Below are 218241 nucleotides of genomic sequence, written 5' to 3' on the forward strand. Positions count from 1 at the left end.
GTCTTGTGCATTGCAGGTCCAGTTTTTTGCATATAAAACTTCACATGTGCAGGGGGAGTGAAGAGCAGACATCTCCTCACTGACTGACAACAAATGTTTTGTGCTCACTAGCGCTTCATCTGGTCAGAAGCCAGAATTGGTATCTTTGCTTTAACTGTTTATAATGAGTATAACTAATAGCATGTTGATCTGATTGAATTGTCTACAAACACCAGATATTTATGTGAAACCATTGTAAAGTATTAATTTGTACAATCTGGCATATATATTCAGTTCAGTTACGCATTGCAATTACAGTAAGTTTAATCATTGGTTGCATACAACTTTCCTTAATGATAACCATACGTGTAAGAGTTGCTGCAGCAGAGTCAATGCCATTGTTGTTGGAATGTGCAAGAGTACGTGGTCCTGAATACCTAACCCAAATGTGGCACTTCATGTGTGATGCTCTTATAAAAGGAATTGGAACAGAGCCAGATTCTGATGTGCTCTCAGAAATAATGCACTCATTTGCTAAGGTAAGTTTTGCAATTTGAAATGAAGTAGCAATTTGCTATTTTTTTAGACTCTTATTATAGATTTTCACACATACTTTCAAAGGGGTATTCCCGTGGTTTAAAGAAAATGCAACATCCTACGTTGTCTGGCAGCAGAAAAGGGGGTGGCACAGCCCTTCAGCTGCCACCAATGGCTGTGTTGGGAACTCCAAGTCTGGACATGTGTTTGCACATGTCAAAGAAAGCATACGGCAGAAACCACACCCCCATTAGTTCACCAGGGACCGCACAATGTTGCTGATATTACTGGCTATATTATGTGACCATTGGTGACCACATGGCAGCATCTGGGCCCAGGCCAAATTGGTTCATGGCCTGTTTGTTTGGCCCTGAAAAACCCTTTTATTGATCATCAGTTCACTTACCAGATCTTAAAGGGGTTTTTCCTCCCCAAAAATTGTTTCCACAATAAAATGTTAAGCCCTAGCTATGTAGGTATGTACAGTCATGGCCAAAAGTTTTGAGAATGACACAAATATTATTTTTTCACATGATCTGCTGCCCTCTGGGTTTTATGTGTGTTTGTCAGATGTTTTTATCACATACAGAAATATAATTGCAATCATATTATGAGTAACAAAAGCTTATATTGACAGTATGAGTTAATGCAGCAAGTCAATATTTGCAGTGTTGACCCTTCTTCTTCAGGACCTCTGCAATTCTCCCTGGCTGCTCTCAATCAACTTCTAGACCAAATCCTGACTGATAGCAGTCCATTCATGCACAATCAATGCTTGCATTTTGTCAGAATTAGTTTTTGCTTGTCCACCCGACTCTTGATAATTGACCACAAGTTCTCAATGGGATTAAGATCTGGGGAGTTTCAAGGCCATGGATCCAAAATCTCTGTTTTGTTCCCTGAGCCATTTAGTTATCACCTTTGCTTTATGGCAAGATGCTCCATCATGCTGGAAAAGGCATTGTTGATCACCAAACTGCTCTTAGACGGTTGGAAGAAGTTGCTCTTGGAGGACATTCTGGTACCATTCTTTATTCATGGCTGTGTTTTTAGGCAAGTTTGTGAGAGAGCCGATTCCCTTGGCTGAGAAGCAACCCCACACATGAATGGTTTCAGGATGCTTTACAGTTGGCATGAGACAAGACTGGTGGTAGCGCTCACCTCGTCTTCTCTGAATAAGATGTTTTCCAGATGTCCCAAACAATTGGAAAGGGGATTCATCAGAGAAAATGACTTTACCCCAGTCCTCAGCAGTCCATTCCGTGTACCTTTTGCAGAATATCAGTCTGTCCCTGATGTTTTTTCTGGAAAGAAGTGGCTTCTTTGCTGCCCTCCTTGAGACCAGGCCATGCTTCAAAAGTCTCCGCCTCACAGTGCGTTCAGATGCACTCACACCTGCCTGCTGCCATTCCTGAGCAAGCTCTGCACTGCTGGTATCCCGATCCCGCTGCTGAAACACTTTTAAGAGATGGTCCTGGAGCTTGCTGGTCGGTCTTGGGCGCCCTGGCGTCTTTTTGGCAACAATGGAACTTCTCTCCTTGAAGTTCTTGAGGATGCGATAGATTGTTGACTGAGGTGCAATCTTTCTAGCTGCGATACTCTTCCCTGTTAGGCCATTTTTGTGCAGTGCAATGATGACTGCATGTGTTTCTTTAGAGATAACCATGTTTAACAGAAGAGAAACCATGATGCCAAGCACCAGCCTCCTTTTAAAATGTCCAGTGGTGTCATTCTTACTTAATCATGACAGATTGATCTCCAGCCCTGTCCTCATCAACACCCACATCTGTGTTAAAGGGGTAGTGCGGCGCTAAAAAATTATTCACAGAATAACACACATTACAAAGTTATACAACTTTGTAATGTATGTTATGTCTGTGAATCGCCCCCTTCCCTGTGTCTCACCACCCCCACCCGTGTACCCGGAAGTGTGTGGTGCATTATACATTACCTGATCCGTGTCAAGCCCGTCCGCCATCTTGTGGCAAATGTCATCTTTGGCTGGCCAGCTGAATCGCTGCCGCCGTCCCCGCTCAGCAGCGATTAGCTGAGCATAACTGTGCTCAGCCAATCGCAGCTGAGCACAGTTATGATGCGGCGGAAGGGGGACGGCGGCAGCGATTCGTCGGTCCGAAGATGACGTTTAGCACAAGATGGTAGACGGGCTCGACACGGATCAGGTAATGTATAATGCACCACACACTTCCGGGTACATGGGCGGGGGTGGTGGGACACGGGGAAGGGGGCGATTCACAGACATAACATACATTACAAAGTTGTATAACTTTGTAATGTGTGTTCTGTGAATAATTTTTTAGTGCCGCACTACCCCTTTATTGGAGCAATCACTGAAACAATGTTAGCTAATCCTTTTAAGGCAGGGCTGCAATGATGTTAAAATGTGTTTTGGGGGATAAAGTTCATTTTCTAGGCAAATATTGACTTTGCAAGTAATTGCTGTTAAGCTGATCACTCTTTATAACATTCTGGAGTATATGCAAATTGCCATTTTAAAAACTGAAGCAGTAGACTTTGTAAAAATTTATATTTGTATTATTCTCAAAACTTTTGGCCATGACTGTATAGTAAAACTACATTCTGAAGTATTTTGGGGCTTTTCTGCGCGACTTGCTCCTCTAAGTGATGAAAGGTTCTTTTATGCTGGTCTTCTCTGGTCTTACTCATTTTCTTCTTCCCCTAACATCAAAGACAGCGCCCATGTGGTCTTTGTCTCTGTAGTGGGCCTGGTACATGTAAGCCAAGCCCACCACTGATATCTGCTCTGGGGGAGGTCTTTCCAACCAAGCTTATGTTGCCATTGATGTTGTTCCTAGCACTGATTCCACACGTGCCCTTCACTATTTTGATTTTTATTTACCATGTTTTTATAAGTCATACACATGTTTGTTACTTTTCATGTATCAGTCTATGCTTTTAGAGCAAAGTATTAGAGACTTTCCCAAGCTCCTGAATTATTGCAAGCTGTAATGCCTCCTTGCTCCTCTTCCCATTCGTGACCCTGCTTGGGGCTGATTTTCCAGGTGACTGTTGATGAAGCGGGGATTGTGAAAGGAGGAGCATATTGTGGAAGCAAAGATATATCTGAAAGGGTACCATGTGTATGCTTGACCCTAGCTTTTTGGGTGTTCTTACCCATTGCACTGGCAGCTGTGTTTAGCACATGCAGTTGTGCAGCTAAATCTGCTGCTAACTCTGTATGTGTGAACATTTGAATCTTTTTCTTGGCCATGTGGGTAAAACAGTATAACAGTAGCTAAATATTAGGGCTCACTGTGTTTTAAAAATGGCACATTACAAAAAGACAAGTACATAAATATTTTGATGTATTACATTTAGTGGAAATCTCAGACATCTTGGCTCCCTTCTCTTGCCACATCATAGCTGTTAAAAATATTTCTTTATATTTTGCTTATGTTTTTTATTCTACATATCAGGGACTTTAAACTTTTTACACTATTATAAAAGTTATTGTGCTCTTTCTACTTTTAATCTGTTTTAATTTTTATGACAGTGCATTGAAGTGATGGGAGATGGATGTTTAAACAGTGAACATTTTGAAGAACTCGGGGGCATACTGAAAAGCAAACTAGAGGAGCACTTTAAAAACCAAGAACTTAGACAAGGTACCATGTTTACAGAAGTAGTTGTGGTGATGCTGATACCTAAAAAAAAAAAACCCTAACTATATTATTGCAGAAATGTATCTATTTATTTATATTCTGCTTCCCTCCCATACTTCTATTAGCTGATCTTCACCCCAAAATCTAATTTAGTATTTGCATTAGTGTACGCATATACACATAAAAAATCTATTCCCATCTCAACAATATAGTTATATACCCATTGTTGACGGTTCATTGCCTAGGTTTCTGACCACCACTCTGCTCTAAAAGCAGTGGTCTTGTGCATATATAATGCATATTTACAGTATATTAGTTGAGATTTGAATACCCCTTTTTATTTTAGGTTTTTAGATCCTTCCGGCACCTATTTTAAATGGTTTGGTGCTAATGATTGGGAATTTGATCTTAATTTTTTTTTTCAGTGAAAAGACAAGATGAAGACTATGATGAACAAGTTGAGGAATCATTGCAAGATGAGGTACATCTTAGACTTGCTGTAAAAGCCAAACTGTCAGCAAGTTAGAAGTATCTAACCCGATGTGTTCCTTTAACGCATGGGGTAGTGAGGAAGAAGGTAATTTTCTTACCACCTTGGGGGCAGGACTATCACCCTCAGTGCACCAATCAACCCTCTTATGAACGTTGGGGCGGTGCTCTACACAGCGCTGTCGAGTTGGAGCCAGAAAAAAATTGCAGACTCCAGCTTTAAAAGAATGTTTCAAAATGTTATAATTGAGTTTTCATATGAATTTTATAAATGTTCCTCATTAATATTGTTAATGTTCTTTAAGTCTAAGGACCTTTATTTATTAAAAACACTTTCTCACATACATTTAGTTAATGAGCGTGAAGCATTTCCTCCATATATCAGTAATAAAGCACTGGTCCTATTAGATAAGGGTGGTCGGCGAATAGTTGGCGGTCACTATTAGGCAGTTTGCTTCTGAGCTGGAAGAGTTCATTGTGTGGAGAGTAGTGTTGAGCTGATCTGTCAAGTGTTCAAGTCGGCAACTGAAAGACTCTGCATTTGATTACCGGTGGCTGCAGAGATTGCATGCCGCCCTAGGGCTGCCAGGAAAACATGGATACAACCTACGGTCATGCCATTTTTTTTCCTGGCAGGCTTAGGGCGGCATGCAATCTCTGCAGCCACTGGTAATCAAATGCTGAGCCTTTCAGTTGCCGACTCGAACACTTTTGACAGATCAGCTCAACACTAGTGGAGAGAGCCTGTGCGGTTCTTTTCCTGGATTGTGGATGACTGTATATGTGCAGCAGTGTAATATGAAGATATTCTGTGTAATATAAAGGAGGAGAAGCCATAAGTAGTGTAGCAGTAACCTCTGTCCTCAATGTGGTATTTTCCCTCTGGGAGGAGATTGTTTTGTTTTCACTTCAGTGTTCTATGGCTGCTGCAGCAGGCTGTGTGTGAGAGGGGGCAGAAGTTAAATGGGGTATTCTGGGCAACTGTTAAAAATTCAGGGGGATAGGGGGTGATGGGTGGTTCTTGAGGACATGGTGGCTAAAGACTAGCTGTAAGAGAATCTGCTTTATATCTTTGCCTTTATTCACTGAGAAGTCGCCTCAGAATTATATAGGAAATTAGGAAAAAGCTGCTGAGCCAGTTCTACTTTACACCAGTTTAATAAATAACTCCCCTGGTGTCATTGGCCATTTATTAAGGAGCTGGAGTAGGAGTTGATTGCTGATAAGAGTCTGAGTCAGAGCTGTGGCTTACTGTCTCCACAGCCCCTGGCTCTACAGTGACATCACTCTGGCTCTCATCGCTGCAGAGCATTGGATGGATATTCATTAGAAAGTGTAGGCCAGCTGCGACAAGATTAGGTGAGACTACTGCCCTTAGTGCACCAAAGTGACCCAAACTGCCTCATTTACAAATCCTGAAAAGATCATTACCCTCATGCCTCTAACCGGCTGATAGTTTAGACATCACTGTTTTGTGTTGAGCAATTGTATGTGTTGTAGTCCTTTGTGCTAGTGCTTCTTATAGTATTTGTTGTTCCCCCACACCTCAGTTTTTGAACTGTCTCAAATCCGTTATGGCCGTTTACACAGAGCGATAAACCGCTCATTCAATCGTTTAATGATTTTGAAGCAACAATTTTGCTTTTATGCCGTTCAGCATTTAGCTGAAGAGAGAAATCGTTCAAACGATCGCTTAAGGCCATCTCACACACGGGTCAATCTTTAAAAAAAAAGTTTAGACAAAGTGATCTGTGAATTATTGGCCAGCAGCGATTTGAGAACAAGTTGAAAGACCACAATGAATTTCTTAATTGTTGCTTAAACGTTATTGCTCGATTTGAACAATAATCGCTCCGTGTTAACGGACCATTAGTCCCAGTTATTTCAATGAGGAAAAAAGCCTGTACAAAGATTGTCAAAGGAATGAATAAACTATCACTGTTTTCACTTGTCATATTGCTCTAATAGTAAAGCTTACTGTGGTATTTTGCAATTCTTGCTTCTTTAAAGGGAACCAATCACGCCGAAATTGCCCCCATTGATAAGGAAATGTGCTGGTACATCAGCCAGCACGCTTCCCAAACATCCCCCTGTCCCCTCCGTCCCCTCCTTTATTACCCCGTAATCTTACTTTTGTGATGTCCCGCGCCGTATGCTAATCAGCCCCAAGTAGTCAAGGTGGGCTGAACTAGTCACGGTCCTGGGCGCTGTAATCACGCCCAGAGGGGCGTGATTGAAAGACCTGCGCTCCGCCGACGTCATCTCTGGCCCGCGTTCACGTCTGCGGCGCGCCGCGTCTTTCGCATGCCGTGCAGTACGGCGGGAGAAGGCGCTGACGTACTGCGCGTGCGCGGCGTGCGGAATACATCGGCAACGCTTGCGCTCCAAGACGACGGCGCGACGACGTCTTCCGCACGCGCAGTACGTCGGTGTCTTCTCCCGCCGTACTGCGCATGCGCGGCATGCAAAAGACGCGGCGCGCCGCCGACGTGAACGCGGGCCAGAGATGACGTCGGCGGAGCGCAGGTCTTTCAATCACACCCCTCTGGGCGTGATTACAGCGCCCGGGACCGCGACTAGTTCAGCCCACCTTGACTACTTGGCGCTGATTAGCATACGGCGCGGGACATCACAAAAGTAAGATTACGGGGTAATAAAGGAGGGGACAGGGGGATGTTCGGGAAGCGTGCTGGCTGATGTACCAGCACGTTTCCTTATCAATGGGGGCAATTTCGGCGTGATTGGTTCCCTTTAAGACCTCTTCACACGTAGTGAATCACAGATTTCATGCTGCAAAATCCGCTGCGATTCCAGTCTAAGCATTTTTCACTGTAAAAAGTATCCTACTTTTAGGGCGCCCCACTGCGATTCCAGGCACTGTCATTTTGAATAGGTTTACATACTTTAAGTGGAATTTTTATTTTGCCGCGAGTATGTAAACCCCGTCCCCCGGCATCCCGTTGCATACATTAGCGGTCCACGCTCCGGCCTCCTTCTGTGGCTTGCTGCATCCTGACGTCTCTCTTAGCCAATCGGTGGCTGCGGCGGGACGGCGCACTGATTGGTTGAGCAAAACGCCAAGATGTTGAGAGCCACAGGAGACCAGAGCGAGAACCGGTAATTTGTGCAACGGGATGCCGTAGGTTAAGGGGGACGGGGTTTACATACTCGCGGCGGAATGAAAAGTATGTGAAACCTATACAAAATGACAGTGCCTGGAATCGCAATGGGGCACCCTAAAAGTAGAATACTTTTCACAGTGAAAAGTGCTTAGGCTGGGGTAAACACAACCACAGAATCTGGGTTAAAGCTAGCCTCTTCTTTCTCCCTGACATACAGGAAACTTGAGTGATCCTCAACCATTTAAAGACCTTTTACACTTTTTGTTCAGGATAGGTGAATGTGATGTGTCTGAGGATTAACTAAGGATTCTAGAATTTTGCTATAAATGGTCTGTACTTGGGTTAGGCCATCCATATCAGATTTGTTGGGAATCATGCTCCTCGCATCCACACTGATCAGCTGATTTAGAGTCCTACATCCCCTTCATTATTACGAGACAGCTTTTTGTCTTTGGGTGGAGAGCAGATGTGGAAGAGAAATCCTATTGAAGCAATAGGACAGGCAGAATGTGCACGAGCCCTAATTGCCTTGAATAAGACTAGACTGGAGGAAGCTGCAGTATCAGAGAGCCACTGTAGAATGTATGGCGCTGTCTAGTAAACATTGAAAGGTGAAAGGGATGTGGTCCTCACCAGAGCACCACAGACCATTAAAGAGGACCAGCACAGTCCTCTGCCCGCTCGTTTTCATAATAGCTACGGGTCTGAACACTCAGACGCAGACCAATCAAACCTTTAGACGTGTCAAAGTTTTTCAAATTAACAGTACCTAAAGTCTTTCTCATAACTAGCTCACAAAAACCTTTTTGTGCCCACAGGATGACAATGATGTTTACATTCTGACTAAAGTAGCAGACGTCTTACACTCTATATTCAGTAGCTACAAGGAGAAGGTGTTGCCGTGGTTTGAGCAACTGCTGCCATTAATCGTTAACTTAATTGTAAGTTCATTTAAAACATCAGTGTATTGTAGTAATTGGAATTCTATTAAATTGAGTTTCCTAACTTTATAAATGTTTGCTGTTTTGATGTTAAATATGCATTTTGTTTTCATTGGCAGTTGTGAGTGTATTTTTTTTACATGTCTGGGATGTGTGTTAAAAAGAACTATTGAACTGTGAGTTCCTTGCTCAGACCTGCTGTAGCACATTACACAGCAGACTGTTTTACCACAAAGCAAGCTTCATTCTTTTCTAAATGTCCCAATAAAAATATTTTTTATATGTGTATATGACAGAGATGATGTAGGCTTGATAGGTGGTTACATTACTCAGGGCTTAAGCCCACAAAATAGATAGAATAGGTAGAAGAACTACATGGCTTCCTGTTAGGTGTAAACCAAACAAATACATTCAGAAACCAGTACTGTTAAGTGTTAACACTATAGTAGTAAGTTGTCTTGAGGGGATTTAACAATTTTCTGATAATGGAGTACCCTTTTGAAGTGATACTGTAGCAGCCAACCCACCCCCCCGACACCCCCCCCCGACACCTAATTTGAGAGTAATTCCTTCCCTTCCGTGTTTAATGCATTTGTGTGCATCTGTTTTTCCATTGACTTCCATTATAAAAAAGAATCAAAGTATGAAAATGCATTTTTTTTATTTAAATGTACAACTTTTTTTTCCGTGTATGCTAAAAAGGATGTGTTTTAATCTGTTTATTTATAATGGCAGTCAATGTTAAAACAGATGCACACAAATGCATTCTTTTTTCAGATTTTTTGGGGATGAAAAGGATTGCAAAAACGCAATGTGAACCCAGCCTAATGGAAAAGTATATTTTTTATTGCATGTTTTTACTGTAGCACACATACTGTATTTTTAGCTTGTATGTCCTAAATTTTATTTTTTAAGTGTCCTCATCGGCCATGGCCAGACAGACAGTGGGGGCTCTGTATCTTCGATGACATTATTGAACACTGTAGTCCCACTTCATTCAAATATGCCGAATACTTCCTGAGACCTCTTCTACAGTCAATCTGTGATAGCAGTCCCGAGGTTCGCCAAGCAGCTGCTTACGGCGTTGGTGTGATGGCACAGTTTGGGGGTGATAATTATCGTCCCTTCTGTACTGGTATGTGGTGTAATTGTAAATCTTTAATAGACACCCCCCCTATCTTTTTTTATTTGTTTATTTATTTTTAACCTGTTTCTTCCTCCTTTTCCTAATGTAGAAGCTCTTCCACTACTTGTTGGGGTAATACAGGCCCCTGACTCTAAAACCAAAGAGAATATCAATGCAACAGAGAATTGCATCTCTGCTGTAGGAAAGATAATGAAATACAGGCCAGATTGCATTAATGTGGATGAAGTTCTGCCTCATTGGCTGTCATGGCTACCACTGCACGAAGACAAAGAGGAAGCTGTTCATACTTTTAACTTTCTCTGTGACCTTCTTGAAAGGTAAAATTTTAACATGTACCTGTCCTGTGACATAAATCAGCACGTGTGTGTAAAAAAAAAAAAAAAAAAGGGTACTTCTGTATTAATTTACAATCTGTTCTGGAAGGCGGGTTAAGCACTAAACTGATTTTTTTTTTTCTTTTTTTTTCTGATAAGTAAGGTTAATGTGTTAAATTGATTCCAGCAACCACCAATAGTTAACTACTGTACCTGTGTTTCATTTGAAAATGTAGTTTATTCACTACATTACTATAAATTTAAAACCAAATAGTGCATACAGGGACCCTCACCCCCCTAACTTCATAGTACAGGCTTGTTTAGTGCGCTGGAGATAGGCGTGGTGCTGTCTCTTGAAAAAGTGGCCATGGTTTTGTAGCAATGGATAACCCCTTTACACGAGGAGGACAAAACAAAAAGTGCAAAAATGAAAAGTGGCTGAGGGGAGAAGGGGTTAATGCAATAGGTAATCTGGTAATCCGTTGTTTTACCACCGTGTGTACAGTGCAGGAAGTGTCTGTTTTGGTGCATTTTGTTTAGAAAAGTCCAAGTGGCTCAAACACAATTTTTTTTATATATATTTACAGTAACAATCCTATTGTGCTAGGACCCAACAACTCAAATTTGCCCAGAATATTTAGTATTATAGCAGATGGTGGAGTCCATGAATCTGTTAAAAATGAAGAATTATGTGGCAAAAGACTTGCTAATGTAGTACGACAAGTTCAGGTAAGTTTCTGCTTCAAAAAGTGCTTAACAACTTTTTATAAATCACAAGTCGATAAGATTTGATACATACATTGTATGTTTTGGTCATTTTGAAAATTTTTGACTTTTTTTTTAAGGCATCTGGAGGACTGTTCACAGAATGTGTATCACAGCTGAATCCAGTTCAGCAGAAGGCTTTACAAGATCTCCTGAGTGCTGCTTGAAGACTTCTACTTTTGGCAGATGTCAGGAAAACTAACATAAAATAAACTTACCTCTTCTGTTTAGGTTTCTTTATTTTTGTTTTGAGGAAAAGGAGCAGTAGTGTTAACAAGCAGTTTTTCTTCAGGCCTTTAAGTCGGGAGAAATTCATCGAACCCCAGACTGGATAAAAACATAACATGGATTCATCTAGAAAAGATGGAGGTCCCTGCAGGCCTGTAACGCTAAATGGATTATTTTAATATATCCTCATATCTCCTGTGTTCCACTTTTGTGGATATGGAGAAACTGCTTACCATTGTCTTAAGTTATCAACTAATTAGGAGTATGATTGCTGTAGATGGATTTTAAGACTCATGGACTTAGATCTGGTGTATCCAAAGGGCCTACAAAGCTTTTTAAAATGGTGCTCCCCATGCCATTTGTGAAAGTGGGATGTCGAGTTCATATTAGCACGATGTTATAATCGTCAAGACAAATTTGTCTCCACACTGTATTAACATAGAGGTTTGTAGACTATGACTTTGCCCTGTTATGATTCATTTTCAAGTATGATGGTCAAGAAAATTAATTTTGCACAGATTTATATTGGTATATTTTTATTAGTTTTGGTCACCCATAGTGTCCAAATAACGTGGTTTAACATAGGACAACATTTAGCTTCAGGCCCTTGAATGTGAATTGTTTTTCTGGCATGTCTGGCAATATCTCCTTCACTCTTCAATAAACAATGAAATACAAACACCAGTCTAAGCACGGGACCCCTACTGTCTCACTTTATTCACTTTGTACTTTATCATGTGATTAGTTTGGAGCACACAGATACAGTATACTCTGCATGTGAGCAGTGCATATCATTTTTTATTTTATTTTTTTGCTGACTTAAAGGTTTCATTTTTGTTTGTTTATCTTATATTATAGGATGCCTTTATTTTCAAAGATGCATTCAGTTAAGTTTTAGTTTTCTGATACCTAAAACGTAAATGTGTGTACAATTATGTATTTTCCTTTTGCATTATTAGCACTAACACTTCCAGCTTTCTCTATTGTAATAGTTCACAATTTATGCTGCAACTAAAAAAAAAAAGCCAGACATTTTTTCTGCATTAAATTCAAAATGCCACAAAAATAAACTTGTTTTGTTTAAAACAATTAGATATTTCTTGTTAAAATTGTTACAAAACAAAAAAGGCTATGTTCACACTAGTGACCAGAAACCACAATATGGCCTCTAGAACTACTGGCGTTTTGTTGCAGCAACAGGATTCCAGTTCAAACTCCCTGACAGTCCTGTTATCTGCTAAATAAGTAGTATATGTCATTGCCAGACCCAGAGACCTGCATTGCAAACTTGAAATGCTAGTTCTATGGGGTTTCCATCAATTCCATATACCAGGAGCTTGAACGAATCCTGTAATTTGCAACAAAATTATAATTGTTTTGTAAAAGAATAACTCTGAAACTTAAAAATCCAGGGGGAGCAGGGCAGGATGAGAACATAATAAAGAAATCCTACTTGCCTATGCCTCCCACCATCCACAGCCACACTACTCACAGCCCCTGGATTTCTCGATGCAGCGATGTGACGACTAAAAAATACCCGCTCAGCCAGTCAGTGACTGGCCGAGGGAGTAGTAGTGGGTCATGACAACACAGGAACTGGAGGAAAACTGTAGACCAAAGGCTGACATAATGCTGGTGTGCTGCATGGGGATGGGAAAGTACGTCTGTCTTATGTTCCCACCTTGCCTTGCCAGCACTGGATTTTCAGGTTTCGGAGTTCTCCTTTTAAAGGCGAATTATCAGCAGGTTAGACGAACCTTACCTGCTGATAGTACCCAATTGCACAGGAGATGCCAAGGAGGAAGGTTTGTCTCTTTCCTGTTCCAGTGCAGTTAGGCTTTTGCTCCTCAGTCTGGTGAGACCGTTAAGAGCACTGCCCACACCCATAGCGCCAATTCGGCCCACTCCATTCTATATCATTAGAAAGTGGCGGGCGGTGCTCCTAACTATCTCGCCTGACCGTGGTGCAAAAGACTGACTGCACTGGATAACAGCAGAGGAGGAAGGTAAGAGAGATACCTTCCTCCTCGGTGTCTCCTGTGCAGTAGGGCGGTCTGTAAGCAGGTTAGATTTGTCCAACCTGCTGATGGTTCTTCTTTAAGTTAGTGTCCACCCTTGGGTACAAGAGTTCTTTTGTTTTTTGTTTTGTTTGTTTTTTAATCCAATATTTTGTGACAATTAAATTTTTAAAGACAAATAGTGGAAGTATTTAACCTGATGATATCTCCCTATAGTGCCTGGGGGTACTGAGGATAAAGGTAAATTTCTTACCTTCATCCTCTACGCTGATTCTGTTTTTAGTTTTATTCCTATGCTAAGGGTGCCTTTTCACAGAGAATTATCTGACGGATTTTTGAAGCCAAAGCCAGGAATGGATTTAAAAAAGGGAGAAATCTGTCTTTATGACCTGTTATGTTTATAGTCTGTTCCTGGCTTTGGCTTAAAAAAATCTGTTAGATACATGGGTGTAAAGGCACCCTTAGTAATTTTGGTGCTGTGACTGCTCGCTCAGCTGTCAGCGTGTTCAGAACATTCAAGGGTGTCCAGTTCCCATGGGAGGTGACTGTTCAGCATAGAGTCTACACTGTGCAGCCATTTACGGTGGGAGCCATATATCAGATGTTTTCAAGCGGCCTAGTAAGTGACAAGTGAGGGGGACGGGTGAGTATACATTACTAACATGTCCCCCGCAGCATGGGCAAATATTAATTTTTCTGTGACAACCCTTTTAAACGTGCCTAGAAACTATAGTATATAGTAAAAAATATAGTATACAGTATAAACTAAGCAAATCTCTTCGGTAGCTCGGCAGTCTGCTTATTAGCCAGCTGCCTTTGACCTCCATACGGCTTCTCATCGGGTACCTGGAAAAGCTGAATCTTGTTCTTGGAAACTTCTCCCAGTTTTCAAGGACTGGATCCAGCATGCAGAGCAGCGCTGAGTTCAAAGGCAGCTGGCTAATAAGCAGACTGCCGAGCTAACAAAGTGATTCGCTTAGTTTATACTTTAAATTTTTACCAGTAAGGGTTCTATTACACAAACTATTTTTGGCTCATCTTGCTCCATTACTGGCCTTTCCTGGCAATACTCGTTTCGTGTAATAGCTCATGTCTGCAATGATCAGCCGACATGGGCATATTTTCAGCAACAAGTGTTTCTAGAAACCCTCATTTGGCTGATTACTGAACTGTGAAAAGGCAGCTACTTAACCCTTTAAGGACATGGCCCATTTTCGTTTTTACGTTTTCGGTTTTTCCTCCTTGTGTTTAAAAGGTCATAGCACTTGCATTTTTCCACCTAGAAACCCACATGACCCCTTATTTTTTGCGTCACTAATTGTACTTTGCAATTACAGGCTGAATTTTTGCATAAAGTACACTGCGAAACCAGAAAAAAATTCGAAGTGTGGTGAAATTGAAAAAAAAAAAAACGCATTTCTTTTATTTGGGGGAAATGTGTTTTTACGCCATTCACCCTGGGGTAAAACTGACTTGTTATGCATGTTCCTCAAGTCGTTACGATTAAAACGATATATAACATGTATAACTTATATTGTATCTGATGGCCTGTAAAAAATTCAAACCGTTGTTAACCAATATACGTTCCTTAAAATCGCTCCATTCCCAGGCTTGTAGCGCTTTTATCCTTTGGTCTATGGGGCTGTGCGAGGTGTCATTTTTTGCGCCATGATTTGATCTTTCTATCGGTACCTTGATTGCCCATATACGTCTTTTTGATCGCTTTTTATTACATTTTTTCTGGATTTGATGCGACCAAAAATGCGCAATTTTGCACTTTGGGATTTTTTTGCGCTGACGCTGTTTACCGTACGAGATCAGGAATGTGATTAATTAATAGTTCGGGCGATTACGCACGCGGCGATAGCAAACATGTTTATTTATTTATTTATTTGTTTACTTTTATTTAAAACCTGGGAAAAGGGGGGTGATTCAGACTTTTATTAGGGGAGGGGGCTTTTTACTATTAACAACACTTTTTTTTTTTTTTTTTACACATATACTAGAAGCCCCCATGGGGGACTTCTAGTATATACACTGTGATCTCTCATTGAGATCTCTGCAGCATAGATATGCTGCAGAGATCCATGAGATCGGCACTCGTTTGGCCGATGCAGCCGGAAGTAAACGAGTGCCGAGCCGAGGACGGCGCCATCTTGGACGCGTCCCCGGCCGGCATCAGTAACGGAGATCGCTCCTCCGGGACAAGGTCCCGGAGGAGCGATCTCCCCCACTAGACACCAGGGAAACGTTGCCTCCGGTAATCGGAGGCAGCTGTCAACTTTGACAGCTGCCTCCGATTAGCTAATTAGCGGGCACGGCGATCAGACCGTGCCCGCTAATAGCGGCGGTCCCGGGCTACACGCGGCACCCGGGATCGCGGCACTTCAAAGCGGGCCCGCCGCGCGGCCCCGCTTTGAAGTGCAAGTGAGGACATAGGACGTACCGGTACGTCCTATGTCCTTAAGAGGTTAAAGCTGATTGGATATTTTGTGCAGCAGTAAAGTGTATTGTTATTGGATGCACATCTGTGTAAGCAGATCTGCGGCTGACGACAATGAAAATTAATGGCCGCACAAACGATACAGCAATCGTTTTTGTAGCCTGGCATCACGATTAATCTTGCCTTGTGAAGGCACTGCAAATGGCTGAGAATTGTTACCTGTAAAAGGACCCTTATTAACTACAAAACATCATAGACAAGTACTGGCACCTCACTCAACAATGCAGCTTATTGGGAAATGTGCAAGGCCATTTTGGACGATAATCGTTTGGTGTAAAAGCACTTGTTAAAAGACCATGATCAGCAGCCGCCTGCTGGTCTCTTCTATGGCCCACCCATCTAAAGATCGTCCAGGCTGCTCCCTGCTTAATGTGGGTGGGTGGGTGTGATAGCACAGACAGCAAGTGGGGTACAAGGGGCAAGCAAGTGCTGACATGACGTGTTAACTTTCATTGTAATGCTGTACAGATCAATTTCCAGCAACCACTTACCACCACAGATATAAGAAGTCTATTTGGCCAATAATCGTCTTGTGTAATAGAAGGCAACGATGAGCCGACATGGACGATGTCGGCTGATCATTGCAGTTGTTTTAACATGTTGAAAGACAAACGTCTAATATAGTAGCGATCTGCTGCTGTTGCTTCGTGGAATAGGAGTGGCAGCATCAGACCACTGCTATCCGTTATGGGCAGCAGGGATGATCTAGCGATCACCCGGGCAGCTCCCCCCTGTACTCGCCCACTCTCTGCCACCGTGAGTAATAGCTCGAGCAGCGAGTGTGGAATGCTCACTTGGCCCGTGGTATAGGGGCCTTTAGTTTTAGGCCTAGTGGACAAAATAAAAGGTGCAAGAGTCCTGGATTATTTTAGAATATAAATAGTAATATAAAAAAACAATCAAAAGTGAATAAAAAAAAATATGAACATATCTATGTGATTAAAACAATGTCATTTTCATTGACAAATTTACTTTAAATGTACTGGAGAACCACTCACTGTTGGCTGCATAGTTTGTCTGATGCCTTTGTGTTTGCAGTTGTCAGAACTGTTCTGCAGGCTCAACATGTTTTCCAGGGCTCCCTAAGGCGACATCCAACTTCTGCAGACGCAGGGGAATCAAATGCCCGGTGTGTGGGTTCCGAGAGTGTTGCCGAAACTGAAAGGATTGACAGGTCTGTTGAACTCTAGTTAGAATGGAGAATGTCTTCCTATCTGAACTTTAATAGCAGAGAGGGGTGAATTCAGATTTCAGTAGAATATTGGAAAATCTTTGTTACAGCCCCCACTACTGCCAATATTTCTAAGGCATAATTTACTTGTTTCATGCACGAACCAGACTTTGGAATTCCTGGCATCATAATTCATTGTAACACCATAAGCTCAAAAACAGTTTAAAGTGACTACCCCTTTGTGCATTCTGACATCTCTAAACAGGTGTAAAGGGTAAATATAGCGTTTTTCATACCTTATTTCATATCCTACGTCATGGTGTTTGTTCAAGTAAAAAGTGTCCTTTTATCAACTGCAGATTGTATAAAGTTGGCCCCGCCCCCTTGACACCCATTGGTTAGCCGACGTAAAGGGGGTGGGGTCTAGACCTTTCGGACAGTCTGTTCCAATGGTCGGTGAGGGTGCGGGGCCAACTCTGGCGTTGTGGGCGGGGCTAAGTGGCGCTAATTCCACGAGGCCCCGCCCACTTAACACAATCTGCAGTTGATAAAAGATCACTTTTTACTGGAACAAGCACCATGGCGTATGATAATAAAATAAGGTATGAAAAACGCTAAATTTACCCTTTACACCTGTGTAGAGATGGCAGAATGCAAAAAGGAGGTGACCGTGTCAATTTAAAGCTCTGTGCCACTGTACTGACGCAGCTGTAATGAATGATGATGCCAGGCGTTCCGAAGTGTGGTCCATGCATGTTACGTGTGAATGTAGCCTAAGTTTAAAGGGGAACTCTGGATAAGAAAAACTTGTTTTCTATTTACATTAACAGTTATATAGATGTGTCTATATAATGTATTACCGTTCTGCCACACTCGCAGCTGATTGAAATCCTGGAAGTGAAAAAAAATGGCCCCTATGCGAATTCACATGGTTTCCTGCTCCCACTGCTCTCCCACCTTAGAAGACAAATCTTCCATGCCTCTGTCTCACATTGTGCATGTTTGCTGAGATCAGGCTGATGATGCAGACAGGGGGCAGGGCGTGATGTCACAGGAGGCTTGGCTGGATCCCCCAAGTTATTCACTATCTCTGACCGGCCAGAAGCAAGTGCTGCACTGATTTTACTGATTGTGATGGGTGGGGGACTGTGATGATCAGCTGAGGGTAAGCATTGCATTCTGGGAACTGCTCAACCAGGAAGGGCAAACACAATAAACAACAAACCCCCCCCCCCCCCCCCCCCAAACAAATGGATTTTTGGTAGTTTCAAAACTGGGATAGACAGGTAAGTAATGCTTTATGCTTCTGCTGAAGTTTTTTTTTTTTTTTACCTCTACCTGGAGTTCCCCTTAAAGGAACTATAGTTTTCAGGGTACTTTTCTCCTCTTATAAGGTGGCAGGTATAAGTGATCAGTCTCTTAAACCTGTGTTCCTACCTTCTAGGCTGTGTACAGTGTGAAGAGCTTATTGTAGTCAGCATATATCAAGAAGCCTGATGTGCCTTAGCCTTCCCTCCCCCCATACAGTGACACATTTATTAATAATTTCTGAAGATAGCTGCATCCCTGTATGCAATTCAGGATAAGTTATCATGACAGTCTGTTTATTCCTCGAGCAACACCTGCACCATATCCTCTGCCACCTTAACACCACCTGGCAGGCATACGTTCTCTGATGGCTCAATACGCTCTCCACCCCCTACTTACCTCATATAGCTAAGTCAGATAAATTAGTGCCGGCCCACTCCCTTAGTGCACTGACAATCCTCTCACTCCCGCAGCATACAGTTGTCAACCCAGTCCTGGCCAACTCCTGTGAATCTGCTATCCGTCTACATCAGAGGCTCTGTAACCTGATATATTGTGATGTGCATGGATAGCAGCTTGCTGGGACTTGTAGTTCTACACAATATATCAAGTTACAGATCTGTATAACTACAGGTCCCAGCAATCTGTCCACATCAAATCAGGTCACAGAGCTTCTATTGTGCAGGGATAGCAGTTCTACAGAAGCTCTGTACATGATATATTGTATAAAACTACAGGTCCGAGCAAGCTGCTATCCGTCCACATCAGAATATATCAGGTTAGAGAGCTTCTGTAGAACTACAGCAATCATGGAGATGCATGATAGGAAATTTAGTTTCCTGGCTGCCGCCATCTTGGGTATAGATTGGCTTTTAGAAAAACTTTAAAGTGACTCTGTACCCACAATCTGACCCCCAAACCGCTTGTACCATCTGCTAGCTGCTTTTAATCCAAGATCTGTCCTGGGGTCCGTTCGGCAGGTGATTCAGTTATTGTCATAAAAACAACTATTTTTTAATATGTTATTACTTACAGAAAGTTAGACAAATTTCTAATGTACATTAATTATGGGAAATGCACATATAGGGCTATTTCCCTTAATTTAGTAGATCAGGGAGACTTCAGATTCTCTAAAAAAAAGATGTCACGAACCGGGGGTGTAATTACAATGGATTGCCTGCAGGGGCGCACTATATATAGAAGTCAATGAGTACCATTGACTTCTATATATAGTGCGCCCCTGCTGGACACTCCATTGAAATTACAATGGATGTGTATGTACATGTAATATACAGTGATTTTGATTGAATACATTTATGGAATACTTTGGGGAGCAAGTGTCCTTGCTCCCCGAAGTATTCCATAAATGTAATCAATCAATACATAACAGTAAGCACGCCGCTACCGAACGCCCGCCGAACCGCCGCTCTGGACTACACTCAACTACTACTCTCATCAGAGAGAGTAGTAGCTGGGTTCTATCGCCGCCGCCGCTGATGCTGCTGCTGATGGGCGCAGGGGGAGCCGCTCATCACTCTGCAGCAGCTATCATCCCCCTCCGCTCCCCAGGCCAAACTTTACATGTGATCGCTGACTCCCCGTCCGGCGCTGCTTTCCGATCACACGTGCCGGCTCCCGGTGCTTCCTGGTGTCTCCGGCCGGCACCTGTGATCTGAGAGCGGCGCCGGGTGGGGAGTCGGCCATCAAATGTAAAGTTTGGCCGGAGGAGGAGGGGGGAGTGGAGGGGGATCATAGCTGCTGCAGAATGATGAGCAGCTCCCCCTGCGCCCATCAGCGGCGGCGGCGATAGAACCCAGCTACTACTCTCTCTGATGAGAGTAGTAGTTGAGTGTAGTCCAGAGCAGCGGTTCGGCGGACGGGGAGTCAGCAATCACATGTAAAGTTTGGCCGGAGGGGGATGATAGCTGCTGCAGAGTGATGAGCGGCTCCACCTGCGCCCATCAGCATCAGTGGCAGCGATAGAACCCAGCTACTACTCTCTCTGATGAGAATAGTAGTTGAGTGTAGTCCACTTGCTCCTCAAAGTATTCCATAAATGTATTCAATCAAAAACACTGTATATTACATGTACATACACATCCATTGTAATTTCAATGGAGTGTCCAGCAGGGGCGCACTATATACAGAAGTCAATGAGTACCATTGACTTCTATATATAGTGCGCCCCTGCTGGACACTCCATTGTAATTACACCCCCATGACGTCATCTTTTTTTTTTTTAGAGAATCTGAAGTCTCCCTGATCTACTAAATTAACCCCTTAAGGACCGGGCCTGAAATGGCCTTAAGGACTGGAGCAAATTTTATGAATATGATCTGTGTCACTTTATTCATTAATAACTTCGGGATGCTTTTACCTATCCGGCTAATTCTGAGATTGTTTTCTCGTGACATATTGTACTTCACATTTCTTGTAAATTGGAGTTGATACTTATAACGAATCTTTATGAAAAAAAAAAATATGAAAAATTGTGAAAAAATGCATTTTCCCAACTTTAAAACTTTTCTGCTTATACAGAAAATGGTTATACCACATAAATTATATATTAAATAGTATTAGCAACATGTCTACTTTATGTTGGCGGCATTTATTAAACTATATTTCATTTTTTTTTAGACAATAGAAAGCGTAAAACATTAGCAGCAAATTTCAAATTTTCAGTAAAATTTCAAAATCAGATATTTTTAGGGACCTGTTCAGGTTTAAAGTGTATTTGAGGGGCCTGTATGTTAGAAAGCCCCACGAAGCACCCCATTTCAGAAACTGCACCCCCAAACTCTGCAAAAGCATATCCAGAAAGTGTTTTAACCCTTTAGGGGAGTTATAGAAATAAAAGCTAAGTGTGTAAGAAATGTGAAAATTTTAATTTTCTGTGCAGATTTTATTGTAATCCAATATTTTTCATAATTATAAACCTACTACCAGAGAAATGCACCCCAATATTGATTGCCCCGTTTCAGCAGTTTATAGAAATACCCCATATGTGGCCCTATTGCGCTATTTGACGCAACCACAAGCCTCAGATATAAAGGAGGGCCTAGTGAATTTCAATGGCTCCGTTATATTTGGTCATTTCTGACTGTACCACTTCAGGTTGGCAGAGGCTCTGGGGTGCCAAAACCTAACAAAACACCCCTAAAGGGACACCATTTAGAAAACTACACCCCTCAAGGAATGTAACAAGGGGTGCGGTGAGCATCTGGACCCCACAGGTGCTTCACAGATTTTCCGAACAATATGGCGTGAAAAAAGACAAAAGTATTTTTTACACTAAAACGTTCTAGCCTTCAATTTTTCACAAAGGGATAAAAGGGAAAAAAAACCACAAAACATGTAGCGCAGTTTCTCCCGAGTACGGAAATACCCCACATGTGGACATAAAGCGCAGGACGAGCCTCCAAAGGGGAGGAGCACCAATTGGCTTTTGGAAGCTGGATTTCACTGGAATGGATTTCAAGGGCCACATCGCATTTACAGAGCCCTCGTGCTGCCAAGACACTGGAAACCCCCCACAAGTGACCCCATTCTGGAAACTACACCCCTTAAGAAATCTAACAAGGGGTGCAATGAGGATATAGACCCCTTGATGACTGGCACATTGGTGCCGTGAAAGTGAAAAAATGAAAACTTTAACTTTCACGTCACATTTTTCCACGTTTGTGCCCGTCACCAGCGGGGTCCATATGCTCACTGCACCCCTTGTTACATTCCTTAAGCATATGGACCCCACTGGTGACAGGCAAAAATGTGACGTGAAAGCGAAAATTTTCATTTTTTCACTTTCACGGCACAAATGTGGCCGTCATCAAGGGGTCCATATCCTCACTGCACCCCTTGTTAGATTCCTTGAGAGGTGTAGTTTCCAGAATGGGGTCACTTATGGGGGGTTTCCAGTGTCTTGGCAGCACGAGGGCTCTGTAAATGCGACATGGCGTTTATCATCCATTCTGGCCAAATCCAACCTCCAAAATCCAAATGGCGCTCCTTCCCTTCGGAGGCTTGCCCTGCGCCCACATGGCGCTTTATGTCCACATGTGGGGTATTTACGGACTCGGGAGAAATTGCTCTACACATTTTTTTTTTTTTTCTCTTTTAACCCCTTGTGAAAATGATAAATTCAAGGCTAGACCAACATTATAGTGTAAAAAATGTAATATTTCATTTTCACGCCACATTGTTCCACATTTGTGCCCGTCACCAGTGGGGTCCATATGCTCACTACACCCCTTGTTACATTCCTTGAGGGGTGTAGTTTCCATAACGCGGTCACTTGTGGGGGGTTTCAACTGTCTTGGCAACACAGGGGCCTTTTGAAATGCAACATGGCCCCTAGAAATCCATTCCAGCCAAATCCAGCCTCAAAAAACCAAATGACGCTCCTTCCCTTTGGAGGCTTACCCTGCACCCGCATGGCGCTTTATGTCCACATGTGGGGTATTTCCATACTCAGGGGAAATTGCTCTACACATTTTGTGTTTGTTTTTTTTATCTTTTAGCCCTTTGTGAAAATGAAAAAATCAAGACAAGATCAATGATTTAGAGTAAAAAAATTTTTAAAAAAATTACACTAAATGTTGGTCTAGCCTTGATTTCTTTCCATTTCCACAAGGGGTTAAAAAAGAAAACTAAACTCAAAACGTGTAGGGTAATTTCCCCTGAGTACGAAAATACCCCACATGTGGACATAATGTGCCATATGGGTACAGGGCAAGGCTGGAATGGAGGATGGAGGCCATGTCGCAATTACAAAGCTCCTGTGCTGCCAGGATAGTAGAAACCCCCCACAAGTGACCCCATTCTGGAAACTACACCCCATAAGGAATCTAACAAGGGGGGCAGTGAGCATATGGACCCCACTGGTAACAGGCATATATGTAGAACATGTGCCGAGAAAATAAAAAATACAATTTTTTTCATTTTCACGTCCCAAATGTGGCCGTCACCAGGGGGCCATATCCCTGCTGCCCCCCTTGTTAGATTCCTTATGGGTTGTAGTTTCCAGAATGGGGTCACTTGTGGGGGGTTTCTACTGTCGTGGCCGCACAGAGGCTTTGTAATTGCATCATGGCATCCTCTAATGGGAATGGCGGCCATACCTACTTAGCTGGGGAAAAGGGACCATTCTAATTTATTTGGGAGTATTAGGCCAATTATTAGTTTATAAGGTTGAAAATGATAGGTGTCCATCAAATTCAACCTGTGTTGATCCAGAGGAAGGCAAAAAACCCTCGTAAGGCAGACGACAGTAGCCTCATCACTGGGAAAAAATTCCTTCCTGACTCCATAATGGCGATCAGAATAATCCCTGGATCAACATGACCCCTGAAATAGGAATAAGGAACAGAATTTAGGTAATGTAGAACTCTGATGACGTGTGGTGCGCCTTGAAGCGATCCAGTATGCAGAGGCCGGGGTGATCAGGACAGGTGTCACACTGGAAAATGGTGTCCTTCCTGATCCCCCTGTTACGCCACACTCTGCACTTCTTCTGGGGTCTCCTGTTTTCCAGTGTGGGGGACGTCACCTGGAAAATGTTGTCCTGGTGCGATACGGGGTCCTTCATATCCAGAAGCGCTGGGTCCGCTCCATGGCTGCTAAATATTAGGGCTCTATTACTGCTTCTGATATGTTCGGATCGTGCCGCAAGCTACAGTAGCTCAGGCAGCGAGGGACCGGAAGAGGGGGTGCTGGTATAAAAGTTATCCCCGTACAGGTGGTAACCTTTATCCAGCAGTGGGAAGATCAGTTCCCCAACGATCTCCCCACTAACTCCGAGGATGGGGGGGGGGGCTGGATTCGGGTGTCCCCTCCTTCATACACTCTAAGGGTACATGCACACTGCGGAATGGCGAAGGATAACCCTTTGTGCATTCCGCAGCTAGCACCCACCGGCAGACTGATGCAGGCGCGCGTCTCCGTCCGTGTCATAGACTCCATTCTATGCACGGGCGGATTCTGCTCTCCGTCCAATGTGTTCATTCTTTGGACGGACGATGGAATCCGCCCATGCATAGCATGGAGTCTAGGACACGGGTGGAAACACACGCCTGCATCAGTCCGCCGGCGGGTGCCTGCTGCGGAATGCACAAAGGGTTATTCTTCGCCATTCCGCAGTGTGCACATACCCTAAATCTGTAAGTGTACCCTGAGGTACTCTCACAGAGTTTGTAGAATTTCACGCCATACCGTCATCTCTTATTGGGACGGTACTGGCAGAAAAGACGTGTCTGGGGGGCAGCGTACGCTACGCTACTCCCAGACACGTCACTGGATGATGAGGATGAATGGAGGAAAGAAGGATCCCCCCATTCATCCTCACTGGCTGTTTCGGTTTTGGAGGCAATAATAGCGTATGCGTCCGACACCGAAAACGCCCTGGGGGCCATTTTTATATAGGGATTGGTATATGGGGTATGTAGTGGTGTAGTGTAAAACTTTACTCAATGTAGTGTAATGTAGTGTTTTTTACGTTTTTTTTTTTTTAACATTCAGTATATAAAAAAAACCTACGCCAAAAATGGTGTTGCTGATAAATGCCGCACTTATGTGCAGCACTTATCAGCAGACCGTGGCAGTAGGATATAGAAAAAAAGCCCTACGCCAAAAAGGAGGAGTTGCTGATTAGCAGTGCACTTACGTGCGATGCAGATCAACGCTCAGCGGCGTAAGGGTGCGGAAAATACAAAAAAAAAAAATTTGAAAAAAAAAACAAAAAACCTTTACTACCCACTGAACATCCCTATAGCTGCTAAGTGTATTACACGTTTCAGCCGCTAGAGGGCAGCAGAGCGCCGAAAAAAAGTCGAGGATATCCGAGGGGCCGACAGAAAAGGCCGAAGACCCGAACGGAAGAAGATGACGTCACGGAACCAGGAAGACACCGATCTGGACCCCGGGATCCGGTGAGTATGGCCAAATACCTGCTCTGGACCCCTCAGCTAGGTAGAGCAGGTAGTTATTACTTTTGGGGACTTTGATCGCCGTGATCGGTCGGCCGGTCACGGCGATCGGTACGTGGAACCGTGGCCACCATCACTTTTAACAGTAATGGCGGTCGGTGCCGTCCTTGGACAGCACCGACCACCATTATTTTCCAGGTCATCGATGGCCCGAAAAGGTTCCCATCGCCGCTATTGGCTGATCTGAACTGATCAGCCAATAGCAGCGATCGTCGGCATGGGGGGTTAACAACCCCCCATACCGACAGGGAGAGATGGCCTGCAGTGTATTTCTGCAGGCCACCTCTCCCGATCGCATGCGGCCGGTCCGAGGCGCCCTCTGAAAGGACCTGCGTACCGGTACGTCATGGGTCCTTAAGTGACAGTGATCCATGACGTACCGGTACATCATGGTTCCTTAAGAGGTTAAAGGGGTACTCCGGGCAAAATTTATTTTTAATATATTATTACAAAAGAAAAGTTATACAAATCGCTAATATACACTAATTATGGGAAATGCACATATGGTGCTATTTTCCCTCAACTTAGGAGATCAGGCAGGCTCACTTCCTGTAAAAAAAGGAGACGTCACGTCTCAAGGGCCGGGTCCAGCAGGGGGCGCATGTATGCATCTATGTAGATGTATCTCCCTCTCTGTGCTGGCTGAGACTGACCCCGCTGTGGAGGCCCCTCCCCACAACTAGCTCACCCTTCCGCCCGGTCAGCGTTCCCCCAACTAGCTCTAAGCCCACCCATCCTGTGCAGGAGCGCTCACCTGCCGCACGTTCCTGGCAGTGTGAGCGCTCCTGTGCCTCCCCATCCAGCTGCCCGGTCCCTTGCAGGAGTGCTCACCCGCCGCTTGTTCCTGGCCGGGTGAGCGCTCCTGTACCTGCCCATCCAGCCGCCAGTGCTCTGATCCGCCCGGTCCCTTGCAGGAGCGCTCACCTGCCGCCCGGTCGCGGTGCTGTGAGCGTTCCTGCACCTCCGTATGCATCAACCTGTCCCCTCTCAGATACCCATAGCGCAGGAGCGGGCGTCCGGGTAAGCGCAGAGGCGAAGCGAGGACAGCCTCTGTGCCCCACTGTGCCTCAGCGCTCACCCGGACGCCCGCTCCTGCGCTGTGGGTATCTGAGAGGGGACAGGTTGATGCATACGGAGGTGCAGAAACGCTCACAGCACCCCGACCGGGCAGCAGGTGAGCGCTCCTGCAAGGGACCGGGTGGATCAGAGCATGGGCGGCTGGATGGGCAGGTACAGGAGCACTCATCCTGCCAGGAACGAGCGGCGGGTGAGCGCTCCTGCACACGACGGGTGGGCTCAGAGCTAGTTGGGGGAACGCTGACCGGGCGGCAGGGTGAGCTAGTTGTGGGGAGGGGCCTCCACAGCGGGGTCAGTCTCAGCCAGCACAGAGAGGGAGATACATCTATATAGATGCATACATGCGCCCCTGCTGGACCCGGCACTTGAGACGTGACGTCACCTTTTTTTTACAGGAAGTGAGCCTGTCTGATCTCCTAAGTTGAGGGAAAATAGCACCATATGTGCATTTCCCATAATTAGTGTATATTAGGGATTTGTATAACTTTTTTTTTGTAATAACATATTAAAAATAAATTTTGGCCGGAGTACCTCTTTAAGGGAAATAGTCCTATATGTGCATTTCCCATAATTAATGTACATTAGAAATTTGTCTAACTTTCCGTAAGTAATAACATATTAAAAAATAGTTTTGGCCGGAGTTGTCCTTTAACGATCCAGCCCATGTTTATTATACACACAGGTGAGGAATAGGAAGCAATCTGCCTGGAGCATTCCTAATGATGGGGAGGGTGGGGAGGAAGGACAGAGAGGTTGTGCCAGCCTAATGCATATACAAATGTAAGCCTCGGCTGTTAGACACAGCGCTGCAGGATTAAAAGTTGTTTTTTATGACAATAACTGCATCACCTGCCGAACGGACCCCAGGACAGATCTTGGATTAAAAGCAGCTAGGTACAAGTGGTTGGGGGGGGGGGTCAGATAGTGGGTACAGTCTCGCTTTAAATTAAACCCATTGCATATTATGTCCACACTGAGTAATATAGGCGGAATTCCTATATTGTCTCTATGGGATGTCTTTCGCTCCTTCTCTCCCGCCGTGCTCTGCTCAAAGAATTGACTTGACAAGCAGAAGCCCGGAAGCCATCCCATAGAGACACTGTGTGACTCTAAAGCTCTGCTGCGGAATTGGGCCTGTTTTACTCATTGTGAATAGGCCCCAACCCAATAATTTCTATGGTGCTATTCATACATCCTGTAAATTTGCGGATCCGCAATGCAAAAAAATAGGCCAGGATGTTATGTGGGCCTCAGTTGTGGTACAGACACTCCAGTAGAAGTCTAGGGGAAAGTGCAAAAGTTACGGAAAATCATCCGCAATTGTGGATCCACATTTTTGTGATACCACCAAGCTCATTTTTGCCTTCCTTTTTTTTTTTTTTTTTTTTTTTTTTTTTTTTTAATTCCACCTTTGGGTTATGTTCGCACACAGTATTTTGCAACCAAAACCAGGAGTGGATTGAAAATACAGAAAGGCTATGTTCATGCTGAATTATAGTGGATGGCCACCATTTTATGGCAAATAATGGTCGTTATTTCAAAACAACGGCCATTGTTTTAAAATAATAGCTATTGCAACAGTGGTGGCCATCCACTCATGGATTTGGTTGCAAAATACAGACCAAAAATGCTGCGGATGTGCAAACTATAGAGCACACTACTGGATCATTTTTTTTGGATTGTGGATAAAAATTTGCAGATCACGAATTTCACCCTTGAAAACATACTGAGGTGTGAATGATGCCTTTATAACACCGTGTTGCACAGTACAGGCTGTACTCGGTCTTGTAGTACAGCACAGATTACACACGGCCCGCCGGGGGCAGATTAACTTTACCATAGGCCCCCGGCTGTTCACCAAACCTGTGCCCCCCATCCCACTGTAACTATGGCAGCACTAGTGTAGTGTTCATAGTACATCATAGATAGTACCATGATGAATAGATTTTTGTAAAAAAAAAATAGTGGTAAAAAAAAAAAAAAAAAGCAGCGATTTTTTTTTTTTTTTTTTTTGAAAATCATGGCAGAACTGTAGCCAGGAGATATTATACCACTGAAAGTATAAGGCTGCATTCACACGTTCTGGGAAGTTGTCCGTGCTCACGGAAATTTTACAGCCCATTGCTTTCTATTGGGCTATTCAGATGTTCCGTGATCCGTTCCGTTAAAAAATAGGACATGTCATTACTCGGAACGGATGCACGGAAAGGATTCCCCATAGAAATCAATGAGATCCGTGTTTTTCACGGATGTACACGAATGTGACATCCGTGTTCATCCGTGAAAAACACGGATGTGATGTAATCAATGTAATTTAAAATGCTTTAACACAGATCCATGAAAAAAACGGACACGGATGCAAAACGGATGAAAAACTGACTGTTTTGCACGGATCACGGAGGTAGCTGCCGGACCACAATCACGGACCGGGAAAAACACTGAACATGTGAATGTAGCCTTAGGATGTCACATGCGTGTACATCCATGAAAAACATGGATCTCATTGATTTCTATGGGGAATCCTTTCCGTGCATCCGTTCCGAGTAATGACATGTCCTATGTTTTAACGGAACGGATCACGGATCCGTGAAATCACGGAAGGTCTGAATAGCCCAACAGAAAGCAATGGGCTGTAAAATTGTATGTGCACACGGATCCGTGAGCACGGACAACTTCCCGGAACTTGTGAATGCAGCCTAAGTACCGCCCGAAACAGACCTATTATAAGGCTGCGTGCACCCGCGGCGTATTCCGTCGCTCGTCTCCGCACACGGCGGCGCGCATTTCCGCTGGTGCCATAGACACTGTTCTGTGCACGGGCGGATTGCGCGTTCCGTCGAAACAATTGACATGTCAATTCTTTCGACGGAACGTGGAATCCGCCCGTGCATGTCAATTCTTTCGACGGAACGCGGAATCCGCCTGTGCACAGAACAGTGTCTATGGCACGGGCGGAAATGCGCGCCGCCGCATGCGGAGACGAGCGACGGAATACGCCGCGGGTTATAAGCGGCAATTCCGTAGTGTGCACGCAGCCTAATACGGATTACACACGGCCCGGCCCCGGTTATACGGGCCGGATTACACACGGCCCGGCCCCGGTTATACGGCACGGATTACACACGTCTCCTTGTAGAGTCCCATCCAGCGCCTCACACACCGCTCTGTCGCGCAGCAGGAGCCAGGCGCAGCCGCTAGAGGGAGCTGTGGCCCGCGCACTAGCCTTGTCCCTGTGCTCCAGCCACACAGCACACGTCGGTCTCCCCTCCCAGGGGCATGCAGGGGAGGGGGGAGACGGCTGGCTCGGTGTGGATGTGAGAGGACAGGAGGAGGGGAAAGCTGCTGCTGGTGCTCGGCTCATCTTCCCGCTCCCTGGTCAGAGGGAGGCAGCAGCGCTCGTCTACACCCCTCCTCCAGGGACAGCAGGCTGTGGAAATCCTGTTTGCAAAGCTGTTCGTACAATGGCGACCCTGAAGCAGTTCCCATCCCTGTGTGTCCCCGGCGCTGCCGTCCTGTAATGGTCACGGCCCCCATAACTAGTGGATTACTGAGAGCTGAGAGACGGCCGAGACTGAGAGGAGAGCGGCTGCCGCACAGTGTGCACAGGATCCTGCGGGCAGAGGTGAGGGGGCAGCATAAAGGGCTCCGGCGGGGGCAGCTGAGGGCACAGGGTGACAGGGGAGGGGGCAGGAAGGAGCCTGCAGGAGCCCCACCATCCTGCCTCAATAAGCCTGCTGTATGGAGAATGAAAGGAGCATTCATCCGTCTGGGGGCAGAGCTCTGCCATGTGTCCTGCTATCACCGCCCAGACTGGAGGGGAACAAAGATGTGGGCACCAGGAGGCCCACCTGAGCCCATACACCTGGATCTAGAACACAGGCTTCTAGATCAGGGACAATGTGGCTGCAGGAATTCCTTAGGACTGTTACAAGAACCCCCTCCCCCAGTCCTTGTACACACATCATCTGCTAGAATAACAGGAATATGAACAATCCCTTTAACTTGTGGAAGTGCACAATGGTTCTCAGCACACATGGCGGCCCCCAGTCCATGCCCTATGCCCACTGCTGTATGGAAAGCAGAAGGTGTCATATAGGGGCTGGTGGCCACCTATAGGGCTCTGATGTGTCACCGGGCTTATCGCTATGCCGGAAGAGCTGCCAAGTGGCTGTGATCTCTGCTCTTCTATTGGAAGGTAGTGGTGAAAACCCTGGTGTCACACCGAGGCATTGTGAGCGGATTATTGCCCATTGCTGTCAGCAGTAAATGTGGGGAGCGCTGACAGTAAGGGGGGTGGTGGGTTCATCCTTTGGTGCTCATTGTACAGAACCATAAAGGTCTATTTGAAATGCTTTGTATGTAAAAATACTAAGTTATGTATGCTGCATGGCCATAGAATCTGCCACACACCTCTTCATACAACATTAAATAGACCAAAATAAATTAATAGACATTAAATCTCTATTACAGGTGGTTATAGCTTTGGGATCCACGTATAATATGGTCAGCTCTCCTCTGTGTATGGAGATACAGGACTCGCATTCGTGGAACCCCATTGATCTAATATTAATTATATATAAATCTGTATCAGTTATTTGTGAACCCCCCAATCCTATAGCCTATACATTGAGGTTCATACATTTATAGGAAAGGTTATTAGAAGATAGCCTACTGATCTAGGGACAGAGTTAGGGCCCTATTCCACCGGACGATTATCGTTTACATAATCGTTAACGATTAACGATCTCAACCGATATTGCGAAAGACCTGAAAACGTTCACTTATTTCCATGGAACGATAATCGTTACTTATGATCGTAATTGCGATTGTTTTTTTGCTATTTATTCGCTATTGCGTTCGTATCTATTGCGAACGACTGAACGATGTCTTATTCAATGCAAACAATTTGCGAACGTTTTGCGAACGAGCAACAATAAAAATGGGTCAAGGTCTTAAGCCCGTATTCCACGGGTCGTTGGAGGAGCAAACGAGCGCTGTCAGCGCTCGTTTGCTCCTCGTTCGCCGCTCACTGACGCTGCTATTCAACGCGGCGTCAGCGAGCGGCTGAGTGCGGGAGGGGGCGGCGGAGAGCTGCGGGGGGGCTGCCCGGGGGATCGCTAGATCGTCCGGGCAGCCCATAGGATACAGCAGCATCTGCTGCCGATGCTCCTATTCAACGGAGTGACGGCAGCAGATCGCTGCTATATCAGTCGCTTGTTTTTCAACATGTTCAAAAACAAGCGACTGCAACGATCAGCCGACATGAACGATGTCGGCTGATCGTTGCACTCTATTCCACGGAACGATTATCGTCCGTAGCGGTCGATATCGTCCGAAAACGAACGATAATCGTTCCGTGGAATAGGGCCTTTATAAAGCGATCAACGATTTCTCATTCGGTCGTTAATCGTTAACTACATTTCAACCGAACGATTATCGTTTAGATTCGAACGATTTAACGATAATCTGAACGATAATCGTCTGGTGGAATAGGGCCCTAAGGTTTTTTCGGAAAACAAGTCCTCAATGAACAGACGTCAACATAGCAAGAGGTGTGGGTATTGTCTGCTGTGGCTGATAGAAGGGGTCTCTATGGGGGATCCCCCCCCCACACACACACACACACTGTAACGTATACATTAGGTCATGTGAAGGGGTAGCCCCTTTTAATGTAAACCCTACTTCCAACCATATAATATGTTTGCACATTTATTTTAGGCTGGGTCCTGGAATCAAAAATTTACCACAATAAATATTTCAATGAACCATTCAGTATTAAGCGTTTTACCTTTTTGTAACAAAGGGTTCAGACCTTGATAGGAAAATGTTCACACTCATGTGTCTGGGCCAGTGTAGTGGTAGAACCGACACGCCGGATGCCAGGAACAACCCCACTGATAACAGTAGGATCAGTTCTGTCGTCAGTTTACCATGCCAGAGGGAGACTTTGCAGATGGACGCATGTATGGAAAGCGGTGCTATAGTGCTATCAGACCCAGGGATAGATGTTTATACCTGTATGTTACCTGTATGTTTGTACCTATATGTTTCATAATTGCGGTTGACACGCCTAGGTGATAGTACCCACTCAGGCTGCAGAATTCTTCCATGTGGTTATATAGAGCTGGTTTTTTTTTTTTTTGTAAATGTGAAAACCTTGAGCTCCAGTCCGGTTGTCTGCATTATCCCATCCTTTTTCCGTTTACATAGCTGAATCATTGTAGATGGGAAGTTCTGCAACTTTCTAGTGTTCTTTGTTCTTCATTTCCTTGTCACTTCAAGTTTTCTACTTGCTGTAGATGAATGGAAACTTTACTGTTGTCACACGTGTACAGTTGTATGTAGTCTAGCCAACAACATTTGCCCGTGGGCTGTTTCATTACAATGTAGCATTGTAGGTAATATATTATCATACACTGAATGTATTGGTGTCTGACGGCTGAGAGAGAGAATTGGTCAGGGTGCTTATAACACTCCAGCACATACGCCATGTGTCAAATGTAAGTAGTTCAGGAGAGGATAGGCGCAGATTATTGATATCATTTGTACCTTTCACCCCCAGCTGGAAGAGTATGGTATTTTAAAATCTACCCCTGCAACTTTGTGATCTCCACCCATCCTCTGCTTCTCTGCCCTGATCAGAGTTTGAGGGGAGAACCATATAAGTGCATGTATGGGAGCATTGTATGTGCATTCCACCACATAAGCACCTCTTCCTGCCGCTTACCTGCCATCCCAATAACAAGTGCTGAGAGGCAGCCTCAGTACATGCCGTACTATTGTGCTAAATAAAGTATAGGACCCTCTCATAAGCCGAATATATGTGCAGATTAACTATGGAAGGCCTTGATAGGAGCCTCTATGGCGCTGGCTTTCATGATGTAAGATTGACATACTGTATAACAGCACAGCATCTATTAATGTCCAGCAGGCAGGGGTTCCAGAACTGCTGTTTTTGTTATTCTGCCCCTATGACAGAGCAGAAATCATGATGCATATTACATGCAAAAGCATGTGCACTGCATGAGCCATTGTTTTCAGTGGTAATATGCACCAGAGTTCTCACTGTAGTGAACTACAGCAGTTAGTGGGATCATTGTGCAACGGACGGTGTAGCTGTGTTTTTCTGCACTGAAATCTGTGATGGAGACCCCTAATGGAGCTGCTGACGCACATGTGATGCAAGTTTTACATAAACATATGAGTGGCTTTTTTCATCTCTTCAATGTGTTTTCCATATTGGGCTTACATATACATGAAAGTGTCAGGCAGGCAGAGGAGCAGGGCCCGCTCAATGCACAGTGGGTGCTGTCTGTGTATTACACTTGGTGCCCATTGTAATTAGTTGAAGGTAACCCCCCCCCCCCTCCTCATGGGTCCATCTTTTTTTTTTTTTTTTTTTTTTTGTACCACAACCACATCTTGTGAATCCACCATAAACCCTTTGTTACATATAGTAATAACTACTTCAAAATATATTACTATATTAAAATCTGCTTTACAAAGTTCTTTACAGTAAAAGCTATTCTGCCCACATATATATTCCAGGTCATAGAGAGAATGTGTCTTCATTCTATCCTTCCAAAACTTTTACTTGAATTCACCCCTTGGGTCTGTCTGGCAAAGTAATGTTTAGATTGGACACAATGCTGAGAAGTACATAGTAGCCAAATAGTCCCCCTCCCTCCCTTTTACTTCCAATTGTAAATTATTCTTTGAAAAGCTAAGACTTTAAACAGGCAACACCCTGAAACAAATTACTGCAGTAATGTGTCGGTATTATGGCTTGCATCTGGCTGTACTTACCTTGTCATGCTGTCGTGTATGCACAGTGCCGTCCTCTGTGACAATAGCCCAATCTGATAATGCTTGTGGAGCAATTATATGTATTGTAATAAGTGCAAATTGCATTTACAGAGGTACAAATTGGCTTTAAGGGGTTGTCCAGGATTTTTCAATAATTTAGCATGTTACATATTCTACATACACTTCTATTTTTTATTTAGAGCGCTTACTGTGTTCTCAGGCTCAGTCACATGACCACTCTGCCTGTGTTTTCTTTACTTCCTGTGATGTCACGTTCCCTTTCTGTTTCCTGTTCCGTCCAGTGAGGGAACAGTGAGTCATCAGGTGGGCGGGGTTATGCCTCCACATTTCTTTAGCCACACCACTAACATCTAACTAACATCTGAGCCCAGAAGAAACTGCAGCAGTAAGGACAGCATGATAGACTTAAATCTCTGTACAGCACTGCAGCATAGGTTGGAGCTATAAACAGTAAATAAAGGAACTATGAGGGGATGATTTATCAAACCTTGTGTAGAGGAACAGGGAAGCAGTTGCCCATAGCAACCAAAGATGAAAGAAGCAATCTGATTGGTTGCTATGGGTAACTGTTCCCCTGCACAGGCTGTGATACATCTTCCCCTATATTGTTACTATTGTAGTGTAAGGATGTGCAGTGTTAGGTCAGTGCTGCTGCTGTGTGTAATATGGAGAGGAGAGAGGAGACTTCACCTCATGTCAGTCACCATTCTATTTCTTGCTGAGGTAACAGAATTCTGGCTCATTGAAACCCCCACCAGTAGGATGGCTACTGCAGTGTATATGTAATCCAGGACTACAAACATGTACAGTTGTGCTGGGGTTTGTAGTCCTACAACAGATAAGTGTGAAAAAACTAGTTGATTTTATAATATAAGTAGAGATGAGCGAACAGAGTTCGGGTTCGAGTCGATCCGAACCCGAATGTTCGGTATTTGATTAGCGGGGGCTGCTGAACTTGGATAAAGCTCTAAGGTTGTCTGGAAAACATGGATACAGCCAATGACTATATCCATGTTTTCCACATAGCCTTAGGGCTTTATCCAACTTCAGCAGCCACCGCTAATCAAATGCCGAAAGTTTGGGTTCGGATCGACTCGAGCATGCTCAAGGTTCGCTCATCTCTAAATATAAGTAATTGGCAGACGCTGAACCGCCATGCTGCTCAAAAGGCCCTTGTAGGAAGACAGACATTTCCTGCCTATGGGTAGAGTGGGCGGAGCTATAGGCTTGCAGAGCTGTGATGTCACTGCTGACCCCTGTGACCTGGAAGTTCTTTATGTAAAGTCCAAAAAGCAGCAACAGAGAAGGACGTCTGGGTACACAGAGGAGAAAAAAGGTTAGAGAAAACCACTAAGGGAACGGGACAGATTACAAATTATTCCAATAAAAAAGAAAATGTTGGACAACCTCTTTAAGGCCCTACTACATAGAACTATCGGCCCATAATCGTCCTGTGTAATAGAACACAGGGATCAGCCAACAAACGACTTATATAGCAGCGATCTTCTGCCGTTGCTCCGTAGAATAGGGACGGCAGCAGACTGCTGCTATATGCTATGCGCTGCCCGGACAATCTAGCGATCACCCGGGCAGCCCCTCCATGGCCCCCCGGCTCTCAGCCGCTCTCTGCTGCCATGTGTAATAGCAGCGGCAGCGAGCGGGGATCTTGTTTGCTCCTCAGAGTTGCCCCGTGTAATAGGGGCTTTAGGCTCTGGCTAGTTGTGTACATTTGCCATATTTGTAGTGAACATTACCCTGCCGATGAGAGCTTTGATGGTTTAGTATGTTTAAGTGTTCTCTACGAGGAAGGCAGGGGTAAGCCGCTGCCAGACTACTCTGAGAACAAATGGGTCAGGCAGTGAAATTTTAGTACGCCCGCCCCATATCTCCATCAACATCACTTGTTGGAGTCTCTGGAGACCCTCATACACTATATACTGACAGCCAAACCTACTGCCAGCAATATAATGTGTATCAGGATTTTTAGGTTCCTTTTACATGGAACCTTTACTGTTGATAATCACACTTTGTAAAAAAGCCAGTGATGGGCGTGGCCTGGACATGGCGCTGTACAGACGCGTGGTGTGAGAGCTCCGTCCTGCAGCCAGCCCTCACCGCCTGCTGACAGCGTCTTATCGCCTCAGACCGGAGCCTACATGCCGGGGAAGCCTCGGCGGAGACCCTCCCCGCCTCTCACCGGTACTCACGGCCGTACCCGCAGCGGAATCAGGCGATTTCTCTCCTCCACCGCTGTGCCTAACTCTCGCGCGGGCCAGTCCAAGATGGCCGCCCGCATTGCTCCATCCGCGGCTGCGGCCGCCGCTGCCGGACAGGCCGGGCCTGCACATGAGGGGGCGCCTGCTTTGTCCCAGGACTTCCCTGCCCTGCTCCGGGACCAGCTCACGCCAGATGTATCCTCCGCCTCCGCCTCCAGCCCGTCCGGGCCCACCGGTAAGGAGCTCTGTGCCCTGCAGTCACAAATGGCCGCCATGCCCACTAAAGCTGATATGGAGGGCTATATTAAGCGTATGGAGGCCGTCTGTAAAACAGAGATAAGAGCCCTCAGAGATGACCTGATCTCCCTATCCACTACGGTCCAATCTCTGGAGCATGCCACTGGGGATTTACAGGATGAACTGCAGACTCACAGGTCCCAACTAGATCTCCACACCCAGCAGATCCAGATGCTCTATGACATGGCGGACGACGCGGAAAACCGCAACCGCCGTAATAACATTCGGGTACGGGGGATCCCTGAGTCTGTCAAGCCCCAAGATCTTATGCATACGCTCCAGGGTATTTTCAATCCACTACTGGGCAAGCCTCCATCGGCACCCCTGGAAATGGACCGTGCGCATAGGACTCTCGGCCCCCCCAGCAATGATCCTGCTAGACCCCGGGATGTGGTGTGCAGGATCCACTACTTCCAGATTAAGGAAGCTATCATGCGCAAGGCAAGAGATCGGGGGCCTATAGACTTTAATGGGGCGGCTGTCCAGTTACTCACGGATCTATCCCGCACGACTCTGGCCAAGAGACGAGCGCTCCGCCCACTGCTTGCTGTGCTTCGGGATCGCAATGTCTCCTACTCATGGGGGTACCCTTTTCAGCTGCAGATCCGGCACCCGGCGGGCAACGTCCACCTCCGTACGCCATCTGATCTCCCAGCGGTGTTAGAGACTTTGGACCTTCCCCGAGTCAGTATCTCAGAGTGGCCGTTCCATCCGCCACTTCCCCATGGAGCTGGGCCTGATCGCCCTGGCCCCCGAAGGCCTCCACCGGAAAGGAGGCGCAGGCGGCGATCTCCAGAACCACCACCGGCTGACCTGTGAAGACAGGCCTCGTGCGGCCTCTTGAAATTGGCCGTGGATTGACCTACCCTGGACTTGCAGGCCACTACTTGGCGATTGCCTGTGGGGTGACCTGATGCCTACTTCCCCTGTGACCTCCTAACCCCCCTATCCCATTCCCTTCTCTGCCCTTCCCGGTCCTCTCCCCCTAATTCTTCCCCGTCCCTTTCCTTCCCTACTTTCCCTTACCTCTAGGCACCTCACGGCGATGCATGGGACTCTATGTATACTGCAACATGGGACCTTGTCTTGGGGGGCTGATATGCCCTGGCCTCCCTATAATTTTGGGGGTGGGCGGGGGGACGCTGTGGCTCCCTTTTGTTGTCTGTTGGGGGGCGCGGGGGATTTCGATCCCTCTTATAGGATCGTGGGGGGGTTGCTGTGCGTGCGGGCCGCGCGCCGGCGTCGCCGCCGCTGGTCTTCACCTTGTTATCCCTTTTGCTGGTGGCGTCGCCTGCGCTCGGCGCCTGCGGGCACGGCGTCCTCATTGGTGTTTTGTCTCCCTGTTTTCGTCTCCCTGTTCATGTCCTGGTTTATGCATTGCCACAGCTCAGCCCAAATCTGCTCTGGTAGAAAATTAGTTTTTTGTTATTGTTATTATTGCTTCTGAATTTTCAATGTTCGGGCGGTGAGGTGCTGGGGACGTACGGTATCTTTTTATCTGCTTCTCCAGTCACTTCCCACATAGCTCACCTGAAGTGTTTGAGATAAACACAGTTACACGTTAGTGTATTTCTTTTCCTCCGTCCTTAGTGGATTGAGGCGGACAGATTGCCTACTTTTCTGTCCTTATCCTTCTCTCTTTCCTTTTTACTTTTCCTTCTTCCGGGTAATTGAGGACCCCTCTCTTCGGGTCTCTCTGGTTGCCCCCTCTATCATCTCCCCTTCTTCCTCTCTCTCTTATCCTTTTTCTCCCCCTCCCCCTTCCCAGTTTCCCCCTCACCATGAATTCCCTCCAGATCACTACACTGAATGTCAGGGGCTTTAACAAACCTGAGAGGCGTTCGCAGATACTTTACCATATGCACAAAAAGAAGGCTCACATCTTGTTGCTCCAGGAAACCCACTTCAAAACGGGACATGTCCCGTCTATACCTAATCGATACTACAGTCAGTGGTTTCACAGTACTAATGCAAATGCCAGAACGAAGGGAGTAAGCATAGCTCTACACAAATCGCTACCTGTATCCGTACTAGATACTTGCATTGACCCGGAGGGACGGTACCTTTTTCTAAAGCTCCAACTGGCTGAGAGAGTGTTTACTATTGCTAATTTTTATCTCCCCAACCAGAACCAGGTCCGGATGGGACGGCGATATCTCAGGGAGCTGACTCGTTTTGCCGATGGCCTCCTGATTACCGCAGGAGACTTTAACCTGGTGTTGGACCGTCGGGTGGACTCCTCCTCGGGCAGATCCTCCATCTCTCCCACCCAGCTACGTGCTCTCAAAAGGTCGCTTTTCGACAATAGGCTGGTGGACGTGTGGCGGATACTTCATCCAGGGGTGAGAGACTATACGTACTATTCCTCGGTCCATGACTCTTATAGTCGGATAGATTTCTTCCTCATTGATCACCACCTGCTTTCCTGGCGCCCTTCGACATCCATAGACCCGATAGTGTGGGCGGATCACTCCTCGGTGTCCTTGTCCCTTCCCCTCCCCAATCAGATACCACGGGAGGGATCCTGGCGCCTCAACCCTAACCTCCTGAAGGATGTAGTATGCCAGGCTAATATCAAGACTGCTATAGCTGACTTCCTGAATAATCACAGGGCAGATGAGACACCTTTACCCACCCAGTGGGAGGCACTTAAGTGCGTGCTTCGGGGGGTCCTTATCCAAAATGGTGCCAGACTAAAACGCGCCCATGGTGCTAAAATTCAAGCCCTGCTCGCTAAGATACAACAGGACGAGCTGGCCCATAAGCAATCCCTGAACCCTGAGGTCTTGGCGTCCTTGTTGGAGGCTAGGACTCAATTGAAGGCCCTAATTGATCAAAAATACACCCGCTTCCGGGAACGACTACGTCGTTTCTACTATGAGCACTCCAACAAATGTGGCGCACCCTTGGCCAGATTTCTCCACCCCAAAACGGGCAGCTCTTTTGTACCCTCTATTGTCGCGAGACATGGCACTACGCACGACCCCGCAGACATTGTCGCGGTCTTTCGGGAGTATTACCAGGCCTTATATAACCTTAAAGGGCCTCTGCATGATATGGACGATGATACCTTCCGAGCAAAAGTGGATTCATATGTCACTTCCACGGCACTGCCTACTCTCTCTGGGGAAGAGGCGGCCGCACTGGATTCCCCATTCTCTGAGGCCGAAGTGGCATTAGTCATTAAGAATACGCCCAATGGGAAGAGCCCGGGTCCGGATGGGTTTACTGCCCCCTTCTACAAATTGTTTTCTCCCCTGCTCACCCCTTTTTTAACCCGGGTCTTCAACTCTATCTCCCCTTCCTGCTCTTTCCCCTCTCAATCCCTGATGGCCACTATTGTAGTACTCCCGAAACCTGGCAAGGACACGTCCCTGTGTGCTAGTTATCGCCCAATATCATTGATAAATTCAGATATAAAATTTTTCTCTAAAATGATAGCGAGTAGACTGGCACCATTGCTCCCTGCTGTTGTCCATACTGATCAAGTGGGCTTTGTCCCCCGCCGTGAAGCGCGGGACAATCTCAACAAGACTTTGTTGTTGATGTCGCATGCCCAGGGGACGCGGTCCCCAGCTTGCCTGATATCGATCGACGCCGAGAAAGCGTTCGACCGCGTCCACTGGGCATTCCTGCGGGCAACGCTGGGGCAGGTTGGCCTGGGGGAGGAGATGCTGGGCAAAATTATGGCTTTGTATAATGGCCCCACAGCTAGGGTTAAAGTCAATGGCCTCTTATCGACTCCTCTGTCGATCGCAAATGGGACTCGACAGGGCTGCCCGCTGTCCCCGCTGCTCTATGTTTTAGCCATGGAACATTTGGCGGTGGCCTTGCGGGCATCTCCGGACATTTCGGGTATCCGCCTGGGAGGCTCCCATTATAAGGCGGCGCTCTATGCGGACGACCTGTTACTCTATGTATCCGATCCAGCTGTGTCCATTCCTGCGGTCCTCAGAGAATTTGATCTGTATGGCCAAGTTAGCAACTTCAAGGTGAATTATTCAAAGACCGAAGCCTTAAATGTCTCCCTCCCGGCTACCCTGGTGCGTCAGCTACGCGACTCAGTCTCCTTTAAGTGGCAATCTCGAGCCCTCAAGTACCTAGGGGTGTGGGTCCCCACGGACCTGACTTCCTTATTCTCTCTCAATTTCCCCCCCCTGTTGGCCCGTACGAAAACAGACTTATCAAACTATAACCGTGCCTGCCTCTCCTGGTTTGGTAGGATTAATGTCCTTAAGATGGATGTCCTCCCTAGATTCCTGTATCTTTTTCAGGCCCTACCGGTTTGCATCCCGAGCATTTTTCTGAAACAATTACAAACCCTCTTTCGCAGGTTTGTCTGGGGCTCAGTGCGCCCGCGCATTAAGTACAAAACGCTTACGCGGACTAAACAGAACGGCGGAGCCGGCCTCCCCGATTTTTCCTTGTATAGCAAGGCCTGTATATTGCTGCGCCTAGTTGACTGGTTTCATAGAGCTTCTGATAAACAGTGGGTTGCGGTTGAAGGGGCGCTGTCCCCTGTACCTCTTCGGTCCTTGCCCTGGATATTCCCTGTACATCGCCCTCCGCTGGCTTCTTTTCCCCCGATTACTAGATACTTTTTACAGGCTTGGGACCGGCTCCTCCCACTTTACAACCTCTCACGCCGCCCGGGGCTTATGAGCCCCCTATTTGGAGACCCGGCCTTCCCACCGGCCTGTGACCGACCCACCTTTTTGCTTTGGTCGGCCTCGGAGGGCGCCAGGATCAGCCAGGTTTTGGGGTCAGCAGCTGTGATCCAGCCATTAGAGGAGTTACAGGATCTCTGCCCGGGGAGGAAGCTGCCCTGGTTGGAGTACGAACAGTTAAAGGCATATTTGGCCCGACACTTTCCGGGAGGCATTCGTATCACTGAACAAACTGAGCTAGAATCTCTGCTCCTGCAACAGTCACCTCCGGAGAGAGCCATCTCCCAATTATATCGCCTCCTACTGGCTAAAGATGCAGACCAGGTCCTGCCTTACATCTCGGCCTGGGAACGGGAACTCGGTGTTACACTCTCTGAGCCAGACCTGGTGAAAATATTCACTCTCACGCATAAATGGCCTTTGGCCTGCCATGCTCAGGAGAAGAATTTTAAAATTCTAACGCGATGGTACCGATGCCCCTCTCTGCTCCATAAGGTATACCCAAACGTTCCTGATACGTGCTGGCGCTGCATGACTGCTGTGGGATCTATGCTTCATATTTGGTGGGATTGCCCCACGCTGCGACCCTTTTGGGAAGCGGTCTTCGAGATCTATAATGTAGTTACAGATAAAGATGTGGCCCCCTCTCCTGCCTTGGCCTTGCTTTCCCTGGTGCCTGGCCCCTCCTCTGCTGCCAAGAAGGGTTTGCTGCGCCACTTTCTGACGGCGGCTAGAACTGTCATCCCTAGACACTGGAAGTCCACGGTAGCACCTTCCGTTGCTGAGTGGGTTCTCGAGATGGACTTTATTTACCGAATGGAGTCTTTGACAGCGGAGGAGCAGGGCCGCAGCAAGAAGGTGGAGCGTACCTGGCTCCCATGGCTCACTTTTAAGGCAGACGCCTCTCTGGCACGATGGCTGGCGTAGCAGCCCTCTTTTGGCAATCTATATGTACTCCTGACACTCTGGGGGGAGTTCAGGTGGGGGTTCCTCCCCGCTCCTCCCTTCCCCATCCCCCCCGCCCTCCCTTCTTTCCCCTCTTTTCTTTCTCTTTTCTTTCTTTCTTGTTCTTTCTTCACTTCCTATATATTTTTCTTTTTTTTCTATCTCCGTGTTCTTGCAAATATATTTGCCTGTTATTGTTATAGCTTACGTATCTCTATTAGGTCACTAGGTGACCCTTCGCACTAGCATCTGTTTCGCTACGTTTCGGCGACATTTCTTTGCCTATGCTGTTTGTTGGAGGACTTGTTACCTCCTGACTGCCTCTTTATGGGGAACGTACAAGCCTAGCTACCTGGCTTCTCCTTGCACTTTGCTATTTTACTTATTTGTTCATTCTCTCCTTACTTATTTGTAGGCTGATATCTTCTCTGTGCAGGAGTATCCTATCTCCTCTTTGCTTGTTCTGTTGTGAAAAACTGTCAATAAATCTTGATTTACAAAAAAAAAAAAAAAAGCCAGTGATCAGCCAGTGAAGGAGAAATGTTTTGTGTGGCCATGAAAACCTTCAATATCGTAGAGTTAGTAGGCTGCACAATTGGGTATTGTAAAGGAGTGGTAAACAGGAGCTGATCTTGCTGGTGGACGCTCGTTTGTGGCTATACATTAGGCAATGTAAAAGGGCCCTAATCTCTGCCCCTTCACCCATCTGCCAGCCAAAATGAAAGTGATCAGGAAAAATAAACCCTGTATGGGAAGGGTGGGAGGAGGTTGGGTCATTTCGGCTTGCCTGATCCTTTGTTTCACTTCCAACTAGAGAAAAATATTCCTGCTCCGCCTGGTCTGCATGTTTATGGTGGAGTTGGGAGGAACAGCTGTCAGCCAAAAGAATATTCATCTGACAGCTTTGTAAAGTGGATGGCCAGCTTCAGGGGCCAAGTTTTACTGTGCAATGAATGTAACACTTGCATCCTTACAATGTGGCTGAACACAGCAGCTGCCATTGGAGAGAAGTGTTTTCAATAAGAAACTGAACACAAGAACAAGAGAACACAATCTGAGCTTTGTTGGGGGAAAGATCAGAAGCAAAAGAAGAAATATTACTTTACTGAAAGAGTAGTAGATGCTTGGAAAAAACTTCCAGCTAGGGATGGGCGATTAACCTAATTAATTGGAGGAGGCCGCAGGGACAGCTGATTTTGTGTGACTGGGGCAGAGGTGATAGCGTTACTGCGGGTGCTGAAGCTAAACAGCAGGATTGGGGGTCTGCACTGCGCCCCCCGATCCTGCTGTACGGCTCCAGCAACTGCAGTGACACTATCACCCTATTCCGCAGTCCACAGCTCCATACATTGTCTAGTGGCAATGCCATGTAACTGCAACTCAGCTCCTATCAAAGTGAATGACCAGGCACCACCAGACAATTGCTAACAAACTATTGCAGGTTGGTGGGAGAACTAAAAATATAACTTAATGAATTCCTGGATTATGCTGTGATTCTGTGTTTGTTGGTGGATTGGCATCCCAGTTTGTGTAACAGGGTCTTTTGTTCTGGCTCCCCTTCCTTACTCTGTATTTTTGTTAAAGGGGTTATCCAGCACTACAAAAACATGGCCACTTCCCCCCTACTGTTGTCTCCAGTTTGGGTGGGGTTTTGAAACTCAGTTCCATTTAAGTAAATTGAGCTTAATTGCAAACCACACCTGACCTGGAGACAACAGTAGGGGGGAAAGTGGCCATGTTTTTGTAGTGCTGGATAACCCCTTTAAGGCTAACTCTTTGGATATCTCAAACACTAACTCCTTTGACCTCTCTGGGCTTCCTTCAGCTCCCTTTAGTAATATTTTATATTTAAAGTGGTATTCTGTAAATTATCCCCTATCTATAGGATAGGGTATAATCTGGAGATCACCAGAGGTATGCCGCTGCTCCATTTATTCTCTGTGGGAGCTGTCAGTGGTAGGTGAGTGTTCATACATGGTGATGAATGAACTTGCGGACCGCTCAGCATTTGACTGCCACAGCCTGGAGAAGTTGGATGCAGTCCTAGGGCTGCCAGGAAAACATGGATACAGCCTATGGCTGCATCCAACTTCTTCAGGAGTCAAATGCCAAGTGTTTGGGTTTGGCATGAACCCGACAAAGTTCAACACATTTTAAACATACACTGCCTCCCTTTGGGGTCAGTGTTCAGAGAAGGATCCAGGTACAGTTTCAGGGAGAGCTAGTTGTGTCAGTTTTTGTAGTGTGTTCATCATAATCATTCATCTGCTTAAATTCCTGACTTATTCCTTTATTATTCCCTTGTGCTATCATCTGTTTTCATAATTCAGTTTCATTCATCATTGATGAGGGCGTATTCTTTGTATGTGTTACCTTCTTGCATTTACATCATACATGTGCTTTCCATGTGTGTGCTACCCAGCTGTACTGTAAGTCCTGGTGGTATCAGAGTATTAGGAGCTATTTTTAGTACTCAGTAAAGGTGACCGCTGTAGGTGAGGTACAGTTCTGGTGTGTTTAGCCAGCATGGTTACATTTTTGCTGTCTGGAAAAGCTCTAGTAGCAATATTGAGCTGGTATGGCATAGGATCAGGATTAATCTGAGCCTCTTTATTGGCTAATCTGATTCTTTACCAGGAGAGCAGTAGATAATGTTTATCAGTAGGGCTCGGCTGTACTACTGATATTTTCTGCATAACTTTTGACATCTCATTGGTATTCATCACTGTTTGTTTTTTTTTGCCTTTTTACAGATATTTATTCCTTGTACAGTATTTGTATTTTTATGCAAGGATTAGAAAAAAGGTTTATTTTTAGATACATGTGAACATTTTCCTTTCTTATTGTATGTTTCATTCCTATTGTATTTCTGGCTAAGATTATGTTTGTGTTACACATGGGACCTGATGGAAGTGACACTGTGAGTGTGATGTATGTCTCCATTTCACGCATGGTAGCATTGACCTGCAGTCGGCAGTAGAAGTGTCACTTGAAAGTTACCAGATTAAAGGGGTTCTCTGGCAAAAAAAATCTTTTAAATCAACCTTTTCAGAAATTTATATAGATTTGTAAATTACTTCTATTTAAAAATCTCAAGTCTTCCAGTATTTATTAGCTGCTGTGTGTCCTGCAGGAAGTGGTGTTTTCTTTTCTGTCTGACATAGTGCTCTCTGCTGTCACATTTGTCCATGTCAGGGACGGTGCAGAGCAGCAGCAAATCCCCATAGGAAACCTTTCCTGCTCTGGACAGTTCCTGTCATGGAAAGAGGTGGCAGCAGAGAGCTCTGTGTCAGACTGAAATTAATACACCACCTCCTGCAGGACATACAGCAGCTCATGAGTATGGGACGTTTTGAGATTTTTAAATAGAAGTAAATTACAAATCTATATAACTGAAACCAGTTTGAACGAGAGAGGTTTTCGCCAGAGTACTCCTTTAATAATGTGTGAGATTGTGACATGGAGAAACATTGTCACTTAATTGAACAAAGGTTTACGTAAGCTACAGTACTTGCATTATTAGTGTTTTGTATTTGTTATATTTTGCCAGGTGGCAATTGTTGGTCTGACCAGTTGCTGCCAAAATAATTTAATATTTCTTTTTTTCACTTTGACATTTTTCCCTTGGTTTTGGGGCCTTGCTGAAGCGTGTTGTCATGGCAACTTGGCTTTTCTTCCAGCCGCGCACCCGCTGTCAGTAATATAATGGTGTGATCAGCTACGCTACCTGATAGTTCATGACTTGTGTTTGTCCCCTGCATACTAATACTGCCCATTCCCTTATTTTCTACCAAGAACTTCCTAGCCGTCACACTGGGTAAACTTTCCCACAACAGACTTGTGATCAGCGCTATTCTTTCCTGTTTTGTTTATCCAGGACTTTGGTTTGTCTCTGTACTAGTTACTTCTAGTATCTTGACATTAGTTCAGAAGTGGATTTGGAGGCATTGTCTTCCTCACAATCATTAGTTAATCATTGCACATGGAGAAACTACTATCCTGTTAGCTGTACACAGGAGTACAGTATACACAGGTACCACTACCTGATCCAGCATTACTATGTGCACAGCTCCATCTCTAGGTCTGCCATATAACGCACTCATTTCTCCAATCTAGGACATTTGCAGTGCATTTAGTCACATTTGTAGTCTATTTTTTTTTCAGGCGTAATCCCAATAGTTGTGCAATTTGACTGCTAAGATTTTCCCTTAATAATTAGGATTTGTTCCAGGGATACGCTTCTCTATTGGTTGTGGATATAATTACTGCTCAGATTACTCTTGTCTGGATCTGTGATCACGGACAACTTCACGAAACGTGTGAATAAGGCCTTAGTGTACACTCATGTTCTAGTAAGCAGTCGAGGTCTGGACATCTAGAGCCTGACTGATCAGAACTTTTGACGTGTCTCTATGAGAAGCACTTGCAGATGGTTCCTAGGAGCATTGGCATCCTTTGCTCCAGTCCTACACATGGACATGATAAATATTGGAGCTGAGCTTGGCGTACACTATGCAGTTTATTGCCTGGTATTGCAGTTCACCAGATGTTTTGTTACTTTCCTAAACCTTACCACGTATTGCATGTTATTTAAAATGTCCAAAAGTTATTTAAAAAAATTTCCCCCAAGTCAAGTATTGGCAGCCGAGAAAAGAATGTTGTGTTACTTTAAAGTACCAAATGTAGATTGAGGATATTGGCCAGGATTTATCAAAGTTATGTAAAATATAGACTTGGTTGCTGTGGGCAGTTTACAGTTACACAATTCCAGCTGTGACTTGTTGCTGTGGGCAGTGTACACCAGTTTCCATATACACCTTTTGATAAACCTGGTCTATTGTGGCTGCTTAGGTTTCCAAGAAGGGAAATTTAGCTGTTAACGCACTAAAGGCCATATTACATGTAGCGATTATCATTAAAAGATTCACTATAACGATTGATCACTAGTAAAAACTAGCAATTTTGTAGCCAACGATTCTGAGGTTATTACATTTACTGATTACTGCTATGAACGATCGTTCTTATGTTGTTATATGGTCAGTAATCGTGCCTCAGGATGACCCACACAACATGTTTTATTGGCAAACAACTTATTACACGAACAGATATGCAAACCTTCAGTGAACTAACAATCATTTTTCAGCATGTTGAAAGACAAAAATGAACGATTTGTTCATTGTTTGATCGCAGGGTGTTATTAAACAGACAGATAATTGCTCATTTTCAATTGTTATAGCAAATTTTTAAATGACAATCGCTCAGTGTAATAGGGCCTTTACTGTCTTAACACAGTTCCCGAACCCCCCCCCCCCCCACACACACACACACACACACACACGTGCTCCGCCCTGCTGTTGTCACCAAATTACACTATTACACCAAATTATTATCCGGAATGGCCAGGTAGGCCAAAAATCATTTGGTGTAATAGGGCTATAATAAGCTCTGTTGTTGTGAGGTGTCAGTCTGTGATGGTTTGCAGCCAATAAGGGTTCTTTTACACATAACGATTGCTGGATCGTTTGTGATGAAGCGGCCTTTTCATGGTCCAGTTATCAGCCAAATGAGTGTTTCTAGGAACATTTGTTGCTGATAATCTAGCCATGTAAGAGGGCCTTAAGCCAATGACCGCAATCTGTACCCAGGCTGTAATCCAGTCTATTTGTATCTTCAGATGGCAGCCAGAGCACCTTGTGCATGCATTAGCCAGTTGATGATTGGATAAAGACAACCCAAGTCCATACTCTGAAATGGCAGCCTTTTGGTTAGACAACCCCTTTAGGTCAAGGCTTCAGTTTTCTCTAATGCTTTCTTAGAGCATTGTTATTTACCGACATAGTACATATTTATTCACCTGAGGTCCATTGACTGATATCTACTTGTTTTTTCTTATAGGAATCTTCTTCACATGAGAACAGGATTGTTGTTTCTGGTGGCCGTCGCCTTACTTGGCCGTCCTTTTACCTTTTGTCTTATAGCTGTAGTGATTTGCAGTGCAGGGATTTTGGGTTCTGGTGTATTGTTTATTCTTCAGCTGGCGGGCTCTTGTGTTTATTCTCTATAAAGAAAGGAGCAGAAAGTAGTTTTGTGTGAACAATAAACTCACATTTGGTTCTTTAAAAACAGCTGGATACATTAAATGCAAATGACATGGAAATAATGAGAAATAATGGCATGAATGCTTCATTACTAAGCATCACGGCTAATCATTTAGAGTGCAATTATCATCATTTCACAAAACGTTATTGGTGTAAAAGCATTGCAGGGAACACAGCCATATATTCTAATACAAAGCTAATGGATCAGATGGTAAAGAAGCAGAAAAGTGGCGCTTGTATTCTTTGTGTGCTCACAAATAAGGTGTAGGTGTATTTTTTGCACGATGCTCATCAGTGGGGCTCATCCTTATTAAACCCACCTTTCAGCCTGGAAAAAAAGAGCCAACTTGGTAGAGCCAACTTTGGCAACTAGTGTTGCCAAACTGTTGGAATTCAGCTCCTCTCTGCATTTGACTCCTGATGGCTGGAGAAGTTGAATGCTGCCCTAGGAAGTCCTGGAAAACATTGTTACTGCTATAGGCATCCAACTTCTCCAGCCATCGGGAGTCAAATGCTGAGACTTCCGGGTTTAGACGGACTTGAGCACGCTTGAGTTACGCTCATCTTTAGTTAAAATTTGAGGGATTCTGGGTGATATCCTTGTCAATGTCTAGTGTACAGATACATCTGTTCAGCCCATAACTGCTTACGGAAAGACCTCCACCTGGTCCTTGAAGTAACTGGGTGCAATAAGAGTCTGTTTTTGGAGACAAGCAAAAAGTGCCTGTGATTACTCTACTAGGCCAATGGAAAACCGAAGGATCGGGCACTTATATGCCAAATTGCTACAGAGATGGCTTAAAAACCAAGGGGGACATTTATGAAAGATATGCCTGAGGCGTACACCAGTGATAAGATGCAGATTTGCCCCTTTACCCTGGCTTACGCCTCCTGTACGCCCTGCTTGCCCAATGGGTGGGCTGGGGAGCTTGGGGGGGTGACCTCCTCCTGTGCCTCATTTATCATGATTTACCCCTGCTCGCAGGCGTAAATCATGATCTAGATCTACACCTGCTTGGAAGCAGGTGTAGATTTCGTACGCCGTGTGCAGGTTTGGGCGCCCGGCCGGCCGGATTCACTAAGAGGCGTGCGCCTTTTAGTGAATCCTTCCGGGAAAAAAGGGGACGGGGCCTAATATAAGACCGGCGTACTTGTACGCTGGTCTTCTAAAATCTCCCCCCCCCCCCCCCGGTCTCTGAAAAGGATTATGTAGCTGGATATATTAATTTATCCAACTTTGAACAGGTTTCATACTTGACCTGCTCTGTGTGTATGCGTAGTTGTATTTCATTCCCCAATTTTTATGTAATATGGATGTGGATGACTATTGCCAGTTTGAGAACCCATATAACTCATAAAGTCCCCTACCCTCCACCTTACTGTCTGGAATTTCATATTATATATTGCACAGATTTGTAAACCTGATTACCAGATTGATGTTATGTGACAGCCTGTATTTAGGTGTAATATATGCAGATTTCTGTTTGTGGGTTCTTTTTTTTTTTTATTTTGCCGCTGTTATTGTGAGCTTCCTTACTATGTGCATGCCGTTAGCTAAATGAGTGCATGTGTTCCCCAGGGGCTGCTGGCAGAGGTCCAGGATGAGAACATTCAAGGGATTGTCTGTCTTGTAGAAATTTCCATGCCTCAGGAAGGGAGTCATCCTTCTTCTGCAAAGGTGTATTGATACCCAGACAGAAGCTTTATTTCTCTCACTTTGCATATCCAAATAGAGGCAGTGTGAGATTCAACATCAACTCTGAAAGCAATTTTATTTATAAGGTTCAGCTTTATCTACGTACAGTGTAGGGGGCAAATTGTATGGGTCCTTTCACTTGCTAAAATGTTTGGCTTCTGTGCAGTTGTAAGGCTCTATTCATACTAGCCTCTATTCACACCGCTGCTATTACCTTAGCTGTAATGGTTGTGATGGATATATTTTTTTTTTTTTGCTTTTACTAGAAAAAATAGCTCTGCAGACTAAACTTTTATGGCTTTCCAAATAAAATGGTGGTGTTAATAATATAATTTTAGCCTATGTGGAATAAGAGCCTTAAAGGAATACTCTGGAGAAAAGAAATTGTTTTCAACCCACGTTTTGCGACCCACAACTTGTGGCAGGTTCTCCCATCAGCATACCATGTATGGGGCTCTCCTGACCACCCACCAACAGATGATGTCAGTGGAGATAGGGCTGGCAGTTATTGAAAGTTTATGGCCAGCTTTATTGAGATTTGTGAATTCTACTTAAAAAAAAAAACCTCCAGTCTTCCAGTACTTATCAGCTGCTGTATGCCGTACTGGAAGTGGTGTATTTTTCCAGTCTAACACAGTGTTCTCTGCTGCCAACTCTGTCCTATAAGGAACTGTCCAGAGCACTAGCAAATCCCCATAGAAAACCTATCTAGACAGTTCCTGACATGGACAGAAATGGCAGCAGGAAGCACCTTGTTGGAATGGAAAGACTACACTACCTGCAGGACATACAGCAGCTGATAAGAAAAAAGTAATCTACAAATCTGTATAACTTCTAATACCTGGAGTACCTATTTAAAGCGACTCTGTACCCACAATCTGACCCCCCCCCCCCCCCCCCAAACCACTTGTACCTTCGGATAGCTGCTTTTAATCCAAGATCTGTCCTGGGGTCCGTTCGGCAGGTGATGCAGTTATTGTCCTAAAAAACAACTTTTAAACTTGCAGCCCTGTGCCCAACGGGAGTAACTTTGCACCACCCCTCCGTCCCTCCTCCCCACCCTCTTCATCATTAGGAATGCAACTGAAACATTTTCTCCTGTCTGAACACTGCACAGGTGCCTTAACGATCCAGCCTATGTGCCGGGCTGACACAGACGGGGAATAGGAAGCAATCTGCCTGGAGCTTTCCTAATGATGAGGAGGGTGGGGAGGAGGGACAGAGAGGTTGTGCCAGCTTAATGCATACACAATCTAAGCCCCAGCCGTTGGGCACAGGGCTGCCAGTTTAAAAGTTGTTTTTTTAGGACAGTAACTGCATCACCTGCCGAACGGACCCCAGGACAGATCTTGGATTAAAAGCAGCTATCCAAAGGCACAAGTGGTTTGGTGGGGGTCAGATTGTGGGTACAGAGTCGCTTTAAGTGACCCAGACAATGTTTCTTTATTGTGATTATTCTATCTTATGATTTCTATGTTGATTTGAAGTAGCTACTAGATGATAGAGGATTACACCATGTATAAAACTAGCAATACCTTGGCAGTTTTATAGTTTTCAGTAATGCCTTATTTTTACAAAAAACAAACACACACACAGACATTAAGTTCAATCGAAGATAGGGAACCATATGAAAAAGAAATGAGGTCACTTTTCTCCATGCAGTTACAAAGTGCAGCTTCTAATGAAATCAGTTGGAGCTTAGGCTCCCCATGCCTGTATTGGGGAGATCCAAAAACATCCAATTCTTCACTGCTCTTATATGTGTAAATTCCAATTGTGTTGCCAGTGCAGTTTAGACGTGTTACCTGGAATCTCATTTTTTTGTAGATTCTTTTCTAGCCATCTCAAAGAAGGTCTGATGGTTGTAGCAAGATTTTATCTATTCCACCAGTGCTTTTCTCCTATAATGGAGCGCCTCTGTGATTCTAGTTCAGTGAGGGCTAACCTTGACACTCCAGCTGTTTTAAAACTAAAATTTCTATGAAACCTTTGGTTGTTCAGGCATGATGGGAATTGTAGTTTTGCAACAGCTGGAGTGTCATGGTTAGCCATCACTGTTCTAGTTGGTATATCGATGGTTGGCTGTTTACACTCCAGTTCTATTATGATTGGAATAGATCTGAGCTCACTTAGCAATTATTGCTTAAAAACAGAGCTCAAGTTGTTTCTTGTTTCTGGCTGTTAATAGAACTTTATTACTTGTAGTTACTAGTAGAAGTACGTTTGCCAAACATATCTTACCATAGTGCATACCATAGCTATAAAATGTGAGGTCTACAATGCAGTGAGGTCTACAATGCAGATCAGTATATCTCATGTTTTAGAGTGATGCCTAAGTACAGAAAAATCTAAGACAAACATTTATATGTTCTGTTCTATTATCTATTCTATTCTATAATCCACACCTGATTTTGGTTAAAAAAAAAAAGCTTAAAAAAGTCTCCCTTGTGAATGAGGCCTTCTGCTCATAGTGTATTCTGTAGTCGGGATCATAAATCAGTGGTTATTTGAGCCTAAACCTGTTTGAGCTAAATGAATTGTTTTAAATCCTTGCATTGATCAGTTTACATAAGGTGATGTAGCCATCTGGGGATTCTAAAGCTTGTTTGCTCATGTGATATAGCTAGTTAAGTGTATGCTGCATGTGTAAGAAAGTGGTGTCATTATGTACGAGGTCTCCATGCTGCATTGCCTGTGTGTGTGATCCCATCTGGAGTGCACATGTAGGCCCGTCCTCTCTTCTGCCGCTCACACTTCTTCTTTGTCTCCAAATTCAAATAGCTGGAATTGTCAGGCTTTCTGCAAATTACCCATCTATTCTTCATCCTGGTTAACTGTATATTTTAGGCTGGTTTTGCACACAGCTTTTTGCAGTAGTTTTGCTAATATTTTAAAGGCTAGGTCCACGCACAGTAAAAACAGCTGTAAAATAGAAAAGAATAATGTAACCATTTTCCTTTTCTAATAACGTGTTAGGTTAAAGTCTGTAAAATAAAACAAAAAACAACGCTCCTGTTCACAATAACAGAAGCAATCCTAGTTGCGCCACTTCCCGAAGTGGTGCTGCACGGAGGTTATAAGTGGACCTGTCATCCACATGAAAAAAAGCAAATAAAATAAAAAAAGCTATCTGGTCACTGTTGGGTGAGCCGATGGCGACCACCGGCGCAACTTCACTGAAGAATAGCTAAAAACAAAGAGCCTGGACAACACCAGTACTGCCAAAATCTGACCATGGACAAATACTCTTACTGATCCGTCTTAACAGAGGCACCATAAGTCCACCACTAGCCCTCTCCAGCATAGAGACAATTTAAATCCTCATACCTGGGTAATTGGAGCAAGTCACTGGGAAAATGGGTCCAACAGAGACGGTCCGCAGTAGGAGATACCGGGGGGTTGAAAATTCAAAAGTCCTGGTGTGTAGTAGTAGGCGTAGGTAATGGTAGGTGTGGATGATTCACTCGATTCAAAGTCCAGGAGCAGGCGGTAGGATGAATAGACTAAGGGCACGCTCCGGCCGGCAGCGTGCCTGCAAAAAAAAACTTCCGCCCGCAAATGTGTGTGACATCACAAACACAGAATAAGGAGGCCGTAGACGACCAAAAAACCTCCAACTGGTTACCAGGCTTTAAAAGGAGGACAGCAGACCAATGAAGCCCCTCCCTGACGAAGGAAAACGAAGGATTTTCTGAAACTAGTTGGAGGTTTTTTGGTCGTCTACGGCCTCCTTATTCTGTGTTTGTGACGTCACACACATTTGCGGGCGGAAGTTTTTTTTTGCAGGCACGCTGCCGGCCAGAGCGTGCCCTTAGTCTATTCATCCTACCGCCTGCTCCTGGACTTTGAATCGAGTGAATCATCCACACCTACCATTACCTACGCCTACTACTACACACCAGGACTTTGAATTTTCAACCCCCCGGTATCTCCTACTGCGGACCGTCTCTGTTGGACCCATTTTCCCAGTGACTTGCTCCAATTACCCAGGTATGAGGATTCAAATTGTCTCTATGCTGGAGAGGGCTAGTGGTGGATTTATGGTGCCTCTGTTAAGACGGATCAGTAAGAGTATTTGTCCATGGTCAGATTTTGGCAGTATTGGTGTTGTCCAGGCTCTTTGTTTTTAGCTATTCTTTAGTGAAGTTGTGCCGGTGGTCGCCATCGGATCACCCAACAGTGACCCGATAGCTTTTTTATTTTAAAGTCTGTAAAATATCTGTCCATGTACACATTGTAAAAAAAAATGTTTGAGTGTGTGCACACATTTTTCTATAGACTTCAGTATAGTTCATTATTAGATTATAAATACAGTTGCATTTTATACCTATTTCACAGGTATACCTATTTTTGTGTTTACGCCATTTGCCCTATAATAAAACTGACATGTTATCTCTTTTCCTCAAGTCGGTAATTTTTTGGTCTATGGGGCTGTTTGAGGTGTTTTCTATCAGTAGCTTGTTTTTATATATTTAACTTTTTGATAACTTATTTAAAATTTTATGGATTTGATGCAACCAAAAATCAGCAATTTTGCACTTTGCGCTTACACTGTTTACCATGCATGGTCAAGAATGTGATAATTTAATAGCTCGGGCAAATACGCACGCGGCGATACCAAATATGTTTATTTTTCATTTATAAAATGGGAACAGAGGTGTGATTCAAACTTTTATTAGGAGAGACTTGATAATAAAAAGACTTTTTTTTTCGCCCCCACATACAGTAATTTGAAGTCCCCTGGGGGACTTCTAATACACCTGCCAATTGCCGAACTGGGATCAGTGTCATTGCTAAGCTGAGGGCCTGCCAAGATGAAGGAATCGCCCTTCTGCTATCACATCACGGCGGAGCGTCCACTTATTCGTCAGTTTTGACAGCTGCATTTATCTAATAGTAAACGTAGGAGACAGCACTTCTTGTGAAAAAACATGATTTTTTTTATTCACAGCAGACGCGACGTTTCGGCTGGTACTTCAGCCTTTCTCAAGCGCCTGGAGCATTCCTAATGATGATGAGGGCTGGGAGGAGGGACAGAGGGGTGGTGCAAAGTTAGGGCACAGATAGTCCCGTTTGGCACGGGCTTCAAGTTTAAAAGTATTTTTTTAGGACAATAACTGCATTACCTGCCGAACGGATCGAAGGACAGATCTTGGATTAAAAGCAGCTATCCGAAGATACAAGTGGTTTGGCGGGGTTCAGATTGTGGGTACAGAGTCGCTAGGCATTTAGAAACGACACTTCTTGAGTTTTTGGGTGAGCAATAGCAGTCATTTTTATATTAGTTTTAGGCTATATATTATGAATAAGGAAGATGGGTTTTGGTGCTTGGTTTCTCTACAGCAGGGGTAGGGAACCTTTTTACCTTTTTGAGAGAACGCAAATTTTTTAAGAATGTAATTCCGCGAGAGCCATACAATCTGAATATAACTAAATTACTAGTCAAGTAAATGTCTGCATTTTATGTTAGACCAACACTTTTAAAGTACAATAAAGTCTCTGAACTCTTATTAATAACGTTGTTATGCTGCAGCTACCAATCAAGAATAAAGTACTTCTTACCATTAATGGGACTTCTGGTACTGCATGGTTTTGCTGATGGCTTGGTAGTCTGTCCCCCCCTCCCCCCCCCCCCCCCCCCCCCCACACACACACACACATACACCACCCAACCTGACCTCTCACCCACACACACTACCTACACCACCTGACCCCCCCCCCCCCCCCCCCCCCCACACACACACACACACACTACACCACCTGAACCACCCACCACCACCGCACATACATACACTTCCCCACCTGAGAGATGGAAGGATAGTGAGTTCAGCTGCCAGGGGAGCTGGGTGACCACCAACATGGATGCCACTTAGCTTGCAGATGTGGAGCAGGTGCATGGGGTTCGCTCCTGTTCCCCGTTGATTGGAGGAGCATGTCCAGCGCTACATGGGATGGGCAGTAGGTGAGGCTGCTGCTACTGTCATTGCAGTGCTGGTGGGCTGGTGGGCGGGCTGGTGGGCTGCGAGCCAGATATGGCCATCAAAAGAGCCACACACTATTAGCAATTCCTTTCTCAAGTCATTTTGTGTATTAAGATACTGATATACAGGTCTGTCTCCTGCTTTTCTTCACAGTGGCACACAGGGTAAGAGGCATTGGATTTATAAAGAATGGGGGAGACAGAGCAGCAGCAGACGGCGGCCTCTCGATTAGGTGCTCCAGAGAGTGCCGGGATCAGCACTTTAGAACATGGCACGAAGCCACCTCTGTCGCCACAAGGCAAATCTTTTCCATTCAAAGTCCAAATGTTGGATGACACACAGGAAACTATTGAAGCCCCGGTAAGTGTTTATATGGCCCAAACTTACAAATACTGTTCGATTTAACTTGATAAGACGCACTGCTTTCATTATTAATCAAGTTTTCAATATAGTTATAGATAATAGATTTTGTTTGCCATAAGGTTTTACTCTAAGTTATTTTTATTAAATACTGTATTTTCCTGTGTATAAGACTACTTTTAACCCAGGAAAATCTTCTCGAAATTCAATAGTCGTCGTATATGCTTGGTGTCGTCTTATAGGGCTGGTGCTAAAAACCTTCAGGACCGGACTGGAAAATCTGTAGTCGCCGCATACGGTGGGGAGAGCACAAAAACTGCCGCATCCCCACAGTATATGGCGACTGTATGAAGGACAGAGCAAGCAGCTGCAGGCACCCAGAGTATGGAAAAAAGAGATATGGTAGAGTGGCGCTGTGCCCAGAAAAACACACACCTTTCACCCGTCCGGCCTACCCTTGTATCCTACCGGTTTTACTGTACCTTCTTCTCTGCCTCTCAGATCTCGCTGCTGTTTTCCTATTAGTCTCTATTTGATGTTTGTTTGAAGAGGGGGTAGTCTTATACGATAAGTATATCCCAAACTCTATATTTTAACTGGAAAAGTTTTTTGTTTTTTTTTTGGGGGGGGGGGGGTCGTTTTATATGCTGGAAAATACGTTAAGTTATTGTTAAAGGAGTTTTCCCATTAAAATTTACTTTTCCCTTGTCCACAGGTCAGACCCCCTGGGATCTCTTACTTATTCCCTCTCCTGTGGATAGGGGACAAGTAAAATTTAATTGAAAAACCCCTTTAATGGTCACCAGTGTTATATGGTATGGAGGCTTCCTGAATATGGAGTGCATTCAGTGAACTTGTAATAAATGGGTATTGCCACCCTTTCATATTTATATCATAAATGTGCCATAAATGTGTGTTAGATGCAAGCCTCATGTCTCATATCCTGAATTCAATTGCCCATTGAGCTTCCCGATCACCTTCGGCTGCCTTAGGGGGGGCCAGGAAACCCTTCATTTTAGGATATCTGTGAGATCCAGAGGTCATATTTCTATTAAAACCAGTAAGATGTGAAATCCAACTTAAAATAAAACATTTAAATTTTTTCTTTAATAATGTCTCTATTTATTTTCAAATGCAGTAGAGAAAATAACATGCTAGGTGACATGTCAGCCAGTTGGACAGGCGATAACATATAATATTGAAAATCAATATTGCTGTCAACCAAAACATGGAAATAAGAAATAACCAGAGCCATGTAGATTGCGCCCTCTCCAGAGTTTGGAAATCTCTGCACCCCCTACTATGATCAAACAGATCGCTAGGTTTACTATATTTAAAATTGTATACTGTGAAAACCATGCCCTTACTGCCCTTTTGAATGATGTGTGTGTGTGTGTGTGTGTGTGTGTGTATAAGGCCTTACTAAGAGGGGCACATACACTAGTCAGGTTAGGTTTATGCTTTCTCTAAAGGCTGAATTTCTCTTTCAGATGCTTCCCCTTTTAGGCTTAAAAATGCATTGCATACATTTACACATGCTGTTTCTGATCCAGAATTAATATAAAATATTACAGTATACGCCTAAATAGTAAAGTGACAGAGAAATGTAGCAGGCTGCACTTTGTCTGGTCAAACTAAATGTATCCAGATATACTGTTTGTTTTATTTTGCAATGTGCTTTGTCTATAACCTCCATCATGTGTCATCTGTTTAGCCCCTGGGGAAAAATCTAATAGTAATAGGTCATTTTTAAGCAATGATTGGAGGCGCCTGAGATGCCAGAAAAAGAGCTGAGGCATGAAAGAGCATCCCTTCTGTCCTGATTATACCTCTTCTAGCCAGAAAGATTACTATTGATTTTTTACTGGGAGGCCAATGTATGAAAAGTTGCAGGACATTCCAGACCATGCCTGCTCAACATATACAGTTATAGTGAAAGGTTAACACTCTATGTATACATATTAACATATTCATGCCTAGTTTTATTTCTACTTATTGAACTTCACACTTTCCATCAAGATTTAATTTATGAAATCAACAATGTGCCAACGTCTCCTACATGCAGTTCTTAGTAATGATACAACACAAGCAGGCAAAAGAATGGGAAGCAAATAAGCTTACAACAAAAACAATGTGTGAATCACCTTTACTGTAAGACAAACAGAGCCCAATGATATCATTAAGATGTGAAGAGCCAGGACAAACATGCACGTTCAGGAAAATTCAACATTTCTATGTGGCAGCAGACAACACAGCTGAATAAACATGTGCATTACCGTAGTCAATAAATAACTGCTGTTTGCCTTAAGTGTCTGACGACTACTTCTGCTGACTATCTCTGAACCTTCCATTACATGAAAAGCTTGCATTACATTACTTTACCTTACCTTTACCTCACATTACTCTATTGTTATCCTTAAAGTGTACCTATTGTTTGAGAATAATGTAAAAACCTTCTTGGCTTTATCAGATTAACACTTTAGAGTGGTGACATGGTGATTTAGTGCTCTTAATGCTGTTATTTTGGTATTGAGAGCCGCTCCATAGTGGATAGCTATTTCTTATGAGTACAGCTAGGACTACATTTCAGTGGGAGAAACAAGAGCTTAAAAAATAAATCCCATACTTTTTTTGTTGTTGTTGCCCTCATGTAGTGCTGGTGAAAGTGCACTGTGCAGGCTTACACTATACTGGGTGGATGATAGTATAGTACACTATTGTAGATAGCATGTGGGGAAGAAGGGGACACTGATGGCACTGTGTTGGCAAGGTGCTGTGTCAGCAAGCAACCTGAAGCACTGAAGAGGCTGCACTGTGCTGGGGGATGATTACACAGTACACTTCTATAGATGGCATAAGGAGGACAAGGGATTACTATTGGACTGGCTCTGAAATGTACTATATGAGCACAAAGGAAAACAGTAAACTCTGCTGCGATAAGAGGAAGTCTTTACCTTTGCTTCATTACTCTGCCTAAGGGTAGACACACACACATTAGATCTGCAACGGATACCACACTGCAAATTTGCAGCAAAATCCGCTGTGGATCCCTTGCCTGTCTTTTTCAATGAGATTACATACTGGCAGCGGGATTGACTCCCAGTGTCTAGATGTCCTGCTCAGCCAATCAATGGGGCATTCTGCCCGTCAGGCTGCAGGCTTTGAAGTCTGCTCCATTCTGTGCCGCTCTCCCCCAGGTGCTGCACGGAGCGGAACAGACTTAAAAGCCCGCAGCCTGACAGGCAGAATGCAGATAGAAACTAAGCGAATTGCTGTAGATTCGCTCATCTCTAATTATCAGCTTAACACATAATAAAAGGAAAGGGGGGGGGGAGAATAAGGGAACAACAAGGGGTGGAACAACACAAATTTAAATAAAATTTCTATAGTGAGCTATCCTGTCAAAACCACTCACTCTACTAGTGGTGGTGGTGGGGTAGTTAGAGCTAAATTATGTATAATATGATTGTGACGTTCAACCTTGCTGTCTATATATGTACATGGTTCAATTATGAAAGAAAAGACCCTCCGATGACTCTTCTTTTTCAAATTTTATGTTAAGCTCTTGTGCTGAAATAAAAAAAAAATGTTTTCTCTTAATCTACATTGAATAATGCATAATGAGAATGTGTTTAAACAGAAGTATAGATTTTCATCAATATCAGTACCAACTTTAATCATCACTTTCAGAAAAGGGAAAATGTCATGTTGTAGCCTCAACTGCAGACTGAGGGAATACATTTTTGCGCCTGTTCTGACAGTCTTAGTTGTCTGTCTTTAGTCATTGTAACAGTATTGTACACAGTCCTGTTTATATAGAAGCCTGGAGCTGTCCTGCCCTATACTTTATCATAACAGTGGATGGGGTTGGGTGCCAGACTTCCCTCTTTCTCAATAGTATTAAAAATGGCAGTAAAGCAGGTTGTATTGTGTGATCCTAAAAGTACATGGTGTACCAAAACTTTTTGGTGCTTATTATAGTTTTTAGATTAAATGAGTAAGGGAAGGTTCACACTGTATTTTTGCAGTTCATTTTACATATCCATTTAATGGTAAAAAAAAAAAAAAATGATGCAATTGTGTGCATCTGTATGCATGTGGACTTTTTTTTCTTTTTGCATACACCAAAATGTGATTGATCATGTTTTTGTGTATGTTAAAAGTAAGCATTTAAAAACTGATCCATTAAAAGGATTGCAAAAACGTAGTGTGAACCTACCTTTAATAGTTTTTATAAAAAGTAAAAAAAAACAAAAAGCAGAAAGCTAGTTGGGGAAACACCAATAAAACTTTTAATAATATTCATTAAAATAGAAAACACCCCACAAACCTCTAATTCCACAGCCGTGGTTCTCACTAAGTAAATAATGATAAAAAGTCTACAAAGCCACACACCAAAATCGTGGCACTCCTGGACCTCAATGCACACTAAGACCACACTCTCTGGTACATAGATAATAAAAGGTGCGGTCTCACCCTCTCCACGGTCTGTTCTGGTCCTGGTGTCACTCTCTTAAGTCCAGTTTGGTATAGCACAGGGGTACACAGATTCACTTGGAAGGCAGGATATCCTCTCCCTAGATGTCCCTAAATGTGTATGTGTGTCTCTAGCCCTGCTCGCACAGGGTTCGTCGGGGCAATCGCCCTAATAAGGGTGACCCCTGCCCCGGACTACCCCTTTGGGATACATTGGGATACACTCCCTATAATAACCCTATATCTGCGTCCTGACGTGGCCCGTTTCTATTGGATTTGCCAATTATCATCAGGGGATAGCATGAAAATAAAAGGGTAACTGTATCTAAATATTAGGCAGTGCGATTAGATGAGAGCACCTACTAACAATAGATCACAATGGTGATCATAAGCTCCCCAATAGCTAAAGTGCTATGTGCTGTAACTAATCCAGTGGGTAAACAAGTATGCTCGCTACATGAGGATGCTGCAGAGGCACAGTCTGGTGCAGTGGCTACCTATAGACTGTACTAGTGGTCCCAACCACGGCTGTGGCATTAGATATTTGTGGGGTGTTTTCTATTTTAATGAATATTATTAAAAGTGATGTTTTATTGGTGTTTCCCCAACTAGCTGTCTGCTTTTTTTTTTTTTTTTTTGCGAGATTCCACTTCCAGGTGTCTGGCACGGGCCCGAGACGTGACGTCTCAGGTCCGCTCAGCCACTTAGTGAAGGAAGCGGGATCCGTTTCAAGTCCACTCAGATCCCGCCTCTGTCACTGAGTGGCTGAGCGGACCTGAGACGTATCACCGGGTGCGGGCCCGCTGCTAAAACCGGGGAGGTGAGTGGACGTCTTTTCCCTCGGCCACCTCCTCCCCGGTCCCAGCAAAAAAGTGCCCCCCCCACCCCCCGCTGGAGTACCCCTTTAAGCAAGCAGCAAGGACCTTTAGCCAGTGCAAAGCACAGCTATAGACTAAAGTGAACAAGAATGTATTGTCTTATTTTTACAGAAGTTTTGAAGCCACATACTGCATTGTGTATTTTAATGTTTTAATTCCTGTTGCTGAACTTGGTTACTTCCCTTTACACACTTAAATAAACAAGCATAGAATTGGCCGTGGCATGTGAGAACCAGATTGTAGCCCTATGTCTTCAGCCTGACCTTGATTCACAAATTGTTTGTCTTTATTGTTATCCAATAAACCCGAATGGCATTGGATTTCATCCGGTGTCCTGGCTTATTTAGCCCACAATTCTGATTCATCTTAAAGTGTCACTGTCGTGAATTTTTTTTTTGCAGAAATCAATAGTCCAGGCGATTTTAAGAAACTTTTGTAATTGGGTTTATTATCCGAAAAATGCATTTTTATCATGAAAAAGCAGTTTGAAGCTCTCCCCCCTGTCTTCATTGTTCTCCTATGGAGAGAGCTAAAGAAAAGACCAAAACAGGACAACAAAGAGTTAATCTACAAATCCCTCACCTGATATCTCCTGTGACAGTCACCACTGACCTCTCTGAGCTCGGATTACAGCTGTCACCCAGCTCCGTGCCTGTAATCCTCTGTTATCTGCTTTCTGCTGCCGGCTAACTCCCTCCTTCCTCCTCCCCCCTCCCCTCTCCCTAGAGCAGACAGGGGACGTCTCCTGCAACAAGTCACAATTTTCAGATTTTTCAGAGTGGATGAAAAAGAGGAAGGAGGGGGGGACCTGGGAAAAGGCTTTTTACATGCAGATAATGGAAGATTTGGCTAATAAACCCAATTACAAAGTTTCTTAAAATCGCCTGGACTATTGATTTCTGCAAAAAAAAAAAATACGACAGTGACTCTTTAAAGCAAATGTACCATCAGTATATTCGCTTTAAGTTTTGCACATGAATAGAATGGCGCCGGTGCCACAATACCTTTTTCGAACCACGTCCTGTTTCCCGTGCACAGCGCCGGTCTATTACCAAGCACCAGCCAGGAGTGAAGCATTGGAGATGGTTTGGCCTGCCCCAGTGGGAGAAAACCCCTACCCCTCTATGATGTATCTCCATTGATTGGAGATGGAGCTGCGTCATAAAGGGGTGAGGGTTTCCTCCCACTGGGGGCAGGCCAGCCAGTCTCCAGTGCTTCAGACTGGGCCGGTGCCCAGTAATAGACCAGCGCCTTTTTATTCATGTTCAACTTATGTACTGCTGGTACATTCACTTTAAAGAGAACCTGAAGCCGTTCCAAACATATTCCGCCTGCCTCACTGTCTCAATGTGATGTCTCGGATGCCTCCGCTATCCACCACTCTCTGCTCAAAGAATTGGCATGTCAATTCTTTGGGCGGAGGCGCCAAAGACATCCCATTGAGACAGTGAGGCAGGCAAGATTTTGAGTGGAGCCTGCAGCGCGGGTACTACTCGGAATTTCCTCCTGTTTTGCTATGTGTGAACGGGCCCAAAGGCTGTAAAATAGAAACTAGTTTAAACTGCCTACAGCTACCAATCACAGCTCAGCTCTCAACTCTTAGTTCTGGTAAAGGCAGTTTACATCAGTTTCTGTTTAACACACTTTGGTTAATCTGGGCCATTAATATGTTTGGGGAGGCTATACGTCATTATTTCGGTTATTAGACATGTAGGGGGAGATTTATTAAACATGGTGTAAACGAAAACTGTCTCAGTTGCCCCTAGCAACCAATCAGATTTCACCTTTCATTTTCCAAAGAGTGTGAGAAATGAAAGGTGGAATCTGATTGGTTGCTAGGGGCAACTGAGCCAGTTCTACTTTACATCATGTTTGGTAAATCTACCCCTACGGTAGTGTCTACCTATTTGATCTGTGAAACGTTTAGGGGATTCTTTATTCCATAGCTATGTGTTATTTGCATAGTGATTCCTCTTGCAGCTGAAGTTTTTGTGTTTCCTTTGATTTTGTGGGAGTTTTATGCTTTTATTTTTCCTTTGTGTGCATTGGCTTTTGCTTTCTGGAGCCTTTTTTTAACGGCTCATTTGTAATCAGACCAAAATAATCCTGAAGAATGGATAATCTGCCTGGCAGGAAAATGTTTTCAGGGTAATGCCAAAGATAGTGTAAAGAAATGCTATAAGTGGCACATTATGCCATCCACTCATCAAGTGTTGCCTAAAGAAGCTTCATCTAGTAGAGCTATCTGACATTTTACTTCTTACAACATTTTTGGCCCCAAAAATATGATTCTGATATATGGGTATTGGATACTAGCTCAGCCCCAAGAATGCTTACATCAACCAGGCAGACAGCAGATACTTCAGGGCTTACCCCAAAGCTTCACTAATAACAAGTCATTAAATATTATGGGGGATATTGTCAGCCTACTTTTTTCTATTTTACGTATTTAATAAAATGTATACTTTCTTGTACAATTTTTTAAAATTTCTAAATGTTCTTGAGCCTCTCTGACAAGAATTTTGCACCTGTAGCCATTCCTGAAATTGCCGGCATGTTTTACTAAAGCTTGGTTGTTTTAGTAGGGCAGATTACAGAAGCAAATTCATGGCAAGCTGAGTTGCAAATACAGAACTGGAAGTAGGCGAAGCGAGTCGGCAGTGGGAATAGCTTTCTGCTCTCAGCGCTTATAACAACCCTCACTGTAGACAAGACAAACAAAGCTAATCTTAATTGAAATGCTAAGCATTTCTACTGTCTACTTCCCAACATACATTTTACTGATTTAACCCCTGTAGGTAAATGCTGTTGCTGCCTATAAATTGTTTCATCATAGTACACTGACAGTAAACTGACAAGTTAATTGTTTAAGGGAATGTACACCATTATCAGGAAATGACCTGTTGTTTAAAGGGGTTGTACTATCCACAGCATTTACCATATTTCTACAGTGTATTTTTACACATATGATTACTGACCACTGAGATCCTCTGCAATCATGTAAAGGGAGTCCTGAGCAAGCACATGTGCACATTGCTACACTACATTTTGCCTGTTGAATTGAAGTCAATTGGAAAGTACAACGTTTACATACCTCTTTCAGTCCCATACTGAGCAACAGTGTGCATGCTTTGTTCAGACGGGGACAACGAAACTCCAGTGATCATGAGCAAAAAGCCCCTTTCAAAGTGGATAAGAGGTTACAGCTCTCCTGTCTGTCTTCACTGTGCACCTATGCACAGGTCACACAGCATGCCTAAAAGCTTCTTTCATAGACATCAGTGAGTCATCTCCAGACTACAGCTTGCCATGGTCCAAATCTTTGAATACTGTTGTTAAACCTGAGTTGTAGATTCCCCCCTTTACACCCCCTAAATCTTGTACAGAAATTAAAAGAAAATCTACAAATACATTTAATCTAGATTGGTGCAACATTTCCTTTTATGTTTCCCTTATTATTAATTTCTTTTTATAATTGTTTTTTGTCACCTCGCTGTTACACGTTTTCTCTGGGCAGTAAGAAAATTACTATCATGCTCCACTTTGTGTCACTAATTCCTCCTTTGCCAGTGAGGTCCCCTATACCTAGTTTGAGCTAGGGGTTAAAGTGAATGTACCACTAGTACGTAATTTTTTATTACATGAATAAACCATTACCGGCTCGGGGATGCCAGTGCCATGGCCTTTTTTTGAACCGCTTCCCGATTCCCACACATCCGGTCTGTTACCGAGCACCGGTCAGGCATGAAGCACTGGAGACAGGCCTGAGAGCCCCCAGTGTGACAATCTGCCCTCCCCTTTGTGACGAGCAGGGTCGGCGTCAGCACCCGGCCAACTAGGGCAAATGCCGGGGCCCACAGCTCCTCTAGGGGCCCAGTCCCATCTGTTACTACATTTTTTTGTTAGTAAAAAAAAAAGTGTAGTAACAAAGGGGACTGGGCCCCTAGAGGCCACATGTGACAGTTAGGGGCCCGCCGATACATGCTGGGGTCCCCGGGCACCTGTCTTCCTTTACAAATCTTCCCTACATCCGAGTAGGAAAGAGGACCTTTGAGTGTGAAGGACCTTTGATGATGTCACGGGTCAAGTGATTGGACACCTGACGTGATAGAGGGCAGCAGGTAGGCTCTGCAAACTAATAGTGTTCTGTATGTGCTGGGGCTTCTAGTTGCTTTGTGTATAGAGGTCCTGCTGTAATATATATATATATCTATTACAGCAGGATGGATATATATATTACAGCAGGACCTCTATACACAAAACAAGTAGATATCTGTATCTATCTCCTATCTATCTATCCATCTATCATCTATCTCTCTCTCTCTATCATCTCTCTCTCTCTCTCTCTCTCTCTCTATCTATCTATCTATCATATGAACATGGTAAGACCTCTAGTTCTCCTATATACAGGTCCTGCAGTGATATACAGTGTGTGTGTATGTGTATGTATATATATATAGAGGTCTTACCATGTTCATATAATATATATATATATATATATATATATGTCATGCTGGTGCTGCTAGTTCTCCTGTATGCAGCTCCTGCTCTGTGTGTGTGTGTGTGTATATATATATATATACACACACACACACAGCAGGAGCTGTATACAGGAGAACTAGCAGCACCAGCATGACATTTATCTATAATCCTGTGACTGGGTCTGACTCCTCCAGAGTCCTGACTACCACAGAGATCAGGAGATACAGGAGGAGAAAGATATGCAGCAGCCGCATGTTTCTTTTGCTGCAAATCTTTCCTCGCCTGTCTCTCCATGATTTGCTCCTCAAAGGGGCCCGCGAACGCTCTGTCGCCCAAGGGCCCACAAAAACCTGGAGCCGGCCCTGGTGACGAGGCTCCATTTATTCTAATAGAGCCGTGTGACAGAGGGGAGGGGGTTTCCTTACACTGGGGGCGGGCCTATTTGCCCGCCCCCAGTGTAGCCTTTCTCACCTTTGTATGGCCAAATAAGCAAAGAAAGTGGATTGGAAATGAGTGCTGCACTGCTTCATATTTCTGCTGAATTATTCATATTTAGTCAGGAAGAGCAACAAAGGAACAGCATATAAGAGCTGGACATACACATTAGATGTGTCAATTGAACTGGCAGGATTGGTCAACCATCAAACGTGTGGGGGGCCCCCAGATGCTCCTCAACACCAGTATTGTTGTTCTGGTTAAAGGGGTTGTCCAGTGAAAATCTTTTTCTTTCGAATCAACTAATATCAGAAAGTTATATAGATTTGTAATTTACTTTTATAAAAAAATCTCAAGTCTTCCCATTCTTATTAGCTACTTTATGTCATGCAGGAACTGTTGTTTTATTTTCAGTCTGACACAGTGCTCTCTGCTGACATCTCTGGCCAAGACAGGAATTCTGTCTCGGTTTGCTATGAATCCCCATAGAAAACCTCTCCTGCTCTGGACAGTTCCTGTCTCTGCCAAAGATGTCAGCAGAGAGCACTGTGTCAGACTGAAAATAAAACAACACTTCCTGCAGGACATACAGTAGCTTATAAGTATGGGAAGACTTGAGTTAGAAGTAAATTACAAATCTATATAACTTTCTGATACCAGTTGATTTGAAAGAAAAAGTTTTTTTGCTGGACAACCCCTTTAATACAAGTGTTTTTAGGACCGTTTTTTTCCCCCTCCCAGTAATGGCCACGGCTATCCTGACGTCATGACGAGTCTTGTAGCTTGACATGTTTTGTATTTTTAGATAAAAGCACAAGTAGTTAAGCAGAATTCAGCGTTCTGCAGTGTATATGGGGCCTAGTTTCCCACAATGCACAGAACTTTGTTAGCTGGTAAATGAATGAAGGCTGATGTTTATCTCTAGTTTCCCACTGTTAATTATTCACAAAAATCTGTTTTACACTTAGTAAACACATCAGATAAGTTACTATATTAACCTTTGGGGGTTTTTTTTTTTGCTTCTAACTTTTCTTGGTCTTGTGACTCAACAAAATCCCTTTACTATGTTAAATTCTTTTCCTAATAGTCGATGTATAATGAAGCCGATATAATTCAACATGTTGCTTAGCATTTTAGGCATTCTCACTGCATATTTACTTATTATTAAGTAAATATGAGTTGTCCTTGAAATTAAGGTTTTTTTTGTTTTTGTTTGTTTCATCCTGAAAAAAGAACCACACAGACATCTGGATAGGTGATAGCATAGGTTTGGCATATCTGGCATAGGTTTCATCATCCTACCAAATATTTCTTTATACAGAGCAAACATGCTGGATATTCCATAGGTTTGGTATCATCCCAATTATCATAACAATGAATGTAAGTTTTAGGTTTTGTCCTGTCCTAGAAGAGACACAGTAGTAGATTTAGGCTAGGTGGAGATTGCTCTGTAGCAGTTACCACAGGTATATGTTGGCATCCCTCCAAGAAAGCACAGCAGACCACACTGTAGTGGCCTATTAAACAGTCACTAGGGAAATAGGTTTGGGCCATTGAAATGACTGGGGCCTGACGGAGTATACCTCAGTATATGTCAGCATCCCTTTCTTGACAGGATGCCAGCAGATACCTGTGACATACTGCTGCATACTGCTTAGTACTGCCTGATATTGCTCACATTGTATACTGAAGAAAGTATTAAATGAATAAATCAAAGTGCCCCACCGTAGAGTAGTACAGCAACAGAGATCTTTTACTTTGCAGAAAATGACTGATGCCAAGTAAAGAATATTTGGAGGGTCTCTAGTTTTTTTTATTTCTACAGACAATAAATTATTTGTTTTCTAAAGGAAGTGTTTTTTACAGAGCATAGAAGGTCGTCTGTTGTCTGGTTATTTCTCTCTAAATGGTGCTGTCAGATTCCCACTCCAAGTTGTGTCCTCTGTATTATGTCTTTTATAGTGCATACTGCAATACAGTGTATATAACAAAGTATTCCCTTATTGGTGGTCCCCAGAGCATCTCAATGGTTTGTGTGTTCCAGGACTGAGAGGACACTTCAGGAAATGTCAAAATGTCACTGTGCTTTCATGGGGCAATATTAGTGAATTATACAGTTTGCCTGGGTGCACTAAATAGTAACCTTTGAGGAATACTGGGAAGGTTTACCAATAATGTGCAATACCTAAACAACATACGTTTTTAGATTGGGTCGTTGAACTGACAAAGACAAAAGCTGTAATGGAAAGAGTTGCTACTTTTTCTGCGTGTTGGACCCACTGCTGGTTTTGACTAAAAATACTGCCTAAAAAACTACAGGGGGATTCCACTAGAGCTGCACCTAATGCATATCCGTGGAGAGTCATCAGTTCTTTCACAACCTGCCTGATGTGCATACAAATTTGTGGCTCTTTGCCCTGCTCTACTGACTGGCAGGGGCTGCAAAGTGCAGAGGGGACATGGCCTCCTCCTCTGCTCAATTTACTTTCATTTTCACCTGCAAACAGGCTTTAATCATGGTAGAAATATACAGCTGCTCTGAGCATGGCAGCGTCAGATGCACAGGACTGATTTGAAAGGCGTGCACTTGTGGGACTTGGAGGGAAATTTAAAGGGGTACTCTGGTAAAAAAAAAAAAAAAAGATTTTTAATCAACTGATGTCAGAAAGTTATACAAATTGGTAATTTTTTTTATTCATTTTTTTTTTTTTAATTAAAAAAACTTCAATCCTTCCAATACTTTGCAGCTGTTGTATGACCTGCAAGAAGTGGTGTATTCTTGCCATCCTGACATGGTGCTCTCTGCTGCCACCTCTGTCCATGTCAGAAACTGTCCAGAAGAGGGGAGGTTTTTTAAGAGGATTTGCTTCTGCTCTGGAATGAAAACACCATTTCCTGCAGAGCATATGGCAACTGACTATATGAAGGCTTGAAATTTTAATAGAAGCAGTTTACAAATTTGTATAACTTTTTGACACCAGTTGATTTGAAAAAAATAGTTTTCTACTAGAATCCCCCTTTAATGTCTTAATAAATGGGCTATGGGAAGCTCTGATGCTGGCGGATCATCCGGCCGGTACTTAACTACCGGCCGCGATGATCTGGGCACAGACCAGCCGTTCCGTGATCCGGCCGGGGTCACGGAACGGCCGGTCTGATACACCGTGTGAACGTAGCCTTAAGTTGAAAACATTTTTGCATTGCTGCCAAAATTTGCGTATTACACTCAAATATTTTTTCACAAAACACAGGAAAGTTACAATTGCTTAATTTTGTAACAAGTTTACACCAAAGCCAACACAAACCATTAATAAATTCCCCCCGAGTTAAAATGTATGCCTTCTGCAGTCGCAGTGATAACATTGTTGGGATGGATGACTTTTTTGCTTTTCATAATGCACAATGGATGCTGTTTGAAGTCTTGGCCTGAGTGGTTGTATTCATCTTCTGCAGCACCCTCTTGTATCATGTACAGTACTAGTGTGGGAACATTGGAGGGGTCCCTGTTTCAGCAGTGCATGCTGCCTCTTTTTTGGCTCAGTTTTATGGCATCTTTATTAATTTCCCACAGGAAAAAAGGAACTATTTCCTCTACTTTATCATTCTTTTCCTTGTGTGTACCAGACTTTTTTGTAAGCTGTATTTATAGGTTATGAAGTACTGAAAATTGTGTCCGCCTGTGTCCTCTTAAATTCTGCAATGCAATGATGGACAAAATTATAAACTTTTTTTTTTTTTAATTTGCTCTATTGCTTTTCTTGTATCTCTGAACATAGGGCAGGATATTATTGTCTTCTGTGGAAAAATGTGTGTGTGTGTGTGCGTGTGCGCGCGCACTTTACAGCTTTTTTTAATCCTCTACAATTTCCTAGTTCTAGTAGGTTTTTAGCAGTTTTAAATAGAATCTGTCAGCTGTACTTCACACTCCAAATTGTTGATACTGTTAGATAGTTGTTAGGTCATATATCTGTCTGTGTTTCAGAACGTAGAAAAATCCTTTTTTCAGTAAAAAGAGTCAGAGGCTTTCCCGAGCTCCTAAACTGCAGCAAGCTGTAACACCTCCTTAAGGCCCTACTATCAGCCGATATCGGCCGTTACAGCCTATAATTGTCCCGTGGAATAGAGGGCAACGATCAGCCAACATCGCTTATGTCGGCTGATCGTTGCAGTCGTTTGTTTTTCAATATGTTGAAAAACAAGCGACTGATATAGCAGCGATCTGCAGCCCCTTCCGCACTTACCCGCTCACTGCTACTGCGTGGAATAACTGTTGCAGCGAGCGGGGAACGAGGAGCTCCTAATAGTTTCCCATGAAATAGAGGCTTTACTCCTCCTCCCATACCTGACCCTGCTTGGGACTTGGCTTCCACGTGTCATTCAAGCGGGCGGGGGGGGGGGGGGGGGGGGAGGGTTGCATTCAAGCATGCAGCTATTCGGGAGCTTGGAAAAGCCCTTCTGACTGTTAGTACCAGAGAATATCATTTTTCTACATTCTGGCAATGCAGCTGGATATATAAAAGGTACCATGTGTCATCTTGACCTAAAAGCTATCTAACACTGTGTTAGAAATGTTAATTACAGCAGACAGATTCCCTTTAATTGGTATTTAATGACTACAGAAATCTCAAGAATCACATAGTTTTTGCATTTTTAGCTTTTGGAATCCTTCTCTTTTCTAGTTTTTTTCCCTAGCTTTGTCCTGTTTCATGCTGTTACTTTTCTCGTTTACTCTGTGATAAAGCATGCTCCTATATACACAATACTGTGGAAGAGTTTATTGCAGGAAGTGTTTAATTAGTTCAGGGTTACCGCTGAGCCTGGTCAGGAAGGCACATAAGCCAGCTGGCTCTATCCCCCCATTCATGGCTTGGTTACACTTTCACTTGGATAGGCCCTGCTTCTCTACAGTCAATGATCTTGTTTCTCTTCTGCAAACCCCATTCTTTTGGGCTAATGAATCGGGTGTCTCTTGTAGGCGAATTAGAATATCCTGCAAAGGACGTGCCATGCAAACAAGATTATCTGCTATAAAGGATTAGGCTATTAGTAAGCATGCTGAATATTGTGATATACTGTAGAAGTTTATTTTGCTGAACTGCCAGTATAATTCAACCTTATTCATTCCCCCTTCCTTTTTTTTTGTATGTGTATGCATGTATGTATTCTCACAAACACAAGGAAATTAATCATTGATGCATAGGCTGCACCGTTTGTATTCAGATTAATTGCTTTAAAGGGATACTCCGGCGCTGATAAAAACAATCAATCAAACATAGTTTTTACATTTACCATCCCTCTGGAGTCTGTCTCTGTTCCCGCTTTCCTGCTGTTTGCAGGTCCCTGAAGCTCTAGTTGGTGGCTTCATTTTTTCTTTACTTCCTGTTTTGGGCTTTCCCATGATGCACTTTCTCTCCTGTGATGTCTAACTGACTCTGTAAAACTGTTAGATGGCTTACATCTTGTTAAGAGGGCTTAGACCCGCCTCCCTCTTGATGATGTCATTGTCACAAAATGGCTTCCACAGAACAGCCTGGGGTCAACAGTCACTAGGTAAGAATGAGTTTACTTCACTTCCTGGTGGTAGGGGAAGGGGGGCAGATAGGTGATTGAAGCATATTACAAAGTTATATAACTTTGTAATGTGTTTCAATTACGGGGAAAAAGCTTTTCGCTGGAGTGCCCTTTTAAAGTTGCAGTGCCAAATGTTGAACCAGTATGTCTCCATCTTGAGTACTTTTCAACTGAGAGTCAAGTGGAAAACAATTTGGCAGAATGTTTTTGTGACAAACCTAGCAAGTAATATAGGGAACACACACAGGATGGTTAAAGTGTGTCTCTTGGGTTATTTATAGCTTTGTAGCTTATGTTGGCACGTGGCTTTCTATCCTCATGCCAGCCAAGCTTTCAGGGCTGAGTGATAGAATGCAGAATTCTAACCAATGTCCCACAACTTCTTTCTGTATGCTTGACTAGTCTTATCCAGGTTGGTACTGGAAGGGACACTGACAAGCATCTTTTTGTCTGCTGTCTATAAAATAGAAAGCAGTGCAGAAACAGGGACATATGTGTCTGATCATAAACTTGCTGTCCCTGTAATACTACCCTGTCAGACCCTTTTGTATGGATATTGTGTGTTCTGTGTCAAACAGCTTTATATTACTCTTTACACCAGGTAAAATCGCAGTAGTCACTAGCCTTGGCCACTAGGTGTCTCACTTCCTTGCAGTCTGTTATCCACTACCTGTTCTAGGAGAAATCTTACTGGCATGAGAGAATACAGGAAGTGGGAGTGGGTCATACCAGATGCTCTGTGCAGAAGAAGGGCAGTGAAAGAAAAATCTATCTGCATCTGTGAATGTCCAGAGGATCAGCAGTGTCCGTGCAAAGTGAACTAAGAATTCCCTCTCTTCTCAGCATCGACAGTGCTAACTTTTCCTTGCTTTATTTCCTTTCTACTATTGGCTCCTTGTACAGTGCATCAGTAACCCCTGCTCCACTCACATGTCACGTATAGTGTTGTGTAATCTATAAATCACCCAGCAAAATGCCAGCCTGTCGAGTGCTTAGGATAACTTTCCTTGCTGTCCTGCTTTTTCTTTTATGCCTGCTAAAATAGCAACTTGCATATACTCAGTGCTTCAGTAACCTATTTCCCCCATATGACATCTATAGTAATGTACTTAAAAAATCATCAGCACACCACAAAGCCATCCTGTGCGGTGTATCAACACTGTGCCATGGGATACCAGAGAGGAGTATGTGTTGTGCTATGATTGGCCAGAGAACTAAAAGAGGAAGTAATTATGTATATACTACTGGCAAACAGCCCAGCTCATGTCCTGTCCTCTGAAATTGAGTGAATGAGAAATACCCAAGCACCATGGAGGAACCTTCACTTTAACGGGTTAATCTAATAAAACCAGGGAGTTATTTTTAAAAGAACGAAAAAAATTTAATGCATTCAGTTTAGGCATACACGATTGTCTCAAGGTTTGTATTAGTATTGGGGCAGGAGAATATTGGACTGGATAGGGAAGATAAAACGTGAGAAATATTTTGTGGTTTACACTTCCATGGTTGGGGTTCTTGAAATATTTATTGACTACTACTGCTCTATACATTCAACAGGATGAATTTACATATACTCCATTTTGTTTCTCAGACTTGCCATGCCAGAAAAGTATTGTATGTTGGCAATCAGGTAGCCACTTAATGGACATTGGTGACTTTTTGTAGTGACCTGCAGCCAATATCGGATTCACAGAGTTTCTCAGCCCATTGGTAAAATCAGGTCGCAGCTGCAATATCAAGCAATGCTGAGTGCAAACTCCTTATGGCTGCCCTCCAAGTGCCCTCGGCAGTCCATGAAACAAAACCCAACATTGGTTTGGACTCTACAAGCAGTTGGTAGTAGTTGCTGGGTGGACTCTGGGCGAGGAATAGTCCAGATATTTGTCTGGTATTAGTATCCCAAGCAGCTGGACAGATCTTCCAGCTGGTTGATCTCCTTCATTTTAAATTAACCCTCCCACGGGCATTGCTGCTTTAAGACTGAATAACTCCAAGTGTAATACGATTTCATCAGCCTTTTAATTTTCAGTCGTTTCATTGGATGTCAAGTTTTTTGTTTTTCTACTATGCTGCTTGATGCTGGAATCAAGGCCAATTACCTTATGGGGATTTAATAGGATAATGGGCAGGCTTTCTCAGGAAATCTTTCAAGTGAAGCACGTACTTGCCCAGAAAGAAAACTGATTTCTCTCTTGCACTTTCTGTACATGATTTATTTGTAAGGACAGTTTACATAACCAATTACAGTAATACCTCGGTTTTCGAATGCTTTGGAACTCGAACTGCTTGGTATTCGAACGAAAATTAACCCAGAAGTAGTGTTTGGAATTCGAACTTTGCTCGGTTTTCGAATGTTTTTCGAACATTTTTGCGAGCGTGAATGATTGGTTGTACCTGGCGAGTTAGGCAGTGGTGAGGCTTCACATACAGTACAGTGCTGTATAAGACTGCTGGAGTGCATATACAGTGCAGTAGTAGTACAGGCAGTGCACCACCATCTCCCATACATTACAGTGCTTGGATGGGGGGGACGCTATACAGTAAAGGATGGGTGAGGAGTTAGTGACTACTGTACTATAATTGCTGGTTCTAATGAACATTTCTTATGTTTAATGTCCTGTACAGTATAGTGCTGTTCTGTACTGTACTGTAGTGATTATACTGAGCACTTATCAGTGTAATAAATGAGGATTGTAGGTAATTATTGGTGGCTGCTGGAACCAATTAATCACATTTACATTATTTCCTATGGGAAGACACTGCTCGGTTTTCAAACTGCTTGGTTCTCAAACTGCCTTCCTGAACCAATTAAGTTCGAGAACCGAGGTACCACTGTCCTTGACTGTTAAGCATTCATATGGGACAACAAAGTGCCATGTTAGATGGCCCAAGTCGCCCTGTAAAAAAGTCGAAATTTTATAGATCAGTGCTCGTTTTCAGTCGCACATCCCCTGTTACACAGAGATATGTGCATCTGATGGCCTTCAATTTTTATGAGGGCGAGAGCCTTTTTATTGGCTGATATTTGGTCCTATGTAATAGGCATAATCGCCCCAAGTAGTAGGGTCCTACTGTAAATGTTCATTGTGACTTTTACAGTAGGTGCTGCTGACTAGTGCAGTGACTGTTTTTCTGCGTCGCCTAGTTTTGTTGACGGAATCGTCTATTAAATTTTTTTGAATTAAATCTTTTTTTGCCGTCTCTCAGTAAAGTCTTCTATAGAATAGAGGTAGAATAGTAAATTGCTGTGGGAAATGTTGGTGCTATATAAATAAAACTATTATCATCATGTTACACACAAGAGCCAAGAGATATATGTTTTAGTTTTAAGCAAACTGACCCTTTTTAAAACTAAAATTCCTTCTCTGGCTGGACAACCCCTTTAAGAGAAAGTTCTAGATATGTCACAATATTGCTGTGATAACTTCATAGATATGTTACTACCTCCTCTGTGAGCTCCCCAGAGTGACTCAAGTAAGAAATACTCTTCCATATAGATTCCAGCACTAACACCGTTAGTATGTCAGTAAATACTTTTGTCAAGATTATGTCAAGATTCATTGACTGAAGTCTCGCTCAGCCTGACATGAACAGGAACCAATGTTATTGTATGATTCATGTACAGTAATGTAATGAAATCAAGCTGCTTCCAGATGACATGTTTTCTGAATGTCTTATAAGTTTTGCTTTGGTAGCCAGGAATTTTGTATGATAAAAATTAGTTCACATATGTAGTTTCTTACATACTGTATAGACTGTGTATTCTACAAATGTTTTCACATAGCAGCTGTGCCCTCATGGGAAACCTGGTTCTCCATGATGTCATCCAGCCATCTGAAGCGAGAGGCTTGTAGTACTGAGGACAGGAACTCCCTGGCTTGGCATTTGATGAACACTATCATTCATAACCATTCATGCATTTGCTGGTTTTCATTAATTTGGACACATCTCTGTTATAAGTGTGAAGAGTGATGTTAATGTCCAGAGGAACATCCCAATCCCTTCATGACTGCACACCAGAAACTTACCCAACTTGTGGTCTGCCTTACTTCTGGTAGAAGCTGCCTTACATTTTTCTTTCTCCAGGCTAGTTTGGATATTAACCATTCAGGATGCTTTGACTCTTGTTATTTAGCTGAGGTCAGTTTTTTCAATAGTTTGCACAACTTTTTTCCTTTTCATAAAAACTGAAAATTGAAAAGTAGATGCGGCTTTATAGCAGACTCTATCTTCAACACATGAAAAGAAGACTGAAACAGGCCAACATCTGAAAATGCACCATGTTATTAGAGACCCGTGTTTTTAATAAATTGAGCACTGGCACACAATAGGCCATTATCAATTAATGCGAGTTTTCTTGCATTATCTGTTTCATTTTATTAGAGTAGAAATTAAATATACATTGGATAGGAACTAGCAGAATATTTTTCTTAGTAATAAACAATAATTTTACATATCTGGAATCTTGAATATTAAAGTGTTACTGTTATAACTTTCAAAATCTAAATTGACAGTAGATGTGATATAAAGCAAGTTTGCAATTTAATTTCATTATTTTTTATTTTATTTTATTTATCATGGGAAACACGGGACTTCCTGTGTTTAGTCTCTTTGACAAAAAAAAAGACTAAACAAAGGAAGTCCCTGTCATCTGTGCGCTTACAGAGAAAAGGCCTGTACCAATTGATGGACTGGTCACTCAGCCAATCAGTGGGATCCCGTAGCCTGGCGGGGATCCCGTGGCTGGTCCTGCCACTCACCGGGAGAGGTACCTTAGTACTTGTAATCAATTTCCCCCTGCCTCTGCCAGCTGCAGGATTTTATAATCCAACAGACTTCTCTTTTTAAAGCATGATAACAAAAAAATAATAATAATGTAAATTGCGATGAGATAAGAGTCCTAGCTAACCATTTAGGACCTGCATCTACACCAGTGGTATCACACGAGGCGCTGTCCTCCACATGTTTTTCTCTCTTCCTGTTGTTGAGGTCGGCACATGCATTTGCCTGCTCAGCCAGTTAGCAGCTATAGCAGAGTGTCCAGCATAAAGGCCCTATTACACAGAATGATTATCAGCCGATGATCGTCTTGTGTAATAGGCAACAATCAGCCAACATGAAGAACAATGGCTGATCGTTGCAGTCGTTTGTCTTTCATCATGTTGAAAGACTAACAACTTAGATAGCAGCGATCTGCTGCCGTCGCTCCGTGGAATAGGAGCGGCAGCAGCAGACCGCTGCTATCTTCTATGGGCTGACTGGACGATCTAGAGATCACCTCGGCAGCAGTTCCACGTGGCCCCCCTGTACTCGGTTGCCCTGTGTAATAGGGGCTTAAGGGTCACTTTACATGTACAGATAAATATCTTAAGCCCCCGTTTAGTGAGCGACAAGCGATTATTTTTTTCTTTTATATGGCTAGCATTTAGACGAATAGATAAATCGCTGAGAAGACATTAAAATGATCGTGTATGTATACTGTGAACGACAAGTGTTTACACTGTAAGACTTGACAACAATTAACTATGATTTTGAGGTCAGTACAAAAGATTAGATTGATGACATACAAATGAATTTTTGTTCTACGTGTGATCGCGGAATTCCGCTAGTTTTGCTACGTGTGACTGACCCCTAAAAGACCCTTTAGCCATTGATTAGCTGAGTGGGCAACTGCATGCACCAACCCTAAACACAGGAAGTGCTGCACCTTCTCCTCACCCCCCTTCAGCCTTCCAGCTATTGCAAGACTTCCATCATGCCTGCACAGTATTTTGTTCAGATTGTTTCTGTTTGCGGTTATTAATTTATTTATTTTTTTATTTATTTTTTTTATATATAATAATTTATTCCAATAACAAGTTAACAGTGACAGCAGGACAAGTAGTCATAAGTAAAATATACAGAGATATGCACAGGTAAGTCCCAACAGAGAGGAAACATAGGTATAACGTATTATACAAAAAAAAAAAAAAAGAATCTTGAGACGATGCAGTATCCTGTTGTAAGACTACTCAGGATGCGTCAAAAGAGGGGCATCTAGAAATTACAATTAGAGAAGAATCTCTGTAGTAAAATAGAGGCATCTAGTGCATGGTGGTTTGGTAGGCAGTACCACCATCCGTCCTGCCGTCAATAACAAATAACTATGGCCTTCAGATTTTGTAATCAACCCATGTTAATGGGGAAAGAAAAAAGGAAAAGAAAAGAGGGAAGAAGGGTGGAAGACAGACAAGACAGATAAAACAATACCACACAATATCTCGCGACTCAGGCACAAGGGGAGGCGGCAGGGGATGTCATTGAAGACCTCATCCAATGAGGTGTAATATAATTTAGTTCAGTTCATGCGTATCATAGACTGGTCGTCTACAATGGGCTGTTGATATGTATTTGATTTACTTAGGGGTGAAAGAGAGGGGGGAGGAGTGACTGTTGGGGTTAGGGATACGAGTAGGCCTTATATATTTGAGAACCCCTAAGTTTCCCTTTAGGTCTTCAGTTAAATACCAGGTAGATTGTGTGAATGGTTGCAGTATATGTTGTAGTTCAGGTTGTGAAAAATACGCAGTAAGAAATCGTTTCCATTTACGAAATAGGGGAACTGTAAGCTTTTCCTTACTTCACAGGGCCAACCGGCGTTCTACATAAAACAAGTGCTGTAACTTAGTTATGACACGTTCTAGTGTAGGTAGGGTAGGACGGATCCATTCTTGTAAGATACAATGTTTTGCAACAGTCAGTATGGGGTGAGCTAGCGCAGGTAGGTAAGTGTAAGTCTCTTCCAAACCCTCCGTAGTTAGTCCTATATGAAACAGGGCTTCATCGGTTTGTGGTTATATCCATATGTTATGTTCCTGAGATGCTCAGACATTGCTACAGCACATATCGGTGCTCACAGAGGACAGCTACTAAATGAGACGTTACATTGTGCTTTACAGGTGTACTGTATACATGTGTTTCTTTATTGTCTAGTTTGTCAGCAGTGTTATGTAATTAAGTCTCTACATTATTCATGTCACTTGGTGACGAACATTTTATGTAACCTGATAGTTGTGGTGTCATAGTGACTCCTTATGGCAGTAGTAAATGTCCAGAAATATACATTTTAATGGGCAGAGAATCTAACTTTGATTGAAAATAGCTTGAATTACTGCCTGTAATTAAAGGGCTCTTTACCGGGTTAACCAGACTATATTTACATGTCAGGCACTAGGAGAACTGTAATTCATAACGTCAACCAAATGAAAGCCTTCTAAATAATAGCCACATAACAGAATGTGCAGTTAAAACAAACTAAATAGTAATCTTGTGTCTATGGAAATGGTTATTCATTGTGCAGGGCTGTATTTCAGTGTCTTCAGTGCTTGGTGTAAACAGTTATTGGTAAGGGACAATTTATTGTAATGGCTCGGTGGAAGCATTGTTGACTTACAGCTCTGGGATCTTCCAATGAAATCTGACCTAGGATAGCATCTGCATGGAGTTAGCGTTTCTCTCTCTGTTTAGTGGGTTTCATTTAATTACTTCAGCTTCCCCCTCATACTTAAAAAACATTCTCGTAGGTTGATTGACTTCCAATTAAATTGGCCCTTGTGTGTGTCTGAGATTAAATAAGAAAAATAAACATGTGGCGAGCCCCCTGAGGAGAATACTGGGGAGTGGTTACCATCTGTGGGCAGAAATGGAGTATACAGCACTGTACAGGAAATATATATAATAGATAAATATTCATAAGGAGGGGTGCGCCAGTGGGGTGGATCAGTGCACTGAGGGCAGTAGTCTGGATCCCTCTGCAATGAGCCGCCTAATTCCCCGTGTCCTCAGCCCTACAAGAACATAACAGCAGTGTAGTCTTTTAATTTGCTGTTAGTTTCCCTTTAAGAAAAAGCAAAGTGAATGAACATAAGAGAATCTAAATCACACCTGTATTTGGTGTGACCGCCCTTGGCCTTTTAAAAGACATCAGTTCTTCTAGAGAGAGTTGCATGCAGTTTTTGAGAGAACTCTGCAGGGAGGTTGTTCCAAACATCTTGGAGAAATAGATTGGAGAAGACTTGCTGAGACTGCTTGTAAGTGAACATTGCCCTTTCCTGTGCAGACGTTCATTCCAGTCTGACAATTTCATGCTTAGTGTCTTGAGATCAAAGAAAGATGATAAGCCGTCTCATATTTACACTTGCACTTGCTGAATCCATGAAGACATAAACTAATTCCTTATTGTGAAGTCATATTGTGGCTTCTCAGGGCTCAGCATAAGTAGCATTGCCGGGTGATGTCTATTGTCCTTAGTCTATCGGAGCGGTATGCATGTTTGTAGTGCTCTTCTAGTAACACGGCTGTATTTTTATCATGTTGTTGTACTCCTTCAGTTTGCTATTTATTCCAAAAAAGAATATATTTTTTTTTACTGTAGGGCTCAGTTGTGAGATGTGGATTTACTATACTGAAGGTTAAGTAGTTTAGGATAATCCTGCGTAAAACTAATAGATGCTCTTGCATTGAATCCAGCATCTGGAGCTGTCACTTTTTATTATGGCCTTGCGATTTGCACGGATTACAACAGGAACACTGCACATTCTTTGATTGCGGCCTTTCTTGAAGAAGCGTGATACTTAAAGCAGATAGTGTATCATAAGATCAGCTTTGTCTGCTGTATTGGTGTCTGTATCATTGCACTTTTACCTGTTAGTCCTTGAACTCTTACATTGCCAAATAAATGTATGTGTATATATATAGTCCTTGGACCTGATTTACACGCAATTCCTGTGAATCCTGTGTACTACAGAGCCAGATAGGACTGTATTAGGCTAGGTTCACACTGCGTTTTCAGCATCCGTTTAACGGATCCGTTTTTTTTAACGTCCAGAAAAATAGGGTCAGCAACGTTTTTTTTGTCCGTTTTGGTCCGTCAAAAAAAACTGATTCGTTTTTTTTATAATGGAAGTCAATGGAAAAACGGATGCACACAAATGAATCCGTTTTTTGCAATCCGTTTTTCATGCGTTTTTTGCAAAAAACTGATGCGTTAAAGGGGTTGTCCGGCGATAAAAAATTATTCACAGAATAACACACATTACAAAGTTATACAACTTTGTAATGTATGTTATGTCTGTGAATGGCCCCCTTCCCCGTGTCCCACCACCCCCACCCGTGTACCCGGAAGTGTGGTGCGCTATACATTACCTGTCGCGTGCCGACGCTACTATCTACTGAACAACTCCTGTAATAAGGTGTGTGTATGGGGCATGTAGCTTCCAAGCATTTTATTCTGTCACATTAATCTGTGTGAAATTACAGTCCGCCTGATTTCACTTGAACATAATGTGGTCACATCTGTGCTTGGGCAATCATTTTTCGGCATAATACATATGCAAAAATGCTGCCATATTATGCCTGTCTGCAGCATCCTTATACAGAGGTAGAGGAAACCTATCTACAAGCCTGGATATCATATTAAACTCTGAAGATATTTTACAGACTTTAGTACTTCTATGTGCATGAACCCATTAGTGAATCTAAAGCATTATGTGATTGATGTTCTAATGTCAGTACTTTATTTTGTAGCCCAGCTGTAAATGTACGTCTTTAAAGATAAAGTATGACATCCTAGTGTACTTTGGTCAATTCACTGCATCTTTGTGTGGGTTCATTGTTGAAAATTGGCGCCTAATGGCACCTAAAATGCATCTTTTTGCCAGAATACGCCCACCTTAAGAACAGAAACCGCTGCCAGGTATGAAATGCTGCCTTTCCATCAAACATCCATACAGAGATGAGCTGTGATTATCTTTATCCTTGAAGTGTTTGATGGTAAACCAACTAAATAAACCTGATCTGTGTTGTTTTGCAATGTGATGAAAGAATTTGACCAAGGTGGAAAAGGTGACCTCCGATTTATTGTTCCTGCTGTTCATTGACATGATTCCCAGTTACTGATTAATTCTGATTGTATCACACACACAATACTCACTTGTACTGCTGGGTCAAGGACTGTTTGGAAACCACCAAATGAGTTCCTTTCTATATAGACATTAATAGGAGGCCCCTTGCTAGATTTCTCAAGGCCACCAGACTATAATCCTTTGCATGCTGTAACGTTTAGGACTGTCATTTGTTAATCAGACAGGGCATGCTTACTTACACCCCTGTGACCTCATCTGTCTTTTTTGCTATTATATTTATAACAGTTGTTCTTTTATGTTGTGCCTTTTATATACTCTGTTTAGTTACAAATCAGTTTGTCCCGTCTGAATAGCCCTATCTTGGAATGAAGACGGATTGGCAGATGACTGTTTACAGCCGGTCTAACAGCTGAAACCTCTGGCGATCAGTTATTTTAACTTTGGAAAGCTACTAGAGGGTGCACATTTAAGCATTTATAGTTAAATTAATCCAGTTTTCTAAAATTAGCTGATCATAAAAACAAAAACATGGCTGTGCTTTTTGCAGCACCTCTCATTTGTGGCTAACACAGTTGAGTTTTGAGTAGTGACTGGGGGTCACATTATCAAAAACTGCATTGTTGTGCTGCAGTGATCATGCTGAGATGCAGCTTAGGTCAGCTAATAGGTTGTGTTGTGACCAATAAGTGGCCCAATCTGAGAGTGTGTGTTGGGTTGCTGTCACTTCCACTTGTGTGTTGCAGTACAACCTCATTCACTTTACAGGTCTTCTGGAGGATTTAGTCATGTATGACACAATTATTCTTTTGTTTGAGAAGAAAATTAAAAGCTAGGTTCACTGTTTGAGCAGGTTTCTCACACAGCTTTTTTTGTGTCATTTTTTTTATCCAGTTTTTTGAGCCCTAGCAAAAAGTAGGTCCAGCAACAGGAAGAGATCTGCGTTTTTACATTACTCTGCCTGTCCCTTAGTGGTTCACACTGACTGTCTGGTCCTTGGTCACCAGCTCATGCTCTCACTGGGACCACACTTGTGGACTGATCTGGTGTCCTCTAGCCACTGAAGTCCAGCTTCTACATACTGGAGCAGGATAAAGAGTGAATACCAAGAGGATAGAGATGAGCAAACCCTGAACCATAGTGTCTAGTAGTATCTGATTACCGGTGAAGAAGTTGGATGCAGCCCTAGGGTGTCCTGGAAAACATAGATACAGCCTATGGCTGTATCCATGTTTTCCAGGTAGCCTTTGGCTTAATCCAAATTATTCGGCCACCAGTAATCAAATGCTGCACACTCTGGTTCGAATGGACCTGAGCATGCTTGAGTTGAGCGCATCCAAGATTCGCTCATGATTACTAGAGGGCACTAATGCCCCTATTCCACGAGTCGTTTGGAGGAGCGAACGAGCGCTATTAGCGCTCGTTTGCTCCTCGTTCCCCGCTCGCTGCCGCCGCTATTCAACGCGGCTGCAGCGAGCGGGCGAGTGCGGGAGGGGGCGGCGGGGAGCTGCGGGGGGGCTGCCCGGGGGATCGCTGATCGTCCGGGCAGCCCATAGGATATAGCAGCATCTGCTGCCGATGCTCCTATTCAACGGAGCGACGGCAGCAGATCGCTGCTATATCAGTCGCTTGTTTTTCAACATGTTGAAAAACAAGCAACTGCAACGATCAGCCAACTTGAACGATGTCGGCTGATCGTTGCACTCTATTCCACGGGACGAATATCGTTCGTAGCGGCCGATATTGGCCGAATACGAACGATATTGCTCCTCTAAACGACCCGTGGAATAGGGCCTTTAGACTCCGCTCCCTGGTGAGGCCCAAAGCCACACTCACGCTCTGTTACAAAGCCTAGTAAGGGGTGTGCAAGGCATTCTGTAATTTTCAGCATCTAGAACCTAAGAGCCCTTGTTATATCCTGCTATAGAACTTGCTTTCAGAGAACTCTAGTCTAAAAATCTGGCACTGTACAGTACTGTGACATAGAAAGTGAGAAGCGAAAGTGGGAAGCGAGCGCCGACTTGTCAGCTCTGCGCTCGCTTACCTGCTCACTGCCCACCTGCTGCAGTGTGTTATTGCACACACAGGCAGCGAGCGGGGAGGCAGGGGCTGCCCCAACGATCCTTAAGTCATCCAGGCTGCCCATTGAAGTCAGCAGTTGTTTGTTGTTGTCACTCCTATTACACGGAGCTTTGCGCTGCAGACGTCACTGACCTGATTGTGATCTTACAGCATGTTGAAAGACCATAATCATCCAACGATCGTTGTTTTTCAACATGTGCTATTACACTAAACAATTATAAGCCTGAAAGGTCAGTAATGGCCAAGTAAGTTTGATAAATGTTTAGTGTAATAGGGTCTTTAGTCTTCATAAAGTAGTTATCAGGAATGGGAGTTCAGTTGTGAACAGTATGGACATCCAAGGAGAACAAGCATTCCACTTACTGCTCTACCCTCTGATCCTTTGCATTCTAAAGTTTAGTGGTTAATCAGTGCCTAAGCCCTAATATCTCAGGAGAAGAAGTTTTCAGCAGTGTTCTAATGTAAAAATCGCTCTATTAACAAGGCAATGATTTGACACGTTACGTTCTCCTGGCGCTGCCTGGGATTGATGAAAGGATATGAATAGATAATTAAATTAATCTGCAGCTAATCTTGGCTCTTCTCACCAGAGAGCAGACACCGTCACAGAACATGAACCTGCTAATAACAGACTAATTTAGGGACACATTTTTACACGTTGACACGGTTTTACAGCGTGTCTACTGTATCTAGCACTGTGTATACTAAAGTCAAAGGAGATGCAACCGTAATCTGGTAATGAGTGGCGTAATTGCCTTGTATACCTGACTGCAGTCTACAATATGTACAGACACAGCTATACTGTAGCATTATGGGTAGCCTAAAAGCCCTGGAATAAAATCTGCAGCATTTACTATATTAGTTAGCATGCCTTATAGTGTCCCTGTCATTTATTTTTATTTTTTTGCAGAAATCAATAGTACAGTTTTAAGAAATAGTACAATTTTAAGAAACTTTGTAATTGGGTTTATTAGCCGAAAAATGCATTTTTATCATGAAAAAGCAGTTTGAAGCTCTCCCCCCTGTCTTCATGGCTTGTCTATGGAGAGGGGAGGGGTGGAGAGAGATGAGGCACCAAAACAGGACAACAAAGAGTTAATTTACAGCTACATCACCGGCTATCTCCTCTGACAGTGTGCCCTGACCTCTCTGACCTCTGAATACAGCTTTAATGGAGCTCCGGCTGTGTAATGCTTTGTTCTCTGCTCTCTGCTGCCGACTCATCTCCCTCGTCCTTCCTCCCCCCTCCCCTCTCTATAGAACAGACAGGGTTGTGCCTGATGCAACAAGTCACAATTTCCTGATATTTTGCAGTGAATGGAAAAGGTGGAGGAAGGGGGGAGGGGACCTGGGAAAAGGCTTTTTGAATGCACATAATGGCATATTTGCCTAATAACCCTAATTACAAAGTTTCTTAAAATCGCCTGGACTATTGATTTCTGCAAAAGAAAAAATATGACAGTGACTCTTAAGGGTACAAACACACGGCATATACGCTGCGTATTTACTGCTGCGATACGCAGCAGATACGCAGCAGATAAGATCTAAATAACTGAACACAGCATCAAATCTGCTGCTTATACGCTGTGTGTGTTTGTACCCTTAGGGTACAAACACACACACACCGTATATGCAGCAGATCTGCAGCAGATTTGATGGTGAAGATTTAAAGCTGTGTTCAGTTATGTAGATCTAATCTGCTGCGTATCGCAGCAGTAAATACGCTGCGTATACGGTGTGTGTGTTTGTACCCTTAGGGTATAAACCCACACACCCTATACGCAGCGTATTTACTGCTGCAATACGCAGCAAATACGCAACAAATACGCAGCAGATTAGATCTAAATAACTGAACACAGCATCAAATCTAAACCATCAAATCTGCTGCGTATTTGTTGCGTATCTGCTGCGTATACGGTGTGTGGGTTTGTACCCTTAAAGAGTTTTCAGGATTATGAATAAAGCTTTAGAAAAAGATGGCAAGGGAATGCCCTGTTTTAGCATTCACTATGCTGTGCTGGGGTGGTGTATAGTATATGTAAACACTTTGTATCATACAGACATTATTGCTGTGTTCTGGATCTTGTTCTTTGACCGATAACATTCCTTTCACTGGTATGGTGAAATTGCATAGCATTTCTAAGATTCTGCAACTGAGAAATGACCATCTGTAAATACCTCCGTGAAATGCCTACGAGCGAGGGTATTAAAGAGCAGCGTGGAAATCTCCTGGAGGATTTAGTCAGGACATATTTGCCTCTTCTACTTTTCTTAAATTAACTTATGGCCTTTAAGAAAATGTAAATAAGATGCAGGGTCAGGCAGGAAAGGCCTTGTGATCCACAGTGGCCATAGATAATATGGGTGCTCTTGATTTCATTTGGGGTCTTGTAAAGTACTTGTTTATGGTTTGGTATTTATGTCTTATTCACTATGGAATCCGTTCTGTCCTATATATCATGTCTGCTATGCTTTAGAGAGATAAGTGTCACTACCTGTTTTACGTTAAACAACCTTGACATGTACCCAAGAAAAGCAGGCGGCTTGACTTGTCTCAACCAGACTTTACTATTTTTTTTCATTATGGAAAAGGAAAAGAAAACACTTGAGCAAATATTTCCAGCACCTTGAGTCTTGTGACAACACTTAAGTTTTAGGCTGTTATGGGAGCAATATTTCATAGCTTGCTGTCCACTAATGAACCATAAATCACATGTAAACTGGATTCTATATGTTAAGCAAAGAGGCCACATTCGAATGCACTAGCTGTCAATGCATCTCTGTAGGTCATCGTACACCAACGTAACTTCTGTTACACTGACATTTTTAAGAGGAGGTCCTTTATAATAAAACCTTTTAACTTGACCCTTAATAACAGTTTAATGATAGGTTAAGAGCAAATCCGTATTAAGTGTACACAATTATGCAAATCTATCACCAGTCTGCTGAATTAAAAGGCACTATATTATAGGGGCAAGTCATCGGTACTGTCTGCCCCAAACTAAGCAAAATGCTCCCCTTCATGAATACAGCAGACTCATATTTTAACTAATATTCTGATGTGCTTTGTTAGCTTTTAATAGCCCAGCAGCCCAGGACTGTTATCTGTGACCTTCTTATATTCTGCCTGAGGCAAACTCTATGGGAAGATTCCCAAGCTAACTGCACGGAGGTAAGTTTGAGACCTCTGGCTGACAAGGAAAACACTTTCTAGTGACACTGCTGTGGTCTCAATCAGACAGTGATGGGAGAGCAGCTCCTGTCGCTGATACTTAAATACCTGATCGTGGCATTTAAGAGGTTAATGGTGGTCATTAACTGTAAGGACTCGGCTGCTATTGGCTCTCTCCCTCTCTATGAAACAAGCTCAGCTCCTGAACTCTCTCCATAGAGCCCCTGTGCATTATGATGTACATCATGATGTGGGAACTCACTCCTTTTCATGATGTGCGGTAGGTCATTTTGTGTCAGGGGGTTAAAGGGGTTGGCCACTTTATAGTTTAATTTTTCAGTGTACAGTATTAGTAAGTGTACTCACAGCTCCCTGTGTATGTCTTAGAAATTCAATCAGATTCAGTCTGTGATGATTCTGTTCATAAGATGGCTGACATGGAGAAACATGTGACCATGCCTCGCCCTCTGTTTCCTCCATTGGCATATACAGGCTCAGTGGAGGACACAGAGGGTGGAGCATGGTCACATGTTTCTCCATCTTATAGACAGACTCTCCACAGAGCAGGACAGTACAGCCTGGAGGAGGGGAGTCTGATATTAGCTCTATGAGGGACACAGGGAGCTGCTGTCAGTAAGTGCAGTAAGTACAGTTTATTAATACTGTACACTGAGCAATTTTACTCTAAAGTGGCCAACCCCTTCAAAGTGCAATATACCTTCCATAGTTGTTGGCCAGCTCATTAATCTAACATCTATTTTTCAGTTTCCCCATACAATATGCATGATAGTTGGCTTTGTAAAATGGGTGGTGTCAGCTAATTTTCTGCTATGAATCGGCACCTTTTTATATAAAAAAAAAATATACAACAAAAAAAAAGCAACCACTACTTTTTTGTAGACTTACATCCGTGAGACATTTTATTTAAAATAGCTCCAAAGTTGTCTTTCCTATAAGGACAGAACCGTTTTGACTGATGTTTCTGTATCACTTTGAAACCTACTTCAAGCACTGGTGACTATGAATATGAAAGTTTCCACATTTTATTGAAATATGACCCTGCTCAGTTAAGAAGTTTTCAACATGGACAGACTTGAAAGACTTAAGAGCTCAATGAAATCACTGCGCCAGCAGCCTTTATAGTCCAGTTATCTGTGAATAAAGATGGCCAGGGGCCGTAATCGACCAAGTACAGCCGATAATCGATTTGTGTAGTAGTACCCTAAAAATCCAATGTAGTTTCCCTGTTGCATTTGGGCTCAGTGTTTCTATAGTGGAATAGTTTTTAGAATTATAATACTTTTTAATTGAGAGCCTCCAGACACAAGGCAGTGATGTGTATATTGTAGAATATGTTATGGGTACATTAAGTGCACACACAACAAGGACACGCCACTGAAAACTAATGAAAAATGGCCACGTTCATTCCAAGCTGAATTACCTTTTGTTAATGATTTGCAGATGTGGTCAGTGTTTTGGCTCCGGGCCCAGTCAACTTTATTCTAGGAACTGGAAACCTTTATGGCTGGCTGGCCAAATTAATACATTAGTCAACTAAGCTAAATCCTTTAATCTAATGTTTTCTGTTCATTCCTATGTTTATTGATGAAATCGCAGTGTCCTTATCAAAGATATTACCACTAGTTACCAAAATCCTTTTACTTTTTGGTCCCCAGTGGATGTTTTTGCTACCCTTTAGGCATCCTAATATGTTGTATCATTGTTTCATCCTTAAAGTGCTTTCCCTTTTAAAATATAAACTGTAGCTCTATCTTTGATGAACACTGGTTCTTTCTGGTTTACTGTTTTAGCCACGGGGCTTGCTTGTGTGTGTGATGAGTGACACAACTGGATCACCCCTCTCAGTAGTAGAAATAATGGCCTGTATTGATGTGTCTGCCCATATGGGGGGGCTCATGAGTATAGGTGGACCAGTGCAAACATTGTCTTTTGACCTTACATCCTATAAAATAAAGTCTCTCTGCATGATGGTTGCTGTCAGGTGGTATCCGTTATAGTCATATATTAGACGCATACGTTAGTGACTTTCCTAGTCTTACTATTGTGAATGCTTCAAATGTGCACCAAACACGGGCTCAAATGACCACATTTATTATTTTTGACACTCTTAGGGAGTTTGATAGAAGTTGCGTGGTTTTGACAAAAAGGGGATGTACCCTATAGGTACAAAGCTTGGTGCATGATTCTGATTTGAAATATGTCAAATAATAGTTAGAAAATCTACAGATATGGCACTGTCAAATTTATCAGTCAACTCAAGACACCAAGACCCAACCCCTAGATGAACCAGGACATTACTGTACGTTCTGGCGTTGCTAGGGCGGCGACCCTGCTCTGAACTGCCGAGATCCCAGGTGCTATCTGTTCGATCACTGTGCCTGCTAAATGCTTGCTGTCTCCCATCGTCGGGGGTTTAGTGGGGGGGGAGGCGTTCTCGGAGGAGCGATCCCTGCATCTGTACCATTGCAAATTTCCATTGAGTTTGGCTATACTGCATAGATCTCAATAAAAGATCAGTGTAGCGATACTAGAAGTTCCCCAGGGAACTTGTGTGCAAAAAATAGAATTTTTTTTTTATTAATAAAAAAAATAAACCCTCCCCTAATAAAAGTTTGAATCACCCCCCCCTTTTCCCATTTTAAAATAAATAAACAAACATGTTTGCTATCACCGCATGCGTTATCGCATGAACTATTAAATGATCATATTCCAGATCTTGCACGGTAAACGGTAAAAAAATTCCAAAAGTGCAAAATTGCGCATTTTTGGTCGCATCAAATCTAGAAAAATTGTAATAAAAAGGGATCAAAAAGTCGCATATACGCAAACATGGCGCAAAAAATTACACCTTACTTAGCCCCATAGACCAAAGGATAAAAGCGTTATAAGCATAGTGAGGATGTACCATCAGGCCTGGGCTGAAGCACTGGAGACGGGCAGGCACACCCCCATTGGGAGGAACCCCCCGCCCCTCTATGACACTGCTTCATTAGCATCAATTGAGCTGTATCATAGAGGGGCGTAGGTTTCCTCCCACTGGGGGTGTTCCTGCCTGCCTCCAGTGCTTCCCTCTGGCCCTGATGGTACATTCCCTTTTAAATATCATAGTAATTGTACTGGTTTGAGGAACAAATATAAGAAGTCAGTTTTACCCAAGGGCGAACGGCATAAAAACAAAACCCCTCAATTTCACCACACATATAATTTTTTTTTTCTGTTTTCATGGCATATTTAAGGCTAAAATTATAGCTGCCGTTGTAAAGTACAATTAGTGGCGCAAAATATAAGGGCTCATCTGGGTCTCTAGGTGGAAAAATGCAAGTGCTATGGCCTTTACATACACAAGGAGGAAAAAGGAAATCGCAAAAATGAAAACTGGCTGTGTCCCCTAAGAGTTAATCTGGCACATTTAAAGACTGTTTTAAAGGGGTTATCCAGTGTTACAAAAACATGGCCACTTTCTGTCAGAGACAACACGACTCTTGTCTCCAGTTCAGGTGCGGTAAGCTCCGTTCACTTCAATGGAACTGAGCTGCAAAACTCCGCCCAAGCTGGAGACAACAGCGGGGCTGTCTCTGGAAGAAAGTGGCCATGTTATTGTAGCGCTGTATAACCCCTTTAAGTTTTCACTGTGAAAGAATGACTGTTTTAGTAGGGCCTTTGACTCTGTTCAGAAAGGCTGAGAACATAGCCATATTTTATTACTGCTTTACAAGTCCCTTTGCAGAATTTCATTTCTTCGCCAGCCTCACAGTTGCCTAAGTCAGATTTATTTCTAAGCTAGAAAGTAAAGTGGGCAGTGCTGTATGTGTCTTGTTTACCTGGAGCTCCATTGGCCAGTAAGTGAATAGTCTACTTAGTAGTTTACCTATTCCGGCTTCCAGTTCAGTTTGTCTTTCTTCCTTTTGCTAACATAAATCCCAAAGGATATGTAAAAACAGCACTTCATAAAAAATATTCCCATACATTTTATGGATAAGCCTTCTAAGAATGTCTGGCCTGTGTTGCAGGGACAACAATCTCCTCTTAGTAAGAGGCACAGTTCTGAATCAAAGAAGCTTTTTTTTTTTCATTCAAAGAGAGCTACAGCATGGAGAAAGTCAAGTTGTGCTTAAACAAGCCCTTTCGGTTTTATATCCGTCGTATGTCTGCAGGAGACTTGTTACAGCTTATATTAGTGGGGGCATGGACCTTCTCAATATCTTTCTAGATGGGATACTTGGCAATCACAGTGTTGCATACCTGCATTGCAACTAATAAAAATTGTGATTGAGTATTTCAGTATTTTTGCCATGCAGGCTGTGTCATGGCCAGTGTGGCTGTGTAGCCCTAGCCTAATAATCTAGGTGCGAAGAAATCGGGTCATTTAGAAGGTGGCCTCCTAAACATGAATGGTGTGTGATACTCCGGCTCCTTAAAGGGGTAGTGCAGCCCCCCCCCCCAAAAAAAAAAAAAAAAAAACATACACACACAGAATATATACTTACTATCCCTCCGTTGATTGTCGTTCGCTGTCCGGCCGTGTCTCCGCCATTTTCGGCCGCCGTCCTCACTTCTGGGTCCGGGTGTAGTGAATGGGAGAGAAAAGGCGGCTGGTGCGCATGCGCACCGGCAGACTTTTCATTGGCTGGAGCGTATCACATGGTGTGGTGTCTTACCACAGGTGTTACAGTTGGATACACTCTTCGTAAAAGTCTGTTCTTATTGTTCTGTTGTGGTGATGAAAGTAGTACTAAAGTTCGCCACTAGATGTCACTGTATTGTATGTGATTATGTGGAATCTGCACTGATGAAGGATGTAAAGGGTTATTGTTTCTCTATGTGTCACCTGGATCTGTAGACCAGTAGGATTCTTGTTTTCTTCTCTCCTATCACCCATCCTCTTATTTCTTCTATTGCACTCTTCACCCACTCACAGCGCATGTTAGTTACGTTGGGGAAGTAAGTCACATGGGTGGAGGAGGTGCATAAGTCTTTCGTTTTAGGCATTGTGGGAGAAGGACGCAAGCTAGATAGCTCTTCACAGTGTCCCTACCTGCCAGGTCCCATACCTAAAGCAGTCTTAGCTAGAACACTGTTTGGGAAGGACGCAAGACAGTACTCAGTTTTTCTTCTCAGTAACGCTATAAAGCACTATGCAGTGTTAAACCCTCTTAGGAGCGGACAAGCCAGAGACAACCTCAGCCCACACCGTGGACAAGGAGAAGTTACAGTGCAAAACATTATCCCCAAGAGCCAAAGAGCCAGGAACTGATCTAGACAGAGCAAAGTTGTAGTAAGCCTATAAACTCTATCCCGCAGCGCAGGTGTCAGCAGAGAACCCGGTAAACCGGCTTATCTATTTCTAAGAGAGACTGGGATTTATCGCAATCCACCGACACAGCACACCGCAACCTTGGGACATTTCCCCTTTCTGTGGGTGGCAGTTCCTATAATCTGGGAGGGTCACTATACCACTCTGGCCATCCGTGATCACTCTACCCTAAGGGACCCAATAGCAACCCGGCAGGACAGTGACCACAGGGGAAAAGGGTACAGTCGGTCTTTAAAAATAAAAGCAGGTGTGCTATCACACCTGTGTTCCCACCAGGCACTGGCGTCACAAATCCACACTACAAGGTCCAGCTGTATCTCAGCCAACCACTCAACCACCTAGCAAGTGACCGGCCGGTCCTCCGATATAACATCACAGGGCTGAGCAAGCTGGAAGCCATGTAAAGACAGGGGGGAGAGCTTTAACTGCTTTTTCATTATAAAAATGCATTTTTCGGCTAATAAACCCAATAACAAAGTTTCTTAAAATCGCCTGTACTAATTAAACGAGTAACACTTTTTAAGCAGAAAAAGAAAAACGCTGCACTACCCTTTTAATTCACCAAGCTGTCCTCTGCAAAATGTAAACCACTTAGGGGGAGCATTTGCATATTGCAGTGCCGTCACAGATAAAATTATGCAACTGGTCATAACACCTCTCGAGATCATCCAGTTTAACTGCTATTCTGAGAGTGTGTTCTTTTTTAAGATTTTGTGAGTTTGCCGTGAAAACAGTTGCCATATACATTAGTAGTTGCCTTTGAGCTAGTCTCTCTATCTGTATTTGTTCAATGGAGCCATTATTATTCCAGCTGATCTACCTTATCTAATTAATTTGTGACATCCTTTCTGGTCATCTTTATGTGTAGCCTATCTGGGCTCTGACCTTTCTACTAGATGATGGAGGTGTCCAGTATCTGAATGGCTTTTAGTATGTCTTACTGTCTGCAAAGGAATTGAAGCTGCAGATTGAATTATTACTTTCATAGTAAGGGTATTTGTGTTTTGTTCTCATTTTCTCTTTTTCAATCCATTCTACATATAACTTAAAAGGTGAATTCATATGTACCAGAATCGCTTTAGATTTTACCTGTGGAGCTGTGTGGGTACATTTCACAGCAATATAGTACTAGGCAAATGAATTACATTTTCAGAAATTTTCAACATGGAAATTGACCAACAGTATAGAGTTATATAGCAGACTTCATTGTAACAGGGTAAAATCAATGTGTGATCAGTGTTTTTGTGATGTGATTTCAGACTGCAGAAAAATCCATAAAAATATTAGGATTTTTTTTACATTTGCACCACAACTTGCATTACACATCAGCTGTTTAAAGGGAATATATTATCTAGATTTGTTTTTTCCTCTGCATAGTGACCTTTGTGGATCACAAAGCATGTCCAGAAAACACTCCGATAGGGTCCCCTGATGTCTTTTGCTTTCTATGGTCTGTATGGCTGCTGTAAAGTATGTCTTTAAAAGAGAAGTCCGGCGGATTACAAAATCCGACAGCCGGCAGGGGGAAATTGATTACTAGTAATAAAATGCCTCTCCCTGTGAGCACCAGGACCCCCACGGAAAGCATTTTTCCCCGAGTTGTGATGACGGAAGGCCTGTCCTGGCCAATGAACTGGACGCTTAGCCAATTAGTGACTGGAGCAGCGTCCCAACCTAATCAATGACTGGCTGGGAGGCCAGTCCATCAGCTGGGTCTTGACATGTTTGCACTGACTGGGGTCCCACAAACCGGTCCCGTCGTTTACCACGGGGAAAGGTAAGTTAGTACTTGTAATAAATTTCCCCGCTGCCGGATTTCATAATCCGCGGGACTTCTCCTTTAAGCAGAAGCTCAGGCAGTATGTTGCATGATTAAATGGTAACAAAGGTAAAAGTAAAAACAAATGTATACCACTATAGCCACAGGAGGGGCCTGCTTTCCCCATGTTATAGAGAAATTATAGCTCATTTATCGGTGATCAAAGTCCAGCCTGCTAATGATAAACCTTAGTGACTATGACAAGGGCTTGTTTTTATCAGGGGCCACTTCATAGAGCAGCAGTTGTTCTTTTGTATTACTGAGCTTTTCAAGGTTTAACCCTTTGAGGACCAGGCCCAAAATGACCCAGTGGACCGCGCAAATTTTGATCTTAGTGTTTCCGTTTTTCCCTCCTCCCCTTCTAAGAGCTCTAGCACTTTCAGTTTTTTATCTACAAGCCATGTAAGGGCTTGTGTAATGGCGTCATTCATTTTACCATAACATGTATGATGGAATTCCAAATATATTATTTATGAAGATATAAATTGGTGAAATCGCAAAAAAGAATGCAATATGGTAACGTTTGGGGGGTTCCTGTGTCTACGTAATGCACTATATGGTAACAGCGACATGATACTATTATTCTATAGGTCAGCCCGAACACAACCATATGCAGGTTTACACAGATTCTCTAATGTTATATATTTTTTTTAAATGAAATCCTTTTTTTTGGCAATTAATTATAAATAAAATGGGACTATTGTGACGCTTATAACGGTTTTATTTTTTCACCTACGGGGCTGTATGGGGTGTCATTTTTTCCGCCATGATCTCTAGTTTTTATTAATACCATATTTGTGAAGATCGGACGTTTTGATCACTTTTTATTAATTTTTTTTTATATATAATGTAACATAAAATCGGTAATACGCGCACTTTTTTCCCTCTTTTCGTGTACGCCGTTTACCGTTCGCAATGACGCTTGTTATATTTTAATAGATCGGACAATTACGCACGCTACGGTATATTATATGTTTATTTGTTTATTTATTTTTATATGTTTTATTTATATAATGGGAAAGGGGGGTGATTTCAACTTTTATTGGGGGAGGGGTTTTGGGGTAGTGTAATAGTGTTTTTAACTTTTTTTTTTTACACATTTGAAGTCCCTTTGGGGGACTTTTACATAGATTAGTTTGATTTCTACACTGATGAATGCTATGCCATAGGCATAGCATTGATCAGTGTTATCGGCGATCTGCTCATTGAGCCTGCCTGTGCAGGCTTAGTGTAGCAGATCGCCGATCGGACCGCACGGAGGCAGGTGAGAGACCTCCGGCGGCCCGTTTTACCGATCGGGACCCCCGCAGTGTGACTGCGGGGGTAACGATCGGTAAGTGAAAGGGGACTCCCCCTGTCACTTAAACTTAAACGCCGCGGTCGCGCCGCGATCACGGCGTTTAAGGAGTTAATGATACGCGGCAGCGCGATCGCTGCAGCGTGTCATTGCCGGTGAGGTCCCGGCTGCTGATTGCAGCCGGCCCCCACCTGCTATGAAGCGCGCTCCGCTCCGGAGCACGCTTCATAGCGGGAGAAACACCCAGGGCGTACAGTTACGCCCTAGGTCGTCTGGGGACAGACTTCCATGGCGTAACTATACGCCCTGGGTCGTCTAGGGGTTAAAACAGCAGCTTGTGGGGTGTTTATTCCTGTATGCAGATTGCCAAAGTCTGTAAAAAACTGCACAGAACTCCCTCCCTCCATCCCTCTCTAGATGTTCTGCAACAGCTTTGGGCAGGGTGGAGGACTGTGATGAACAGCTGAGGGAAAGCAATGTATTCTGGAACCTGTAGTACTGTGTAAAACTGCTCAACCAGGAAATACAGACACAAAATTCAGAACTAAGAGCCCCCCCAAAAATTTATTTTTGGTAGTTTTAGAACTGGGTTGGACAGGTAAGCAATGGTACATGCTTCTGCAGAATGTTTCCCCATGTCGGAGTACCTCTTTAGTAAATCATAGGAAATTGAAAAAGAAGTGTACTTTAAAAAGCTGTACTTGCTAGGATTATTACTTCATTTATTTACTTTGCTGTGCTCTCAAGTATCACTGAGATCATATTACCATCCGGATGGTGTTATTTTAGTGGCTGTCCTGCGCCAGCCTTGTTTTCTTACCTCCCTCAGTTCCAACTAAAACACTTCTTCTTGATCTTTCAGACCAGGTTACTTCTTGATATGTCCTGAAACATCTTGTTCCCAGATACAGCGAGCATATTTGGACAGTGTCAGTAAACGAAAGGGATAAAAAAATAAACCTTACCAATATAATACCCACCACCCTGGTTTTAATGTGTATAGACAGGATGTTTCAGGATTTGTTTCACACCATATCATCTGTCACCTGGTTGAGATTCTGGCTCATCACAGTTTCCATAAACTAGCTCCACTGTTTTTATTTCCATGGGGATACAGAAAGTTAGATATTAACTTTACTAAGACACTGTACTCCTTCCAGGCTTTAGAGCATTGTGCACAAAACTAAAAACCTCCAGTGAGCAGCAGTTCTGTAGGTGAAAACTTAAAGTCAGTGGCCTGTGAGGAGAATGCCCAGGGTAGTCTGCGAAGGCAAAATATCTCAGAGAATTAAAGGGAATGTATAATCAAAAAATTGTTTACATTATGTTTTTATTTAAAACTCATTTTTTAACGATTTTTGGTGAAATTTTTTTCTCATTTTTCATTTACTATCTATAATATAATTCCTTAAAGGGAACCAATAAGCCCAATTTTGTTGATTTGGTTCCCTGCAGCACTGTATAAAGCTCCTGTGCAGCTTGCAGCACGCAACGGCTGCAGCAGCAGCTTTATACCCAAGAAAATGAAGTTTTATCCCCCCACATGCTGCAGGTAGTCATCTGGGCGGCTGCCTGCCCATGTCTAGCCACCGCTCTCTCCCTCTCAGTGTGCTCGGTGAGTGACAGGCAAAAAAGCCCTCTCTGCCTCTCCCTGTCTATCATCCCCTCCGAATGTGCTGATAGGGAGGGAGCAGCAAGCGAGGGCTGACCTGACAGGTCTGCATGCGATTCCTCCTTCATATTGTACCATGTAATACAGCCTTCAGGCTGTGTTCACACACCATCATTTCACAACAAATAGTGTCTGCTGTTTTATATGAGAGCTGTTATAAAACAATGGTCGTTATATGTCATTGAATGACCGTCGTCCAATAAAAATAGCTGTCATTTTGACGGCATGTGAACAAAGCCTACAGTAATAAGAACATGGCCGATTTCTTTCATAAACTGCACCACCCTTGTTTTGGTGTGGTTTTGCAGCTCGGTTTTATTGAAATGAATAGATTTGAACTGCACAACCACACACAACCTGAGGACAGGTGTGAATGTTTTTTCAAGAAAGCAGCTGTGTTTCTTTTTCATTCTGGATTGAGTGAGATTTCTCAGAAGTAGTGCGGGAGCTCAGTGGAGCTGTAGCTAGAGCGGCTTTGGTTATAACAGGGACTGGTTGGTTGGTTGCTTGCTGCACATTTCTTTTGCCCTGATTTTGATACATTTTTCCCATTTTGTATGTTATATATTTATGGGTTTGTTTTTAATACATGTACAAAGTGCTGAGACATTTGTGGATTTAAATGCCTGCGAGGCTTTGATTTATTTCTAGTGAGGGCAGTGGATACAACTTGTTTTACATTTAACAACATGGAGAAAATACGGTTGACCACTGCATGCTCCAGCATGGGAAAATGTTCTGCCATTCCTTTGTATATACACCATTTTCTTCTAAAGGGTAATCATAGAATAAACATTTTGTATATAAAAAAGCAGAATGTCCTAGATGGCTATGCAGGGGATAAACTCTGCATTTTACTCTACATTTCTCTTTGTGTGTGAAGCATTTAGTGTGCCGGCTTCTGAACAAATGACTGTGCTTTTGTTAGGCGGGAACAGCCACGGGCTAACTGCAGAGGAAACAAAGCTGGTTTTATCATGTAGCTATATGATTTCCCTCAGAATATGTGACCTCATGGAGAGAAAACATATTTCACATGCTTTTAGGATCCTTTATTTTGCAAGGAAAATGCTGTGTCCCTGTAGGCTGAAATGGAAACTAAAATGTTCACATAAAGAATTCAATACACAGATTAAATGGGCATACCCCAGCTTCCATTACAGAAGGGATGAGCTGCATAGACTGCAGACGGAAAGGAGGATATATTGCTTCTGGCCATTTAACATATTAAGTCGAGCAAAACTAACATTAGATTTTCATGTAATGAAAATGCTTTTGTATGTGTCTCTAGTAACAGATGGTTTATTGTTCGGATTCCCTTTTGAGGACAGTGATTTTGTGGTCAAAAGGAATAAGGAAGAAAAGAACCCAAAATGCCTATGCCTAATTGATGTTACCTGTTACCACCTTATGAATAGCCGATTGGTATGATGACCCATATGAGTTTAGGGATATGCAGACGTTGCAGCCAGGTTGTGGTTTACTTCAAAGTGCCACATATTTAGCAAAACCCCCCAAAAATGACATTCACAGGTTCGTGCCGTTTTATAGGGATTTGTACATTGCTTCACTCCTATTATTGGCATCTGCTTTCTTAAAGCCCTTTTACATGGTCCAATCCTCCTTGTGCTTAAAAGGCCATAGCACTTGCATTTTTCACCTAGAAACCCACATGAGCCCTTATATTTTGCATCACTAATTGTACTTTGCAATGACAGGCTGAATTTTTTCATAAAATACAATGCGAAACCAGAAAAAAATAAATGTGTGGTGAAATTTTTTTTTATAAAAACACATTTTGTTTATTTGGGGGGTATTTGTTTTTACGCCGTTCACCCTGGGTTAAAATTGACTTGTTATATTTGTTCCTCAAGTCGTTACGATTACAATGATATGTAACATGTATAACTTTTATATTATGTGATGGCTTGTAAAAAATTCAAACCATTGTTAACAAATATATGTTCCTTAAAATCGCTCCATTCCCAGGCTTATAGCGCTTTTATCTTTTGGTCTATGGGGCTGTGTGAGGTGTCATTTTTTGCACCATGATGTGTTTTTTCTATCGCTAACTTGATTGCACATATGTGACTTCTTGTTTGCTTTTTATTACAACTTTTCTGGATTTGATGCGACCAAAAATGCGCAATTTTCCACTTTGGGATTTTTTTACGCTTACGCCGTTTACTGTGCAAGATCAGGAATATGATAAATTTATAGTTAATTTAGTTAATTACGCACGCGGCGATTAGAGATGAGCGAACCGTCGGACTTTTGGTCCGACGCCATCTTTGCTCAATTACAATGCCTGGGATGCCTCCGATCCCGGGAGCGTAGTTGCGCTCCTGGGAATTTGCGGGCAGGATCTTCCAGGGAATTCAAGATACATTCCCTGGATTCCCTCCTGCAGGCATCGCACTGGATTGAGCGGCTTTCGGACTGAAAGTCCGAAAGTTCCGCTCATCTTTAGCGGCGATAACAAACATGTTTATATATGTTTATATATATATATATATATATATATATATATATATATATATATATATATATATATATATATATATATATATATGTGTGTGTTTTTATATATATATATATATATATATATATATATATATATATATATATAAAATCTCATGGGAAAAGGGGGTGATTCAAACTTTTATTAGGGGAGGGTTTTTTTTTTTTTACACATATACTAGAAGCCGCAGCCGAAAGCAATCGAGTGCTGAGCCGGGATCAGTGTCATTACGGTGCAGACCCCGGCCGGTGAGAGATGTGTGGATCGCTCCCACTAGACACCAGGGATCGGGCTGCATATGGAATTTAGATGCAGCTGTCAACTTTGAAAGCTGCATCTAAATTATTAATTAGCGGGCACGGCGATCAGACCGTGCCCGCTAATTGCCGCGGTGGCCGCAGGGTGTAAATATACGTCTGCGGTCGTTAAGGGGTTAAAGGTCATTCATTTCTCTGTCTAAAGGTCCTATTACATGAAACAAATATCTGATAATCGTTTGGTGTAATTGAACATGTTAAAAGACCACGATCAGCCGACATTCACAATGTTGACTTATGGTGCGTTTACACAGAGAGAGTTAACAGATTTTTTAAGCCAAAGTCAGGAATGGAAGTCCAAATCTGAGTCTTTGTCTTTCCTTTATGACCTGTTCTCTGTTTAATGTCTGTTTATAGTCTGTTTCTGGCTTTGGCTTAAAAAATCTATCAGATAAATCTCTGTGTAAACACACCATAATTGTGGTCTTTCAGCATGTTGAAAGAAACCAGTTATGTCAGCAATTGTTCAAAGACTGTCCGGGCAGTCCCTCTCGCTGCTCCCTGCACCTCTCTGCTTGCTGTCTGTGCATGTATTAGCACGGACAGCGAGCAGGAAATGTTATTGTGCTGTATAATATGGCCTTAAAGCGTAACTGTCATGTTTTTTTTTATTGCAGAAATCAGTAGTATAAGCGATTTTAAGAAACTCTGTAATAGGTTTCATCAGCCAAAAAAACCTCCTTCTGTACTCAAGAAGCAATCTCCCAGCCTCCCCCCCTGACTTCTTATCTGTGCATTATCAGGCAAACACGTCTTTATTACAGAGAAGCCAGTGAAGACGGGTTCTGCTCCCTCCATTGTAAGCCTATGAAGGGGGGAGGGGCTGAGGGAGATGAGGGAGCAAGAAGAGGTGACATGGAGGTCAGCTGTTTGTAGACTCTCTGGGCACCTAAAACGCTAAATGCAGGTGTCGGAAAGGTCAGTGCTGATTTATGAACTTACTGAGAGAAGATTGCAGGGTGTTATGCTTTGCCGGTTTGCTCTGTGCTCAGTCACTCCTAACAGCCCCTCCCCTCTCCATAGCCACATAATGGAGACAGAAATCCTGCTTCATCTGATGTGAGGGGGGAGGCTGGGAGATTGCTTTTTCACTACAGAAGGAAACTCTTTTAGTACATAAAACCTATTAGAGTTTCTTAAAATCGCTTGTACTGTTGATATTTAATGTTTTCAGAAAAATGACCCTGAAATGACAGTTACGCTTTAAGGGTCCCTTTAGACATGTATGGTTGCCAATGAATGCCAATGAACAAGATATGTGTTTTTACAAGGTACAAGCAATTGTGTTGGGCTGGTTTGTGTGGCCATTTAAATGCACTCTCAGCTGAGAGATGTGCAATGGTGTTATCGACTGCACAGAAGATAGCTGATGACTGAACACTTGTTTACCGGCTTATCACTGCCCCTTATAAGCTGCGTTTACACAGACAGATTTATCTGACAGATTTTTTAAGCCAAAGCCAGAAATAGCCTATAAACAGAGAACAGGTCATACAGGAAAAACTGAGATTTCTCCTCTTTTCAGATCTATTCCTGGCCTTGGCTTCAAAAATCTGTCAGATAAACCTGTGTGTGTAAACACAGCCTTACACAAGCCAATTATTGTCTAAATTACAGGGGTTATCCAGCGCTTTAAAAACATGGCCACTTTTCCCCCTCTCATGTCTCCAGATTGGGTGGGGTTTCAAACTCTGTTCCATTGAAGTAAATGGAGCTTAAAGGGGTTATCCAGTGCTACAAAAACATGGCCACTTTCCCCCTACTGTTGTCTCCAGTTTGGATGGGGTTTTGAAACTCCGTTCCATTGAAGTAAATGGAGCTTAACTGCAAACCGCACCTGAACTGGAGACAACAGTAGGGGGAAAGTGGCCATGTTTTTGTAGTGCTGGATAACCCCTTTAATAACGTGCCAAGGAAAGCTTATTACTAATGATTGCATTTAAGTGAACGTTTACCCTATATATTTTTTTTTTCTTTTTAGAGCCAAATACTTAAATGGCTACTCCAAAGAATGTTTGTATTATTACTGCTTTTTAACACATTGCTTTAAATCCTGTGTAAACCCTGCAGTTCTTGTTCCCCTGCTCTGATCCAGTGCTGCCTATGATAGAGTATGACACCCCCCCCCCCAATCCCCTGTACTTTATCTTTCCTGAGACGCTTTTTACAGCATTTAGAGTTATGCTTTACAACAAGCACAGTACTTGAACAATGATCTGAAGCTAACCCTATTCACTTTTATGTGAGAGAGTTCTGTGCATGTTGTGTGACCTGTGCCAAGGTCATCGTACAGGGAGGGGGAGACTATATTATATTTTTATTATTATTATATTTGCTTCTATGCTTCTTGTGTGATCTATTCACAAAAGGATAGCAGAGTTGTTCCTAGCACACCTTACTCTTGACCATTTGTGTTTATATATTTATATATATATATATATATATATATATATATATCTATATCTGAGAATTACACAAGAGCAATGTTGTATACATGGGCCTGTCCATTGCACTATGCCATGGTCTCATCATTGCTAAGCAACACATAGCATAGCCAACCAGTCCTTGGACTAGTCAAAAGTCATGAATGTAAGTATTACGTTTAAAGATGATTAGTTACACTTTGTATTCATATGGGTTAGAGAAATTGTGATAATATTATAAAGGTTTATGTTCTAAATGTGGGGCTTAGGTGTGGGAGGGTTTTTTCCCCTCCTTGTTACTTGTATACTTTTACTGTACAATTCATTCCACTAGACAGGGTTGTGTGAAATACCACATGGCCCCGCCACTGTTGAAAGCCATCAGTTTTGCAAATCTTTACTCTGCTAGACATAAAGGCTTAAAGAACCGAGCTAGTTTCCCTTCATGGCTCTGTTCACACCGCTGTGCAAACCACAGGCAGATGACAGCGCACTTCCTTGATGCATAGAGCATGCATTAAGCGCAGTGTTGCACAACAGTTGAGGTATACAGGGCCATGAAACAATGAACAAATCTGAGTCCAAACACTGGCAGCAGAACCCTGGCTCCATCCATGTATAAGTGCTCTTGGATCGCATAGCTTTCTGCCTTTACAGTCAAACTGTTTGACCTGTTTAAAAGCAGCTTTGAAGTGTCAAGTTTGGTGTGTCTGCCTCAGAAGCGTAGTATTGTGGCAAGTGTTCATATAGGGCTCAGTGAACCATCATACCCTCTGAACCAGTCAAACCAGTTCCTTCTCTCATGGTTATCTTGTTTCATTACTAAAGCAATAGTTAGATAAAGCCAACAGACTGATGAGACCAATACATATCTGTAGAAACCTCCTGCACGGCGGCCATAGTCACACCATGTAGGAAACCCGTTTTCCTGCCTTCTCTACAAATTGCATCATGGTGGTAATATAAGAAGGCTGAATAGTGCTATTATACCTTGCTTTTCAGCCTGTACCGTTGTGAAATTTAATATGAAGCCTGGCTAATAAACTTTTTTTTTCTCTCTCTCTAATCTTTTTCTCTGCTGCAGAAACAAGGGGCGTAGTGTGAAGTTTTAATGATTTTCAGCCTGTACGTTAGACACATTCATTAAAGGGCTATGAAATCTGTGGAATCGACGTTCTGTAAACAGTACTGCTATGTCTCTGGCTGCCATACTAGATAATAAATGTAAAATCATTAAAATGCCTGCCATGTTTATGAGGGAACTAAGGCAGCTGATCTTTGTGTACATTTCACACACTAAGACCTGGTATTAATTTCTTAGGTGCCATATAGAAATGATTATACACTTCATACATTCTGAGGCACCAAGATTTGAATTTGAAATTATTTTGGTTTTCCTTTGTTTCGTTTTTTTTTTATTATTATTGTTAAATCAGACTGCATCATTGACATCATTGTAGAAATAAGACAGATAGGGGAAAAAAGGGGCCGAGAGAATGGCGCGTGTAATCCTGTTACATGCAGATGTGTGAAATAAAAGTACAGGTGGACTCTCACCTTTGAGCCCCTTGGGCTTTATACGTATCACCACACTTTGGGGTAGCTCAGTGTCGGATAATAGCTGCCGGCCGAAGGATCCAGGAAACGCGACTCTCCCAGTATCGGAGCCCATAGTTTCATGCAGAGAAGAAAAAGTACCTGGAAAGTATCCTGGTCCTGTTGCTGCCAAAAATTCCTTCACAACAAGTGGAGTATAAAACATAAAATGGCTGATTTATTAGATAAAATCAGTAAAAATGTACATAAAATAAGCAATTACGCGTTTAGGGGGAGCTCCATCTCCCTTCATCAGATTGCATAATACATGCTATTTTATTTTTTATACTCCACTTATTGCGAAGGAATTTTTGGCAGCGCCAGGATACCTACCCAGGTACTTTTTTCTTCTCTCCTCTCTTCTGCATCATCATTGTAGGTGACAAAGTTTGGTCCAGTTTGGTGATGCTAGTGTTCTTGATTTACAACAAAATCAAAAAGTAACATTATCTGTCCAGGCTAGTATTAAAAAGTGTCAAAAGAACTTTCAGAATAAAAAAATGCAATGCTTCCACCCACAGAGGAGTCCTTGTCGAGCGTGCCTTGTTTGCGCATGTTTTTATATTTAATCTGTCCGTACACTTCTAATAGCTGTCAGGCATGGCTTGGTCAAGGTTGCATGTGTTCTGAATGGGGATCAGGAAGAAAGCTGCCTTTCCTGGCGACAGGCTATCTTCCTGAGAACAAAGGGGTAAGGTAGTTGAAATCATTTACAGTGTCTTTCTCTCTCCTAACATCTACTGTTGGGGAAAAGTGGGAAAGCTGCCATGCACATTAGATTGTGGGCCTCATGTAAATGGTAAAACTAGAACCAGTACAACTGACCAAGGAACAACCTACTCTTCCCTTAGAGAATCGCAATCACACCATGTGCTTCTGTGTTGTACCTTCATAATATAGTATTGGATGAAATGTGCCACAATAGTTTTTCTATTGAATTCCCATGGATTCTATATTCTAATACCTTCCTACTACACAATTCCTTATTACGACCATGTACGTTAGCCCTGAACCTCCTGGCTTTTATCCAGATTTAAATATTATATACACTTCCTTTGTAGTTATTGTCTGTATCATCAATATAATGTTAAAGAGGGGATTTATATATTGTATATTTCTCTTAGACTGGTGAAATTTTTTCTTGATCAAGCGGATCATGGGGGCTATTAAAGGGGGCTATTTCTCTAACCACAGGATGGAGGATAACAAGCTAATTGGTGGGGGTCCAACTGATCCTGACAATGGGGACATAATTGTCTATGGAATGAATAGTGCACACCCTGTGTGGCCAGAGCTCCATTTATTCTCTATGGAGGCGTTGAACATTTCCGAGGCCCCATAGGGAGGTAATGGAGTGCTGAAAAAACTTTATTTATTCCAGTTGGTGAGGATCCAAGCTTGTTATCCCTATCTTGAGGGTAAGAGAACTTCTTTCAATGGAAAAAAGTTTTTTTTTATCACTCATGTAATAAAGGTTTCTGTACTACCGTTACATTTTCCTAGAACATCTGTTTCCCTGGATTCCCCCTAGGTGCCCTACCATCCATTATAACCCTGGTGTGCCTACACGGCATGCTATTTAGCCTTTCACCAACCTCCCAAAACTACTTAGCCTATAATTTGTTTACTACCATATAGGAATCACTCTTTCCCAAATTCTTCTTATTTTAGCTTAAAATTGTTGGGTGGTTCTACCTCAGATGGCCAGTAAGAGATTTTATCTGTCAGTTTCCCGCTAGCTTGGTTGGTTTTTCTAAAATGCCATTTAGCCTTGGAGAAATACATACTGGACATGAAAATTTCTTGTGCTCAGAATAAAACTGTTGACATAACAAAAATGACAATAAAGCTGTGCATGTGGTCATATTATTTGCAGTCTATGCATCTCCTTTTCAGTTCAGGACATGAATCTTTCTCATTGGCAAATTTGCAGACTACATGTATTATTTATTCCAGGCTATACTGTGTGAATGGAGCGCTCTGAGAGGCTGATGGACATTGGGTTTATTCACAGACTGCTGTGAGATTTCATGCAGCACTACAGGCTTGTCATTACAATTTTTCCGCTTGTTTTAGTATTATAGTCAGTTAAGTCAGATTTATCACAATACAAGGGTAATGGTGTATTTACACTGACAGATTTATCTGATTATTGAAGCCAAAGCCAGGAATGGATTTGAAAAGAGGTGAAATCTCAGTCTTTTTTTTATGACCTGTTCTCTGTTTATAGTCTGTTCCTTGCTTTGGCTTCAAAAATCTGTCAGATAAATTTCTCTGTGTAATCTCACCATTAGTGGGAGTATTTCCCATACCAACCATCTCTTGGTATCTCTTATATAAATCATATATAAACTTTTATAATAAATAGTTCTCTTGGAAAAATAAAGTAGTGGAATGTAGAAGAAACCCGATTGGTTGCTGTCTTGAACCATTGCTTATAGTTCATGCCAAGGTTTTCCATTTCTGCTTCATGTTTTGAGTTGGTGAACTCCCGTGTCTCCTGTGACACTACCAATCAAAACAAAATCTCATGTTAAAAACGCAACAAATAGAATGCAGCCTTAGGCTATATTCCCACTATGTGAAAATGGCTGCCGTCTTCTCTAGACTGCCTTGTTTAACCAGAAGCTGTTGAAACCATAGAAAAGGCCATGCAAAACACAATCACTTCTGTAAAAATTGTTACAGAACGGTAGTGGTATCCCACCAACAAATGGTGGGTACCTCACTTATATGTGTTATATAAGTGTATATGTGTTAATACTTTTATTTGTGTTCTTAAAGGGGATATCCGTCACTTGAAAACTTCTGATATTGTTCAGCAGTTATAGGGAAAATAATAAAGTGTCTGTCTTTACCTCTCTGCACTCCCTCTGGTGTGCTACTACGGCGTCTCTGCGTCCCCGCTGACCACAACCACCTCCACTTCCAGGACGAACTTGTCTCAACAGTGAAATATCATATTGCTAATTAGCCCCTTAGGAGCATTGTGGGCGTTCCTCGGCCCCACAGAGCACCCCCGTCAGTCCTCCTGCCCCCTCTTTTGGTGAGGCCTACTATACATATTCATCAGGGGTCCTGGATCGGTGGGTGGTGGTGGGCAGAGGCTGTATTGGCATGCCGGAGGTGTACTTGAGCTGGAGGAGAACGACAGCTGTTGAACCTTTGCTAAGGGGGTGCTATGTGGGGCCAAATAATGTTCCCAGTGCTCCTAAGCAGCTGATTAGCATATTTGATCTTTATCAAATTGCTCAAAAACGGTGTGACAGACAGCAAAAAGAAGACTGGCGCCGCAAACGTCAGGTTCACAGCAACAGGGGGATATTGGCAGGGTCATTTGCACAAACCTGCTAATAGTTCCTTTTTAAAGATGTGCAGCGGCAGTGTGAATACTGCCTAGGGCTATATTCACACACACTGGATCCGCAGCGGATTTTACAATGCCAATTCGCAGCAAAATCTGCTGCGAATCCATTGTCTGTCATTTTTAATGATTGACATCCCACTGCGCGTATGTAACTGAGAGCCGCCTTAACCCCCCCGCCTTTTGTTTACTGCTGAAATATATAGATGTATTTACCGTATAAAAGTATGCATACTTTGCAGTTGTCTTTTTCCTCATTTCTCACTCACTTTTTTTTCTTACAAGAAAGTTCCCCTTTTGCTGTGATATGAATCAGTGAACTGGTCACAAGGTCAGGTGACACATATGACGATATAGCAGTGTAGACTAGAGGTTATCTCTTCTAGGAATCAAGTTAAGTAGGACCTTGGAAGTGGCCTAGGAACTATTTTTCTCTTTTTCTACACCAAAATAGAAAAATAATGATTGGTGGGAAAAAAAGAAACTCATTCAGAAGTTGCTATGAAGCATCGCGGTTATACTGGTAATGCAGATCCTCCCTATGTAAATTAGTTTGGGGTTTGAATTGAGCCCTGGAAAGGACAATCACGAGAACAGGCTGTACTATGGAGATGTAGCCTTTACTGAGAACAAATCTCAGCTGGAGAGCAGCAGAAATGGTATGAACATTAAGCGCAGTAGGTTCCTTTATGTTTCTTACCTTTTAAAGTAACACTTTTATCAGCCAGCCATAGGAAAATGCAACTGCTTTGAAATTTCTCAGCCACCCAAAATGTTATCATCTAAAAAAATGGCCGTTGCTTGTCTGGTGCTGTTTCAGAAACTTTTCAAATCTAGTACCACATCCTTTTTTCTGTCTTATGCAAGGGCTATTTATGACCTGCATAATTGCTAATTAACACAAAATTAGTTTTATATTCAGTTGAAAATATATAATATTCTGTTGAAATGTTTTACAATATATGCAATATTGCAGCATACACACTATGGGACCAAATGAATAGCTTGAGATAGAGTGGCAAAGCTTTCCTTTATTGACCCCAGAGTGTGAAAATAGCTTGCTAAAAAGTACCTGTGTCCTATTGTGTGTGTGTGTGTGTGTGTGTGTGTGTATGTATGTATGTATATATATATATATATATATATATATATATATATATATATATATATATATATATATATATAAAAATTTGTGTCTGTAGGTATGTTTATGTAGCAGAGCTCTGTTTGTGTCTGTGTGTAGCAGATCTGTTTGTGTGTGTGTTTGTAAATAGATGTAGTAGCACTGTGTGTATTTGTGGGTATGTTTATGTAGCAGAGCTGTGTGTATTTTCATGTAGCGGAGCTGGTTGTGTATTGTGTATGCTACAGAGCTCTGTGTGTGGGTTTAAGATACTGTCAAGGAGAGTGTTGTCATGTCAGTAAACTTTGACACCTTCACTTCCTAAATTTAAATAAACTGTTTATTAACATTGTCATTTTTTACCATTTTTTTAATTGTCTAAACCAGGGGTGCGTCTTATAGTCAGTTTAGTCTCATAAAGCAAAACATTCAGTATATATAATAGCTATGTGTAGAGAGATGCAACTGTATGGCATAGACCTCCCCTAAACGCCTAGTGGCTCCAGTGTTTTTGCTACTTATTATACAGTACATTAATGTATAAAACATATTTAAGGCCTGTTCTCATGTGTTGAAAGGGTAACTGTCATTTCAGATAATTTTAGCAAGTCTTTAGGGATGTTTCAACGGTGGAGAGCCTAAGGCTGAGACCACCACCGATTGCTAGGACTAATAGGGTAGTCTATAGAGGCCTGTACACAGCCGTGTGGAAAGAGTTTGGAGAATCGGCACGCGAATGCTTCTCCCTATTCATTCCAGAAATCTGTGGTGATCACAGTAGAGATGAAAACGTTTGACATGCCTTTTGATATGTCAAATGTTTTCTAAAATTACAATGAGGCTGAGTTCAAACCAGGGTTATGGAGTCGGTAAGCCGCAGCCCTGACTCAGACTCCTGAATTTTATCAGGACCGACTCCGACTCCTCAATTTTATAAGGACCGATTCCTGCTCCTTCATAAATGGCCGGTCATATACCAGGGGAGTTATTTATCACACTGGCTCAGAGGTCTCAGCATTCTTCCTAATGTCCTACATGATCCTGGGGCGACTTCTGAGTGAATACAGGAATACTATATATAAAGCAGATTCTCCTGTGTCACTGTGAGGGCATGCAATAGCGCGCACACACACACACACACAGCCTGCTGCAGCCATAGCATACACACAGTATGCTGCAGCCATAGTGCACAACACACACACACTCAGCTTGCTGCAGCCATAGCGCACACTACACACACACACACACTCGGCTTGCTGCGGCCATAGCACACATACTGCTTGCTGCAGCCATAGCACACACCGCACGCACGCACGCACACACACACACACACACACACACACTCGGCTTGCCATAGCACACATACACACAGCCTGCTGCAGCCATAGCGCACACACACACACACACACAGCCTACTGCAGCCATAGCATACACACACACAGCCTGCTGCAGCCATAGCGCACACACAACCTTCTGCAGCCATAGCACGCACGCACACCCACACACACACACACACACACACACACACAGCTGCAGCCATAGAACACTGAAGAAAAACGCACAATCTTCTCCCAGAGAGAAAACACCACACTGAGGACAGAGGTTACTGCTACACTACTTATGTCTTCTCCTCCTCCTCCTCTATATTACACAGGATATCTTCATATTACACTACTGCTCATATACAGTCATCCAGCATCCAGGAAGAGAACAGCACAGATCTCCCCCCACACAATGGACTCTTCCAGCTCAGAAACAAACTGCCAAATAGTGACCAACAACTTTTCCATGACCACCCTTATGTAATAGGGCCAGTGTCCTATTAGAATGTTGCTCATAATATATATTCATGAGCAAAACTTGTAAAATTCATATCAAAATTCAATTCTACATTTTTTAAAGATTTTTTTTTTAAAGCTGGAGTCTGAGTCAGTACATTTTTTTCCAACTCCAGCCCAAACTAGCTCCGACTCAGACTCCACAGCCCTGGTTCAAACAACGTATTTTTTCATTTTATAACGGCCGTTGAAATACCGGCCATTATTAAATGAAAAAATACATTGCATTGATTGTAATGGAATACCCTCCGGAGTATATACACTCCGGCTGGGATTCATTGCGGCCGCAGAAAAAAAACGACATGTCAGTTTTGTGTGGTTGATATTCCTTGAATAGCGGCCGCCCAAGACTGACAGAGCAGACAAGTGTGGCTCCGGATGCACTTTCCATTGTCAGCTATGGGTAATTGGAATGCGGGCACACCGGAATGTTCCCACATCCCAATTCTAAAAAAATGAAGTTCATCTGGCCGGTATTGCAGGGACAAACTTCACTGACACCGGCTGTTCATACTGTGTGTGAACCCGGCCTGACACTGAAGGCTTTGTTTATTTATATGATGGGAAGAATAGTATGCCACTCTTTGTGTCAAAGCAACAAAAACCAGCAGACCCCATTTTAAGCCTGTGTGGTCCATCAGGCTCTATTGGTGTGTGTCATTTATCTAATCTACCACAACTTTTTCTGCTTCTATGAGAGAACATAAAAACACTCCTTGTTTTTTTTTTTTTTTTGTTTTTTTTTTAATATCAATTATATATTTATATTTTTTCTTTTGATTCACTGAATTTACAGGATTTTATTCGGCCACTCAACATAATGTTATTTTTTTTTTCTTTTTTTTTAATTTCAGCTAAGAGGTCCTGGAAAAGCACTCCTAGATGCCGTGTGTAACCACCTTAACCTAGTCGAAGGAGATTACTTTGGACTGGAGTTTCAGGACCATCGGAAAATGATGGTAAGGGTTATTAATTCAATGAACTTAACATCTTAGTTTTCACATTTGTTAAACAGATCTAAACGCAGAAACAAAATAATCTTGTAATAATAATGATAAATAATTGTCAAGCTTCCTGTAAAATAAATCTGAGTGCTTAAGGGCTGTCTACTTGCTATGTATGCCTATCTTTTGGATCATAGTTTTGGGCTCTGATCAGGGATTTTAACATTGGATCAGTGAGAGGACATTGGTGATCTCTCACTAATCCATCAGACGATAATTTGTACTTTTTTTTTTTTTGTTTATTCTTTATTTAGCCTTTATAATCTGTCAATTTTTAGAGTGGAGAGGCGTGGAGGTGTTCAAGCCCTCCCATTCAAACAGATAGAATGCAGGATTCCGCACGGAATTTTGGTGCTGATTCCATAGTGTGAACTGGCCCTAATAAGTGCCAAAATAGGTTATTTTCTATTTATCTGCTCTTTCCAGTGTTTCTATAGTATCATTTTCACTGGTATTTTATAATATCAATGTACTAGGCTCACAACTAAGGTAGATTTAGATTATTTGTATGACCTTCACTGTAGAAAAGCAAAATAAATAGCGGTCATTCAGCACATACAGAAAAAAGTCAGTCTTTTATTTTCACTGCAATGAATAAGAACTGTGTAGTCCTCAATGCATAAATGTACTGCACCTATTGAGGCTGAACTTTACAGTGCTGTATGATCATAACTTCTTGGATTTTTTCTGTTACACTATATGACATTTCGTGCCATATGGCAATAAGGAAGTTTAGTGGATGTGATGCCACTCATAGAGAGGATGTGATGCCGCTCATAGAAAGGAGAGTGGTGGTCGGTAAGCTAGGAAACGGGCTGTCAATTATAAGGTAAGAGAAACAGATCGCTGATCTCAGGGAGACCAGCCAAACGGCTGTTGTTTGGCTGGTCTCCCTGAGATCAGCGATCTGTTTCTCTATGACTCTACTAGACATTGCTCCCACCTAGCCAGAATCCTGCTCCACACTGATGAGGGGCAACACCCCGAAACAGATGTATGTGGATGGTTACCTAGCCTTGGTTTTTCCCTTGTCATTACATTGACTTATAGGGCCACTTAATATTGTGGTTTTGGTGGTTTCCTTACAGTAGCCACCCCTTGGCTGGGTCCTACTTGGAGGGATATCTGGCTAGTCCTGTGTTTCGAGACTCTTTGATGAGGCTTCACAGGCTTTTCTTTTGCACAATTATAAGGCAAGGCTATGTTCACACAGCGTATTTTTTATGGCAAGAACATCCATTTTTAATGAAAACAATGGCCATTCTTGTCATAGAGAAATGTGTTGCATTGAAGTCAATACAAACAGCTGCCATTGTTCACACAGTGTATTGAACAACGGCCATTGTTTGCTACAGCCATGGAAATAATTGACATGTCAATTATTTCTGGCCATTGTGCATTGATTTTAATATAATTTTCAATGCATAATGGCTGTTGTTTCATGAGAAATGGTGAGCTATAGAATGGGGGCTGGATAAGAAGCATGAGTGTGGCTGGATCCTATACATGGGACCCGTCACAATCGGGACGGGGCGGCATGAGTGGATATTCCAGAAGGGGGACGTTGTCTGGTATAGTTCTGTCGGAGGGTTCCCCAGAATAAATGTTTATCCACGGATCTCTCATAGGGGAATGTTTTGCCCAAAGACTGGGGATCTCCCCGGGGAGTAATCTGAAGGTTTGTTTTTTTTTTGTTAGTTTTTTTTGGAATATGTGTTTCCAGCCCCATGATGATATTATTGGTCTAACACCAAAGGTAAAGATAAATAAATATTCTTCGGAACAGGTGCAGCAGCATAAAAGACATGGTAAATGACAAAAGTAGAGGTTTCTATTACGCCAAGATACGATGTGTCCTTGTGGATGGTGGTGTAAGTCCTGTGATCTCAGTGGGCTCCTCATAGTTTGTACATAGGTCCTTACTGTTACAGGGTGGAAGAAGAACTAGAAGAGTCTGAAATTAGGACACGGTGTCCAGTGACCGGAGGAAGTTTTTTATTTATTTTTTTGTTAAATCTATCTTTATATGATAAAAAAATGGCTGTTTGACCCTCACTGTAACTCTTATTATAGTGCTTGAAAAGCACTATATTGTAATCCGTATTCTTCTTCTCCTGTTTCTTCCGTTTCTTCTTCCAGCCATTTTTCTGCGATTAATACAGCCCGAACTGCTTTGCGCACAGACTCCGTTCAAACTGCATTTCGAAGCCCTCGGCGGTGTGAGGTGTGCTATCTATTTTTAGTTTCGATCGGATTTGTCGTTTTTAAGAAATTTACGTTTAACCCTTTAGTGACCCATGACATACCTGGTACGTCATGGTGCCGTGGGGATTGTTGAGAACGGGGTCCCGCGGGCAGTGCAGCCGGGCAGTGCCTCTATTAGCCGGCGCGGGTCCAGTTGCCGTGTCGGCTAATTAAGCACTTCAATGCAGTTGTCAAACCTGCTGATCCCGGCTCGGCAATAGATTGCTGTGGCCTGCAGCAGGCCAAAGCAATCTATGACCGATGTAATCGATCAGTGCTGTGTATATACAAGTCCCCCAGGGGGACTTCTAGTTCATGTAAAAAAGTGTTTTTATTAATAAAAAATCCCCTCCCCTAATAAAAGTCCAAATCACCCCCCTTTTCCCATTTTATAAATATAAATTAATAAATAAACAAATAAACATGTTTGGTATCGCTGTGCACGTAATCGCCCGAACTATTAATTAATCACATTCCTGATCTCGCACGGTAAACTGCGTCAGCGCAAAAAAATTCCAAAGTGCAAAATTGCGCATTTTTGGTTGCATCAAATCAGAAAAAATTTAATAAAGTTTTCAAAAAGTCGCATATGCGCAATCAAGGTACCGATAGAAAGTAAACATCATGGCGCAAAAGATGACACCTCACACAGCCCCATAGACCAAAGGATAAAAGCGTTATAAGCCTGGGAATGGAGCGATTTTAAGTAACATACATTTGTTAACAATGGTTTGAATTTTTTAAAAGCCATCACATAATATAAAAGTTATACATGTTACATATCGTTGTAATCGTAACAACTTAAGGAACATGCATAACAAGTCAGTTTTACCATAGGGCGAACGGCGTAAATGCAAAACTCCCCAAAATCAAAACAAATTTGTTTTTTTTGTTTTTTTCAATTTGACAGCGCAAATGATTTTTTTCCGGTTTCGCAGCATATTTTATGGAAAAATAATAAGAGCGACTTGGGTCCCTTTAGGAGCAACCCGGGTCCCTTTAAGGGACCCGGGTCGCTGTTAAAGGGATCCAAGTCGCTCTTGAAGGGACCCATGTTGCTCTTAAAGGGACGGGACCCATGTCGCTCTTAAAGTGACGGGACCCAAGTCGGTCTTAAAGGGACGAGACCCATATCGCTGGACCCATGTTGCTCTTAAAGGGACGGGACCCAAGTCGCTCTTAAAGGGATGGCACCCAGGGTTAAAGGGAAGTCACTGATAAAGGGGCGCTCTGGAAGTCACTGGTAAAGGGACGCTCTTTTCAAGCACTATGTATTTCCCTGGAAATGCAAATCTAGTTGCTTTTAGTGCCAAACAGCCGTTGTTTGTACATTGTGTGAACATAGCCTAAGATAGCACCAATTTGCTTTAATTTTTTTTTTAGTTAGCCTAAGGCTGCTTTCACACGTTCCAGAAAGTCGTCTGTGGTCACGGATCTGTGCGCACGAACAATTTTACAGCCCATTGCTTTCTATTGGGCTAGTCAGACGTTCCGTGATTTCACGGATCTGTAATCAGTTCCATTTAAAAATTGAACATGTCATTACTCGGAACGGAAGCATGAAACGGATTCCCCATAAAAATCAATGAGATCCGTGTTTTTCACGGATGTACATGGATGTGACATCCGTGTTCATCCCTAAAAACACGGATGTGATGTAATCAATGTTATTTAAAGGGGTAGTGCACCAAAAAGTTTTTTCTTTCAAATCAACTGCTGTCATGAAGTGCCAGAGATTTGTAATTTACTTCTAATAAAAAAATCTCAAACCTTCCAGTACTTATCAGCTGCTGTATGCCCAGCAGGAAGTGGTATTATTTCCAGTCTGGAGAGCAGGAGAGGTTTTCTATGGGGATTTGCTCCTTCTCTGGACAGTTCCTGACATGGACAGAGGAGGCAACAGAGAGCACTGTGTCAGACAGGAAAGAAAACACCACTTCCTGCTGGACACACAGCAGCTGATAAGTACTAGAAGGCTTGAGATTTTTTAATAGAAGTAAATTACAAATCTCTGGCACTTCATGGCAGCAGTTGATTTGAAAGAAATTTTTTTTTGTGCACTACCCCTTTAAAATGCTGTATAACAGATCCGTTAAAAACCAACACGGATGAAAAATGGACTGTTTTGCTAGGATCATGGGGGTATCTAGCAGACCACAATCCCGGACCGGGTAAATCATTGAATGTGTGAATGCAGCCTAAGCATATAAAAGCTTTTTAAACATGCTAGTCTTCAGAATAGGTATGCTTTATGTTTTGGGTAATGCCTATTGGCTGAATCTAGTAAATAGCTTTTCTTATGTCTTGCAATTATTGCGAGATGTCTGCTACTTGTATCATATTAGTATGCAGAGTACATTAAGGGGGATTTGCTTACACTGGCTAATTCTTGCACAGTGTAAACATAAACTAAACCAATTTTGCACTTTAGCCACATTGTATTGCCTATAAGCCCTTTACCATAAATCCTCAACTTGGATATGGGGCAGAAGTGTCTAAAACACACAATGAATGTGCTACAAGGCATGTTCACCAGTTCCTTGATGCAAATTGCTCCAGAAATCTGGCACATTTGCAATAGTCAATCTGCCCCAATCTTTTATGTTAAAACAGTTGTACTTCTGTGTAGGCAAATGTGGTGTTGGTTTATGTCTCCTGTAATAGAAAGTTGTAACTATAGTAGTGCATTAATCTCAGTGTTCTTATTTCAGGTATGGCTGGATCTGCTCAAACCGACTGTTAAGCAAATCAGAAGTAAGTCATTATTTAAGTCATTTATTTTTTAATTTGTATTTTTTTTTTTTTAAACTTTCCAATTGCAAACCTTCTTTGAAAAATGCCGCTATATACTTGTACATACTTGGTGCTGCAGCATCTGTTAATTATGTGTTTTTATTATTCCCTCTCAACGTTATTTTTATTCTGTTCATTTATTATATTTACATTCAGAATTATTATTACGTTTATCTAATGTGCCCAGTGCCTTGGAATGCTCATGCCCTGTAGAGCATCCCTATTACCTGCGTGCTCTTGTGCTCCTGCTGTATTTTGTGCCAGCCAGTAGGACTGACACACTAGAAGCTGCTACTTCTCACAGTACTGAACTCATTAGGTGGAGAGGTGTGACACCAGGGGGAGCCATGACAGGATCTATAATGAAGGCTTAGAACTAAGCTTTCCATGCAGATGTGAACGGAACCTTCTTTGTATAGTTTGTATTATGCTTTGTAGAGGTTCATTTAAACCTTTTTGATTCAACTTGTTTTCACATTATAGGGCCAAAGACTACTGTTCTGAAGTTTGTCGTAAAATTTTTCCCACCTGATCACACTCAGCTCCAGGAAGAATTAACAAGGTTTGTGCTATCTTATGTGTTTTCTCCATATTCAGGCCACCCTTGGGCATATCACTGTAACTGGGCAAATATATTGCATATGTTGTGTAGCACATAATATGCAGCATTTCAGCACCTTAATCCTTAACAGAAAATCTGCACAACATCACATGGATTTTGGTGAAGGCTATGTTAATGTTGTAGAAGAAAAACAAAACAAATGTAGTTAAAATTTACGATTGTAGATTTTGCTGCAGGCACACAGTGTTTCTGCTATAAAATCTGCTACAACTGTGGAATTATTGCAGATATTGTACAGTCTTTTTGCAGCATACTGTAAATTGGCATATTTTAAAAGAAAATTTGGGTGACACTTTTTTCTAATTTTCCATTTTTTTCATTTAGATTATAAAATTAGATCTAGCATCTTGTTTTCATTATCATCACTGTGGATAAAACTAAACAGAAACTTTCTGTTGTGTCTGTGGTGATAAGAGGAGGCTGTTGTACAGCATCGCAGCAACATGTGACACCAGTAGATATATTGCATTAATTCAAAACAGTAGCAGCTACCTGTGGATTGAGGTCACAGAGTACGCTCAGTAATGTTTCACATCCATCTCAAGGGGACATTGTCTGTCTATTGTCGTCTATGTCCATGTGTCTTGCTGTAAAGCATTTTACGAAATGCTGTTAAAAACAGTTAAGGCAAGATGGCAGCCCCTATAACAATGTACAAAAAGTTAAATAAAAAAATATTGCAGTCAGAAGCTAGAAATAGATTAGAGTGAAAGAACAACTTTTAGTATCTGACTCAAATTAGCAAAAGAAAATATAGTTGACACATTCCCTTTAAAATAATTCCATCTATTCTGTTGCTTTTCATCACATAAATCCTCTGTAGAATCCACAGCATAACCACTTTGTGTGAACATAGCTTATTAGCTTATTACAAGTCGTTTTAATATTTTGGGTTCTTTGGATTTAAGGACCATCATCTTTGCACTTTTAAAAGGTAACCAATCACCTTGTTGATGTAGTGTGACCTGGCCCCGGTACCTTATAGCTGCCAGGCACAGCAGTCTCCGGTGGGGCTGCAATTATTTTTTTTTAAATCCATGTTTAACCCCTTAAGGACTGAGCCCAAAATGGCCTTAAAGCGTAACTATAATTTCAGTAGCCAAAAAATGAAATTCCTCAAATAAAAAGCCCACGTGTTACCCTTTAAAAATAGCCCTAAACTGCGTTGATAGTGTGTACGCTCGCTGAAATATCCCCAGTTGTTTGGTTTAGAAGAATAAATGAATTTTTCTTCTGGCTGAGAGAATGTGGGCGTGGCCTATCCCTCATCTCCCTGGCTGCCTCCCTCCATTCACTGACCAGCACCTTTAGCAGATGTATCACACAAAGTGGGATTAGATACAGCCCCAGCATACAATATCACAATGTAAGATTAGATACAGAGCTCCAGCAGATGGTATCACAGTCATCTGCTCTCATTACACTGTAGGATAATGTCAGCTCCAGCTCTTCCCCTGCACTGCTCCTCACACACAACACCCTCAGCTCTGCTTAGTCACCTCTGTGAGGGGAGGGGGGAGAACTGCTGCTAGGAGGTTGGGGAGGAGGGTTTGTTTCTGTTTCTCTCTGTGTCAGGGCTGTTATCTGATCCTCCTGTCAGAGTCCGTACACTCAGGACGGATCTGCAGGGAGGGGGCGTGTCCAGCAGGAATGCAGAAATGAGTCAGAGCCAGAGAGGGCTGTAAGGGCATAGTCAGCCTTATGTATTTAAAAAACTGTTTATTTTAGGTTATTAATGTATATTGGAAAAATTCTTATCACCTAAGCTAACTAAAACTGAAAGGTCAAAATATTTTATAGTTGCGCTTCAAGGACCGGAGCAAATTTCAGGAATATGACTTGTGTCACTTTATCCATTAATAACTTCGGGATGCTTTTACCTATCTGGCTGATTCTGAGATTGTTTTCTCGTGACATGTTATACTTTATATTTCTGGAAAAATTGAGTCGATACTTACAGCCTATCTTTATGAAAAACCCCAAAAATCCCTTGACAAAGCGAGCCACGCGAAACGTGCGTAGGGTGAGTAGGTGAGTGGGACCTGTTGCAGTGCATGCATCCTCCTATTGTCCATATATTTATACTATATACCTTTGGTGACGTCACCTGCACATGTTGCTCATTGAGCAACTGTGATTTAATATAGGATTTTTTCTGTGTATATTCATTGTATATATTTATTTATTTTCTTGCTGCTATTTACTATTGTTTACATCGCTTACTACACAGTGGAGGTTGCCTGCATTGCCACAGTTAATTTAGTCCTTATTTCTCTTCATGTATGTGCAATATATGATTCCATAAAATATTTTGTTATGTCCCCTCTCTAATGTATGTATTTGGTTATGTTTCAATCCCTTCATATTTGTCATTTTTTAATAAGAAATATTTTGAATAAAGATTACAATTATATTCATTTATGACTGTCCTGCATTTTTTGTGATCCCTTGTGGATCTTTTTGGTTTGATAGAGATACAGTTATGGTTAATATCCAGAACAGGGCATATGTTACACAGAGTTATGATCCAGCAAGGTAGAAGGCTCATTTCTGTAACAACAGTCTTAAAGTGAGCCGACAGACTTCAGAAAATGACCATTTGTAAGAACCAACATTTTTAAGCAGCACTGCTTGGTTTACAAGAATGTTGGTTTGGCAGGTCATGAATTATGAGAACATGGCCAGCTGGCAGCTTTTTTTCATGGCTCAGAGAAGTTTTTCAGCAATGTTGGCAATGTGTACAGATCTGCCCACTTAAAGGGGCTCATTATTATTATTTATTTTTTATTTGTTTTGAAATGTTTCATCTTGATGTGTGAGATTTAGTAAAACAAAGAAAGACATTAAGCCTGAAAGTTTCACACATTACTGTGTCTTTTAGCATTAAATGAATGATCCTGTCACAAATACAGAAACAGCTGAGGTGCAGCTGACATTTTATGCCTGAATCAGGTTCTGACCCTGTGCTGCTGAAGTAAATGTCGCCTTGTCTGTGTACTAAACATTTATATTGCAGTTTGCTTGCTGTGTGTAAACTTTTTGTACTAGCTCTCTGAAATCATGAAAAGTTTTATAAAAACAGGAGGACCAACTACTATGAGTATATGCACACTGTGGAATTTGGGCGGAAATTTCAAGTGGAGTCTGTGTAGCGGTCTTCACTTGAGGTTCTGCCTGTCTCGTGGACTCAATGATATTCTAAAGCTAAATCCGCTTTCTACCCAAAGAATTCAGCAACTAAAAGACTTGCAGTTATACGTCTGACCCTGATCACACAGGTTTGATAAATTTCCCCCATGTTAAAAAGAGATCTTATAAATGCCTGCTTATTACCACCTATGTTAATTTGTTACTTTACTTTGACTTGTTGGCTAAATATTTTTTTTCTTTTTGCTTGTCTTATAGAACTACTTTGCAGCATTTATGCTCCTTGCTCAGTATTGTAGTTCTGCAGGCATTCTGTGATTTTTCTATGTAAAGAAGTTTCTACATCTTGTATATAATATGTCTGTAAATATATGTATTTCAGACATGACCGATGACTTTTAATTTTATGTTTTCCCTCTGCTTGAGTAATTTACATAGTTTCTGCCAAAAAAAAAGAAAAAGAAACCTTATCTTACTGATAGGCCATGGTAAGGGTATGTAGACTCCATGTGTACATGGCCTTTGATTATCTAATATTTATATGTTTCACAGCTCTGGGCTGAGAATGAACCACTCTCACTTGCTAAAAGCTGCCTATGAAATTGCCTTACAGATCATTCTGCCGGCTGTTTAATGCAGAACATGGAGCACCACTATTTACCTTGTCAAGGTTTTTCTGACAACTTACTGGGTTTAGTAACTCCAAGGCGAGAATATGAGGAGCCGTATTACAGTTACTGGTGTCTTTCCATTATCCCGATATGATTCAGCTCAGAGACAGAAGTGGGAGTTCATGTAAATCAATGAGCTCTTGTCTGGGAGAAAATTACAAGCAGAGCTTATAGCTTACAGTTACACGGCTGGATGCATTTTTCATGCCCTAATAAATGGGGCTCGTGTCTGACAGCAAAAGCCACTCACTAGATTATGGATTGTAGAAAAGTTTCCCCAGGACGCTAATAACCATTTTCACTTTCAGAAATTCTTATAAAAATTAGGTTCATTTATTCAGCTTTTCTTTCAGAAGCGAGATGTCCGTCAAGGACGTCTTCCATATAATTCTGTATTAAATTATCAGCTGCTTTATGATTTCTGCTCTTGCTATCATAAGTGAAGGAACAGCATTCTTTAGATTATTTGCAGTAATAAAAACACTTTGGGGCTATGTTCACACACTTTCAAAGTGACAACCGTTGCCACATGTCGGAAGTTTGTATCGGTGGGGGTCTGGGTGCTGAGATCCCCGTCAATCGCTAAAACAAAATGGCAGATGTGCTCATCAGCGCATGCTTTGCCCCTTCATATCTACTATAACTGCCAGATGCGAGCAGTGTATATTTATAATAGGAGCCTATGGAACTTCCGGTAGATGGAATTGACAGAAGTTCTATAGGCTTTCATTATAATTCTATTGTCTGCTACTTAAAAAAGTTATGGCGGACATCAAGAGCAGAGCACATACACTAAGCAACATCTACCCTTTTGTTGTAGTGATTGAGTGGGATCTCAGCACCCTGACCTCCACCAACACAAACTTCTGACGTGTCTCTGTGACATGTCAGAAGTTTGTCTAACTGATAGGTACCCTTTAAAAACAAATAACAGCTCTTATTATTTGAACAACCGCTGTTTATATGTCCGTAAATTACGTCAGTCCAATAAAAACAGCAATCATTTAATTATGATAGGTTGTGCTTCATTAATGTACAGATTCTCCATTCCCATCTAGACTACTGCACTAAACTCTCCCCTCTCCAGTCTATTCTTAATGCAGCGGCCAAGCTCATCTCCCTGTCCAGCCGCTACACCGATGCTGCCTCCCTGTGCCAGTCACTACATTGGCTCCCTATTAAGTGCAGAATACAATATAAACTCCTCCTGCTCACCCACAAAGCGCTCCACAATGCTGCACCTCCATAAATCTCCTCCCTCATCTCTGTCTACCGCCTGACCCATGTTTTACGCTCTGCCAATAATCGATGCCTAACATCCTCCTTAATCCGCACCTCTCACTCCCATCTTTAGGACTTTACAGGAGGTGCACCAGTTCTATGGAATGCATTACCTAAGAATGTCAGGCTCGCCACTAATACCAAAAACTTCAAACATGCCCTTAAAACTCATCTTTGCAAACAGGCTTACCAGCTCCCCCCATACACTTAAGCACTTAAAGGGGTTATCCAGCGCTACAAAAACATGACCACTTTTCCCCGCTCTTGTCTCCAGGTTGGGTGGGGTTTGAAACTCAGTTCTATTTAAGTAAATAGAGCTAAATTGCAAACCACACCTGACCTGGAGACAAGAGCGGGGCGAAAATGGCAATTTTTTTAGCACTGGATAACCCCTTTAAACCTGTAGCATGCTTTTATTGGTTGGTTTACCCAACTTTACCTGCAGTGCCTTATTTATAAAGATGGCTGGACCATAGTAACAATAAAGCACTTTTGCCCCTCTGCCTTTCGTCTTTTCTCATGTATGATTTTATAATTACATGTGTATCTTCGTTATGTAAAGTGCTGCAAAATCTTTGTAATAAGCCAACGCATAGGGCCACATACAGGAAAAAATTTTTGTCTTTGTCTTTACTATTCAATTATATAGGCACGTGAGGCTCTCATACTGTGTGTATGTTGTACCTTATATGCTCACATCACCTCTAATGCTCCGTTTTTCTATGTCTGTAGGTACCTCTTTGCTCTTCAAGTGAAGCAGGATTTAGCACAAGGCAAGCTAACATGTAATGAAAGCAGCTCTGCTCTTCTCATCTCACACATTGTACAATGTAAGTTTCATTTATTTATTTTTTAGATTTCACCCACTCTTTTTGAATATCACTATTGTGGCTTATGCACCCTGTCTTAATTGACTTTTACAAATAAAGTTTCGGAAAGTAGCTCATTTCCATAAGGAAAAAATGTTCTCTAGAGTGACACCTACTGGATGTAGCTTCTCTTTGAATCTATGTTCAACTCTTAAAAGGGTTTTCTGGGGAAATGTAAAATGTAGTATATGCCTCCCACCTCCTCTGTGATTTACTAAGCAGAACAGTAGTTCTTTCCGCTGCAGCAGGAAGCAGGGCTGTGGAGTCGGAGTCAGAGCTAGTTTTGGCTGGAGTCGGAGTCAGAGCTAGTTTTGGCTGGAGTCTGAGTCAGAGCTAGTTTTGGCTGGAGTCTGAGTCAGAGCTAGTTTTGGCTGGAGTCGGAGTCAGAGCTAGTTTTGGCTGGAGTCGGAGTCAGAGCTAGTTTTGGCTGGAGTCGGAGTCAGAGCTAGTTTTGGCTGGAGTCGGAGTCAGAGCTAGTTTTGGCTGGAGTCGGAGTCAGAGCTAGTTTTGGCTGGAGTCGGAGTCAGAGCTAGTTTTGGCTGGAGTCGGAGTCAGAGCTAGTTTTGGCTGGAGTCGGAGTCAGAGCTAGTTTTGGCTGGAGTCGGAGTCAGAGCTAGTTTTGGCTGGAGTCGGAGTCAGAGCTAGTTTTGGCTGGAGTCGGAGTCAGAGCTAGTTTTGGCTGGAGTCGGAGTCAGAGCTAGTTTTGGCTGGAGTCGGAGTCAGAGCTAGTTTTGGCTGGAGTCGGAGTCAGAGCTAGTTTTGGCTGGAGTCGGAGTCAGAGCTAGTTTTGGCTGGAGTCGGAGTCAGAGCTAGTTTTGGCTGGAGTCGGAGTCAGAGCTAGTTTTGGCTGGAGTCGGAGTCAGAGCTAGTTTTGGCTGGAGTCGGAGTCAGAGCTAGTTTTGGCTGGAGTCGGAGTCAGAGCTAGTTTTGGCTGGAGTCGGAGTCAGAGCTAGTTTTGGCTGGAGTCGGAGTCGGAGCTAGTTTTGGCTGGAGTCGGAGTCGGAGCTAGTTTTGGCTGGAGTCGCAGTCGGAGCTAGTTTTGGCTGGAGTCGCAGTCGGAGCTAGTTTTGGCTGGAGTCGCAGTCGGAGCTAGTTTTGGCTGGAGTCGCAGTCGGAGCTAGTTTTGGCTGGAGTCGGAGTCGGAGCTAGTTTTGGCTGGAGTCGGAGTCGGAGCTAGTTTTGGCTGGAGTCGGAGTCGGAGCTAGTTTTGGCTGGAGTCGGAGTCGGAGCTAGTTTTGGCTGGAGTCGGAGTCGGAGCTAGTTTTGGCTGGAGTCGGAGTCGGAGCTAGTTTTGGCTGGAGTCGGAGTCGGAGCTAGTTTTGGCTGGAGTCGGAGTCGGAGCTAGTTTTGGCTGGAGTCGGAGTCGGAGCTAGTTTTGGCTGGAGTCGGAGTCGGAGCTAGTTTTGGCTGGAGTCTGAGTCGGAGCTAGTTTTGGCTGGAGTCTGAGTCGGAGCTAGTTTTGGCTGGAGTCTGAGTCGGAGCTAGTTTTGGCTGGAGTCTGAGTCGGAGCTAGTTTTGGCTGGAGTCTGAGTCGGAGCTAGTTTTGGCTGGAGTCTGAGTCGGAGCTAGTTTTGGCTGGAGTCTGAGTCGGAGCTAGTTTTGGCTGGAGTCTGAGTCGGAGCTAGTTTTGGCTGGAGTCTGAGTCGGAGCTAGTTTTGGCTGGAGTCTGAGTCGGAGCTAGTTTTGGCTGGAGTCTGAGTCGGAGCTAGTTTTGGCTGGAGTCTGAGTCGGAGCTAGTTTTGGCTGGAGTCTGAGTCGGAGCTAGTTTTGGCTGGAGTCTGAGTCGGAGCTAGTTTTGGCTGGAGTCTGAGTCGGAGCTAGTTTTGGCTGGAGTCTGAGTCGGAGCTAGTTTTGGCTGGAGTCTGAGTCGGAGCTAGTTTTGGCTGGAGTCTGAGTCGGAGCTAGTTTTGGCTGGAGTCTGAGTCGGAGCTAGTTTTGGCTGGAGTCTGAGTCGGAGCTAGTTTTGGCTGGAGTCTGAGTCGGAGCTAGTTTTGGCTGGAGTCTGAGTCGGAGCTAGTTTTGGCTGGAGTCTGAGTCGGAGCTAGTTTTGGCTGGAGTCTGAGTCGGAGCTAGTTTTGGCTGGAGTCTGAGTCGGAGCTAGTTTTGGCTGGAGTCTGAGTCGGAGCTAGTTTTGGCTGGAGTCTGAGTCGGAGCTAGTTTTGGCTGGAGTCTGAGTCGGAGCTAGTTTTGGCTGGAGTCTGAGTCGGAGCTAGTTTTGGCTGGAGTCTGAGTCGGAGCTAGTTTTGGCTGGAGTCTGAGTCGGAGCTAGTTTTGGCTGGAGTCTGAGTCGGAGCTAGTTTTGGCTGGAGTCTGAGTCGGAGCTAGTTTTGGCTGGAGTCTGAGTCGGAGCTAGTTTTGGCTGGAGTCTGCCCCTAGGGACATTACATCCTGGCACCTACCACCTTAGGAGTGCACTGAACATCTGCAACAGGATGCCTGTTCCACCATCGGGACGCTATTGATAAGTATTGCTGGTTTTCAGACACATGTATACTTTGTGCTTTTGTGCTATTGAGCATTTAATAATCCAGTGATTGTAGGATGCAGCCATCAGCTGCTTGACTGGGCTAATTGCAAACAATATATTGTATCTTAGCATGCCTGTCACATTCATGTAAATGACTATTTTCTGCTATATCCTGGCATTTGGGTACTGACTCCCAAGAGTCCTATTGGTGGTATTCACTTGCTGTAATACTTAGGATTTCTATTGTCCTGATTACTAGTACTGGCATCATCCCATGTGCATTCTGAGACACACATGTGTCACTGAGTTACTCCTCAGCATTATCCAGCAATCCACCGGAGGTGGTGCAGGTGGTTTTGCGCTGTACATCTATTGCACTACATTTTCTTTTGTTGTTGTTTGTTGTACACCACTATATCCCTGATGATCCTGTTATTATTTGTACAGGTGAAACGCGTTGGATTCCCTTTTTTTTGAATATTGGTTTGGTGTGGTACCCCATTTTGTGTGATTCACATTTTGTGTTTGTTTGTGTCTTGTCCTGCACTTAGAGGAGGGAAGGGAACGTCATCGTGGTTGGGGCCACCCTTTTAAGGAGGTGGGTCACCCCAAAAGGTAGGGAAAGTATCACAATCTAGGAGTGGACAGAGTGCACCTTGTCCTCTCGTGTGTTTCCCTTCTAATAAGTTCCGTTGTTTCTACATTTACACTGTTATTTTCCTAAGTGCGGTGATTTTGATTCAGATTGGTGATTCTATTTATTTGAGCTATATATACTTTTCTTTTTTATTCTTGTCTTGATTAAAAGTTATGTTTTAGTTCCTAAGTGCTTACTTTGTTATGAATTAAATTTGTTGCTTTATAGTAGCACAGGAGTGTGTATATCGGCGTGGAGGACGTTACCCCCTCGTATATCTAATTGGGTTTTCTGTGGAATTCGCAATATTTAGTTAGAAACATAGAAGACTGTCAGCAGGAGAGGATCACCTGCTCCATTTAGTCTAGTTGTGAGTAGTTCAGGAAATGGAGGCTGGAGACTGGCTGCATCCACTGCACACACAGGAGAATCTGCTTTATATACAGTATTCCTGTATTCCCTCAGAAGTCGCCCCAGTATCCTGTAGGACATTAGGGAGAAGCTGCTGAGCCAGTGTGATAAATAACTCCCCTGGTATATGAACGGCCATTTATAAAGGAGCAGGAGTCGGGAGTTTGAGCCAGTCCTGATAAAATTTAGGAGTTGGAGTCGGAGCTGCAGCTTACCAACTCCACAGCCCTGTGAGGAAGGTCTTTTTATTAGAATATACTTAATTTTTACATTTCCCCTTTAAAGATGTTAAAATGTTATTGAAGATTATATGCCAAACTAGAATCTTCTCCACCCCTTGTCAGTACAAAGCAGGGTTGAAATGCTATGGGATAAGAGTTTGCAAAGAAGCTAATTTCCCAAATGAAAAGAACTTTACAGTGCTCTATATGAAAAATCTGGTAAACCAGAAAACATACACTGTCAAATTTAGAACTAAGATGTGTTTTATAAAAGGGTCTTATAAGACATACTAAACTACACTGCGATTTTGTGAAGCTCTATTGATCGAATGTAACTGTTTAGTGCCATCTTCAGCCCACAGTATTGCAGGCAACTTAGGCCTTATTCCCATGATATGCGCCGCAATAACCAGAGGAGGATCACGGCACAGATCCTCCAATAGAAATGCAGCTGCCCCGGCAGCAGAGATCGCAGAGAGAAGAGGAGCAGAGAAGACAACTACTCACGCACTTCCCCTTTGCTAGCCGGCTCACATGTTCACCGACACGGGGGAGTAGGCAAGTAGTTGTCCCCTGCGCTCCTGTTCTGTCTGCGATCTATGGGGGTTGGGCGTATCTGTGCCGCAATCCACGCTAGTCCTATTTTTTCGTGGTGGGGGTGTGGGGCAGATTGTGTGAATGGCTGCATTAACTTGAATGGTTCCTAAAATTGGTTACAGATCCGCGACCACAGACAATTTTAGGGGACGTGTGAATGCAGCCTTAATAAAAAATTTTGGACACAGCTGTAGTTTGAAGTTAAAATCAGTAGGTAACATTACAAAAAGTCGCATTGTAGCCTTAAAGCGACTCTGTACCCACAATCTGACCCCCCAAACCACTTGTACCTTCGGATAGCTGCTTTTAATCCAAGATCTGTCCTGGGGTCCATTCGGCAGGTAATGCAGTTATTGTCCTAAAAAACAACTTTTAAACTTGCAGCCCCATGTCCAACGGGAGTATCTGTGCCCTAAATTTGCACCACCCCCTCCGCCCCACCTCCCCACCTTCTTCATCATTAGGAATGCCACTGGAACATTTTCTCCATGCTGAACATAGCACAGGTCCTTTAAGATCCAGCCCATGTTCCATATTCACACAGCTGAGGAATAGGAGACAGTCTGCCTGGAGCATTCCTAATAATGAGGAGAGCAGGGAGGAGGGACAGAAAGGTTGTGTCAGCCTAATACATACACAACCTAAGCCCCGGCCATTGGGCACAGGGCTGCCAGTTTAAAAGTTGTTTTTTCAGCACAATAACTGCATCGCCTGCCGAATGGACCCCAGGACAGATCTTGGATTAAAAGCAGCTATCTGAAGGTACAAGTGGTTCAGGGGGGTCAGATTGTGGGTATAGAGTCGTTTAAGGCCCTATTACACGGAAGATTATTCGGCCGTTACAGCGGATAATCGTTCTGTGTAATAGTAGGCAACGATCAGCCGACTTGAATAATGTAGGCTGATCATTGTAGTCGTTGGTCTTTCAACATTGTTGAAAGACAAATGACTCATACAGCAACGATCTGCTGCCGATGCCCCGTGGAATAGGAGCGGCGGCAGCGGACCGCTGCTATATGCTATGGGCTGCCTGGATGATCTAGTGATCACCCGGGCTGTCCCATTATTATTATTTTCTAGAAACAGAATGTAATCAGTGTTTTCAGAGGTTTTTTTTTTTTTTTAAGAAGAAATACTTTGTTTTATACTGTTGAGCTGATTTAGTAATGATTGTTGACTCTCCTAATCTTAGCGGAAATTGGAGATTTCGATGAGGCTGTTGACCGGGAACATTTATCAAAAAACACTTACATACCCAACCAAGACACTCTGGAAGAAAAGATCATGGAGTATCATCGGAATCACTTGTGAGTTTTTGCATACTGTTTTTTTTCTGCATTTTGAACCTTAGGCTACGTTCACATTAGCGTTTGACCATCCGGCACCATTCCGTCTACCTTTTCCGTTTTAGAGTAAGCAAAACGGAAACTGTCGGATTCGTTAAAATCCCCATAGATTCCCATGATATATTAGTGAGCTCCGTTTGCCCTAATTGTGCTCCGTTTGAATGCAATCCGTTCAAGATCCGTTTTTTTGAACGGAAGAAAAAAGTGTTTTCAGTATTTTTCTTTCCGCTTAAAAAAACGGATCACAAACGGAAAGTGCACTTCCGTTTTTTTTTTTACATTGTAGTCAATGAGGACTGATCTAAAACGGAAGGTATTTCCGTTCACATCCGTTTTTTTCAGCCGTTTTTGCACTGAGCATGCGCAGAAGCAGCAAGAAACCAAAGAAGAAAAATAAACGGATAGAAAAACGGATGCTGACTGATGCAAACGGATGCAAACTGATGTACAAAAGTCAGTTTTTTTAAGCCAAAATACAAACGGACCATTAAAAAAAGATGAACATTTTGCAATCAGTTTGCATCAGTCTGCTCATCCGTTTATGCTCATCCGTTTAATTAATATGGACGGATCCGTTAGAAACAAAGAAAAACGCTAGTGTGGCCGAGCCCTTACATGTATAGTAGGTGAAAAAGTTTTAGGTGTTAAAAAAAAAAAAAACTGGAGAAATCAACAGTAAATTAATATTATAGTATGACAACATTGCTCTCAAAACAGCCTTATCATTGACACTGTCTTCTTTACGATGAACATAGTCAGTGACATTAGTAGGATGTTTGGGGATCACTGTCCTGCTGCACAATAAAAATTTGGAGCATTAGACGGCATTTTAGTTTGCAACATTATTTCTACACTTTCCAGAAACATTTGCAGTGCGGTTTTGCTGTAGTTTCAGTAAATACCTTGTGTTCAGAGTGCTTTTGTATAGTACACCATTGTATATTATATTCTAATTGTCAAGAATTCTTCAGTCCTTAGAGATACTTTGAGCTCAAAGTAAGTTAAATCAAAATAAGCTGAAGCTGTTTAATAATGATAATTATATTGGCCTGGCTACAGTTTCTGCTGCTTGATGGTGTCTATAAAAACTAGTGGAAAACGAAGGCAACCAGTTTCTATTACTGTTTTGTTCTAAAACTGAAAGCAGTATCTTCATACAGCTAGTTATTTTATGTGTTACCTCTCTACGTCAGAGGTGACCTCTAACACCAACATGACCTAATCAACATTTGTTCCTTTACTACAGTGGACAAACCCCAGCTGAATCAGATTTTCAACTTCTGGAGGTTGCCCGTCGCTTAGAGATGTATGGCGTCAGACTGCACCCCGCTAAGGATAGGGAAGGAACTAAAATCAACCTTGCTGTTGCCAATACAGGAATCCTAGTATTTCAGGTTTGATTATTATATTTACAGCTGTGTCAAATTTTATGCCAACAGTGACTACAATTTTCACATAGTCATTCAGCCAGCACAAGCGACATATATAGACATTTTCCTTTAAACAACTTCCCCTGTTTAAGAAGATGGGGTCAATAAGTGACAATTTAGAAGGTGTTTGCTTACCAAATTCTGGCGACAGGCTGTTTTTTTTTTTTTTTTTTTTTGTTCATACACATTACCTGCTATCCCAGGTTGTCTGCCTGTGTGGTATCTCCCCCAGCTTAGACATTAATTTACAGCCTTATTTTAGTGAATGGGATGGCCTAGGTATGTGTCATATAAAAAGATTATTAAGTACACATCCGCAGTATGAGTGCCGCCTACAGTGTCAAATATGTATCATGAACGCTATTTCCTTAGTCCATAAAGTGTTAGTATAGTCAGCCCTCCCACTATCCTAGAACTCTCAAGCAGCTGCCCATTAAGCTGGTCATGGTACATAATATTTGCAGAAAAATTGCCTCGTTTTATTAAAATGACATAGTGTACCGTAATTTAACTTTGACTAATAAAGGCCTGTCCCAAGAATCTGTAGTTATTTACTGAAAAATAGTTACATTTTGACATTACACATAACATGAGTGTTCTGCAATCTGCATTTCCTAAAGACGTAATATAATTTCGAGGCTGATGTTGCACACTGACATCTTTATAAACAGTTATCTGCTATAAATAATTTATCCAACCTCCAGTGCGAGATTAACATTCCTATGTAATGAAAAAACTTTACATAAGATTTACATATTGTACTTACTTTCAAGGTGTTCATCTATAGCACAAGCTATTAACATTATTGTATGCAATGTTACTAGTTTTTCAAGAAGATTGGATGGGCCTATGACTTTTAAAATAGTCACCCATTATAAGAAACCCACTAGACAACTACTTGGTCACTGAGCTTTGCCATGATGCCACAAAATGAGTTTTTCCATATAAAAGGATTTTGGACTTTAGTGTTAGTCCTTGGGGGTGGGGGGATTGACACTTTTTTATGTGATGGAAAATGTACCTAAACATTGAGCTTACGCATGAAATTGTACATTTGAAAAAAATAAAACTATATTGCATTTTTATTTCTATGGCATTCTTAAATGAGAACTACAGGAAAAAATAAAAATCCAGGGTGGGCAGGAAGTGGTGGTAACATTATAATAAAGCTTTACTTACTTGTCCATGTGCCCCACAGCCGCAGTACCCCTGCCTGTCTTCAGTGTCTTTGCTTCCTGTGTTGTCACTACCCGGCAGGATCTCACAGGTGATTGCAGAGGTGTCCCGTCGCAGTCACTGCCTGGCTGAGTGGCATTTCCAAGCCAGGTCATGATGTCACAAGACCTGGAGCTACGGGAGGCCAGCAGGCATCCATGAGCGATGGCGCGGCACTGCGGGGGCACAGGGGTGGGCCAGTAGAACTTTTTTTATGTTCTCACTAGCCCCTGCCCACCCTCATTTTTTTCATTAGGCCTGGAGGCCCCCTTTAAAGAAACAAAGATCATTTGTCAGAATATCATTGCACAATTGTTTCTTTACTTCTTTGCTTTCCACAGGGTCACACAAAAATTAATGCATTTAACTGGGCAAAAGTACGAAAGCTGAGTTTTAAGAGAAAACGATTTCTTATAAAGCTACGCCAAGATGCAAATGTAAGAAACAATTCTTGGTCCTCAATGCAATGCATGCAAAAACTGCATCATATTGTGTCTTGTATTTTCATGCAAGCTTATTCAGTAAACTTTGATTGTTTAATGGAAAAAATGCATTGTGTCTGGTGCACTGGTGTATATAGACCACCCACTGGATATATGCGAGGCTTCCAAGTTTAAATATCTGCTCCACAATGCTTTATATAGCCACTGTATATTTTACATAAGGAAGAAGTGCCGTGAAAAATCTTTAGTAAAGTATTGTATTGCCCCCCAAAAGTTATACAAATCGCCAATATACACTTATTACGGGAAATGCACATAAAGCGATTTTTTTTCCCTGCACTTACTACTGCATCAAGGCTTCACTTCCTGGATAAAATGGTGATGTCACGACCCGACTCCCAGAGCTGTGCGGGCTGTGGCTGCTGGAGAGGATGTTGCAGTAGTAAGTGCAGGGATAAAAACAAGCTTTATAAGCAATTCCTGTAATAAGTGTATATTGGGCCGGACGACTTTAAAACTAGGATCCAACCTTTTACGTCCATCCAACCTTTTATGTTGATAACACTTAGTCGGCTTTGCCTCGCTCGTCATGGTTTGATCATTTTGGTAAATTTAGTGCAGTGTTTGTATAAAGGTAAATGTGTGTAAACTACGACATGATAGTAGCACAAATCAATGTTCTTGATTATTAAATATGAGATAACTTAAAGGGGTATACCCATCTGAGACACTTGGCCTATTCACAGGATATGGGATCCACAACTTATCCTCAGATCAAGCACTACCTTACCTCTTTGTCTTGTTCCTGGCTGCAAGAGGTGGTTGGGTAGCTTAAAACAGCAAAAAACAGAGAGTTATGCAATTTGTTTAATTTATATTAAATTTACTAAAAGTTGTACAAAATGCTTAGCCCAACAGCCACACAGTTTACGTGACCCCATGAGTTATGTGGACTGCATAGCTTGCTGGCTTACATCATTTGTGCAACTTTCATTAATGTCAAATCCTGTAACTTGCCACATTCATCTATTTTCAGCTTCCTGACCACCTCCAGTGGCTGGGAACAGGCCAGAGAATCTAAAGATTGGTGTGGGTCCCATATCCTATGGTGTGCCACAAGTATCCCAGTTGCATACCCCTTTAATGTCATGTCATCTTATTTTCTCAATTGATCATTACTCTCATTTTTGTGTTTAGAGTTCTTACCAGGATACTTTGGAATTCATGATGGCGAGTCGGGATTTCTGTAAATCATTCTGGAAAATATGTGTTGAGTACCATGCCTTTTTCAGGCTCTTTGAGGAACCCAAACCAAAGCCAAAGCCAGTTCTTTTCAGTCGAGGTTCTTCTTTTAGATTCAGGTAAGGACTTTGCATTTTAATTTGGCTTTGTATTGTATTTAAAAGACCTAAATGTTGCCATAGGTTGTTGATCAAGGCCGTATCTAGAGTCAGTGATGATTTTGTTACTTACTTTACATGCACCTTTTTGTTGGTCCCGTTTTACTGTTTGCTAAACCTGAACATTATGGCTGTAGTCATTCACACTGCTCACCCTTCCCCCTGCATTTGATGGATGTTTGACCATTACGGTTACACTCATTAGAAACCATTGCATTTGTGCAATTACGTTAGTCTCTGACTATTACAATTATTTTTATGCATGGCCAACTTATCTCTAACCACTATAAACAATACCTACTTTGAACATTTTGGGCAGATCTGTGTTCACATTAAAACAAATTATAACAATGGTGTGTACACCAGCCTAGACATATGAACATCCAATTAGTCTGATTAACATAAGAATGCTTAATGCTTCTTTTCACTGCACACATTATTGGGGTGTTACAGAGCCATCCATGGCCACCGCCTTACCATAGAAACAATTATTCATTTATGTGACAAACACAAGACAAATCCATCAACAGCATGTTATCCACAGCAAGAAAATACAAAAAGCAAAATAAAAAAGTGATCTTATATAAATGAAAATATGCTAGATTAAGTACTGTATGATGACAGGATCAATATTACAAAAAAAATGTTTTCACACAAAGCACTTTTCTCTTATAAACCCACTGGAGCAAAGAAGCAGAAGAAAAAAGGGTGTGCCAAGAAAAGCACCCTGAAGGCAAACTTTGAGAAGAGAACTTACAATCACACTATGCTCAAAATATGGTGGTTATTCTCACACAGCTTCTTTACACGGGTCAAACGTTTTGAGATGTTTTTGAGCCATTTGCGATAGGTAACTCGCAATGGTCTGTTAAAAAAAAACAAAAAAAAACACCAACCACTTGCAACAGACTCATTTTCTCCAGTTCTTTTAACTCCTTATCTACTATGGATCAAATAAGAATAAGCGAGCGGTAACACCGTTTCTTCTTGTGGCTTATAAAAAAGTACATGTAGTACTTACAAGATAGCATTTAAGAGTGAATATAATAGATCAAGTGGGAATGCAGCAGGTCATAACCAACTCAACACTGAGTTTTGCCCATTTTTTACCTTCTTCCAATACTGTCCTGGTAGAAAGAGGAGAAAGCCAGGGTTGGCCTGGATAGTGTGTGCCATGGTGTATTTACTTTTAATCTGTAATGTTCCTCATTGTTTGCTGTCTTATTGTCAGTACAATAAAGAAGAGCTCCAGGGAGTAATGAGCAAGTGAACAGTGTTTGGTGTAATGTGGAAACACAGCTCCCAGCTAGTTACCTGTTACCTGCAAGTGGCTCATAAACCTCAAGATGTTTTCCTCAGAAAAGATGATGTGTTAGATTAAATGGATGGGTGTCATTTTTCTATAGAATCTTTATATTACTATATAATGATATAACTGAGAACTGCTCTTAATGCATACATATCCCTATAAAGTATAACCACACTATTTGGAGCTTAGTGGCATTGGGCTTCTTTTTTGAGTTTTATTAGCACCCACTTCTAGTTGCCATTCCACTGATTCATCAGACAACTGGACAGCCACCAATGCTGGAGAATGCTCCAGTCAATGCCCTATTGATAACTATGTAGTAGTCACCTCCCCCTTGACAGCCTATGGATTTATTTTCAGTTTGACTGTCATGGGGGCAGTCGCCTCTGCTCAAGGGATAAACCTGTGCGTGCTTCTGGTTTAGAACTGAGCATTAGTGACTTACTAGATAAGTCTAGTCCCTAATTATCATATCGGGCGCTAAAACTAATGCCACCAATACATAACATGGATGAATCGCTAGATGAATCACACTACATCATAGGTCCTTTTCAGCAACATGATACATTGTGTCAGCATGGCTATAGATTGTCTAATATATGGCTTGGTTGTCCCGCTTGGTTGAATCATCATTTACAGACAAGAGCAGTGTCCTGTTGAAGTAGCAGAGGGTCAGTGTTTAATCAGTACTGTCACACGCCTCCAGCTAGTACTTGTAAAATCGCTACATAAACCTGATACGTTGTTCTGAAGACAGAGAACAAGGCTCTATTTTATATCCTCTCCCCCAGGCAAATTGTACTACTTGCAAGTACTTGAAAGGAGTCTGATTCATTGTGACAGAATGGCACAAACTTTGTCTCCAGAGACCTTCCAAATAAATCATATTAGCTTAAGGAATGCCATTGTTACAGCAGTTACACATATTTACTGCAAGAGCAATGTTTAAGATTTATTTAAAGGGGTTTTGCAGTGCATAAGCTTTAATGGCCTGCTCTTAGGATAAACCATCAATGTTTAATTGCTGAATCATGGGGTTGTAGCACTGGAGCGCCACTACGACTCATTTTTTAAATGGCCACAGCTCCTGTACTTGTGATACAGTCACACTGGTATGGTGCTCAACAGACCCTTCAATGTACTGATAAAGGATAGGCCATCAGTGTACATGTCCCCTAAAATCTGTTCAAGAGTCTATACAATCTGCTTCATGTAAGATTTATTGGGGTCACATATTGGGGTGCAGCCTGAATGTATTCTGTTGTGTATTCAGCAGGGTAACAGGGTTATTTCTTAGAGACTGTATTTCATGTTGATGCAATAATATTTAGTTGCTGGAGATTTTTGTTTTGTTCTTGTTTTTAAAGTTAGAATTTTGCTGAATTTTGACAAGAGTAACAAAAGAGCCAGGTGCAAACAGGAAATGCAATTGTCAATGTAACCTATGATGAGCAAGAAAGTTAACATCTACATTTTGTGTTGCAACAGTGTACTTGAAAACAAACATGTCTATGTCTTAAAGGGCCAGGCTCCAAACCAGTGGTATAACCAGCAAGGAGAGAATAGTGAGTAGCTAAGGGGAGGAAAAAGAAGTAACAAAAGGGACTGAGTGAATTTTCACTGGGCTATTAGAGTCTGGAATTCCATAGTATCAGTAAACTGGTCCCAGTAATACCAATGTGGAAGAAGGGGGTTAAGCAGTTGTATAAGTGAGCCGTCAGGTCTTCCATGTGCTTCACATCTTCAACCTTGAGCAACCAAAGGGAAATGAAAGGATGGTCAGGGCCGTGCCATAAGGCAGGAATACATGCCCTTGCAGCATTAATGCAGTACAGAGTGGCGCTATGGCTTAAGTGGCATTTTCGAGATGTTCAGGTGGAAGAAAATAGGGGTAAAGGGTACCTGTTCGTGTGTGAAAGTGGAGGCTAATCGCCATACTTGCCTCCAGAAAGGTATTAGCTCAGGGTAACTCCAGAAGATGTGTAGGAGAGTGCCCTCCTCACTGCAGTTCCTTCAACATAGTGGTGATACATCAGGAAAGATCCTGTGAACTCGAGTGGGAAGACAATACCATCGGGTTAATACTTTACACCCCACTTCACACAAGCAGAGATGGAACAAATGTGGATAAGGGTGAGCACCCTCAAAGTCTGAGATGCAGACAAGGAGAGACTCTAGTCCGCTTCGCAAGCGGCGAGGAATGGGGAGTTAGGATGCCTTGGTGGTGGAGAGCCCAACCTGGCATATAGAAGAGAGAGCAAATGGCCTATCAGGCCTGAGCCCACACAGCGAGTCAAAAGGAAATTAGGAAGCGAACGAAAAAAGGAGGAGATGTAAGAGAAGATAAATGATGAGGAACACCAGAGGACAGGGGTCTGAAAGGTCAGAGGGACAGCCATGAGCAAGCCTGAAGGAGAGTTGCCTGCCTTGGACCATTTACAAAAAGTCTAATCTTCCATCCCAGGAGTGAAAGTGCGTTACAGAGAATAGGAAACAGCAGGGATGGATGGGGTGCTAAAAAAGCCAGATGCTGGGTGTTTGATATATTTTTAGCATGGGGAAATTCTGTACAGAGATTGTAGTAACTCATATTGATCCCTATCCCTCACAATGTTTTGTAGTGTGGGATAAAATCCATGCAAACATTGGGGGACATAGAGTACATGCAGCTGTTATCCTTGGTGGCATTTGATCTCAGGACTCAACACTGGATAAAAAAAACCTGGCTAACCTCTGTGCCCCCCACAACATAGCTATCAGCTTCTGGTCGTCTCCATGTCATGCTGCTGTTACTGCTGCAGCTTCTAATGGGCTCAGATGTTAGCTCCTCCTATAGGAAACAGACAGGGAGCGTGACATCACAGGAAGTAAAGAAAACACAGGCATGTGTGGTCATGTGACTGAGAACACAATAAGTGCTTTTTATAAAAAAATGAAAGTTTATATAGAACATATAACACTCACAGAAGTCAATGCAATGCTAGTTTATTGAACAATCCTGGACAACCCTTTTAACAAAAACAGGCCAGCTGACCTGAGTAAAGGCTGTTAGATAATAAAAGACAAGGCTACACAAAGATATATTTTACATGTATGAATGGTCTTCAGGGGACATTGCAAATTTTTTGTCTTAAAACACTGATTCCCTATCCACTGGATTATGGATTATTGATAAACTGGCATCCCCACCATACATGCAAAAGGGTCCCTTTCTCAGATACACTGATGAGGCATATGTATGTGCTGAAAGTGGACACTGGTACCGACAGAAACACAACTTATACTTATTTCCAACAGGTTATTCTTAAAGCATGTGAGATTGTACTTAATTTGTTCGTAGTCCAACTGCATCCAAGTCATCTGGCAAAGCAGAATATCCTAGATTGGTAAATGATAGTAATCACATAGAAAAGATACACAGCAAGATGGAGACCCAGACAGATGTTTCAGTAGCATTGCTTTGATTAGTATAGGGATTGGAAGAGGATTTTAGGTTTATGAATGAACAGAATTGGTCATATGACAACCAGGATAGCAGCCTGCCCAGTCTGAAGAGAGGGTATAAAAGCTTCAAATAAACTCCTTAGATTACCATCCTAAGAATTGAGAAGTGTTCATTGTTTGTCAGGTTGTTGTGTAGAGGGGTAAAGCTGGCCATACACCTTCAATAACCTTTTATTGAACGATTGTTTGGCTGTCGGTTATCTTTCCCACCCGCCGCACGTCCTTCCCATACACAGGAACATTCAGCACTGTAGAGGGTTCCTGCATACTCTATGGGCATATGAGGAGGGGGGCAAGCAGAAGCAAGAGCACTCTGACTGACTGCAGATTCTGTCAGAAGATAGGGTCCGCAGAAGTCAGCATAGGGGGCTCAAAGAATAACCTCTGCTTCACAGAGCCATGATGAAACCAGCTGAGCAGCCAGGTGAGAAGTCATGCATAGTGGTACCGTCTTTTAAATCAAGAAGGTCCATTGCCTCTCATATTTGGGTGGCCAATACTGTCCCGAACTGCATCCGTAACATTGCCCCAGTGGTGTCTTTATATTATCCCATGAGTTGCATAATATACATTAAATTATAGATATACAGTGGTGCCTTGGATTACGAGCATAATTCGTTCTGGGACTGTGCTTGTAATCCAAATCCACTCTTAAACCAAAGCAAATTTTCCCATAAGAAATCATAGAAATGCAGACAATTGGTTTCACATCCCAAAAATAATGATTTATTATTCTGAATAACATGTAAAACAAATGAAACATTCAGAAACAGTAATGGGGAGGATAGGAAACACAAAGGCTGACAGAGACTGCAGGGAGCATGGAGGAATGAGCAGGACAGATGTGGGCACAGTATAGCAGCAGTCTCTGTCCGGGGAGAGAGGGGTTACAGCTATGAAGAGATTACCTCCACAGTCCTGTCCCCTGACGTAAGCCCCAGCCAGAAGTGGATCTGCTATGATTTGGAAGGTGAGAGAGACTTCCTGGGTCAGAGTACAGTGCTGTAGACCCCGCTATGCAGACCATGCCCCTCCCCCACTCCACCTCCCACCCAGTACAGGGAGCTCTTAAACCAAAGCAATGCTCCTAAGCCAAGTCATAATTTTGAAACACTGAGCTCTTAAACCAAAACGCTTTTAAACCAAGTTACCACTGTATATCTTATTTTTTTTATTTATTTATTAGTGGCCGAACACAAAAGCAAGTTTTGGATTATGTGAAGGAAGGAGGACACAAAAAAGTACAGTTTGAGAGGTAAGGAATTCTCCTTTTTACCTTTTTAGTATAAGGTAACTGTTTTGCCTGAGCTGTTTTTAACAGCATTTAGTGATAAGCTTTATAGTAAGTCCCCATGGATGTAGGTAACAATAGACAGGAGGTGTCCCATTGACATAAAAGGTAAAGATGTCTGGGCATGCTCTGTGACCTTTCCAGAGGTCATTTTACAAGGAGGGGGATGCTGAGCTGTGATTATGTACTGTCTTTTCTATCCACTGATGTAACACTTTACTGTGTTGCTGTACAAATCACTTTCTAGGAGCCCCCTCATTATCACAGACAAACAATGACATTCCCTTTAAGAGGTTTAAAATACTGTATGGATGGTACTGAATAACTAGGGATAATACAGTGCAGCAGAAACTGATAATCCGGAACAGACTGCATATCACTGTTGAATTGAATAGTTACCTTTCAGTGTACTATTGTAGCTCTTTTACTGTTTTATATGTAATCATTTAGCTGGGAATTTATCATTACTGTGCCGGGCATATACCAGGGAAAAGGTGCAGATTTTTGTGCAAACCTAAATCTGTTTCTTTTCCCCAACGTACACCCTGCTTACCTGATGGGTTTGCAGGGGGACGCGGCAAGGTGGGGAGGAGGCCTCCACCCATGCCTGATATATCACTATGAGGTGTAAATCATGGCAAAATTTCTGCACTGCTTGATTGTGTGGCAGACACAGATCCTGACAGGCTTTCTCCTCTGGCATGGGGGCATGGCTTTTTATGTAAGGCTACGTTCACACGTAGCAAAAGTGGCGTAATGCCGCTATCATCCCTGTCATAATGTCTATGGGAGGCTTGCACGCCTTCTCTATCAGTGCTAAAGAATGAACATGTTCGTTCTTCAGTGCGGAGAGAGGAGCCGCATTCTCTGTCGCGGAATGCCGCCACTTTTGCTGCGTGTGAATGTAGCCTAAGACAGGCGTATGGGTAATAATAATAATTATAATAATGCTTTAATTTGTATAGCGCGCACAGCACTTTACCTATGTGTATGTTTACCTATCTTTATAGGCATGTCTTGATAAATGTCCTCCTTTTTATGTTGCCCTTGGACAGTTGAAGAGTTATTAAGTGCAGTACAATTGTCATTTGTTAACGTTTTTGTGTATTTTTCCTGTAGGAAGCACAGCAAACTTTGTTCCATAAGAAGTTTATCTACCCCCTCATCTGATCAGATTTTAGAGGTGCCAAAACAAGTTAGTAATCCAGTTCATGGCTTCTCATTCCAGTTTGTTTGTTAAACTGTACCTGTCGTTATAACTTTCAAAATCTAAATCAACAGTAGGTGGGATATAAAGAAAGTTTACATTCATTATTTTTTTAAGTTATCATGAGTGCTCAAATGACCAGGAAAACACAGCACTTATTGTGTTTAGACCCTTTTTTTTTTTCCTCTTCGGCAAAGAGTCTTAACACAGGAAGTCCCATGTTTCCCAGGCCATCTAAGCGTTAACGGAGAAGGCAATCATGTGATTGATGGACACATTGGACAAATTGACTTTATTGGTCATGTGCACATAGTGTGGCAGAAATTCAGGTGGGAAAGAAAGGGGTTTGTGCTGCAGGTAATGGTGTGAACTACAGTATATTCCCTGTATATTCCCTATTATGATGAACAATACAGCCTACCACATAAGATTCCCTTTATTATTTAGGAAAAACAAATATTTTTAAAGGGGTTGTCTGTTATTGTTACCGTGTTAATAAAACTACTCATTGCAAAATGAAGAGTTATATGCATTCTAACGTACTTTCTTGTAAAATTATGCAACCTTTTTAATGTTTTTTAAAGCAAGGATATTGAATCTTTGATCCTCCAGCTGTTGCAAAATATAATTACCTTAATGCCAGGACAGCCAAAGCAAAGAAATAATTTCAGGCAGGGTTGGCGGGAAGATGATAAAGAAAGTATGCTTACCAGATCTCGTGCCAACAGTTTCCCGCATTGCCAGGCTCCTGTACCCCGTCACATGTCATTTTCACTCGGCTTCAGTATACGTCAATACTTGGCTGAAAAGTCATGAAAGGGTGGGATTTAGCCTGCTAAGCCAATCAGTGACTGAAGCGGGTCCTGTCCCAGTCACTGATTGACTGAACAGGCATCCATCAGCCGGGTTGTGACGTATCAGGAGGAGAGATATAAAGACTGTCAGCGGGGGTCCAGGAGTGGGATGCAGTGCTGCGCTTGCACCACAACAATTAATAAACATACGTTATTTATTATGTTCCCCCCGACCCTCTTCCCCCGCTGGACTTCTACTTTAAACACAGTAATATTATATCCTGAATAAGAGTATTATATCTCACATAATCGATGGCTGTCCAGTGACTGGAATGGAGATGGTTATGTATAGAACTTATTTACTACAGATGACTGACTTTTTCTTATTATCCCTTTCATTTATAATTTACAAACATTAAAAGCATTGTCACATACACACAATATGTGACATGGATTCCATTGCAAGGGCTTAATCTATTTCCACTCAATCTTGCACTCACTGTATTCTCAGGTGGCATATTAAGCATAAATCACACCCCAACACAGTCCATGCACCTCCAAACACACACTGCCACCACCTTTAAAATAATAAAAAGTGAAAGCACACAGTCGCCCCAAAACACTGCTCACCAGAACTCACAGGGTTAAACATTCTAACCAAAGGCTACGGATTCTTACAGCATACAAGGACCAAACTTGTTAACGTTTTAAAGGACAACTGCGGCATCAGCAAAAAAAAAAAAATAAATAGACAATAACAGACACAGATTCCATACTCAATATACCTCCTAAGTTGATCGCCATTCAAAAAACCTGCCGGCAGCGATCCCCGTCAACCTATCTGCGTCTTCATCTTCTTCCTCACTTCCGGGGTCCCACGGCATGAATGAGACTGAAAGGCTGCCGATGTGCGTTTACACCGGCAGCCTTTTCATTGGCTGGATCACATCACATAGCCAATCAGAGCTGAGCAAGCTGGAAGCTTGGCGGCGGGAGAAGAGGACGGGGTCGATAGTAAATTTATAAGTGTTTTTTTTTTGTTTTTTTTTTACTTCCGGGGGGGGATTCTGAAGAAAAGAGGCGGAACAGCTCCAGGCAGGTGACTAACACACATTACAAAGTTATATAACTTTGTAATGTGTGCTAGTGAAGGGGAAAGAAAATGCCGGAGTTGCCCTTTAAGCTTTAAAAGACATAAGGTACAATACTTACAAAAATAAAGATAAAATAAGATGATATACATACAAGAACAGTCATAAAATTAAAGGGGAGCAATAAGCAGAAACTTAAAATAGTTTGCTGCCTTTCCAAGTTTTAGGAGGAATCATGGATTGCAGCTCAGTCAGACTGACCCCCTGCACTGTGACAGTTTTTTTCTGTTGCAGCCATATTTTATAGTCAAAACTCAGTTCATTAGGGTAATTAGTTGTTGCTGATTGGGTGATTATGTGATAATGGGGAAGGACCAGGGACACCTCATTGCATATGTCCCTTGATTTAACCATTGTACTTTGGTTGGGGTATGCTGTGGTTTAGGGCCCTATTCCACCGGACGATTATCGTTCGCATAATCGTTAACTATTAACTATCTCAAACTACCACTATTGCGAAAGACCTGAAAAAGTTCGCAAATACAATCATAAGTAACGTTTATTGTTCCATGGAAATGAGTGATCATTTTTTCTTTGCTATTGCGTTCGTATCAAGTCGTTACGATTAAAACGATATGTAACATGCATAACTTTTATATTATGAGATGGCTTGTAAAAAATTCAAACCATTGTTAACAAATATATGTTCCTTACAATCGCTCCATTCCAATGCTTATAACGCTTTTATCCTTTGGTATATGGGGCTGTGTGAGGTGTCATTTTTTGCACCATGATGTGTTCTTTCTATCGGTACCTTGATGGCACATATGCAACTTTTTGATCGCTTTTTATTATAATTTTTCTGGATTTGATGCAACCAAAAAATGTGCAAATTTTTTTGCGCTTAAGCCGTTTACCGTGCGAGATCAGGAATGTGATAAATAGTTCGGGCAATTACGCACGCGGCGATACCAAACATGTTTATTTATTTATTTTTATTTATAACATGGGAAAAGCGGGGTGATTCAAACTTTTATTAGTGGAGGTTTTTTTTTTTTTTTTACTAATATTAACACTTTTTTTTTTTACTTTTACACTTATACTAGAAGCCCCCCTGGGGGACTTCTAGTATAAGCACACTGATCTCTCATTGATCTATGCTGTATATTGTAATACAGCATAGATCGATGAGATAGGCACTCGATTGCTTTCGGCTGCTGCAGCCGGAAGCATCCAAGTGCCGAGTCGGGGGGGAGACAATCTCCGCCACTAGACCACCAGGGATCGGGCTGCAAAAGTAATCAGCTGCAGATGTCAACTTTGACAGCTGCATCTGATTACTTTATTAGCGGGCACGGCGATCGGACTGTGCTCGCTAATAGCCGCGGTACTGGGCTACATGCAGTGGATAGAAGTAGATAGAACTCCATGTCATAAGTCACACTTGGAGATAACCTGCTACCACCAGCCCCAATAAACCCTGCCTAGTATTTCCTGACCAGAGTCCCTCAATAAACCAGGCTTCCTGACCAGAGTTCATGATGTTTGCATGAGCCAATGTTTAATGAGTGGAATACACATAACAGTCTGGAGTTCTTGGAATGTATAGAACACACTTTCATTACAAGCATAAAAAATGTTGCTTTATTTTTTTTCCTACAGCAGAGTCCTAAGATAATTCTGCAGAGTTCTCAACCTGATGAGATACAAACCTTCACGTCATGCAAAGAAGAGAAGTTGGTTACTGAGGTGCTAGTACAACATAAAAGTCCATCTCCCAAGAAAGCACCTTTGGAGAAGAGAACAAAGGAAGGAGCACATTTGATAATTGATGGGGAAGAAACAGCCAAAGACCATATACAGCTGAATATGAAGAACGCACACCAGCCAAGCACAGGTCCAGCATCCCGGGCTGCTCATGGCAGCAGTAACTCAATTCCTTACATTGACTCCAGTGATGTAGATAGCGAATATGATATTCACAGAGCTCTTTTAATACGCTCGCAATCCCAAACAAATGACAAGGATGAGGGTGGTTTTCATTGTAATGGAATCTATAGAACAGATGATTATCCTAAACATTCCAAATTAAAGCACCAAATGTCATCTGTTCGGTCATCTTCTAATATTATTGAAGAATACATTGATGATGACTCGGCTGGTTTGTCTTTTTATACTGGCAACAGCCCTAAAATGCCCAGACATAGCTCTTTGATAGATGAAATGTTTAGTGGCCCTAGTAGCCGTAGTCCTTTTGCTAGTCCGTTGTCACCTAGAAGCAAGGGATCAAGTCCAAATATGAGTTTTAACAGGAGTGGGTCTCCAAAATTAGTTTCCGAAAATGTATACAATAATAATGGGGCTAGAATTGCAGATAATGGTAATAGCTGTGAGTATGAATATGCACAGTATGACACACCTTTAGAAAGGCCACATATTCAGAAACTAAAGAGTGGTTACCGCAACCATTCTGATACTGATCCTTTTATCTTGAGTCAGATGGCCTCAACTCCTATAGCAGAACATAGAGCTGAAGAGCAGAGGTTAGCTCATCTTTCCAAAATGGCTGCCCTTGAAGCTAAGATGGTGTCAAATGGAGTTTTCGAGAGTAGGCAGTCTAAATACAGTCCAATTTTACGATCTTCTGTGAAAGTTGAAGAACACTTGGGAGGTGTACCAATAAATGATGGATCCACTAGTAGTGGTAGTGACTCAAGCGATACGGATTCAGATATAGGCGACTCTTTTAGTCACCCACTCGTTTATGGAAACCCAATAGTGTTGAATTCATCACCAATGCCTAGAAATAACTACTCATTTGGTAGCCTTCAACTGGAAGAGTATGCTGAGGAGGTAAATGATGAGGACACTGTCCTTAGTTTTAGTGATGAAGATGGTGCCCATGTTTTCAGTTGCTAGATGGTTAGCAGTCTGTAGTTTAGTAAAGCCATGCATGTGATACAGTTGCTTTATACTGTTGTGGAGCTTTTTAGGCCTAGTTTGCACTTTATGTTTAAATGTTTGTAGGAATCTTTTTCAAAGTGTTTGGAAGTGTATAACTGAGTAATAATAATTTAATACATTTTGTAGATTTTATCCTGTATGGATGTGCATTTTCATTGATATGGATTTTTATTCATTGATGTAGACTAGAGGTATTTGAAATGGACTCTATGGAAAAACATTAGGTGTTGAGCTAAAATTGCACTAAATAATTCATGATACAGCCTTTTTTAGAATATGACATTCCACACCATGCATTATTAGGGTTATTGTAGAGAACCAGTGTAGAAGATGGTAATCAAGCCTTAGTGTACAATAAGCCATAAATGACCAACTTTCTTGTTTATATTTGATGTTGAATATACTTCTCTGTTTGCAGTGCCTACTAAACTCTATGAAGAGTTGTATACATGGCCATGATAAATGGTAGAAATCTTAGAAAACTTTGTTTTCATTTTCTCCTTCTGTTAGAGGTTTGTGCAGAATAGCTCTATTATTTTATACCTTGGTGGATTTTTGGTAGGTAGATTATAGTGTACTAACAATACTTGCATTATTTCTGCTGTCTTAAAGCATTTTATATTCTACAGACTGAAACCATATTATGTTTTTTTGGATTATACGTTCTTTCAAAAAGCAATGGTCAGATCTGGTTGTGAATAACCAGGTCTAGGTACCTTGGCATTATCCATTGCTCATACACACTGACAGCAGTAATGGAGTTGGCATTGTGTGCAATTATTTAACTAAATGTTAAGTATAGTTGTGTAGCCCGCATACAAGATAGTGTTTTATTGTCAGAACAGCCAGACACGTTCTAACTAGATGAGCTTTTAAATTCTTTTTATCTCTCATCTATTAGTCATGTCAGATGTTAGACTATTACATATTCCACAGTATGAAATATACAGTGAAATGTTAGATTATCAGTCCGTCCACATCTAAATGCTATTTTAGACTTGTAATATTAAAAAATAGTACTTTCTCTTTTAAAGGGGTACTCCAGCGGGAAGGCATTTTTTCCTGGGATCGGGGAGGAGGTGGCTGAGGAAAACGACGTCCACTCACCTCCCCGGTTCCAGCGGCGGTCCAGCCGCTTCCTGGTGTTTGCCCGTGACGTGACGTCTCCGGTCCGCTCAGCCAGTCAGTGACGGAGGCGGGATCCGTTTCAAGTCCGCTCAGATCCCGCTCAGATCTGGCCCACGTCAGACACCAGGAAGCGCCCGGGGACCGGAGCGCCGCAATGCGGGACCCGCCGCTGGAACCGGGGAGGTGAGTGGATGTCGTTTCCCTCAGCCACCCCCTCCCCGGTCCCAGGGAAAAAATGCCCCCCGCTGGAGTACCCCTTTAAGCCTGGAAAGGCTGAATGATGTTTTTATGGAGGCTTTTATCTTATTCTTGATGTAGGATCCTATGGGACTTATGATGAGAAAAAAGTGCCAACTGTATCTGGCAGTATATTAACAGTCTTTTTCAGGACATATATAGCATATGTTTCTATACTGTAAGTTGCACCTACTTCAACTTTAATCATTTCTTTTTATTAAGCATACTTTGGGTATGTTCTCAGTTATACAGGCCTTTCCCAAAATGGTCAAATTCCCATAATGATATGTCGAAAGTTTTGATCACTGGGGTCTTGGTCTTAAGACCCCCACCGATCTCTACATAGAATCAGGAGAAGCACTTGGCTAAGGTCTTTTTCCATCACTTCCTGCTTTTCCTGTCTTTCTGTCCATTGTAAGTCTGAAGCCCGTCTTATGCAACAAGATGATTAAAGCAGCAAATGGGAGAGACAAGCTCTCATACACACACTTCTGTTCCTGTCAAGTGATCTGTAGGGGTCTGAGCACCCAGCACTAGAGAGATGTGAACTTCAAGTACTTTTGGGCCCGGACAAACCCGAACTTTCTGCATTTGATTACCGGTGGCTGAAGAAGTTGGATGCATCTTTAGGATATCCTGGAAAATATGGATACAGCCTATGTTTTTCAGACAGCCTTAGGGCTGCATCCAACTTCTTCAGCCACCGATAATTATCAAATGACGAGAGATTCTGTTTGGACAACCCGAATGTACTCTAAAAATCTTTGACGTGGGTTGGTATTTGAGATGAGTGAACTTAAAGTGACAGTGGTACATAACAAAGGTCTTGCATACAGTAAATTTCTTTTCTTGTTTACTCAAGTATTTAAGAACATTAGAATAACCTAAAATTTATTACAATTACATTTTTATCAGAAAAAATTTAAACTGGAAAAATTTGAAACTCACTATCACTCTGCATCAAGTCGTACTAAGTTATGTAGCCAGTGTATAAGTAAAATATTCACAACGTATGTATGGGAGCTCCTCGGCAGGATACTGATGTATTAGTGAGGGTGCCTTCTAGTCAACATAGTCCTTTGCTTAAGATTACCCATTAAAGGGGTAGTGTGGTGTTCAACATTTATTCATTAAATAACACACATTACAAAGTTATACAACTTTGTAATGTGTGTTATTTAAGTGAATGTCCCCCTTCCCTTTGTTCCCCCCACCCTGGAAGTGTGATGCCGTTTACTCACCGAATCACTGTCGACCCCGGCCGCCATCTTGGGTCGAACACGTCATCTTCAGGAGAGCAGCCAGACCGCTCCAGCACCTCCCTCATGCCGGCCCCCCTCTAGCGTGTCATCAGCTGCACAGCCGCGATTGGCTGAGCATAGTTATAGTTATGCTTAGCCAATCGCGGCTGAGCAGCTGATGACGCGTTGGAGGGGAGGCGGCATAAGAGAGGGCTAGAGCGGGTCGGCCGGCCTCCTGAAGATGATGTGTTCGACCCAAGATGGTGGCCGAGGTCGACAGTGATTCGGTCTGTATACGGCATCACACTTCCGGGGGGGGCGGGGGGGGACACGGGGAAGGGGGCCATACTTTTAAATAACACACATTACAAAGATAAATACCTTTTTAATGTGTGTCATTTAGTGAATAAATGTTGAACACCGCACTACCCCTTTAAATAAGGGTAAGTAACAATACCCAGTCATACTGCTAGGCTTAGTATGAGGGTCCATATTTTATTTAGCCACATAATTCATGTGATTAACTGTGAATGGAATAGTATATATTTAGGTTTTTATTTCTATTTTCTGTTATGTTTTTTTTAATTTTTCTTGCTTGTTTTGGTGCTCTCTCATATACAAACAGTAGAATAAATAGTTAATTTCGCCTGATCTGATGCTGGTGTTAAATCACCGTTCTGATTTAAAAAAAAGTACACATAGCTTAAAGGAGACAGATGGTTACCATTGGCTGCCTTGGATTTCTACCATTTCTGATCTTCAGTCACTTAAACAACTATAACTTTTTATACTGTTATGGATCGCAAAGAAAACTAATGGTTAGAATTTCAAAAGCTTTGGTCTTCATAAATCCATCAGCTATATAATTATTTCTTCACACATTAATGCTATTTCTTAATTTGCAGAATGTAAAGTGAATTAGGGTATATAAGTAAACAGCCAAGTGCACATTAAAAAAACAAAACAAACGACAGCGTCTCAGTGGTAGCCATTTAATTACGTATCCAAACTAAGATTTGCTACACCCAAATTTAATAAAATGTCTGTTGATTTGTTTAGTTTTGTAAAACTTGTTCCAAATCCTTTGAGAGGTCTCAAATGAGACAGTCCAGAGGCCTTCCAGACATCTTTGGGTAATCGGAACACTGAGAAATTGCACTGCTTTTACTAGACTGCTTTTACAGACTAAATAAATCAATGATGGAGTCATTAGATTCAGATTTGGCAAATCTTACTGTAGATGTGCTTTTTTTGCCTCAAGATTAACTTTTTTTTTTTAGGCTTTATATATCCCAAAGCATAAGAAAATAGCTATTTTTATTTGGTATGGGTTGTCTGCTTCCATTACGGCGTTCCAGTTTAGCACCTCATGAAGCTTCTGATGCAGTTTGTGCAGTGCTATGTCTGTTACACAGTAACCCAGGACTTAATATGTAATACACCCCCTCTCCTCTTCCTTGAGCTTGCCTACTAAATACACTATTTTAACTTTGATGCAGAGAAATCTGCAGACTGCACTAACATGAAACACACAGCTGATGTGAATATGTGTCTGAGGTTTGTTTGCCTTTTTCCCTACTTTCTAAACCACCTCCCGTGACACTAATTTTCTTGTAATTTACTACTCTGGGAAAGACATTCTCATTTTTGTCATTTGTTAACAAATATTAAGAAAGAAATGTGCTAATGTTGCATTGTAAGCATTGCTTTTGTCAGCATGTATCCTATGATGTGGAAGGGGGCTGCTGTCTTCATCTTCCAGCATGTTTTATCCTGTACCTTACATTTTTCTTGGTCCTGTTTTGATGTTTCTTTTCTTTGGATTATCCTTATATGCGTAAAGATGTCTTTCTTTTCATAACAGTGATCCAGCCTTGCGTGGATTATAATGGGAGCATATCAGCAGGTTAGAAGCTAGAACTGAATAATACTTCCCTTATTTCTCCTAGATGTGTTCATTACAACCTGTTTCATCTTGGCATGAACTAATGTGACATATTGTGTACACTACAATGCCAGCAGTCTACAAATATGTGAGACTAGGCCTGGGCTGAAGACCAGATTTTATATCTATTGTCTATGCAACAAGAATTAAAAAATTTTATTCTGCTGGTTTGTTCAGTAAAAGTCAGTTGTGTATGACAAATCCATGTTCATCGGATCACTGTTGGCTAGGAATGATGTCTTATACAATGGGCTGTATGTGTGGCTTTGGTTTAACATTGGTCTCTTTACTGGTAAAAGTTAAAGATGCCAGTGTTATTCCACAGACTGCTAATTACTATGTGTAAGAATATGACATGAAAGCATGAGGGTGCACTTACTGCCTATATACTGCTCGGCTTGGTGCATTACTATGCATGTGATACATTACTTTCCTGCGCTCATGGCAGGAGCGTTACCTACTTTAAATCTACTGTACAACTGTCATTTGCTTGTCTATTCTTTTTGTCAACCCGCTGACCAACTGTGGTGACAACATAGTCACTGGTAAGATGTGTGATGTACCATTGATCACTGCCTATTGTACCATATTTTTCTGTACAGATTTTTTTTTTTAAAGATGAACCTGCGTCTTTCTTTCTTTCTTTCTTTCTTTCTTTCTTTCTTTCTTTCTTTCTTTCTTTCTTTCTTTTTTTCTTTCTATCTCTCTCTGCAGATTCTTTATACAGTCTTCTGTGTTTCTGTGTGGAGGCATTTAGCAGGATTTTCCTTACCCTTGTGGAATATAGCCAGATTACAGATTCCCTTTTCCTAAAGAGGATTCATATCTCTCATATCAAATAATGCATAATGCTAGAGTATACCATCCTTTTATGATTGGTGGGGGCAGACCTCTGGAAACCCCAATGATCCTGCGAATAAGAGGCTGTAGTGCATTTAGCATTGGGTCCCTTTTTTCCCTGCCTGATGGTACTACCATCCACCCAGCATTGCAATCAGCCACATTTATTTGCCATCTCTTATAAAGTGATGGCATATACTAGTTATATATCATTATAGACTTCATCATAGAATTCCTCCTTTCAAGCATTTCATTGTTAAGTTGCAAATCTAGTTAAATATAGTGGGGGTGCATGCTACTTCTTTTATAGTATGTTCTATAAGGATAATGCCCCTATTCCACAGGTCGTTTAGAGGAGCAAACGAGCGCTCTCAGCGCTCGTTTGCTCCTCGTTCCCTGATCGCTGCCGCGAGTGGGTGAGTGCGGGAGGGGGCGGGGGGGCTGCCCGGGGGATCGCTGATCGTCCAGGCAGCGCATAGGATATAGCAGCGTCTGCTGCCGATGCTCTTATTCAACGGAGCGACGGCAGCAGATCGCTGCTATATCAGTCACTTGTTTTTCAACATGTTGAAAAACAAGCGACTGCAACAATCAGCCGACATGAACGATGTCGGCTGATCGTTGCACTCTATTCCACCGGACGATTATCGTCCGTAGCGGCCTATATCGGCCGAATACGAACTATAATCGTTACGTGGAATAGGGCCTTAATGCTAGGAAACATTGTCATACACTACTTTGACCTGTTCACTAAATTAAGGTTGGCTTTCCACATTAAGGCCAGCTCACCTTTCAGTTACAATACCCCCTTGGTTTAGGCTTTGTTCACACTTCCATTACTTCATTTTCATCAGGTTTCTGTTGCATTTAGAAAAGGGTTCATGCTGTTCATTAGTCATGATTTGCGTGAAAAATAAAAACCTTGAAACCAGCATGAACAGAGCCTCTCACAAATGTGTACTTTTTAATTATCTATTTTAGATGGCTGTTTGTTGCAATTTGATATTTTTATTTTTGTTATCTTAAAGGTTGACTATCATTTTTAACTTTTGATGTGTCATAATGACATGTCTTGGTGAATTCCTGATACTTGGGGATCATGGTGCTGAGAACTCCACTCATTTCTGAGATGAATGGGAAAAATGCTGAACGAAGTGTTGTGCCCCTTCGCTTTTGATGGGGTAGTCCTTTGAGAGCAAGCATGTGGTTTAGACATTATGAATCTGTGCACTGCACACTTGGCTCCCCAAGGATAGCCAAATATCAGAACCGAGGAGGCACAGCTCAGCTCTCATTTGAACCCTTCTGCTTTGTTTTAGCAGTCGTGGTTGTCTCAACACAGGGACCCCCAATAATCAAAATGACATGACATGACAAGTTTGTAAAAATTATATTTATCCTTTAAGATGTCCATTACTTAAGATAACTGTCAGGCCAATGCTTAATCGACAGCTATAGCTCTCTACACTACATGCACAAGCATGCTTACCTACATAAAGGGGTTTTCAATTAGCAAAGAATAGTAGCACTGGCTTCTCTTACTAGAATAAGGTTAGATTTGTTGAAATGCAACATGCCTTTTTGTCCCCTGACATTTGTTCTTGGAGGAAAGTAAGGACATCCCCATTCATGTTAGCTAGCTGGTCCAGCCAACTTTCATCTGATGTCTAGGGGCACCCATGTATACAGTAAAGCTTATCACTCCAAACCAAGAGCTTTTTTTTTTCCTAGCAGGAAAATACAGACGCCAGTTTAGATGTGTAGAGTAGTTTAAGGGGTATACAGAATACTGTTTGTGAAGCATAATGCATGTTTTATATTGTTTTTTTACATTTCTAGATTTGAAAAGGTATAATACACTGTCACAGCATTGCCTGACAGTCTTGTCTTTGAAAGTGTTGGTGCAAGGGTGATCTCTCAGTAAAGCTTCATAGCACCACATTCATTATTTTCCAGTTCTTTGCATGAAACTTCTTGCAGTCAGGAGTGAATGTTTTCTATGTATCTACATAGGGTAGTTTTCTTTACTTTCCAGTATTTGTGATATTTTCATTTCAGCATTTCACTGTAATACTGTTCTCTAGAATTAATAAAACCGACACATTATTTGTGTCATCTCTTAAGTGTCATCTGAATATTGTGTTTTAGTTTTAGAAGTAAATATATGTCCATATCTTTACATATACTGTATGAGCAGATCAGGATACTTTAGAGACTATTTAGGTTACATGCACACATCTTTCTTTTGTTGTGCAACCAACTGGTGCTATCCTAATGGCAACCTGTCACCACTCCTGACTGGTCTGTTTGATTAAATACATGCATTTCCCATGAAATAACAATTCTGGATAACCTATTTTTATAGCTCTTTGCCATGCCATTCTTTTTGTTCTTGGGGCTTATTCCTACACCCTGAAAAGTATGGGCCCTACTAACGGTAAAGCCCTGTAAGGGTGCGTTCACACGTACAGGAACTGCAGCAGATTTGATGGTGCAGATTCAAAGCAAATCAATTCTAGGCCATCAAATCTGCTGCAGATCTAAATCTGCGCCATCAAATCTGCTGTAGATCTGCTGCAGATCCTGTACGTGTGAGCGCACCCTAATGGAATATTTCCCCATCCGGGATGATAAATTAATCTCTGCAGCATTGTAGTGACAGAACCTTAGATATTCAAACTGTTTCCCCACTCCCGGCATGATATTGTTACATCATTCTGGGAAACGTTCCATTACAGAGCTTTACAGCCCGTAATTTATGGGACGTGGGAATAAGCCCTTACTAGAAACGTTTGACTGGGGTGCACAGCACGTTTGACTCTGGCACAGCACAGAGCTATGAAAAATAGGTGCTCCAGAATTGCTATTCTATGGCATTGCATGTGTTTGCTGAAACAGACAGGCCAGAAGTGTTGATGAGTGACCTTTAAATTAACAAGGTTTAAAAAAAAAAAAAAAAAAAGACAACCTCTATCCTGTAGGAGATTTGTGGTGCTGTGGCCACTTTTTTCTAATCTTGGACAACCTTTTTATACTTGTTTATTTATGTACTTTTAAAGTTCACATTATAATTATTTCGTCACATTTCAGTACATTTGCCTCATACCACTAATTCATTATTACAAAGGCAACATTGGGTTAAAGATTCTAAACACATAAAATAAGTGTCCCAGATACTTCTCTCTTAATCTCTTCCATTCCTAAAGTAATCACAACTATAAAATTATATAAATGTGTTTTTCTATAGAGGTCTCATAAGAATAACCCTTTTAACCACCACTTCCCAACATCCAAATGCAGAATGTTCTGCCAGCAGTAAGAGACGAATAACACTGAAGTGCTCCCTTGTCCGTGCCCCTCTCAGATTGTACTATGCAATTTATGTCACCAATGGCACAGCAAACTCACTGCTGCTCCTTTCCAACATGGCACTTGGGGCCTGTCATGCTTCTCTCCATTCTTGACCATTAATGGGAAAACCCCTTTTTAATCCCTTCCAACTTTTTTCTAAATACACTAGTGTGTCACTGCTTGAACTTTGTGTTGTAGTTAAAGACCCATGATGTGCAGTTCTGTCCCCAATTACCTCCTCTTTTTCCTCGGACCATCAAACTCTTAAGCCCCCAGGTAAGTATTATTGTGGGTTAAGAGTATGATGTTTAGTACAGGCATATTTGATGGCAGCTGCAGCCATTTACATGGATTGTTAATGTTTACACTGTTTTGCGGATGAAATTCCTGTTGCAAAATGTGTACAGATATTTACAATCGCATGCCAAACTCATGACTAATGTTGATCAAACCTGTCAAAATGTTCGGGTTTTGCAACGTTATGTGAACATAAGCGCTCTGCGTTTGATTCTCTGTGGTTGCAGAAGTTGGGTGCTGCCCAAGGGGCTGCCAGTAAAACATGGGAACAGCCTATGGCTCCCTAGGGGAGCATCCAACTTCTGCAGCCGCGGGGAATCAATGTTTAGATAACATTGCAGAACCAAAACATTTTGACAGTTTTGCTCAATAGTACTGATGAATGCATACCTTTGGGCACATGCAGCTGCTATGTACTCTATCTCCATACCTTAAGTGTAGTTGCTGCTGCTGAAACTTAATTTTCTGTTTTGGATGGAGTTGCCTGTCCATGCTAAGAAAAAAAACTGGCTTTTTAGCTTATACAATAACTTTGTCTAGCAGACAGGATCTTCACAGGGGCTATCTGGGCTTAGACAAACTTTGTCGCTTTCTTCCAGAAACAGAACTGCTATGGTCTTCAATGGAACAATCAACCAAATTGAAGTGAATGGAGCTACATTGTAATTTTACATGCAACTTGAGGACAACATGGTGCTATTTTTTGCTAGAAATTGGCTGCTTTTTCTAATTCTGGATAACCCCTTTAACCAGTTAAAGTTTTTGCATTTGGAAAAACTTAAGACATGTCAGACGTCTTAAAGTTTTAATCATTTTGGGTCTGAGTGTTCAGATCTTGACTGTTCATCAGATATCATCAAGAAAGGGTATGTGCACACTACAGAATCTGCACGGAGACTTCAAGCAGTCTCCACCGTGCGGCCTCCACTTGAAGTTCCTCCCATAGACTCAATAATATTCATCGGCGAATTCCGTCAACATGTCAATTCTTTGGGCAGACAGCGAAATTTGCCAGCGAATATCATTGAGTCTATGGGACATGCAGAACTTCAAGCCGAGGCCGCATGGCGGAATCCATTTGAAGTCTCTGTGCCTATTCCGTAGTGTGCACATAGCCAAAAGCAGCAGTAGCATATTTCAATTCCCAGCTGGCCACAGTCTCCTTCCAGCTGCACTGAAAATTTTCGACATATGTTTATTAGAAACCATCCAGTGCACTTGGATGGAGATTGTGGACAACCAGGGAGTGAAGCACACTACCGCTTGCTTCTCCCAGTGATATCGGATAAGGCCTGAACACTTGCAGTATTTAAAACTTTTCACATGCCTATCTGACATGTCCAAAGTATTTCTGAATGACAACGCGAGACACTTAAAGCAGTGGTTGCAGTAAGCATTTATCTCACACTTCTTTTATGCCCCTTTTGGTTTCAATTTTTTTTTCTTTTTAAAAGCAAAACTGTATGTCATAACAGAGATGTATAAACCCCTGATAATGTTTCCTGCACGTGGTTTGTCTGGCATTGCAGCTCAGCTGTATTGTAGTGAATGGGGCTGAGCTATAATGCCAAAATGCCAAACACAACCAGTAAGTGTGGTGCTGTTTTTTTGTCTTCTTTTATTATAAAGAAACCAGCTATTTCTTTTCTAATCCTGGATAAACCTTGTAACACTCTACATAAACTACTAAGCCCCAAAGCCACAATATACTTCTAGCAACCTTTATTTAGGCTTTTCTTATTCTTAATGACTTTAATAGTCCAATCACACGTATTGATTTGGAATATGCTGTGGTTTTTCAGCACAGCATGTCGGATTTCAGGAGTGGATTTTGCAAACCTTTGTTTTTTTTAATGCCTTGATTTTTTTTTCTTAATTATTAAATTAAATCCACAGCAGCTTATTCCCACATTTGGAACAGATTGTCCACTAGCAGACCTGACCTGTCCAACACCCTCCCCCCTTCCCGATGCTGTACATTTGTTCTGTATTTGTCCAGTGCAAGCACAAAGTATGCAGTCATTACACTTAGAATGTAACACGTTTTCCATGAACGGGTATTTTAGGCTTTCTGCTAAGTGCACTCATGGTTTCCATTTTACATCTCCAAAAACATGATGTGCCATTTGTTTACTGCCATTGCTTTTCATCTGCACATTTCTTTTCACTGAGTGTAGACTAGCTGTGCTAGGATTTCTGTCACAAGCATTCAATGGAGCATGAATGGAATGACGGCAAAAGGTATAAAACGTCTGTTGTGTGTAGTACTGGTAATGTAGTTTATTCAGCCCTGTCACTTTGTGTTGAATGCTATGAAGTTTTGTATGATAGAAAGCCTCTTCTGTTTAGATCCTTTGTAGCAACTGTGTATTAAGTAGTTCTCTGCAGCTCCATTACTATTGTATAGTATGTTTCACGTAATGGCATGGTACTAAAAAGCCATTGGATTATCTGTGAAAACTTATTAGTAGCTTCAACTTTTTTTTTTTTTTTGCAAATTGGTAAATGTTACATTGGATAGTCATAGATGCATACTGGAAAAGAAATGCTATGCTTTGATATTGTGGAGCTTTCTACATAGAAAGATTATAGCTTCTATTTAGACTATATTATTATATTATTTTTTTTTTTATATATTTATTATTTTGAAAAATTATTCATCATTGGTCGAGAATGATAAACTTCTCACTGCATGTATTATTAGCAGCACTCCAGTATATCACAGCTCAGTACATTTCTACCAGTGTGCTTTTACTTGTAGTCTCACTGTAAGACATTGATGTTCATTAACTTGGAAGACAAAGGTGCGCTGAATGCTTCTCTTTTTTCCCTGCAGGTTCTTTAACAGGTAGTCCACACCTTTCAGAGTTATCGATTAACTCTCAAGGAGGAATGACTGGACTCAACTCTACACTGTCCCCAAACTTAAGTCCTGATGGAAAGCCTTCATCTCCTCTAATAAGCCCATTGTTAAATGAACCTATCTGCATCAGAACTGATGATGAGGACGATAGCCGTAAAAAGGTACGCTTTTTATTATAATGCGAGAGGAGAACACAAGCCTTAATAATACATCTTATACCAGTACACTAATTCTCTGCTTTTCTTGTTTAGACTTTACATGTTTAGTATTTTGCTTATATGCTGTTGTTTAACACTTGTCTTCCAGAAATTTCCCACAGACAAAGCCTACTATATTGCTAAAGAGGTTTCAGCTACAGAATGCACCTACCTTAAAGACCTTGAAGTTATTACGGTGGTACGTTTCTAAATTATTTATAAACAAAAACATACATGATGCATACTGAACGCGCCTCATGCAGTGAAATATGCGGCGTGTTGGCTGCCAAGGATACAGACACATGTAAAGCAAAATGGCCATTTCACCAAATTTTTGTAATTCCAATTAACTGGTCGCTGTTTAAACAATCTTTGCATAGATAAATAGTACAATGAAACAATAAATAGTATATTAAAATAATGGTGCTGTTCCTTTATGTACATTCACAAGACACTTATCATGAAAGTTACCTATAACAACAGGCAGGCTTTAAAGGGGTACTCCAGACTGTCCAGAGCAGTAGCAAATCCCCATAGAAAACCTCTCCTGCTCTGGACAGTTCCTGTCTCGGACAGAGGTGGCAACAGAGAGCACTGTTAGCGGCTGACAAGTACTGGAAGACTTGAGATAAGAGCCGGCTCCAGCACTTATGTCCGTTGTCTTTTGCTCCGGCCGCTTCCTCGTCTGAGTGGGGACCCGGGTCGTGAGGTGTCAGGCCCACTCAGCCAATCAGCAGCTTTATCAGTGGCCAGGGGACTGGGAACCAGAGCGAAGGACAGCAGAGCAGGGAGTTAGGTAGGCTCTTTTGAAAAAAAAAAAGTCTAACCCTGGACTTCACCTTTAGGGTGCGTTCACATATACAAGATCTACAGCAGATTTGATGGCCCAAATTTGATTTGCTTTGAACATGCACCTTCAAATCTGTGTCATCAAATCTGCTGCAGATCCTGTACGTGTGAACGCACCCTTAAGTGGGGTTCTGAGTGCCTGTTCTCCCTGTCATATCTATTTAAAAGTTATGAGACAAACTTGCTGCTGTGCCCCTATAGCTAGATCTTGCTGTAGAGACACAGTAGGAATCTTGTCTCCTAAAGTATACCGTAGTTAAATGCGGCACCTAATTCAAAATAAATTTACATAAGAGAAATTACTAATGTGACATTGCTGACCCCCACCACTGCCATATAAAATATTGAGAAGAAGTAAAAAGACGTTTTATTGGCTTTATGTATACTGCAATATAAAATTCTATTATGTGTTTTTTTCTCTTTTAGTGGTTTCAGAATGCAGCAAACAAAGATGACTCCATGCCTGAGCAACTGAAAAGCCTAATTTTCTCCAACTTTGACCCGTTGCATAAATTCCACTCCAATTTTCTAAAGGAAGTTGATCAGCGACTTGCCCTTTGGTAAGATAGGCTTCTTTTATCTTATTCTAAGCATCATTTCTCTATAATGAAAAGACATACAAAGTACTTTCTGCATAACCTCCTCATGGTATTCAAGATCTCTGCATGCATACAATAGGTCTAGAAATGATTTGTATTCATCCAGATCAAAAGAATTTTCAGAGCTGTTTGAGGAAAATCACTCATGGTGCCCTGTGTTGATAGGGTAGTGTGTCACTCAGTGTTCATACAGAAGCAGGAACTCTTTTCAAAAGGGGAATCCCTGCTTCTGTTCACTTGGCAACCCCATGGTAAGTGGTGAATGCTGTATGAATCGGCCACCTACACTAACAAGTACATTTGCTGACCAGGAAATTTGGGGCAGCTATACAAATTTGCTGCTGTACTTAAATATCAAAATTGGAATCTCATGGCTGATTCAGTCGAACTAGATCTGTGACTAATTTCATGAGAGTTGCTCATCTGGTCAGGTCTTGTGATGAATGCAAGTTAGTTCATGGTTAAAGTGACACTGTCACCTCCTTTTTGCATTCTGACATCTCTACACAGGTGTAATGGGTAAATTTAGCGGTTTTCATACCTTCATATCATACGTCATGGTGTTTGTTCAAGTAAAAAGTGTCCTTTTATCAACTGCAGATTGTATTAAGTGGGCGTGGCCTCGTGACATTAGCGACACTTAGCCCCGTCCACAATGGTCCCGCCCCCTTGGCGCCCATTGGTTAGCCGACGTAAAGGGGGTGGGGTCTAGACATTTCTGCTTTTAAAGCATTGGTTTGGTGTCATTGAACAAAATTTTTGTCGTAGAAACATGTACATTTGATGTTACAGAGTCAGCTGCTGGGATTGCTGACCTAATGGCGTGCATCCTCCTATACCATATACTTTGTGGACCCTGATCCAAAGGTGCTTTTGGACTCCTTTTTTGGTCATATTTTGATTGGATGGAGTCTGGGTGTTCCAGTCCCCACCAATCTTTATAACAAGCCGGGAGAATTGCTTGGCTGAGCAATGCATTCCTCATCTCCCAATAGATTCTATAGTAAGTCTATAGAGCAAGATGGGGACATAAGTGTCAGCCGATTGCTGCTTGTAGCAGTCAGTAAAAGTCTGAACACTCAAAGCGATTAGAGCTTTTGACATGCCTTTTTTGACACGTAAAGGGCTGTTTCGCTTGTAATGGGATGATAGTCTTACCTTTACATATTTAACTTGATACTTGGCATTTTGCTTTTTGTTTTGAATGTGTCTTGTGTGCACTTGATTAGCTCATATATCCAGTGGCTATTCAATGAATTAATATAAAATTATGTAAACAAACAGTTTTGCTAGTTCATCTATTTAGTGGTAAATACACGGACAATGCATGATGACTAGTAAGATGTCTGCTGAAGCAGTGTTGAGACTCTCGTACTGTTTGTGTCATTCACCTGTGAGGAAACCAAGTAAAAACATGAAGTGAACATGCAGTAAATAAGTCTTTAGTGTAGTAATATGCTCTCACTGTTATGACAATCCTTTATTGGGGTTGTTACCCATCTTTGCACTGAATCTATTGTCAGTTCAGTAGGAAGCCGATTTTATTGGGTTACTTTTGAAGCCCAATGTGATAGTGAGAGCACATGATTCTGGAAATTGATTCTGCAATGACTCTTACTGAATATATTTTATTCTTTTCTACTGTTTTGACAGGGAAGGCAAATCTAACTCGCATATGAAAAGCGAGAATCAGAAAATTGGGGATGTTATGCTGAAGAACATTCAGGGTATGAAGGTAATGTGAAAACTGTCAATCTTCTTATTGGTCTTCCTGCAAGCAAATCTGATTCAGAATTTGCCTAGATATACTTTGCTGACCAGTAAGGATTTGACAGCTGGAACCCACACAGGTTAAAGGGCACCCTTCAATATTATTTTACCTCTCCATATAACTTATTTCCTACCTGGATTTGTGCAGGAAACTGTAACAAGACACTGCAGTTCAAGGAGCATTTGGTCTAAAATGGCAAGGAAATTATGTCTATACAGCTTTTTTTGTAGACGAAAATATGGCCATAATGTCATCATTAGAGCTGTTAATAAAGAGCATGATCATTATTTTGGGCTGAAATTATCCAAATACGGCTGTATTTTCGCCTCAAACAATGTTGTGTGAACATATTCTAAATGATGGCGCTAAGGAGGTGAATTCTGTAGGATTCTATAGTCTATGGAGCCCATCTCCTGCAGTGAGCAGAGAAGGAGAGAAACGCCTAGCCGAGTGCTTCTTCCTGCTTGTTATAGCGATTAGTGTGCGTTAGTACTCAAGAGATGAACACTTTTGACATTTCTCTATGACATATCTAAGAGAGAAGTCCAACAGCACTATGCTGTATCTGCCTCTGTGATGGAATAAATCTTTAACATCATGAAGCTTACTGGATGCTGTTGGACTCCTTTTCTAGATTGTGTCTCTATGATATGTTAATTTTTTAAAATAAATGACGCTTTATTTAAATAACACTAAGGTTCTACTAGATGGCAGATATTATATAAAAGTGACCAACTACAATCTTATGTCTTTGGGGCTTAAAGAAATTATTCATTGGCTAGATCAATACAGGCTAGTCAAATTGGCCTTCTCATCTTGAGCAGTGCTGGTGAGGTATGACATCTGCTTACTTCTTATCAGTAGAATTGGGTATATTACAGGTGCATTTTTCTATCATACTTTTCTTCATACTCATCATTTAAGAGGTATAACATTTCTGGTATATCCATAGGAGAGGGCAAAGGTCTTCCATAATCCTTGTGAGGATATAGCATTCTGTGCACTTTGTTCTGTTTGGGGTCAGATTTTAGATATGTTCTACTATGTATATTTCTACCAGTCATCTTTTAATGCACTTAACTCTTTCTTTGTCCCCAGCAATTCACAAGTAACCTTCAGAAACACTACGAAGCACTGATAGAACTTGAGAAAGCCATTAAAAACTCACGGAAGCTGGATGTTTTGTGTAGAGACTTTGAGCAAGAAAAGGTTTGCTATCTGCCTCTGAATATGTTTCTCCTCCGACCATTGCACAGACTCATGCACTACAAACAGATTATGGAGAGGCTTTGCAAGCATTACTCCCCAAATCATGTGGATTTCCGGGACACAAGAGGTGAGATATACTGTTGTCTTATGTACCATAGATTATTTCTACAGCGTTTTTATAAGGTATAAGAGCTTGGCACAACTGGTAAGTGTCTCACACATCCACACCATTCTGACTTCTGTGTATTTTCTGACTTCTGTGTATTTTCATAAGTGTGTAAGTCATATTTTCGATCTAATTGGTTTTATACGATAGTCCCCCCAAACCTATATATATATATAATCTGTGTCACCATCCACATTCAACCAATGTAGCTCACAAATCCAGGCAGTTCTACTGTATTTATTGCCTTTTTGTCTGAGCATCATAAGTAAACGTGTATAACAAAACGGGCTTTGAGTTAGAAACCCAGCTAGCTAATAAAGAAATTTGTATTGCATCCTAGTGAAATGACACCCCATTTTGTTGATAGCTAAAGTGGCTTCATTAGGGATCTGAGACAGTAGAGGTCTAGGCCCTGTCCACAGTGCATTACAGTAACTTAAAGGGGCCATTCCCCTTGGGTAAAGTACATGCTGAATCATCCCCTCTCCTGAAGACTTAACAATTTGTTCTATACTTGTTATTACCTTTTCAGTGTTCTCCCCCGAGTCCCCCTCTATCTTCCCCTCCTCCCCCCTCCCTTCCGAGGCGGCTCATGTTAACAACTCGGTATCTGTCTGTTTCTGCACTCACAAGTTTAATCACAAGTTTGAAACAAATTGTTACTCTTCAGGAGGGGGAAATGATTCAGCTTATATTTGAACTGAGGGAAATACCCCTTTAACAGTAGATAACATTAAAGGGACTGTACCATCAGGCCTGGGCTGAAGCACTGGAGGCGGGCTGATCCACCCCCAATGGGAGGAAACCCTAGCCCCTCTATGATACAGCTCCATTGATTCTAATGGAGCAGTGTCATAGAGGGGCAGAGGTTTCCTCCCACTGGGGGTGGGTCAGCCCGCCTCCAGTGCTTCAGCCCAGGCCTGATGGTACAGTCCCTTTAAAGACCACAAATGGTTCTGGCTTGCTGAAATATTACAGCTCCTGCTATGCTTACATTTATTTTACAGACAGTAACTAAATGCTAGGTGAGAATATTGTATTTAAGCTGCATTTTTTTCTAATAGCTGCACTTGCTGAGATCTCAGAATTAGTCGCTCAACTTCATGGGACAATGATAAAGATGGAAAACTTTCAGAAACTACATGAACTTAGAAAGGATGTGACAGGCATTGACAATCTGGTGATACCTGGAAGGGTAAGTGATCGACTCTGAGTACAGACTCTGCTCTATGCCTGTGTTGTTGCAGATCTTCAACTTTTTTTGTATACTTCTTAGTTAGAAGTGAACAACACAGAAACAATTGTTCATATGTACAGTATAAATGATTGAATTCTTTCTGTGCTACTTCGGAACTCGTTTTTTCTTCTTTGGTCATTTTTTTATATTCAAATTCCAATATGTCATTTGAGTGAAGTGAGTGATATAAAAGAAATGTGTGTTGTGAGACACTAAAGGGGTTAATTCTGGATGGTCACTATGTTTCACCTGGGTTCAGCTATTACACTAACTAGGACTGAGGGAAGTTCATGTCTCACTATCTGAGACATGGGAAAAAACAGGGATATGATGTGATCTCCAGCAAAGGTAGTTGCTGGGGATGTATTGATAAAGTGTGTTTGGGCCTTTTTTTTTAGGAATGGATGGCAGGCTTGGTATTGGGGCTGTCCATTCCACTTCCTCCCCTCCAGATATTGTTTGGCATCAGATGCCACAGGTGCTGAGGCTGGATCATCAGCAGGTCCATAAAGTTTTGCAGAGCCATGGGCAGAGTGAGGCTGGGTGCAGCTGAGTGTGCTGGAGGGCTGCTAGCATTATGTTGCGTTTACATGGAACCATTATCGTTCGAATTTTCGCAATAACGATCGCATTTGAGCGATAATCGTTCCGTGTAAACACAGCGAACAATCAAGCGATGAGCAAAAAATCGTTCATTTTGATCTTTCAACATGTTCTCAAATCATTGTTCATTGTTCGCTAAAAATTCCCAGATCGCTTCGTGTAAACAGTCTTTTAACGATTCACCCTATGTAAAAGATGGGCTAAAGCGATCTTTAAAACGATTGCAATAACGATTTTTCTTACGAATCTTCTAACGATTTTTCTAGCGTTTTATTAGTCTTAACGCTGATCGTTATAAAAACCAAATTGTTGCTTCAAAATTGTTAAATGATCGGTGGGGGCGAAATTTCGCTCCGTGTAAACGAAGCATTAGGAGAAGCTTTATACCTGACCAAGGTAAACACTGGACTGTATACAATATGTTATGTTCGTGCGACTGTAGCTAGTCGTAGCGTATAGACAGGGCCGTCTTCTGTTTGGCAATTGCTGGACAAGCAGAGTTTATTTTGTATTATGCCTAAAGTCAGTGCTATTTTTGCTTTTTTTGTATTGTATAATAAACACAGGCAAAGCCTTTACTTGGACTTTAATCGTTTGAGCCTGTTGACTGCTGTTCACACTGCAATTCCACACTCTACTGAGCAAATCCTCCCACAGCGTACAGAGAGTAGTGTATTCAATGCTGCTTAAAAAACATAGTATAATAGTTGGCCCGACATTGTAATATTTATGACATAGTTTACTTAAATTGTCATTACTAGATGTACTAAGAGGTTCCGGTTGGCCATAGCTGCTATCAACCTGGTGACCTGTGATTCTTCAAATATACTGTCCGAATATTACAGCTGTGCAGAGAGCTTTAAAGGGGTATTCTCATCTGGGACATTTATTCTATAACCACAGTATATCTATCTGTGCAGGGGAAGATAGATGGGTGTCCTATTATGTGGCTTAATAAAATGTTCTCTTTGTCTCTTTTTGCATATAATCAATGTCAGGTACCTAATTCCTTAGGAATGGACCTGCACATTTAGTCAAACATGTTTTTATGCACTTCCATTGTATTTTTCTCATCCTTATAGAGGGTACTGTGAACTATTATATTATATACAGTATGCTCTTTATACAATCAAGTGTTTAAAAAAAGTTTTTCTATATATTTGACTCTAGGAGTTTATCAGACTTGGAAGTTTAAGCAAGTTATCTGGGAAAGGCTTACAGCAACGAATGTTCTTTCTGGTAAGTTTATATATTGTGATGAAAAGGGATGATCATTTTAATGAAATTGTATAATGTATGTATCATGTAGTGCCAGGATTTCTTTCCTCTTACATTCTTTTATGTACGTCTGTGTGCTATTGCCATGAGATTTTTGTAAAAGTAAATCTATTCATTTCTTCTACTTTCTTGCAGTTTAATGATGCGTTGTTATACACAAGCAGGGGACTGACATCATCGAATCAGTTCAAAATCCACGGCCAGTTACCCCTGTTCAACATGACGGTAAGGAACCTCCAGTGGTCAGGGCACTACTGTGTCCGCATGTTGTTTTACACACTTAATTTCCATGTGTGTAGAGTAGGTGAAGCTGATTCACTAAAATGTTTCCAAATCTGTACCCTTCTAACCTACACACACTACCAAAGCAAGGGTACTTAAAAATATTGTAACTGTAACATTACTCTTAAACGTCTCTAAAGAGATGGTGGTCACTCTGCAGTCACAGCCCCTAATCGTTGTGCAGATTTTTTATGAAGAGTATATTTAAAAAGGCAACACTATTTAATGTACATGGGAACAAAGTGGTGTACTATATCCATGTTTTCTAAAGTTTCCCTTAAAATCCTTATGTTGCAAAATGTGACACTGTTCTGGACATCATTGATTCTTTCTTTTAAATATAACCTGAATGTATTTTTTTCTTCCTGAAGGTAGAAGAAAGTGACGATGAGTGGGGAGTACCTCACTGCCTTACGTTAAGAAGTCATAACCAAGCTATAGTTGTTGCAGCAAGGTATATACATTTTGTACACGCTCATTCTTTGGACGGATGAAGGAATCCGCCCGTGCATAGAATGGAGTCTATGACACAGGCTGAGACGCGTGCAGGTGCGAGCTGCGGAATGCGTGACGGGTTATCAGTCCCCATTTTGCAGTGTGCACGCAGACTTCATATGTTACACCTCCAAACTACATCCTATTTTTTCCAGTGTGGCCCGTTTTTTGCGTGTAAGAAAAATAAAAAATGTCCATTCTTTATGTGCATTATATGTAAATCACTCCTACAATTCTTCCACTGAAATTATGAGAGCACGTAAAATACTCTTTATACCCATGAAATATTCACACGCATGAAAAGCTTCACAAAAAAAAATTCTAAAATATGTTTTTATTGAGGAAGCTGCTGTTTTTATTTTAAACCATGTGAATGCAGTCAAAGTTCCTTTGCAGACATTTTCTACTGGGGCTTCACCTGGCAGACAAACGTGATGGCAGGGCCTCCCCATCTGTAGTGGACGTCCATGCAAAAATAAAATATATTATGCTAAACTCTGTATAACATTAAAATAAGCTAAACCAAATATTGTTGCAGCCAGAGAGAGAGTATGCAGCTTATAGTCACTTTGTGAAAAGTGCTTCCCAGCTGTACCTCACCAACAGCTAGGGGGCACCTCACAGTTTGTTCTATTCTATGTACACGTTCTTACACCCGCCATTACTATTGCTGCATCCTTGGCTTTCTCATTCTTTCTCTTTCTTGACAAATTACATTTTTACTGATTGTCTTGCTGGTAATATAACTATTTATCATGGTCTGTCTTTCTGTTTAATATACCCCTTCCAGTTCACAAGTTGAAATTGAAAAATGGAGTGAAGATATTCAGATGGCTATTGGTCTAGCAGAAAAAAGTGGTGGTCCTGTCCCTGAGCTAATGGCTGGTAGCCCTCCTGATGGCAGTAAGTTAACAGCCTATGGTCTTCAAGAATCCCCTACAACAAGTAGACTGTCCTTTTGTGCCTAGCTGCAGCATTCCAGAGAATTTCGACCTTAGAGGGGTTTTATGGAATTCAGCATTTTTTAATATATTGATGCTGGTGCATATAAAACAATAAACATGTTATGCTTACCTGTCTGTGCTCCCTCTGAGTCATCCTCTGATTTTGCAGATTTTCCCTGCTAACTGCAGAGCTTCCACTTCCGAGACAAACTCATCTCGGTAGTGACAGCCTGGTCAGCCACTCACTGGCCGCAGGGCTGTCCTAACTCAGTCAGTGATTGGTTGAGCAGGCTGTCACTCCTGAAATGAGCTCATCTTGTAAGTGGAGGCTCTGCAGTCAGCGGGAAAGCCTGAGGAGGACACCGAGGGAGTTTGGACATGTAAGCATAACATGTTTATTGTTATAGATGCACCAGCAGCAATATATAAAAAAAAATGCCAGACAACCCCTTTAACTGCACAAATTGCACAAATAATGATAATGGGCTGCAAGGCACTCATTTGTGGTGCTAGTCGTAAAAGGGCTCCAAGTCAGAAATAAGAAAAGTTGCAAATGTATTGATTTATAGACACATAATCCTAGGAGCATGAATGGAGATATATTAAAAATAGGATATGGTAATATTCCCAATATGGTATAGAGGGATATCCACACAAGCGCTGTGAAATGATGTGTGTTGCTAGTTGTAGAGATGAAAGCCTGAACTTCTTTCAAAATAGGTATATAGTCCAGAAAAAGTACACCCAGCACAATTCCCTAAAAACACGAAGTATACGGCAACTTAAAAAATACATAAAACACTGCTGACTAAATAAAGTCTCTGTAAATGAACATTTCCTAAAAGGGTATGTATCAATAAAACCACAATAAAATTTTCCTGTGCCCCCTGCAGAATTAAGACATAGAATTTGAGCACAGTACTGTATGGTTCAGAATCTGCATCACACACTAGAACATACACACGTGTACCAGCTATGATCCCTAATAGGAATGTATCACAGTATGCCCATGGACTAATGCCTCCTCACCGCAATACGAAATATACTATACTCAGATGGAGAAAGTGCATTGGATCTGCGTAATTCCCTGAGACTGTCTGTATCCTGAGTCCCTGTAACCATGTCCTGTAGTATTCCTCAAGTGGACTCCATGTATGTCCATGTAAGTATAGAAAGATACTGAGTTTAACTCCAATACTGTAGCATCCAACTAGGATTGTCCCCTGGCCGGTAGCAGGACACACTAGTTACAATGTTCCACAACAACAGCCAAAGTCCCAAGTGACGTCACTTTCCTTTGCTATGGATCCTCATATGAGATGAACACATTCTGCACCTGTACATCAGGGTGAGTAGAGCAGTGTAGAATTTAAGAAGGTTTTACCTGTGAAGAGCTATTGATGAATTTTCCTTTATCTGTGTGACATGTATGATGTATATACATTGTGTGTTTCAGAATCCCCAGAGGAGGGTCCAGGAGACCAGGAGTCTGAAGATGATCTAAGTGCTTCTCGCTCATCTCTAGAAAGACAATCACCTCATAGAGGAAACACAACAGTCCATGTCTGCTGGCACCGAAACACAAGTGTCTCTGTCATTGATTTCAGCTTTGCTGTTGAGGTATAGATTTCTCTCTACACCAGCTTAATCTTTTTAACACACAGATTATGCTGACTGGATTCTGGATTTTTTTTAGTCTCTCTGTTTAATACTTTGCAGTGATTTGTGAAGTAATGGTACCTATACAGATAAGAGAGCAGCCTGACATTAGACTGATATCTTTTCAAATCCCTGATACTCTTGACTGAGCATTCATGTGTTCTGAATGGGAAAGAGGGGTAAGCCACTGTCAGACGACTCCTCTGGCAGCTGCTTATGTCTCAAAGAACAAAATCTCTGCAGTTAAAATCCAAAATCACTGATCCTTCTCTCCCTTGATGTCATCTGTTGGAAGGTTCCAACACAAATTAGGCAGATCATCACAAAAATCATTGGGTTTGGCTGACCTCTTTCTAATGTGTATAGGGGCCTTCAAAATTCAGTTTTTTTTCTTATTCAGAAGGATACAATAATAACAAGGAGAGGCATACAAACAAGAGAAGTTCATAGTAATATAGATCCACAAGATCCAGTGAAATGTGATGCTAAAAAAGCAGATAAAGGCTATAAAATAGTATGGGCAGGTAGTCAGAAGAAGAAAACATTAAAAAGCAACATTAACAATTAGATAAGGTAAAAGTTATTTAACAAGGAGGAAAGAAATGAACAGACAACCTTAGTATTCCATGAGCTCGATGGATTGCACAGTAACAGGGTCTTTTTTAGGGTAAAACTAAAGAGGAATATGATGGGTCAATACGATAAAATCAACATTGAGTATATGGAAGAAAGACAGGTATGCAGGTTAAGAAGCTGCTTAAAGGGAACCATTCACCCCGTGTCCCCCGGCAGAAACTGACATACAGTGACATAAAGGTCAATATACTTACCACATCGGTCCCGTCCCGAATCCCGTTGTTGACACAGAGAAATCGCCGATTCTTCTTCTCCCGCCCATTATGGTAATGAGCTGAGATGAGTCCAACGTCCATAGGAAACGACGGACGAGTCCAACTTATTCATGAGGTCCTCTTCTCGTCGCCGCCCATCCACGTCTCCTGGAACTTGATTGACGTCTTCAGTCTTCTGACGAATTCCCGCGCAGGCGCCGTTGCGATGGTCTCGTCACATCTTCTGCGCCTGCGCGGTAAACAGGATACGTGTTCGAGACAGTTGGCACACGCGCAGTAAACAGTGAAGCTGCGGAGCGGCTTCAATTGTAAAGTGCGCATGCACCGAAAACGACTGTCACGGCGCCTGCGCGGGATCCGGCGAGAAGAAAGAAGACGAGGGGGAAGAGGACCCGGCGTCAATCAAGTGTCGGAGGTGGGGAGAAGGCTGGACTTCGGACCCGGCGGCGCTCATTACCATAATGGTCGCGAGAAGAAGAATCGTCGATTTCTCCGTGTCAACAACGGGATCCGGGACGGGACCAGGAGCGATGTGGTAAGTATGTTGACCTTTATGTCACTGTATGTCAGTTTCTGCCGGGGGCCACGGGGTGAATGGTTCCCTTTAACAATGGGAAAGGCAGAAGTGGTGCATAAATATAGAAGAAAAGACATGGAAAAAACAGGATGGGTAGGGAGAGAGGGTGATCGGGGAGGAATATTGGATGCTTAATGATGAGGAAAGATTTCCCAGATGGGCTGAAGTGCATTGGATGGCTTTTTAATAAAGCGAAGTGGTTGTGATTAGTAAGACGTAGGAAACTCTCATTAATATGAGAGGGTTCTGTACCTTGGATTGGATTGAAAGTCAAGCCAGAAATGCCAAGTAGAGATGTATTTAGAGACATCTGTAGGTGACAATTCCAATAGTCCTATATAGTGTGTGTGGGTTATTTCTTTAGAAATAAAGAGTCCATGCACCTCCTGTGCCTTAGAATGTTACCTTTTGCTAATTTTTTTAATAATATGTGCAAACATGCTGCTTGATGGCAGACTGGTAAAAAACTTTTGAAACTTTTGGCAGGTCACTAGGGCAAATTAAAAGTATATTTTTTAAAGTGACAGTGCCTAATTACCCCTGCCCCTTCATAGCAGCAGTTGGTTAGATTGTAACACTCAGAATCTTGAGCAAAACTTTTGACATGTCATAAGCATTTTGAAATTGTAGTTTAGCTTTACACTATTGTTCCAGAGTATGTGGAAAATCTACATTTTCCAGCAGGTGGCAGCAAATCCTTTTTGAAAATATAGGGGGAGATTTATTAAACATGGTGTAAAGTGAAACTGTCTCAGTTGCCCCTAGCAACCAATCAGATTCCACTTTTCATTCCTCACAGACTCTTTGGAAAATGAAAGGTGGAATCTAATTGGTTGCTAGGGGCGACTGAGCCAGTATCACTTTACACCATGTTTGATAAATCTCCCTCATGATCCTTATTTGCTGCTGTTATTATAAAAAGACAGCCGCATAAATACCACTAAATACTTCTAATACCATGTTTGATAAATCTCCACCATATTTTCAATTTAATTTGATTTGCTGAGGACTGTGAGAACAATTGACAGAGCATCAATAAGTCAAATGAAGAGTTTGTTAATGTCAAAAGTGGTTTTGTCCTCTCTTGAATCGCTTATATTGAACATGCTCCTAAGGGGGGCAAGTGTGTGTGTATATATGTGTGTATGTTTTTATGTATATATAATAGTGTGTGTGTGAAAATATATATATTTATATTTATAATATATACATAAAGTGGTGCCTTGGATTACGAGCATAATTCGTTCCGGGACTGTGCTTGTAATCCAAATCCACTCTTAAACCAAAGCAAGTTTTCCCATAAGAAATTACTGAAATGCAGACAATTGGTTCCACACCCCAAAAATAGTGAATTTATACTCTGAATAACATGTAAAACAAACAAACATTTAAAAACAGCTTAATATGTCCCATTATAAGTTACTGTACATTATAGAAATCAGCATGTGGTGTATAATATATTATAGAGTAAGTGCAGAAACCTGAAAAACAGCCGCAATTTGTAGATACAGAATGGAACTGCAGATGCCCATAATGCAGGAGCGTAGTACAACAGGCTAGAATAGAGAAGCAGGGCTGCTGTCAGAGGTCTGTGTGGTCACATGACAGCAATGGGGAGGGGGGGTGTTCAGCATGGACCAATCAAGACTAACAGAGACTGCAGGGAGCAGGAAGGAATGAGCAGGGCAGATGTGGGCACATACATGCAGCACTCTCTGTCCGGGGAGAGAGGGGTTACAGCTATGGAGAGATTACCTCCACAGTCCTGTCCTCTGATGTAAGCCCCAGCCTGAAGTGGATCTGCTATGATTTGGAAGGTGAGGGAGACTTCCTGGGTAAGAGTACAGGGCTGTAGACCCCACTGTGCATGCCACGCCCCTCCCCCACTCGCCCTCCCGCCCAGTGCAGGGAGCTCTTAAACCAAGTCACAATTTTGAAAAACTGTGAGCTCTTAAACCAAAACGCTTTTAAACCAAGTTACTCTTAAACCAAGGTACCACTGTATATACATACACACATTTTTGTCTGTAAATAAAAGATTATTATACCTTGTTTTATTTGCTTGTATGTATTTATGTTTTGTAACTTTTTGCATTGTTGTAAATGTTTTTCTACTTCATTTACAGAATCAGCTGTCAGGAAATCTGCTTAGAAAATTCAAGAACAGCAATGGATGGCAGAAGCTTTGGGTGGTGTTCACAAATTTTTGCCTATTTTTCTACAAATCCCATCAGGTAAATTTATAGCACTGCATAAATCAGCCTGTCACACTATAGGGAAAATTAAAATTACCTTGATACAGAATCCATTGTATGTTGGGATCCTCAGTTATTCTACAAAAGTAATAAATATGGCTAGATATTTCAAATGTTATTATGCACCCAGGCAGTAAAATTTTTTTTAATGCATCCAGTTTTCTTTACGCCTCCTGTAAGAACACTTTTTTTTCAGCATTTTATATGTAATAAATACCATGATTTCAATCGTTTTTAGTACAGTGTACCACTTCAAAATACTTTTTACGTCTTTATTCTCCTGATATTAAAGTCCCATAGACACCTATGGAAAAACATCAGAACAACATAGAGAAATAAAGGGAAAAAATTTGAAAACCCTATTAAAAGGGGTATCCCCATTTTAGCTTCAGCTCAGTGCTGGGAAACATGTCCCTATTCTTGGGATCAAAAGGGGATCATGGCAGTCAGACCCCAAGCAGACAGCTTATCCCCTAACCAATTGATAGGGAATAACAAGCTGAGATGGGAATACCCATTAAAGGGAATTTCACTGCATTTAAGTCTTTTCAAAACGGAACAAGGAACTGTACTATATAGTATGTGGTTTTTTTTTCTTTCAGGACAGCCACCCGTTAGCCAGTCTCCCTTTGCTTGGATACTCACTCACCATTCCCTCTGAATCCGAGAATATTCACAAGGATTATGTCTTCAAACTGCACTTCAAGTCACATGTCTACTACTTCAGGGCAGAAAATGAATACACCTTTGAAAGGTAACTGTAAAAGGACTGTGTTATTTCATAGCTGAATCAGCTTAGTGTTGTATCAGTACAGTAGTGGCTTTCTTGCTGAGGGACCACATTTTGCTTCAGTTACAACTATCCTTTTACAGGAAATTGTGGGTTTTATTAAAGTATTATATTGCCCCCATAAGTGCTTTTTTCCCTGCACTTACTACTGCATCAAAGCTTCACTTCCTGGATAACATGGTGATGTCACGACCCGACTCCCAGAGCTGTGCAGGCTGTGGCTGCTGTACAGTATGATGGCAGGGGGATGCTCAGTGTCCCTCCAGTGCCCTGTCTCTCTGTGTCCCCCTGCCATCATCCTCTCCAGCAGCCACAGACCGCACAGTTCTGGGAGTCGGGTTGTGACATCACCATGTTATCAAGGAAGTGAAGCCTTGATGCAGTAGTAAGTGCAGGAAAAAAAGCACTTTATAAGCATTTCCCGTAATAAGTGTATATTGGGCATTTGTATAACTTTTGGGGGGGCAATACAATACTTTTATTAAAAAATTTTGCTGCACTTCTTAAAGAAAATACCCACATAACTAGGCCCTCAGCCATTCTCTGTGGCTTTTCATCATTTAAGAAATTTCAACAAAAAAAAAAAATCTTGGTGTTAGTAAAAAGGTGTTTGCTCCTGTCCATGACTGTCTGGTATGGCAGTTTGTATCTGCTTAAAGATAATGTGTCATCAAAAACTGATATGTTAAATCTTTTTGATTTTTGTCCCTTATTTTATCTATTATGATCCTAATTATAAGCAGGCACTTTCTGTAGAAATCACTTTCCAGGAGTGTCCTCCATTTATTTGTATGCAGGATTCCAATGAAGGCTGATACCAGTAAAGACCATTTACGATAGCTAAGAGCTGAGCCTCCCTTCATCCTGTAGAGCATGGGTCTTAAAACTGCAGCCCTGTAGCTGTTGCAAAACTACAATTCCCATCATGCCCAGACAGCTAAAGCTTTGGCTGTCCAGGCATGATAGGAAATGTAGTAATTGCAACAGCTGGAGGGCTGCAGTTTGTAGACCCATGCTGTAGAATGACCTTTGCACAGGTTGTAGAACATGTCTAGAAACCTCTCCCATGCAAGTGAATAATTGTCTGCTCCAGACTTCTGTATCTATGTCCATAGGGCTTGCTGTAAACAATACCTCTGTTAAATGCAGCTTGGGCAAGATGGCTGCCCCCATAATACAATGTACAAATAATGAAATAAAAATATTAACAAAAGACAATAGAAACAGTAACCCAAAATCTAGGTGATGTATTAAGTTACTGAAGCTGAACTGTACTATCAGACAAAACTTAAGGCAAATATGGCACTGTTTCTTGGAAAGAAAGCAAAACAATTTTTCTAGTGTCCCTTCAAAGTAGTTCTAGCCAGAACAAGACCTGGTCCCACAGAATGTAATGTTATTCTATAGTGCTGGATCTCACAATGACTGTTGTGGACATAGAATGCTCTTCCCAATCTCCTAATGCCTTATTACAAGCAAGAGGAGCATAGACCGTGCCTACTCCTTACAGTCACTTGCATGATGAACTGAAGATAAAAGTAATTTAGAAAAATGATTGTGTACAGTGCTGCACTATAATCATTTTCCATCTTCGACTTAGCAAGTACACTAAAAGTGATTTAAAGAGACATTAACAATTTAAAATGTCAGAATAGATTGTGACATCAGACCCAGATCTGTTAGACGGTTTATAAGACCTAGCATGTTACACTCCTCTGTGTTTAGTTAAGTGTAGTGAGAGGTTGGTTGTAATCTGTAATGTCTTGATTTACTATCATTACAGGTGGATGGAAGTTATCCGAAGTGCCACAGACTGTTCCAGTCGCTCTCGACTCTTGAAGCATAAGGATTCCCATTTGTACTGAAGTCAGAACATTCCCAGCTCAAGAATGCCAACTGCTTTCCAGCAGCAATTTAATACCAGCCCTTACTGCTGTTTTCTACGGCCAGCTGCTCCATGCAGGACAAAAGACTGTCTCCTTCTCACTTTATACACCTTTGTCTGGACAGAAACCTTTTAAACTTTTTTTTAATGGTGACCCTGTTCCTGCTATGAAGAAGCCCATTATTAGCAGCTTTAGTCGGTCTCATCCTGTACAATACTGTTTGACTTTTGTGTGCCAACATTAAAACCTGTTGTCTTTAGTATAGTGGCAAATGATTAAAGTTTTATTTGTATCCCCGGTTTTTACAGTTGCTATTGAATTTGAACATGTGTGCGTACATACAAATGAGAGGTCAATGTTTTTCTAGTGTTTTTTAAGTTATAAAGCTTTTTCAATGCAATATTCATGCAGTGTAGTTGTTTTCATAAACGTTTACATACATACAAAGCACTTTAACCACCTTCATTGTAGATAATAAGCAACAAAAACTATAGTTATTAATTTTACATAGTAGATATAGACTGCGGGTAGCTGTGGTCTTTTTCCACTATATTTTGGTTTGTTTTTTTTACACCAGACAGTCTCATTTTTTTTTATTGCGTTTTGGTTACAAACTTTGCTGTACTATAATTAGATCTTTTCTTGTCATGGAAAAGCATTACAGTAAAATATTTGCCAAAAAATCTGTTGTGGTTTCTTGGTGCTGTGCAGTTACCAGTCATGGAGGTGCTGAGAGTGTGAGGATGCACCAAGTTTGTTCAATTGTAAATTCAATGTGAAGCACTGTCTTTTAATTCAATTAGCAGTTTAATATACATGTACATATGTTAATTTAGTGGATTTGCTGCAGCTCAGCTCCTTTTTACTTCAAAAGGAGCTGCAGTAACAAATTATGGTCATTACACAGTGAATGGAGCCATCTACATCAGGCCCCATTCACAGAGCACTAACAAGCAGGTGTCAGCAACCTGCCACTCAGATATTGATGACATATCCTGAGGATAGGCCATCAATCTGTGTAACTAAAAACCCCTTTCATTAGAGTAGTGTATGGCCTTTAGTTCATCTGTAAGTATTTTAGCAATGGTAGGAATAGATACAGGCAGAATGAAGACTAGAAACCCTATTTTCAAACTAAAGACTTTTCTCCTATCTGCTGGTACAGGGCTCCAGACTAAAAAAATTTACCTAGGAGCCATTGGCTCCTAACCTGAAAAATTTAGGCGCCAAATAGAATATTTGTTCGCCAACATTTTAAAACATGTAAAATTAATGTTATGTTAAATGGGACTTACTGTGTGCAGAGGCCACGGCAGCATCCTCCTCCTTTAGATTCTTTCTTTTCTTAGTTTGAAAAGGTTCAACATGGAAACTTGCAACTTGACAACCATATACCCCCCCCTGCTGCCGGGACCGATGACATATAGCCCCTGTGGCAATGTATATGGGAAGTGGTACTGTGCAGTGTATATACATACAGACACTGAGGGAAGTGGTACTGTGCAGTCTATACATACACCCCCCCCCCTCGCACCCCACACGCACTGACTACCGCACCTGGCCACCATCACAACAGACACACTACCAATCCCCCGCCCAGGCGGCGGTCCCCCCACACACATTACTGGCCAGCCACCACCCCTGCCGTCCCTCCGGTTGTACTCACCCACAATCTAAGCTTGGTGCCGCTGGGGTGAACTTGAAGAACCGCCGGGTGAGGAGAGGCGCTGGAGGAGTGTGGCGCCTCTGCGGCCGTCCATCCAATGAATGATGGACGTGCTGGATGACGTCACTGGAGAAGCGTGTCCCCAGTGTGCAGGGACACGCTTCGGTGCAGCGTGCGGAAGGCGGTCATTGTCCTTAAAGAGACAGCGCGCCGCTGCCAGTCGCAATGGTCGCCATCTGGAGCCCTGTGGTATCCATGCATATAGCAAAAGATAGTGCTGTAATGACAGGATTAGTGACCAGTTAGGACTAGCAATGGAGATTTGAAGTGTCTTGGAATAACAGAAACAAGTAAGGCCATAAATAAAAAATAAAGACATTTTGACAGTACCCATCTTTAGTCTTTTTATAACAAATTTACATTCAAAGCTTTAGCAAACATTAGCAATACTGTGTTTTTTTACATTGCAAAATCTGTAAAGAAATACATTGGCTTCATGTAGCATTTACCTCTCAAAGTAACAGAAGTAGAAAAGAACGTCACCTTCCATGTAATTTACTATATACAGGTAACATTAGGTTAAAATGTAAGCACAGTCTATTAAATAAGTCATCCAGTAACATTATCTACAGAGGCGCTCTCCTGCAGACACAATAATATGCTCTGGGCATGCTCAAGGAGTTTCTGTAAAAATGATGCTATATACATCTCTATACACACACACAACCTCAGTGCAGCTTTTAACCACCTCCCAGAGGAGCTGCCTGCTAAGAGTGAGATACCTGAGTATTCAAAATATTTTCTTTATCACAGTACTTATTATACATTTGTAATATCTGCTCTGTGATTACAAAAAATAAAATCAAACTATAGCTTTTAGTGAGCGGTCAGTGGAGTCACTGATCATTAAAGCTACATCCACATTCTGTCATTCTACAGAAGAACCTGGAGATGGAGAGGAAAAGTTTATCTGCCAGAAAATACATTCTCAGTGTGTTGACGTGTCAGCTCCATTAACAGAGTATCTGGGGATAAAAGAACAGAAACAAGTCACATTAATCACAACCTGAAAATCCAATTATGTACATTAAGGGGTCATGCACATGGTCTGCTTATATATAACCATAATGGACCCATGTGCTTCCACTTGTACACATAGGCACATGGAAGGATTTGTGATTAGATATAATGGAGCTATTCCCCCTATGCTTCTCCAATACAGTGTCCCTTAGGGCACCATAAACCCAAATGTGTGCCTCAGCAACAAAGGAAGCAAGCATTGATTAGCAGGAGTTGACATGTTCTTCACCATATCAATACTAAAAGCAGTTTATACATTCAGGTAGCATTTCAGATGACAATCACTACTCTTTTTTTTTTTTTTGCTATAGTTTCTATTAGGACCCATTTTGACACTCCAGCCCAACTCTGGACCCTGATAATCATTAGAAGCGACAAATCAGTGCTCCAAATGGTCTTAGCAGACACAGGATTAAATTTAAACTGCATAGGAATGGGACAGGGGATGAAGGTAAGAGATTTCCTTTCATCCTCAGTGCCCCATGCATAATAGGGAGCTCTTAGCGCTAGATTCATCTAGTGGGCGTTTCCACAGAGATTTATCTGACAGATTTTTGAAGCCAAAGCCAGGAATGGATTTGGAAAGAGGAGATTCCAGTCTTTCCTTTATGATCCGTTCCCTGTTTCTAGTCTGTTCCTGGCTTTGGCTTCAAAGATCTGTCAGATAAATCTGTCTGTGTAAACGCACCATTGCCTACTGATACTTCTCCTGCAGGGCCAGAGAAAGAGAGCTGTGCATGTGCGCAAAACAGCTGTAGTCTAAGCACCTTTAATAGAATGGAATAAAAGTATTTCTACAAGCAAGTCAGTGAGTGCTGCCCTTCTTTCATGTATGCTTTATTTTATCAGAGCTGAAAACTGAGCTATGATTGGTTGTTACAGGCAGTTTACACGCTGGTAAATTTAGGCCAATCTTTATAGAGGCTAGAAGACCCTAACCTAATATTTTGTATTTGTAATGTGTTCCATTTAAAAGGAAATGCATCTTTAATAAAAATAAAAAAAAATAAAAAAAGTGAACAGTGTTGTTGGATTTTTTCCCTTACATCATCATGAAAAAGCCTTGAGGCGATGTTCACACACAGTAAAGCAAAATAAGACTGCCAAATAGGTAGAAAATATGGCTGTATTTTTTATCTGATCATGTCAATGGAAGACTATGGAAAACAGACTGACAATTTTTCATAGACTTTAATGTAGCACATAATAAAATTCAAAATACAGCTGTTTGATACCAATTTGACTGTTATATTTGCTTTTTATTTTACAGAATGTGAAAATAACCTAAGTCCCAGTGTTTGTTAAGACCTTTTGAGCCTCACAAAACTTCTTATTCAGCAGTCATCACTATCACAAGCAGGATTACAACTCAAATTCAGAAAGAAATATAGATTACATATGGATCTTTTTATGTTCCATATTGTGTCTGCACTTGTTTTGTTTTGTCATAGTGAATAACTATGATTTTCAGCTATTTTTGTAATGTAAAAAATACAGAAAACCACAAATATACATGTGAACGATTTAATAAAAAAAAAAACAATGCACTGACATCTATGGACTAAAAACTGATCTGTTGGGACATGTTGCATATTAATGGGCATAAAAAAGGAACTGTACAGGCACCATTTTCCATTTTTCCCAATGAAAAACATCCAGAATTAATATGGAATGCACACCTAAGGCTGCATGTACACACTACTGAGCAAACCCCCCCCCCCCCCCCCCCCCCCCCCAAAAACAGCACTCCCAAGTAGTGAAACTATGTGTTAATGCAATGATTATACAAATGATTACAATATAAGGATAACTTTACTGGGGAAACTTTACAATTGTTTCCATATAGTATCCTGTGGCACATGCCCACAGATATAGGAGCTTGACCTGTAGATCTTGCACACGTTTAGGTTGCTGAAGCTAGCCCACCATAAATGCTGACCACCAGGCAGGCCGAGAAGGTGGTGCAAACTGGCAAACACAGTCTCCATAATGGTATGTTTACACAGAGATTTATCTGACAGATTTTTTTTAAGCCAAAGCCAGAAATGGATTTGAAAAGAGTAGAAATATCAGTCTTTCCTTTATGACCTTTATGTCAGATAATCTGTGTGTAAATCCACCCTAAACCCTTGCTGTGTGCGGGTGAGCATTATCCTGCCAAGAGGCAACACGTGGCCGCAGGATGTCCTGCACATATCACTGAGCTGTTACTGCACCTTGTATGACTGCTCGGGGGTGACTGACTGTCTTATGTCATGGCTCCCCAGATCATCACAACAGCAGTTGGTGTAGGGTGTTGCTTCACAGCAAAGGCAGCATTGAATCGCTCACCACAGAACATGTGATGGGGACAGTGAGACAAAATTTTCCTCTATTAAGAGCCTGCAAATAGTCCGTGCAGAAACAGGTGTGTAATGAATGTGTCCCCTGTTTACGGATGGTGGACAAAATAACAGGTAGCTTCTCATGCTTGTCGGCAGATTAAAAGGGGTTATCCAGCGAATATCTTTTTTTTTTTTCAAATCAACTGGTGTCAGAAAGTTATATAGAGTTGTAATTTACTTCTATTTAAAAAATTCTTCCCATACTTATCAGCTGTTGTATGTCCTGCAGGAAATGTTGTTTTCTTTCCAGCCTGACACAGTGCTCTCTGCTAACACCTCTGTCTGAGACAGGAACTATCCAGAACAGTAAAGGTTTTCTATGGGAATTTGCTGCTGCTCTGAACAGTTTCTGTCTTGAACAGAGATGTTAGCAGAAAAAAGAAAACAACATTTACTGCAAGACATACAGCAGCTGATAGGTATGGGAAGACTGGAGATTTTTAAATAGAAGCAAATTACAAATCTATATATCTTTCTGTAACCAATTGTTTTGAAAGAAAGATTGTCGCTGGATAACCCCTTTAAATTATCCTTTCTACTTGTGGTCTGTCTGGGCTGTCCACTTTGTTTCCAACACCTCATAACAGCTTGGTCAATACCACCATAAGCTGGGCAAAATGTCTAAGTGTGCCGTCAAGGAACACTGAACAGTCACCAAGAGGTGCACTATTAAAAATGGCCTCTGAGAGCCCTTTATATGGGGAGGCATTTTTTTTGCCCTCTTGTGTAAGATCATGGGGAAGATTTATCAAACATGAAGTGAAACTGGTTCAGTTGCCCCTAGCAACCAATCAGATTCCACCTTTCATTCCTCACAGACTCTTTGGAAAATGAAAGGTGGAATCTGATTGGTTGCTAGGGGCAACTAAGCCAGTTTTACTTTACACCATCTTTGATAAATCTCCCCCTTGCAAGTGTCTAATCAGAAATCAGTAATCATTTACAAATCTGCCTGAAACATAACTGCATACATAACGGAGTTTTGCAGCAATCAGACTTTTTTTTGTTTATGCCCTTTTAGAGTATATAGACATCATAGAGGGGGATGCCCTTAAAAGTTTAATAGCATCTTGTGGAAACCATTATGCCAGTGTGAACAGAGTTCTAAGCATGTGCATTTATAGTTAAAGGGAGTATCTGGGAAGCAGGAAAAATATTACCTTACCATTCTCCATTTCCGCCTCAGTGTTGCTTTGGAATTTACCTTGTCTTTGACGTTTTGAGGATGGATATTTTGATCATTGCATTCCATTGGGCATGGTTTCATCCACATGCAAGGATCATGATACAATAACTGCTACCACTGTCTCAGAATGTATACTTCCAAGATGACACCAAGGTGGAAATGGAGTGTTGGGAAAGGCAATACTTTTTCTGCTTTCTGTATAACAACCTGAAGTTTGTGCTCCTGTACCTAAAATATTATTATCTTGTACAATTAGACTATAGGGTATTACCTTTGAAGGCGCATTACAAGCTGTGACACCATTGAGTCAGTGATGCCTGGACAGGCTTCCTCGGCTAAGTAAATTGCCTCTCGCAGTTCCTCTATAGATCCTACATTGCCTCCGCTGGCTTGGCTTCTCTCTTTCAACTGACAAAAAAAATGCTAGAATTACCAGAATTATTCCACAACATATTGTTTCACTCAACCATCCCCAAATGTGGGTTTCAGTCTATTGTCAATCTTAATGGCTACTATTAAAGTTGCATTTTACATTCACTCTTTGTGTTGCACCGTTAACCTTAAAGCGGACATACCATCAGGTAAATTGCTTTAGGTTTTTTACATGAATGGATCAGCGCCGGTGTAAGGATGCCAGTGCCGCAGTCCTTTTTTTGAACCGTTGCTCGGTTCCCGCACACGGCATCAGTCTATTCCCAAACTGAGCATAAAGCACTGGAGGTGGACCCACTGGCCCCCAGTGTGATGAAACTCACAACCTCCCCCCACTCCTGTGACACATCTCCCTGATCCCCCATCACTTCCATTCCCAACGCTCCGCTCTTCCTATGATGTGTTGACCCTGTAAGAAATTCAGCCAGTCACTGGCTGACTGGATATCTCCAGCAGGGTCGACACATAAAGGATGGGGGGGGGAGCAGTGGGAATCTGAAGCCATTAGAACAGCAGAAGGGTGGGGAGAGGAGTATGCTTTGTTTTGGATTTTCGGATTACACCGAGGCATGCTTATTTGTTGCCACATTTATGTAGTATCTGCAGATAGAAATAGGCTTATTCTTTCTGTTCAGTAATAGATTTACATCTTGACAGCCTCTAGTTGACCTAAAAGGGTTTTTCATGTACTATTTGAGAGCAGAATAACACAGTGGCAGAGATGCTGGTTACAATGATGTATTAGTTACACCTTCTCATTCAACCGTTCTAACAGCTAGCACTATTTATAATGGATGGCTTTAAGTGGCATCCGGCATACACCATCAGAACATGTACGTCCACAGACACTGCTTATCAGACCCAGATGCATGATGTCAGAACAGAAGAGATACAAAAAAACCACCTGTAATGCTACATAAGCTGCATAATACATACCTCAGCAAACAGCGGTGACATTATTGTTGACAAGCACTGAGACAAGGGTCTTTTCTCAACGTCTTTTACCTTAAAAAAAAAAAAAAAACAACTCAATTTTATATTCTATTTCACTAGGCATTTCTTGTTTTAGAACTAATTTAGTTATTGTTTTAATAAAAATGTTCCTACAAATGCTATGTGTGCAATGAAAGAGTGGTCATAACAGATAACAAACCTCATTTTCTACTAACTCATCAAGTTGTGCTGCACCATTATTCATCTTCTTAAGATCTGCCTCTTCCATTGTAAAGTACCAAGGACCTTTATCAGTTCCACCTGAAGCCTGTACTTCATCTTCCCTTAAGGAATGGGGGGAAAAATAAATAAATCAGGATTTAGCAATACAAATATCTAGACTCAAGAACATACTGGAAGTTATTCCTAGTAACTTACCCCTCTGAATCAGAACTCGAAGCCTCCTGACCTTGCTCTAATTTCCATCGCTTGTACCTGTCAATTAGATCTGTTAAATATGATGTCTTTTTGGCATTACGTACAATAAACTTGTGCTTCAGAAGTTCCTTTGCTGTAGGTCTCTGAAGAAAGAAAGCAGAAACTGCAATAAGTTTATTACTTTGATAAGAAATGAGAGTTTAAAATGAATATGTCACCCCATAAAGGTCTACATCCTAGGCCACAACACTAAAGTGCAGATGTATTGTTTGTACTATTTTTTTGCACTTGTGTTTTTGTTTTTACCTGCTGCGCAAAAACTCCTGGATCTTGCAAAAAATGAATCTTGAGGAATATTTGTAGGAGTGGAGTACTGTGGCTTCCCTAAGCTGCTGTGATTCTGTCGCAGTGACCAAGGGCCCTTCCTCCCGGTCTAACAAGTAAGACCCTGGTCCTGGCCATTACAGGCAGGTGTCACCACTTGCCCAGTATGTAGCGGGCTCAACTCCCAGGAAAGCCAATCGGCAAAAAAGGGGGCACAGCGCTTTGCTGAGCACTTCTACCCCTTAGTTTATGTCATCAGGGGATCACATAGACCCCACATACACACACAAACAGGATAAAGCAAGCAACATAAATGCTCATGTGAAAAGGAATAAGGTTTAAATAAATGTCACAAAACGAACTGTGGTGTGTATTCCCACCAGAAACAAGGCGGCGTGCGTTACAGTGTGTGTTTTTCACTGTTATTCTGATGCATGCCAAATGAGTGTTTAAAAACTGTATGTGAACATATCCTAACCACAGACATTGATTGGTTGGTTACTGGTTCACTCACCCTTACCTGCACGGCCTTATTTATAAAGATGGGCGGACCATAAGAACAATGATGCACTTTGCCCCTCTGCCTCTTGTCTCCAACCCCCTCCTAATAGTCTGTAAGCTCATGCATGCAAGCAGGGATCTCACTCCTCATGTATGGCTAATTATATGTAGATCTCTGTGATGTCTGATTTTTGTCTATGTTTGTACTCCCCGAATTGTAAAGTGCTGCAGAATCTGTTGGCGCTATATAAATAAAAATTATTATTAGACAGGGGGCAAGTCTACAGTACAGACCAAAAGTTTGGACACACCTTCTCATTCAAAGAGATTTCTGCATTTTCAGGACTATTACAATTGGATATTCACACTAAGGAAATCAAAACTATGAATTAACACTATGAATTATATACTTAACAAAAAAGTGTGAAACAACTGAAAATATGTCTTATATTCTAGGTTCTTCAAAGCAGCCGTCTTTTGCTTTGATTCCTGCTTTGCACACTCTTGGCATCCTCTTGATGAGCTTCAGGAGGTAGACACCAAAATGGTTGTCACTTCACAGATTTGCCCTGTCTGGTGTAATAAGTGGAATTTCTTGCCTTATAAATGGGGTTGGGACCATCAGTTGTGTTGTGCAGAAGTCAGGTGGATGCACAGCTGATAGTCCAACTGAATAGACTGTTAGAATTTGTATTATGGCACGAAAATGAAGGTCAGTCAGTGCGAAAAATTGGGAAAACTTTGAAAGTGTCTCCAAGTGCAGTTGTTAAAACCATCAAGCACTACAAAGAAACTGGCTGACATGAGGACCACCCCAGGAAAGGAAGACCAAGAGTCACCTCTGCTGCAGGGGATAAGTTCATCCGAGTCACCAGCCTCAGAAATCACAGGTTAACAGCAGCTCAGATTAGAGACCAGGTCAATGCCACACAGTTCTAGCAGCAGAAACATCTCTACAACAACTGGTAAGAGGAGACTTTGTGCAGCAGCCTTCATGGTAAAATAGCTGCTAGGAAAACACTGCTAAGGACAGGCAACAATCATAAGAGACTTGTTTGGGCTAAAGAACACAAGGAATGGACATTAGACCAGTGGAAATCTGTGCTTTGGTCTGAGGAGTCCAAATTTGAGATCTTTGGTTTCAACCACCGTGGTCTTTGTGCAACGTGAAAAGGTGAATGGATGGACTCTACATGTCTGGTTCCCACCATGAAGTATGGAGGAGGAGGTGTGATTGTGTGGGGGTGCTTTGCTGGTGACACTGTTGGGGATTTCAAAATTGAGGGCATACTGAACCAGCATGGCTATCACAGCATCTTGCAGTGGCATGCTATTCCATCCGGTTTGCGTTTAGTAGGACCATCATTCATTTTTCAAAAGGACAATGACCCCAAACACACCTCCAGGCTGTGTAAGGACTATTTGACCAAGAAGGAGAGTGATTGGGTACTATGCCAAATGACCTGGCCTCCACAGTCACCGAACCTGAACCAAATTGAGATGGTTTGCGGTGAGATGGACCGCAGAGTGAAGTCAAAAGAGACAACAAATGCTAAGCATTTCTGGTAACTCCTTCAAGACTGTTGGAAGACCATGTCAGGTGACTACCTCTTGAAGCTCATCAAGACAATGCCAAGAATTTGCAAAGCAGTAATGAAAGCAAAAGGTGGCTATTTTGAAGAACCTAGAATATAAGACAAATTTTCAGTTGTTTCACACTTTTTAAAGTATAGAATTCCACGTGTTAATTCATAGTTTTGATGCCTTCAGTGTGAATCTACAATTTTCATAGTCATGAAAATACAGAAAACTCTTTGAATGAGAAGGTGTCTCCAAACTTTTAGTCTGTACTGTATATGCCGCTCTTAACCATGTAAGGTGCAGCGGAATTTGTTGGTGCTTTATAAACATTATTATTATTAACTAAATTCCCACCCGTGTGCCACGCCAGATTTATTGAGAGCTTGCGTAGACTTCCATCATGATTCACACCTGTTATGTTAGGTGTAAATAGGGCACACGAGAAGGCTATGCCCCTTCCATACCTTGCGGAGTCCCCCTGCCCACCCATCAGGAGCAGATCAGCACCTACAATAAGATCCAACATGTTTAAGACTTACAAAGCTGGGCTCTTTGTTTAGGCAGACTTCTACAAATTCTTTGAGGAGTTTGCTGTAGTTTCCTTCAAGTGTGGGTGGGTTGCTTTTAGGAATATGAAAAAGCACTTTCATAGGATGCAACTCTGAATGAGGAGGTTCCCCTTTAGCAAGTTCTATGGCTGTTATGCCCAATGACCAGATATCAGCCTGTAAAAAAAAAAAAAAAATAGTAAAATGATATAAGCACTAAATAGGAAAATCCAGTTGTGTATTTATAACAATCTTTAATTTATATAAAATGTGAGTTTATACTAAAGGTTGTGTGGAGCCATACCTCAATACCCTCATATACAGTCATTCCTAAACTGGTAAAAGAAACTAAATGTTAGCGGTCATAAGGAGTTCACCAAACAGAGGTGGATGCTAAAATGTACCGTACAAGAACTATTGATATCTAAAAATAGAACAAAAACTGGAAATATCATCAGACCACCGCGTCAACCTTTCCTCAGCCTTGGTGATAGCAAGAAAGTGCAAAGTGATGGGTGTAAGTATATAAAGCAAATCTAGTTACTTATGTTTATTTAGGAGCAATATAAGTATTCAGCAGGAAGCTACTGTGACTAAGCATCCATGTGTTGCAAGGTAACATAGCAAACCCATCAGCTACTACATCTCTACTGGATGAGTTCAGTACTATGAATATAATGTATATAAAATACACATTGTATTTTCAGACAGAAGACTATCTCTGATACGCCAGAGGAGCTGTCTATCCTCCTTTGTCAGGGTGAAGAATGTCAAGTCTTGCAGAAGGTTTGTCTAATACTAAAATATTTAAATGACAGCACAAGAAGTCCTGTGAGGGTGCTGTGCACGTTACAGAAGTTGTTTTACAGGTTTGCTGTGTTCCTGTGCGTCCCATCATCAATATTCATGAAGACTTCGCCACAGAACACAAGCATCTCGCCCCTTAGTTGGAAACACAAGTTCTTTGTGTACAGACAGTGATTCATTATTCATTATATTACATGTGATCTTTAATTAACATTAGACACAAGCACAACAAGGACAGTAACCCTTTCTCCTTACCTTGGAATCATATGCCGACTGTTTGATGACCTCTGGTGCCATCCAGAATGGCGTGCCAACAAAAGTATTCCTCTTAATCTGCGTATCAGTAAGCTGACCAGCTACTCCAAAGTCAGCCAATTTGACCTCTCCATGCTCAGATAACAACACATTGGCCGCTGAGAAAATATACAACACTTGTTAAATTATCAAAATACTGATTCTGTTTTGTCCAGTAAAACTATGTTTACATGAATGTGCCTAGACTAAGATGATAAAGAAAACAAAAAAACAAAACTGTACCTAGTCCCTGGCTCCCTTGTTTAACTTGTTTCCAATTGAAAAGTACATTAAAAGTTATATAGCTGTTTCTATATAATGTATTACCATATCTGTGCAGTTCTGCCACACTAGTAGCTGACCGGCATCCAGGAAGTGAAGAAAACTTGCCTCTGTGCCAATCCACATTGTCTCCTGCTTTTTCTGCTCTCCCCCCCTAGGAGACAAATCTTCCATGCCTCTGTCTCACATTGTGTGTGTTTGCTGAACACAGGCTGATGATGCAGACAGGGGGCAGGGTGTGATGTCACAGGAGGCCTGGCTGGATCCCCCACCCCCCTGAGTGATTCACCATCTCTGACCAGCCAGAAACAGGTGCTGCAACTTCACTGATTGTGCAGAAGTCTGCAGTGAAATTAGGGCTGTATTCACACATGTTGGAGCTTCATTGCAGTACTACAGCGTATTCACAAAAACGATGCAGTAACACAATTAAATGATGCTAAACGGCAGAGAAGATTAGAGCCGGCACTGCCAATCCCACCTGGAGAAAAAAAACAGCATATCCTATGTAAGATATTATCAGATAAAGTCCTTATTGTGGGGCTCAAGGTCGAAGACAAAGGATGCTTGATGATAATGCGTGTGTGTGGAGTTGAAAAATTTTTTTTTAAATAAAATTCAAAAAGTTCTCTTTATTCCAATATCGGCCTTATAGATAGAGAATACAGTGTGCTGTGTGGGTGGGACTACAATAAATTTATAAAGTACTGAAGGAAACTGCAATGTGTGAACACAGCCTAGATGTTCTGCAACAGATTTGGGTGGGGAATGGGCAGGGTGGAGGACTGTGATGAACAGCTGACGGAAAGCATTGCATTCTGGAACCTGTAGTACCGAGTACAACTGCTCAACCAGTACAACTACACAATACAGGACAAAAAAAAAAAAAGTGGATTTTTGGTAGTTTCAAAACTGGGACAGATAGGTAAGTAATGCTATTTGCTTCTGCAGAAGGTTCCTTTTCGTTTACCTCTACTTGGAGTTCCCCTTTAAGCCACAGCCCTGCTGTACTCTGCATAGGACCTTATGTTACATAGATACAGTACAACTTCTGTATTTTAGGACAATGGTCTTCGTGGTCCTGTCAGCTAACCTTCCCTGTTTTGTAAATATGGAGCTTATATGATGTGCAACCAGTAACTAAAAGACTGAAACTGTCTTTAACAGCTTGTCCTTAGTTTACTATCACTGGGACATTGCCTTAGAACGGATGGGAGTAAATATTTGTACTCAATCAGACCATGTGATCCAATGAAGATGGGAAATTGAAAACTGCAAAACTTAGCCACCCCTTCATCAGAGTATAATGGTGGGGGCACGCGGCTGCATACTCACCTTTAATGTCTCTGTGAATTTTCTTTTCTGAATGTAAATAATCAAGTCCTTTTAATATTTCTCTCAATATTGTTGCAATTTGTGTTTCATCCATTTGACCAGGTTCCAGCTGGTGGGAAAACAGTAAATTATTACACGTTACAAAGCACATAATATAACCTTATATACACCGATCAGCCATGACATAAAACAGATGACAGGTGGTGGTGGTGGTGGTGGACAAGGCCTGCCGGCTGCCTAAGTGGTCACGTTTCTCCTGTGATCCCTGGCTCTATTACCCTGCTTACACTTCTTCTGCCCGTTGCCAACTTTTGATCCAGCAGTTACCCAGTAACCCAATCTGCCTTCCAAGATGGCTCTGACCCTCCAGTGTCCGCGTTCAGTGCTCACCCACAGATCTATTGCTCCTCTGAACAGCAGGTTCCAGACTGTGCCGGAAGAAATGGCCAACATCCTGGTCTGCAGAGGTCCCAGAGAAGCTGGTTGGCATCCCAGTTTGCTGTCCCCAGCACTGAACCCCCCTTTGAAGACATGAAGGGACAGGGCTAAGTTGCGACCATGTTTGCCCGCACACAACGTTCAATAGCTGCAATGTCTTCGCAATATTGTAATTTTGTCCCCAAGTGATGATCACAGCTTAGCCCGCCCCTCCACATCTCGGAAAGAATACTTCTAATACGTGGAATCTCAGAAAGTGAAGTGCTTCAGTTGTCTTCTGCTCCCAGGACAAACCCTTTAATGTCCTCATCTGGTTTATACTACTCTAAAGCCAGATAAGGAAATTACATTTTGTAGGGAATAGACAGAGACGACATGAAAAAGAGCAATTCCTATGTGGGCAGTACATTGGTCACTTTTCACATCAGACTTGCCATTTACTCTCAATTCCCGCCTATAGTGAAACTTAGTCAGCAAAACACTATCCCAAACAGACAGAAGATATGGCAAGATTCTCTAACAAAATCCTTTAGCAGCTAGAAGAGGATTTAGCGACAATGGGTAATGACTGGGATGTCTATTTATACATGTGCTGCAAAGAATTAAGATGTCATTCAAATATCTACATTGTGCAATCAGCTGCAGATTCTTGTTATGAAGGTCGCAGTGTGAAATAATACTACGTTACTGCTGTGAAGCTGCAGGTTGTAATATGACACAACGTAAAGAGGTTGTCCACCTTTAAAGTGTCACTGTCGTGAATTTTTTTTTTGCAGAAATCAATAGTCCAGGCGATTTTAAGAAACTTTGTAATTGGGTTTATTATCCGAAAAATGCATTTTTATCATGAAAAAGCAGTTTGAAGCTCTCCCCCCTGTCTTCATTGTTCTCCTATGGAGAGAGCTAAAGAAAAGACCAAAACAGGACAACAAAGAGTTAATCTACAAATCCCTCACGGGATATCTCCTGTGACAGTCACCAGTGACCTGTCTGAGCTCAGATTACAGCTGTCACCCAGCTCCGTGCCTGTAATCCTCTGTTATCTGCTTTCTGCTGCCGGCTAACTCCCTCCTTCCTCCTCCCCCCTCCCCTCTCCCTAGAGCAGACAGGGTATGTCTCCTGCAACAAGTCACAATTTTCAGATTTTTCAGAGTGGATGAAAAAGAGGAAGGAGGGGGGACCTGGGAAAAGGCTTTTTACATGCAGATAATGGCAGATTTGGCTAATAAACCCAATTACAAAGTTTCTTAAAATCACCTGGACTATTGATTTCTGCAAAAAAAAAAAAATACGACAGTGACTCTTTAAGGTGGAAAACCTCTTTAATCCAATCTTACATCACAGAAAAATCAACATTTATCATACACACCAGATCTAAAGCAGATCCTCCTCCAAGATATTCCATAATGATCCATAATTTTGTATCCTAGAAAAAGCAAAAAAAAGTTGTTAACATGAGCCAGAAAATGGATTCTGATCCCATCTGTGAGCTATAACACCTAGATATTGTTGGGCTATGACATGGAGGAAACATAGCATTACAGTAAAGGGGTTCTCCAAGAAGCAAAAGATGGCTGAACCCTTCTTCTACCCGGCGCTCACTTTCTTTAAATCCATGTCTGAGAAGTAAGCCCCGCAAGATATGGAGGGGGGGCGGGGGATATATCTAGATCATTTAAGGCCAAGCCATACACAATAAATAGCTGCATGAGGTCGCTGGACAACCCCTTTAATTTTACGCCACTCAACTTTTTATCCCAAATAGGAAATTCTGCATAGGATCTCATACAAAGACAGAAATTGCAGACGCACACAGAAAACACAGACTGACCAGCCTTTGAATAACTCTGGGTAATTTATGACTAAGATCTCTTCGATTACTGCATATTATTCCCCTTAGCATATACAAGACAGAATTTGAGGTCCAATATTTTTCACTTTTACCCTTAGGCTATGTTCACACACAATATTTTGGTCCATTCATACCAAGTTTCATTGCACTTAATAGAAAAATGGCTGGTAATTTCTATTCAGTAAAATTTAACGGCTCTAAAATTAATTCAAAGATGCTCATATAAATTGGCGCATACGAGTATGTTTGCACTAAAAAGAAGGTTTTAGTAAATCAGGGCCAATAAATATTGAAGTTAAAAAAATGCAAAGCAGTACTTTTTCAGGGGAATCGGAATGACATATCCCATGCATCAACCCAGACATACTGTACCTTGCTAGGAGATCACTGTGGTAGAACAACCTCACATGTCTCAATATTTAGCTTCCTGCTTAGGCCTTATTCACATTTGCGTATTTGATCAGTCAAAACCAGGAGTGGATCCTAAACACAAAAACATTATAATGGAAACATTTATACACCACAATTTTGCATCTTCTTGATTTTGGATTTAAAAAAAACAAAAACAGATGCAAAATAGTGATCGAATACGCAAATGGAGGAAACTATTGAAGAGCTAACCCTCGCCTGTTACTGTTTTTATCTTTGCAGGGTTAAAAATGTCCCGTAGCGCTGACGCTTTGCTGAATTACGTTAAGACGCAATGCCTCTACATAAAACCTGTGCCCACCAGTGTGCTGGTATAGGTTTCCTTAATATTTTTCAGTGAGAAAAAAAAATGATAAAATTGAACAGACCCAGAGTCCGCCCCCCCCCCATCCCCCTTGCGCAATAAGCGGAAAATGTCCTGATGAGAAAATGTGTTTGCAAAACAGCAGTTTGCAAATAAATTTATTTGCACCTGGCCATATTCCCCCTAAAAATACAACTTTTTGGGTTAATAAATCCCCCCGTTATGTGTATCAGCACATTATATTTTTTTACAGCTACATATATTTTCCAGGCAAAAACTTTCATGTGCTTTTTTTACTTGGAACTTTTTTTCAGTCCTAATTTATTTTCTTGCTTATGGGTATTTTTATTTTATTTTTTTTAAATCTATGTCAGACATTTTTTTTCCTCTTTTTTGGTGCCTCCAGAAAGTCATTAGGCTATTGACTAAGCTGGCATTTTTGGGATTGTATGTTACATAAATAACAAGTATGGCCGTGATAACTGAATGTGAACCTACAGACATTTAATAATTACATTAATGTAAAAATGAAAAAATGAGTGGTCGGCCACGTGTGACTAAAATGTATCATGATTTTCCCCATACTCCAGAGCTACGTGCACACCTAAAGAAACATTAAAAAATTGACTTTGTTAACCATTGCATTTAGTTTCAATGTAAACTGTTGCTATAACTTTCAAAACCTAAATCAACGGGGGATGTGAAATAAAGCATGCCTGCAATTTAAAGAGGACCTGTCACCCCCCCATGCCGGGTTGACAGGCTCCCGACCCCCAGCTAGATCCCCTTATACTGACCTCATCTCGCCGAGTCCCACTCCCGGGACGGAGATATCCCGGTCAGAAGCCGGCGGCGCGCTGTGGAGATAGGCCCGGCATCCATAGAGAATGAATGGAGCCGGACTCATCTCTGCAGCGCGCGCACGGCTCCATTAATTCTCTATGGACGCCGGACCTATCTCCAGAGCGCGCACCGGCTTCTGACCGGGATATCTCCGTCCCGGGACCGACTCCGGGAGCTGGACTCTGCCAGATGAGGTCTGTATAAGGGGATCGAGCTGGGGGTCGGGAGCCTGTCACCCTGGCACGGGGGGTGACAGGTCTCCTTTAAACTTTTTTTTTTCATGCTTAAAAGGGGTACGTTAGAGAGAAAAAATAAATAGTTTTTAAAATCAACTGAAATCAGAAAGCTATTCAAATTTGTAAATTACTTCTATTTAAAAATCTCTAATCTTACAGTCCTTATCAGCTGCTGTACGTCCCACAGGAAGTGATGCATTCTTTTCAGTCTGACACAGTGCTCTCTGTTACCGCCTCTGTCTGTGTAAGGAACTGCCAAGAGCAGGAGAGGTTTTCTATGTGGACTTGCTGCTGCTCTGGACAGTTCCTGACATGAACAGAGGTGGCAGCAGAGAACAGTGTGTCAGAATGGAAAGAATACACCACTTCCTGCAGGGCATATAGAAGCTGAAAAGTACTGGAATACTGGAAATTTTTGAATAGAAGTAATTTACAAATCTGTATAACTTTCTGACAGCAGCTCACCTGAAAAAAACCCCCAAAACACTGTTATTTCCCTTTAAATCAATGTTATACTTACTTGTATCTAAGTCCAGTATCCTGAAGACAGCTTTTTAGTCTAGCGCTTTGGTCATCTGCCTGCTCAAAGTGAAGGCAGTCATTAGACTGATGGACGCATTGAGCCGTGACACTCTGTGCTGGCTAGGACTTAGATATCTGTGTGTAAAAAGACCTTAACAGATTATCTGACAGATTTTTGAAGCCAAAGCCAGGAACAGACTATAAACAGAGAACAGGTCATAAAGGAAAGACTGAAATATCTCCTCTATACAAATCCATTCCTGGCTTTGGCTTCAGAAACCTTTCAGATAAATCTACCTTAAAAAAAACAGACTGAACATAGTAAGGCCTTATGCACACGTTCGGTAATATTTTCTGGTCCTGAAACAACCCGCTAAAAATTACGGATTGGACATCTGTATTGCATCCGTATTTCTGTAAATCAGTTTTTACTACTCACTGCTTTTCAAGTTGCACTTCATCCGTATTTTTTTTTACAAACAATTGATTTCAATGAGAGGATCGGTAAAAAAAATCTACTTTTTTTCAGGATTGATTTTCATTCATTTCTGCTACTGATAGTGTGAATAGCCCAATATAGACATCAATGTGCACTAACTCGGATCCGTAAATTACGGGACGTGTTAATAAGGCCTAAGTGTGCCTTTACACAGAGAGTCACGGCTCAATGCGCACATCAATCACATGACTGTCTTCTTTGTGAGCGCGCAGATGACCAGGACTTCCTGTGTTTTGTCTCTTTTTTTCCAACCAGCACAAGACTAAAAAGCTGCCTCCAGGAGACTGGACCTGGATACAAGTAAGTATATAGCTTTGTTTTACAGTATGATAACTAAAACAATTATGAATGGAAATTGTAAACTTGCTTTATTTCACATCCTCTGCTGATTTAGATTTTGAAAGTTTAAAGCAGAGCCTTAAAGGAAGGAGGGGGGATAGAAAAGGAAAAAAAAAAAAAAAAACATGACACTTCTTAGATCCCTGCCAGACCAGCATTAATGTGGTGCTGTGGTCTTTGTGATAATGTGCAATACCATCATGGGACTGCTTAGCCCTTCAATGACTCCGTGGATTTTGCCCTTAAAGGGTACTCCAGTGAAAATATTTGTTCTTTCAAATCAATTGGTTTAAGAAAGTTATATAGATTTGTAATTTAGTTCTATTTAAAAATCTCAAGTCTTCCAGTACTCCTCAACTGCTGTATGTCCTGCAGAATGTGGCGTTTTCTTTTCAGTTTAACACAGTGCTCTCTGCTGCCAGAGCAATAGCAAATCCCCATAGGAAACCTCACCTGCGCTGGACAGTTCCTGTCACGGGAAGAGATGTCAGCGGAGAGCACTGTGTCAGACTGGAAAGAATACACCACTTCCTGCAGGACATTTAGCAGCTGATAAGTACTGGAAAACTTGATATTTTTAAAAGTAAAGTAAATTATAAATCTACATAACTTTTTGATTTGGAAGAAGAAGATTTTTGCCAAAGTACCCCTTTAAGGACAGAAACAATTTTCATTTTTGCTTTTCCTCTTGCTTTCTAAGAGCAATAGCGCTTTAATTTTATCACATACACAGCTGTTTGGGGGGACAATTTTTTTGTGCCGCAATTTATAGTTTTTATTAATATATTTTTAAATTAATTTTAATATCTTTTTATTCTGATAAATGTGACAAAAAAAAAATATCTACAAATCTTGATGTTTTTTTTCTTTTTTTCGTTTATGCCGTTACACCATACAGGAATAGTATTGTAATAGCTTAAAGAAGATGTACCATCAGGTACATCCTATTTAATCTGACCTGCGTATCGAACGGCACCTTCACGGGGAAGCCGGTGCCGCGGTCCGTTTTTGGAACCGCGGCCTGGTTCTTGTGTACGGCGCCGTTCTATCCACGGGTCCCGGGCTGTTGCTGAAGCACAGGAGGCGGGCCGGCTCACCCCCAGTGGGAAGGAATTCCCTCCCCTCTATGACGCGGCTCCTTTAGAATCAATGGAGCCGCGTCTTTACGACCCGTTCTCTGTTTATAGTCCGTTTCTGACTTTGGCTGAAGAAATCTGTCAGACATCTTTTGGTGTAATAGGGTCCTTAGACTTCTGGCGATCGAGGAATATGGTTGTGGTGTGTCCACTCCTCCTCGTCTAGAAGGCCAAACAGGCAGACGGCTGGGGTAAAGGGGACAGGTATGGTTATTACCGTAGTAAGAAGCTGGATTACCTCCCTCCAAAAGACTGATGGAGGGGCATGACCACACCATGTGCCAAAAATCGTCTGGGGCGGAGTGGCATTTAGAGCAGGTGGGAGATGGCAAGCGTCCCATGCAGTGTGATCATAATGGGGGGAGATAGGCTTGATGTATGTAATAAAGCTGGGTTAATTTATTGTTCACTGCCGGGGAAACATTTATGCGACTCCAGAATAGCAGCACAGTCATCATCTAGGCCAGGTATCAATAATTTCCATTTTTCCACTGACGGAAGAGGAGTGGACGCCACCACCACCTGAATGAGGTATGAATAGATAGAAGATACCAGCCCCCCCGGGCCCTGAGATCGAATGACGCCTATCAATGGGTAAGAGGAGATCATCTCCGCAGGGGATGGGAACTGCGTGTTACAGACATGCCGCAACTGTAAGTAATGGTAGAAATGTGTGCATGGGACACAGTACGTGTCTCTGAGAGATTCAAAGGTGGTAAAAATGCCATCAACAAATATATATAGGAAAGGTAAAGCACTCCTTTCAGTGTCCAATAGTGGGCATCGTCGAACCCAACCACATGGGTCAGAGCTAGGTTATGCCATATGGGGGACTCTAGTGCGACACTCTGGAAACCCATAAATCGCTTTGTAGTCAGCCAGACCTTACAGGCCACTCTGTGGGCCAGGAGCATGGTGATCCTTGGACAAGACGGGGTCTCCAGTATGCACCAGTATGATGTTTGGGAGACAAAGTCGGTAGCATGAATCTCTAACTGTCCGACCAATGATGCTGAGGTCCAGGGGTTCAAGTATTGTAACTGACCTGATAAAGGTATTTATTGGGTAGGGCCATGCCAGCCTCTGTTTTAGGGCGTTGAAGTTTCGCTAACTGTAATTTGGACCTAGAGGAGCCCAAAATGAAAGCTATCATAGCTGTGTCCAGCTCTTGGTAAAAGGATTTGGGGATGGGGACAAATATATGCTGGAGGGTATAAAGGCACTTGGGCAACATAACCATTTTAATTAAATTAACCCGGCTCGCCACAGATAATGGCAAGTGGGCCCATGTCTTAAATTTGACTCTGAAATGTTGTAATAGGGGCCAAATATAATGACAAGAAATCTTTATTAATCAATAACACTGCTCATGATAAAAAATATAAAAAACTACATTACATGGTGTTTTATGGCAATCTAGATAAACTGACACAGTGAGATGGGTAGCATAGGCTCAAACAGGCAACTGCTCCGAAAGTGCTCAGTGCAGTGTAAACATAGGTTATACACAGGGGGATGGGATAAGACCAAGTGCAAGCTTCCCACAATGGGGACTATCTCCTAACTTCCACCCAAGAGAACCATAAACCCTGTGAGCCCGTAATCAAATCACCACTCACCCATGTCAGCGTCTCCCCAACGTACGTTTCACGTTTGGCGCTTCCTCAGGTGGCCCCCTGAGGAAGCGCCAAACGTGAAATGTACGTTGGGGAGACGCTGACATGGGTGAGTGGTGATTTGATTACGGGCTCACAGGGTTTATGGTTCTCTTGGGTGGAAGTTAGGAGATAGTCCCCATTGTGGGAAGCTTGCACTTGGTCTTATCCCATCCCCCTGTGTATAACCTATGTTTACACTGCACTGAGCACTTTCGGAGCAGTTGCCTGTTTGAGCCTATGCTACCCATCTCACTGTGTCAGTTTATCTGGATTGCCATAAAACACCATGTAATGTAGTTTTTTATATTTTTTATCATGAGCAGTGTTATTGATTAATAAAGATTTCTTGTCATTATATTTGGTCCCTTTTTTGTATATAAGGTATTATTATGGACTAAAAGTTTGGTTAAATGGACATTAGGCTAGTGTTATGCTGAGAAAGGGTGGTGCATGTCCAGTGGAATTTAAGCGTATAATTTAATGTTGTAATAGGGGGTCTACATTCTGCAAGAGGACTAGGCTTCTGGTCTTGGCTATAATGACTCCCAAGTATTTAAAGGTTTCCACAACCCTCAGGCCCTCCATAACTCCACCTACCAAACCATCACGACAGGAGCTCAGAAATTGTAGGGAGGACTTTCCCAAGTTAATGCTGAGCCCTGAAAAGGAGCCAAAATGATCGGTAGTAGCTATGGCTCTGGGCAGGGACGTCTCTGGACAGGACAAGAACAAAATGAGGTCATCTGCATATAGACCTACTCTGTCTTCCCCGGTGGAATGGGGCACGCCAGATATTGCAGGGTCAGTTCTTAGGAGGGAAGATAATGGTTCTATGGACAGGACAAAGAGGAGGGCTGAAAGGGGGCAGCCCTGGCGGGTACCGCGTGATAAGGGAAAGGAGGGGGACAGTAATCCATTGACCAATATAGCGGCCCTTAGATTTTTGTATAGAATTTACTAGTTCTTTTTAACTCCTGAATCACATACATGCATGTTGGCGCAGTTTCTGCATATTGAAATCTATTACATTGATTATTACATGGACACACCCAAATGAGACCGCATTCCAATTAAAATCAAGTGATGTTTATCCAGCCGATACTGCAGTATCGGACAAGTGAACATGTTAGACGTTGGCAGACAACGCCATGTCAAACAACGTCCGATGTTCTCGCACTGTGTGAACATGGCCTTAAGATGAACTTTCCCACCCAGAGTCTAACTATTAGGACATGCACCAAAAGAGGCTGGATGCAGAGTCATAAAGAGGGACATGCAGAAGTTGGTAACATAGTTCTTTATGAGTTAGGAACACCATCAAGCACTTCTCATGACTACAATGCGTTCTCTGGTCCTCATGGTTTGAAGTGATGCAATTATGTCTCTGAGAGGCTTTAAACATTCCATCTTAAAGCGGAGAGAAAAAAAAAGATGTACACATCGTCCTTATGCTGCCAATGGAGGTTTCTTTTATTTGGGGAACAGGAAATACTCCTTTGTCTATGAGTAACTATGTTGCTATATTTGTAAAAATTAATAAGCAGAAACACCCTTGAGGTGTCAGGTCAAGGTGATACCTCCACCTAACACCTCTTACAGTCACAAGTTGGTAAAACCACATGTCCGATGATATCTAGAATTCTCTCTCAATGTCTGATTTGACTATGTACGTACCCCTAGAATTGTAAAGCGCTGCAGAATCTGCTGGCGCTATATAATATATAATAAAAATTATATTATAATCCTAAATAAAATGCTAGTTTTGAAACCAGTAAACATAAATGACTGACTGGTCTGCACATTTTCCAACTTGACGCTATCTAGTTATCTTTGTCCTGTCCATTCTTTGACATGACTACCTGTATTCCACACAAACAATAATTCTGGGTCATCTCTAAGGTCTGCACCAAGCCAATCCACCCATCTTCTTGTCAATAGGACATGTCTGTTACCATCTCCTACCATCAACCCACATTGGACAGTGACGTGGAGTTACACCAGGCTGTCAAGATTTCTGGGAGAAATAATAGATAAAGGGTATTTAACCGGTGTACCAAGGTCCCAATCAAGATTGAAACGCCAACTGTCTGCCCCCTGCAGGCTACTATCATAACTGCACTGGTGGTGGTGGTGGGGGGGGGGGGGGGGGGGGGAGTACTGCCTCTAAAGCACAATGGATGTCAATGCCAGCACCAGGGCACTGTATGCAGTCTGAATTTATCTTAGAGGTCCGGTCTAGAGTCTTCATTATACTTAGGGGTCTGGCCAGAGGTCTGATTGATTTTAGAGGTCTGGTCTCTAGTCTGAATTACTTTAGGGGTAGGAGTAATTTCAGGTCACTGTGGGGGCTTTGTGGTGTCTGATTAATTTTAGGGATCTGGTTTCTGGTCTGAATTACTTTTAGGGGTCAGGTCTAGGCTCTGAATAATTGTAGGGGTCTGGTCTCTGGTCTGATTTAACTTAAGTGGTCTTATTTCAGGGGTCTGGTGATAATGTTATGGTCTCATCTATTTTTGCCAGACAAGTTCTAAATCTTGTTGATGGTGTTTAACGTGATTGAAACTAGCCGGGCCCCCCAGAAGAAAAGCACAATGCTGGGTTCTGAGAAGTGATACTGCAGTGGTTTTACATTTTTATATTATTAAACTGTACTGCAATATTCTGGTAGAAATAAACTCAGAATAAAGAAGAACATGCCACAGTATAACTTGTCAGTTTTAGTAAATACCTGTATTAAAAGCATTTAGTGGTATTTATGCGGCTGTCTTTTTATAATTACAGCTGCAAAAAAGGATCATAGGGGAGATTTATCAATCATGGTGTAAAGTGAAACTGGCTCTGAGTCTGAGGAATGAAAAGTGGGATCTGATTGGTTGCTAGGGGAGACTGAGCCAGTGTCACTGTACACCATGTTTGATAAATCTCCCCTTATAACGGACAAAAAAACGACATTGTGATAATTTACCCAAAAAGTAACAGATTTGTCAGCTGAAGCTCCTCAGACCACATTTTCACCTGTGGCATTGTTGCATCGTTTAATGCTTTATTTTCTCCACTATTACTGTTTATATGCCTCTATTATCCATGTTCTCCACATATGTTGGATGACTAAGCCACATTACTTGACTTTATGACCATAGTTCATATGTCTGTATAACCTAGTTGCTCTTCAACTCCATTAAATTTTGCTTTACCACTAAGGGGTTTTCAGTCTTCTTTTTCATATTGTTTTATTTTCACACCTTTCCATATGCAAACCCTGTATTCACCCTCAGCTCCCACCACTCCAGTTTCTATAGCTGGAAGTGCTGTGATGATGTCCCCATACGTTGTCCATGCGACGCTGCAGCCAAGCCTAGCGGTCATGTGCAGTACATGCAGGAATGCTAAGGCCACTGATGGCTGCAGCATCACATGCTCGCATCCGCCTAGACATGTATGAGTAGACATTACCACACTCCTCGTAAGTATTATTACCATTGCCAATACATACAAGCAGACTGTGTATGGACACACCTTATGGACAAAGAGAAAGGTAACATCCAATTGTCTATTTGCACATGTCCAGGAGGAATAACAGGTGAACGTCACAACGCTCCAAAAGATGATCAAGCAATGTCACATCATTTTGTATTTACCAAAATAAACATCAGTAGAACTGCTAGGTCCAAAAACTGCAGTAACAACAAAAATGTCCAAGCTGTGCAAAAACATGCATTTTATGATGAAAGGCAGAAGGTGTCTCAGCCCCATGTGTGACACTCCGGGTCAATGTGCAGCCACAGCTCCTATGGTGAAACTCCATACACACTATCACTTCTATGTTAGATGATGCCTATAAAACATATTCACCTACTTCAAACTTGGTATACTCTATAAAAACACTGAACAGGGTTGGGTTTAATAGGTTCTAAACAAGACTTTACAAAAACTACAATTCTTAAAAAAAAATAACGAAACTACTGAACCATTCAGCCCCTTTAGGAGTATTAAATAGTGAAATAACAACAGCCTCTGTATTCACAAGGTTACACCTCTATCCAGCCCCTTACATCTTGCTCACATATTATAGATTTGCTGTTAGACCCTCAATGGGCAGAGATTAGGAGCCAAAAGCTATCAGCAGAAATACCCTTTTAAAAACTGTAGTGTCAATTACTATTGTACATTTTCACAGAAAAGCTGAAGATTTTACCCAATATACCCAAAGGGGGTGAAATCCACTGCACAATCAGCATGTGCAAATGGTAACATGGCCTATCTTGTGTACAATAGTGAATGTGACTGGTTAGAGCTCTAGCTGAGGTTGCAACCCTTAAGGGCGCTGTCTAGGGCAAAGGCAGAATACGTTGTTGGGCTGTAGTGTACTCACCCTCTCTGATCCCCTGCAGTGGCTCACCGATGCTCCTTATCCTCCTCTTTTCAGTCTGTGTTCTGTCCCAACCGCATACGACCTGTCTGTTCAGCCAATCAGTCTCCTGCCCCAGTCACTGATTGGTTAAGCAGGGAGGTCCTGTCAGAACCTGAAGCATTGGGTTGGCAGCTGCAGGGAACCAGGAGGAGGAGAGTATGGCATGTTTTTTTTGTGTGCGTTTTTTTTTTTTTTTTTTTACAGTCTACAGTCAAGGAACAATTTTCTTTTCTCCAGTGAACTCCTTAAAAGTTTCCTTTAGGGTACAAACACACACACCGTATACGCAGTGTATTTACTGCTGCAATACGCAGCAGATTAGATCTAAATAACTGAACACAGCATCAAATCTGCACCATCAAATCTGCTGAGATCTGCTGCGTATCTGTTGCGTATTTGCTGCATATACGGTGTGTGTGTTTGTACCCTCTATGACAGTGACACTTTAAACACATCATAAGTTTTGAATGGTTAGGGGTGTAGGTCTGAGTCCTGAGACTCCCCACAGATTAATAAAACAAGCAGTAAAAATGCTGAGCTAAGTTCAAGTACATCTCTGCCCATCGCTCTTCTTGCTAAAGGAGATTGGATTCACAAGTTGTCTCATGCAGCATGGAAAGAAAAGGAAAGAGTAGTCCCACTCTTGAGAGTCCTTATTTGTTCTATTGGTTTGTGAGGATCTTAGCACCCAGACCCCCAAACGCTTGACATTCCTTTACGACATGTCAGAAATTTTTGATGAAATGACAGTGACACTATAAGACGGGCAACGTCATTAAGCCAGCCATACACATACATATACATATACATACAATATATCTGCTGGATGAATACTTAGTGAGTCAGTATACAACCCTCCCCCTTTCCCATAAAACAAGTATACTCAGCTGGTGCAAATAAAGAAACCAGGCAATAAAAGTGGGAGTAGTTAAGGTGTAAATATACTATAACCTATCAAAGGTAAAGTTTGACAAACGGTGCAAATCAGCGGCACCAGAAAGATTGAGAGGAAATTCTAACCAACTACCCAGACTAATTTCATGGGTGCAGCATATGCCAAATGTGGTGTGATACAGTGGCTTACATTACTGCAAGATCCCATTAAAACCCCTGGGATCCACTTGTATTTGTCATGTGTTGTGAATATAATGTGTGTGTTCAGCTTTACTCATTGACTCCTGATAACCAACTCAATAGAGCACTAAATAGTAAGAGACTTCATACAGTCGCACACTGCAAACTAGAGAGAATATTGTGGCATGGAATTGACTGTTCTCTAATAAACTAGTTCTATAAAGTTATAGAGATATATGTCCTGCAGGAAGTGGTGTGCTCCCTGCTGCAACCTCAGCCCATGACAGAAACAGTCCAGAGCAGAAGGTATGTGGATTGGCTGCTGTTCTGGACAGTTTCTGTCACAGACAGAGATGGCAGCAGAGAGCACTGTGTCAGACTGAGAAGGGCATACAGCAGCTGATAAGTGCTGGAAGGCCTGCACAGATACCTCAGAATACTAAGGTGATATGGCATCTGTGGTATGTATATAGGTGCTGTGTTTAACCCATGAGATTAGAGGTGCCAATGTGATGAAAGCACCATAACCATATAGTACAGAACAACTGAAGACTCCTGTCTGTTGAAGGGAACCTGTCAGCTGCCATTGATATTCCAAACCGCTGTTGGGTCAAGGAGACACAATGTATCTTTCATGTATCTGTCTGTGCTTCTAGAACATAGAAAAAAAACTCTTCTATTCTCTAGTACAAAGAATCAAAGAGGCTTTTCTAAGCCCAAAATGTGCACACCACTGAGGGCTGAAGCACCTCCTCATTCCCCCTCCCATCCCTGACTGACAGTCTTCCAATCTCATACATGTTTGGAATTGACCATTAGACCATACATACAGCCACAGCGCAGGACTCAGGCCTGCCTTGGCGTTTAGCGTGAGGAGGAGCTTGATAAAGGTGTCAGACACCAAAACGTGTCGCTCATTTTTAAGCCTAGTGTGAATAAACGCCCAAGATGGACACCTGTGAGGTCCTTGGAGTCATTTTGCGCCGTGGCTGTATGTATGGTCCAATGGTCAATTCCAAACTGCATTTTCGTGCCAGGCAGCGGACTAACCCAACAAAAACGCCTACTAGTGTTGTGCCTATGATTTGCACAACACCACCAGGTTAGTTTGGTCATCTTACAAGCAATTTTCCCACTGTTATTGTTAATGCTACACTATATTAGCGCCCCTCTTTGTCCATTTATGTTGTTCGTCAATCTCATACATGTGCTGTGCATCTGAACTGTGCACAAGTGTGAGATTTAGAGGGAGAGCTCGGCTTTCAGCTGACTGCCAATCAAGTAGGGATAGGGATGAAAGGGGGAGCAAGAATTTTAGGGCCTTCAGAATGCCGCTTTGACTCTCTTTACTAGAGAAGGGTTTTTCTATGTTCTAGAAGCACAGCTGGATGAAAGCTGACAGATTGACTTTAATGCTGTGTGAACCATGAGTGATCAGGGCAGTCCAGCGGCTTCTTCCTGCCCCAGCAGCCTAGATTTATAGATCTTCCTCAGTTTAGGTATATGGAGAGATCAATCAATCAATCAAGGCTAGCAGAATATGCGGAAGCTGACGGGGAAACGCCCAAATAACTTGTGGTTCAGGCAGCATGAAAGCAGTGATAGGTTTCCTTTAAGCATTCGTTTTCATGAACTCAGATTCAATATGAACTTTGAAAAAAAATTAGGTTTGTTGCAAAGTTTAAAAACATGGCGGCCACACAATTGAATACACATAAAAAAGTGCCTATGCTGCGCTCCCCTGGTATGCTTCAATATGTCTCTGGTGTCTAAACGCCCCCTCCCCCCTCTTTTTTGTGTATATTTACTCATCACAGGATTTTTTTGCTCCAATGCTGCTGAAGGAAATGAAAAACAGCAATACTGCAACAAAAACATGCTGTGATAAGTAAATCCAACTTCTGCAGCCACCAGTAATCAAATGCTGAGAGTTCAGGCTTTGGATGAAGCAGAACATACTCAAAGTTCGCTCATTTCTAATCACTACCCTTCTGGGAAACAAGTAACTAGAAGTTTTATACTACTTACTTTGAGATAGGACCCATAATACTTTGTTACATATGGACTGTCGCACTGGCTTAGCACTGTAATTTCTTGTTGGATATCTTCTATTTCATCTTCTGCTTCTTCAAGATCTATAATTTTTATTGCTACAACTTTCTGAGTCCTATTGTCAATTCCTTTAAACACTTCTCCGAAGGATCCTTTGCCGATCTTTTCTAGCTTTCGGAACAATTCCTCAGGGTCTGCTTTTAAATTCTATAGAGAAGAAAAAGATTATGAATGAATACAATAAGACCATACATTAAGAGAGGTTTCCAATCACATATCTTCATACTCTATAAAGTACAAATTGTACATATCTGTACCCTCCTTATATTTAAAGGGATATTTCAGGATCCTCAGGATAGGTTATCAGTAGCGTGCTGACAGCTTGAACTCCTGCCAATCAGCTGCACTGCAAAGTAGTAGCGGCAGTGGCACTACAGAGTGGAAAGAGCAAGAAGCAGCTGGCTCTGTACTTGGTGTTGTGGCTGCACTGGGTTAGTGCATCTCTGCAGCACAGCAATGACTACACAACTGCTTCCAGCCTTATTCACTCTGCAGTGCGGGTGCATGCAGAGCAGATGGCTGGCAGCGGTACAAGCTTGTCACCACTTACCACCACACTGCAATGTCTTATTTGGGGGTAGAGTCACTGGACAGTGTGGTCACTCAGTAAGAAACCTACCTATTCAGTACTACCAACTTAGTTTTGTAGTGTATAGCAGTCTCACTAAGGCATAGTAACCACCTAAACAGCTTGGTGTTATGCATTATTGTTAGGATGAACAAACCTCAGTTATTTGTGACAAATATTACAACTTAAGCCTTTTCTAGTGATGACACCATTACTTCCTGAAATTACTGGTGACTTCCGTATGACTCACAAGGTGCAAATCTAACTCACACAACTATGGAAATTTTCCTTTAATAAAAGTTAGTTTTGCACTTACTAAGCCTATACTGCCTCAATGTAATTATATAGTTAGATTAGAGGAATGTATGTATGGCCACATGCACTTTACATTATTATAAATTATTATATATTATAAATTCATAGCTTGCTCAAAATGGCTACTGACTTCCCTGCCTTCATTTACCATAACTTTTAGGGTGCGTTCACACATACAGGATCTGCAGCAGATTTGAAGTTGTAGATTCAAGGCAAAGCCAATCTGGACCATGAAATCTGCTGAGGATCTGCTGCAGATTCAAATCTGCGCCATCAAATCTGCTGCAGATCGTGTACGTTTGAACGCATCCTTAGGGTCCTTTTACAAAAGCACATAGCGGTCTGGTATGGGGGACAACTATGTACAATTCGATCAACACGTTAAAAAGGATTAATTGTGAATAGCTGGGGCAGCCATTCCCTGCTAATACTGTGAGCAGCACATCCCCTGCTTACACATAGATGTGTTACAGACAAACTAGCATTTTCAGGGTGACAAAAAAGATGCGATCGGCCAACAAATGAATGTTATTTGTTGGAGCACAGACTGCAGACCAATAAAACACATTAGGTTTTTAGGACTAGCGGGATCCTTTATGTATAGCAGTACCTTCTGTTTAGTGCTATGCTGCAAGTGTCACACGCACATCTCAAGCCTTAAAGTGACTCTGTATCCACAATCTGCCCACCCAAAACCGCTTGTACCTTTGGATAGCTGCTTTTAATCCAAGATCTGTCCTGGGGTCCGTTCAGCAGGTGATGCAGTTATTGTCCTAAAAAACAACTTTTAAACTTGCAGCCCTGAGTCAAACCGGCATGGCATACAGTGTCTGTGCCCTAACCTTGCACCACCTCTCCGTCCCTCCTCATCATTAGGAATGCCCCTGGCATTCCTATTCCTCTGCAGTGAACACTGCACAGGTGCCTTAACGATCCAGCCCTTGTGCCGTCCTCTCACAGCTGATGAATAGGAGAATACCTGCCTGGAGCATTCCTAATGATAAAGAGGGCAGGGAGGAGGGACTGAGAGGGTGTGCCAGCCTAATGCATAGTCACTCTAGGCCATGACAGTTTGACACAGGGCTGCAAGTTTAAAAGTTGTTTAGGACAATAACTACATCACCTGCCGAACGGACCCCAGGACAGATCTTGGACTAAAAGCAGCTATCTGAATGTACAAGTGGTTTTAGGGGGGACAAATTGTGGGTACAGAGTCACTTTAAAGCGAATGTACAGGTATCAGGTACATTCGCTTTAAGACTTGGCCTAGGTTCACACATTTATGCAATCCGTTTTTTGTATGATGCACTGACTAATTATATCACCTGCGAAATGCTAAGCAAATCCTCAAAACATGACCTGTTGGTGATCATGAGTTGGAGAACACTGTTCTCCATTGCTTGTGGCAAAGTGCAAATAGGACTTCTGACGTCTTGCTTTCAAAAATGGCTTTCTTTTTGTTACTCTTCCATAAAGGGCAGATTTGTGGGGTACATGACTAATAGTTTTGGGGTGCCTTCACACCTACAGACTCGCAGTGTAAATCTCGCTGCAAGACTGGAAGGTCCTGGCAGTTCCCTTTCACTACATACTCGCAGCGGTCTGAAAGACTGCTGCGAGTATGTAATTCTGCCGCCCCCTTAACCCCTTCTGCTCCCGCTCCGCTGTGTATATACATTACCTCTCCTCGCTGCACGGGGTCCTGGTATCCTGCTCTCCCGGCCAACCAATCAGTGTGTTGCCCAGCTGCAGCCACTGATTGGCTGGGTGGGAGAGAAGGACGCCGGGACCCTGTGCAGCGAGGAGAGGTAATGTATATACCCAGCGGAGCGGGAGCAGAAGGGGTTAAGGGGGCGGCAGAATTACATGCTGTATGTAGTGACAGGGAACTGCCAGGACCTTCCAGACTCGCAGCGAGATTTACACTGCGAGTCGGTAGGTGTGAAGGCACCCTTAATGGACAAATTCTCCTACGTGAGTTGTGGATTTCTGCACCCCTTCCTCAGTGACCATGAACCTCTTAGCTGCTTCTCTATTTGTGCGTTCCTTGCCTGTGTTGTCAGTTTAGGTGGATGGCCATGTCTTAGTAGGTTTGCGGTTGTGCCATACTCCTTCCGTTTTCAGATGACAGACTGAACAGTGCTCTGTGAGATGTTCAGAGCTTGGGATATTTTTAATAACCTAATCCTGCTTTGGGGTATGTGCATACTGGCTCCACTTGAAATTTCCACCTTTCTTTCTCTCAATGCATGGGCCTTACGCGTCAAACAGCTTTCTCAAGGTCCTGAAATGATGCAAGCTGGAATGCCTCCTCGCTCCTCTTTCCATCTCAAGCCAGGACAAAGATGGGAGGGGGAACAAAGAGACATTCTGATTTGCAGTACTTCTGGAGCTTGGGAGAGATTCTTTGACACTGGGGAATAAAAGCATTTTTCTATGTAATGAAAACACAGACAGATGTATGAAAGGTAACATATGTTTCCTTTACCTAACAGGTATCCAACAGCGTCAGCAGTTAAGTATGTGAATTACAGCTTTAACCCCCTTTAACTACAGGCCTTTACCTTTACATCATCATTAATGAATTCCTCTGTATATTAGATTCTCCTTTACAATGCGTCTAGTAAAGAAGAGCATACCACAATTCATTTTTAATGTCAGATTTGGATGGAATCCAACAGAAAAAAAATGTTGTGTGTTAGTGGGGTAGTGCACAAGCCAAAAAGACAGAAATGGCTGCACATCGCACCCATGGCTGACACGAAAGCTTATTCAGCTACATTTAAAACCAACATCAGAAGTGGGGTAGTGCGGCGCTACACATTTATTCACTAAATAACACACATTACAAAGTTATACAACTTTGTAATGTGTGTTATTTAAGTGACTGGCCCCCTTCCTCGTGCCCCCCCCCCCCCTGGAAGTGTGGTGCATTATACTCACCGAATTACTGTCGACTCCGGCCGCCATCTTGGGTCGAACACATCATCTTCAGGAGGCCGGACTGACCGCTCCAGCCCTCCCTCATGCCGTACCCCCTCTAGAGTGTCATTAGCAGCTCAGCCAATCACAGCTGAGCAGCTGATAATGTGCCAGAGGGAGCTGGCATGAGGGAGGGCTGGAGCGGTCAGACCGGCCTCCTGAAGATGATGTGTTCGACCCAAGATGGCGGCCGGAGTCGACAGTAATTCGGTGAGTATAATGCACCACACTTCCGGGGGTGGGGGTGGGGGGGACACGGGGAAGGGGGCCAGTCACTTAAATAACACACATCACAAAGTTGTATAACTTTGTAATGTGTGTTATTTAGTGAATAAATGTGTAGCACCGCACTACCCCATTTTAATGAGAGGTATAAGGAGGTACAGCGAAGGCCTTAGGCCCTACAATACAAGCCTTATTACAGCTTCTGCAGGTGTAATACAGAGGTATATACATGAGATCTTACCCATAAAGGAACAGTGATCATAACTAGTCAGTCACTGATTTACCTGCCGTAGCACTATGTACAATTCCCACTGGTACAGCTCTGCTCTCTGCTACTAGGAACTTACTAGAACAAAGCAGATTATTAGCCGCCTGTAGCCATTCCTAGCCAGAGATCAGTCTCCAGAATTACACAACTTTGGTCAAACTCTTCTACCATGGTGTACCATAAGACAAAACCATGAGGCCTGGATTGTCCATTTCCTCCTCAAATTGTTTTTATCGGTTTGTGGGCTACAACATAGCCCTCCAAATTCTAGGGGCCTGTTTTCAACAGGACCTCCACTCTCTGGGCTGTTTTCTACCCATGTGCATGAAAGTTCTTATTACCTGGTCTCCTGAACCCTACAGCACTTTGTTTATCCCTGGTCCATAGTATTAGAGAGATTTATCATGCCCCCCCCCCCCATATGCACACTAGGAGGCGGCACAGCAGGTAAACAGTACCACACCTGAAGGCAGTTTACAATCGGCTGTATAAATTATCTCCCTGCTCGTGCTTCCACCCAACATCTATTCCTGACTCACATGTACCCAGCATCGAAACCAGCTAATAGCCTGCCATCACCTGCCCAGCCTGCACCTGCTGACAGCTGACCCAGAGCCATGACCTGTCTGACAAGTTACTGCACATGAGTCACACAGAGGCTTCTGCTTCATGATAAACTTCCCCAGATAGAAGAGAGAGAGCCTGAGATGTGCTGCATGTGGCCGGATACACAGGAAGAGACACTCCTCTCTGCAGACTGACACAGCAGCACAGGGGTTAACACTACAAGTCGCTGTCTCCTTGCATGCTGGACATAACACTGCATCTGGCGTTCAACAAGTCACATATTGCATAATATTAGCCGCGTCCCAGATGTTCTGAATGAGGACAACTGTGAGACCATGAGCAACAGCGTACAGGCCTATGGGAAAGTGGTCCGTGGGGCTGCGTCCTTGGGGGTGGGGGTCTTTAGAAACAGTACTTGTCTGTACACACTGTAATCTGCATACATGGCACATCAAGGAGTTCACACAATTTTCCAGGCTGTTCAATGGGGAAATAAAGTTGTGTAACCATTTTAAATTGCAGAATGACAAAAAAAGTGGTAGTTATACGAACATGTCATTGCATCCTATAGAACAGTGTTCCCCAACCCCTGGCTCTACTGAGAGTTGTAGTCTTTCTACAGCTGGAGAGCCACAGGTTAGGGAACACTAGCACTAAACATGGGGGTTGCACAACAGACCCTGATATAGAGATCATGTGACAAATCCTTCTGTCCAGCACCCACCTTAGTAACAATGACCCCTCTATGAGGTACATCCAGTATAAGGGTACAAACACACACAGCAGATACGCAGCAGATTTGATACTGTGTTCAGCAGCAGTAAATACGCAGCGTATAAGCTGTGTGTGTTTGTACCCTAAGGGTATGTTCACACCTGGAGGATAATGTACCCTAAAAGCCACACTATACAGGGTATGAGGGTATGTTCACACCTGATGGATAATGTCCTGGAGGCTACACTATACAGGGTATAAGGGTATGGATAAAGCTGAAGAACACCCTAGAGCAGGGATGGGGAACCTTCAGCCCTCCAGTTGCAAAACTACAATTCCCATCATGCCTGGACAGCCAAAGCTAAGACTGTCCAAGCATGATGGGAATTGTAGTTTTGCAACAGCTGGAGGGCCAAAGGTTCCCCATCCCTGCCCTAGAGGCTACACTATACAGGTTATAAAGGTATAGTCACACCAGGTGGATAACGTCCCAGAGGCTACACTATACAGGGTATAGTCACACCTGGTGGATAAACTATACAGGGTATAAGGGTATAGTCACACCTGGTGGATAAACTATACAGGGTATAAGGGTATAGTCACACCTAGTGGATACACTATACAGGTATAAGGGTATAGTCACACCTGAGGCAACACTATACAGGTATAAGGGTATGTTCTCACCTGGTGGATACACTATACTGGGTATAAGGGTATGGTCACACCTGAAGTTACACTATACAGGGTATAAGGGTATGTTCTCACCTGGTGGATGCACTATACAGGTATAAGGGTATGGCCACACCTGGTGGATACACTATACAGATATAAGGGTATGGTCGCACCTGGTGGATACACTATACGGCTGGGTTCACACTACGTATATTTCAGTTAGTATTGTGGTCCTCATATTGCAACCAAAACCAGGAGTGGATTAAAAACACAGAAAGGCTCTGTTCACACAATGGTGAAATTGAGTGGATGGCCGCCATATAACAGTAAATAACGGCCATTATTTCAATATAACAGCCGTTGTTTTAAAATAACAGCAAATATTTGCCATTAAATGGCGGCCATCCACTCAATTTCAACATTATGTGAACAGAGCCTTTCTGTGTTTTTAATCCACTCCGGTTTTGGTTGCAATATAAGGACCACAATACTGACTGAAATATACGTAGTGTGAACCCAGCCTATAGGTATAAGGGTATGGTCGCACCTGGTGGATACACTATACAGATATAAGGGTATGGTCGCACCTGGTGGATACACTATACAGGTATAAGGGTATGTTCTCACCTGGTGGATGCACTATACAGGTATAAGGGTATGGTCGCACCTGGTGGATACACTATACAGATATAAGGGTATGGTCGCACCTGGTGGATACACTATACAGGTATAAGGGTATGGTCACACGTAGTGGATACACTATACAGGTATAAGGGTATAGTCACACCTGAGGCTACACTATACAGGTATAAGGGTATGGTCACACCTAGTGGATACACTATACAGGTATAAGGGTATAGTTACACCTGAGGCTACACTATACAGGTATAAGGGTATAGTCACACCTGGTGGATACACTATACAGGTTTAATGGTATGTTCTCACCTGGTGGATACACTATACAGGTATAAGGGTATAGTCACACCTGGTGGATACACTATACAGGTATAAGGGTATGGTCGCACCTGGTGGATACACTATACAGGTATAAGGGTATGGTCGCACCTGGTGGATACACTATACAGATATAAGGGTATGGTCGCACCTGGTGGATACACTATACAGATATAAGGGTATGGTCGCACCTGGTGGATACACTATACAGGTATAAGGGTATGGTCGCACCTGGTGGATACACTATACAGGTATAAGGGTATGGTCGCACCTGGTGGATACACTATACAGATATAAGGGTATGGTCGCACCTGGTGGATACACTATACAGATATAAGGGTATAGTTACACCTGAGGCTACACTATACAGGTATAAGGGTATAGTCACACCTGGTGGATACACTATACAGGTTTAATGGTATGTTCTCACCTGGTGGATACACTATACAGGTATAAGGGTATAGTCACACCTGGTGGATACACTATACAGGTATAAGGGTATGGTCGCACCTGGTGGATACACTATACAGGTATAAGGGTATGGTCGCACCTGGTGGATACACTATACAGATATAAGGGTATGGTCGCACCTGGTGGATACACTATACAGATATAAGGGTATGGTCGCACCTGGTGGATACACTATACAGGTATAAGGGTATGGTCGCACCTGGTGGATACACTATACAGGTATAAGGGTATGGTCGCACCTGGTGGATACACTATACAGATATAAGGGTATGGTCGCACCTGGTGGATACACTATACAGATATAAGGGTATAGTTACACCTGAGGCTACACTATACAGGTATAAGGGTATAGTCACACCTGGTGGATACACTATACAGGTTTAATGGTATGTTCTCACCTGGTGGATACACTATACAGGTATAAGGGTATAGTCACACCTGGTGGATACACTATACAGGTATAAGGGTATGGTCGCACCTGGTGGATACACTATACAGGTATAAGGGTATGGCCACACCTGGTGGATACACTATACAGGTATAAGGGTATGGTCACACACCTGGTGGGCACACTATACAGGTATAAGGGTATGGTCGCACCTGGTGGATACACTATACAGGTATAAGGGTGTGGGCACACTATACAGGTATAAGGGTATGGTCGCACCTGGTGGATACACTATACAGGTATAAGGGTATGGTCACACACCTGGTGGGCACACTATACAGGTATAAGGGTATGGTCGCACCTGGTGGATACACTATACAGGTATAAGGGTATGGTCACACACCTGGTGGGCACACTATACAGGTATAAGGGTATGGTCGCACCTGGTGGATACACTATACAGGTATAAGGGTATGGTCGCACCTGGTGGATACACTATACAGGTATAAGGGTATGGTCGCACCTGGTGGATACACTATACAGGTATAAGGGTATAGTCACACCTGGTGGATACACTGCAGGTTGGTTGTGTATTGTCCTGAATAACACCCACAGGGAGGACAACATCCACCAGCAATCTGCAGTGTATCCAGCAGGTGTGAAGCGTTATAAAAGTCACTGTTCCATCCCATGGAAGTTCAGGTTTCCCCAGAAGAACCTGAAGTCTTAGACCCCATCTACTGCTGGGACACTTTAATGTAACTAGGCTTAGATGCAGGGGTGGTGGTGATACATCCTGGGAAAGTGGTATCGCAAGAAGCATCCCAGTGTGCTGAGACACCGCCCCCCGCCCGAGCTCTTACCTGCACCCCGGGCAGGCCGGTCTGCCCCGGGGACTGAGTCATAGTGCTGGTCCCCGGATGGAGCGGCACAGCCCCGGCCCTGAGCTCCACAGGCAGCCCGGGATCCCTCCTCCTCGCCCGGGCTCCCCTCTCCGTGCCAGTCCAGGGGCCGTGCGGTTGCAGGGGGCAGCCCCGGGCAGAGTTTGGCAGCAGGAAGAGCTTTGCTTTCTTCTCGTGCAGATGATGATGATTTCCGGCGGCAGCTAGGAGCTGTGTGACAGCCAGTCCCGGCCACCCGCCGCTGTCATCTCCGCCCGCCGCCGCCTCGTCCACACACAGGCAGACCAGGAAACAAGAAGAGAGAAAGAAGAAACATTAACCACCCACCTCTCCTCCTCCTCCTCCTCCTCTCTGCTGCCTCTTCCCCTCTGCAGCTCCTCCTGGTAACTGGACGCAGCTCCGAGTCACTGAGCTGACAGCTGGGCATCACACTGGGCATTACACTGGGCATTACACTGGGCATTACACTGGGCTGACAGCTGGGCATCACACTGGGCATCACACTGGGCATTACACTGGGCATTACACTGGGCATTACACTGGGCTGACAGCTGGGCATCACACTGGGCATTACACTGGGCTGACAGCTCGGCATCACAATGGGCATTACACTGGGCTGACAGCTCGGCATTACACTGGGCATTACACTGGGCTGACAGCTCGGCATCACACTGGGCATCACACTGGGCATCACACTGGGCTGACAGCTGGGCATCACACTGGGCATCACACTGGGCATTACACTGGGCATCACACTGGGCATTACACTGGGCTGACAGCTCGGCATCACACTGGGCATTACACTGGGCTGACAGCTCGGCATCACACTGGGCATCACACTGGGCATTACACTGGGCATTACACTGGGCTGACAGCTCGGCATTACAATGGGCATTACACTGGGCTGACAGCTCGGCATCACACTGGGCATTACACTGGGCTGACAGCTCGGCATCACACTGGGCATTACACTGGGCTGACAGCTCGGCATTACACTGGGCATTACACTGGGCTGACAGCTCGGCATTACACTGGGCATCACACTGGGCATTACACTGGGCTGAAAGCTCGGCATCACACTGGGCATTACACTGGGCTGACAGCTCGGCATCACACTGGGCATTACACTGGGCTGACAGCTCGGCATCACACTGGGCATCACACTGGGCTGACAGCTCGGCATTACACTGGGCATTACACTGGGCTGACAGCTCGGCATCACACTGGGCATCACACTGGGCATCACACTGGGCATCACACTGGGCTGACAGCTGGGCATCACACTGGGCATCACACTGGGCATTACACTGGGCATCACACTGGGCATTACACTGGGCTGACAGCTCGGCATCACACTGGGCATTACACTGGGCTGACAGCTCGGCATCACACTGGGCATCACACTGGGCATTACACTGGGCTGACAGCTCGGCATCACACTGGGCATCACACTGGGCATTACACAGGGCTGACAGCTCGGCATCACACTGGGCATTACACTGGGCTGACAGCTCGGCATTACAATGGGCATTACACTGGGCTGACAGCTCGGCATCACACTGGGCATTACACTGGGCTGACAGCTCGGCATCACACTGGGCATTACACTGGGCTGACAGCTCGGCATTACACTGGGCATTACACTGGGCTGACAGCTCGGCATTACACTGGGCATCACACTGGGCATTACACTGGGCTGAAAGCTCGGCATCACACTGGGCATTACACTGGGCTGACAGCTCGGCATCACACTGGGCATTACACTGGGCTGACAGCTCGGCATCACACTGGGCATCACACTGGGCATTACACTGGGCTGACAGCTCGGCATTACACTAGGCATTACACTGGGCTGACAGCTCGGCATTACACTGGGCATTACACTGGGCTGACAGCTCGGCATCACACTGGGCATTACACTGGGCATTACACTGGGCTGACAGCTCAGCATTACACTGGGCATTACACTGGGCTGACAGCTCGGCATCACACTGGGCATTACACTGGGCTGACAGCTCGGCATCACACTGGGCATTACACTGGGCTGACAGCTCGGCATTACACTGGACATTACACTGGGCTGACAGCTCGGCATTACACTGGGCATCACACTGGGCATTACACTGGGCTGAAAGCTCGGCATCACACTGGGCATTACACTGGGCTGACAGCTCGGCATCACACTGGGCATTACACTGGGCTGACAGCTCGGCATCACACTGGGCATCACACTGGGCATTACACTGGGCTGACAGCTCGGCATTACACTAGGCATTACACTGGGCTGACAGCTCGGCATTACACTGGGCATTACACTGGGCTGACAGCTCGGCATCACACTGGGCATTACACTGGGCTGACAGCTCGGCATTACACTGGGCATTACACTGGGCTGACAGCTCGGCATTACACTGGGCATTACACTGGGCTGACAGCTCGGCATTACACTGGGCATTACACTGGGCTGACAGCTCGGCATCACACTGGGCATTACACTGGGCTGACAGCTCGGCATCACACTGGGCATTACACTGGGCTGACAGCTCGGCATCACACTGGGCATTACACTGGGCTGACAGCTCGGCATTACACTGGGCATTACACTGGGCTGACAGCTCGGGCATTACACTGGGCATTACACTGGGCTGACAGCTCGGCATTACACTGGGCATTACACTGGGCATTACACTGGGCTGACAGCTCGGCATTACACTGGGCATTACACTGGGCTGACAGCTCGGCATTACACTGGGCTGACAGCTCGGCATTAGACTGGGCATTACATTGGGCTGACAGCTCGGCATTACACTGGGCATTACACTGGGCTGACAGCTCGGCATTACACTGGGCATTACACTGGGCTGACAGCTCGGCATTACACTGGGCATTACACTGGGCTGACAGCTGGGCATTACACTGGACATCACACTGGGCATTACACTGGGCTGACAGCTCGGCATTACACTGGGCTGACAGCTCGGCATTACACTGGGCATTACACTGGGCATTACACTGGGCTGACAGCTGGGCATTACACTGTGCTGACAGCTCGGCATCACACTGGGCATTACACTGGGCTGACAACTGGGCATTACACTGGGCTGACAGCTCTGCATCACACTGGGCATTACACTGGGCTGACAGCTCGGCATCACACTGGGCATTACACTGGGCTGACAGCTCGGCATTACACTGGGCATTACACTGGGCATTACACTGGGCATTACACTGGGCATTACACTGGGCTGACAGCTCTGCATCACACTGGGCATTACACTGGGCTGACAGCTCGGCATCACACTGGGCATTACACTGGGCTGACAGCTCGGGCATTACACTGGGCATTACACTGGGCTGACAGCTCGGCATTACACTGGGCATTACACTGGGCTGACAGCTCGGCATCACACTGGGCATTACACTGGGCTGACAGCTCGGCATTACACTGGGCATTACACTGGGCTGACAGCTCGGCATTACACTGGGCATTACACTGGGCTGACAGCTCGGCATTACACTGGGCATTACACTGGGCTGACAGCTCGGCATTACACTGGGCTGACAGCTCGGCATTACACTGGGCTGACAGCTCGGCATTACACTGGGCTGACAGCTCGGCATTACACTGGGCATTACACTGGGCTGACAGCTCGGCATTACACTGGGCTGACAGCTCGGCATTACACTGGGCATTACACTGGGCTGACAGCTCGGCATTACACTGGGCATTACACTGGGCTGACAGCTCGGCATTACACTGGGCATTACACTGGGCTGACAGCTCGGCATTACACTGGGCTGACAGCTCGGCATTACACTGGGCTGACAGCTCGGCATTACACTGGGCTGACAGCTCGGCATTACACTGGGCATTACACTGGGCTGACATCTCGGCATTACACTGGGCTGACAGCTCGGCATTACACTGGGCTGACAGCTCGGCATTACACTGGGCATTACACTGGGCATTACACTGGGCTGACAGCTCGGCATTACACTGGGCTGACAGCTCGGCATTACACTGGGCATTACACTGGGCTGACAGCTCGGCATTACACTGGGCATTACACTGGGCTGACAGCTCGGCATCACACTGGGCATTACACTGGGCTGACAGCTCGGCATTACACTGGGCATTACACCCTGCTGGGGCGGGACCCTGGACTTATCATTATCCCTTATATCAGTACACTAGTGACGTCAGATGCTGAGGGACCCCCCCCCCCCCCCAGGGCTCAGTACTAGTGACATACCTAGGCGGCCAGGATACAAACTTAAAGGGGTACTCCAGAGACTAAAAAATAGTTGTATACTCTGTAATACAACTTTATAAAAAAAAAAAAGTTATTTATTTACATATAGACTTCCGTTGACTGGCAGCAGTAAGGGATGACAGGGCCCTCTCTGCTGCCAACAGGGTTTGTATTGGGAACTGCAGGGCTGTTTAAGCCCTGTA

At 42.4% G+C, this 218241-nt stretch overlaps 3 protein-coding genes across 7 annotated transcripts in view; 2 read left to right on the forward strand and 1 right to left on the reverse strand.

Annotated features, from left to right (window-relative positions):
- IPO5 (importin 5) overlaps positions 1–12252 on the forward strand; it is a 50904-nt gene extending 38652 nt beyond the window's left edge. The window contains exons 17-24 of the mRNA XM_069972943.1: positions 274–518; positions 4049–4160; positions 4583–4638; positions 8587–8709; positions 9625–9844; positions 9945–10173; positions 10758–10899; positions 11016–12252. Coding sequence (XP_069829044.1) covers positions 274–518; positions 4049–4160; positions 4583–4638; positions 8587–8709; positions 9625–9844; positions 9945–10173; positions 10758–10899; positions 11016–11102 — 1214 coding nt within the window. The 3' untranslated portion in view covers positions 11103–12252. The remainder of the gene's footprint in view (positions 1–273; positions 519–4048; positions 4161–4582; positions 4639–8586; positions 8710–9624; positions 9845–9944; positions 10174–10757; positions 10900–11015) is intronic.
- Positions 12253–29498: 17246 nt separating this feature from the next.
- On the forward strand, positions 29499–175412 carry FARP1 (FERM, ARH/RhoGEF and pleckstrin domain protein 1). 5 transcript variants are annotated; one of them, XM_069970694.1, is made up of 28 exons: positions 29499–29842; positions 56101–56307; positions 111462–111566; positions 116567–116609; positions 117132–117210; positions 123102–123199; positions 128764–128878; positions 130164–130311; positions 131904–131999; positions 133203–133366; positions 139405–139473; positions 140629–140704; positions 144267–144498; positions 150036–150077; positions 157441–157628; positions 157774–157863; positions 158940–159073; positions 160766–160847; positions 161982–162219; positions 163323–163453; positions 165269–165337; positions 165512–165601; positions 166030–166112; positions 166944–167056; positions 168554–168717; positions 172311–172418; positions 173042–173193; positions 175013–175412. In XM_069970694.1, the coding sequence occupies exons 2-28, from the start codon at positions 56137–56139 to the stop codon at positions 175092–175094; spliced, it is 3162 nt and encodes a 1053-aa protein (XP_069826795.1). In that variant the 5' UTR covers positions 29499–29842; positions 56101–56136; the 3' UTR covers positions 175095–175412. The 5 variants fall into 5 exon arrangements, with proteins under 5 accessions (XP_069826795.1, XP_069826793.1, XP_069826796.1 ...); XM_069970692.1 differs by having other exon boundaries at positions 29500–29842; positions 144264–144498; XM_069970693.1 differs by lacking the exon at positions 29499–29842 and adding an exon at positions 53934–53956 and having other exon boundaries at positions 144264–144498.
- Positions 175413–177159: 1747 nt separating this feature from the next.
- Positions 177160–214067, reverse strand: STK24 (serine/threonine kinase 24). The gene is made up of 11 exons (XM_069970697.1): positions 213747–214067; positions 204676–204906; positions 190714–190770; positions 188907–189015; positions 187251–187408; positions 186180–186365; positions 183235–183377; positions 183017–183140; positions 182800–182868; positions 181703–181839; positions 177160–177806 (listed from the first exon to the last, which is right to left on the reverse strand). The coding sequence occupies exons 1-11, from the start codon at positions 213786–213788 to the stop codon at positions 177770–177772; spliced, it is 1293 nt and encodes a 430-aa protein (XP_069826798.1). The 5' UTR covers positions 213789–214067; the 3' UTR covers positions 177160–177769.
- Positions 214068–218241: the final 4174 nt, after the last annotated feature.

Source organism: Dendropsophus ebraccatus, chromosome 5 (genome assembly GCF_027789765.1).
Source record: "Dendropsophus ebraccatus isolate aDenEbr1 chromosome 5, aDenEbr1.pat, whole genome shotgun sequence".
In the NCBI taxonomy this organism is placed as follows: Eukaryota; Metazoa; Chordata; class Amphibia; order Anura; family Hylidae; genus Dendropsophus; species Dendropsophus ebraccatus.

Bases quoted from the DNA above. Each gene is read 5' to 3' on its own strand.
- STK24 (XM_069970697.1), bottom strand. From the start codon at position 213,788: ATGACTCAGTCCCCGGGGCAGACCGGCCTGCCCGGGGTGCAG. The intron at 183,141-183,234 runs GTAAGTTACTAG...CCATTCCTTAAG, and splicing joins TCGAGTTCTGATTCAGAGGG to GGAAGATGAAGTACAGGCTT. The intron at 182,869-183,016 runs GTTTGTTATCTG...TTTTTTTTTAAG, and splicing joins ATGAGTTAGTAGAAAATGAG to GTAAAAGACGTTGAGAAAAG.
- FARP1 (XM_069970692.1), top strand. From the start codon at position 56,137: ATGGGGGAGACAGAGCAGCAGCAGACGGCGGCCTCTCGATTAGGTGCT. The intron at 111,567-116,566 runs GTAAGGGTTATT...TTCTTATTTCAG, and splicing joins AGGACCATCGGAAAATGATG to GTATGGCTGGATCTGCTCAA. The intron at 167,057-168,553 runs GTAAGTTAACAG...TGTGTGTTTCAG, and splicing joins TGGTAGCCCTCCTGATGGCA to AATCCCCAGAGGAGGGTCCA.